We start from the raw sequence: 288,358 nt of genomic DNA, 5'->3' as shown, positions 1-288,358 counted from the left end.
CTACCACCTCCTCTGGCAGCTCGTTCCAGATAGACACCCCATCTGTGTGAAAAACTTACTCTTCAGATCTCCTTTAAATTTCTTCCCTCTCATCTTAAATCTGTGCCTTCTGATTCTAGACTATCTGCCTTGTCTCTGACTGTCTATCCTATTGAGGCCTCTCATAATTTTATAAGCCTCTGTAAGGTCATGCTTCAACCTCCTAGGTTCCAGTGAGAATAAACCCAGCCAATCCAAACTCTCCTAATTACAGCCCTCCATTCCAGACAACAACTGGTGAATCTCTTCTGCAATCTCTCTATTGCTCTGGTAGTGTGACAACCTGAAGTTTACACAATACTCCAAATGTGGTCTAACCAATGTTTTGTACAACTGCAACATGACATTCCAACCCTTATACTCAATGCCTCAGTCTATGAAGCCTAGCATAGCAAATGCTTTCTTCACTACTCTATCCATCTGTGTCACCACTTTTAACAACCAATAAACTAGCACGTCAAGCTCCCTCTATACCTCAAAGCCCCTGTCACTGCCATTTACTCTACATATCCGACCAGAATTTGATTTCCCAAAGTGCATTACCTCACACTTCTCTAGATTAAATTCCATCTGCTTCTGCTCTGCCCAACTTCCCAGCTGATTGATGTCTTACTGTATCCTCAATCTCCTACGCTGTTTACAACAATTTTTGGGTTGTCTGAAAACTTACCCATCAGACTGCCTACATTCTCATTAAAAGGGTATTAGTATTTGATTGGAGATGAACTATCTATTCTGGCATATTTAGGGCACAAATATTATGTAAGCAGAAGTATGCCTCATCATTCCATGTGCTTCAAAGCTTGAGCCTCTTGATGAGGTACTACTCTCGTGCAGCTTCTGAAGGAGCAATGCATCCACAACATCGATTTCCTGGTTTACACAATTAACTGCACCACTATGTTCCCTGGAAGTTGCTGCCCAATTTATAGGATACTAATATGAGTTCTGCTAATTTCACTGTTATTTCTACTTTAAGAAAATAGTCCATTGTATCAATGTATTTACAGACATAAAAAACTGCACCAATTAAAATTGAGAATAATTGTCCTCTTTTAGAATTGTATGAAACTGAAATCAAAAGCACTGACTCTGAGTTTCTATTATTGCTTTTATACTTTGAAAACAATAGCTACTTTTTATAGCTAAGTTTGAGATAGGATGGACATTAAAAGTTTTGTAAAGGAATGGATGTGTTAGAGCAATGATAATGTGACTGCAACCCCAAGGTCTCCATTATTGATTTGGAGACATTGTGTAGGAATCTCATCAAAGCAGATGGGTAATTAAAATTGTGTTAATATATTGAACAAATTAACATAGCAAGTTAGTACCAGTAAAGGTGACTATGAAACTACTAAATTTTACTTTAAAAAATTTGGTTCTTCCTGTGTTTTTCTGTAATGAAAATCTGCTGACCTTACGTGGTCTTGTGTACATTTGACTCCAAGCCTACAATAATGAACCCTACCTACTCTCTGAAATGGCCAAACAAGGACAGGTAGGGATGAGGAATGAATACTGACCTTGCCAGTGACACCCATATGATGTGAATGAATGAAGAATACAATTGTTTATGAATGTCACAGAATAATCTGTGAAGTACATCTATAGCCTTGTTCATGAAATACCTCACTGCTAGCTAGATCATTCGGATCTGTTGGAAAGTGGAGTCAAAGACTTGAATATTTATGGGATAGAGGAAGGGAATGGGGACATTTGCCTGTAGCCAGGAAACCTGCAAATGCTAGTTGATGTTCTGCCAGATTTAACAGCTGCACTTCAATAGAACTTGTTTACTTCATTTCCCGCCCAGCAGCATGTGGAATTGAAAACTGACTGGCTTGTTGGAAAGTCCTGAACGACATGGCAGAAGTCATGCATTGTTGAAGACAGCTGAGGAGTTAGGTGGGAGAGTGGTGTGGGGGGAGTCGGGTGCAGGCAAGAGGCATTAGGGTGGAATGGGGCACACTTGCAGTGGGGTTGAGTTTGATTTCCATTTTCAGCAATTTCATCCCTCTCTCTCCAACTTGTCCTGCTTATGAACAAGGCAGTTAAAATCTTAAAAAGACCAAAAGAACATGAAAGGATGTTAGAACATAAACCATCCTCTTGCATCTCTAGAGGAAGGCTATTGTACGCCACCATACACATTTTCATTGTGGATCAATGTGTGATGTTGGAAACCCTGAAGGAAAAATGGTTTTGCTATGAAGGGTCAGAGAAGAAGAATTTACATCAGAGTCTGTATCATTAGACCTAACTCACTTCCACAAATATCCCAAAATTAAGTAAAGGTTATATTTGAATTTATGTAGCAGTTTATCCCTTCAGCAAATTATTTTGGAAGTGTTATGTGGCATTTGTGACATCAACATTATGCCGCCCATCGACATATATCTTTGGTGAATATGAATTCTCTGTGAATAAATATCTTTTATTTGGTGGTTTCACTTCAAGAAAGAATATTGAGTTTAGGCAAGCTCCCAGTACTTCTTCAAATAATGCAGACATTTTTAACTTCTCTCTGCTTCAATGTGAGGTTCCCACCTGCTTTAAGAAGACCACTATCATCTTGGTATCTAAGAAAAACAAGGTAACGTGCCTTCATGACTACCACCTGGTGGCTCTGACATCCACCATCATGAAATGCTTCGAGAGGCTGGTTATGGCATGCATCAACTCCAGCCTCCCAGACAACCTCAACCCACTGTAATTCACCTATTGCCAAAACAGGTACACAGCGGATGCTATCTTCCTAGCCCTACACTCATCTTTGAAGCATCTGGACAGTAAAGACACCTATGTAAGACTATTGTTTATTGACTACAGCTCCGCCTTCAATACTGTAACTCCAAGCAAACTCTTCTCCAAACTCTTAGACCTGGGACTCAACACCTCCCTCTGCAACTGGACCCTTGACTTCCTGTACAACAGCCTGCAATCAGTAAGGATAGGCAGCAACACCTCCGCCATGATTATTCTCAACACTGGTGCCCCACAAGGCTGCGTCCTCAGACCCCTACTCTACTCCCTATACATTCACTAATGTGTGGCTAGATTCTGCTCTAATTCCATCTACAAATTTGCAGATGATTCTACTGTAGTGGGCTGTATCTCAAATAACAATGAGTCGGAGTACAGGAAGGAGATAGCGTGCTTAGTAACATGGCGTCATGACAACAACCTTTCCCTCAATGTCAGCAAAACAAAAGAGCTGGTCATTGACTTCAGGAAGGGGGACGGTGCACATGCTCCTGTATACATCAACAGTGGTGAGGTTGAGAGGGTTGAGAGCTGCAAGTTCCTTGGAGTGAACGTCACCAGTAGCCGGTCCTGGTCAACCATGCATATGTCACAGCTAAGAAAACTCACCAGTGTCTCTACTTCCTCAGGAGGCTAAAGAAATTTGGCATGTATCCGTCAACCCTCGCCAATTTTTATTGATGCACCATAGAAACCATCCTATCCAGATGCATCATGGCTTGGTATGGCAACTGCTCTGCCGATAACCACAAGAAACTGCAGAGAGTTGTGGACACAGCTCAGCGCATCACAGAAACCAGCCTCCCCTCCATGGACTCTGTCTATACTTCTTGCTGCCTCAGTAAAGCAGCCAGCATAATCAAAGATCCCACCCACCCTGGACATTCTCTCTCCTAACCCCTTCCATTGGGTAGAAGATACAAAAACCTGAAAGCATGTACCACCAGGCTCAAGGACAACTTCTATCCCACTGTTATAAGGCTATTGAATGGTTCCCTAGTATGATAAGATGGAATCTTGACCTCAAAATCTACCTTGTTATGACCTTGCACCTTATTGTCTACCTGCACTGCACTCTCTCCGTAACTGTAACACTTTATTCTGCATTCTGTTATTATTTTACTTTGTACTACCTCAACACACTGTTGTAATGAATTGATCTGTACGAATGGTATGCAAGACAAGTTCGGTACATGTGACAATTTACCAATTTACCAATTTACCAATTTTTAATGATGAGTTATGGCTTAATAGAGGAACACATGAAGCCTGAAATCCAGAGCAAAAAACAAAATGCTGAGATTCCGGCATCTGTGGTCTCTCGTGTCCCCACATAAAACCTGAGTTGCCTTTTCATTACTCTGTCTCTCTGCCTTTTCTTTCTATCCTTCCTGTTATTAGATTGCCTTTAATTTATTCTGCATCAACAATTATCTGAGAAAATATATTCCATATTTCATGCCCCGTATATAAAGAAATTTTCCTGGTTTTCTTCTAACTGACTTCTAATTTTAAGATTATGTAGTTCAGGTAATACAACTACCGATGAGAAATGAAATGTGATTGTCATGCTCTGGGACCCACACTAAGCCAGAGACAAAGCTGCAAGTGAATCAAGCCAACATCCTCCAAGAATGGATTTTTCAATACATGGAAAACTCAAAGAAGTTGTAACTGTGTTTTCAGACTGGGATCTACTTTTTAGCATGGATTTGTGCTACTTTTCTGAGACAGCTGATTCTTTCCATAACAGAGTTAGTTAGAATATACCAAATGGTTCGTAGTTCTACAATTCAGAAGAATAAAGAGGCTGCAGAATTTTAGAGACACACTTCTATTTGGACCTTTAAGGATTTGTTCCCAAAATACTATAAATGTCCCTTTTTGTGATTAATATGGATGCAACAACAATTAAGCATTAAACAGAAACTGCCTCAAGATAATTTTGAACAAGTTTGGTCATCAAAATATCATTTCATGCCCATATGTAATTTCCATGTGACCAACCGGACAGATTAAACTACAGTAATGAATGGATGAGTGGGACCAAGAATAAATGGAAGTTCTTGGCTCATTTCCGTGCTCGTATGGATACAAATATAAGTATTGAATGAGAAGAGTCACATGACACATTGAGTGCCTTCCCTTCCACAGACAGATTATAATTTATAATGGTGAACTTTTCTTTAAGGGATGTGGTTAACCAAGGGTGATTTTTTAAAAAGCTTTTCCCACCTTCTGGACTGGACAGTTTAAAGCAGGTTTGTCCAAGTTTTTGTTTTTGTGAATTATATTTCTGTTTCTCATGGACCTCAGAAGCCACATTTAAAGTTCAAGCTATCAAGCTGTTGTTGCAAACAGATTCTAATTTAGGGCTTATTCACAAATGATGCAAAACTGCCAAAATCAGCCAAAACCATCAAGCACACAAAATTCCATTACATTTCATGAAGTATTACTGTTTTGTTTTCAGAAAAAGAATTTTGTTGTATATTTCACATCTTGAGTCATCAGGACATTCAAAGCAATAGATTGTTTTTGAAATGTAGTGAGGTGAAGCAAAACTATTAGCTGCATGGGACATTGTATTCAAAACTACCTCGAAATTGGATTGTACAAATCCCGATCAAGGGTCTCAACCCAAAATATCAACTGTCCATTTCTCTCCATAGATGCTGCTTGACCCATTGAGTTCCTCCAGCACTTGGCCTGTTGCTCCTGATTCCAACATCTGCAGTCTCTTGTGTCTCCTCATTTTGGTGCACTGTGCAGTTTAACTACAATGCAAAATAAAATGCCAATGAACACTGGAGACAAACTGCAAGTTGCACAACTTTTGCAATTTTCATTCTGGGTCCCACTTGTAACTGCTCTGCTGGAATCTGGAGGTGCCAGACACATCCACATGCTCGGACATCACTTCTAGGACTTTTGTCTGTGTACACATGGAGGTTTTGTCTACAGACCACATATACAGAGGCAAGCTTTCACAGCATTTATGAGGCCTGCCTACATGTTCCTTAAAGAGGACCTGCATGTGCCCATGGGGTCCTGCTCTGTGAGCCCACCTCAGATGAGCCTCCTTTAAGATATGTACTTAATTTTTCCTCAAGGCCCCACATTTCACTATCCCTGCAGTGACCCCAACACCCGAACTCATCACCACATCTAACCATCACCCCCAACTGTCAATATCCCAACCCACTGACCTGTGCACTCAACCACTTCTCACTACTTATTTGTCACTTCATGCATCCTAACCACCAAAATGCAAACCAAACCTTACTCTCGACTACCAGCTGCATCCCTGCCCTATGAATAAACCCTGGCAGCCGACCTTTGCCTTTTCGATCTTGGTTGCAGCCCTATATTTTTAACTTTATATTGATACTTGCCTTTCTGATCCCTCGCCCTTCTCTCCTCCCCCGGGCTTTTTTCCCGTACCCCTGACTTGCCAGACATTATTGGGCCAGTTTTGGATTAACTCGATTTGTGTTGTGTGCTCCGTAATTGCTTTTCCTCATGTAGGGCCCATTCAGTAGTGCATTACTGAATTTCTTAGCAGTGGGTCCTCAAATAAAATGTTTTTTGGCCTATTGCACGTCAGCTGTTTAACATACCTAGACCACCAGCATTCAATATTTAGGTAATGCCCTCTTAAAATGAAGCACACCCCTTGTCCTGCTGATGATTGTGATCAAATCCTGCACCGAATCTTTAATCCATGATTCTTTGATTTAGAAGCATGAGTACTGTGAATTGAGTTGAGGTGATATGTCTTCTAGTTTAAATATTCCCAGCTTTTTCCGTGTTGTAGAATGCATGAGTGTGCAGAAAGTATCTCAATGTTTTTTTGAAAATATGAAATACTTTCTTAGCTATTTGATAAAAATATGTGAATCTTACAAGTAGGAAAGGAAAATCTCGGTGTTTTATTTTACTGCCATGATATATTCTTTGTAATCTTTGGTATGGGTCAGTGCAAGATATGTAAATACATAAAGTAATTGCAAATTACATTAAAACACAGTACAAAATTTTATGTTAAAATACATTGCATGGCTTAAATACGTTCAGGATACATTTTAAAATACATTGCAACCCTTTCCCTCAACAAATTTGAAAACTTAGTTGGTATAAAAGTTAAAGACAGCATGAACAAAATATTCATAGGAACATATCTTACTTCAATTGTCTGAAGATACGTCAAAACTGAAACATGTTTCCTTTTTGTGGCCTCTCCTTCCCAACTGAAATTGTACTGTTGAAATTTATAGCAGCAGTGCATTTAGAAGTTGCCTTGGTAAACCAACAGGAAGCAGATGCTCTATGCAAGAACTGGAAAGCTGCAATGGCCATCTTGCCCAGTTGAAAGGCTCCATGCATAGTAAGGTCATCTGAGGTTCAACGGTCATACATAGAAACCAATATCACTGTGTCGTGAGCAGGAAAGTTGTAATGTTGGTGGCAGGCTTCATCAGGAAAGTGTAACTGACATTTTTATTAAAGCCCACAGTAACAAATCCTGTTAAACCACAGTTTGCACTTTGTTACCAACATTTGCTCATTATAAAAGCTAACCCAATATCTTTCAATGTATAAGAATTTTTTCAACAGTTTTGTACAGGAGCATGGAATATTAGAATATAAGTATGATTTTCTTATCTTGTTTCCTTGGAAACTTTAAAACTGTGGATATATTATCTCTGCACCTAGAAGTGTGGCAAGTTAGTATAATTTGTGATTTTAAATTAAATTATTATTTCTAAAATTGAAATATCACTACACAAACACCTTAACTGAGGAAATTAAATCATTATTTTAGGATCATGTGTCCTGGATTTTCTGCTGGAGTCCTGGCTACTTAGAGTTGCCCCACAATGACACAATGATAAAAATGGGACAGGAAGGGTGGCACCAAATCTCAGCCCTATATTGGACTTCTGAACTTTTCCTTCCTCCTCATCTCCCATGACAGGAATATTAGTTGCTTTGCTTGGCATGGTCAATTGAGTCGATAGTAGGGTTTGAAAAGACAATTTTCCTGCCTTCTCACAGGAATATTGACAGCCCGCAATAAGATTGCCAATTGGTACTTGTCAGAAATTAATATTCACTTTTGATGTCAGCAGCAAAGCATACTCAAGCCTCGTTGGTACTCGGATTACCTAGGAATGCCAGGTTCTTTAGGTTTTAGAAAGAGAGGACACAGTTATCATCTGGTTGCTCTGCCTGAGGATCACCTATAATGAAAGCACATTAAGATGCCCTATTGGTTGCAAAGACCATGGGCCTGACTTTGATAGTAAAACTTGACAGAGGAGGAAATATTGAAGAAGTAGGCAAAAGGAATCCATGGAAGGAAGATCAAGACTTTGTTTCGGCAAGGGCTCCTTTGCCTATCACCTCCAGTTCCTAACTGGATCTCCACAATTGGCTATTCAAAGCAGTATATAGTGGGTGTCCTTAGACTGCTTTTGGTCTCTTTAACAGCATACCCATTATTCCTATTAGTGCAGTGACTGCCCTCTTGCAGCACCAGAGCATTTTCCCTGATGCCAGTAATGCAGTTTGCAGAACTGGTTTGCTGCTTTTGTTACTGCAACTGAAATCAACCCTAATCTAGGCAGCAGGATAAGGGCTCCAAAATTCTCAGACTGTCACATGCATTTAAAATAACATTAACACGTTTTCTCAATCATAATATATCTAAATAACATGACCAAGATCACACGTTCTCTTTTATTTTCTGATTTCCACAATTCAGGAATATTTTTCCAGGCCCTTGATTCTTAACAAATCAACTATAAGCTGATCACATGCATCAGTGGCTTATGATATTGCCAATTATCATCTCAGTTTACGTTCGCTGATGATTGCACAGTATTCCATTCCTTTGTAATGAAGCAGCCTATGCCAGAATGAAGCAGGACCTAGACAAAATTCGGGCTGGATTTGATAGCTGGTAAGTAACATTACTGCCCTACGAGTGTGACAATAATGACAATTTCCAATAAAGGAAGTCTGAAATTCAGTGGTTTCACCATCATGATTTTTCCCACCATCAACACCCTGGGGGTCACTATTAATCAGAAACTTAACTAGGTCATCCACAATTATATCAAGTCAGAAGCCAGGCAGTTTGTGGTGACTTTTTCACTGACAAGCTTACTAAAATCTTTTCTCCATCTGCAAGTCACAAATTGATAATGTGATGTATTTGTGATTGTCATGGCTGGATAAGGGTAGTTCCAACAATAGTCAAAACAATGTTCAAGGACAAAGCAAGCTACTTAATTGTCTTCCCATTGACCACCTTGAACAGTCACTCCCTCCGTCACTTAGTCACCATGTATGCTGTGTGTGCCATCTACAAGATGCACTGTAACAACTTGACAAGACTTCTTCATCAGCTCCCTTCCATATCCTGGAACAGCAGTGCCTTCAGGTTCCCATCCATATATACCTTTATCACTTGAAAATACCTTAGTTATTGCTGGGTCAAAATGACAGAACTCACTACCTGCCTAGCTAACTACAATGTGTATTTTCATTACATATACTGCAGCAGTTCAAGAAGGTGGCAGTTGGAACTGAGTAATAAATGCTGTCCTTTCAAGCAATGCTCATATTCTCTGAACAAATCTAAATAAAATAAAAGAGTTCAAACACCCTTTTACCTTATGATGCCTTCAACGTGTGTGTAACTTGCTTTAAGTATTAGGGCATAGGGGCACGAGACATGGATAATCATGGATGTTGTCTTTTGCCGTAAATCTCTTTCTTATCATGATGTGTAAGGTAATTTACATACTCCAAGTTACTTTTGCTTCTAATCCCTTACATGTTATATTTTTTGTACAAGAACAGCTTGTTCTTTGCATATTTTCATAACAGCTATAAAGTTCCATCACGTGCTTATGTGTCCTGTGCTACTACTTTACAGTAATTTTTATGCCAAATCCTGGTTTTCTTCTTTATCTCATACAGCTTTTCAATTTCTGTTCTCAATTCTGTTTCATTGAGTGGTTGCCACAGATTCAAAGGCTAACAGAAGATAAAAATTTTACAGGTAGCTCGGCATTTTCTCCTGCCCATTTGATAAATTACTATTTTCAGGGTCTTTGAACATGGTGTAAGTTAGTTGTAATTAGAGAGATCTGTAAAGTAAAATGAAGTTAGCATCTTTAATTTCTCCCCGTCCAACGATTCTACAGCTGGAATGACACATTTGTACTGGTAAGGTTTGTCAGAAGTGGAAATGTGGAAATAGATGCAGTTACAATCTTCCATGATTGGCCATTATTTAATTCAATATCACAATGAAAGCTTGAGATAAAGTTGATGAGTTAGTGGCTTGAATTAATAAATCAGTTTATAAAATAGCAAACATTAATCAGTAATGTCAGTACTTTCACGGAATGTGCCATGATGTGGTATGAAAACACAAGCAGATATATTTGTCCATTGGGGATTAACTTTCAATGTCTCTCTACCTTGGGAATAGTAATGATAAAAATTTGTTGTGCCTTCTGGAATAACAGATTTACTGTTTTAATAATCTTTTAAGACACTAATTAGTTACATTAACATGTAGGAAAAGATGCAGGTCAAATAATGTGAAAAATGCAGATCTGAAACTGCATCAGGAGATGCTTAAAACATAAACCTTAAGTCCCTCATTGTTCAGTGGAGTTAGTACCTGTCTGAAATAAAATAGTAGGGAGTAGAATTTCAGACAAACATGCTGAATGCTGATATACGAGGATATCACAGAAAAAATATATTAAAGCTGTGCAATTTTTTATCAGTATGTTTCAAGGTAGTTCACAGGACCCATATGTCAAAAGATAAGCTAGCTCGTTTTTATCACCATATAAATCCTATAGGTGACAGGCGTAAATCGAATGTGGCTTCTTTGACACATATGTTTTGGTCCTGTCCTCTTTTGGAAAAATATTGGAAAGACATTTTTAACATTATTTCAAATGTATTGAAGATTGATTTACAACCTCACCCTATCACTGCAATTTTTGGATTACCAAGGATAGAGTCTGGCCATTTATCTGCTTCCGCTTACCATATGATTGCCTTTGTTACATTAATGGCCAAACGATCCATTCTGCTTAAATGGAAGGATCCAATACCCCCTACTACTTTTCAATGGTTCTCTCAAACTATATCATGTTTAAACTTGGAAAAAATTAGGAGTGGTACTGTTGATCCTTCGCTTAAATTTGAAGATATTTGGAGTCCATTTATTCAATATTTTCACATGATATATATCCCCTTTCAATAACTTTCCAACTTAGAGGAACAGAGTTGACAACATAGTATTGTTCTGCTTCTACTGAGAAATTTTAGTCCAGTCTTTTTTTTGTTTGTTTTTGAAATTTTTCTGTTTAGCTTAGTTTGGTTTGATATATTGTTTATAATTTTTCTTATTGATTTGGGGTTTTTTTCTCTTTCTTTTTTAAAATTTATATAATAAATATTTTTCTTTCCTTTCTTTTATATTATATTCATTTACTAAGAGATTGTTGGATCTACAGATTTTTTTATATTTTATTGTTCTTTATGATTATCTATGCCATGATTGTTCTCCTGATCTCTTTGTATTACATGTACAAACATTGATGTTATATATTAATCTGTATTAATTTGAAAACTAATAAAGAGATTGAAAAAGCAAAGCAAAGTATATTTTGACAAAATTTTTGTGGGAAACAGGAGATAAATGTTAGCATTTCAGTAGGGAGGTAGCTCAGTGCAATAATGTGCCAGTTCATTGCACCATAAATTGGATAAATTGTTTGCATAATTCTAGGCTTGATTTTTGATCAGCTGTCAGAGAGTGAGCAGAAGGAAAAATTTCAAAAACATGAAGTTTAAGAATTTTATTATTTGGTGTGTCTAACTGTACAAAGTGGTAGTTATTAGAACTCAGGTTACTCAGATTAACACACTTGTGTTATGTTAGTATAAAAATTATTAGCCCATGAGAATTAATGGAAGAAAGCTGGAAGGATTTCCTGATGTGCTCCTCAACGAATGAAAGTTAAGAATTGTTAATTTTTCAAAATATGGTATTACAGGTATTTAAATTTAGTGGGGCTTTGTTTCTCATAGCCACTAACTTTGCATAATTTTACAACCTTGTTTTGAGCTGTTAGTAAAATGTATGGTGGCCTCTTTCAACATTCTAAACCATTAAAATATTAGTTTAAGAGCTAGGGTATGTAGGAAAAGGCTAGCTTATTTAACATTGCTGTTACAGCTTTCCTCAAAACACTATTTCATCTCTGAAATCTGGTTAATTGCTTTCTCATCAGAGGTAAGCATTAAACAGAGAAAATTGTTTTGAACAAAGGACTAACTGAACATATTAAAATTTACTACTTCCATGCTTTCACCTCTCACATACTTGCATCACTGTAGGAATTCAATACCAATATCCTCTGGATAGTTCATGGTCAAATTAATCTTATATATTTGGATTAATAGCAAAGGAAGCAACAGTTTCAAAAGGTATTCTTGCTGGATTGAATCTCTTAAAGGCATGTTTTTTCTGTGTTTCTTGGTAGGAGAAAAATTAACCAAAATGAGCAAAACTATACACTGAGATCAAGATTGTGAAATATCAGGAAGTATCTTCAACCTTGGAACTCCAAGACTCAACGTTACAAAGGTAGGATTCCATCAGCCAAGCCTTCTGCTGCTGGGAAGCTAATCTTTGGAATTCCTTCCCTAAACCACTCTGCCTCTCTTTCCCATCTGAAGGTGCTCCTTAAAACCAATCTTTAACTGCTTTTAGTCAGATGCCATATTATTTCCAATGTGTCTGAACATTAATTTTCATAGATTCATTGTTATACAGTGCGGAATCAAGCCCCTTGACCCAACTCGTCCATGCCAACCATACCAGAGCTAATCCCATTTGCCTGCACTTGGCCCATATCCCTCCAAACCTTTCCTATCCATGTACCTGTCCAAATATTTTTTAACCGTTGTTATTGTACCCACCTCAACCACTTCGTCTGGCAGCTCGTTCCATACACCCATATATGAGGAAAGTCATTTGTATGATGTACATGTTTTGGTAATACAAAATATTGTATTATGACATTGTTACCATCTTTTGAATAAACTAATTTTTCATACATCAAAAAAGTTAATGCCCCACACGTTTGAACACTTCCAATTGCAGAATGGGAAGTTTTAGTTTAAAGAAGTTAATATAACCTGTCATTCTTTAGTGTTTATTCCTTTCTTTAAAGTAAAATCATTAGGCAGAAGCTGTAATGAATAAAGAGGAGACACAAGCGACTGCAGATGCTGAAATCTGGAGCAATCTGCTGTTATTTTTCTATAGGTAGTGCCCCGGGATGCTTTTGCAACATTAATGGTGCTTTATAAAAAGCTTTGGTTAGCTTGGACTTGTAAATTTAAGGACAAGCAAATAATGTGAGCATATATGGAGTGGGGTTAAAAATAACAATGTCTATGTTAAATTACTTTCCTCTGTATTTTGGATGCCTTTCCCTGGAACATTCCATTCTCAGGCTGAAAGGCAGGGCAGGACATTATCAGGTCCCCGCCAATGCTGCTTTATCAGCAACAGCTTGGAGAATAAACTAGGTTGACTCAAATATTGATTTCTCTGACCCATTAGCTCTTGCTCCTTATTGATTGCAACTGATGTGGAGTATGATAGGAGTAAGCCCATTTCTTAGCACTCAGCTGTACTCGAAACGATTTAAATTAGTGAGCATAGGGATAACAGAGGTGAAAGGAACTTGGTGAAAATCAGAAAATGGGAAACAGAGATTTGAATGAGCTTTAGTTTACATTGGGTACATGATGAGAAGCTTTCAAGATGATGAGAGCATTGAAAAAGCCAGGGTTAGAGGTCCTTTCCTTCTCTGGCAGTTCTGTGGTATTGCAGATAGTTTGCTTCTACTCTAGATTCTGTAGGTCCTGAGGAAATGATGAAGTTGATGTAAGACCTACAGACTCTGCTACAGGATGGGACAGGCAGTTGGATTGTTTGGGAGGTGATGCATTCCTTTCTCCACTTAGGCTGGTCTTCTGTGTGGTCCTTGTTCATGGACTCGGGGTTCTCAATACTATTCTGAAACTTCCATCTCATTTAGAATGGTCATGGACCAAGGATTCCCTCAAATGGTTGGGGATGTTATACATTTTCATGGAGGCTTTGAGAACATCCTTGAATCTTTTCCTCTATTCACCTGGTAATCTCCACCTGTGACAGCTTGGAAAAGAATATCTGTTTTGGGAGTCTGGTGTCAGGCATGCAAACAACGTGGCCTCCCCATTGGAGATGGTTGAGTCTAGTTAGGAGGGGTTTTACTTTAGGAAAATATTGCAAGGGAAAATTAAAGTCCTGCTGAGAAATGAGGTTGCAAATTTTCTGACTGAAACCCAGCTAAGTGTAGTTGGGAATGTTGGCCTGGGAGAGGACATGGACTTTGGTTTGCTTATCCTGCCAGTGGATTTGGATGATTTTGTGGAGACAGCATTGGTGGTTCCCTCCAGTTTGAGGTGCTTGCTGCTGGTAGCCCATGTCCTGTCATTAATTAATTACTGAATCTCCTGGTCATTCACATCCAATCAATCCTGGTGATTTATGTTATAGGAACCGCAAGTGACTTTGCAGGTACTAATTATGGCGGATTTCAGAGCAGTCCAATTGTTGTGACACACTGCACCTCCTAGTGGTTGGGATTCATCAGTTTATCTATGAGGCCTCGTCTAGGAAGTTTTTTAGCACGGCCCTCAAGACCTGCAGCATTGATTTGTGGCTACGTTTCTGTTGCTGCCATTGCTTTGCATTGATGGAGATAACTGAGTGGATTAGGTTGTGGGCTAAGGTATCTTCAAGGGCAGACATCCTCCTTGGCCACAACCATAGATTCTGGAGTGGAAGACTTTGTGTTTATAACCGTAGCATGCTGGTGTCATGTTAGACTTGAGCCAGAGGATCCTAAGGTGCTCCAAATCCTATAGAGCCATTGCTGGAATGCTAGACAAACATTCTTGCCGGTGAGCCCCATCCCATTAAGATGGTGTTCTCTTCTAGTTTACCCTTCTAGAAGTGGGTGTAGCCACCAGTCTGATCTTTGAGCAAATCTTCTCATACTATGGTAGTTAGGTCAATGTCAGTGTCTGGGTTCCCAAGCAACAACAAGATTAACATTCAGATCACTTGCTGTTGGGGCTGTCCATGAATGACCTGCTGTTCCAGGTCCTGAACTTCATTTGATAAGTACAAGTTGCCTTTGAATGACTTCCTTTAACGTGGGATATTTGTCGCAACCAACACAGACTTGACAGAGTGAGGTCTTGAATCATTGACAAGGAGATGAAGACAACATGAGATCAGGCCTTCAATGTGCAGGTTTGGAGGTAAAAAGGCAATGTTTAAAGTTTCAGAGGTTGTTGAATTGAGGCAGGGGCTGTCAGGTGATGCCAAGGGCAGTTTTGGTAAAGAAGTTGATGTGGTTGGAAGTTCACCTTGGTATGAACTGGAAGATTGAGGTTACAAGTTAAACTGAGATGCTGGAATCTGAAACAAAAACACAAGTGCTGAAAAAACTCAGCCAGTCAAGCAACATTTGTGGAAAGAGAAACCAGTCAACATTTTGAGTCAGTGACCCTTCCTGAGGTTGTAGTTGTTCCTTCTCATACAGCTGCCAGTGAGAGGGATGGCGAGGGAATGGAAATTGTGCCAGAGGCTTTCACCTTCCCAATCCTCCAGACATGGAAGTGTTTGCTCCCTAGAACATGATGTCAGACAAGATTAAGAAATCAGTGGAGGGTTTGAGATGTAGGTGTGGTTGAGCTGAGTTTCATCAGGGTCTATGTGAAACCTAACATTGTGGATTGTGTGAGACTGCTGAGAGGCAGCATGTTAATACATCCATGGGGTCTCCAGAGATGATGGGACAGATGTAGGCTAAAAAAGCCATTCAAAATGATTCTTTAACTGGAATGGAGCTGGGTAATGGAAATCGCATCCAGCTGGATGGTGGAGGTGAGGCAATGGTAAGGGTTAGTGCGACCAACAGTGTCAATGTCAGCAGAAATGTCAAGGTGAAAGATTACCACTGTCAGAATCAAACAGGATGCCACTTGGAACTTTGATAATGACCACTTTGCTACTGTGATGGTGGCAGAAACCAGACCAAAGAGATTTATATGTGGAGTTCTTGGAAATGTGGGCAGATTTGGGAAGCAACCTCACACTAAAGGACCCTGGAGAGGACAGGGTGGGGGCTACTGGAGAAGAGGTGGCAGCTTTCAAGGACAGAGCGGGCAAAGGTCAGATTTTTTGAGGAGATGGGGTGATAATGATAGATTTCAAAGTGGCCAGGGGGTTGTGGAACAGTATAAGAGAGGGAACCATCAACATCAGCTAATATTGGAGTCAGGATTGATTCATCAGCAGTCTGGAAGAATCAGATTTAGCATTTGGGTGGCGCCTTCCCCGAGCAGGATAGGGTCAGAAAGAGGATGATGGGCTGGGCTAAACCAAGAAGGTAAAGAACTTTGACAGAAATTTACTGGTTGTAAGGCAGGATGGGCACAGGCAGCCGACTGGATGGTCTAAATCTTTGTGACAACAGAGTCCACTCATACTTGTAGGATGAGGGTGAAAGAAGCAAACTTGGGGAATTCATGAAGACAGTTTGCAGTGGAGAAGAGAAACCAGGGGTTATCTTTGAGGATAATCATCAAATAGTGAGGAGTCATATTGCACTAATTCAGCTCTTATCTTTCTATTATCTTCAATGACATATCTTTCTCAGTTCTTTTCCTCAATTTAAATGGTTAAACAATAGATAAGAAACAATGTATTTGTTCTATTTCAAACAATCCTTCAAACTTATTTTTATTACTTTCTTACTCCTTATTTTTCCAAAAGTTTTCCCTCATGTTCTACTCTTTTTAACCCTCTTTTTTCCGCTATTTTTTCCCTTTTGATTTCATCCCATTTTTCCTTTTTTCTTAAGTTTTGACTAAAATGATCATGACAAGCTCAACTGTGCTGAGAGAAGATAGACACTTCCATTCTTGCACAACTCTGGTTTCCAAAAGACATTACATTAAATGTTTTTTTTTCATTACAGAAATTCAACACTGAAATAGGCTACACAATACAAGTTACTACTTGGTCATTCAGGTAATTATCACATATGACAGTGTAATGATTCTGTGCACATTCTGAACAGCTCTGTAAATTTTTCATCATACAGGATTGCCCTTGGGTCAGTTTGCTCTATTTCAAACACTATGCCTTGACAGTTGGTAGCTGAGTCCAGGGTAACGTGATCAGCTGCCGGCCTTTGAATAATGAATGTAACTGTTATTACTTCTTCTGTGACCCTGCTGCCCTCATGAGGTTGAAAGCAAACTATCATATTTTTTCTCTTACTTTAACTTCTACTCACTGAAGTGAAACAGCGATTACATTATCTAGCCAACCACATTTACCTGGTACATTCTTGAGCTAATTGACTTCATCAGAATTCGTAATTTTGAGATGTAAAGGACAACTTATCCAATTAGAATAGCTGACAACATGGCTATGTCTGTTTTCTGTCTTTAAGAAAATCCTTGCCCAATATGCTGAACCAAACTTTCTATCGCTATGTTGACTGTAGTTGACTTAAAGAAAACCTCTCCTAATGCTGTTTAATTTATTAACAACACTAGCTTCCCCTACTGGTTGGTTGACAGCATTGAAATCAGGTGCCGCTTATTTTAAATAGATTTTTAACTTTAGACTGGGAATGGAATGGCAGGTTGGGGAGAATGACAATCAGCTTCTGGGATTGGAGCGGGGTTGGTGGTCAAAGTCCAATGATCAGAATCAGAATCAGGTTTGGTATCATTGTGTTATATGATGTGAAATTTTTTGTTTTGCAGCGGCAGTACAATACAATGATATGAAAAACAGTAAATTACAAAAATAAATAAATAGTGCAAAAAGAAAGGAATAACGAGGTAGTGTTCATTCATAGGTTCATGGACCATTCAGAAATCTGATGGCGGAGGGGAAGAAGCTGTTCCTAAAATGTTGAGTGTGGGTCTTCAGGCTCGTACACCTTCTGGTAGTAATGAGAAGAGGGCATGTTCTGGATGGTGTGTCTTTAATAATGGATGCCGCCTTCTTGAGGCACACCACTTGAAGATATCCTCGCTGGTGGGGAAGATTGGGCCCGTGATGGAGCTGGTTGAGTCTATAACCCTCTGCAGCCTCTAGCGATCCTGTGCATTGGAGCCTCCATACCAGACTGTGATGCAACCAGTCAGAATGCTCTCCACCGTGCATCTATAGAAATTTGCAAGAGTCCTTGGTGACATACCAAATCTCCTCAAACTCCTAATGAAGTAGAGCCGCTGGCATGCCTTCTTCGTGATTGCATCAATGTGTTGGGCCCACACCAGGATACATTACCTGTATTGAGCTTAATATTCAGCTTACCTTTTTGCCATTAACTTCAACTTAGTTATACTCCAATTCGCTTCATCAGAGTATTAATATGTAATACTGTTAAATATATGAAAAGTGCCTTATTTTATTCCATTCTCAAATTTCTTTGTGATTTTGCATCCTATTAATTTTTAAATCTGAAAATCAAATCTGATAATCTGCTTACAATGCTCACAGGCCCCAGTATGTAAAGGATTCTTTCATATCAATAAAATGGTTGATTGCACTTCCAAACAATATCATGAATTTGACCAGAAGCATTGTTTTTTTAAAGCTGTCCATTGCTGGCATCATTCTTCGGAGAAATCAGTAAAGAATTATCAAAGGTGCTTTATCTCAGTTGTATATGCAGTACTTGATGATGATATACTTGCCAATTTTTTTATGGTTCATAGGCAAGGGCGACTTTTATTTCCTTCTTGAATTATTCTTGAGAAGGTAGTGGTAAGCCACTTCTTGATCTGCTGTGGTCCTTGGATTGAGGATGCTCTCACAGATCTACTGATGATTCCATTATTTAGACCCAGTGACAAGGAAGGAACAGATTTCTTCTCAAGACTTAGAGTGGAATAGCATGATGGTGGTGCTTTCCTATGCTTGCTACTTTTGTCTTTCTAGGCCTAGAGATCACTGATTTGGGAAGTGCTGTCTAAAAAGCCTTGGTAAGCCATTGCAATGCTTGTTGTAGATGATACATGATGATTGGATGACTATTAATTAAATGGATTGTTTTGTCCTGAATGGTGAAGATTCCCATGGTGTTGCAGCAACAGTCATCCAGGCAGGTGGAGAGTATTCCATCACCGTCCTGATTTATGCTTTGCAGATAATGGAAAGGGTTTGGAGAGTTATGAACAGAGTCGCTTGTTGCAGATGGCTTGCTTCAGCAACAGCCTCTGTCCTGCTCTTGCATTCACAGTATTTATTTGGCCAGTCCAGTGAGGTTTATAGAACCATAGAACCATACAGCACAAATTATGTTCAATAGTGATTCCCAGGATGTTGATGGTGTAGCATTACACAATGGTCATGCCACAGGATATCAAGGGTAGGTGATTGGACTGTCTTGTTTGGGGATGATCATTACCTGGAATTTGTCTGATGACAATGTTAACTCCCAACCATTTGCCTATTCCTGAACGTTTCCCATGTCTTACAGGATGCAGGCATGGACTGCTTCATTATCTGGTGCTACTCAATCACCAGATAACATCCTCTATACAGATCTTATGATAGAGAGAAGGTCCATGTTGATGTCTGAGTGTAGGCAAGTGCCCTGAGGAACACGAGCAGCAATATTCTTGCTGTGAGATAATTAACCTCCAATAATCAGAGTTTGCTCACCTGATGCATCCCAATATGCTGTTGAATGAAACCTTCAAACTCCAAACAAAAGCAAATTCTGGAAAAGTTACAGAAAAATAGCCCACTGCATGATTTTAAAGAGAAGTCAGAAGTTAAAATTCAACAATGACAACACTTCAAAATAGAAAGCCCTGTGATTTCCCTTCGTAAAATTGATCAAAACATCAGGGACATGGGGATATACGGGTGGGGGGAGGGGGACAGCTCAAGGTCAAATGTTGGAGTAGAATACAAAGTTTTAGAATATAAAGCAAGTCAGGAAGCAGCAGAGATCATTTGAGTTGAGTGCATCTCTGCAGTGAACCAAATTATCCAGCCTTGCATCCAATTAAGTTTTAAAATACCACTGAATGTAGTGAATTTTAAGCCAAATATTTATCATGTGCTGAGAAGCATTTTCCATCATGTTGTAAAATGTCTTGCACTAATGTAAAAATAATGTTCTCTTGCACCACTGGGCATTTGAATGAAATTTAAATTCAACATCTCTATACATTTTGATACTTTATAAACCCCAAGGAGTCCCATGCCTTTGGTTCTGCCTTTCTTTCTGGATCATGGATCACATAACTTGAGTTGCACACTTTGAATATGGTCTGAGCACTGAACTATGAAACATTACATTGTTTAGAATAGGATAAAATTTAGGCATAATCTTTGTTGATTTATGCTCCTCCCTATTACAAAAATCATCTTGTTTTAAATTGAAGAGCTGTTTACAATTGCTCCTTGTTTCCTTTGGAAGTCTATTTTTAGTTACATTGTTTTGTGTTCATTTTCTAATTGTTTTGCTTAATACACACAACAACTGCCTATCAAATTGCATTACTAACCTCAATTATTTTGTTGATTGCGCCAGGGACAGAAATTAGAATATGCAATCTGTTAGAATACAGGAAGTCCCTAGGTTAAGAACGCCTGATTTATGAACGCCCGTACTTATGAACTGACCTCTGTAAAGCCTATTATTTAAAAAAAATCGAGTTACACACAATGGGTCGTACTAACGAACGGGCAGACTACTTTGCACGATGCTCAAAACATGTTTTAAGCGGTTCGTCGGCCCGAGGGAGAACAACGCCACGCCATAATCATGGCTTCAAAGCATAAATCTGATGCAAGTGATGGTGATGCATCGAAGAAAAGGAAAACGATCGCGATTGAAACGAAAGTGGAAAGAAGGGTTCAGAGAGAGGTGAAACGCCAACAAACATTGGAAAAGCGTTAGGCTACAGTCAGTCAACAATTGGGACAATTATGAAGGACAAGGGGAGAGTAATGGAGTATGTAAAAGGCTCTGTCCCAATGAAAGAGACAATTATCACTAAGCAACGCAGTGGTTTAATTATCGAAATGGAAAGGCTATTGGTAATTTGGTTAGAGGATCAAAATCAGCGTAATATTCCTACTAGCCTTGGCTTAGTGCAAGAAAAGGCTCGAAGCCTTTTCAGTGATTTAAAGGCTGCACGTGCAGCAAGTGAAGGTGCTTGTGATGAAGAATTTGTTGTGAGGAGGGGTTGGTTCAACCGTTTCAAAGGGAGGGTAAATTTACACAATATAAAAGTGCAAGGGGAAGCAGCGAGCTGCTACAAGGCCATTTATGAGAAAAAGTTCTGTTCAAGCCAGCCTTGATGTTTACTTTAAGAAATTGACTTCAGAAGTTAACCTTCACTCTACAGCAGCATAATCAGGCCCTGACTCTCCAGTAGCAGTATCAATCCCTGACTCTCTAGCACCAGGCCCATCATCCAATTAATAAAGTCATTTTAATTGTTAATTAAGGCTCCATCCAGTATGCAAGACATCAATTGGAATGAGAGTGTTAACCTTTAATCATTACCTTTTCTTTTCTATCTAAACAATTTAAGAAATGTTTCTTTAATGTTTTTTTATGCCTATACACACACATATTCTCTCTCAATTATAAACTGTACTGTAGTTACATTATTACTGCATTATTATATTTATGATGTTTTAGGTAAAATATATACTCTATACGAAGACAAACATTTGACTAATTGACTCTAGATGTGAACGGTACATAACTGTTCCGACTTACGAACAGACTCAAAAACAGGACTCATTCGTAATCCGGGGACTTCCTGTAGTTTACTGAGCAATAAACTTTCAGATATAATTTTACACATCTAATCTTTTATATGGACAGGAAATGTATCCAAACACTCAACCATTTACCAATTTCACTGTAAACCTCTTGTAAATATTTAATTTAAAAATTATGTAGTTTCCCTCTGTAACCCAGATATGATCATTTTTAGTTTCACTTGCAGAATTTTTCCATAATTGTACTTTGAGATTCCAAATCTGTAGGAGGTTCCACTTCAACATCTTCAAGGAAGTTAAAGACTTTTTCTATGACATTCCCTTTATAAATCTATTTTGAAATTAACCTGATTTGTAGATTTTCCTATCCCTTAAAATGTTAGTTCTAAACAGATCTGTAATTTTTAAAAGAAAAATTGCCATACATCTTTAAACCCTTTATAAATATTGTAGTACTATTTTTTTTCATTATAGTCTATCTTTAAAATTTTAAACTCTGTCTGAACTCAAGGATATACTACCTGATCCAAGAATCTTTTTTTTAATTCTTTGCTAGCCTTAAACAGGCAACTTTATTAAGTTTATGGATAAACTATTTCATAATAATTACCAATAGCTACATCCAGTCGATATCTTTAGGAAACCTTTTTTAAAAACTAATTTCTTAGTCTTTAATTTCTCCACTCTTATCCTTTGTTGTAATCAAATCTTAGCCCTGATACTGAAAATTATTGTATTTTTGTGCTTGCCTGTGTGTTCTCTATTCATTTCTAGTACCCTAAGTAGCCTGTGAGGTTTGCCAATATTGTGTTTCAGACTTTAAGCTTTATCTATCTATTTTGGGTACTGTTTGTTATTAATAAGCTTTATTAAGCACCATTGTTTCTGAGGCATTACAGGGTTTGAAAACGTTGGAGACACAAGAGAGTGCAAGTACTGGAAAATGGAGCAAAAAATAAAGTGCTAGAAGAACTCTGTGGGTCAAACAGCATTTGTGGAGACAAAGGGATGGTTGATGTTTTGGGCTGAGACCCTGCATCAGGCCCCTGTAAACGATACACATTTCGGACAAAGAACATTCCAGAACATACATTTACTTCAGCTTTTCTCACCATTTAATTCATCTTTCAATTCTATTCATTTCATCCCTCATTCTGCAGCTGTATATGTGACATTAAGAAGAATCATTGAACTGTTACAAGTGCTGTTTACATGGTGCAAGTTTCTCCTACAGTGCACAAATGATCAGTCATCTTATCTTCACTTTAACATCCAGCTCTGCACCACATCCATGGTCTACAGTCTCTTTTCCTCCTCCAATTATGAATCAGAAGCTACCCTTTGGTTGAATTTGATCCCATTCTCAATAACTTTCAACAGCATACAATTTTCCAAACCAAAAATCTTGATAATAGCTACCTGTTATCCATTCTTTCCAGAAAAGTGAACATTTAAAAAAAATCATCTCAAACCTCCTCTGACATTTATCTATTACATTGAAAATCATATTAGTTTGAACTATGTCCAGTCAGTCTTGGGTCCTTAGCCTGAGATAGTGGGAAGACTTCAAAAAGGTGTGGAGCTGATGCACATGTGAAAGTTGACAGCTGAGTGACATCCAGATATGGCTGCAACAGGCAAGGATATGACTTTGGAGAATTCCAGAATTATCACTACAAAATATTCAAGACAAATGATTGCTGAATTTGGATATGACAGAGAATGTGGGTAAAGGCAATCAGTGGTAATCACAGTGAGCTGAAAACCATGGCGGAGCATAAGAGGGGGACCACATCAAAGGCTGCACATGAGAGGAAGAGAAAGATAATGCATCACGTCCACAATTAAAATTATTCATGATTTTAATTGCGTCTATTTTGATGCTGCAAGCAGAAACCTGGCTGAGCAGTGTTACAATGGAAAGAGCAACTACATACTAAAATTCATTTCAAAATAGGTAAAATGGCAACGAGGCAAGACTTTCTAACTACAAAACATAAGAACACAAGAAAATAGCAGAGCAGGCCCTCTGGTCCTTCAAGCCTGCCCTGACATTTAATATGATCATGACTAATCTAGGCTGACGTTAACTCTTCCTCTGCACTATTTCTCCATACCACTCTATTCTTCAATCTATCAAATATTTATCCACTCCACTTTAAATACTACCAATCCAGCTTCCACTACCTGCCAGGACAAAGGATTGAGAATGGTATTTTTTTTTAAAAGCTGAAATGATTTATTTTGAAGACTGTCAGCTTAAAATAATTCTGGAACAGGTGAACATCAGGTTACTTAGCCTGAGCTCACAGGTGCTCTGAGGCCAAACTCCATATACTTTTACTACCTTATCTAAAAGATATCCACGAGCCTCAGATTTAATATTAACAAGAGTCTGCATTATTTTAATTTGTAGAAGTTCCAAAAATCATTTTGCACGCAAGTGTTTTCCACTTTCGCTGTCAAAAGAATTCTCTACTTTTTGAACTAGCCTTGGCTTTAAACTTCTCAACCAATGGAGATGATTTGTCCCCACTAATCCTGTCCATCTCTTTTAGTTTGGAAACTGACTAATTCACCCCTAAACATAGTTAATTCAAGATTACAATACTATTTTGTAGAATCGGTCCTCATAACTTAATACTTTTCTCCAACTGCCTGTGAAATTTTAACAATGGGCTCAGAATATTAAATCTTATGGATGAGTTTGGATTAAATACTTTTTCTTCCAGGTAAGAAGCAAAATAAGGCGAGGTTAGAAAGATGAAGGCAATTTGCTGAAGATCTCAAGAAACTTGTTATCAGGGTAGAAAACCACATACGATATGATGTTTACAAGGTGAGAAAGGGCTTGCATCATGTAATACAGTACCTTTCACAGCTTTATAATCTCCCAAACACTTGAGATCAATATTTAGATGCATCATTATTTAATTTATAAAATAGAAAATTTACATCGTGAGATTCAAACAACATCAATGAGATAAACAAACAATCCAGTTGAGTTACATACAGGAATAAAAATCTCAGAAAACAGGGCAAGCTCCTTTGCTCTTCTTTCAGAATTGACATCAAGACAAAAATAAAATAGTAATTAAGGGGAAAGTAATAGAAACTAGAGAAAAATAAAATGACCACAATCTGCTCTACTCAGGGAAGAATGGAGTGTGAATATCTTTGGGGGTGGGAGAAACAACTCAGCTGGGCTGGAGGGAAGAAATGCAAGTGATTTTTCAAGAACATTGCATTGACAAGTTACTTCTTGAAGTGTTATTATTGTTGAAATGTGCAGAAACGTGGCAACCAAATTGCTGAAATGATTCCCCCCCCCCCCCCCCCCCAAACAGCATTGTGATAAATAAATGTTGATCAGGATATGGCGATGACTCAAGTTGGAAAACATGCAATGGGACCCATGCCTTACTAATGTGGATTTGAATATCCAAAGCACATTAGCAAATCAAGACCTAGTTACTGTATCAAATTAAACCAAGTGCAAGTTTGAATGGCAAACACAAAGTGGACAAGATACAATACTTTGGAGATCTTTCATCATTAAGATCAGTGACAATCTGTGAAACGTATGCCTAGATCCTAAAATCCAAGCTGTTACTAAGGAATAGTAGTCAGGTTATCACAGAGTGCACACATGCTCCCTCCAGTAATGTCCTATCCACCATATTTTATAAAATGAATTGCCTATCAATTCCTTTGGGGATAGAAATACCACAGCATGTTCATCTATCCAAATGTATCTTTGCACATATAGATGCACTTTTGGAGAAGCAATTACACTCAAATCCTATCAAGTAATAGGAGGCAACAAACGTTATGACGAGTCTTCAAGAGAATTGTCATTACAGCAAGTAAATTATATTTTCACATTAATTTTTTTTTAAATGGTTAAGACCAGATCCAGAAAGTATCCAAATAAATTTCAGCTTGGGTCAAAATAAATTCACAACCTGAAATGACAGAAAGAATTGTATAGCCATATCAGATGAAAAGAAACAAAGATTTGATGGCTGGGTCGAGGTCAGCAACATTCATGTTGTTCACTTGTCAACTTTGTAATATTTTGATTTTCCAATAGCTAATTTTTATGCAAATGCTTATGTCAAACTATACATAGGCATAATATTACTGAAATGTAATAAGACTGATCTATACAGTATATAGCAAATGATACAGTACCTAGCCTGTCTTCACACAGGGTTAGGGAACCACATCTATTTAGTCCCAAATTTCACTTGGGTCTGCTATTGTAGATGCCTTAATTTACAATTACATAGATCCTTATGTTTTCAGGTTTCCCCTCATTGAATAAAATTTAAATTTAAGTAACTTAAAAAGCTACAAGGGTGCAACAAGATAAACTCAAGATCAAGTTGCAATTGCTTCAGAAAGTTTATTACAGGTCATTTACATGGCATGTTGCAATTATACATTTACAAACAGAATGCAAGTTTTTAAATTTCAATGAATACAGAGTGAAAAGATGCAGAGATAATTTAAATGTAGGAATTTGGTTCTTGAAATTCTGCACTGTATGAATGTATTTCTCTTACAGTCAGTTATACACTCTTCTTCAGGATTTTGTCATTTATAATATGCATTTCATAAAAATTAGCCTCCATGCAGAATTCTGTTAACATGGGAAATCAGAATTAAGATGAAATTCTGTCAAAAGTGCTGTGCTTACAAATATTATGGCCATTCATTTTTGCTTCAATATTCTAGGACTACTTCTTGCATCTGTTATTATAATTTTGTTTTATTCTAGCTTAAATGGATATTTCTGAAACAACCTATAACAATTTTGTGGTAAACAGAACAAAAATAAACCACCTTGGTAACTTAAAAGTCAATACTGGGGATTTAGAAATCAGGTATAATGAGCATATTATTTAATCTCATGGAATGTATCCAGGAACACAGGAAGTTCTAAGAGAATCAGAAAATAGACGTTGCTGTGACTGGGATTCTCATCACCAGGACTTCAATGTGACAGTATAATGACTTGAATATTTGCCAACTCAAATCTGTTTTAATTTAATCTTCTTGTTTGCAGTTTAGGATTAAATGAACATTATCAAAACATTAGTGGATCAGTGGTATAATTCAACACTAATGCCCCATACATTTTTTACGATGTTAACAGTGAAAATGGTAATAAGAATTTCAGATATATTAATCATCTTCCACTTAATTGGAATTACCTATGCTAACATTTTAAATCAATGCAGAACAGTAAGCAAACTTCATTAGAATTATTTAAGCTAATAATTTGGTCACATAAACATCTCCTTTACTATCATAAGTTGAAGCAACAAATAAAAATATGATTTGAACTTCACAAGGTTATTCTCTCACCTCTCTCTGAAGGAGAGGGCACTTTCACTATTTATCCAAGCATAAACTCCACCCTCCCACCCCCAATTGTTCTCTATATAAATAATACCTTTTGCATTGGAGGCTGACTTCACAAAGTCAAACACCAGAAAAAAAAATGGAATACTAATTACACACACAAAATTCTAAAGTTACCATAAGTACATCTCAATGCAGTTATCTTAGAGTTTTATTAACTAAATTATTGAAGTGTTCAAAGAAGTTTTATCTTGAAAAGACAGCTGCAACTAGTGTCAAATAACAATTCTAAATGTGTGAATTCAGTCAGTGTTTTTAGCATTTGAGTCATGATGGAAGATGGCTATTTTCTCCATAGGTAGATTTTATTATCCCACTCACCATGTCGGTAAGGTGCCATTGAGCACTGTGCATAAGGAGACCCACATTTTCAAGCTGAAACTTGGAATCAAATACATAATGAGGAAACTACATATCATGGGGGACATGCAGCTGTGCTACATGAGCCCCCTGTTGAAAGACAAACAATGAATACAAGGTGGCCATAAAATGAGATTGTGACAAACCATTCAAAAGTCATATTAACTATTTAAATATCTAATATACACTTCAAAATGAATACAACTATTTTGGCAGGTGGGGGGAAAGCAGTTGAAAAGGCCATCTCCACGAGTCCCATCACAAAGAGGAATTTTAATGTGTCCTTTTTATGCTAAATATGGTTGGAGCTATTTGCCTCAGTGCACAATTAAACTGTCAATTGCCTCATTTCACATTGCAATTTTTCATTTAATTTTTTTTGATGCTACTTTTTAAAATTGGACCCAACTTGGAGCTCATTTGGAGAATGTGGGTTCAAACAATCCGATTATTGCAATCTTAAAACTTCAAAATGCAAAAGATGCCAACTTAAAACAACTTCAAAAATACAAACAGACCAACTGTTGCACGTTTTGCGAGGACATTTTGTAAAGTTGCATCTGTACTGACAATCTTCACTAATAAATTACAAGTAGAGAATCTGCTAAGTTCTGATAAGCGATTCTATCAAACAAGGCACCGTGTTAACAGGCTTAAATGCAAAATTTGCTGTGCACATTTTCACAGTGATTCCTGCTTTGAGTGATAGAGATAATTTGTGGCACACCAATATTTGATGGAACAAGAAAAATGTGGAATTATGCAACAACACCATGTTTCAACAAGCCCAGAAGTGACCATATCGCAATACATTTTATCCCAGCTAGATTTTAAGCCAGGCACTGACTTGGTATTCTAAAACTGAACCTTCTACATTTTATTACAAGCTTTATGTTGATTTACAAGTAATATTCATAATCAGAACCTACACTTGAATAGTTATGATTTTATACTGGTAGGTTCTAGGAAGTTGAAGTATATTTACTCCGTGATGGCATCTCCACTGCTGAAATCAGCTGCAACATTTACAGTCTGATTAAAAGTTTGGAATTTGTACTTTTCGAAGCATGTTTCAGAGAAACTACAATCAATCTTTATACAAGGCTGATCTATATTAATAAAAATTAGGTTGATGTTTGACGACCTATATCTAAGTATGCAACAATTATTAACCGTGTCTTACGTTGTCAGACCACTGGAGAGCTTCTGTTTCTTACTGCATGTTATTTAACAGTCCGGAAAAGAAATCATTAGTACTTAACATTAAACAGTAATAAAAATGTGTATGAAAAATACCAACTATACAGTAACAAATGTTCAAATCTATTCTATCTACATTCTGCTTTCCAACAAGAAAATCTAATAAATTAAAGACAAAGTTATTCATCAGTTTTAAGAAATCTTTAAATACAATAAGTTTCCTCATAAAATGTGAGGTATTCTTTTGATATATATCGGATAATGTGTTTCCATAGCAGCAAGCAGTGGCACTATCCACTTGGATTATATTGTGAAACAGACAATTTTGTCAAATAAACATGGGTATAGAGCAAGTGCAGTTTTTGTCTAAAAATGGAATGGTTCACACTAAGAACAAAATACAAATATAAATTTAATTTCAACTGAAATAATACTTCTGATCTGCACAAGGCCAGATGCAAATGAGACCTGGAGATGAAGCTTACTCATCTCTTCTTGTTTTTTTCCCTGCTGGCAAGTTATTTTATCTTCTTGAGAACAGAGTTACTTGGGAACAAGGCCACGAGACTGTGGGTAGAGCTGGGTTCCAGACCCAGCTGAAGAGGGGCCCATTTTCTTCCCAGTTTTAGGCCTGCTGAAGACAATGGAGAAATAATTTTAGCACATTATGTAAAACAAACTCTTCACCAATAATGTGCAATTATCCCCTACCAGGAATTTTGGATGTGTGCCCATGAACATTGATCAGACTCAGGCTTAAAAGATTTCACACAAACTTTAAAGTTTGTTTTAATATTGTCAGCTCTTTTTCCTGATGTGTACTCCTTCAACTCTGGCTTATCACCTCCAAATTTTATTTTTTTTCATTGGCAGCCCACCTTTGAGTTACCAAAGCTTTAAAGTCTAGAATTCTCGGTGAGGCTCTCCATTTCTCTAAATCTTTATTCTTTCCAGGCACATCTTGAAACTGCCCTTTTTAAACAAGATTTTGGCCATTAGCCCTATTATTTCTTTAGATGCCTCAGCATTATTTGGTTATGCTTCTGTGAAGTCCTTTGAAATGTTTTGCTACTTTAAATGTACTGTAAAATTAACGTTGTTACTTCTATTCACTATAATAAATGCAAGCATTAATGCACCAGACTAGTTTACTTACGTATTGTTGCCTAGAGGCATTCGTACTACTCTACAGACCAGACCATTAAGCTCAATTAAAAAAATAGATCCTAATGATTTAGTTCTGGAGCAGATTCATTTTGTAAAAACTATATCCAAATGTCATTTAAAAACAATCAGAACCCAAAATTCTCTAACAAAAAAAAAATTCTCCCATTTCAAAAATAACCCATGAACCGAGATGCAAGTAAAGCTTTTAGAAGCTTTGATACTGGAACAATGACAAAATTAGATCACAGAACAAGGATCTGAAAAAGCTCTGCAGAATTGATGTTTTATTAACAATAATTAATTTGGTGATGTTACAAAGGCCAAGTCAGGGAGAAGCATGGCATTCAAGTGAAGAAGAACTAGAGGCCATTTAATATTTGAAACAAGCCTTTTATTTAAAGTCTGATTTTGCAGCATTGCCATCTTGACGCGAACGTAGTTAATGCAAGTTTATGCAGGGATTTTCAATAATAAACGTGGACATACAAATCAATAACAGAAAAATATTACAGGATTTGCACCCAGTTTTTTTTCCCCATAGTAATGTTCTTATTAATTGGCTGGGCAAGCACAAAGAACCAGATGGCCAACTCCCGCTTTCTTATATGTTCTTGTAATGAGAAAAATATTTATCCACTTTAAAATTGAAGTCTACTTTGAACGAAAATTTTATGCTACAGTTACCTGGATTTAGATTTTCTACCACTGCCACTTCTAAGAGGGTCAAATGTAGAGGCATCTACTTGAAGCTCATCTTCATCCTGCAGGGCAGCTTCCAGTGCTGCCTGTACCTTTGGAGCAATAGCAGGTCCCTCATAATCCCGAGTAGTTCGGCTGGGCATGTCCAGTTCCAATAACAAGATGTTTTCAGCCTGAACATTAATAACAATGTAAAACTAAAACAATAAACCAATCACAGATCTTATGATTATGCTATCAGATTAATCTATTAAGCACCAGTGTGCCTGCCAAAATAAAGATCTTGCAGATCAATTTTGCACATTTCAATATATTCAAGTCACTTCCACAACCACATATTATGGCAAACCTAGCGTTGTCCTATCAGAGTGTTTATTTTGTTCTAGTTGTCCATCCCCCTTCATCTCTGCAACTTATAACTAACTTGCTGTCCGTCTTTTCCAGTTCTGTTGAAGGGTCTCCAACCTAAAACATTAACTCTGTTTCCCGTTCCACAAATTCTACCTGACCTGCTGAGTGTTCCCAACATTTTCTGGTTTTGATTGTCAATTTATTCAAATTGGCTCAGGTTGAGCTATGTTTCAGCAGCAACAATTTACTTTATTTACTTACCTTGTACCTGGGGTCTGATCTTGATATTAGAGCCATTTTTGCATAGCTGCTAAGTGGTCGCTTGTATCCAATTGCTGATACAGGTCGCTTCATCATCTGCTGATTTCTAGAAGGCATTCGAAGGAAAAATATTGAAATATTTGAAGTTAGAGACACTTCACTATCTCTTATGTTGTTCCAATTTACTGCAACAAGTGCATTTCTTCTGGCATATTTCAGTGGATTAAAATTTACTGTTTTAGAATAGGGGTGTTGACTGATTTGCTCACTGGGCCATTGATTTGGTGACTGAATATTAAAAAGCAAAAGTATACAATTATTGTAGTTCATTTTGTCTGGTACATTTCACAGTTGATGATAAATGTTACAGATCTTGTGAAATATGATTTGAATTGTTTTTCTTAAAATCTTCAACATTGCAAATTTCAGTTGCTGAGAATTTACTGGCAGACAAGACTGATTTGCTAAAACATTGAATAATTTGACTGGTTCACAAATGAAAAACAACTCTGCAAGATGTCTTATTATAATGAATGATATAGCAACTACAATTGGGAAGATGACACATCAGTCTGTATAAAATATGTTGTACCCAAAAACCTTAAAAAAATTACATAGATAGTAAATGGCCACATATAAAACTTTTATTAGAGCAACATCAAATGAACTCAAATGCCTTGCTGTGTTTTTTTAATCAATATCTAAACAGATCTGTCACAATCTCTTTTTAACTAAATGCAGGGTTGAGGAAGAAATGTATGCCAGGCACAAAGCAAATTAACATCAGTCTAGGATCTAGGGATCACATCAAATGCAGTAAAAGGTTTGGTTGATCTGTTACGGAAAAAAGTCACTTCATATTCAACCAAATCTTAAATATTATTTTCATAAAGATACTCGATGCTATAACGAAGTGCAACGCGTGATCTCTCACAAGACTGCATCTCTTGAATTTGTACTTAGTATCAAGTGATAAATCAAAGATTTTCCATGATCTGACTGGTTCTAAATTCAGTTCACAAGGGACAGAATTTCAGGGAGTGATACTATGTGGGAGCTCTATGCAGGCATGATTATGAAAGAGCTAGATGCTTGACACTAAGGGAAGTTAGAAAAAAAAAACCATGAGAAATAGGAGCAAGAAGAGGCCATGAAGCCCTTTAAACTTACTCTGCTATCTGATTAGATGCAGCTAATCTGATTGTGGCTTTCTGCTTGTTCCCCATAATCTCTGGTCACCTCTGACATCAACTACTTGCCTATTTCAGTCTTAAAAATTTTTAATAAAAATCAGCTTCCACAGTTCTCAGAGGCTGAGAAATCCAAAGATTCATGTTCTTCTGAGAGAAGGAATTCCATCAGGCCTCCATCTCAAATGGGCAGGTCCCAATTCTGAAGCCATGTACTCTAGATCTCCCTCCCCCACCCCCCATGAGAACATCCTCTTATCATCCACTGTGTAAATACCCCACAGAGTATTATATTTCAATTTGATCATCTCTCATTCTAAACTCCAATAAGTATGGACTCAATCGTTCCCCATGGGCAAGCCCTCCATCTCAGGAATCAACAAGGGACCTTCTCAGTATTTTTTTTAAACAAAATAAACTTTATTCATAATAAAAGAAACTATATACAACAATAAAACAGTTCAAACCTTTACATTCGTGTACAGTTCCATTCTTAGTGTTACCTTTTTATATATAAAAAAACACAGCACCAATGCCACACGTGTGGCTCCCTGGGGTGATACCCCAATCCCATATTTACAATATTTGAGGGGCTTCCTCGCCTGACCCCACCCCTCCCTCTCCTGTGGCAGAAGAATCCTGAACTGTCATCCTTCCCCACCAAGCCCTTGCACTGGCTGCAACCAGCTTCAGTGCATCCCTCAGCACGTACTCCTGCAGCCTGGAATGTGCCAGTCGGCAGTGTTCCCCTACGGACATCTCACAGTGCTGGGAGACCAACAATTTTCGGGCAGACCAAAGGGCGTCTTCCACCGAGTTGATGACCTTCCAGCAGCAGTTGATGTCCGTCTCTGTGTGCGTCCCCGGGAACAGCCCGTAGATCAGAGAATCATGGTATGCAGCTGCTGGGGATGAACCATGACAAGGACCCCTGCATCTATCACCACACCCTCCTTGCAAACCCACAGCCCGCAAAGAGGTGGGCGACTGTCTCGTCCCCAGCACAGTCCTCCTGAGGGCAGTGCGCGCTGGGGGTGATGCCCCAACCATGCAGGACTGATCTGACTGGGAGGGCCCCTCTCACCGCCAGCCACCGAGGTCTTGGTGCTTGTTGGTGAGTTCTGGCGCTGAGACATTCTGCCAGATGGTCTGGACAGTCTGCTCCGGGAACCACCCCAGTGTCCATCGAGTCCTTCTCCTGCAGTGTCTGCAGGATGTTCCGTGCTGACCACTTCCTGATGGACTTATGGTCCAAGGGATTGGTCCAGAAGAACTTTTCCACGAAGGACAGGTAGTGTGGCAATGTCCAGCTGACTGGGATGCCGTGTGGCCACGGGGCCAGGCCCATCCTTCGCAACAGCCGGGACAGATAGAACCTTAGCACGTAGTGACACTTGGTGTCCACGTACTTGGGTTCCACGCATAGCCTGATGCAACCACAGACGAAGGTGGTCATCAGGATGAGGGCGACATTGGGGACACCTTTACCCTCATTTTCCAGGGACTTGTGCATGGTGACCCATCAGACCCGCTCCATCTTGGATCCCCAGATGAACCGGAAAACGGCACGGGTGATTTCCAAACCGGAGGAGCGTGGGACGGGCCACACCTGCGCCAAGTATAGCAGCCCTGAGAGCACCCCACACCTGATGACCAAGTTCTTCCCAGTTATCAATAGGGAGCGCCGTTCCCACAGTCCCAATTTCTGCTTCACCTTCCCAATCCGCTCCTGCCAATTTTTGTTGCACACCCCAGCCCCTCCGAACCAGATCCCCAGCACCTTCAGGTAGTCAGGCCTGACGGTGAAGGGGACGTTGGATCGGTCAGGCCAGTTGCCGAAGAGCATGGCCTCGCTCTTCGCGCGGTTGACTCTGGCCCCTGATGCCAACTCAAACTGGTCGCAGATGCTGATCAATCTGCGAACTGACCTTTGGTCCGAGCTGAAGATGGCGACGTCATCCATGTACAAGGAGGTTTTCACTGGGGTGCTCTCACTGCCTGGCAACATCACCCCTCTGATGCTCTCGTCCTTCCTGATGGATTCAGCAAAGGGTTCTATACAGCACACAAACAAGACAGGGGAGAGAGGGCAGCCCTGCCTGACTCCAGACTTGATGGGGAAGCTATCTGTTTCCCGCCCATTGACTTGGACTGCGCTATGGATGTCTGTGTAGAGCAGTTGGATCCAATTCCTGATTCCCTGCCCAAAGCCCATTTTGGAGAGCATGTCCAACATGTACCTGTGTGATATCCTGTCGAAGGCTTTCTCCTGGTCCAAGCTGACCAGGCAGGTGTTCACCCCTCTGTCCTGCACATAGGCGATGGTATCTCTGAGCAGCACAAAGCTGTCAAAGATCTTCCTGCCAGGTACAGCACAGGTTTGGTCCAGGTAGATCACCTGTCCCAGAGCAGACTTGACCCTGTTGGCGATGGCCTTGGACAGGATCTTATAATCCACATTCAACAGTGAGATGGGTCTCCAATTTCTGATATCCTCCCTCTCCCCCTTCTGCTTGTAGATGAGGGTAATGGTGCCCTTCCTCATGGATTCTGACATGCTGCCAGCCCAAAGCATAGCGTTGTACACTTCCAGCAGGTCTGGACCCATCCAGTCCCACAGAGCCGAGTACAACTCCGCCGGTAAGCCGTTGCTTCCGGGAGTTTTAATCGACTCAAAGGAACAGATGGAGCCAGTCAGCTCCTCCAGGGTCAGTGGTTGGTCCAGACTCTCCCGCTTGCTGTCATCAAAGACCTTTGTGATAGAGGAGAGGAAGTTCTGGGAGGCTGTGCTGTCTATGGCCTTCGTGTCATACAGACTGGCATAGAAGGATCTACAGATCCTTGATACGTCTGTCTGCGAGGATGTTACTGAGCCGTCCTCTTCCTTAAGGCTGTGGATCACAGAGCTCCCCCTGTGCACCTTTTGGAAGAAGAAACGTGAGCACATCTCATCCTGCTCCACGGAGTGGACCCTGGATCGGAAGATAATCTTGGAGGATTCAGAGGCGTGGAGCTGGGCTTGCCGGCTCGTTGTCTCTCGGAGTTCCTCCCTCACATCCGCAGGAGGAGTTGCTGCAGGTCTGTCTGGAGTTGGCACAGTTCCCTCTGACTCTGTCTTGCTTTCTGGACCCCTCTGCGGATGAAGAACCTCTTGATGTTCTCCTTTGTCGCTTCCCACCAGTGCACAGCAGAGTCAAAGAGGGGTTTCACGGTTCTCCAACCTGTGTAATCCCTCTTTAGTTCCTCAATGCTCTCTGGGGTCAGCAGCTTCACGTTCAACTTCCACGTCCCCCTGCCTGCCTTCTGGTCCTCCTGTAGGTGACAGGAGGCCCAAAGGAGACGGTGGTCAGAGAAGAACACTGGCGTGATGTCGGTGGATCTGACCGTGATTGGCTCCAACACAAACAGGAAGTCGATCTGGGACCGGGCTGAGCCGTCCGACCTCGACCAGGTGAGTTGTGGCTGTGCTCCGCCTGCAGGGGTGCTGAAGGCGTTGCGCAACTTGGCATCCTTTACTGTTTCCATCAGGAGTCTGGAGGTGCTGTCCGGTCTGCTGTCGGCGCTGCCGGATCGTCCAGCCGCATCAATGATGCAGTTGAAGTCATCGGTCAGAACGACCGGCCGGGACGTCACCAGCAGCGGTGGGAGCTGCTGGAAGACAGCCAGCCGCTCACTCTGCACGGGCAAGGCGTACACATTAATTAACCGGAGCAGAGTGTTCCAGTACATCACATCTGCCAGGAGGAGCCGCCACCCCACCACCTCTCTGACTGAGAAGTTTCTCCCCCGCATCAGAATCTCCAGGCCGGAAACGCAACAATCATTGCCCCCCGACCATACCGACAGTCCGTGGGTCCACCATCGCGACCACCTCTGATAGTTGCGGAGGTGTGGCAGCCCGCACTCTAGTAAGAAAGTCACATCCGCCTTGACCTTGTTGAGGTACTGCAAGGCGTTAACACATCGCGCAGTGTGTATTGCGATGAACACAAGTATATCCCCCATTAAGGCTGTGCCCTGGACCAGGCTAGAAGAAACAGCCTAGTCCAATGTACAGATGACTAGTAAACTCAAGCCAGTGGAAGATCTTCCCCCATTAAAAGGCAGTGAATGATTAAGGAGTCATGAAAGATAAAAGAGATGGGTACAAGAAGAAATCCCATAGAGTATAAAATAATAAATGAAATAAAATAATTAACGGGACACCTATCAAGGGTATAAAATGTTAAATAGGACAGAGGTAGTTAAGGAACAACCAATCAATAGGAAATATTAAAGAGAATATTAAGGAACCTGAAAAAAAGAACATAACCAAGTTAAGAATTTTTTAAAAAACATTTAGTAAGTCAAGTAGAATAATGAAATTAAGTTATAGAGGACAATAAAACATTATATGGATAAACAACAAAATGAAAAAATTTATGTGAATAGAGACAACATGTAAAAGTTTAAACTCTATTATTACCATGAAACTAATATGGGGGAAGGGGAGAAGAGACCCAAAGAGATTTTAAAATGTAGAATTAGGATTTAAATGGGGCAAGGCAATTGCCAGTGTAAACTCAGGGTAGATGCCTTTGAAGGCAAACTCAAATGCTTTTTGGAGGAAGCTAGACAAATAGAAATTCCAATCAGGCTTATTGATACAAGATCGGCAGAGGCTCACGTAAAACATTAACACTGGCACAATTACACTGGCTCACATTGTCAGCATCTGCTGCAAATGTAAATAAGTATGAATACTGTACCACACCCTTCAATTCGTGTGATAGGTTGGGTCTTCCACTGGTCCTCCTCTTCATCAAAATAAGCTCTGTTCATTATTTTATTCTTTTCTTCCAAAGGTATGAAGTTCTCAATTACAAGGTGCCTTAAAATAAAATAATCAGATGTTTTTATTGAAATCTATACGAAAGATACTTTTCAAGCCAAAGTAAAATAAATAGATTCTTTTCAAGCATCCAAGAGTAATAGCACAAATTTATATATCTGAGTGTCTTACAGGACTGCTGTTGCTAGACTTCGATGACAAGGCTATTACCAGATGACGTGGGGGGGTGGGGGAAGAAACAAAAGAAAAATCAGAAACGTTGCCAACACTCAGGTCAGGTAGCATCTGTGGTAGCAGAAACTGAATAAATATTTTGGGTTAATGACCCTTCATTAGAACAAATTACTTTTAAGTTGCAGAAAAAGGTGGGGGCAGGGGAATATGGGGAAGGATGGATAGGACAAAGGGAGCACATGGTAGGGTGCAGACAAAGTCCCTTCAAAATGCTGAAGGATAATGCAGCTGTTCTCTTGCAATTGTTCCAATTTAGGCTAAGGCAATCAGTCTTTACAATGTGGTCTCTACATAGGAGGAGCCAAACACAGATTGGATGACTGCTTTCAGAAGCCCAGCTTTCAGTCTGCAGAGGCAATCCTGAGCTTCCTGTTCCCTGCCACTTTAACTCTCCACCTCACTCCCACTTGCTTCTTGCAGCCTCTTACATTCTTATAGCAAGGCCCAAACCAAGGTTGAGGAATAGTACCCGATCTTCTGTCTGGATGAGCTGCAGCAAATTCTACCACCTCAGATAACTCACTCTCTCTGACTGTCAGAACTGGTCATTCCTACTCCAAGTCATCCATTCGTAATATTGGCTCAGTTTTCTAACTCCATCAGAGCAGTTTGACCTGTTGGGCATGTCGCACAGCCCTGCATTTTGCAATATTTGACACTCCTTTATTTGTATTATAACTGCCTACTAACCCTCTAACTGCCTCTATTAACCAGAGGACCTCGACAACTCATCCCCACAGTAACACTGGCCTTATCCTGTCACAGATGTTCCCTTTTGTCCCAATCCATTTCTTCGCCTACCTTCTCTGCAACTGGAAACTTGTTTTTCTCTTTCCCTATTCTGACCAAGGGTCTTTGATCGGAAATGTTAACAATTGTTCAACAGATGCAGCCTGACCTGCTAAGTGTTTCCTTTTATTTCAGATTTCCAGATCCAAAGCTTTTTAATTTTCATTTACAAGAAGAATCATTTTGGTAGTTTGGAATTTTCTTTTGTAATTGCCGCTTTTAATAATCTATTAAATTATTTGTCAGATAACCCATTTCACAACATTAAAATACCTTATGGCAGAAATAGGTCAAGCTTCCTTCAATAGTCATTACTTACCATCAATTCCCTGATTGTTATTGGACAGAAATGAGCAAGTAATTTTAAAGATTATTGCAAGGTATGCTCTCTTCGAAAGAAAACATCTATTTCTCTTTATCTGACCTTTTAACTTAATAAACAAATGCAAAAGCTATCAAAAACAAGAGTGCTGCATTTTAGAGCTGCATTTCAGTTTCTACATATCAATGTATTTTCTTAACCAGCATCATGAAAATGAATCTATTATAGGCAACCATGATATTTTGCAAGAAACTTAAAGTAACTAGTTGTTATTTTATTACTCTCATACTTATTTCTCCAAGACAGAGTACATACTTAAGTTTGAGTTCCCTTGTGAGTTCATTCTGAGTTTGTTCCAACTGTTGCCGTTCTTTGATGTGTTCCGCTTGCAGGTCATCAATTTCAGCTTTTACTGCCTGGAGCTTTGCAAATAGCTAATAAAAAAAGACTTCATTTATGTACCCAAGAGCTTCATGTTCAATTAAGTAGTTTACGTGCAAATCACTACATTGCATAAAACAACTTGTTTAAACTACTGACAATTTACAAAAGATCAGTAAGGAGCACAGAATAACAAATTTATCAAACATAGTTCACTTAAAAATGCTAACTATAAAAATATAACAACTATAACAAGAGCACCATCTTCAGATGAAGCTTCCTTCATTGTGACAAGGTATCTATTCGATTATTGTAAATTCAGGTACACAAGAAAAATAGTAAAAATTATAATTACAAGATTTTCATACATTATAACGGGAGCATAACAGCACTATACTTAATAGCAGGAAACAATCAGTATACAAGAGCTCTTGTGCACTCTTGCGCTCCTTCCACTATTTAGAATACATTCAAGTTTCAGTTGCATCAGCTTGGCACTTCATTTTAAAGTACATCTAACAATGCTCCTTGCATGCTCACTATACTCAAGATTAGTCCAGTATGAGACAATCACCAGCTGTGAAGCGAGAGTTATACCTGGCCAAAGTTACAAATTATGGTGGAATACAATTATGTTGCTAAGACCCACATTGTCTCATTGATGCCCAGTTTTGAACTGCCAAATCTGTTGTGAATTTACCTCATCCAGCCTAATGAATAGTCATCTTTGTGTAAGAGCAAGACCTCGTCTCCAAAAGGAATGAGTGGTGGTCAATCTAACTAATTAAATCAAAGATAGATGCATTCATGACAGGAAGATCAACAAGGATTAGACAGAAGTCAGTTTTTTCCTTTGTGGCATTTTCTCCTGCCACAGGCTCAGCCTGACACCCAAATCCTCCAGATTACAGCCATTAGTGCTACCAAAGCACTCATGGTGACAAACAAGGAGGTCCCAGAATACACTCTATGCCCTTGCAATCCTCAGTGAATATTCCAAATGCTGTTGGAGATGGACAAGCAATGATTCATCAATGGAGAGCACAAGTTCACAACAGCAGGGGGTCTCTTTTATGATCTTCCTTTTACCTCCACAGATGCTGCTCGACCTGCTGAGTTCCTCCAGCAGTTTGTATTTTGCTCCAGATTCTAGCATCTGCTGTCTCATGCAGCTCTTTTTTTTAATGCCCGTTCTGATGTCCAACAACTAATGCACATCTAAATACTTTTTAGATGTTTTCAGAGTGCCTGAAAACCACCAGCCCCCTTGAGCAGTGCATTCCAGATTTCAACCATTTGTACATGAAGCACCAAGAAAAGCAAGGAATTAGGAAGGCTAATGCAGTGTTGGCTTAATGACAAAGGGGTACAGGAACGAGGAAAATGTTGATAAAACTTCACAGGATTCCAGCAAAGGCACACCAAGAGTACAGATTACAGTTCTGGATTCCACACTTAACCACATGATTTACTTGAGCGCAGTGCAGAGAAGGTTCACCAGATTGATTCCTGGAATGAAACAGTTTTCATTCAAAGAAAGATTGAGAAGGTTGGTCTATACTCATTGCAATTTAGAGTGAGAAATGATCCTATTGGAACAGAAAATTCTGTGGGGAATCGATAAAGTGGACAATCATGTTTTCCCTAGTCAGGTTATCTAGAACCAGAAGAGACAGTTTTAGATTAAGAGTTCACCCATTAAGGATAGATGAGGAGTAATTTCTTTCCTCAGAGATTCTCTCCCCCAAAGAGCGGTGGAGGCAGAGTCAATGAATATATTTAAGGCAGAAAATGAAAGACACTGGAAGCACAATGGAGTTGAGGGGAATGGGAAGAGAGGGGGAAAGTGTTGTTGAGTCAAAAATAGATCAACATGATCTTTCTGAATAGCAGATCAGGCTTGAGGAGCTGAGTGACCAATTCCTGTTCCTGTTTCTAATTAAGAGAGACAATTAGTTCTAATTAATAGAGACAAAAAAAAACCTTATTTTATACCCATCACAAATTTCTATTCAGGCCAGATGAACCTGACACGGTGATCTCAATGATGTTCTCCAAAGATCCTCTGAAAGAATATTTATCTGCTCTTGCAGGGAGAACTATGTCACACTTTCATAAATTAGTACGACTTGTAGGTGGGGGTGGGATAATCAGATTAACTCTATTACCTCACATTCCTCAGTTGCATGTTAGTATACCAACATATTTTGATAAGACCCTGCTGCCGAATTATCTTCAGCCATTGAGAACCTGATTGAGAATAGCCTACCATTCTAATTACAGCAAGCAACAAACAGTAACTTGTTAGTTAAGTTCACACTTTTAATTCAACATTTAATCATAGGGCTATTATAGACTTGTATTTCAACATTTAAGTTCTCCTTAAAGGTGAAAAAGCTGAAATGTTAACTGTTTCTCTTGCCATTGATATTGTCTGACCTGTAGAGTAGTTCCAAACCCTAATATATGTCTTTATATTTTAAAAAAAATTTTGTGTTTGCTTTAACATTATTTAGTTGTATATGCTAAAAGTAATAAATTACAGAACTTTGAAAGCCATTGTACCTTCTTTAGCTTCTTAGTTTTAACATCTACTTCTTGCTGGAGGGAACTGAATGTCTCCTTTAGCTCCAGAGTCTCCTCATCTTGAGTTTCCATTTGCTGCTGCATCTCACGCTCACGTCGTTTCTTCAAACAAAAACATCGGGATAGAAAGCATTTCAGAATTTTAAGCATCATTGCACTTTTCCATTTACACACAAATTTTTAATCAATGTGCTTGCATTTCTATAATCCAGTTAATGTAGATTTTTTTTTTACTAGGTGCTTAGGGTCATGGAATAATACAGCACAGAAACAGGCCTTTTAGCCCAACTTCTCCATGCTGATCAAGATGCCCATCTAAGCTAGTCCCATTTGCCCACATTTGGCCCATAGTCCTCTAAACCTTTCCTATCCACGTACCTACCCAAATGTCTTCTAAATGTTGTTATTGTACCTGCCTCAACCACTTCCTCTGGCAGCTCGTTCCATATACACACCACCCTCTGCTTTATAGGAGTGTACAGAATTTGACATCAAACCACACTGAGTTAATGGAGCAGATCTGCTCAACGTCAAAGAGATCCAGACAGATCTGCTACACTTTAAGCACTTGACTGGGTTGAAAGCTCTGGACTTCCGTTCCAGTTCAACGTTGTCCATGGGTCACATGTACTGCAACCGTGTACTTTCTATGGAATCCATTGGGGAGTGCAGATTTTCCAGCTCTTTGGCCCACAGAAATCAATGGGAAAAATCCTGTCCACAGAACAGTAAAAGATCTTGTTAATCGGATGTGATTCAAATATTGAAGTTAATTTACTTTTTTTTTAAAAAAGGTGTGTCCATGTTTTATGATGCATTTAGTAAGCAGTGACTTTAAAAAAAAATGGTACTTTTGAACAGTGCCACCACATTTTGAATGTGAAAATCAGTTTCACATTCAAAATGCGAGGTGGGTGGAAGGTCCCACCATATGTCAAAACCATTATACTGCAGAGCTGCTGCCTTGCACTCAGAGATGTCCTGCACTATGCTAGGTTTCTGTCTTGGGCTCTCACAAGGAAGCAGCACTAGAAGAAATACTGTAACCAAAGGATAGGTGGCAAGTGAATTCAGATTGCTTGCCAATCAACAGATCTCAGATAGCTGGGTAAAATTTTCTTTAAATACTACATTATTTCTGTAAGTACTTCAATTCAGTAACGGCATGATTGATAAAATATTTTTCAAAATACAATCTTTAAACCAACAAATAATCTAGTGCTATTTTTCAAACACGTAATTCCATCACCTTTTTTTATTTAAATCACAAAGGTCAGCATTTATTAGCAGTTGCGGCTGGGTTTTGGGTAAGCAAAGAAAGGTCAATCAATGAGCAACGTTACTTGGAGGAGAAATGAGAACAACTCACTGTTGGAAATGATCACTTTGGAGAGGAAACACTTGGCAGCTTCAGTCTACGTTTGTCATAATAAAACCAATCACTCTGTTGATTTTATTAGTAGAAATTCTTTTACCACGTTGCTCACACTTCCCTTATGAGTAAAGCTCACCAGAAACATGATTGACAGTAATTATAACAAAAAATGATAATAATTGAATAGTGACACACAATATGCCTTATTAAAAACAGAAATGTGGTATATTATTTTAGTTTCACAATGGCAAGTATTTTAGTTTCACAAAGGCAATGCACTAATGATCAATCTGTTTGTAGCCCATTAGACAAGATAAAAATAGATAGCTCTATGAGTATCAGAAAACCTTAAAAATAAAGGCACATTTTTGATTTGGATCCTTATGTAGCTTATTAAATGATATTCCTGTACCCTGCAATATGTTTATTTTCCCATAATCTAGTAAACGATGTGATCCACACCAATTCTACTATTGTTATAAAAGACAATTATAGACTATTTCACCTTCACCTGTGCAAGGAATAATAAAAAAAATTCCACATTTGGGACAAAAGCGAAGTGCTGCACATCAATGAAAAGGATAAGCTCTTTATGACAATGTCAACTCCATTTGTAACTTCAAAATGTTTTGAATTTCCTACCCAAACCCCACAGTTACCTGCTCTGCAATTTCTTGACGTCTCTGTTCCAGAACCTTCTGTTGTTCATTTGTGTGATCAACAATATTTTTCCCTCCAACAAGAAGTTTGCTTTCCATAGCCTGGCAAAGATTGAAATTCAATTAACAGTTGAAATCCTTTAAGACCTTGACAGGTTTTCTGAAATGATTGCTTGTTATCGAATACTTAAAAAGATTTTACTTTACAAAATAGGTCATCTGAAAGTAAATAATAGTCATGTATTTACCTGCAATCTGAAAGTAATTTTTACAGTATTTTAATTTGTATGGTTAACACTGTAAAGCTTTCACCCCAGTTATGCTGAATATAAATTTTACCATTTAAATAGTCCCATAAAAGTAACGTCGAGTTCAGCTCTAATCAGGAAATCCTTAACCTTTCTACATATAATTTAGTCAGCAGCAACTTCACCTCATAAAACAGGACCCTTTGTCTTTAGAAATGATTATTGTAAATCAGTGTATAGCAATATGCTGATTTTTAATGAAATAAATGCTATCACTTTTTTTTATATTGACTTTTTGTTTGGTTAATTTTCACAGCAACACACTAAAATTGTTTGCTTTTCACCATAAGCAGCCGAGGAATAAATCCTCTAATTTTTAAACTCTGTTGATTTCCTAGCCTGTCAACAAGACCAAAAGCAATTGGCACACAGCTTTGCAAGGAGAGCAATGTATTCACCAGCATTAAGAAAATCAATAGGGATGTTTAACCTACATGATTCTATTACTTGTGTAGCTGGTCTATTTGCAAGTTCATATTTACATTTTTCTTATCATTTCTCAAGAAGTTGCAAGTTAGCATAATAATACTTTGTCAAGAAAACCTTTCAAATCTTCATATTTACTCAAACATGTTCTTCACCTACTCAGTTCCTCGAAATATTGTCTCTAATTAAACATTCTTTCTATTATAGGATTAACTACAATTTGAGACTAGGTGATAGGATCATTTTGTCTTCATGTAGTAAGCCATCCACAATGATCTTTTTTAAAATGGTTTTGCATTCAACATGCATTCATAGTGAATACATGTGTTACTCACTACATCTGCAGTGCAGGACGCTGGTTTTTGTTTACATTCATTTACAGGAAGGCGGCATCAGAAAGATCAACATTTATTGCCCATCCAAAGTTGTTCTTGAACAGAATACCTAACACGCTATTTCACTCTGCAATTAAAAGTCAACCACTTATCACTTGTAGACTGAGCAGGTAAGGAAAAATTTCCTCCAAAACATTAATGAACTAGTTAGGATTTTACCACAATCCCACTGAGATTTTAAAGCCAGATGTAACTAAATTGATTGAGTTTATACTCCCCAGATCTCCAAATCATTACTCCCCGAACACAACTATGCTATCCCCACAACCATATCTTATGAAACAAAAAAAAAAATCAGGTAGAAAGAGAACTTGCAGATTGCAGTGCACTTGTCAAGAATCTGAGAAAAATATAGAGTAATTATTAGACAAATGTATCAGAAAGGTCAAAGTGGGATGGGGGACTTCATGGAGAATACCGTCACTTTGAACAGAATGTCATGCATCTTGGACCAGTACACAATCTTGGCACAGTGAGGGGAAACAGAAATCATATCAAAGGGACTTGAATAGGCAAAGAAAAAAGCAGAAGCAGAGTTGCAGGATTTGAAGCTCTTTTTCTATTCAAGGGATGTTGGCTTTGTAGGCTGAGCCAGCATTCAAATGCCCATCCCTCATATCCAATAATCACATGAATAACATTTAAGAGTGAAGAGTTACAATGATACTGCTGGTACTTCTGTTTTAGACTGAGGCAAATAGCATGACAAAACACAGAAAATTGCACAAAATGCATGGGATCCACAGAGATGGCAGTTTGGATTCAGAACTGGCTTGCCCATAGAAGACAGAGAGTAGTGGTTGATGGGTCTTTTTCTGGCTGGAAGTCCGTGACTAGGGGTGTTCTGAAGGGATCCATTCTGAGACCACTGCTTTTTGTGATACGAATGACTTGGGTGAAAACATGGATGGTCAGGTTAGTAAGTTTGCAGGTGACACAAAGGTTGATGGCATTGTGGAGGGTGTACAGGATTGCCAAACGATACAGGTGGATATTGACCAGTTGCAGATATGATGGAGTTTAATCAGGGCGAGTGTGAGGTGTTGCACTTTGGGAGATCAAATGTAAAGGGAAAGTACACAGTTAATGGCAGGACCCTTAACAGCATTAATGTAGAGAGATCTTGGGGTCCAAGTCCATAGCTCCCTGAAAGTGGCTGCACAAGTTGATAGGGTGCTGAAAAAGGCATATGGCATGCTTGCTTTTATTAGTTGAGGCAATGAGTTCAAGAGTCAGGAAGTTACGTTGCAGCTTTATAAAACTCTGGTTAGGCCACATCTGGAGTATTGCATTCAATTCTGGTCACCCCATTATAGGAAGGATGTGGAGGCTTTGCATAAGAGGTTTACCAGGATGCTGCCTGGAATAAAGGGCATGTGCTATAAGGAGAGGATGGACTAAACTAGGGTTGTTTTCTCTGGAGTGGCAGAGGCTGAGGGGAGACCTGATGGAAGTTTATAAAATTATGAGGTATAGTTAGAGCAGACAGCTGGCATCTTTTTCCCCCAAGGTTGAAATGTCTAATACTAGGAGGGCATGCATTTAAGGTAAGAGAGGGAAAGTTCAAAGGAGAGGTGTGAGGCAAGGTTTTTTTTTTAAAAACATAGAGTGGTGGGTGCCTGGAATGCACTGCCAGGTGTGGTGGTAGTGGGAGATACGATAAAAGTGCTTAACAGGCTCTTAGGTGGTACATGAATATGCACAGAATGGAGGGACATGGACCATGTGCAGGCAGAAGAGATTAGGTATCATTAGCTTAATTAGTTCAGCACAACATGGTGGGCCGAAGGGCCTGTTCCTATGCTGTACTGTTCTATGTAAAAGTTTCAATGATGCAAATGCAGAGCAGACCAGAGCAGACCAAAGCCACTTATAAGAGGAAAAAAGCAGATCAATTGATGTTTTTGGTGTAGTTTCTCCATAAGAAATGATATAAGGAAGTTATGGCAGCCTCTTTAGTAGTATTGATTCATATATTACCTAGAAATCTATGTTACATTTTGCCATGGTATAAAAGTACAAAAGTGAAGATAACTCTGCTTCCTCCTTTATGGTTTGTGGAGGAAAATGCCTAAAATGGAGATTTGAATTTAAATCCAACCACACAAAATGGAGTTAAACTGTTGAACTGAAAGTTGTGAAAAGACTTGAACATTTGAAACTAACCATCAGGTTCAAATGCCATGAAGTTTCCCAAATAATTGGCCATTAAGATCTTCAAAGCTGAAATAACTAAAACTGTTAAAGCTCCTAAGCAAGTATCCAAGTAAGGGCCATGTTTATACTAAATGCATTCCCTACGAGTACATGAATGTGTTATCCTTAATATACCACTTTGTTTGATTAGATCAACTAATAAATGAATTACTTTATCTCAGCCATCTCATGCCACTTGCAATAATCTGCATCATTTACTAATCATTCCACTTCTAGCACATACATAAGACAATTTTTATTTTCATTATGTAATTCAGAAACAGCCTTAGAAGTGCTATAGATATTTAAAGCAAAAAGAAGTGCTTGGTGGTATGCCTATGGGTATATGATGCTTACTTACAACAAAATGTTTGAGTGAAGCTTTCATTAACAGAGTCCCTTATGGTGGATTGACTAAGCAAAACTAATCATAATGTGTTACCTGACTTGAGCCCTATTTACACAGAAAATGAAAACACTTGTTATACTGGCTCCTTTTCTGAAGTGCCTGCTGATGAGGAAGAGGCAAGCATCATCATGCCTTCTTTTCAAAGCACGATTTATAAAGCTGTTTTGAACCCAATGTGTACCGAACAACATTTTGTGTATATCCTAATCTAGGATTTTAACATCATTTCATATAGTTATTTTCTATTTAACAGTTTCAAAATATTACCAATGAAAATTCATTATTTTAAACAAAGAATTCATGCAATAACTCATTACTGTACCTTAATTTTAGTAGCAAGTGCTTCAGAGGCCTCCCTTTCCCTCCGCACGTCTCCCATCTTTTTCTCCTTTTCACGCAGTAACTTCTGTTTTTCTTCCGCCACTAAGCTATGGTCATCTAAAATGGCTCGCTTCTCTCTCTCCAGCTTTTCCTGTTGGGCCCTCCAGTATTCAGGTTCATTTTTAATCCCTTCATCATCTTCGCCATCATCTTCCTCCATATCCTCCTCCCCTTCGCCTCCCTGCCTTCTTCGATTCTTCTTCTTCCGTTTGCCCACACCTCGTTTCTCCAGTTGAGCTTTCAGCCGAGCAATCTCTTCTTGGAACTCTCTCAAAAGTGCATCTTTGGGATCTTCATTTACTCGAGGTTTATTCTTAATGTTCTTTGCACGATTTGCATACCGTAGTGTCGTAAGAGTCTCTTCACAGTTATAAGATGCAGGACCAATATTTGCCACCATCACAGTTTTGGCATTCCCTCCCAATGAGTCCTGAAGCAATCGAGTTAGCTTTGAATCCCTGTAGGGAATGTGAGTGCTCTTACCATCCACAAGTGCAGATATCACATTGCCCAGTGCTGAGAGAGAAAGGTTAATCTTTGTTGCTTCTTTTAACCGGTCTCCTTGGGCTCCAGTTTTAGCCTGTCGTTCACTACCAGCAAGGTCTACTAAATTCAACTTTCCAACACGGATGTGGTTCTCTCCATCGAGTCCAACTTCACTACACTCAACTGTTATAACAAAGATGGCATGAGAACGCGAGCTGTGTTCATTCATGTTTGTGGCACCAACAGATCGATTTTGATTGCCAACGTTCATGACGTGTTCAATTTCTTTCACATTTTTTGTCACAAAAGACGACAAGTCTTTGACATAAACTCCTGTGTCTGGCCTTTCCTTTAGCTCCAATCTCTTAGTTTGATCCTTTGCTAGCAAATCCTTTATTTCCTCTTGGTAAATTTCCAAATACGATGCCCTTACCAAATACTGCTGATTTTGTGAACGAGATATGTGCGTGAATATATGTTCAAAGGAATTTGGGATAACACCTCTTCTTTCAGGATCTGAACGGATTCCCTCCATGGTATACGTTTTCCCAGTTCCAGTTTGTCCATAAGCAAAAATTGTCCCATTGAAACCCAACAGAACTGATTCCACAAGAGGTCGAAAAGTCTCATCATACAATTCTACTTGTTTAGAATTGTGATCATACACAGCATCAAATGTGAACGTCTTAGGTAATTCACTTGGACTGCCTTTGGGATTTTTCACCAAAATCTGCCCCAATTTTACATCTATGTGAACAATTCTTTCGTAGCCACCTGAAGCTTCCTTCTCATTCATTGGCCTGCATCGCACAACCACCTTCACCGATTCAGAACTTTTTAACTTTGACATTGTGAGATGTGGAAAAATTCAAATTCCAAGAATTGTTCTTGCCAATGAGCACCTGTAAAGATATTTAACACTTATGAATCTCATCCTAAATTTAAATAAGAACAGAAAATACTGGCAAAACTCAACAAAATACTTCAATAGGTTTCGATCTTGCCCAAACAACAATGTTAACCATTCATGCCCAATGTTTAAGTTGTAGAACCTAAGATTTTTTAAATTAATTCCTGGTACATGGACATAACTAACACTCATTGTTCATCCTTATGGACGTTGACCAAATGGTGGGCAGCATTATACTTGAACAGCACACGTCTACATGGTGAAACTGCTCGCTCAGTGTTGCTTGGTTGGGCATTTCAGAAAGCTGTTTGGTTGTCATGTACCAAAGTTCTTTTAGTATTAAGGTCAAAATATTGTTTGGATACTGCTCCACCCATTTCATTCAGGTATCATATGAAGTTTAGACTGGCATCTGTGACAGTGGAGACATCAGGATAATGTAAGAAGGATCATTCATTTTACATCTGGATGAAGGTGGGTACAAACACTTGCATAAATAACAAGAAATAGCACCAGGAATAAACTATTTGCCCCTTTGAGATAATCAGCTATGAACCTGATATACAGTAGAGAAGGGTTAAAACCACTTTTGCTGCACTACTCCCATGTCACCCAATTCCTTTAATTTCCAGAAATTGTGGATCTCTGTTCTCCATGAACTTGAAGTCTGAGCTTCCACAGCTTCTAGGGTTGACAATTCCAAAGATTCAGCACATTCTGCATGAAGAGCTTTCTCCTCATTTCAGTCCTAAATGAGGAGTCACCTGCATGTTGGCATTCAGTGGGAACATTGATACCATGCTGAGCGCTACCTCTCAAAACACTTATTCGTTATAGCACTCTTGGTTCTCCAATCCAGAAAAGACATCTGCTCGGGCTGTGGACTGTTATGCTGGAGTCTGTTGTGAACTCCTGCCCTCCACTGGCTCTCAGCCAGCGATGAATAACTGCTAAGATGTGGGGCTCAGGACTACACCCTGGCCAGCAACATTACTGCAGACTGAGAACGGCTGCTCCACTTATTTAGCTGCACACTATTAACACTGAATTAAGGTAGAAAATCTCTGGATTGGGTAGGGTTGTGGAATCAAACAAAAGAGAGAAGGAGATAGCAGCACCACCTGATGGAGGACATCTTCAAGAGGCGGTGCCTGAAGGTGGTGACGTCCATCACTTAGGACCTTCACCATCTGGGACAAGCCCTCTTCTCATTGCTACCACCGGGGAGATGGTACAGGAGTCTCAAGACTTCACACTCAACAATTCAGGAACAACTTCTTCCCCTCCACCATCAGATTTCTCAACGGTCCATGAACACTACCTTGTTGTTGCTTTTTTTTTTAAGCACTATTTATTTTTGTAATTTATAGTAATTTTCTGTCTTTGCACTGTACTGCTGCCGTAAAAACAACAAATTTTATGTCATTTAAGTCAGTGGTAATTAAATCTGATTCTGACACGATGGGAGATGAGAGAGACTTAAGGACCTGGGCTGCATGTCCACACATGGAACAGGTGTTACCAGTCCCAAGCAATGGCACCATTTTGGCCAAGGTTCAATCTGAATCCCATATCTGAGTGGTAAGCAGACCTCCCAGCCCACACAGTACCAGCCCTCACAGGTCGTCTCTCCATGCTGAACCCACGATTGATTCACTGCTGGATTCACATTAGGTTTGTGGTACAGCAGCACACAGCAAAGGGTGAGACAGGGATTTACGCCAAGTTCTTGGTACCCAAGCTGCTGGTACAGCAGCATGCAGCAACAGGAATGGCAGGAGTCTGCAACAACTTTCTAGTACAACAGCGTTGTCACTAACACATTTATTTTATATATATATATATATATATATATATATAAAAAATGGATACTATTAGAGTTACTCATTATAATGGTGATTTCATCAATGAACTCATTTTAGGAGTGCATTCCAAGGTGCCAATGTACAAAGTCACTTAGATTCCTTTGAACATCAACATTATACTGGCTGAGCAAAATCCATTTGTCAACCCATTAGAATCTAATCAATCTAAAACTTAACACATTAACTTACCTTTTGTGTGATAATATCTAATGATATTGACAGAATGAAGCCATTCACCCTTCTTATAATTGGTAATGGGCTACTCAATGATCCAGGAGTGGGAATAACTTTATCATGAATCTCTGCCCCATCTTGGCTGAAGAAGTGACAGTTACCTGGCATTCCCTTTGGTAAAATGCAATGGTAAATTGTGTAAGCCTTTGATTGGACCATATATTATCATTACATTTTTCAGCACAAGTAAGTTTTAATGACAGGACCCATCCCCACCCCCCTAGAAGAGAGTAAGTTTAGTTAGAGCTATTTGGCCAAGAGGATTGGAACTGACGAGTAGCTGCAGCCAGAAAACAAGGAACAGATTGCTGAAAGAACATGAGAGACATGCCACTCTTAGGGAATGTTGTGGCATAAACACTGGTTGGTCTTATTAAGTTCCAGGCGAGCACTCTAGGAGATTGCAACTCTATCCTGGACGTCATGCAAAGCACTTCATCTACTGCCTAAATTAGCTCCTGCTAAGACACACAGCAACATGATAGGTCTTTGAATAAAAAGTCCAATTCCTGTTCACAATAATGATTCAACATCAAATCATTTGAATTGGATATTTAGGATTAACCAACCAAAACACAACATCTAGCCCCCATCCCAAGTCAATGTCCCACAAACTGTAATGGAAGAGTGTGGTATACTGGCTTATACTAACTTACAACATCATAGTAGAGGCCATTTGCCCACTAAGTCTAGGACGACACTCAAAGGAGCAATCCCATCAGTCCCATTTCCCCTCTCCTTATTCCCCTGTACCACTGCAACTTACTTTCTCTCACACCTACCCATCAATTCCCCTTTGCTTCTTTTTGTAATTTGCAATAGCTTATTAACCTACAAACATACCTTTGGGATGTGGGAGGCAACTGAAGTAGTTACACCAACTCCTGTACTATTGTGCTGCCCTTTCGGGCTAATATTCACAGTTTTACTGATCTCGGACTGTTGTTTTACACCACATGGAAGCAGCACAGAGCTAGTATAACTCTCCCAATTTTGCAGGATCAATTGAGCTAGGTATGTCATTGCGAACTTATTCAATGCCCAGGCAACTCAGTGGTATGCCAGGTTTGATTTCTGACTGTATTTCTAGCTATGTTAAACAATGAAATCACTTTCTGGGTCACTTCAGAGGAAAGTTAAGAGTCAACATGGATAAGAGTCAGGATTGGGCTGTGACAGTTTATTACCATATCCAAGACTAAACTTCCCACCATTGAGATTCAACAGCACTAACACTTTGAATGCTCTACCATCACTACCGTATGGGTCCCATAGACCACATACTTAACCAAACCAGCCACATAAATATTGTGGCTACTACAACATCTGTGAGAGATACCTTACAGCTTGTGACTCACCTCCAGACTCTTCAAAGGTTGTGCCCTGTTGGACAGTGAGGAAATACTCCTTCCTTGCCTGGATGAGTACAGCACCAACAATGCTCAAGAAGTTCAACAAAAACAAAGCTATCCATTTGTTTAGCACACAGTTTACATTCAATGCCTCCATTACTCACCATACCCATGGCTCAGTGTCTATGATCTTAAAATATACTTCAGTAATTGACAAGGCTTTTTCAACAGCAATCTCAACACCATAATCTCATCTGCTTAAAGGTCAAGGGCAGCAGGCACATGCGACCACAAGCTGAAAGTTCACCTCCAAGTGGCACACTATCCTGTCTTGGAAATATAATGCTTTTCCTTCATTAAATAAAATTTAATTAAATATTGGATCTCCCTAGACAACTGCATCTTGTAAATACCTCATGGACTGCACTGATTCAAGAAGTTAGTTCCCCACTATTTTCTCAAGGGCAAAAAAAAAAGACAGACAATAAATGCTAGCTTTACCAGCAACATTCATATTCCATAATATACAAAAAACATTGATGTGAGATTGAAATCACTTAAAAGCCAGAGGGGGTCAGGTAAGCGGGTTTCCTTTCTTGAACGATATTAGTAAATTAGTTGAGATTTTAAATCAAGTACCCTCACCTTCTTGAGTCGCTTCCACTGATACCATTTATTTTGTTAACCACATCAAATTTATATACGCAGTTTGCTTTCATGTGATTGAACTCAATTTCTTTATATTATAATTCTAGCAACAAAATCAAAGTACTTTCTAACTCGTCTTCTTCACCTCATTGTGGTCCACAGGAGTTCAGGACTGATTTCTTTCTGTACCTTGACAACATAAATGCCATTCAATAAAATGACATGATAATTTAAATTTCCTTTAATTAAGCATGTAATAATATTAGTGGATATGTTTTTTATTCATGCCCATAAATCAATTCAGACATTATAAAAATGGTATCTTGGCTAAACCAGTGAGGAGATTGCAGTTTTGCCATGTTACTGTTAGGTGGCTGTAGCAAACCTCTAACTTGTTACTTCTATGCTTTTCTTCCATGGGTTGCAATAACCTGAATCATTCAAATAACTTTATAAGTGATATTACTTAAGCCCAATCACCCATGCACTTTACAGAAAATTTGCTCCAGGAATTCAGATCACTCAACTTGCAGAATGTTATAAGAAGTCCTTCACTTCTCTTTTTATGCACATATTACTGTTTTACTTTCATAGGAAACCGTTAAACATTGTAACCTCTACATTTTTATTCACAAAAAGAAATACAATTTTTTGTAATATGTAATTAGCAGTGGGAAAAGACTTTCTTCCTTCCCCTGAATCAAATTTCTCCCATCGTGTCCAGAAAGTAAAGATTCACATTAGGGATGCCTCCCTGAATCCTGCTATCCTTCTCTACCTCAAGAGTCCAGATAGAGTGTTGATATTTTAATGACTGAGAAAGGCAATGTAACAATGACCAGAGTTATTTTCAAATGTATACATGCAGCTTCTTGCTGGAGTCATTCAACACCAATCAGGAGGTGGAACTTTCTATCTTGTCAAGACCAGAAGCTGGATCCCTAACGATGAATTAACTCAGCGAATTCTGTACACACTTTTGCCAAACAAAAAAAGTAGTTCTACAATGGCCAAATCTTTTGCAGATATGCTAGCATTCTGCACAGAACTGCCAATATTTACCTCCATAATTCTGCAGAGGTTTAGAACTCTTGCTCAAACACATGTTGCCAAACTTCAATAGAGCTGATCACAGGGAACTTCCTGACAGTGCTCCCATATTGGACTCTTCAGAGTTTCACAGCACTTATGAATAACGCGCATAAGTTTAGACCAATTGTAGGAAAAGCAAGCCCATTTTTTTTTAAACTGAAGAATAGCTTATGAGGGAGGTTAAGCCATTTCTTAATCTATGAAAGGATTGTGTTCCTGAGAATATTTTGTAATGTTAAATTTTGTGAATCAAGGCAATTGGCAAAATGCATTATGGGAATTCAAGTAAAAATGTATTCATATGTAATAAGAAGGGTATGCAATTCATCATAGCAAAAACTATCTTTGTAAATCAAAGACATTCACTCCAAGGCCTCATTGATGTTTCAGCAGAAATTCATAAATTGAACATCTGTAAAGTAGGACATTTCTGTACAGGGTTAACTACATTCTTTTGGGTTTGTTTAAATTATTTATTTTCTAGTGGGTTTTAATTTTAAAGTTTAAAACAAGATTTATTAAAAATTAAGGACACCAGAGCATTTCTGAATATTAACATCAGAATTTTTAACAAACCTGTCAGATAGCTCAGCTTGGGACATAGATTTACCAACTCTGAGGACATTTCTGTGTGGTTTTATGATTGGAAGTGGTAAACAGGTGAGAGCCAGCTTCCTTGAGGAAATTTCCAGTGTAATGCCACTTAAGGGAGGTTGAGCATGTAGATGCCTTCAAACTTGACCAGCTGAATGATCAGCAGAAGATTTGGTCAAATGAATGTGTTTACTAATTTAGGTTTTTCTTAGGCAGCCTAAAGCAAGTTTTGATTTAAAAATTGCTATTCTTGCCTGTGGTTCATTCTCCATGAATGCTCCTCAAGGTAACAAGGAGAAAAAAGTTCTCTCTCTTTGATATATACAAAATTCTTGCAGGGATTTACACAGAAGATATAGGGATATTTCTCCTGGCTGGGATGGCTAGAACCAGGTATCAACAGTCTTAAAATAAGGCAAGACTGTCCTTTCACCTTTTTTCTTCCATCATCCGGAGACCAAACAGCCCTTCCAGATGAAACAGCAATTCACTTGCACTTGCGATCCGGTGTACTGCATTAGTGTTCCCAATGCAATCTCCTCAACATTCGATAAGCCAAACACAGATGAAGCAATCACCTTGCATTTCACTGGCTTCCACTTGTCTGTCACTTTAATTCACCATCCTACTTCGACCTGTCTCTTTGCATTACAGTAAGGCCCAACGCAAGCTTGGGGAACAACACCTCATCTTGCATCTAGGTATGCTGCAGCTTTCAGGACCAAAATGCATTCTTTGACTTTAGGTAACTTGCTCTTTCTGTCCAGATCAGAACTGGCCATTTCTGCCAATCATCATTTTGGTTCAGTCATTATCATTAAATTTTTATAGTCCAGCATGCTGGGTCTGTCTCATGACCTTGCTATTTATAACAGATTTAAAAAACAAATATTAACTGCCCCCATTAATTTATTTGGACCCACCCCATCAGGGATATTCCCTTTATTCTAACCATCCCTCCACAACATTCCCTCCTACTGAAAACTAACTTTTAGTTTTACTCCTTGCCAGTTCTGACAAAGGGTCTTCAAACTGAAACGTTAATTCTCTCTATCTTTCCATAGATACTGCCTGACTTGCTGAATGTTTACAGCATTTTCTGTTTTTAATTTCAAAATAAGGGGCCAACTATATAGAAATTTCTTTATTCAAAACATAGTGAATCTTTGTATTTCACCTCCCAGGATGCCTGTGTTTCAGGCACTGAGTATATTGAAGACTGAGATCAATGGCAGCCCTGAGGTGAAAAATCAACCATAATCATATTGAAGGAGGAACAGCCACAAGAGCTTCCACTTCTTATGTTATTGCGTAAAGGGAAGAATGGGCTGGTACCTTCTCCTAGTCTTAATTTAAACTTAAATCTACCAGAATGTGTCATATAAAATCCAAATTTAAATCTTTCAGCAGTAGACAGGCACTCCACAACTATTCAAGCAGAACTCAAAACTTACCTTAAAATACATTGCTATGATCCACACGACATGGACACTTTTTATTGATCGAAGAAATTAAATCCGAGAGCCATTATAATAATTTTTTTTATTAAATTGTTCAAATCATCACAGAAAACCATTTCTAGGCATTAGTGGGGGTGGGGAAAATAAAGATAAAAGCAGTACAAACTAAAACATACAAAACAGTATCCTGATTCATCTTAATGGTACTCTCAGGAATAAGAACACCCACAAGGAGAACAGGAATGAAAGAACCAGAATCAAAATTTTCACAAAGCAGATCATAATTATTGTGCATATCAACAAGAGTGACTGCAGCAAATGAATCAGACTACAAAAATATTCAATATCTTGAATAAGCTGAATTCACAAGGGATAGGAATTTACGAGAAATAAATCCACAGAAAACTACAAAATACAACAAATTCAACAGAAATTGGCTATGTGGATTTTGTGCTCTTGCATCGCTGATTGCTATGGAAGTAACTACCATCTCCACGTTATGGGAAGGTGGGGTTTGCATGCCTAAAAGGCATTGCTTGTCATGATTTTCCATAAAGCAAAGCCATATTATCTGTGCATGCATTGAGAAACACAAGTTGAAAAAAAATTGTATTTATTTTTTTCCCCCCATATAAATTCAGTGAGAGGGAATTTTATTCTGCATCTCAAATTTTCGGTAGTGATTTGTGAATTCTGCAAGGGGCAATTTCCATTACCCAAACAGCCCTAATACATTGCTATTGGCTGCAACATGTTCAATTTATTAAAACAGATGTGAGCATTCTGTGTTTACTTGCATAGTTGCACTACTAAATATACAATCTGACTCTTAACATTAGAATTTCATTTTCTCTGTATGAAATTGCAATTACAAAGCCTTTTAACAGAGTTTCTGATTATTTTCTTTATTGAAGTATTATAAATAAATTGAATAGGTTGCAGCCAATAGCATAATACAGTATCCTTATTAACCTAGCTGTTATTCTTCAGAACATAAGGGGTATGACTGCACAGTGGGAATACAAGTATGTACTTCTGCTGTCGCAATCTTCAGTTCTTTGCTCGTGTTACTTTTTAAAATTGTAACAAAGAACCTAACCAACATCCTACATAGCAGTCCAGATAACAGAATACTAGTAATTTACACACAGCAAACCATTCAGCCAATCACATCCTTGCTAATGTACTATGGTTAGCCCCTGGTTTGATCTTTGGAATACGTTAAATGTCTGTAAATATTATGACTAAAATAAACTCTGCAACAAAGGGAAGACCTTCACTTGCTTCAGTGTCAGGTGAACTCTGTTGAGACTCAACTTCAGCTACAAAAAGTATGTACCACATTTGATATCCAGTATAAATCCAGTCTCACATTGCTCTGGAAACATGTACAGTACTCAATCAGGTTGTGACATATGTTGTCACCACAGTTATACACTGGAAGATACGACTTCCCAAAACACTGAGACCACTTTAATTCCCTACAGGAATAAGCAGCATTGCTTGCAGACCACAATAAAATACTCATTTCCCAATTCCCTGGTGAGCTCATTTTCAGTCAAATAGTTTACATCGATCACTCAGTATGTGAGAGAATTGAACTCCTGACAAAACAGCTGCTTTTACTGCTGGAGTATTAGGCAACCATACAGAATCACCAACTGCAGGAGATCCTTGAAGTAATTTAAATATCAGTATTAGATAAACATGCAAGTTCTAATCTAAAAAATAAACATCTGAGTGTTTGATTTAAAAAAAAGCATTCTAAGCAACAGCCTGGATTCATAGAGATTGATTGACTAAATTGGGAGACAGGAAAGTAGACACTCACCAGTCCTTGGTCTCTCCAACTCCCATCTGTCAAAAGTCCAAGCCCAATCATTGACTGTTTCTTCTCCTCCCCCCCACCCCCACCCCCAAGCAACAATGACAAAATACTCATTTCCTCATCAGCTTTCAACGACCCAACCCACCATCAACAAAATCGTGGGCAGTCCACAGTCAATGCCACCCACCCTCGCCACAACTCAGTCCTCAATCACTCTCCCTCGTCATACACTTCATCACTCTTGCGCTGCTCTCCTCCTCTTCGCCACCTACATCTTACAATCACTTTCGACTGTCTCTCCGGTCAATCCTGGGTCAGGATCTCAGGTCTCAGTTCCCTCCTCCATCTCCCCCCCCCCCCCCCCCAATCACCGCTGGACCAACCCCACCCCGAGTCGCCATCGCTCCCAGGCCGGTTACCCCCCGCCCCCCCCCCCGTTCCTATCATTCCCCTTCCCCACCGCTCTCCCGGCCCAAGGGCGGGCCTGCAGCGGGCGCCGGCCACCGACCGCATCCACCTGAGCTTCTCCATCACCAGCGGCCTAGCAACGGCACAACAAGGCGCTCGCCCAGTCCACGCCAGCCACCACCGACCGCCCACACGGCAGCCGCTGCGCCCGACCGGATTACCGAGACCCCCCCGGAGCCAAACGGTTGTCTACACCGGCGGAGGAAGAAGGTGGAATGAAGCGTGTCTGCGGCTCTACCTGTTCCCTCAGATGCGGTCAGCCATTAGCGCAGGAAACACGGGGCTGGCAACACTGGCCCGGATGAGAAGGAAAGTCCGGAGCAGGAACTCAGATCGGGGCCAAACTAGGGACAGGATTCCAACTGGAACTGGACTGGATCGCTGCTGTGTGAAGTCATCCGACCAAATTTGCCTCTTGTGGCAAAAGCAAACCACCTTTTATTTTAGAAAAGGAGAGAGTTTTTTTTTTAAAAAAAGGCCACTAACTGTAGTAAACACGAAGTGCCGGAATAAAACAAAATTATGAAGGGCTTAGTTAAGATATCTTTATTAGTCACACGTACATCAAAACACTGTGAAACACATCTTTTGCGTAGTGTGTTCTGGAGACAGCCTGCAAAGTGTTGCCACGCTTCTGGCACCAACATAGCATGCCCACAACTTCCTAACCCATATATCTTTGGAATGTGGGAGGAAACTGGAGCACCCAGAGGAAACCCACACAATCACAGGGAGAACGTACAAATGCCTTACAGACAGTGGCTGGAATTGAACCCGCGTCACTGGCGCTGTAATAGCATTACACTAACTGCTACACTACTGTGTGTAAATAGTCAGAAACTTCCCCATCAGCCCCCAGCAGAGGTATCTATAATCAGAGGGCAACAAGCTTAAGATAAGGAGTATGAGGTTTAGAGGAGATTTGAGGAAGACAGTTTTATCCAAAGTGTCGTTGAATTCACTGCCTGAGGAAGTGGTGGAAACAGGTTCTCCCAGAGTATTGAGAAGAAACATCAAAATGCTATGCCATTGAAAGCTTCAGGCTGAGTGCTGGAAAATAGAATTAATACAGATGTGCACTTGAGGGCCAGTGTGGATAGAGTCACTGAAGGGCCCGTTTCTGTACTGCATGGCTGTATGACTCTAAGTTTACAGGTCTGCCAGCATCCATGGAGGGAGAACCAGTGTTATATTTCAGATCATAACAGAGAGCCAATATGATGTTTCTAGCATGTACATTTTTTTTTAAATTTCAGATAATATTTTGTTTTGGTAAAAGGAAGGGTATAATCATTAACACATCCAAGTCTCTGCAGTGCCCACCCATCAAGGCCAAAAGATATAAATTAAATTGTGAAATAATAAACAAAATAATAATCATCAGGGAAGAAAATTTAAGTGACTTATTTTCCACTTGGAAGGTAAAATATTGTTTTTAAATATGTTCTTTCTGAAAATAAAAGAAGAAACAGACTACCTTTGAGCCACAGAGTCACTGTGTTGTACAGTTCAGAAATGGGCTCTGGCCCACCACATCCATGCTCACCATTTTGCCCATCTACACTGATCCTGATCAAACCTTCAATATCCTTTGTCATCCGAGAATCCCTAATCTTGCCATCTTTGCTTTTCCATGTGCTAGCCTTGAACTTTCTCTCACTCTTTTAAAAGACACCCACTTGCCAGCTGTCATTTTACCTGCAAGCATCTGCTTCCTTTTGAGTTTTAATGTATCTACAAATCAGTCATTTTCATGAAGCTGATGAATTTAGCTTGGTAAACAGAGTGTTAGCTCATTCTCCAGGAATAGAAGATAACAAGTAAAGCCATTGAGTTGCGATGTAAGATTCAGGCTAGGTAATTGAACACAAGACATAGGAGCAGGAGTAAGCCTATCAGCCTCTCAAGCTGACTCCATCATCCTTCAAGATCATGGCTGATCCAATCTTGCCTCGAAGAACACCACCTTCCTGGTGTCTCCCCATACCCCTTCATTTCTTTGTAGTTTAAATACCTGTCAATATCCACACTGAATATATTAATTGACTCCACCTCTACTGCTCTCTTCTTGGGCAGAGAATTCCTAAGATTCATAACGCATTTACCTCCATATTAAATGGATGATTCCTTATTTTGAAAGGATGCATCCTAGTCCTAGATACCACCAGAGGAAACATCCTCTCAGCAAGCACCATATCAATCCTACTCAGCATCCTCTATATTAAAATGGGAATCACCTCTCATTCTTCTAAATTCAATATATATAGATCCAACATGCTCAGTCTCTCTTCATACATCAGCCCTTCATCCCCAGGAATCAACCAAGTGAACTTTTTCTTCATTGCCCCAATGCAAGTGTATCATTCCTTAAATATGGAAATCTAAACTTACGCAGTACTCCAGATGTGGTCTCACCAGTATCATGTAACATCGTATCAAAACTCCTCTACTTTTATACATCATACTCTTGGAATAAAGGCAAACATTCCATCAGCATTCCTAATTACCTGCTGTACCCACGAGTCAACATTTTGTGTTTCATATATTGGGACTCCCAGAGCCCATCTGTAATCTCTTCCTATTTAACTAATTTGGAGACTGCAGAGACCGGAATCTGGAGCAAAAAACAAACTGCTGGAAAAACTCAGCAGGATCTCTGGAGTGAAAGAGATGGCCGATGTTTCAAATCAAGACCCAGCATCAGGACTGAGAGCAGAGGGAAGATAGCCAGTATATAGAATTGAGAGGGAGGGGTGAGAGGTTGGTAGGTGATAGATGGTACCAGGAAAGGGGTAGCTGATGGGCAGATGGAGGAGAGGGCAGGGGGAGTTTGGAGATAGACACGGGTAGGAGCTTTGCCCTCCCTCTCTTCTATATCCTGACTATCTTCCCTCTATGCTCTCTGTCCTGATGCAGAGTCTCGATCTGAAATGTTGACCATCCCTTTGCCTCCACTGACGCTGCTTGACCCACAGAGTTCTTCCTGCAGTTTATTTTTGCTCCACTTAAATAATAGTTTGGTTTTTCATTCTTCTTGCCAAAGTGGATAGTCTCACATATTCCCATATTATACTCCATCTTTCACCTTCTTGCCTACTTACAAACATATCTATGTCCCTTTGTAAGTCCTTTTCCCCACTTTACAATCGCACCTTTTTTTTTTTGGTAATATAAGCAAACTTGGCTAGAGTATGCATGGTCCCTTAATCGAAGTCATTAATGTAGATTGTAAATAGTTGAAGCCCCAGCTTTGATTGTTGTTGCACTTACTAGCTACTGATTGCTAATCTGAAAGTGACCTAAACAATGCAACTGCTTTAAAAAGCAGGTTGAAATATATCCACAAAGGGAGCATTCAGAAGTTCCTGAAATAAAAAGGGTATTTTAATTCCAAGAATTAACTTTGATTTTTGAACACCAAGATATCCAGAATTCCTACAACCAAGGGAATTTACCAGAAATTGGTCAAATTGTCATTAAATGTTTAAGATCCCTCAACTGATTTAAAAATTGATGGTAAAACAAATTACTGCAATCTTTAATGCTGAATTATAAAGCGTCATGCCAGCAGCTGGCACCACCTGCAAAACTGACCAGTCTCAGATCAAAGTAATGAGCATGGGAAATTTCAGCCAATTACATGTGTTTAAGATGTTGAGGAGGCCATTCAAATTAACCTTCTTCTGGCACATATTAAAACATCTTAAGTATATGTTAGTTTATTAAAACAATGTCACTCATGAATAAACAGTATTCTTGGAAAACACTTCATTTTTAGTGATTTTATAATTAAGTTAGTTACAAATGGTAAACTAGACAAAATTAAAAACATAGGTTGTGATATATACATTTTCAGCAGCATTAAACTTCAGATTGCCAGTCTTAATTACAAGAATATATTTAGATGCAACTTTACACTGCCCAATTGCATTGGTTAAAGGAAGATTCATGCTTGATATGCAAATAATCTCCCTCAGGAAAAATTGAGCAAATTTGTGCATGACATGCCTAGATAGACCCCAAAGTGTAAACTCGGCAGTATTTATTCAACAAATAGCAGTTATCATGATTTAGTTATGATGTAAACTCCTTTAATTTAATCATATTTAGAGAAGTCATCCTGTTTCTCATCCCTTGTATCCTTAACTATAACAATGTGAGCAGAACTCATGAACTTATGTCATTAACAATGTAGCTATCCAATCAACTGCCCCTAGTTTTCCTTCTTTCTCTTCCCCAAGGCTTCAAAGCAAAATTTCACAGCTCCTTCTTGCCTCACCCTCAACTTGTATCTCTCTTTTATTTCCTTCTAGTATTCTGTCATCCCTCTGAGTTCCTCTCATCAATGAGACTCATCTTCAGCTTGCTTGACCTCAACTTACTGGCCACACCATTTCCTTACCTGACATTTTGTCAGCTCGTATTACTAACAGATCTTTCTTCTCAGATACTGTCTTCTCTCCTTCAAGAATGCTAGCATCACCCCTCTTATAAAGCAATCCCTGGTCCCCCTATCCTTCCAAGTACAGTCCATTTCCAATCTCCCTTTCTTGAAATGCTGTCACATCCCAATTCTCTCCTTTACTATAATTCCATGTTTGATTCAAAACATACACTGCTGGAAACATTCATCAGATCAGGCTATCACAATGTCACATGAAGAGCAAGATCACAGAGAACCCGAATGCAGAACACCAGAACAGGACTGGAGTCAGGATGCTTCCTCAGTACCAAACAAAGAGCAACAGAAGGAATCTTGCCTCGGGACTCTACGACAGAGTCCCAACATGAAAACAGGGCTTTCTAGGAGAAACCAGGACTGCTCTAGAGTCACCAGCTCTCAGCAGCCAGGAGACAAAATATACCCAAAGATAGGCCAATAATCTGGCAACCAGTGTTTGTGAAACCAGGGTTCTTATACTAGTCTCCTGATGGAACTCAGGTGTGTGTCATTAGGCAAATAGTAGTGCATGGAAACCATGTGCTGCACAACAAGGCACCATCAACGGGGATAAGGGGCAGAATCGAGAACCAGCACTCAGAATCATGACACAGGCAGCATCTGTAAACAGAGTACAGCGCTAACATTTCAGGTCAAAGCCCCTTCATCAGAGCTTTCATTCCACATTTGAATCCCTTTAATCAGATCTTTTTTTTCACCACAATAACACTGTAATTTGTCAACAAAGTCACACATTAAATTAGGTGACTGTGATAAAGGCAACCTATTTCTCATTATCTTTTTTTGCCTATCTGCAGCTTTTGACCATTTCCAACACTTCTGCGTTGTTGTTGAGCTGTGAGACCGTGTTCCTTTCTTAGACAATCAGTCAAAATCAGAAAATCATTTGCAATGGTTTCTGTTCCTACTCCCACACAATTACATTTTGCCCCTCATCCTACTCAATAAAAGTTTTTTGTTCCCTCCTGTTTTTGACTGCATGCTGCCCCTTGACAAAATCATTCCAAAACATTGTATTACTTTCCACATGTACACAGATATCCAAATCTACCTCATTTTTGGACCATCCCAAGTTGCTAGACTACTTCTTTGAAATCCAACACTGAATGAGCAGAAATTTCCTCCAAGTAACTATTGTGAAGCACAAAGCCATTGTTTTCAATTCCTACCACAGATATCATACCACAGCCACTGACTCTATCCCTCCCTGGCAACTGTCCGAGGTTAAACATGAGTTCTGGCCACCTTGGAATCATATCTGATCCAAATATGAGCTTCAGGACTAATATATGCTCTCAAACTATAGCATGTTTAAACTTGGAAAAAAATTAGGAGTGGTACTGTTGATCCTTCGCTTAAATTTGAGGAAGTTTGGAGTCCATTTATTCAATACTTTCATATGATATAAGCTGACCTTTTTCAGATCCCTTTCAATAACCTTTGAATACAGAGGAGCGGAGTTGACGACATAATAATGTTTTTTTTTAATTGAAGAAATATCAGTCCAGTTTTTTTTTCTTGAAGTTCTTGGGGTTTTTTTGGTTTATTATCAATATTTTTTTTGATTTGGGGGTTCTTTTTTCATATAATTAAATTTCTTTTCCATCCTTCCTTTTGTATTTGTTCACTTAATAAGAGAGCGGGAGATCTAGATTACTTTTTTTTACTCCTTGTGATTATATATATATTAACTGTTATGATTGTTATCCTGATCTCTTTGCACCATATGTATAATTACTAATGTTATATGTACTATTTTATACTTATTTGAAATTAATAAAAAGACTGAAAAAGAAAGAAAGAAAGGACTAATATATGCAACTTCAGTAATACTATCTTTTTCTGTATCTGTATTATTATCAAATGCCACACCCATCTCAACTCATCTGTTGCTGAAACCAGGGTTGATGTCTTTCTAATACTTGTCTATGTCTTCATTTTACTTTCTTTCAACCAGAGTCTATTCAAGAGCCTGCTGGCCATATCCTATTACACCAAATCCACATATTCATTGGCCCTCTGCTCTCTGACTTCCATTGGCTCCTGGCTAAGCCTCTTGTTGAAATTTCTCATTTTTGTTTTCAGACACTTCCACAGTCTCATAAGTCCCTCTTTCCATTATTTCCTCTAGTCTAACAACTCTCTGAGATTTCTGCATTCCTCTAATTCTAGTCTTTTTGAGCATTCCCAGTTGGCAGCCACAGCTTCAGCCATCAAAATCCTAAGCTCTGACATCCCCTTTTTAAACTCATTCATATCAACCGTTTTTACCTCCTTTAAGATTCTCCTTAGAAATTACTTAATTAACCAAGCTTTTGGTCATCTGGCATAAAACTTCAACACATAATTCCATGTCACATTTTGTATGATAACACCTTGGAAGGGTTTCCCATATTAAAGATACTACACAAATACACATTTTTTGTTTTCCCTCCTCATTCATGACACTTATAGAGCTATTCTTCCAGTTACTGACATTGGGCTATTCCTGACTTTTTTGGTTGAATATAAAACAGGATTAACCTTAGCTTCCTTGCAACAAATTAACACTTCAGAACATCAATTTTATCATTGACTACATTAATAAAATATTAACTTGCTTCTTTTGAAGTTTTCAGTTTGAGTGGCCCTCATATTAGCTTACTGGTTCCCCACAAGAGGACAAAAGAATAGAGCTGGTTTTCTGGTTAGTGAAAGTGACTACCTTGACAATAATATTGCATTGGTTAGGTTTCCACACATCCAGACAATGAATTATGTTCTCTACCCAAGCATTCCAGCTGATTGTTAGCAAATAACTTCTGCAGAAGGTTGCCAGGTTCACTGGCAAACATAAACAAAAGTCTCTGCATTTCAATGTGGATTAACTGAGCTTTGTGAAACACTTGCGATAATGTATCCTAAATCTGTTTGCACAAATAGTTCTCAAACCTCTCACCTTATATTTCTATTATAAAGTACACATTTATACACTACGTTAATTAATTTACCAAACAATGGAAATATCCTTTCAATTTTTATTCTTTGAAACTATTACAGAAATTTGAATTTTTCTATTAGTTTGTCACTTATTTTTGTCTGCTTAACTGTAATAATTTGTAACTTAGTGAGAAGTTCCCAGAACAAGTCACTTATTAATTGTTAATCCAAGAGAGACAGAAAGAATTTGCAGAGGATTAGTGCTTTCCATGTCCTCAGAATATCCCAAAGCAATGAACAGGGAATTAAGTACTTTTGAAAAATAATTTACTGTTGTAAAGTCAGTAAGTACAGCAGTAGATTGGCACACAAACACCATAGAGATAATTGGGGTGATAATCTATTTATGACACGCAGGAATATAAATGTTGGTTCCAAAAACACTATTTCTCTCTTCAAACTGTGCCATTGAATCTTTTATATCTGCCTCCAAAGACAATGTTAACATTCATTGCACCTTGTGCACTGATAGTTATGATCCATGATAATAGATGACTCAATCCACTAATGTGAATGAATTTCTTTTGGGGCTGAGAAGTTCAAGTGGGTGTAACAGAGCGTAAGGTGAGATGCATGGCGTGCACACCATAGAAGAACCTATCTGGATTTGCCACCTGCACTTGAGAAGACTCAAACTGGCAGTTTTAGAAAATATGTGTATATGCACACTGAAAGAATATCACCAGTTTCCTTATTTGAATTATGTCTCTTTGAATATTAATGCAAATCATATAAAGATACATCAAAACTACAACAAGGAATTCACCCATTTCTATCACCCATTTCTATCACCAAATAGTGTCTGATAATTGAATCAGAATCAGATTTATTATCACTAATATATGACATGAAATCTGTTGTTTTGCAATGGCAGTACAGTGCAAAGACATAAAATTTACAAATTACAAAAATAAGTAAATAGTGCAAAAAAAAGGAATAATGAGGTAACGTTCATAGGTTCATGGATCATTCAAAAATCTGATGGGGGAAGAAGCTGTTCCTGAATTTTTGAGTTTGGAAAGGTTTTGGAAAGCCTTTTTGAAAATTGTCTTGTCATTATTTGCAGCTATTTCTTCTTCAGTTGGGGGTCCTTGGGACATATTATAGTCTAATTAATGCAACAATATATTGGCTTACATATTTCATGGAAAGGCAACTTTCCTGCCACTTAAGAGTTTACCACAAGCAGGCTAGGATGGTTCAGGAAAAAGCTAATGGTATAGTTAAGTGTGCTAAAAGGTTTTCATGCTGAGATATTCTAAGCACAAATCTGGGATGCAAGCTGTATGGTGGTGGTGGTGGTGAAAATGTGGTATCCATGACAACTCTCCAAAAGGATGTGAAGGTGGACAGGAGGACAGTTTAATTCAAATTATTTTCTCTGCGACAGTAAAAACAGATCAGTAATCATCTCATGTTTTCCCTCTTCTAATCAAAATGCTTAGTTCTTTTGCTGCATTGTGGCGCAGTTCTCTATATGATGAAGTTCTAATCTTCACCATGATTTATTGCCTTTAACCTTGCTTACTTTGTTTCTGAAGAGAACTCTACCTTCTCCTTCCTGGAGCATTAGAGTAGAACAATGTTCTGATGGAAAGAGAGAATCTGAATGTACAGTCCAGAGCTTAAACTGATTAATCCTTATGAAGAATGTCATTCTGAAGATGAGTGATTTAATTCAGTTGCCATTATAATTAATCAGTGCTCTAGTGTCCTTCATGCTATCATTTAATGAAAGATGATGCCATCTGTGGGGTAAAGTTATTGTTCTAGAGCTTTCAAAACAGCAATTGCAATCAAGGAGCATGAATCAGAAAAATAAATACAATACCAAGACTAAAGGACCTGCCTGCATTCCCATCATTTCCAAAACCATGATGGAGACACATGAACAATGACTTTTCTGAGTAATTCTACCATGTCAACCGAATACTGAAATTAAAACAAGGTCCTCTGATTTTCGAGCACAGTGTAATTTAAACAATCTATGATCAAAATAATATTGTCCAACTACATTCAAACAAGGAAAGCCCTGATGAAATTAAGCAATTATATGTGATGCCTTACAATTTGTGGAGTAAAACTAAGTCATTTAGAAAACTAGCAGAGAATTCTAACATGTCATATCTCATAATTTATCCCACCACAATCCACTCTACTAACATGTAGAATATTCTTTTCTCATATTGATGGCATTGTATAAACGTCTGATTTCCCCAGGTTCTAATAATAATACAGAAATATGAGTGAATGTCTCTATGTTTTTGTGTTTGTCTTCCAGGTCCCTTTCAAGGAAGAATGATCTTCTGTAAAATGAAAACGAAATTCCATTAACTTCCAACATGTATTTGCAGGTGAACATCCAGTTCAAAGCAGTTCTGGATGGATGTGCAAAAAGTGAAATACAATTAAATTCCCCATTAGTAACAATAGTTATTTGTTTATCTGAAAATGTCAAATTCTTTTTCTTAATACATGGGATCATTGATGGGCGATGACTGTTTTGGCAGGTGAGGTGTAACTCTACATCCCTTTTATTTAGCTTTGCATAAATTTAATAATCCTATCTTCCTGAGATTTACAGCATTAAAGATATTAGGGATAGTACAAAGTATTGTTGTTAATCTATCATTCCAAATAGGAACGTAAAATATTATTAGTAAAACCAACAGATGGATGCTCTCTGTGGATGTTCTTGGAGCATCCTCCATCTGTCATCCAAAAAGCAGCAACCCATTTATCATAAGGGAATAGAGGAATGTCATAATAACAGAGTCAAAAATTTGTCCACTGATATCACTGACTGTAATTTCTAGCCTCATAATTTCAAACTCTCACCTTTGAAAAGCTTTTAATTTCAAAAAGTTTTAACCATAATTCAGTTGATCATCATTACCAAACTGGAGAAAGCTCTTATCAATTTTACGTGCTGCCTATTCATATTAGAATTTTAATATAATTAAAAACTATCTTACTTATATACAGTCACATAGAATTTTCTGCTTCTGATCGTGATATTTTCCCATCCATTTTCAGAACATAAGTGTAAGTGCATTATCTTTGTTTCCATTTTACTCACAAATGATATATGTTTTCCTCGAAATCTACCACTGCAGCCAGCTCTCTAACACTTCTTTTGTATATCTACTTTGAAGTTCTCTTTCAAAGCAGAAAGTTGAGTCAAATCAGCAAAAAGAATGCATTATTAAACTATAGTGTTCCTCATCACTGCGTAGCGGAGAGGCACAGCTTGTGGAGCTGCTACCTCACAGCTCCAGCAAGCTGGGTTCAGTTATGACTTCTACTACTGTCTATGTGGAGTGATGTGGAGTACAGCCCTTCGGCCCAACTTATCCATGCTGACCATGATGCCAATCCCATTTGCCTGCATTAGGCCCTTATCCCTCTACTCCTTTCCTATCCAATTACCTGTCCAGATTCCTTTTAATTATTGTAATTAGTGATGCTCTAAATTTTGTATGTAAGTATAAACATGGCTATTTATGGGAATGTGGGATTTGCATTTAATAAAATATTAAATATTACGATCTGATTGAAAGAAAAGAGACTTATTTTTTCAAGTTCTGCCATGACTGCAGGATGCCCCAAAGCACTTTACAGCCAGTGGAAGTATAGTCACTGGTGTCATGTAGGAAATAGTTTTCATGCACAAACATCATGTGATAATGATTAAATAATCTGTTTTAGTGATAATGGTTGAAGATTAACCTTTGGCTAGGGTTTGAGGATAATTCAAAATAAAACCATTCAGTTTTTGCCGGAAACACTCAGTTCTGGTGAAAGGTCTTCAACCTGAAACATTAACTTTATTTCTTTTTCCACAGATGCTGTCTGACCTGCTGATTGTTTCCAACATTTTCTATTTTTACTTCAAGTTTTCAACATCTGTGGTTCTCTGATTTTCAATTACAGAGCTTGTGCATTCTCCTTGTGGGTTTCTCATGGGCATTCTGGTTTTCTTCCATATCCCAACGATGTGCTGGTTGGTAGGTTCATTGGCCACTGTAAATTGCTCCAAGTATGTAGGTGAGTGGTAGAATCTGAGGGGAGTTGATAGGAATGTTGAGACAATAAAATGGGATAATAGTATAGGATTAAAGGAGCGCTTGACAGTAGGCAAGGACTCATTGGGCTTAAGGATCTGTTTCTGTGCTCTATGACTCTATGGCCATTGTACCAGAACCAGGCATAACTGCTCATGGGCTGAAGTCACCTAGATCAGCATATCTGGCAGAAAAGCAGGATTATCATCTGCTGCTTTTTTAAATTATGCTTTACCATTAATTAACCTTCTAATTCCTGGACAATGATTAGAATTTTATATTTATCCTTCAGTGAGATAATCCAAATAATAGTGCTTCTTAAAACACAACTGTGTATTAATGGTGGTTCTTTGGAATCTGATGTCAGTACATGTTTTTCTGGGACCTTTGACTATAATCATGCCTTTAGCTTACGTAAAGAATACTCTACTGTGATGTAACAATATTAAAAGGACCAAAGTAAAACCGGATAGGATTGATCCAAAGTACCATTTTGCAATCAGATATCCAATTACTATCTCGTTGGGAACTTACGGAATGAATTAACTTAATCAAGTTGGCAATGCAAGTCATTTTTTTGAAAAGCAATATGTTATATTGCTGTTTGTAGATCAGAATTTACACAATGTATGGATTATCCAACAGATCTGAGGTTCACAGAAAATGGTCAGGTTCTTAAACTAAACAGGGCAGAAATTCAATTGTTAGGAAATGATGAGAGTGGAGGATGGAACACAACCTATTGGGTTGGTTCTTTATCTGTTTGGGTCACTCTTGGGTTTTTAGGAGTTAGGTAGCAGGTATTTTTTGCATCATCCTTTCATTAATGGCAAATTTCACAACATAATAATAATAAACTTGATTCTGATTGGGAAAATAGGTGTTGTGGGTGACATGATGGCATCTGATACAATTCCTGTCTCTTCCACTTCTGTGTTCTAACTCTACATAGGTATGAGCTGATATTTTCAACAAATAATTCCTTTACCTTCATGGCAAACCTTATGACAATACAAGTAAATGCTCAATGATGCTTGAATTTAACTTTCATTAAAGGAAAGGTCTGTTGGACAGCCTCTGCAAATTGTCTCTCCCTATACAATATACGCTGATTGCTAATACTTATGTTTTCCAGATTTGTTAATTTTTTGCTTGTGATTATAAATGGATGCTGATTTTTGTCATAATACTTGCATCAGCAATGGTCAGTGTGTAGAATTCTTGCTTTTGAATGAGAAAGTTCACACTGACCTCATTGTCTGTCTGAGAACCTATAGAACTGGAGTGCAAGCAAGTCATTCCTGATGCTGAAGGACAGTCTAAGAGAAGAACAGAAGGCAGACTTGAGCATAAAGTTCTTCGCTGACAAACCAGTGCACTCCAGCACAGTTGCAAATACTTTCTTTCAGCTGATATATGAAAGCAACACCTTGTTTCCCACTTCATTTGGATAGAAAAGCACTATTTTGAAGGAGATCAGAGCAATTATTCCCTGTAATTGAACATCAAAGAACCACAGATGCTGGAAATCTAAAGTTAAAACAGAAAACGCTGGAAACAATCAGCAGGTCAGACAGCATCTGTGGAAAAAGAAACAGAGTTAATGTTTCAGGTCGAAGACCTTTCACCAGAACTGAGTGTTTCCAGCAAAAACTGAATGGTTTTATTTTGAATTATCCTCAACACCCTGACCAAAGGTTAATGCTTAACTAACATCACTAAAACAGACTATTTGATCGTTATCACATGATGTTTGTGCATGCAAACTATTTCCTACATGACAGTAGTAACTATACTTGCAAAATACTCCACTGGCTGTAAAGTGCTTTGAAAGAACCAGAAAAATTAAGTCTGTTTTTTTTCAGTCAAATCATCATTGAATATTTTATTAAATACAAATCCCACATTTCCACCAATACCCACGTTTGAACTTATGTACAAAATTTGGAGCACTATTAATGCAATTTTGTGTAATTTTGTTCTCTTGATTTATTACAGCTGCGAAACATGTCTGTTCAAATTCCAGGAGATATATACTGGAAAGATTATAATGTTAATGAGATGCAGGTTTCAAAATACAGAAGAAATATAGCCTGCTTCTACACCATGACATTCTATTATTGTGTTGGGACTGAGCAAGAGATTGGTATTAACCTAGGTGGATAATGAGGAGAAACATATTGACAAAGATGCATGGAGCTAAATGAGCTGTTTCTCTAAATGCTGTGGATTGGGTCCATCAGGATCACGATGACATACCATGTCCACAGTCCTGGCAGGTCTGCTTGTGTCTTGTCTGGCAGCTTATCATGCGAGTTGCCCCGTTGTAGGTTGGCCAACAGTTCTTGGGAATTCCCAGGACTATTCCAGCTCCTTAAAAGGAGTAGCATGTAGGAACACTACAGAACTTGTGGCAGTAGACCTGAGGTAAGTTTCCACTCGGCCCACTGTCTGTATGTGTCCAGAGACCGATATCGAGCCCAAATCCCTGGTACCCATCCCACACAAGTCTGTCTGGATCTTGGACCAGTGACACAAATGGCCTTGCGACCACTTTGGGTTGGTCTAATCTGTTGGGCCCAAGTTCATGTCCAGGTCTATATCCAACTCTAGAAGCAGCATTTGTGGGCACAGATCTGTCAGTATAACACTGAGGTTTAATTCTGGGAAGGATGGGCTGTCCCTGTGTAGTACAATGGAAGAAAAGTGTTAGTGTACCTTTAAGAACTGAGTTTATCATGTAGTATTACTTTTGATATATTGTACCAGCCACTGCTGTTAGTTGGGAGTTAGGATAATAAAGGTTGTTTTGTTAGTAGCTCTACACCTCTTTTAACATCAACACCAAAGACCTAACAGAACTAACATATGGGATGTTGTTGTTTGAGGAAATAATAGGGCAGTAATCAAGTGTGAAGGTAAGAGAGAATGGGGCTCTTTGGGTTGAGCAGTGATGATATGTTGGTAGTTTCTCTATATATGGTTATGTTCCTGAGGACAAGCAATAATACTGAGGTCCTGGGGTGGTCATGAAACAGAGCAATGTGGCCATATGTGAAAATACAAAAGAGAATTTTGTTGCTGCTAGTAGCATTGAGATATATCAATGTTGGTGTGCCTATTAGTCCCATGGATCATAGACCAGATCTCCTTCCAGAATTGTAAAGACCATAAAGGGAATTTTAATCTCGGGCCTTCAGAGATCGTCAAGAGTCACAAGTTTGGCATGTGCAACTAGTGACCAGAAGAAATGATTGGGGAATGCATGGTTAAGCTAAATACCATTATAAAACATGCAATACCCAAGCCCTTTAGATCAGTGATCGCTTACTGTGTGGATGAGCAAATGAGAAAATTCCAGCAAAACTATTTGTTATTCTGGATTAAATATCAAAGGGAGCTTGCAAAATAGCTAGCAGCTGGAGAAGGTGCTTACAAAATGTGTAACAGTTTCACTCAGAGCACCACTCCAAGGCACAAGCAGGCAACAGGCGCACAGAAATGGTAATGGTGATTATCCCTGTGCCACGAGAGAATGGATTCAGTGGAAAACCAATGGTTCACGTGTGTGCTAAAGGAGAGAAACCTGCAAGTCAAAAAGGTGTGCAAAGGTGGGAGGCTGGGTCATGGATATTTTGAGGGCCTTAGAATGTTATTCAAGAAGGGCTGAAGCTATAGGTTTCGCAGGATGGGGCATATTGCACGGGTGTGCAATTGTTTGAAGAAAGTAAGTGGTAGCAATTTGACCCCTTGTCCCTTGAACACAAAGACATGGGTATGAAACACTACTGGAGTACTAAAAACACTGTAGAACTAGATAGCAAGGAAATGGGATGTTGATTGGCATGTCCTGTACAATTGAAGAAGATTTTTAAGGCCAATTCAATCCCAATACAATAATAGTATGTCACAGTATAGAAATAGGCTATATAGCCTCTACATTTTGAAACTTGCATCTCATCAACATTATAATCTCTCCAGGACACATCTCCTGGAGACAGAGTGTCCAGTTGCCACTTTTATGGGCTAGGAGGATGCAGCAGTGATCATGAGCTTGGATTGTATTGAGGTACTCCAACTGAAGGATGGAGAACTTGTTTGAAGGAACTGTTGTGGAGTGCAGTGAAGACGTCCAGGATCCATTCATGCTGCAGGAAGAACTGGCCCTGTTGAAACAGACAACTGATCGTGTGGCCTTGAGTCACCAAGAAGTCCATAGATCACAGACATTGCCAGACCAGAGTCACTCGCTGCAGCTCTGATGCAGTAGTCAAGGGAAATGAATAGTCAATGGAGACTATTCTGCTATCTGTGTAAACAGGAAGTATAGCTGGGGAAGGCAATTGGTTTTCTTCATGAGGGCAGGTGTGGTGATCAAGATACAGGTAACAATATATTGACACCACTGAATATAGAATATGACACTAGTTAACCTAAAGAGGACCACAAAGCTTCGGCTAAAAGGTGGCTGCACCAGTGAAACATGAGACTTTCCTGGGCCAAGTGTCACGAACCAGCAACAAAAGAAACACACTGAGCATGATTCAGTGTTAAAAACTATTTTATTAATCACTACTTATGAGAATACATAAAATAAAAGTAAAAATGTTAGTATGTTAGACTTCAAAAATGTTAAACCTTGAACGTTAACCCCAAAACTAAACTCTTCGTGTGTGTGTGTGGCAAAGTCCAAAACTCCCAGTTCCGGAATGGTTCTTAAAGTTCAGTTCCGCAAGCCATAAGGTGAAACATGAGCAAGGGCTTCTTCAACAACCACCATTGTCTGAAGATAAGACGTAGACGTAGAGAAACATAGAGAGAGTAAATACGAAATTCAAATGTTCCACGATGGAACCCAAACAACACTTCAGTGTTTACTCGGTAGTGACTTCCTCACCCCGAAAAGCATCCGAATCATGGTCGTCCACACAAATACCTGTTTCCTTCTACAGGTCAGCAACAAAGTGAACTCCACCGGATTACTTCCAACTTCCATACATGGATTTCAGTGGCAGACACAGTTATAGTTTCTCATCCATCGATAGAGAAAACTAGCAGGCTGGTGTCTCTCTCCCTTCTCTCTCTCTCTCTCCTTCTTCTTCTAACTTCTTCAACAACGTCATTACGTCCTTTATCTTCTATTGACGTAAGCATGCCTCACACACACATACACACACACTCTCTATCTTAAAGGGACATTCACTGAGTCCGTAACACAAGGTAAACCAGAAGATGGATCAATGCATGCTGAGAAGATTAAGCAATATACAGCCAGAGTTGTGGCAAAACCCCATGTTGAAGTTTGGAAATGTGATATCCCCAGAAGCGTTGATAATGCAAGTTGACAATATCAACAAAAAATACTCCTTTTATGACATATACAGGATACTAGCAGCATTTTTCGAAAGCCAGGGATTTGCAATGCTGACTGTTGGGCTGTCTGTCAGAAAGAGATGGATACGTGCTTGCTTCATTGCAGGTAATTATGTACAGAAGGTCTCCGTTACTAAAATATCTGCAGAGACCATTACCAACCCTGCAAAAAAAGGTAACAAGTGGGCTAGAAAAGTAGACTAGGAGACATTCCTGAAGTGAACATCAGTTCATCACGATCCCCTCATCCAGAGTATCACTTGGACAGAGATTTAGCAATTTTTGAGCAATGGATATATTCATAATCCTCTACAAAGAAAGAGCCTGTAATCTAAACATCATGAGAGAGCTGATTCACTGGGCTTTCAAGATGACAGTTGTGCCCTTACAGGACTGCAAAGATTGAGAAGAAGGCAAGAGGCCTGGCACAGTAATTTCATTTACATCTGGCACAGATGATGTTCCTGCAGAAGTTGGGGCTGTGTGAGTTTTGGGGGAAGAATTCAGCATTGAAAAGATTTCCACTGTTAATGGGATTATCTAGTGGCCTGAATCAAGCAAAGTACAAGCACGAAGGGAAAAGACTACATTACAATGTGGAGGCAATTCAAAATTTCTGAAGATCCTACAAGAAATAGAATGAGGAATGGACTGATGTTCGCCTGATGCTGTGAAACTGGAGTGCAATACAAGAAGCTGAAAGCAGTCATGGCACAACTGTGAGCATTGAAGATAATCCAGAGATTCAGAAGAGATGACCTTGTGCCTTAAAAAGGAGAACAAGAAGAAAGACACTGCTCCTTCATACAGATAACCAGCCAACCAAAATAAAGTTAAAGTTAATAAATAATGATTGCCCCATCACCATCTTGTAGTACTATGTTTAATATTAATTATTGAAGTTTAGGAAAAATGCAATATAATAATTATAGTTTAAATAATTATTGATAATTATAAATATAATGTATTGATTGTTATAAATAATTACTGAAACTATTATGTTAAGATTACACTTGTAGTACAATGTGTGAGATCAGATGTATATGAATCCTGTCAGGAGAAGTGATTACTGGAATTACCAATGTCTTAAGTGGATACTTCACAGATGTCAAGTACACCTCACAACTGAAGACTATAATGGTTGAGAAGACTAAAAGACTAAGTAAATATGCGTTTGGTTAGATTTATAACTGTATATATATGTCTGTGTAAATAATTAGCTAATTGTGGATGATACAAAACTTGGCAGTGTTGTGAACTGCAAAAAGGACAGTGATAAATTGCAATACACAAAAAGTACTGGAGGAACTCAGCAGGTCAGGCAGCATCCATGGAGGGAAATAAACAGTCGACGTTTTGGGCTGAGACCCTTCATCAGGACTTGCAATAGGATGTAAATTGCGATAGGATATACAGTAAGTAAGCTGGTCAAAAGAGAAGGCACATGGCAGATAGACAAACAAGATGCTGGAGGAACTCAGCAGGTCAGGCAGCATCTGTGGAGGGAAATGGACAGATGACAATGGGAGATAAACTTTAATACAGATAAATGTGAAGTACAGACGACCCCTGCATTACAGCTATTCAGGTAATCAAAATTAGCCCTTACAGAATTCACAAATCACTACCCAAAAATTTGAGATACGGAATAAAATTTAGTCTCATCAAATTTTGATCAAATCAAATGTCGAAAAAGTAAATAAATAAACACAGAATGTAATTTTTTTAAACTTGCATTTCTTGATGCATGTCCAAATGACACAGGTTCACTTCATGGAAAATCATGAAATGAATTATTCTGGTCAATCAAGTGGATTCAATTCTGGTCACCTCATTTTAGGAAGGATATGGAGATGGTACGGAAGAGATTTACAGAAATGGTTCCTGGCTGAGGGACTACAGTTAGAAAAATAGATTGGAGAGGCTGGGACTATTTTCTTTGGAGATGTCTGAGGGGAGATCTATCAGATAGAATCATGAGGGGTCTGGTCAGAGTGGATAGTGTTCCTGTCGGTGGAGTGGTTCAGGATTAGATGTCAATGGTATAAAATAAAATATAGAACATAGAAGAGTACAGCACAGGAACAGGCCCTTCAGCCCAACATATTGTGCCAAACTAATTAAACTAGTGATTAAATGCCTAACTAAACTAGTCCCTTCTGCCTACACAAGATCCAGATCCTTCCATTCTCTGTATATTCATGTGCCTATCAAGAGCCTCTTAAACGCCTTTATTGTATTTGGCTCCACCACCACCATAGCAGTGCATTCCAGGCACCCACCACTCTCTGTGTAAAAAACATGCCCCACATATCTCCTTTGAACTTACCCCCTCTCACCTTAAATGCATACCCTCTAGCATTAGACATTTCAACCCTGAGAGAAAAAGACACTGGCTGTCTACTCTATCTATGCTTCTCATAATCTTATAAACTTCCATTAGGTCTTCCCTCAGCCTCCACTGTTCCAGAGAAAACAAGTTTTTTCCAACCTCGCTGCATAGCACATGCCTTCTAATCCAGGCAGCACCCTGGATCCAAACTAAATTATTCAGAAATTAAAAAAGAAGAAAAAATTCCATTTACCTGAAATACAGTACAAACCCCAACAGTGGACACATTCTTGCAACAGGATCATTGAAGCACAAAATCTACACCCTCTCCAAAGCCTGCACATCCTTCCAATAAAGGGGCGACCAGAGCTGAATGCAATACTCTAGATGTGGCCTAACCAGAGTTTTGTGAGGCTGCAACATAACCTCCTGACTCTTAAACTCATTGCCTTGACTAATAAAGGCTAGCATGCCATACACCTTCTTTACTGCCCTATCAAATTGTGCAACAAAAAGGATGAGAATTAAGTGACACAAGAAAAAACCCTTTTTATTCAGCACGTGGTTGGAATCTGGAATGCATTTTGCCCTGATGTGGTGGAGGCAGATTCAGTTGTGGCCTTCAAGAGAGAACTAGACTAATATATGATGAGGATAAATTTACACGACTACGGAGAAGGGACCACGGTTGGAATTACCGAGTTGCTGTTGTAGACAGCTAGCACAGATACATTGCTAGCTTCCTTCTGTGCTGTAACCATTCTATGATTTAATGAATTGTACAGTTACATATCTGTAAATAATTAACTATTGTCATAATGTTATGTGTATAAATAGTTCATAGCTTGATTCAGGGGAATCAGTGTACAAGATATGAAGGTTGGTGTAGTTTTAAGAAATGAACGTACCATATGATATATTGTTGCACCAGTCACTGTTCTAGATTGAGAGTTGACTGCTTTCAATAAAGAATCTTTTGGTGATAACTGTACCTCTGTCACTATCCTAATTAAGTAGTAGCAGCACCAACTAGTCCATGGACTCTACAAGTACCAGAGGGCACAGGCCAGTCACTGTATAACATTAGGGATCAGTACTGGTGTCTGCAAGTTTCATACTAGCACTAACTGAAATTTCCGAAGTCTTTTAAAGAGCTGATACAGGCATAGTAAGCTGTAAGACTGCCTCAGCCTCTGTCCCAGACTTTGTAACAGACAGGCACGGGTGCATGAACTTAAAGTACATTGGTTACTGAGGGTGGACAGGGAGGAAGTGTGTCCAACTTCCTGATTTAGGGGAGTGGGAAATGTTTTCCCTCTGAGAAGAAGGTGTTAACAGCTAGGTTTACAAAAAAAAACAGAGTTTTATGTATTTTTGTGAATAGTTTGAACAAATAAAATTTGCTTCTCGTAAGTGGCCCTTGGAAGTGGTTTGGATTATAACTTTGGCCTCCCTGCTAAATAGTTGATACCACTGCTGTAATTCATTTCACATTTTAGTTCAGGAAAGTAAGTAGTTTATTACTTTTAAAAGCATAGTACTGCAATAGTTTTCTAAATATTAAATTGCAAGTACTCCATGGATTTAAATTGATTCTTTAAACTTTTCAATTACATGAATTATCACATTGAAAATATGCAAAGCAGCTTTGTTGATGCAACCAGATTCTGGATGGCAAACTAATAAAATTGTGCACTCATTGAACTACATTTGTTCCTTACCTTATTAAGCAGCAGCAGCACCAATGGAGTCTTAAGCAATAATGATGGAAGAATCATTAATTTTCTTTTTGGTTAGCTGGATGTCTGACTTGCCATGATCTTGTGCAAGAATCTCCAAACTAAATTATTCAGAAATTAAAAAAGAAAAATTTCAATTTACCTGAAATACAGTACAAACCCCAACAGTGGACACATTCTTGCAACAGGATCATTGAAGCACAAAATCTCTTACATTACATGCTAGTCAGAACAGTTAAAAGTGTAGTGAGTTTCAGAAATCAAAATGACACACTGATGCACGTGAGCTCACCCCAGTAACATTAAGCTCAAACCTATTATTGAACCAGTTTTGATGCAGCTTTAACTTTCATTTATCTCTTCAAATGGAATGGATAAAACAGATTTCCAGCATCTGTAGCATTTTGCTTTTGAGAAGTAGTGAATTTGTCAATACTTTTAAATTCTCACTTTAGCTGTTACTTTCACATGGTAGAATAATCTATTCTGCTACGTGAAAGTAGCTGCTGAAATGAGAATATAAAAACATGCCTTGCATGTTGTAAGCATACTAACATTGCAATTAACAGACAGAGACATAAGAGACTGCAGACGCTGGAATCTGGAGCAAAAATCAAAATGCTGGAGGAAGCAGGTAAGGCAGCATCTATAGATGGAAATGGACAGTCAACGTTTCAGGTTGAGACCCTTCATCTGGACTGAGATAACCAGTATAAAGAGGGGAACGAGTGGAGCAAGATCTGGCAAGTGATAAGTGGATCCAAATGAGGAGGGGTGATAGGCAGATGGAGGAGGGGAGAGTGGAGATAGGGACAGAGGCTGGGAGGTGGTAGGTGGAGGCAACAAAGGGCTGCAGACAATGGAATCCCATAGGAAAGGAAGGTGGAGCATGGAACCAAATAAGGGAGGTGGGGTTGGCAGATGGGAACAGCTGGGGGGGGGGGGGATCTAGTGGGAGGAGTGTGTGGGCGATGGGCAGATGGATTGGGTAGAAAGAAACAGGAAACAGGATGATAGGAGCCCAGGACGGGAGTGGGGTGGGTGTAGGAGGAACTGGTGAGATCAGGATGAGGGAGAAAAGGGACAGAGGGGAAGCAGCGTACCTGAAATTAGAGAATTCAATGTTCATGCCATCAGGTTGCAGACTACCCAGGTGGAATATGAGGAATAGGGGGATACATCATTCTAATTCCCCTCCCCATTCCCAAACCTACATTTTATATTCCCCTCCCCATTCCCACACTGACCTGTCTGTCATCAGCCTCCTCCACTGTCAGGGTGAAGTTCAATGCAAACTAGAGGAACAGCACCTCATATTGGTAAGTGGCAGTTGTTTTATTATTGTCACATGTACCGAGATACATTGAAAAACTTTGTTTTGCATGCCATTCATACATATCATTTCAAACTTGTACATTGAGGCAATACAAAGGGAAAAGCAATAACAGAATGCAGAATATAGTGTTGTAGTCACAGAGAAAGTGCAGTGCAAGCAGACAATAAGGTGCAAGGGCCACGACAATGTAGGTTGTGAGATCAAGAGTTCATCTTTATTGTACAAGAGGTCTGTTCAAGAGTCTTATAACAGTGGCATAAACGCTGTCCTTGAGCCTGGTGATGTGTGCTTTCAGGCTTTTGTATCTTCTGCCCGATGGAAGGGGGGAGGAGAGAGAATGACCAGTGTGGGTGGGGTCTTTGATAATGCAGGCTGCTTTCCCAAGGCAGCAGGAAATGTAGACAGAGTCCACGGAGGGGAGACTGGTTCTTGTGACGGATTGAGCTGTGTCAACAGCTCTCTGCAGTTTCTTGAAGTCTTGGGCAGAGCAATTGCCATACCAAGCCGTGATGATTCTGAATAGGGTGCTTTTTATGGTGCATCTAGTCTACAACCCAACGGCATGAACATTGAATTCTTTAATTTCAGATAGCCTACTCCCTCTCTGTCCTTCTTCTCTCTCCTCCTGATCTGCCCAGCTCCTCCTACACCCAACCCTACTCCTCTCCTAGCCCCCTCTCACCCTCTTTCTTTCCCCTTTTCCAACCACACCATCTGCCCATCACCCACACACTCTTCCCAGTAGGTCCCCACCCCCCCCCCCCACTGTTCCCATCTGTCCACCCCACCTCCCTTATTTGGTTCCATGCCTCACCTTCCTTTCCTATCATATTCCATCATCTGCAGCCCTTTGACCTGAAATGTCAACGTTCCATTTCCCCTCACAGATGCTGCCTGACCCACTGAGTTCCTCTATCATTTTGTTTTTTGCTCAACATTAAATTGTTTTACAAAGTAGTAAAATGTTAAATTAATCATTCTTTTTTTGATAACATGGTTTCTTTTATCAGTATGAAAATCACTTAATTACAGGAAATTGTATTTAGACCAGAAAGTGAAAGAAATAAATATCCATCATAAAATTCCAAACAAAACAATTGTTGCCCATGATTTTAATTAATAATTGCATTAAAAAATTGATTGCAGGAATGCTGTGGAATTTAGTGCCAGAATAGTGGGTCAGAAATGATCGCTTGTGTCTCAGTTCATGAAAACATCTGCAAACTTCCAGATTCCAAATGTGCAGGATTGCTCCACCTGTTAGAAAACAAACTGCCTACTCCTTGTGCTGTGGGGCAGAAACCTGTAGGTGGCGTATTTCGACGGAACCTGTTGCACTTCACACAAAGCAATTCATCACATCAATCCGCTAAATCGAAGTTCTTCACAGATTTACTGTGGTTCCAATGTAGGTGACCTAATTGCAAAATAATCTTCTAAAAAGGAAATGGGAGAAGTAAACTACGTCCTGTTTGGAATAAATTATTCTTTGGTATGCAATGAGGAGTGACAGAATATGATAAATATTTTGGATATTTAACTAGAAACTGAAACATATTTCCTATGGGTTTTATTAAGGCCCATTAACAAAATACTCTCTCATTATCTTCATTAGTGAACATTAAGTACACTGGTACTTTCACAAGTTGTACATGGAAGAAGCAAAAATACATACATGCATTCTACGTTGAGTTTCTCTGAGATTTTTTCCTGCTTTCAACTAGAAATCTGCAAATGGCCACGTACACTTCAATGTTTATTTTTAATTAATTTAATTACTTAATTTAACTGCTGATACCTCATACTTAAATTTCAGATTACTCCATTTTTATTGGTTAATGTTATTTCCTCCTCAGTTAGATTTCCTCATCCTTGACTGATCAAGAGACTGACTTAAGTACAGTGCATGGTTTAGATGTTCTTTCTTATTTGACCACACAGAGAATTATCAGTTGGTTGAATTAACTTACCCACTTCTAATGACCTCCTCTTCTCTCAATGAAAGGTAATTGACCTCACACATTAATTGTATTTCTCTTTCCACAGATGGTCCCTGACCTGATAAATATTACCCAAAATTTTGTTGGTAGATATAGGGAATTCCTCTCTGACTCCCTAAAGTGGTTGAAATTTATTCAATGGACTATGGCCCATAGAACCCTGGTATTTTAACAACCTTCATAAGAGATACTTTTCCAGCATTGGTCCAATGAGAAGTTGGTCCAATTGATGATCTCGTAGCCAATGATCCATTAGGCAACAGTGATTACAATATGATAAAATTTTATACAAAAATTGAAAATGATTTAGTTCAGTCTGGAATTAGGATCTGAAATCTGAATGATGCAAACTATGAAGGCATGAGTTCTGTGATGGCAAAGGTAGTTTGGGAAACTACATTGAAGGGCATGACAGTAAATAAGCGAACATTTAAAGAGATATTACAAAGTTTACAATTTATATTTATTCCCTATAAAGCAAATAAAAACTTATTGGAAACATGGTTAAAGATAATATTAGAGGAAAGAATAAGGCTTATAATGATATCAAAAAAAAGTCTGAGGATTGGGAACATTTCAGAATTCATCAAAGCAGGACCAAGGCATTGAAAAGGAAAAGGAAAGTAGAATTTGAGAGTAGGCTTGTAAGAAACATAAAAAAGAGATTGTAACTGCTTCTATAGATATGTATAAAGAAAAATATTAGCTACATTTAATGTGGATTCTTTACAGACTGAGACCAGAGAAATTCCACTGGGGAATAAGGAAATGGCAGAGAAATTAAACAAATATTTTCTGTCTGTCTTCCAAGAAGAATATACAAATGCTTTCTGGAAATAGTGGAGGAGTTCAGGTCTAGGGTGAATAAGGAGCTGAAAGAAATTAGAATTAGTAATAGATAAAAATTGGGAAAATTAAAGGTATTGGAAGATGATAAATCTCCAGGACCTGATGACTTGCTTCCTATGGTTTTGAAGGAGGTAGCTATTTAAGGAGGTGGATGCACTGGTTGTCATCTTCCAAAACTACATAGATTCTGGTACTGTCTGCATAGATTATAAGATAGCAAATGAATTTAGGAAAGGAAGAAGAGAGAAAATGGGAAACTATAAACCAGTTAGCTTGATATCGGTGGTAGTGAAAATACTAGAACCTTTTATTCAGGAATTAGCAACAGGACACTTGGAAAATGATAACAAAATAGGGCAAAGTCAACATGCATTCGATGTTGAGTCTCTTTGACTTTTTGAATGGGAAATGATATTTGACAAAATCATATTATGGGAGCTTGTTTGTATGTAAGGATGCCCATTGGTCAGGTGTTCGTAACACGGGGACGACCTGTATGTGTTATTGGTTGATAGCAATAATTGTTTTAAGGCTGTTACTTTAAGGATTGTGCCATTATGACTAACTGCTCTCTGGGCTGCAAAAGCATTAATAGAAAGTTCCAGGGAGGCGCTCGGTGTAGAGCCCTTGAATAAAGAGGCCATACCTTTGGAACTTGTCTTGTATATTTGTATTTGTCTACACAGTTTGTTAAGGTACCTAGACTGCAGACTTCCCAGTGTTAAATTCTGGTGTGGCCTGTGTAGACAATGAGTAAAAAGTTAGGTTATTGGTGAATCTGTTGTCTTCATTTGGTTGGCTAGATTGCTGTGTTAATGCAATATAACCAGGGATAAAGGCTGTCTATATCCTCCAATATGACCTCTTGGGAATGTTTTTCCCAATATAGGGAACTGTGCCAAGAAAGAACTATCTGTAGCCTTTCATAAACACTGGACATTTCAGGAAATTATGCATCCAGTGAGCTGTGTTGGAGTGTGGTCACAGCCGTAGACTGTGGCAGCAAGATCCCACGTGACTCAGTAATTCGAGTGTTAGAGCTTGCAGGAGACTGGACTGAACTTCGCAAGTACTGCTGAGCATGACCAGGCAATCAATACTTGAGTGTTGATCACGGAATGATTTCTGGTCAATACAGTGAGGAGAACCACTCTGCTCTTCCCTGAATAGTGCAGTGGGATCTTCTGAGCCCCACCAGGAAGGCAGCACCCCAAGTGGCACAGCCCAGTTCCACTAAATGCCAAACTGCTCCTGTGTTCCAGTCCCTGGAGCAGGAGCTGAGGTAGAGTTGCTACCACTGGATTAGGAAGGTGTACGGAATTTTCTGTGGATACACTGGGAGAGGCGCATGCTTTATGAAGCTACACAGTCTTGGTTTTCTCGCTTATAAAAACTCTTTGCCCTGGTGTTAAACTCCAGGATCGGAGCGGGAATGAGAGTGGTGGGAATTCCCTGGATGTTTTGGGTTTGTGGTTTCTCTGGGCACTGGAATTCAGATTCCCAATCTGCAGCTTCCTGCCAAATTGAGAATAGGTTGGATTTGAATGGCTTGTTTCTGGGTTGTAGGAAGCAGTGATCCCTGGTCACCCTGCACAGCATGCTGGGTTCACTGAATCTTTCCTCACAGCCTCACAGATAGAGAGGGTAGTTAAGAAAGCTTATGGGATGTTAGCTTTCATAAGTCGGGGGATCAAGTTTAAGAGCCGCGGAGTGATGATGCAGCTTTACAAAACTCTGGTTAGGCCACACTTAGAGTACTGGTCGCCTCATTATAGGAAGGATGTGGAGGCGTTGGAAAGGGTGCAGAGGAGATTTACCAGGATGCTGCCTGGATTAGAGAGTGTGGATTATGAAGAGAGACTAAAGGAGCCAGGGCTGTTCTCACTGGAGAGAAGGAGGATGAAGGGAGACATGATAGACGTATACAAGATATTGAGAGGAATAGATAGAGTGGACAGCCAACGCCTCTTTCCCAGGGCACCAATGCTCAAAACAAGAGGACATGGCTTTAAGGTAATGGGTGGGAAGTTTAAGGGAGATGTCAGAGGGAGGTTTTTCACCCAGAGAGTGGTTGGTGCATGGAATGCACTGCCTGGGGTGGTGGTGGAGGCTGATACATTGGACAAGTTCAAGAGATTGTTAGATAAGCATATGGAGGAATTTAAGATAGAGGGATATGTGGGAGGAAGGGGTTAAATAGTCTTAGGTGTGGTTTGAAGGGCAGCACAACATGGTGGGCTGAAGGGCCTGTATTGTGCTGTATTGTTCTATTGTTCTATAATTTGTTAGAATTTTTTGAGATTGTAACTAGCAGATTGGATAAGAACAAATTAATTGATGTGGCATATTTGGTTCTACAGAAAGCTTTTGATAATGTGCCACACAAGAGGTTATTAAACAAAATAAGAGTGCACATTATTGGGCATAGTAAACTGGCTTGTATTGAGGATTAGTAAACGGGCAGAGAACAGACTCGGAATAAACAGTTTATTTTCAGGTTGGGAGGCTGTGATTAGTGGGATGCCACAAGGATTGGTGCTGGGACCCAGCTGTTCATAATCTACATTAATAATTTGGATGAGGGAATCAAGCTAATATTTTCATATTTGCTGATGACAAAAGACTGGATGGGAGTGTGAGGTGTGAGGAGAGATTATACAAGTTAAGTGAATAGGAGAAGACACGGCAGCTGGAATACAATGCAGAAAAAGTTGAACGCCAAAAAAGACTGGAAATCTGAAATAAAAACAGAAAATGCCAGAATCATTCAGCAGGTCTTCTAGTATCTATGGAAAGAGAAACAGAATTAACATTTTGGGTTGGAGACTCTTAGTCTGAACCTAGAAAAATATCAGTCATCCATTTCAGAATTAAAAAAAACGAAATCCACAGTAATTTTTAAGTAGTGAGAGATTGAATGGTGTTGCTTTTCAGAAGGACTTGAGTTCCTAGCACGCAAATTGCTGATATTAATATGGCAGTGCAGCAAGCTATTCGGAAAGTAATGCCATGCCGACCTTTAGTGCAAAAGGAACTGAGTACAAGAGCAGAGAAGTCTTGCTTCAACTATATAGGATAGGATTGCATGTGGAATTTTGTGTACAGGTCTCCTTGCACGACTTAGGGAAGGACGGAGGGAGTGCAGTAAAGATTCACCAGATTGATTCCTGGGATGGCAGATTCATCATATGAAGAGAGATTAAGCACACAAGGCCAATACTCCCTTCAGTTTAGAAGAATGAAACACCCAAACTTTTTCTGGGGTTTGACAGAGGTAAAGCAGAGGTGGCGTTTCCCTTGGCTTGGGTTTCTAGAACCAGGGCTTACATTCTCAAAATAAGGGTTCAGTGTAGTGTATACTGAATCTTTGGGGTTTCTCTCCCTAAGTATATTCAAGACAGAGATCAATAGATATTTGGATATAAAGAGAATCAGAGAATATGGGGTGAGTACATAAATTGGTGCTTAGGTAAATAATTAGCCAAGACCTTATTTAATGGTGGATTAAGCATGAGGGGCTTCTACTTCTTGTGTTCATCTGTTCATAAAGAACTTTACCTCATAGCAATATATGTAGAATGCAGAGTCATGTTTCTTTATCCCTTAATATTTGAATCTCATCAGAATTAAATTTACCATCTGAGTGGTGTATTAGGAATGTTCATGCAGTGGTTACAACTGTGAAATGCACTTTCATCCTTATTTGTTTGCCCATCTTGAAATAAACCGGTGTCCTTTTTTTGCAGAGCAGAAAGGTGCTCCTTAAATAATTGCTGAATACTGCAATTTTCCCAAGTATTATTTTACATTAGTCCATTCCACATATTAATCATTCCTAATTTCAAGAAAATGTGTTACTTGTACTAAATTTGCTGGTAAGTAGTTTGAGTATGTGTCCTGTTGATGTGTTTTTGTTTTGTTCTGGATCTAATCTTCTATACTGTTTACAAGAGTCAACATCTCTAAAGTCACCCTATTCCAGCTTTTCCTCATAACTCAGTCCTCTGACACTGTACCATAGGTGTTGTAGTTTTTATATAAATGGATACTCAATATAGTGGCCTCAGATAACAAAAGGATCACGAAACAAATAAACAAAAACTGGGTGTGGATGCTGAGTCTGTCAGTGTCTGTGTTAATATAGGGTAGTTTTAACTCAAGTTGCAATTCATGAAATTTGTATTCTTCTGTTGAATATAGTTTCTAGAAATTTACCTACAGATGCTTTTCACTAACAAAAGAAACAGCTAATTTAACATAGCAAGATCCCTCAAACAATGACTTGATAATCTGCCTTAATAATGCTGACTGAGGGTAAAGTAGGCCAGAACACTGGACGTAAGTCTCATTCTTTTTTAAAAATAATTTCACAACATCTATTACATTCACAGGGAACAGTAGATGGAAGAATAATTTTCACAACTTATCTGAAAAGATGACTACAGTTATACTCCAATAATCCAGCACCCCTAGGACTTTGGTGGTGCCATTCTAGGAGCCTTCCCAGACTAAACACTCTCCTATTTCTTTTTTTACATGTTATGCAGTCGTATAATAAATTTTCCAGTGGGCTTAAAGGGAGCAGGAAATATGCAAGCACTCCAGATCCTGGCTCCAGCTGCAAACCTGCCCATGTTCCTGACCTCCAGTGTTCTAGACTCCAACCCGAGCTCTAGCCACACAAATGGCCCATAGTCCATTCCTCGACCCCATCTGCTCTTCAGATTCCCGCCTCAGACTGCACACCCCACTTCTACTCTGGGCACCTGGCTCCCATTCTGCATGAATAAGTGAGCCAGATGCTGGACCATCACGTTTTCCAAACAATCGAACACTGGATTATTGTAGTTTTAATATACGTACTCCCAACAGTGAAACACTCCCCCAAAACTGCAATGGACGGTCAGTCTAGATTTTTGTGTTCAAATCTCAGGAGTGGAATCTGAGTCAGGGGTGAGAATGCTAGAAACCAAGCCACAGCTGACATTAAAGGGCTAAAACAAGAGATGAAGAATAAATGGGTCATATTCAGGGTTGGCTGGCTGTAACCTACAGGGAAAAATGCAGAAGCCTCAGCCATTTGCAGTCTATATCTTGACTTGCATGAAGGGACTCGGGCTCGAGTTTGCCGACGATACATGGCCAAGCAGGAAAGTAAGTTATGATAAGGACGAAAAGACACAGAGACTGGTTAAATGCATGTGAAAGATGGGGAAATGTGAGGCTATTTATTTTGTTGAGAAGAACAGAAATTTTTATGCCTCAGTGTACACTGGATGCTTAGTCATTGAGAACATTGAAGTTTGAAATTTTTAGATTTGAGTGAAATAAAATTTAGGAATTGGATGGGAAAGTGAACTTGAATTTGATGATAACACATGATCTTTTTTTAAATGGCAGAGCAAGTTTGAAGGGCTGCATGGACCATTCATGTTCTATTTCTTATATTCTTAGCAACACCTTTCATAAACGCAGGTTCATTTCCTTGAAGCTAATGGAAGGGAAAAAGTGGGCAGTGCAAATAATGAGGAAACATTTCAATACTGCCCTTTTATCAATGTCACCTTTTGTTAAAATTACTCTCAGGGAGCTTGCACTTTCTGGCAATGTTAATTAATTAAAATTCACTGATGCTATAATTGTGACAATGCTGTGTTTCTTACTTACCTCAGAAGCTATCTCATGGTTAACTAAAGCAGCAGGTGCAAAGCTTGCTGAACACACCACCACCTGCTTCACACTCAACTGAAAACTGATGTTTAATATGCTTCACTGCCAGTTATACTACATTTTGACCTGTTAACACATTACAGGTCATTACTGAAAAGTGCATGTCAGTTTCAAAATGTCTGAAATAAACACTTTAAGAAACTCTTTTCTCACTGTTACCTGGCGTTTTAAGGCAATCGAGAAGAAACACCAACAACTCACTGTTCAGCACAAAATTATGCTCTTTCAAATAAATCCAGTGCAATACTTAAATTCTTTTATATTCCTTTCAGCAAACCTGTGACCAGTGAAAGCTAATTTTAAATAGCACAAAAACTGGAGCAACTGAGTTGTCTGTTACAAATAGCACAGATTTTGTAAAACAGAACTGTGCTTTGCATGATATCATTGAATTCAGAAACTGCTTTCTTCAATTACACCGGTGAAACAGGGCATCTGAATTTCAACACTGTGTGTTGCACTACATGTAAACACACCATATCCTTGTTAATATACATATTTAGTATCTATTAGTTAGAAGAAACATGGGAGAATTACAAAAATAAAATCTATCCTTTCATAACACTTGACTTCCTGAAAAGGAAACACGCTGCAGATGAGATAAAAAACACACTAAATATTGTCTGGAAAATTGTTTATTACCTCATGTAAATTCAATTACAAGAAGTTCCACTGCAAAAACATGGGGAGTAATCTAGAGCCATTCACCTGCATATAATTTTTTAATCAAAAACAGGACTTCCGACAAGCCAATTGCACAGGCAAGGCTCATCATTCTCTGTATCAGAGCCTGGCTATGACAATTTGGACAATGTGAATATACCCGGTGGTTATTACACAACATGATGAACGGGCTAGGTGGTGATTCCACGACAGTGTCTGCTCTCTTAACAACTTGCATTCATATAAAGCCACTAATATCAAAATTCAAGAGGAGTAAAAAAGGAGACAAAATAGATGTGTTAAAAAAGACGAATATTGAAGAGGGGTGATCAAAAGTTTGGTGAAAGATCATCTTTCAATATACTGAGATAGAAAGGATTAGATTTTGTGTGCATGTTCATTCATGAAGTTTAAGATACAAAAAAAAACAATGCTGTGCTGCTGAAAATTGGCTTGGAGAAGAGCAATTTTGCACACATTTCTTGGGTAGAGTTGCCAAGACTGTATTGCTGCAAAAATAAACAGATTGTGGTCAGGGCCACATCAAAACCTGCTGTACGACTGAAGATCCTGGGAGCAACCAAACTGTCCCCTGTAACTGTGGATTTTGCATGAAATTATAAAATAAATAAATGAAAGAAGAAAAAATTTTTCTGGCAGTTAACTGTTCCTGAAGTCTAACCATTAAACTCAATAGGGAACTCTTTGAGACAAAAATACTTAGAAGTTGAGTGTTTTTCCCAAATGCTAATTGCTCCCAATTTAATTTCAAAGGGCAAACATTTTTCATTCTCCCAAGTCAGGAAGCTGGACATGTTTCCTTCCTGTCCACCTTCAAAAACTACAGTTTTGGCTTTGTGCATAAGAAGACAAGCTAGAAACAAGACTCGGCCATTTGACCCCTCATACTTTCTGCCGGTCAGTAAGATTGTGGCTGATCTCAGTGCCACTTCCGTGCACTAACCTTGTATCATTGAGTCTATGAATATCCAAAAATACATTGATGTCTCTCATGAGTGAATGAACCTGACTCTGCTCTTGAATGGAGACGTCTGAAGATTCACTACCCTCTGGGTAACGACATTTCTTCTCATTTCTCTCCTGATTGGCTGATACCTTATTTTGAGACAACGGCCATTAGTTGCAGACACTCCAACCATGGGAAACATCAAACCCACAAGTACCTTGTCAAGACCTGTGAGAATTTAATATAAAATTTTACATAAAGTATTTAATGTCTTTGTCATTTCTTTATTCCCTTATTCTTTTTAGCTAATCTTTTCCTCTTTACATACGTTTAGAAGCTTTTATAGTCTGTTTTTATGTTTCTCAAGAGCCTATTCTCACAATTTATTTCATGGGCCCTGACCCGAAATGTTGACCGCCTGCTTTTCTCCACGGATGCTGCCTGGCCTGCTGAGTTCCTTCAGTATCATAAGTGTTTTTCATTCTATTTCACCTTGCCTTATTAATGCCAGTCCTTATTTGAGGAATTCTGAAAATTTACCAGTTCTCAGGCTTACTGCTCTTTTGGCAACACTATATATAACTTTTGATTTGACCCTATCTTTAACTTCACTGCATTGCCAAAACTGGACCATTCACGCAGGGGAAGTTGGAGACAAATGTGGCTAAGTGTGCAGGTGGAACAGGGGGATGGGAACCTGTGTGGTTAGGTGTGTGGCAGGAGGCAGGAAGCAGTCAAGGACACAGTTTGGCATGACAGCAGATCCAGGGATTGGGAAGGAGGCTGGGTATCCAGCTAGGCTGGGAGCTGGTGACCAGAGTCTAGCCAGGCACAAGGCAAGGAGTGGGTGAGAAGCCAAGAAGGAGGCAGTGGGCAGACGCTCCTGTGCCTGAACCCACACATGTGCGGAAGTGTGCACATGCCAGGAAGCACCAACACATGTGCCCTCTCGTGTCTGGGTATGAATACCATGCCTTCCAATCAACTTGGTGACCTTTCTACAGGATTAAGTTCTTGTTCTGTGAAGCCCATGAGGTAGCTGATGTGCAACAGTCACCCCACATGAAAAGAAACTATGGACAGGCAACCTCCACTCGACCATATGAGGTTTGGGAACTGGAATGCCAGGATACTCATGGACAATCCCAACACCACTCTGCTATCACAGCTCAGGCACTCAGAATTTTTAACATCAACATTGCTGCACTGAGGGAGTCACAATGGGAAGGAGGTGGCTGTTTAAAGAAAAAAATAGTGTGTATACCTTCTCCTGGACAGACAAACCAGAAGAGGAGCATCCTCTCTGTGGAGTGAGCTTTGGCATCAAGAATGAGCTAGTGCAGAGTCTCAGCAACTTACCCTGCCGAATTACTGAACATCTTTCGACACTTCAGCTCCCTAACACAGAACCAACATACCATGCTTATCACAGCATACTGTATGTCCCAACCCTGGAAGCTCCAGATGAGGCCAAGGAGGACTTCTACTCTGATCGTGAAAAACTCCAGGTCCGCATCCCAATGTGAAAAACAGATCCACCTGCAAAACCACAGTGTAGCAGGCACGGTAGTGTAGTGGTTAGCGTAAAGCTTTACAACGCCAGCGACCCGGTTCAAATCCGGCTGCTGTCTATAAGGAGTTTGTACGTTCTCCCCGTGTCTGCATGGGATTCCTCCGGGTGCTCCAGTTTCCTCCCACATTCCAAAGACGGAGAGGTTAGGAAGTTGTGGGTATGCTATGTTGGCGCCAGAAGCGTGGCAACACCAGAACATTCTACACAAAAGATGTATTTCACTGTGTGTTTTGATGTACATGTGACTAATAAAGATATCTTATCTTATCTTTAAAACCAGGATAGGAAGAGGTACAATCCTCCAGCAAAGCATGATTGGCAAGGAGGGAGCAAGGAAGATCAACTCCAATGGGGTCCTTCACTTGAGAAAATTCTTGGAACATAGCCTTGTCATAACAAACATCTTGTTTCATCAGAGAGATAAGTACAAGATGTCATGGCAGCACTCCTGATCCAAGCACTGGTGGTTTCTAGATTACGTTGTCATCCGAGTGAGGAACCATGAAGGTATCTGCATCGCCCACTGCCTGACTGGAGTCGACGATTGCTGGACTAAGAGTGGGTGCTGAATTTGGTGAAAAATATTCATGGTGGTTTGAAGATGATCAATTTTTATCCTGATCTTTATTTAAATATTATATTTACTTATCTATTACACTTCAAATTTACCTTTCTGGACTATTTTCTGACTCACTGCTTTGAACATTAAGGGCAAATCTGATATCTTTTTGAGAAAGGAGATCTCAAGAATGTCATTGATTTGCAGACTTAAATCCACCGACAGAAACCAGATGCCTTTATTGACTTCAGTTTGCACTTGTCTACATTTATCTGGGAAGACATCTGTCCAACAATATGCACCTCATCAGCAGCTTGAAAGACATAGGATCTGATCGATGACTAAGTATCACAACCAGATGCTTGAGAATACCAGAATGCTCATCTATATCTGGTGTACAATGGAGATTCAAAGTGAAGCTTTCTGGGACTGCACCTTTGATGCTGTCTCGAATGTAGCAGATAACATCAGGAAAGTACCAGTCCATTGCCTGCCTTTGTGCACCCATTGATTTCGAGGTTTGGGAAAGTCTTGGCTTTCCAAGCTTTTTATATATAAGTTACATTGTTTATGAAGGAGTTATGACATCACAGATGGCTCATTTTCAGGAGCTTGGAACTATTCTGGGGATTCCCAGGGAATACCAGCATCCCCGTTGTCATGGCAGCTAACCTGGTGAGAATATTTTGTTTCTTTTTTTGTGAATTTATTAAAGGCCCCTGCACCACCTGCTGTCATTGCCCTCTAAACCCCCTCCCATCTCCGTCGCCTCAAAGGAGTTACACACTCCAGATTGGGAATCACTTATCTAGAGTCTGCCTAACTCAAAATATTATTTTCCACTTTGTTACAGGCGCAAAACTATCCACAAAAGGAGCAGAAAGTCATTTGCCAACCTGGAGACACAAACTGCTATGAATTGACCTCTAGTTGACTTAGAGCAATTATATTTGCTATCCTGACCACTTATTTGAAGAGACCGCATCAGCAATGCCCTTAATGGGACAAAAAGTTAATTGCTAAGTACCTTGAGTGTGCCCCATTCCAGATGGGGGCAAACCCACAAGGGATCTAACATTTGTCTATCTAGAATTCAAAGTACATATCACAATATTTCTAATTCAAGAACATAATGGTTTGATTCATCTTTGATAATTCATTGATTTTTTGTGTTATATAATATATCTCCATTATTCTGTTAATTTTTTCAATGGTCAACTAATGTGAGAAGGTTTATCCATTTTCTTGTATTGACACATTATCCGTTTTGATTTTCAGGACAGATATGTTTTATTTATATCATTCTTGCTGAAACCCTATCAGATTTGATAATTGTTATTGCAAGGAAGAAGAACCAAAAAGGACCAACACAAATTTCACTCAATAAGGAGAGCTCAGTAGGAAAGGAAGAAACGGTTCCCAGAGATTATAATGATCCAAATGTCACTAAATTTTACCAAACTCAGGATAATCTTACCAAAGTCAGGATAAGAAAACTGTGACAATAAATGGACAAGATGAAATAATACTAAAGAAATAAAACTCTACAAATTCATTAGGGAGATGGGTCAATGAATTCACAAAGCAGTAAATCATATAAAAATGCCTGTTACTTGTTGAATAAGAAATTAGAAATGATTTTGGCTATAAAAATACTTCACTCTGTTGTGTGAAACTCTTCTATTATATGCTATAGTATTAAACTCCCTCAAAGAGTCAAATGGACTTCAGACAAAGGATGGTAAAATCCAGTTAAGATACTTAATGCAGTTCAGCTTGCCCTGCATCATCTACCACTGGCCTCACTCAAATCCACAAAATGTGCATTACCGTCACAATCAATTTACTGATTCAGAGATGTTATGTTGTACAATGCAAAATATTCTTTAAAGTATCACATCATCATGCTCCAGAATTAGAAGTATTATTACATGCAGTTTAAATACTAAATGAATAAACTAGATCCTTTGTAGGTAGACTGGAGCACAGTTGTGCATACTGGTGACATTCACGGTGCATGTGCCTGATAATCAGTCACTTAGTTCACCAAATACATCAGGTACACACATCTATTGCACACACTCATGGTTCTGTTATGCTCACATGCCAGACAAGAAACGTAACTGAGAGTGGGAAGACCAAATGTTGCCCATTATTGACCATCCAAGTGGCATCTGCAAAACAGCAGACCATGGAGATAACCAAGTTGCCATTGCCTCTCGCATTTGCAATGGCAAGACTTGTACTCCTCTACTGCAGTAAGAGTACTTAATGTTTATAATCTACATTGCTAACAGGCATAAGCAATGTTGAGTTGATTTCAGCACTGAATGGAGGAAAATTAACTTAATCATGGTTAAGAAGAGAGAAACAAAGGACTGCAGGTGCTGGAGTCTCAATGAAAAACACTCTGATGCTGGAGGAACTCAGCAGGCCAGGCAGCATCCGTGGAGAAAAGCAGGCTGTCAACTTTTCAGGTCAGGACCCTTCTTCAGAAAAAGAACATTGAATTCTCCCACATTTTCAGTAATCCCCACCCGCCTTCCCCACACCCCCCCCCCCCCGACAAACACCATGCTTCTTCGCTTCTTCTCTTCTTCCCTTTCCTAGCCTAGCTCTTTTTTCTACCCACTTTTTTCCCCTTTCTCTCCTGACCTTTGACCCATCCCCTGGTGGATCTGGTGATCTGGTGGAAAAAAGTAAGTGCTGGTAAGTGTTTGTGTTATTTTACTCAATTTTAATGGCATTATAGCTGCTTTAAATAAATAGTAATTCATGGATTTTACTTTTTTAAATGTATTTGAATAGCTTTAAGTAACTGAATTTTAAATTGTTTCTAAATGTCTCTCTGAGCTGCCAATTGTCAGGGCACTCAGAGGCATTCAGTGGTATTCCAGTCACTGAAACTTCACTACACCTTGCTGCTCAACCCCAGGATCAGAAGGCCAAGGTTGAATAGATCCATGCAGCAATACCAGGTGAGATGGGTGTGAGGGATTGTGAGAGGGTGAGTGTGATTGAGAACTGTATTGACATGAGTTGCCCATTGTTTCCACCAAGGAGCTGGATCCTTCTGAGCTTGCAACATCACATGACCAAAGCCTTGCAGCAGCAATGACCCTGTTAGAAGAGTTAGGTGGGATTTCATTTTGTGACTAACAGTTCACAAATGAGCATGAGCTGAGAGTGGTGTCAAGGACAGATGAGTCTGCATTTGGAGGCACAGCCCTCTCTAAGCTTTTTACATTTGAGTAAAGATGCTGAACCCTGAAGATCATCAATGAAATGGAAAGTGATAGGGGTTCAGCAGAAAAATGTACAAAATACTGGCACACCTCCTACAATAGCAGGGAGGGTTATTACTGTCTTCAGCTCAAATATTTGTGGATTGATATTGGAAGAACAGTTTCATTTTCTCTCTGGATCAATGGACACAAATCAATAGGTGCCATCTAACATATCTGCAGCCTCACAGTGGTTAACTAATGCAATTACCAAGTTCATAAATTGCCATTTAATCTTGTCTGTGCTTCACTGAGAAGTTTTGTAAAGCTAGGAAAAGTCACGCAAGAATCATTAGTTTCAACTTGCTGCTAGAATCTCAGAAAAGAAGCTTTATTTAAATATTAACATAAAGTATTGATTACTCCTGACTGGCTTACTCAGACTTTTTGATATCCATTTAAACATAGACACCATAATTCATGGCTGCTTGAGGTTGAATTTTGAAAAATTGATGACTTACTCCTGACCAATCGTTGTCAGACCAATGTTGGGATGTAACACTGGGCCTTGAAGAATTGAAAGCCCCTGCATAGTGCAAGCTACCAAGTGTTTCATATGTTCCAGAACTTGTTAGGTGTAGAGGGATTCCATAGTCTAATGCTGCAACCAATAAGTTACAGGGAGATCCACACTGCTTTCTCCAGTGGTAGATTATTGCAGATGAAATTCAATTTGAAGTGCCATCCAAGTGTCCAGTGTGATTAACTATAAACTCACAACAGAGCTGGAAGTGCTTCAGTTGCTATCTACATACTAACTCTTCAGATTATTCATACTTTAGAAAACATAGAAACATTCTATACTTGATATTGTCTGTTCTTGCCTCTCCTAGCCTGAAATGAAACATTATATGAATGTGAAGTGTGTGCATTATTTAGCCTTTTGCCACTGGCTTGGTGGAGGAGAGTGGGTAGGCTCCTGCACTATTTAAACTCCTCCCTCCAATTGCTGGGCATGCCAAGTAGGTTTACAGATTCACTCCTCAATTCAGTCACTCACGTAGATTATCTTGGATCATTTGTTAATATTTTCTTGCCATTCATATGACCATGCTAATTACCTCTTGCATTTTCCTTACTAATTTCTGCTATATGTAATAGTTAAACTGTTATTTGTTTTGTGCTAAGGCATTGGTGTGGTCTAAGTCTACACATGTGAAATCAATTCAGGGCAAATAATTCCACAAATTAATGACTTCTGTGAAAACAATATTTCACAGAAATCCCTCAGATTAAAATCATGGTTAGGACATGATTGATTACATGCCATAAGATTCTTCTGTAGGAAAAATAATCATGCATCAGGAATGTCTTGCTCTTGAAACAGCACATATAGAATCCACAACCATCCATTTTATAATCACAACCATGTTAAACAACAAAACTTCGAAGAACTTAAACTGTTTTTCAATTTTATGAAGTTGGTACAATCTATTGCAGCTTCTGTTTTATTGTCTCCTGACAGTGGACTGTATTCTTGTGAAAAGCGTAACCTCATCAGAACAATACAAAACCATCCTACTACTTCCAAGCAGATGGTGATCACTAATCATGGTCTACAGACTGCTTCTTCAAACAAAGGATAAATCCTAGTCAGACTTTCTAATATCAATTTTGAAATTTAGTTGAATGAAACAGCCAATGTTCTGTAGCTACATGGCTCCCAGAAGCTCTTAGTGAATCAATAGATGGTAGGTGGTCCTGTCCTATGATCATCTGGTTGCCTACAAATCATTGAAACATGGTCAAACAGTCAAAGGATCTTCCTCCACTCAGTGATTTGTGGATCTTGTGGATTTTGCTGGTCTTGGGAGCAAACCCACAAGATGGTTCTTCGACTGACTGGCTTCTGGATCCGCAGAGTTTCTGAGAGAAATGCAACCAACTTTCTGAAGTAGCTCATTGACATTGCATGCTGAATCTCATAACCACAAAAATAAGTCCACAGTCATGGTACTGCTTGGTAAAAATGAGGTCCAGTTTTCAAAATAGTTTATTTTAAACCATATAGGCATCATTGGTTTAATATGTATGTTTTTCTTCATTTTGTCTCATGGTGATTTTGATTCACTTTGTCTTTGTGGTTCTTAAAAAACCTAGCCATAAGTTCCAATACTAATGGAGCTACACTCATGCTGAATATAGCTTAGCATCTACAGTTTGTCAAGCCATCACTTTCTGATCTTAGCTCAATTTACAAGCCTTGTACAGTTCTTGAACATTTTTAGAAGTGGCTTTGACAGACAACTCAGCTAAATTAAAATAAGTTCCTACCATGAGAATCCAAATCATACAAAGATTTATAGCTCAAGCTGTTATTTAAGTTGCTATTTTTGTTACTCTTTCTTTAAAACAAACATTGATGTTATTAGCAAACTGCTGACTTGCAGGAATTACTGTACTGATGTTGATTACTGTATTGATGTTTGGTTCAAAGGATCTAAATGAATCAATACAACAGAAAGCTGTACCACTGACTCATCATAATTTAACAGCTACATCCACTGATAGTTTGTAATTTAGATCTCATTAGTAGTCCAATCATTGGTTTAATTAACCAAATATATGCAGTTTTAAATTTAATTAAATAAATCACAAAATTGATATCAATGTTAATCAAAATCTTTCTTTTTTAGAAAAAGCATACCATGAATAGGTGAACATTTTTATCTCAATTCTGGTAAGTTTTGGGCAATGAGGAAAAACGCCTGGCACCAGAAACAGAATTGATTTTGTGTACCCAATTCTCAGATATTGCAAGTGCAGGTAGATGAAACCATAAATAAAGGCATCATTTGATTTCATAATCTGTGAGATAAAATACAAGAACAAATAGTCATGAGAGTTGTAGGAAGCAATGGCTAAGCCATTGGCTTTATCTACCTGTATTTGCGATTTCTGAGAGTTGTTTACAAATATCACTCTCTGTTTATCCATACCTTTCAGAATCATGAGGTTATAGTAGCTTTCATTATGCATGGAATGATCTGTCCAGATTGCATGCAAACAAAAGCTTTTCACTGTACGTGACAATAATAAACTAATTACTACTTATATTTTACTTTAAATGACATCAGCTTCCTTTTGCAAGCCTTCAATCCCTCCTCACTCTTTCCCAGACACCCACATTTGTGCCATCAACTAATTTTGATTTCATTTACCCAAGTTCAAATTATCAATGTGTCAAGAACAAAGCACTGTTTTAATGGCACATATAAAATCATTAGTTGAGAAAATGAGTTACAACAAACCTGCTACATAAATTTTAAGTAATTCCCTACTTTTGTTTCCACAGGAAGCTCCGAAAGCACATGAAACAAAACATAAAACAGAATCAAGAAGAAATGCATTGTATATCTGCTTGTTCTTTGTTAGGACAATCCAAATCCCATTTTACTGCCCAAACTCTCCACAGATCATTTTATCAAATGTTCCCTCTATAGGCGTACTAATTCCAAACATAACTACCTTGTGGAGCAAGATATTTCCTTCTAGTCTATATAGAGAGATATTTCTCCTGTCTTCAGTGTCTTGATGACAATTTAACATTCATCACCATTTATCAATTCCACAAAATGTTCTTAAGGCAAATGTACAATCATTGGTTGAGAAAATGAATTACCAGTCACACAAACTTTAAATAATTCTGTACTCTTTAGTTCTTAACAATTGTCAATGTACAGCTCCTTATGACGGTATTGTTGTTCCTTCAGTTAAACATAATATAATCATGTTGGTGTGCATTTGAAAGTTGACAGTGGTACCATGGTCCCAGTACATTCATAAACTTCAATACACTGACAACTGATAATATATTTAAAAAAATATAATTTGGAACAATATAATAACCATTAATTTATTTAGCATCCTGAAGACATTTGAGGTGTACTATTGCAGTATATTGCATTGTCATGATGGTGTTTACCTGGTTACGTCTCGTGAAATGTTAGAAATGTTATCATCCAGGCCAGCAGAGAGGTCTGACCTTGCTTGGATATTTGGACGCACAGGGCTCTCTGCCTCCAGTAGAAATGTAAATATTCAGAACTGGGGAGGGAGTATTCCTGCTCACTAAACATGCAGGAAAGACCAGATAGTTTTAAGAACCAACCAAGAGATCCAACACATTTCTTGAATGTGTTATATATTGTGTGTACCTTTAAGAACTATGAGTACCATGTGGTATGACTTTGGATACTTGTTGCATCAGGTTCACCAATACAGGATATTTTGCGAGAAATTCTATTGTGTTTACTTGCCCTACTAAAGAACATGATAGAGAAGAAGCTATGAATGCAACATGGGCAATGATTCTGGAATACTGTCTCTGTGAAAGTAGCAAGGCAGTAATCGAGAGTGAGGGAAAATGAAAGCAAAATTCTCTAAATAGAGCGGTAATGATAGAAGGCTGTGGATGTGGCAAATATGTTGGTGATCTGGAAAATTATGAGAGGCTGGGCTTATAGGTGGAGTTGGAAGGCCTTGGATAGATATCATGGAAGGACTCTAGCCTTGCAATACATGCTCAAGAGCACACCATCATTCAATTGCCATCAGACATGGCACATTGCATGGGTGTGTAGGTTGGTCAAGAAGGCAGCTGTTGTCAAGTATAGTAATCCTTCTTTGTATTGGGTGGAAGGGGACAAAAGGGTAGATCAGTCCCAATGGAGTACCATTGATGTGCTGGAATCAGAAAGGGAAGAGGTAGAGTCAGGTGCATTAAATGGAATTAGCTGTGCACCTGCAGAGAGAGTTACCAACAATACAGTAATAGCCTCCTTATCAACTGAAGACATCATGATCGGCAAACTGTAAAGCAAAAGTCTGCAAATAGAACATAGAACATAGAAAAACTACAGCACAATTCAGGTCCTTCGGCCCACAAGGCTGTGCCGATCATGTCCCTACCCTAGAAATTACTAGGCTTACCCACAGCCCTCTATCTTATTCAGTTCCATGTACCTATCCAACAGTCTCTTGAAAGACCCTATTGTATCCGCCTCCACCACCGTTTTCAGCAGCCTATTCCACGCACTCACCACTCTCTGAGTAAAAAACTTACCCCTGACGTCTCCTCTATACCTACTCCCCAGTACCTTAAACCTATGTGCTCTTGTGGCCACCAATTCAGCCCTGGGGAAAAGCCTCTGACTATCTACCCTATCAATACCTCTCATCATCTTATACACATCCATCAGGTCCCCCCGCATCCTCCGTCTCTCCAAGGAGAAAAGGTCGAGTTCCCTCAATCTGCTTTCATAAGCCATGCTCCGCATTCCAGGCAGCATCCTTGTAAAATCTGAAATAGAAACAAAAAGTGCTGGAATTCTAAGCAGGTCAGGCAGCACCTGTGGACAGGAAAACAGAGTTGATGTTTCAGGTCAATAACCTATCATTGGAACAAAGGAAGTTTAGAAAACAAGCATTTTTTAAGTTACAGATTACCATGACCATTAACGTTGCTGCAAGATGAGTATCATGAATATCTGAAGCATTTCCCAGTCAGGCAGATTAAATTTGTATCAAGCCTCTGTCTAGCATGAACTTACTGCCCGGGTTCTGGGCAAGATATAAGCTTAGGATTCCAGTGGAAACAGGTGGGCTAGTTACCTATTGTGGTTATGGGTGAGAACAGCAGGATTGGTAATAATGAGATTCTGGAATCATTAAAGCTGATGAAGATTGCACAGGTCCTGATTAAGAAAAGCAATGATCAGGTAAGCTGCAGAGGGAGCAGAAGATGAGAGCTCACTGATCCAGCCACACCTTTCCACATGGTCACCATTCTACCAAGGTGACATGGGAAAGAGAAGGTAGCAGCCACTATTCCATTGCCTAAGAAGCCAATAAAGAAATTTAGGGGGAAGAGAACAATTTGAAGGCAGGCAACTCTCTCTATAAAAGTAGATCTTGTGATTGTGGTCGAGGCAGCAATGCACCGCACTGCTGTAAATAGAGTCTCAGGGGAGCCCATCTGAATAGGAGTGCTTGACTTGAGCAATCAGGTGAGAAAAATTACTGCATGCACGATTTTTGAGGAAGGAGGAAACAAGTTCTGTCAATGTATGCAATGGTTACATTCACAAGAGAGTGCTAGAAAAAACAATATTGTAGAGCTGAGACCTGTAGTAGAACTTCACAATAGCACACAGAAAGGTGATACTCCTGAACATGAAGTTGTGGGATGAGTCATAAAGTTAAAGAGTTATACAGCACAGAAAAAGGCCATTCAGCCCACCAGGTCCATGCCGACCTTTTTGCCAACCACACTGATCCTATTTTCCCACACTAGGTCCATGTCTTTCTATACCTTGCCTATTTAACTGTCTGCTAAATGTCGCTTCAACATTATGCTTAGATTTGCTTCCATCACCTTCTCTGGCAGCGAGTTCCAGATATCAACCACTCTCTTTGTAAAAAAAAACTTTCTCCTCAAATCCCTTTAAAGCTCCTTCCTCTCACTTTAAACCCATGCCCTCTTATTATTGATACCCCTACCATGGATAAAAGATTCTGACATATCTCTGCTTCTTATAATTTTATTTACCTATATCATTCACCCATCAGTCTCCTTTACTCCAGGGAAAATAAACCCAGCCTATCCAATCTCTCCCCATAATAAAATCCTAAAGTCCTTCAATGAGTTGGGAACACTGATAAAGAGTTTACCATCCCATGATATTAAAAGCATTACAAGATTGTTTTTTTGAAAATCAGGGATTTGCAATATTGGATATTTGCGTGTCTATCAACAAGAGCTATGCACGTATATACCTCACTGCATTCCAGCAAGTACAGCAAAAGCTGCAGTACTGCGGCTGTGAAATAGTTGGGCAGAAGGTGTCTACTTTGGAAGAGGTGGGGAGGGAAAGTTAAAGGGAACAGCACCGAGAAAGCCATGAATGCAGACCAAGCTGACAAAGCGATGTTAATGACCATTTCGGGTTTAGAATACAGAAAAAACAATGACGTCTTTTCCACCTGAGCTTCAGGAATACAAACTAGTAGTGAACTATTCAGAAGTGGACTATGATTTATTGGATGATACAAGCCAGTCAGCTCACAGGAGTATTTTGAAAATAGCTGCACTATTGCTGAAACCACTAAAATGATGGAAGACAGGAAACTCAATATGAATTGACCATTGCAATCAACATGGTATTGTTGTTGTGGAAGATACAGTGCAGGTCTTGAGAAACAATATGATATTTATGAAACTTCTGCTATTCGTGGACCTGTTGAATAGCCTGAATGAGGCTCAGATTAAGCTGCATGACTGGCAAGAGGATTGTGTTTCTATACAGTCAGACAGGGGAAGTCAGAGGCAACAATATCCTATCTTCAAAAGTTTGAACAGGAAAAGGAAAGGTCCAATGTCAATGGGGAGCTATAATGAGAGTTACATTGTGAAACAGAGTGTATGTACATGCAAGAAAATGGGAAACGTTAATAAAAAAATGTTAGAAATTGCTACTTGGGATTATGATAGAATATCTTGGAAACAATGTATAATTGCAATTACAGTTGATGGGATGTTGATCTGTAGTCAGTTTTGGGAGATACATTTGATGTTGAGAAATGCATTGGAATGCCACAGTTCATGCATGGTTGTGTATAATTAAAGTAACTCTTTGGTACTAGGCATTGTTAAGGGCATTGTGGAAGTCATTTTTTAGATTTATTGGTATCAGGGTCACATATTGATGAGCTTAATTTATATTGTGGAATAAAAACTAGATTAATACTTTGCTAAATTTACAGTTGTTTATTTTGTAAACATATTTTGTAAATAATTAGATTGTATAATTTTTGTTCTCTGTAAATAATTAATTGGAAAAGTAATTCACTTATGTAGGTAGTTACTACTGGCATGGGTTGTTATGGGAAAAGCGGTGCAGTATATAGTGTTCAGTTTTCAGAACTATCTCTAACAGGAGGTATGACTTTGGATTAATTGTTGCATTAACACTGAGCATTTTATAAACTAAATTTGACCAAAGAAGCTTGAGATTGACATGTCCAGGAGCCTTACCCTGAATTCACTCTACAGTCAATTATGTTCTGACTCAAACTCAGGTTTAGTGCCTGTGCAAAATTGTACACAGATACTAAACTTGCAGTGCATGTGCACCAAAAGATAAATGAACAACATTTCATGGAAGTTAATTACTTTTGTTCCCTTCATTTCCTTGTAGATACAAGACTGGCATGATGGATCAATCCACAGAAGTATCATTTAGGTTGCTGAATGATACTTTTTGTCCTGCTGGATTTTTCCTAACCCTGGTCCATCTTTTTCCTCTTTTAAAAAGATGATGGCAACCACAAACATTTAAACATTTAAAATTTAACTGCAAGGAAAGGAGCCTTACACTGGAAAATGTTTAAAGTGAGACCGTCTTTTGAACACATCCTACAAAAATATTGTCTGGACTCTGCGATAAAAATTTTCAGTGAAAATGCAAATACATTTTATTCTGGAAATGAAACATCTTTTACAACTTCTCTATCAAGTTTCAGATCATGGACTACTTACTCATGGGGAATCTGTCACCCTCAAATTATTTCACAAATGATGATCCAATTTTAAAACAAGCACATCTTATTTTCTGTTTATAGAAATAAACGGTAGATTTATCCAAAATGGTAAGAAAGTACAAAATACCCTAAAGAGATAAAAGAATTCAATGACTGGCTAAATGTGATAATTGTTGCTAAAGATCCGCAAACTTAGAGAATTGATTTTTTTTTGTTCAGTACATTGTAAATTGTTTGCAAAAACATTTCAACGTGATTGAAGCACAGAATTATTTTAAAATACTGGGTCTTACACAGATATCCAGTAGTTCATAAAATTAGGGATTGGTGGTTGAAACTTGGATTCAAACTGAAGTTAACATTGTGTGGTCCAAAACAGCTTTCACTTTCCTTTTTCTTGTTTGTTTTGGCTCCATGATGTATAAGTTCTGACATTCAGAAAACCCCAAATATTCATCCACAACATCCAAAATTGAAACTGAAGAACTATGTAGTCACATCGTCAAGATTCTTCTTAATGCAAAGAGTAGCAATTTAAAGGAAAGAGACATGAATTTGTTTAGACCCTTCTGCCCTTCATTTCCAGACTACAAAGATCATTTTACATTGTAGAATGTGAATAGGTATTTGTGTGACTGTATCAGGTCATTATAATCATTGTGAACATTATCATCAAAACTTAAAGGAAAAGTCAACATAAAATGTAGAGAGCCTGGTAGAGTATAATTAATATCATAGACTTTCATGTTTTTCATTTGTCGTCAAGCATCACTGAGTTGGGTGCAGAGTATGATTAATGACAAAATAATGTCATAGACTCTAAAATATGACCTGACATATTTTATGAACTACTAGATATCTGTGTAAGATCCAGTATTTTAAAATAATTCTGTACTTCAATCATGTTGAAATGTTTTTGCCATCAATTTACAATGTACAGAACAAAAAAAAATCAATTTTCTGTTTGTGGATCTTTAGCAACAATTATTTTAGACTCTATGACATTATTATAGACCTGACGTTTTTTAGCCAAATGAACATTACATAAGTGTGTATTTTGATTCCTGAATATTTCCCATTGGCTGCAATAATACATTGAATGGTACTCAAATTTCTTGGTTAAAGAGATTTGCAAAAAATTTCTTGCCAATATATGGAAAGTGGTTCTTTGCTGATGGATAGAGTAGCTTTAAAAATGCTACCTGTTTGTATCATGTATCATTAACTTGTATTGTTCTTTCTTACATCTGAAGAATCAATTTTTAGGACAATTCATAACAAAAAGACTTATAAAGTGTTCAGTTAACTTTTTTGTTCAGCAGACTATCTTAATCAGAAATAATTCCTGCTGTACAATTTGATGCTGATGTTAATTCATTGATTAATATGGATTGCTTTTGGGATACCCTCCAACGATATCCTGAAGGTGGTGTGTTTAACCTTTATGTTGGCTTCATGCCAATTACCAAGTTCAAATGATTCGACATTGACTCATATTGGTGATGGCAATTTTACTTGCTTTTGAGGAACTTGGACAAACACATCTTGGGCAGTGGCAAACAGGGAGCTGCATGAAATAATTATGTGGAGATCTGGACAGAGCTGCAACTTCTGTGAGAATCTCCTCACTATGCCTCAGGCACTTCCTCAGACCAACCTATGTTCATTGATTCCAGACCCCTGGTTGAATTGCTTCCTCAAATCATTCTGTCCCAAGGAATCTGTTTTAATATTGTTTTTCTACTGCAGAGTGAATGATGCAGTGTTTGGTCCAATCAAATGTTTATCACTGCTTAGCTCCAAAGTGTACAGTCCAGTTACAGTTCAAGGATAAGTAACTCTCACTCACTCAGCCAAGAGAGAGAGAGCGAGATCATGTTATTATCCATCCCTAGGTTGTTAAATAGCACCTCACAGAGGAGCGAAGGTGCTCTGTTGTGGTCAAGCTCCAAATGACAACCTTTCTCCCTTCCCTTAGGCAGTCCCTTGAGGATGAATTGCTACCACTCCAGTTCTTTGGGTTCTGAGGTGGGCTGTAGAGACCAGTGTAGAATTCACAGATTGTGCCCCAGTGGGACCAGTGATGTTTGATTGGGTGGGTGGGTAGGTTGCCATGTTGTATTGTCCATCCACTGTTTGTTCCTGGCCTCTGCATACTTCCATGAGAACGATTAGAGAAACTCAGTGCTCCATCTCCATATGAGAGATCATGTCAGTGAAGATGTGACATCTTTCAAAAGGACTGAGAATGCCCTTGAAAGGTTTTCTATGTATTCTTGGCAATCTCTTGCTCTGTTGCAGCTCAGAGCACAGCAATTTCAGGAATACTGGTGTGGGCATGTGGCCCACCTACCAGACCTGGGTTAAATAAGATCAGAGCTACAGATGCTGGGGATGTCAGCCTGGGATTGGCTTACATTAGTTCACATGTCCTGCCAATCAATCTGGAGGACTTTGCACAGACAGGTTCAATGATATCTTTCCAGTTCTTTGAGGTGCCTAATGCAAGCTTTTATGTCTGAAGCATACAGAAGATTGGAGATCACTACTGCTCAGTAGACCATGAGCTCATTAATGGGCTTGAGGTTAATTTTCAAACACACTTCTCCTCAATCGGTCAAAGGTCTTGCTGATGCATCGGATTTGCTGGAAAATTTCATCACCGATGTATGCCTTCATTGGGCAATTCCTATCAAGACTTGGAAAGCGATCAATATTTTAGAGCAACTCACTGTGGATCTTAATTGCAGAGGATATTACTGTGTGGTCGGGGAAAGTTGATACATGATCTTTGTCTTTCAAATGTTCAGTGTAAGGCTCATTTCCTTGCATGCTTCAATGAAGGAGTCGATGATGTGCAAACATTATCAGCATAATGTAAGATGATGGGTATGGTTGAGGTGACCTTGGTTCCACAGTGGAGGGCTGATTAGTTTTCATCTCATCCCATAGACTAACTCCACACCAACAGGGATTTTATTGGAGGTGAGGTGGTATTGCAATGAGGAAGATCGAAAATTGAGGGTTGGTGCACTCACACAGCCTTGACTGACCCTAGTCTGCATGGTGATTGGCTCTGTGATGGACCTGCTAGTTAGGATCACAGCTTGCAAGCTATTTGAAGCCTATGTAAAATGATAATGAATGCCAAATATGAGGAGGATTCTTTCAGATTATTTCATAATACCTTTCATTTAATGGAGTCAAAGGCCACTGTGATATTGGAAAAGGCCATCTGCAGTGGCTGGTGCTGAACTTTACGTTTTCCTTACATTTGTCATATGATAAAGATCACACCCATTGTACTCTTGATAGACGGATTCTGCATTGTGACTGTGGGGGGATGGATCTTTGGCCACTGGGAAGCGGTGGTTGATGAGTATTCTTGCAAATGATTTGCCCTCTGTGATATTTACAATTGGACTTGTCTCCTTTCTTGAAAATGGTCACACAATGGCATCTCTGAGATGACAAATACTATGTGCAGGAGTTCAATGTTAGAATGGAGATCCTTTGACATTTCTTTGATGAGTACAGAGCAATGTGCTCCTAGCTTTCTGGTGACTATTTGATAAAAATGATAAGTTACACCAAAATATCCAGTTTATGTCAATAAGGGAGGAGAAGTGTGATGCCCAGCTTCAATGTGATTTGGTGTGCAATTGAGGACAGATAAACATCGGGCAGGCTAACATGAACAGTGTATAGAAGTGTTTGGGCCAATTTCCTGATGGGGAAGATTTCTCATGGAAATGATTGCCAGCACCTTCTAACTTGGGTTAAATGCTTGATTTGAGCATGAAGAAAGGACTCTAATGAATCCTACTTTTAGGATCTGACTGATTTCTCTCACAGGTATCTACCGAGGTCAGCAAAAAAATAGAATCACAGCAAAAAGAATAGAATCACTGCAAAAATGAATTCAGTTTCAAAAATGAATGCAGAAGAAAGATCCATTTTCAAAAGATTACAAGATTGATCTATATCTTGTGGAATGCGAGACTCAGACTCAGAGTCTTACAATTGACCAGTTCTGGATTAGCTACATAAATATGGTGCCTATGAGAGCTGGACAGAAGCAGGGTATCATGCATCAGTACTCACCTCTTGTCAAAGCCATTCTGCCATAAAAAGTCACATGTCAAGAATGTTAATGGGATCCCCTCCACTTTCTCAAATGAGTTCAGCTCCAACATTTCTTAAAAATCTCAACATCATCGAGGACAGTTCACTTGATATTTCATCTGCTATCTTAATGTTCACTCCTTCCACCAGGAAGGACTGTGGCTGCAATACGTCTTCTCCTTAGGCAGAAGGAGAAGACAATGTCTTCTTCATTGTTAACCTTAGGGCTGACAATGACTTGCTTCCACTCCAGTTTTGTAGGTTCTGAGGTAGCTAATGATGCCACCTTGGGAATGGCAGAGTCTTCCACAGACAGGGTAGGAAGTGGCTGACATGGCCAGTGGACATGTAGTTTAGTTGGAATTCCAGTGAGAGGACAGGATGGTCTGTTGACACAGCACAAATATATGTTCTGTCACCGAACAAATCAGTGTTTAAAAAACCTGGATCAACCAACAGCATAAAACATAATGGTCATAATTTGCCACAGGAGTGAATCCTATGGTGCCTGATGATAGCTACACTTGCCCTTGCATGAAAAAACATTTAAAAATTAATGTAAAAACATTGCATGACAAGTTGCTGAAATTGTTAGCTGGTAAATGTCACTGCAAGAAATCAGATGATATGGGACATGAGTGAACAGTATAAGCAAGAAAGTATCCCCTTAAATACGCATTGTAAATTTGTGGAATAAACAGTACAGGGACAAAGGAGGTGATGTAAATTAGACTGGGTGAATTTATTGTCAAATCAGGTAAGAACAAGAAATACAGAGAGGGGAAGAAATATTGGATTAAGATAATACAACAAATTAGAAAGAAAAATTAAATAACAGGTTAGTTTCAAATTTTAGTTTAGTCTCCAATAGTAATTAAAACCTGAAGGAATTAAACACTACAATATTAAGTTAATTCTCATTTTAATAATTATTACAAATCACAATATTAGAAAAGTACTTAGACTTGAAATGAACAAGACAATTGTCTGTGATAAGTTTTGTCAGTACTTTTGGCATAAATATACCAACTTCACACCAGTAAAAGCAATTGAACTTAAACGATGAAGTTGGTTTGCATGAAGCTAATACAAGAAAACTGTATTTCAAACATTTATGTTTGGACTTCTGTATCTAATCAACCATCTATGTTTCCCTGAAGTTGATCTAACATTTCTCCATAAGTAACAACAACTATTATATGGTTGTTCTGACAGAAAATTATTGTTCAATACATTTTTTTGGAAAAAAATGCTACAAGGTGCAGATAGTGAAACCATTTTCCCTAACATGGTTTTCTGTTATATTTGCTAAAGCTAATTATGGAAATGGAATTGTACTTTTGATATAGAGAAGATCAACAGCAAGTATAAAACTGGAAACAAAGCAGGAGATTTAGGTGTGTTACTGAGGTTAAAGTATTCGTACCCAACCCATAGTGCTTTTATTTCTTGAGCTATTTGAGTAAGTACTTAATTTTTACAAATGACAATCAAAATAACATGTTCATTTTCAACTAGATCTTAACACATAAACCTATAATGATTCATTTCCGGATGGTAAAAATTTTTCTGAAAAACATTTAGAACAAAGTCACTACTATTATCATTTGTACTGGAGAATTTCATTTTCATTGATTATCGAGGCCAATCTGCAAAAGCCTGATCTTTGAAAATTGACTCTCAAATGGTATTGCCTAAAGTATTATAATTTGGTTCCCTTTCAATAAATTATTGAGTGTTATGTTGTTTAGCTGCCCTTTCAATAAAGTTTTAATAGAGTCTGAATTTGTAAAATATTCCTTGATGAAATTTATCCCTATACTGTACATTCAACCGGGTTTTCATTGTTTTGCTTCCAAGATTTATGACTTGCCTAACCTGCAGAAAACACACTAAACAGCAAAGGTATTTTTACTATCATATTTGAATTTTAAGAAACTATTTTAACATCATTTCCCTCAATAAAGTTGTTTTGAACAAACCCCAAAGTTGGAAATATCCACACCCAAGAAATGACATCAAAAATAAGGTGCACTGGAAAAAAAAAGTAGTTTGTAACCTGAATAGAAATACGATAGACATGTGGAACCACTGTGTTGTATTTAAGTTATTACTTTCATTTACCTTCGGATTTAGTTTAATCCAGATGTCCAATGTTGGGCATTTAAATAATTGGCCTGCAAACCCAGATTCTGATATTAACCTGCAATGTTTTGCTGGCAATCGAGGCCCCTAATCTGTAAAGATCAGGCAAATTAATGCTCCTGCATCAATTGGAACGGGATCAAAAATTGAGCTGCTGAGGAAATAGTAGGTCAGCATCTGCAGAGGGAAAAGGACATGTTGAGACCCTTCATCTGGACTGAAAGAGTGGAAGCGAAATAGCCAATACAAAGAGGTAGGGGAGAAGGTGGGGCAAGTCTAGCAAGCAATAGGTGGATCTGGGTGAAGAGGGGTTGAAGATGGAGTCAGGTGGGGGAAGGAAGGGTGCAAATATCTCCTGCTCAACTCCTGGATGCACCTAATGCATGCCAACTTTTGCCCCACCCCTCCCCTCACCCGATTGTACTGGTTATCTCCCCTCTACTCTTTCAGTCTGAATGAAGGGTCTCAGCCCAAAACATCAACCGTCCATTTCCCTCCATAGATGCTGCCTAATCCACTTGAGTTCCTCCAGCAGCTCATTTTTTGCTCCAGATTCCAGCCTATTCTGTCTCGTGTCTCTGGTCAGAACAGGATGGAGTTTTAAACCGAGCCTGAGTCCAAAAGTCACTATTTCCTTTAAAAAGGCAGAAACAGGTCTCTAACTGGCCTGACGATAGAATGTGTCCTTCGCTAAGTTTGAGACTCAAAAATAAATGTTATTGCTTCCCCACCTCCCAAAAGCCCAGGTCTCAACCCACTTTCCCAAATGTCTACACCCATCTCCCTATTAAATTCACGTATACACCTCCATCTCCTCTACTCTTATCTGGAAGCTGGTGAGCAATGAAGATACAACCCATATTCACCTTTTGCCTGCCTCTCTACTTGTCTGCCTGAACAAAAAGCATCTAGCTGAGCACAACTGTTAAACTTGGAGTAGCCTTCTGTTTTCTGTGCCTGTAACCTTAAGTGCACTACTTGATTTTTGTGTTGCATTGTGCCATATCTTAATTCATACAACAAAAGAAGTTATCTCTAGCTTCTGATCATTAGAATTATTTTTGAAGGAACTTTGTAGTTTATCTATTTTTGTGTTAGGTTAGACATCATAGCATAAATTCTGTTAACAGAAAATACTGAAATGAAGAAAAATCTTCATATTAATCGGTGAACTATCATTGTACTAAATGATGAGTTAATCTCTTGCTTATTTGTTGTAATATTAAGTACTTGTATCTTGTATGCATATTTCAAACAATCATCTATAATTTCATTATTTACAGTATAAAATGATAATTTTCAATACCTCTTTCAGAAAGTTTCCATGGTAATCAGAAAACAATATAATCAAATCCTTCACTGTCATATCAGACTGGAAAAAAAAGGCACTTGATTTGACAAAAATGGATTAAGAAATGGGTTTTTGCTCACTTTGTTGAAGATAGTTTAAATGAAAAACAGACACAAATTTATTGGCAGAATGAAAACTTCCAAAGGAGGAAAAATATCTTTGAGAATAAATTTGCAAACTCCTTATGTTTTATTCTTCAGTTTTTTTCCCCACAACTTCTGATTGTATTTTTTTTAAATGCCATTTTTACACATTTGTACATACAGACAGTTTTTACTTCTTTAGTTTTTTTTTCAGAACAGGTATTTCCACAGCCTCCTCTAATATACTAATGACCTTCAGTACGGTACATGCATCATTTTACTGTCACATTTAGGACCATCACAATTTTCTTCTCATACTTGCTTGATTCCATGCAGGCAATTTAATGTGAGTAATGTCATAGAAAATCATTCAGCAATTGGATATTGAGCCTAGTTATTTTATGATACTGAGTTTGAAATTCAAAGGTTATAAATGCACATCCCACAATGTTCAGCCATGAACTTGAATTCAATAAATCTGGTAACATGCTCTGGTGCCAGAAAGGTATGGATTTCTGCAGAATAGTCCAACTAATGCTTTTAAGGGAAGGAACATGCCCCCTCTGTTCTCATGTTAGGTATCTCTACCTTAATGCCTTCTGGACAAGTGGAAAAGGACAATAAATACAACCTTGCAAGAATAGCTCACATCCACAGAGTAAATAACTCGAGTTCTTAAACACCAGTAAGTAGGAGAGAAGAGGAGATGATTGAAGTCCATTGTGCAATGTAGCTTACAAAAGGCTGTGGAGCTGAAGAGGTTATTTGGTGACAGTGCAACATGCATGGCAATAGAATCAACCCAAGATGCAATTCATTGTCATTCCTGAAGCACATTGACTTGTGCAGTGGCATCACTATCATACGCCTGTGCAAACTTGGAACTTGTGGACCCTGACTTTATTTCTCCAAAAGTTTCTGCTGCTGTTGTATTAGACACAGTGGAAAACTGAAGAAGACAGAATCAGGAAAACAAAAAAGGAGAGAACAAAGAGGGAATGAGGGAGGAGACAGAAGGAAATAAGAAGCAAGAAAGTGTAAACAAACCAGGGAGAGGCGCATGGATTAAAATAAGTAACAATGAGAAAAGAGAGAAACAAAAAAGATGGAAAATTAAAGAAGGGAGAAAGAGATAAATGGTGGGAAAGTATAGGAATAGGGAGAGTAAACAGACATAGAAATAGGTAGAGTGAGATGTAGAGGGAAATAAAAGAAGGAAGCAATGAACAAATGTATATTGATCTTAACCTTTAATAAGCTCCATGTCTTAAAGCATTTCAGAGCCAATAAAGTACTTTCATTTCTTGCAATATAAAACAGTAGAATGGCAATAGGGAGAAGGTGGATGCAAAAGCAGTCTGTGGGAAGCATGAAAAGATTCATGGTGGTTGTATATAGACAGAGGTTATCTAAAAAGTATTTGGGGGATTATTACAGTATTTTTCTCAAAATTACAATGCCCAGGTTCTTTTTATGAATTGCTACAATTAGTGCATTAGACATTATTAAACATAAGGCTAAAGAAATCTGGCATGTCCCCTCTGACACTCACCGACTTTTATTGATGCACCACAGAAAGCATCCTATCTGGATGTATCACGACTTGGTATGGCAACTGCTCTGCCCGGGACTGCAAGATACTGCAGAGAGTTGTGGACACAGCCCAGCACATCACGGCTACCAGCCTACCCTCCATGGACTCTATCTTTACCTCTTGCTGCCTTGGCGAAGCAGCCAGCATTATCAAAGACCCCACCCACCCGGGACATTCTCTCTTCTCCCCTCACCCATCAGGCAGAAGATACAGGAGCCTGAGGGCACATACCACCAGACTTAAGGACAGCTTCTATCCTGCTATTAGAAGACTATTGAACACTTCCCTTATACGATGAGATGGACTCTTGAACTCACAATCTACCTTGTTGTGACCTTGCACCTTATTGTCTACCTGCACTGCACTTCCTCTGTAGCTGTGACACTTTACTCTGCATTCTGTTATTGTTTTTACTCTGTACTACCTCACTGCACTGTGTAATGAATTGATCTGTACAAATGGTATGCAGGACAAGTTTTTCACTGTACCTCAGTACAAGTGACAATAATAAACCAATACCAATATCAATTATTATTTTATCATCAGTAGTATTTTATGTAGCATATTAATCATTGAGTTGGATTCTTTTGTTTGTGGGCTAATTGCTAACTAACTCAACTTCCTACTCATGCCCTGACTGGCAATGCAGGTGACTCTGGAGTGGTAATATTACTTTTCATTTGATTGCCATCATAAGACTGCTTCAGGTGGGCCACACACTTTATATTGCTTCCAAAGGAACCTGAGTAAAAAAAGAAAATTAAAAAATTAAAAATAAAGCCTCAGATAACAACATCCACTCTCGCAATTCATCCCTTTTCCTACCCCAGCACCATTTTTTCCCCCAAACAGGAAAAGCTTTCATTCTTTCAATGAGTGGTTAGAATGCAAAGTCACCTTATCTTCCTCATGAATCTCCTCTGCCCAGGAAACTGCTACACTTTTGTCATGGAACAACATAACATACAAATCCTGTTCACTCTAAGGCATGAATTGGTTTTAGTTTAAATTAGCATGATGCTAATGGAATAATAAAAATAATTAGAATGGATAATGGAAAGGAGAGAAAAGTCCTCTGTATAAATTCTGTAGAACGTAGAGTTGTCTGGAATGAATATAAGTATGTGCAAAAATGCATCAACAGGGTGATCAGCAAGGCAAACAAAGACGCATGAGAAGCATCAGCTCCAAACACAAATTATATCAGTCTGAGATTCCCTCCATACTTCAAAGTTTGGAAGGGGGCAGTCAAAGAAAGGGTGGTAACTATATGGTGTGCAAGCAGGGTTGAAATGAAGAAGCACAAAATTATAGAAAATCTATCTATTTCTTCCAGGTAGAAAATGGGAAGATAGGAGCAACATGTGAACCCCAATTGTAAGATGTCCAGACAAACTGAATGGCTTTGACACAGAGGAGTTGGTATTCAGAGGCAAAAGGGCTCAAAAACAATAAATCACAAGGATTGGAGAGTGTTTATCCCAAGATGCAAAGAGACTCTCAGTGTTATAAGCGGTGCAAAGAAGAGCCAAAAGGCTGTTTCCTTGTACGAAAAGCTAGAGTTATGAGGCTGGAGAAGCTAGAACACGTTCAGCTTTCAAACAATATATCTGAAGGGTGAAATTATAGAAGCATCCAAGATTGTAGATAGTATAAAGAAAGTAAAGCTGGGAAATAAATTACATTATGAGGAAAAGGCAGGGGTCAAGATCCAAAGTAGTAAAATATAAAATTGGGATTGATGGAAGAATTTTCTTTTACACATACAGCAATTAACAGCTGAAATGGGTTCTTGGTTAGAGGAGTGCAGATAAAAAAATACAGGAGCTCTTTAAGAATTCAATAAGGAGACTTCTGGATCAATAAACTAGGAAAAGCTGAATTGCAATCCTCTTTTTTACAATTATGATGTAACAATGTTAAGTTTATATTGAGTGTGTTTCTTGATAAAAATTAGAGAAGCAGTCTGTAGTTGAAGTCCAGAGACTTGACCAAATTCAAACATGATCGACAGGACTGATACACACTTGCCACAACTTATACTTTAAAATTGCAAAAGAACTATTTTTATTTTTCTGAGTAGCAAAATCCAGTTGTGTTGCAGTATCTCACTTGAAGCTTATTTGATAATGGTTAAATAAAACAGAATGATAAGTGTACGTTGATTTATAACCAATGAAGTTATGTTTAATTATTTATATACAGAAGGTACATTAAGCTGGAAGAGGGTAATAACATAATATGATCTTATGAATTATTTGCCATTGGATTTAAAGTGCTGAATGATGTGTTATGTAATTAATATTTTGTACATTACTTTTGTAACTGCATAAACCATTCATCATCAAGGTTTTTATCCCAGCAAAACTTCGAGACTTGCAAATGTTATACCCTTGTTCAAAAAAGGGTGGAAAGTATACCCAGCAACTAGAGGCCAGTCAATTTAATGTGTTAATGAAAGACAAAATTAGTTGTCACTTGGACAAGTGTGGATTGAGTTGGGAAAGCCAATGTTTAACTAACTTGATCGAGTTTTTCAAAAAGGTAAAAGAGTCAGTGAAGGAAATGGAGTTGACATGGTCTGTATGGATTTTCGAATATCTTTTCTAGGCTGATCATCGAGACTGAAGTTCATTAAACAAAGGGAGAACAGCAGCATGGATAGAAATTTGGCAGAGCGACAGGAAACAAAGAGCACCAGTTGGACTGGAGAGATATATACAGCAATGTTCCCCACAGGTCAGTTCTAGGATCCTTGTTTTTATTGGACTCAGGTGTATGGGCACAATTTCATGAAGACACAAAGCTTAGAAGTGCAACAAATTATGAGGAAGTGGTAATGGACTTCAAGAGGATAAAGGCAGGTTGGTGGAATAGATGGACATATTTCCTTCTGCTGTGTTAAACTTCCTTTGAATCGTGCTGCATTTTGGTAGGAAGAATGAGGAGAGACAATATAAACTAAAGAGCACAATTTTGAAAGAGACAGAGGAACAGAGAGAGCGGGAGGCCCCTGCTTAAATTGTTTAAAGTGGCAGAACAGTTCGAGAGATCAGTTGATAAAGCAAATGTAATCCATGAATTTATAAGTAGAAACATTAAACAGAAGAGCAAGGAAGTCGTGATGATCCCTTAGAAGATACTGGTTTGGTCACAGGTGGTGTATTGTACCCAGTTAAGGGCACATATTTTAGGAAAGACGTGAAGGCATCAGAAGGGATACACAAAAGAGGTTGAGAGGAGACCAAATTGAGTTATTCAAATAATGAGAGGTCTAGAAAGAGTGGATATAGATTAACTGTTACCATTGGCAAGAGAGTGAGGAACTAGAGGACAGAACGGAGGTGATTGGCAAAAGAACAAGAAGTGAAATGAGGAAAAACTTTCTGATGCAATGAGTGTTTTGGAATTTCATGTCAATATTTTGATACATTTGGCATGTTTACATCAATGTAATATTTCATATTCTTCCTTTTATACATTAACTATTTTTAAAACTTATCTTGTACTTTCACATCGGAAGTATTCTTACATAGCTGTCTTTTGGTTAAATATCTGGTAAGTTTAAATATCTGGTTAACTGTGAAATATTTTAAACATTCAATGCTGTTATTTTTAAACTGATAATTTTTATACTTGGTAAATTTACACATTAAGCAATTTTACATATTCAAATATATAAATTACTTAACATGTAAAACTACTAAATGGTATTTTCTATTTTCTGTATTTTTCATGATTTAACATAGTTCACACAGCCAGATATCTATCACTTCTGCACATTGAGTATATGTATATTTATTCTATAGTTTTCCCACTCTGGAAATATTGCTTACTGAATATTTTAACATATACCTGAATGGTATTTTATTATATTCACTACATTCATTATTACTTATTGAATATCTTAGCAAAACATGAATGGTTTTTTATCATATTCAGTATATTTATTTATTGCATTTAACCTACAAGATTATGATATAGTTACATGTAATAAATAAAAACAAAAATTGCCTGGGGAGAACTGAATCGTTAATATTTTTTGTTGACCTTCCACCACAACTGGGAAAAGTTAAGAAATTGAACACGTTTTAAGTTACATGTTTGGAGGGAGGAGGCATGGAGAGAACAAAGGGAATGTGTGTGAGAAGGTGGATTCCGCTTTTTACCTTCAGAACTTACAATGCGATCTTCTCTACATTGAAGATCTCCGTTCAGTCCACAGGGGTGACTCTGGGTTTCTAGTTACATGTCACTTTAATTCTTCTTTCCACACCCACTCTGACATTTATGTCTTTGACCTCTTACATTGTTCCAACAAAGTATGAGGTAAGTTCAAGAAACCAAGACTCCTCTCTTGGCATGTTACGGTCTTCAGGATCCAACATTAAATTCAATGATTTCTGATAACCAACTTATCTAGTTTGTATCAGAACTAGCCAATTCTTATGAAAGATCATCCAGCAGTTACATTAACTCTGTTTTTTCCTCTCCACAGATGCTGCCTGACTTGTAGGGTCTTTCCAGAGTACTTTTTATCTCAGATTTCCAGCAACTGCAGAGTTTTATATCTTGCAGTTCCAACAGTCTTTTCTCTCTCCTGATATACACACCATTCTATTAACATCTCCTTCCCAGTTGACAGTCTGCATCAGCCTCCCTCAACTGGCACAGCCAGCTTTGCCTCATTTATTCTCTCTTGTTCTCCACCCTATCACAAACATCCCTTTTGTTCTCTTTTGCTCATACATGTGATCCTCCCATGTATAATACCCTGTCACTAAGTCGTCAACATGCATCTTAAAAAAATGCATGCTTCCATCTTTTCCTACTTCTGAAAAAAGATCATTAACCTGAAATGTTACCTCTATTTCTCCCTCCACAGACACTGCCTGACTTGCTGTATATTTCAAGCAATCTCTTGATTTTCAGCATCTGTGTTTTTTCTGCTTTTTACGTATTTTTGCGTGTTTCTACTTTTTTGTGAATCCAGTATTTAGTACTTCCAAGGTAATTCAACTAATCTGGATAAGACTGAACGATTGAAATAACAAGCTATGCTGATTTATGTACTGTATCATCTCACGGCTGTTACATGCCTTCATATGTCATTGGGAAGGCAAATGGTATGCTGAGTTTTATTACTATTACTACAGAAGTAAAGATGTCTTATGGCAATTATGAATCTCAAACAGAGAACAGTAGATGGTTTAGGTCTTCTGCTTTAACAAAGAAGGGGTAGAGTGAGGATTTACGATGATGGTTCCAGGGATGGTGAATTCAGTAGGGAGATCCACTCCCTACTGAAGGAGAGGACTGCTGCACACAAATCTGGTGGTCATGATCTGTACAAGAAATCGAGGTATGACCTTTGAAAAGCTATCAGGGATGCCAAGAGGCAATACCATCCCGGGCCGCGTGCTCAGATCTTGTGCTGATCAGCTGGCAGAAGTATTTGCGGACATATTCTACCTCTCCCTGCTTCAATTTCAGGTTCCCTCCTGTTTTAAGAAGACCACTATCATCCTGGTACCAAAGAAAAGCAAGGTAACATGCATCAATGACTACTGACCAGTGGCTCTGACATCCACCATCATGAAGTGCTTTGAGAGGTTGGTCATGGCACACATCAACTCCAGCCTCCCAGACAACCTGGACCCATTGCAATTCGCCTATCGGCGAAACAGGTCTACAGCGGATGCCATCTCCCTGGCCCTACACTCGGCTCTGGAGCATCTGGACAGTAAAGACACATAGGTTAGACTATTATTTATTGACTACAGCTCTGCTTTCAATACAATAATTCCAAGCAAGCTTGTCACCAAACTCTGTGACCTAGGACTCAACACCTCCCTCTGTAACTGGATCCTTGACTTTCTAACAAACAGACCACAATCAGTGAGGATAGGCAGCAACACCTCCGGCACGATTATTCTCAACACTGGTTCCCCACAAGGCTGCATCCTCAGCCCTCTACTCTACTCCCTATACACTCATGACTATGTGGCCAGATTCTGCTCTATCTACAAGTTTGCAGATGATACCACCATTGTTGGCCGTATCTCAAACAGCGATGAGTCGGAGTACAGGAAAGAGATGGAGAACTTAGTGGAATGGTGTCATGACAACAACCTTTCCCTCAATGTCAACAAAACAAAAGATCTGGTCATTGACTTCAGGAAAGGGGGCGGTGTACATGCACCTGTCTACATCAATGGTGCTGATGTTGAGAGGGTTGACAGCTTCAAGTTCCTGGGAGTGAACATCACCAACAGCCTGTCCTGGTCAAATCACGTAGATGCTACGGCCAAGAAAGCTCACCAGCGCCTCTGCTTCCTCAGGAGGCTAAAAAAATTTGGTTTGTCCCCTTTGACTCTCACCAACTTTTACCAATGCACCATAGAAGGCATCCTATCGGGATGTATCACAACTTGGTATGACAACTGCTCTGCTCAAGACTGGAAGAAGCTGCAGAGAGTTGTGGACACACAGCCCAGCGCATCACGGACACCAGCCTCCCCTCCTTGGACTCTGTCTTTACCTCTCATTGTCTTGGTGTAGCAGCCAGCACAATCAAAGACCCCACCCACCCGGGACATTCTCTCTTGTTTCCTCTTCCATCAGATAGAAGATACAGGAGCCTGAGGGCACATACCACCAGACTTAAGGACAGCTTCTACCCCACTGTGATAAGACTATTGAACGGTTCCTTTATACAATGAGATGGACTATGACCTCATGATCTACCTTGTTGTGACCTTGCACCTTATTGCACTGCACTTTCTCTGTAGCTGTGGCACTTTACTCTGTACTGTTATTGTTTTTTACCTGTACTACATCGATGCACTCTGTACTAACTCAATGTAACCGCACTGTGTATTGAATTGACCTGTACGATCAGTTTGTAAGACAAGCTTTTCACTGTACCTTGGTACAAGTGACAATAATAAACCAATACCAATACCAATTTAAGGAGTAATTGAGTAGATGAGACCAGTCTACTCAAGAACGAGAGGAAATCTCTTTGAAACCTACAAACTTTTTACAGTGTTCTGCATGCTGAATGCAGAGAGGATGAATCCTCTGGTTGAAGAGTCTATATGCAGGGATAACAATCTCAGAATAATGGTTAGGCCATTTAGGAGTGAGATGAATAGAAATTATTTCACTCAGATGGTGGTGAATATTTGTAATTCTTTTCTCTGCAGAGACTCACTTAGAAAATTCATTCAGTGAAAGAGATCAATATATTTCAAAGTATATGGGGTTACTGCAGGAAGGTGGCATTGAGGTAGAAGATCAGGCATGATCTTAATGAATCACAGAGCCATGGAAGGACCAACTAGCCTACTCCTGCTCTTGTTTCTTATCTCCTTACACTTGGGTCATATAATTTTCTGGATCTGTTTTAAATTAAGAAACAATCGAGATGTGATCACACCATTGGGATTATTCTACAGGTCATCAACTAATGGGAAGGAAGTTGTGGAGCAAATTTGCAGAGAATTGCAGAGGTGTCTTAAAGACTAACAGTATTGATGATGAGAGACTTCAACTATCCAAATACAGACTGGAATAGAAACTACTTAAAGGGAAAAGAGTGGGGGGAGTTTCTAAGGTGGGTTCAGGAGAACTTTCCAGATCAATGTGTTTCTGGCACAAGATTGCTTGACTTGGTTCTGGGAGATGAACCAGGCTGAGTGACATCGAGGAAAGAGTGAGCATACTACCAAAAGCTTTACTGTAGTTGTGGAAAAGGATATAGAAAAGGTAAAAATAGTAAATTGAAATCAAAGGTTGGCAAACAAAAGTGCAATTGAATAACGGGATGCATTTAAAGTGCAGATAGTTCAGCTCAGGACTCGGTGCATTTCTATGAACGCAAAGGATAGAGAGTATTTAAAGCTCGGGCTCCATGAAAGAACCAAAAGGTAGAGAGTAAAACAGAGCAGAAAAGGAAAGCAAAGGACAGATGCCACTTGTTAATGCAAGTGAGAAGTAGACAGAGTTCAGAAGGTTCAAGGGGGAGGGAGTTAAAAAAAGGAAACAAGAGAGGCAAAGGGACAGCATAAGAATCCAAAAATATATTCCAGGCATGTGAACAGGAAGAGTGTTGTAAGAGGAGAAGTTTGGCGGATCAGAGACCGAAAACAAAATTCACTCATGGAGTCAGAGGCTGAGGTACCAAATGAATACTTTGCATTTGTCTTCTCCAAAGAAGAAGGTGCTGCTGGAGTATCAGCAAAGGAAGATATCATTGAGATTCTGAATGGGAAAAGAACTGATATGATATGAAATTGGGTGGTGGGGGCAGGGGCTCTGGGAGAACCTGAGTGAATTAGAAGGGGAGAGAAAGGAACACAGGGGGTGTGAGTTACCTGAAACTGGAAAATTCAATGTTTGTAGAATTGGATTGTAGACTATCCAGGCGGAATATGAGTGTTGTTCCTCAAGTTTACATTTGTCCTCACCTGACACTGGAGAAGGCTGAGGACGGACAGGCCATTGTGGGAATGGGGAGTTGAAATGAAATGCAACTGGGAAGTCAAGATGGCTGTTCTGGACAGAGTGCAACATGGTCGCCTAGTCTACATTCGGTTTTGCCTATGTGGAGGAGGCCGCATCAAGAGCACCATGGTCAGAAGAGGTGCATGTGAATCTTTGACAGATCTGGAAGGGCCGTCCCTGGATGGTGGTGAGGAAGGAGGTGTAAGACAAGTGTTATACCTCCTATGGTTGAAGGGGAAAGTGCCGGGGGACAGAATTGGGTGGGTGGGAAGGGATGACAGAAAATTAGCTATGTAGGAGAGTTGAGGTGAAATACTATTTTTCAGACTGTAGGGAAGTATACAGTTGAGGTTCTTGAGGGTTGGCATTAGAATCACTTAATTTCTTCATAAATATCAACAATTTGAATTTGATTGTAGAGGGCAAAATTTCCAAATTTGTGGAGGCATAGTGAACTGTGAGCAGGATAAATTGTATAATGGCAATTTCTCTGCCCATTCCACCAGCCTAGTTTATTTCCATGAAGTCTATTACTATCCTGCTCACAGTTCATTATGCAAGCCCAGTTCCATGAAATATTATGTTGAGAAATGTGAAGTATAATATTTTGGTAGGAAGACTGAGAAGAGGCAATATAAACAAAAGGCACAATTCTAAAAGGGGTACAGGTTCTCCCTAGGTTCCGAACAAGTAACTTATGGACAGCCTGTACATACAAATGAGCATTTGGAAGCCTGCCGGGATGGATGGGGATGGATTTGCTGGCTGCTGCACGGCTGCAGTCATCTTCTGCTAGGGCATTTCTGCATGCCTTCTCTCTACAGCCCACCCCACCGCCCCCTCCCCGAGCCACAGTAAGCGGGGGCTGGGTTGAGCCAAGCAGAACTGCGAGCACTAAGCAGATTCACTCACTCACTCCCTGAGTCAGTGAAGCCGGCTGTTGGCCACTCTTCCCGTGCCTGCTCACTCTCCTATCACAGCTGTGTCTGCGATCTTCTCCCACACACTATTTTTGTTCATTTCTGACTTACAAACTGTTCAGGTCATGAACGGTTCTCAGGAACGGAACCCTGTTGTAACCTGCGAACTGCCTGTACAAAAACAGAGAGATCTGGGTAATGTTTGTTGAAAGTGGTGAGACAGGTTGAAGAAGTGATGTAAAGAGTTTTTTAAATCCTAGGTTTTATAAATTGAGACAAAGGGTTCAAGAACAAGAAAATCATGATGAAACTTCATAAAACACTGGTTTGGCCACCCCTGGAATATTGTGTTCAGTTCACTGCACAACACTTTACATAGAACATTACAGCACAGTACAGGCCCTTTGGCCCACGATGTTGTGCCGACACTTTATCCTACTCTAAGATCTATCTAACCCTTCCCTCCCACAATAGCCCTTCATTTTTCTATCATTCATGTGCCTATATAAGAGTCTCTTTAAATGTCCCTAATGTATCTGCCTCCACCACCTCTGCCGGCAGTGCGTTCCACGCACCCACCACTCTCTGTGTAAAAAAACCTCTGACATTCCCCTATACCTTCCTCCAATCACCTTAAAATTATGCCCCCTCATGTTAGCCATTTTCAACCTGGGAAAAAGTTTCTGACTGTCCACTCGATCTATGCCTCTTATCATTTTGCACACCTCTATCAAGTCACCTCTCATCCTCCTTTGCTCCAAAGAGAAAAGCCCTAGATCGCTTAACCTATCCTCATAAGACATGCTCTCCAATCCAGGTAGCATCATGGTAAATCTCCTCTGCACCCTCTCTAAAGCTTCCACATCCTTCCTATAATGACTAAACACAATACTCCAAGTGTGGTCTAACCAGAGTTCTATAGAGATGCAACATTACTTTGTGGCTCTTAAACTCAATACCCTGACCAATGAAGGCCAACACACCATATGCCTTCTTAACAACCCTATCAACCTGTGCGGCAACCTTGAAGAAGCTCCAGAAGTGATGTACCAGAAAAGATATTCTGTATGTTGTAGTCATTATCTAATTCTGTCCTGGATGTACAGGACCACCTTCGAATTCTATTTTTCAACTTTCGATAGATTATTTCTATTTTGTTGTGAGAATCTCATAGAATGTTTGAATTATGCGGTTTGATTCCATTTGGGATGGTTGGACCATATTCTGATTCTGCTCTATTATTTAGCCTACTGTGATTAACATATCAGTCACTCAGCCAGATTTGGTAGTGTAATGCTTTAATGGCATTAGGTGTAGTTGGTATCATATTCTGAGAGTTTATGCATATTTGATTTTTCTTTGTCATTGTCCAATCCTACATTCTAATCTTTGTTCTGTGTAACAGAATCATTTTCTAACTCCACATAATATATTTAAGGATATCATTTTTCTTATTTGGGTATTTAATATATTCTAGCAAATTGCAAATTACAGAATAAAAACAATGTTCAAATTCTGCTTTTCATATTTGGCATGAGATTTGCATTCTTTTTGGAATTTTGAACCATGCTCTCAAGGTATTGTGCTATTTGATACCATATTTCATTTCTGTTATAGCTGTTTGATATTATATTCTTTACTGAATATTTGGTTCTCTTCTATTTTGATGTAGGATCTTGCACTGTGGACTGATTCTGTTGTGGGTATTGGGATTCCACGTTTAGCATTTATTATATTCTAATGCCACTGATCACACATCTGCTCCAAGCATTTGGTACCTCACACTAACTAAGTTGCTGTATCTAAAACTGATTACTAATTCTATTTCATTAATATTTGGCACCAGATTTGCACTGATGGCCTGAGGGGCTCAGAGAAAAAACATTCCAGGATCTTGTTTCTCCTACTGACCCCAGATTTTTTCTGAGTCCTCCAAGGGATTATGTGACTGTGGGGTAGCTGAGACTTGATACGATGATGACGGTATTATAGTTTAGGAGAGAATTCAAGGACCACCTGGTCTTTCTACCTGTTATTTTTCTGTCTTTTTTTTGCCATCTTAGCTGTTTTGTAAAGATCTGGACTAGTTCACAAAAGAGTAGCTGAAAAGCACTTAAGATCAGGTGAAGGAGAGGCTATACCTTCATAGAAAAATAGGTGCATCATTGCAGTGGGTAGGATTAAAGCTCAAAGTCCATCTAAGAAGTCCATCTGAATAAAATTTAATGCAAGGGGAATGAAAGGCTAATGTGAACAAAAAGCATGTTCTTTGTTTAACTACCTACTCTGCTATGTTTCAACCTGCTTGTAAACACATTCACAGATTCATTGCAAAACTGGAGCATTTTAGAGTGAAAAAAATCAAATCCAATTCGGTTTTGAATGTCCTTCACTATGTTCCAAATCTATTTCAATTTTATGTACCTTCTGTTTTTATTCCACTTCACATCAGAACTGTGCATTTCCTCCAATTGTCCACATTTTCACATTTTTTAATGTGTTTTCACACTTTGAAGATATTTGATATCACAGCTAGTAGGGTAGTTCTGACTTATTCGTCTGAACTGGATTTGAAACCTGTTCCTGAGGGTGAAAGGTAAACTCATACACCACTTGGTTTCCAGCTCATATATTTGGCTATTGCTACTTGTATTTTGTTCTCCATTTTACCTTGCTTTGATATTTCATATCTATTTATACTTTGATTCAATTTGTGTCCTGTATCATTTCCCATTGGTGGTTCCAGATATATCTGCATTCTGTATCTAACATTTTCCGATAATGCATATTTAGGATATTCTAATTCTATTTTCAATTTTACTGTGTTATAAAGCATTCCTGTATCAATTTACAATTCTGTTCAAATTCTGTATAATAACTTGTATTTCTTTGGTAATAATCTGTATTATTTACAGGCATTTTATGCTGTTGTATCTGGTACCATTCTATTCATATGTGTTGAGCACTGGTACTGGTACCATTTTATTAATGTGTTGAGCATTGGTACTATATTCCAATGTTACTGTGGTCATTGCTTGTACATAATGGATGTTATATTTCCTGGTAATATCTTATGCTATTGTGTGCATTCTGTATTCTAGTTGCAGAAATTGCCTTATTCAAAACAAAATATCACTTCTGGTGATTTGATCTTAGTCTGAACACAATATGTTAATTGGGTTCTGAATATTCAATGCCATATACAAATTTTGGTACATTATATTACATTCTGGTACATTTTGGTTTTGGTACCTGCATCATGCTCTAGTTTTGTTTTGGACAATATACAAAGGAATAAATTCCATAGAAATATACAGGAATGCATTGCATAAGAATACATAGGATGATATAACATGAAAAACTAGGGACAAGCAGCAGAACGGATTGCTAGTTGGCTTCAGGACAGAAGTCAGAGTGGGAATAAAGGGTGGATGAAGATAGGTGTTCCAAAAGGATCAGCTCTGTTCACAATTTAAATTATTAATTTTGACTTTGGGATTAGAAACAAGTTTCTAAACTTGCAGATGACACCAAATTGAGGAGGAGGGAATAGTCAACACTGAAAAGAATTGCAACTAATTACTTTGATAAACTTGCAGAATGGACAAATACTTGGGAAATGAAGATCTGCACAGATAGACAGGAGGTAGTGTGTCTTGGTCAGGAGGAAAGGGAGGTCACATTACTTAGAAGGTGTGAGTCTAAGTGGGATAAAGGAACAAATAGACCTTCAAATAACTGAAAGTTGCACCACAGGTTAGCAAAACCAAGCATTCAGGAAAGAATTGAAATGTGGGAAATTTATGCCAAACCTTGATTATTTTTTGTTAGCTCACACTTGAGAGAATTGTATCCAGTTCTAGTCACCAGAAACATTGGACAGGGTGCAGAGAAGATTTACAATGATGACACCAGAAATGCAAAGAAGTACACATCAGGAGCATAGGAGTGACCTTATTTTAAAAATCTTTGAAATTCTGTAAGATTTTGATCAGATGCATACAAGATGGAATATTTCTGCTTGTGAGAAAGCATAACTAAAGACCATCAAAATAAGATGGTCACCAATAAATCTATTTACGAAATCTGAATAAACTTCTTTACCTAAAGAGTAAACATTTGCAGATGATCAAATTGGAGGAGAGGGGTATTCAATACTGTAAAGGACTGTAACAAATTACTTCAATAAATTTGCAGAATGGTGAAATAACAGGACATACCTACCAAGATATTGGCCAAAGATATTTAATAAATTATTCTAATTTTATAGAATAAGAAATTCTAATTCAGATGTGGATTCTGAGTGCAACATTTAGATTCTTGTCTGGATATTAAATACCACATTCTGATTCAAACGTGGTACTTAGTGCTATATTCTGACCTTCCATGGTAATTTGGCATCATATTCCAATTTTATTTTCTACCTTTGGTGTTGTTTTCATTTCTTCCGTGTATATTTAATATTTTATTCAGTTTTGCCATGCATTCTTAGGACTACTTCCAATTCAATTGTGCATATTTAGGAACAATTCTGATTCTCTTGTGTATATGAAACACCATTTTCGTATTCTGTTTAAACATTTAATGCCATTTCCAATTCTGTTGTGGATATTTTGCATCATTTTTTGATTCCATTGTATATATTTAGCATTGTACTCCATTTTTGTTATGCATAGCTCTGATTCTACTGAGACTATTTTGTATAATTTTTTCAATTCTGTTGTAGATACTTAGAATCATATTCTGACACTGTTATGATTTTTGGTACAATATCTGAAATCTGTTGTGAATGTTTAGCAGTATATGTTGATTTTGTTTTAGGTACTTAGTAGCTGCTCAGTTGTGGGTACTTAGCATAATATTCCAATTATGTTGTGCATACTTAATACCAAATGGTGCTGTCTTCCATTTCTGTTGTGTAAAAGGAAAACTCTCCTCCATTTGGTTGTGTGCATTTGATATCATATTTTAATTTTGTTGCAGTTATTTTGTACCTAATTTCTAATCTCTTGAGGATACATGGCATCATATGCTGATCCTGTAAGGTACACTTAACATTGTAGTCTCTGTGCCTTTTTTCCATTTCATTTCCAAATCAGTTGAGTGCATCTAATATCAGATCTGATGTTGTGAGGATATTATGTGCCATTTTCTGATACCATGCTGGAGATCTGGTATCGTATTTTGATTCTGCTATGTATATTTAGCATAATATTCCCTTTCTGTGATGCACATTTAGAAGCATATTCCAATTCTGCTGTGAAAATTTGGTACCATATTCCTATTCTGCCATAGATATTTAGTACCATATTCCCATTCCCTTGTTGATGTATAGTAGCACATTTGAATTCTCTAATGGCTATTTGTCATCATTGTATAATCCTATCGTGCTCATTTAGAACAGTATTTGTGACGGTGTTGAAGACATATAATACCATTTCTCATCCTGTTGTGGATTTGTAGTATTATATTCTGACTCTACTTTGTACATTTTGTATCACATTGTGATTTCATTAAGGGTGTTAAAATATTCCAATTCTTCTGTAAATATTCTGATTATGTTGTACAAATATTGTGTTACTGTTGGAACCATTTAATATCTTTCGTAAAAGGCGAAAGAAAGACTTATACAATTTGAAGAGAAACCAGAGTGTTGCAACCATTTAATATTTAATAACTAAAGTTTCTGTTGAGTATGTTTAGTACCATATTCTGATTCTGATGTGGATAGTTAATATCATATTCCAATTCTGTTGTATATAGTTAGCATTATGCTATGCCATATGTATATTTAGTATTAAGAACCAGCTCTGTTGTATATATTTGGAGTCGTATTCTGATTTTGAACCATTTTATGATATTTAGTATAGTATTCTGATGTTGTTGAGTTGTACTACTACAATCCAAATATGTTATGGATTATATAGTTCAATTTCACTGTTTTCCAATTCTATCACGCTTATTTCACACCATATTCCAATTTTATTATGCATAGCTAGCACTGTAATTTGATTCCATTCTGGATAATTGATACTATATTCTAATATTGTTGTGGATATGTAGTTTCATATTTCAATTTTGTTGTGGGTATTTAGTGACACTTGGTATCATTTCTCGTTCTGTGGAATATATGTAGTATCATGTTCTGATTCTGTTCTGTGCATTTTGTATCTTATTCCATTTCTGACATGCATATTCAGTACCATATATAATTCTGTGGTGGATGTTTTGAACCATATCTGATCCTGGTGTGGATATTTAGCATAATATTCAAATCCTGATATGGTTATTTTGTACCATATTCTTTTACTGTGGTGCATGTTCAGGACTATTCTCATGAAGTTGTGACTATAGCATTACATTCTGATTTTTAATGGATATTTTGTACCACCTTTCCTGATACTGTTGATTTTTTTTACCTTATTCTGAATTTGTTGTGATTATTTGGTCTGGTAATCTGATTCCCTTACACTTAGTAATGCAAGAGAATTTAGTAATAATTTACTGCCATATTCTGATTTCTTATGTGAATATTTAATACAATATTCTAATTCTCTTATGGCCATTTAATGCCTTTTCCAGTTCTGTTGCAGATATTTAGAATCATATGTCAATCCTCCTGCAGTATTTTACAGCCATGTTCTGATAATAGTGGTTATTTAATGTCATATTCAGTTTCTGTTGTGTTTATTTAATACTATTTTCCAATACTGAAGTGGGTATTTAATATTTTATTGAATTTATTTTTGTAACTTTAGAACCATATTTTCATATTTAATACTGCTTTGGGTATGTTCTATTTCAGGCATGGATGATTATGTGGTGGACGCTAAATAACATATTCCGACTGCATTATTTACTTGGACCATATATGATTGGTATTTAGTAGTATGTTCTAATTTTGTTGTAGGTCCTTAGAGCTATTACGTACATCTGATTTCATATTCTGATAAAGCTATTTATTAATCTTTTGTGATTGCAATGTCTGATCCTGATTATTAACCATGTCTACATAGTGCCTTAATCTAAATGTGTTCTTGTTTAACTTTCTTGCACTTTTTACTCTATGTCCAGATTTTGAAGTGTGTACTTGATATTTTGTTCCAATTTTCAATAAGACATTCTCTTTGTCTGTGAATAGTTGGTACATTTTTTCTGAGCTCATTGTTGTTACTTTGCCATATTTTCTAATTCTGGGTTTTGGTGTCATTTCCATTTCTATTTCTATTTTGTGTGTTTGGAGCCATCCTCTGGTTCCCTTTTTAAGCATTTGATACACTTTTTCGTTTCTGTTCTGAGAATTTAGTAGAATGTCGTTTGTATTTGGTTCTATATGGGATATTTTGATAATTTTCTGATTGTACTGTAAGAATTTAATACATTGTGTTTAAGATGCCAGTCTCTCAGACATTGTCTTAATTAAGTTGTACAAGTTTGGTACAGCGGGCTAATTCAGTGCTGAGTGTTAAGTACATTTCTTTAATGTTTTAAGTGTATTTGGTACTATATTTTGATATATTTATCTGATTTTTTTGTAGCTATTCAGTAAAACATTCTAATTCTTTCTAAGTATCGTAATAATTTTGTAACTATTCTGTATACATTACACAATAAATATGATATTTAAATTATGTTATTCATATTTGATACTTAATTTGCATTCTGGATTTTTTTTTTACCATACTCTGAATGTCTTGTGGTATTTGATGCTACACTGCATTTCTATTAATTTGATACGAAATTCTTTGCTGAATATTTGATACTCTTCTAATTTTATTGTAAGAGCTTATACTGTGGATTAATTCTGTTGTGGTTTTGGGATCCTATGTTCGGCATTTAGTCTTAACTTCATTGAGGTAAAGCTGCTTCTGTTACAGGAAACTGGTATCTCACACTGATTATGTTGCTATACATAGGATTGATGATTATTGTACTGCATTAATTAAATTTGCTGGGAAATAAAAATTTCAACTTGTTTGAACAAACATTTTTTTGAACAATGTCAGTAGTACTAAAAAAAATTCTTTAAAATGAACGTAATTGTAATCTGCCTGCTCCGATTCTTGACTGCAAAATCTAGTTTATTCCCACAATGCTAATTCAATTAATTTAGAACTTCAAGGGATGAACATTATTTATCTCAATTCACCATGCTTTCATATCCATTGTACTGTGTGCTTCTTAGATGAACAAATTCAACTCAAGCAACAAATTTTATTAAGGATTTTGGAACAATAACTGAAATAAAAATGTATAATTATTTTGTTTCCTTTTCACAATATTTAAATCATAAAAAATCTTTTGTTTTGTTGCATTAATTGGAATCTACTAATCAAAAATTTTCGATCTTAGTATCTCTTCAGCAGTTCAGTATCTCTGTGCCATTTTAATCAACTGAATTGTCTTCTTAAATGAAAATATTTCTTCCTTATCTGAGGACAAAAATCTGTTACTACAATCTATGCATTATTGGCATCAAATTGAGTGTTCAGTGTTACAATTTGCTTTGTAGTATCTGGCCCTCAGCATCTATTTCTAAATTAAACGAAATGCTGAAAGGAAGCATCTGGTTCACAATATGGTATAAAGAAGGAAAGGCACCATCTACAGTGTAAACCACAGCTCCTAATGCAAAGTAGCTATATGTGAGAGAGACAGAATCTCTGTAAATTGCTGTCCAGTAGTTCCCTGGTCAGTTTTCAATATATTCATACCTCTAGTTTCATTGACCCACATACTGTGATTGCTGCTATTAAATTATTCCAGCTATTTCCTTTATTGTTAGGCAGTGACTATAACTGTGGCATCAATGTAATAAAAGCATCTCATCCTCTTGCTATTTTCGAGATTATATTTCAAACATGGATTTAAATTATTAATAGGAAATGCTATTAATTGTACAGCATTTAAGAAAATGTTTATAGTTGATTTCAGTGAACTATCCCTTGCCAGCTTTGTACCGATCGATGTTTTTCAATGATTTAACAAACAAGAAAACAAAACCAGCCTTAATTTAAACAAATATGAATTATTTATTACTATTGATTTCTATACAGTGCAAAAGACCAGCAATAACTCACTTCTTCACTGCTTGTTCAAGATATGTCTTCACCTATCCAAGTTTTCCATGTACAACCAATTAAAAGATAGTATCCTGCAATGCCAACACTGAAAAAAAAACAAAATAAGCTGGATATACTCAGCAGGTCAGGCAGCAGCTGTGGACAAAAAAATAGAGTTAACATTTCAGGTCAGTGCCTCTCATCAGTTTTTGACCTGAAACATTGATTTGTTTACTGTCTCCACATTTGCTCCTTGACTAGTTCAGTGCCTCCAGCATCCCCCGTTTATATTTCAGATTTCCAGCATCTGCAGTTTTTTTTGTTGAGAAAAATAGGCATCTACCAAATTTCATTAGAGCTGAGAAACAATTTCTTCCAACGAGTTAAACTTGGCAAGTCAGCACCAACGAACATTCTTTTGCATTGAAACATCTGCTCACTGGCATGATAGCAATGACCCAGGTCTTACCTGAACTCTTCGTTCCTATTAATGAAGGTAGCATCCACATATCACTCCAGTTAATATGCCTGCCTTACAAAGTTTCACTTCTGTGGGACTGGGATTGATGCCCAACTGATAGAGCAGATGAAGCTAACTTAATTCTTCACCGATCAAATGATTCGGATCCAACCACGGAGAGAAGGCAGCACTGATGAGAAATGACTTGCTCTTTTTTTTCATTCAAAAATCCATGCGCCCCGCTAGCAGTGGTTAATTTCTCCTGCACTTTCTTCTCCTACCATCACTCCATCCCACCCCCCCCCCCCCACACATACACACACTCAAGAAGAAAAGGACAGCACAGGCAAGCATCATTGCCATTTAAAGGGGCCCGTGCACTTTTGCATGGAGTGGCGGGAGTGCGGCTGAGGCGCCAGGCTGCATGGATGGATGGATGGGGTTGCAGTAGTCCACCTCCTATCTCCTGGACGCCAGCAGCAGCAGCAGCCTCCAATGTTGCGAAACCCCCTGACGTCACTCCCAGCATCCTCCGCACAATGGCTTCTGTAAAGAAGCTGGGGAAAGAATTTTTTTTTAGGCCGTGAAAAATAGAGAAAAATAATTTCCAAAATTTGGAAAGTGCAGCTCGCGTGCAAAAACTTATTGGAAAGAGATGCCGAGTCAACGGCGGTGAGTTTGTGCTAATTGCAGGAACGAATGGTGCGAGTTGTCGGGATGAAATTGACTAGTGAAGTGCTGGGAAGTTTTGCTGGGAAGTTTGTGTGTGTGTGTGTGTGTGTGGGGAGAGAGGAGAGGGAGCTCGCGTTTATTATATGAGACACACAGCCTTTTTTTTTACCGCGGGGTTGCCAATTAAGATTGCCCTCCCCTCAAGTGCACTCCAAGACACTGAAAACCCGAATTGCACCAAGCTTTGCAAATTTGCAAGAGTTCATTTCTTCCTCTTTGCCAGTTCTTCATTTTTTTTGGGTGATTTTTTTTAAAATTACGTGATCAAAAAAAAAAGTTTTTTTAGGGAGTGAGTTTCGTGTCTCTAATAGTGTCTCTCCTGATGGCTCACGCCGCGCAGTTGAAATGCTGTGTGATTTTTTGAGGGGGAGGGTGTTTCAAGAAGTGAATTTTGTTAAGATTATGAATTGGGAACTTTTAAACTTTGGAATTTCGTTTGGGAGACGGTGCCGAGAAGTGGGTAAATATTTCGGAATCGGACATTTTCCCCAACGTACTTAAGTATTTATTTCCCCCTCTCCCCTTCTAAAAGTTGCACGCTATGAAGTTGGTTCACATTAACTAGCTATTTTTGTGGTGGCTCGTATCATGGTTTTGTTGCTGTGAATCAGGAGCTGGGAGGTGGTCACGCTGCTGGGCTGTGACAAAATATATGGAGATAACTCGAATCTTTCACAAAAATATCGTTTTGTTTTAAAACGTATAACTATTGCACTTGTTTACTCCCGGGTTGTTTGGCGCCAGCGCGTCATTGAGTTTCATCGACCATTACACTGAAGAGATACAAATATTGCCCAGTATTTTATGAAAAAAACTTTTGTCTTTACTCCAGTATGTGCAGCAACACGTGAGCTCGTTGATTTGTAAGGGGGAATAGTGAGAAATGGATATTTAAAGATAACAGTTCTGCCTCTTTTAAAAAGTTGAAATGTTGTGCATATATCATAAATATTGATGAAACTCATTGGAAATCGTGTTGTGCTTGCATTAAGCTTTAAAGTTAAAATAAATCCTTTAAATATTAATTTACCATATTAATAACTGTGGATGAACGATGAACACATTTCTAATGATTAGCTTTAGTTCAATGCTATAATTTCAACAAGTTGTCTTTGAAATAGGACAGGTAGATTTGCTTTCCTTTTGCTTGTGTTATATTTAAAGTATTAACTTCAAAGTTCAGGTTCTGTTGTACTATGTCATGTTTATTCTGAATTTGCATATGGTTAACTCCATCAGAAATTTATTGTTTACATAAATGTTTCTGAAGAGTGAGATTTGTCTGGTTTATTTGTAACCAAAGATAGGACAACTCTGAAAGAAGTAAACAACATGTTTACCTGGCAGTCTGGAATATATGGGGGTTATAGTAAACAAGATAATGATTAAGTGTCTGTTCTGTTACGAGGAGTTATGTGGTTACTATTTCTTGTTGCTGACAAACTAATTGAAAATGTTTGTGTCATATGTTTATTCTTTGACAAAGGAACATTTGATGGTATTTATGTAACTTTATGAGCAACAACTGCTGTGTTAATATTGAAATCTGGTAAAGATGGTAATATTAAATTTGTGGATCTCAGAAATAAACAGATTATGACCTTTTTAGAGTGTTACTCGTTTTTAATATCTGAATTGCCAGTCTTGGTAAAAAGATTAAAACTTGTGTTAGTGTCACTTAAAATAATGGACATATAATTAGTTCCTTTGGAAAATTTGTAATTATGAAATAATTGTGAATTATTACAGAATATGTTTAAACTGCATAGATTTGGCAAAATCAAATTCTATGGATTCAGTAGAGTGGGGACTACTATAGTGTCTTCTTCACAGATATTTAAACATTAAAATATCAAGATATTGCAAGATAAAAATGAGCAGATTTGTATTAAATTCTGAAGAAACTTCATTCATGTAACCAAAACTTAAAATTGTAACAAAAACATAATGTTCACCCCAGAATATTACAAATTAAACCAATAGGTACAAGATATGATTTGGTTTCTTTGATCTTGAGATACTCTTCAAATCTTTTATAGATGGTATCCTTTGTTGGATTGCTGTGGTGCACTTGTAATGAGTGAAATATTAGAATATTTAGAAAGCTTAAATTTGTTCTGAGTTGATTAATCCTTCTGACTTTGTTTTTTGAAATATTGGATTTCACCTGTTTCTGAATGCTTTGTCCTTTTTATCTGTTAAATATTACAAAGTATAGATAATTATAAATATTTTTGACAGCTTTATGTATTTGAAAAAAAATTCAAAGAAATGTTCTTTTGCTGTTTATATTTGAACAAAATAATTAAGATTTAGATTATAAAGTAACTTAAGTTTGAAGCATCAAATTTCTTAAATGTTTGGATTAGACATGGAATAAATGTTGAATTGCATGCCAGTTTTATATTTCAAAATTGTTTTAAATGAAATATTTGATCAATGCATTAGTGCAAATTGTAAAGAAATAGTCAGGTTGTGGAGTTGGATATCCATAAAAATATTGTGTCAAGATTGCAATTGAAGTAACTTGAATGAAAATGCATAACAAACCGATGGAACAGTCAGATTTTTAAGGTGATTTGTTGAACTTCAAATTTGTTAACATTTTACATTTGAATATTGATGACAAAACTCTAATTTTCAGTATTATATTAAATATTTGTTAATACATTTACGAATTAAATGGTGTTCCTAGTCAAACAAAATGGAAATTTGTTAAATGCAAAGTTGGGTAATAATCTCAATCAAATACACCACATTTCGTTTTAAGTAATTATAAATAGAAATGTATTCTATAAAACATTGTATTTAAGTCTCTGTTCCTCTGATTAATGATATCATTTGATATTTGTCCAGGCCTTTTGATGCTTTACTCATCTAACTTGCAGTATAACATTGAAGTATGAAATCTGAATGTATGTTGATAGCAAAATAAATCTATTGAAGGTGATTTTAAATTGGTAGAAAAAGCCATGTTCTTAACACTTAAAATAATGCTACAGTAATGAAAAAGAGATCTACACAATTTAAAAAAATTATTTGTTGGTAATTGCTTATCCTGTTACCTCAAGTAACTGGTAGAAGCAGAAGTACATGTGTTTGTGCGCTTTTTCTAAAAGCTTCTAGATAGTGTAACTTTTTCTACTGGTAACATGGAATAGAAATGAGGATGAAGATATTTGTTTCTTTTATAAAAATCTGGTACAAATATTCTATAATTTTTTGCCACTTTGTTAGTCAAAAAGATTCAAGGAAACAGTTGTAAAATTATGAGAATGCTAATGGGGAAATGTACACTTGTGGGATTGGTAAATTAATTTGTTCATTTTCTGACAATGTTCAGGAGAACCAGGCATGTTGAGATAATGTGGTGGACACATTTGTAACTTTTTCATAAATTTTAAAGTTAAATTTAACTTTTTCAATAGTTATTTTTGTAATTGTTTCTATTTGTTTATGGTGGTGTGAATAGAAACTGGTGAAGTTCTTGGAAACATTTTAATTTTTCAAAACGAAGTTAATTGTACAATAATTGTTTGCAAGTCAAGCAATCATTTCTGTGAGATCATTTGGTCAAAGTAAAATTTTCTTTACTTGCAGCTAGAGATTTCAAACTTGTACAAGATCGACTGAATTATTTCAAATACTTTACCATAACTTCATAAATTTTAAATCTGCTACAAAGTTTAAAAGGGGATATCTTGTTTGTAAATCGCATGTTGCAGTTTTCCTGATCCATTTTTTAATTGAAGGATTGTGTGGGTTTTTCCTTTAACCTTGGGGAAAATAATACATTAGAATTGGCATCGTTTATAGGGGTCTTCAGAGATTACATAATTCTTCTGAAGTTTATTTGGAATTCTTTTTGAATAACACTTGTGTTCAGTTTTAAACTTGCTACATTTAGAACCAATTTTCCGGAATTTGAAATGTGTAAGGCTAATATGTTAAATTTAAAATATGTTTCTGGTAAATGCAGTTTCAATGTTGTATTTGTAATATCAACAGACTCTTTAGGAATCGTGGTGTCCAGTATCTGGTCTGATGAAAAAGGTGTTAGAAACAGCCTTTGGATAAGTCACTCTTGCTTGTTAAGTTCTTAAGTATAACATGATTAGTGATAATCTAAATTATAGCATCAGAGAGTTAAGGAAAGTTATCTATGAAAAAGTTTGTTATCACTGATCAATCAAGATTTGTAAGATTAATACTGTATCTTTATTGAGAGACTATTATCTTCAGATTCTCAAGATTAGTTCAGCTTTGTATTTCATGGTATCTGGAAGATTAGTATCCCAGATCAGATTCCTAAAAGTGTGTTTTGTGGAGGGTCACTTTGCTCAAAAATTGACTAGGAGTTTGTGAATTAAGGTGCCATTGGCTGAATTATCATAAGAGTTTTTTCTTCTTCAAAGAATTGACCAAATTTCACATTAAGTGTGAAACTGTTCATATCAATATGAATGACTGACATTAAAACACCTTATTCAATTGAAATACTGTTTCCTTTTTTGAGTAAACCTTAATCCTGATAATCTTGATGCTTTTCATTAGCTAAGTAGGCAAGCTCGCAATGAGTTGGTCACTGTGAAACTTGCTAAAGTACATTGTAGATCCTTGTTAAATCACTCTTTTGCAATCATTTTCATGAAGTTGGGCAATTAAAAGAATTATAACTAACTTAGAGCAGACTTTGCTCATGATCCAGTAACTGCAGTTTTCAGTAGAAGAATGCTACGAAACAGAGATTTTGTAAATAAACATTTCAGTGGTATAGGAAATTACCTGAAAATTCAGCGCAAAGCATTGCTTTCCACAATATCTGCATGTTTAGACGCGCAGAAATATAGTGAAGTATCTTGAGGTGTGTTTGTAAGATGTCATGGGTTTCTTGAAGTATAGGTCTGTTCATATATTCACAATACCTAACAACGGCTTAATGTGAGTTGATTTCTGTAGCCCACACTTTGCACCACACTGTAACGTTTTACAGCTTTAACTTTTTCATTGAGTAATTAGCGATTTAGTGAAACTAACTTTCTAAAATTTGTAACTTTCAATCACCAATTACCTGAGAAACTAAGGGAATGTATTTTGGAAAGCAGATATTACATGGAAATTCATCAATTCTATTATATGGTTATATTTAACTGAAATTAGCCAGTTATATGTAGTAAATACAAAAGAATAAACAAAAGACTAGTACCTGGGGAGAGGGGATTTATTTGAAAATAATGAATTGAACATTATTAATGATTCTAGAGGATGCTTTTGTATTGTTGCAACAAACCAATTACCCAAAGATTTGAATCCAAAGATTTCTGAAGTATTGATGTTAACGTAACTTCTAGAAATAATTTTTGTTTAAAAATAAAAGCTAAATAGGAAGTCATTACAAAGTCACTGGAACAGATCTAAACATGAGTTTGATTGCGGGGGGGGGCGCGCGGGGGGAATCTCCTTTTATCGTAAATACTCTTAATTTGTTAGGAATTTAAAGTGTTAAGAAAATTGCAGAATTCTATATATTGGTTTTCGTTTGTAAGCTACTTTAAAGACTTTTAAAGTGAAGACAAATATATTTCTATGTTAATGAGTATATCTGTTTAGTGTTTAAAGTTTTCAAGCATTTTACAGTTCATTTTAAAGACAACTTATTGCTTAGTAATACGGAGGAACAAATGGCATTGTCTTTTTAAACTTTGGATGAATCTTATTCCCCTTTGCCTTCAATTCCCTGTCCATCCCCAAAATAGAAATTAAAAAGAAACAGTCATGCTGCTGAAAAAGCATTCTGGGAGCAGCTTGTATTTACCTTTTTCCCCTCTGGCTTCCACAGTTAGGTGTATATGTCTGGTTCAGAATTTAATCCACACATTCCGTCCTGATTACTTTTGTTTTGCATACAAGATGTTCCTGTTTTGATTGTTTAATTTGACAAATGCATCTTTGTTCAGTTTTTGCTGGGTAGATGCATTTAATGGCATTAACTTGACAAAGATGACAGAATATTGGAGTTGTAGGCAAAAGATGCAATAGTCAATATACATAAACAAAAGTGGGAGCGGTGTTCATCATATCAGGTCTGCATTTCATTGATTTCCTAAGGAGTAATGTAATCTAGGATTGACTATTAGCAGTTACCCAACTACATTTTCCAGGAGTGCATTCAGAAATATATGATGTGAGTATAGAGCAGTGCTGAAGCACACTTTTCCTGGCTAGGTTAACACCTTGCTGCATGGAATTGTGGTTTGTGGTGCTAATGGTTTTGGTATTTAATGTTGCTGTAAATGTTATCCCTTCGTGTCAGAATATTTGATGAAATTATTTAATTTTAAACCTTTCTGAAAGAAAAGTCTATCCTTCATATAGATATCTGAAGGAGAAATATCCTGTTGCATCTTCTGAACTGGTTTTGATATGCTTCAATTGTTAACATAAGAACTGTTGTATATGATTGCAGCCAAGTTTCTGTAGGACACTGAGTGAAGGTGGTGGAGTACTTGATCAAATAATTATTACTTATTTAACTTTGGATAACAAAACACATTTGATCACTGTTCCAACTTTTCATTGGTTTCTATAGTTTAAGCAGGTTTTAAATTTATGTAATATAGGTAAGAGAAACCTGTCAAAGGATAAAGTTAACCAAGTTAAGTCAAGATGGGAGTTTATCAGCCCTAACATTTATAAACGTAAGAGCTGGATATAATATGGTGAAAAGCTAGAACAAAAATGGGGTAATTTCTTTGCAAGAATCCCAGCCCTTTGGGGAAAGTCCCTGCACAGAGAGATTTGTGGTGGTGATGTTTTGTATAAGTAAATAATCTTTTTGCTTGCCCAAAGTTTGGTTAAAAAGGAATGCCTACCACTGAGGTTACAATGATAATATATGCTATTCATGTAGTTTCTGTAGTTCAAAGGATGAGGACAGAATGTAAAAATGTCTTGAAGTATTGTTCATTTTCTAGAATTGGTTGATATTTTAGACAAGACTATTCTGGGTCATGCAATTGTGATGATATGAGCTCTTCAGCTATTAAGGTCCACAGTAATTCCATTTCTCATACTCTTTTATGTTTTTTCATTTAATCAGCCAATTTTCCTTGAAATAATATCCTTGACAGTAAATGCTGGAATGAGGAACTACTCTGCTTGTAAGAAGACAGATATGTTTTCAGTGGGGGACACATTATGAAATGAAAATCAAAAAAAACTCCTTATGGTGGAATTCTGAAATAAAATACTGGAAACACAGGTCGGAGAGCACCTGTGAGAAACAATAAACATTTTAGGTCAGAGAACCTTTGTCAGAATTGGTGAGGAAATGTCTAAGTTTTCTCCATCTGGATGCAGATGAACCCTAAACATGTTCTATTTGTTACTCTTCTTAGTTGGGTCATAGTTTCTGCCTGAAAAGCCACCTGAAGTGATGCATAAATGTTCTTACCCTCTTGTTCGATGAAAAATTAAGCTAATTTTCCCCATTGTCCCTTATAACCTGTGGAAACTATTTTTCTTATTATAAATTTTCTTCAATTGTTTTGAACGCATTTTCTGTTTCCCACTTGTATTTCACTGAAGTCTCTAACTACAACTTATTCTTGGTAAGATCTTAGTCTTTCCTTCCTTCAGTATTATTTCTTTAAGTGTGATAAATGCAACACAAATTCTGTGTCCTACTCTGGGTTGTATATGGGCACTTCATCTTTTAAATGTCAGTGATGATCCATTGCATTTACATTTTCTTTGTATTTTAAATGAGGATTAGAGCAATGGTACATCTTGTATTAAGGATTGCCATCTGAATTTTGGTGTGTTTGAAGAATGTAACCTATTTCTGTTTGGAGCAGATTGATATATATTCTACATGACTTGCCTTTGGAATCTGCATTAATAGGACTGATGTTTGTTAATTCATTTTTCAAAATTACATTGTGTTTCTTTGGACAAAACATGAAATGTTACTTTGACAATGCTAAATTTATTTGGTGCAATGTGCTGACTTTCTATTTGAGAGTGTAGAGATGGAGCAATGGGTTATAAAAATTGGGGAAAAGAACCTTGTCCGATGATACCCTTTCTCAGTTTGGCAAATCAAACTGCAAGTGGGGTTAAAACTGGTTCTACACCAATTCCCTAAAATACCAGGCAAAGAGCAACAGCAAGTTGTTAGACTTGTTGAAATCAATTGTTAGTTGAAGTTTTGGGTGATTTGGAAGTAAAAGTGAGCACATATATATATCTATAAGAGTACCATTTCCTAGAGAAAAGAAGCTATATGAAATGTTGCACTTAAAAATGCAGCAATTATCTCAGGAACTCACAATCAAAATATCTCCATGTAATTTTTGAACTGAGAGTGCTCCCAGTGGTGGTGATCTCACTGGCTGCTAATGGGCAACTTTGTGCATAGAGTTTTGAATGTTTAGAACTCAAAATATAACTTGAAAGAGTTTGAGGACATGATGTATCTAAATATCTAGAGATTCTTGTTTTAGAAAATAGTGCTCTCTTCCCAGAGAGCTTCACGTTTTAATTATTTAAAAAGATATTAATCTATTTACCATTGGCTTCCTCTCAATTTAAAAGTATGATACTATTCATATTGTCTAGCATAAATATGATATTGTCAAAGAAATTCAGAGTCTGGAAGAAGAATATCAATATGAAGAACAGTCTCAACTCATCTTAGATGTTCATAACATGAACATTATACTGTTCAAAATGGTCCAAAGCTTATTAACTATTTCTAAAGTTAGTAGAAGGATACCAATATTTCCATCTTTCAGCATATGTATTACTTAATTTTGAAAACTTTTGTCTGCCAATTCCGTCAACCATTTGTGAAGTTAATCCCATTTAATTATAGATTTATTTTGATTTGCTTAAATGTGGTTATTAAAAAAAATTTATGTACTATGGTCCAGGTTTCTTCAATCTGTCTTGTGGTTTTTGTATTTTGCTGTATTCATTTTGTTTGGAAATGACCAAAAAGAAATGCACTTTTTTTTTGTTATTTTCTAGAGATAGTGTCTTGTTGTGATATCATAAAATAGTTGAATTAGTTGTTGTTCTTCTTTGTCAGGTATTTCAGAGAATTCATGTAGAGTCAATTTTAAACCCATATGTATTATGATTTGCCACATTAAGGGTCTCATGAAAGACCAATATTATGAGAAGCAGATTCAAGAAGGGTGTGCCTCTGTTATATTTTTGCATGTCTTACTTGTCAATTATGAAGCTTCTTGCACAGTGTGACAATGGTTAGATACTTGTAATTGCGTTGCTTTGATGAGTTTTCAAGCCCAAGTATGGTTAGGTTCTCACTCACCTGCTTTCAGTGCTGAATACAACAACACTAAGTTGTTGTACTGCTCCCAGGCATTCCCCAAGATTAGTGTTACGGATAGAATCACAAGATCAAAAATCAGAATGTCTCTCAAAACTGATTTACTTTTTGGAAGGACAATGGCAATATGATGTGTGGGTTTTCCCCCTTGGGGCATTGGACTTAATTATGATGCATCAAGTTGATGCTGGCTCCCAACAGACCAATCCCATTTCTCTCTTATTTCTCTCGAATTGTGCAACTTGCTTTCTGTGACACGCCCATCAACAAACCTGTTCCTCACCCCCACCTCCTCTCCCCTTCGCTTCTTTTGCCACTGGTGTAATTTACAGATTAGTCAACTAAGCTGCCAGTATGTCTTTGAGATGTGAGGCAGAAACCTATGTATGCATTTACAGGGCAATGTGCAAACTCCACTCGGATAAACCAGAGGTTGGGACCCAATCCAGGGATGCTGCAGCTGTGAGGCATATATGACATCGATGTTTTAGAGAAGATGACCTATTAGCTGTGTAATGATGTGCTTCTCAGAACATGTGTGCAAATATGGCATCAGTGTAATCTGTGTTTCATACTGAGAGCTTGAAGTATAAGTGCAACCCAAATCTGGACTGTTGGCATTAACACAAAATTGCTTTGTGTACATTAAATGCATCCTCATCTAGCTTGTCTAAGGAGACTCTTATTGCTCAGGAGTTACTAATGTTTCTGTCCATACCCATAACTGTAGAAAAGATTCAGATAAAGTATCTTTACTAACCACAGCTAGAAGATGAAATTCTTAACACAAGGTGTACTTTGAAAAGGAATAATAGTCATCTGTAAAAGAGTGATATTCTAGCATAGGGAGCAAGCTGGAGGTTATGGTTAGGAAAGATGGTTAAATGCAAAAGAAAGCCAGCAGAATGGATTTAGTGAGACCAATAGCCAGTGTCTCTGCAGTCATATTCTATAATTGGTCATGTTTTTCTGGTCATTAAAATAAGTTATGCAACATTAGCATTGAGTCAAGTATAACAGTAGTTTGAAATGGGGTGAAATGTTGAATGAGATTGTCCTTAAGAACCAATTATAGTTGAATTATGAGCAGTCTTTGCATAGTATGTTCATCTCATTAGTTTGTACAGAGGTGAGTGGAAACTGGCAACATTTATTTTGTACATAAAATGCCACACTGCAGTGACATTAAACCCTGGTGCCAAAAGGAAAAGAACAGTGGTTGGATCTACTGCTGCACAGTTTTCTGATCATATGTCTCCCCTAATCCAGTAAAATATAATAGAAACAAAACACCAATACCTACTGTCTTGTTTTCTTGAAGGAATGAAAGGACTTTGAGGGTAGATCTGTCATGAGTTGATACAGAATAACAATGATAATCAAAAGATAGACCTTCAGTTAGCCAATTACAATGTTAGAAGCTGCTTTGTTGATATAGCGCATTCTTTTTCACATTATGCATTGCTTAAAACTCCAAGAAATTGATCCACCAGGGAGAGAGTATACTGGATAGGGCATTTTGGGGCGACTGCTTGTCTCCCACTCCCTCCAGCCCATTGCTGGTGATTGCTCACTGCCAGCTTTTAGAATTCCTTGTCATCACTTTTCTTGTATTTGATCACAAAATCACATCTTTTTTTCACTGTAGCTTTTGACCATTGCTCCAACCATCATTATTTATTCCTTTTCTCCTTTCTGCTGGTTATTTATTATTTTGTCCTTTTTCACATGAAGGGCTTAGCAATGTGTCTGAAGTTCACATTATCACTTTTAACAATGTACTTTGATCAAAAAAACATTTGAACTGAAATAATTGCATGAGCAGGAAAGGATTGTGGATAACTAATTGTAGAACAGAAACATGAGGTTTGGTATTCAGTGTTCACTTGCATTGTTATACCACACCATCAGATCTACAGAAAAACATCATTGATAGCTCCCTCGTTAATGGAGGAATTAAGTACAAAATGCTAACTTGAACCATCTCTTCGTAAGATATTTGAGAAACTATTCGAAGATCAAATTAATCTCCCTGCACATTTATTTTCTTGTGAAACATTTTCATGTTTTTTAAAAAAAAATACAGTGTAAATGGAAATGAGATTGAACTCAATATTCTTGATAGTGCCTAGGAAATGAACAGTGACAATACATGATCTTTCCTGAGCTAAAGTAGGCAAAGCTCTTGGAGGAATCCTGGAATATAAATTTCAGTGCAAGTTTACATAATGTATTCCATCAAGTTAACTAACAGCGGCTCATATGGCACAGAGATTATTAAATTGTGAGCTTAACCAGTATTGTTCCTATCCTATAGCCGTGCATCACCTGTTGCTCTGATCATTGCTGACTTTGCAGATTTCACGTTTTTATTTCTGCTTGTGATCTTTGTGTTTGCCAACCTCACCATTGCTCTACAATTAGAACGCTCATTGAACACCACCATGACCCCACCTGCCTGGCTTAATATATTTTCCAAATTTTTGTGATTTGTTTTTTTTCCCCCTAAACCTACATCTTGCCTCGTTATCCTACATCTTGCCTCGTTATCCTGTGTAACTATTTTCTCAGTTCCTACAGAGTAGTTGGATTAGTTAAGGCTACATTGTCTGTACTGACACTTTGCTAGAGCAAACCAAATATTTTCATGGCCCTGTTCGCTATCTTTGATGTTTCTTTTTGTTTTCCCTGCTGTGATAAACATTTTTCCATTGAAGAGATCAGTTTTTTTTCCTCAATGACTGGGTGGCAGAGCAGAGCATTCCATGCCTCAACACCCTTGAAGAAATTTTTCTTTGGTCCTTTCCTTTTTGGATACAATTTATAAACTGATTCCCTTAAACTTATCTGTCATAAGCTGAACCCATACACTGTTTTATCTTGCTCTCGAATTGGGATCAAATTTTAATATTTCCTTCATCAAATAAATAATGCATATGAAGTGGTCCCAACATGCATCTCCAGAGTACACCACATCCGTTCCTGTAGCCTGATCAATTTCTATTAACCTTTGTTCCCTTTCACTTTTGATCTGTACTACTATTTTTTTTGTATACTAAATGTCTGATAGTTTTTAATCGTAACACTTTTTCAGACTCCATCATCTAATGGTTATTGTATACACAAAATTAAATCTAACAGGAAAGAAATGTCCAATAAATCCACCTATTGGATTAGTCTATAGTTTCAACTCTTCCCACAGCCTGAGCTGTTGGGCTTCTGTTGTGTTGCATTAGGCAGTTTGTCATGTTATGATAACATGAGTTTTTGATTTTCCTGTTTTGGATTTCCACCTAGCAGGCTGGATCACAAGCTGGCTGTCGAGTTTGACTCTAAACAATTAACCCATTTATCAAGGCTCTATCCACATAGAAGAAGCATGTTTCATACCATACTGAAGCTGCAGTGAACCAACTACTGCACCTCTGCTATAGTGTTGGTCTTCTCAACACCAGTTACTGTACATCTAAGTGGGCTTCTGACCTTGGACATTGACGATGGCTTCCAGCACATCCTCAAAATTGCTGCTTCATTCATTTGACCTTTATGTTGAATGTCATGCTGCTGGAAAGCTCAAACATTGCAAGTTCTTGAGCCTTTTCCCATGTGTCAGCCTGCTGTGTTTTTTGGCCATTTCTTAATAATCTTGTGTTTTGCATCTGGGTTAGTGAACAGATCAAGGATCCAGAATAATGATTTCCCACATGGAAGAGTTCTTGCCCCCATCTTTCTTCATCAACCGTTTATGCCTGTTACTGCTCTGAGAAAAATTGCTTATCCTAATGGCTGTTCACTTAGTGCTAGGTCAAAGGCTGGAAAGGAGAAGGCAGGCATGTGGACACTTGATCTGCCAGAAATGGCAGTGGATATCTGCATGAAGGCTCTAACCAAATCAAGTCTCAGATTTCACTTACCCAATCACAAAGAATGTCCATCCCAACTTCACCTTTTGCAGAGAGAAGTTGTAGATGTCCATTTTCATCCTACTTGGGTGTAATGCTCTACTGTACTTGAATTTCTCATAAGCACCTTCAAAAATATACTGGAAAGATTAAGGGTTTGGTGAACTGGATGTGAAAACCAGCTGAGTACCTCCCATGAAAATACTCTGCAGCTCTGCATTGGTATTGGTCTTCTCAGTAGCAGGTACAGTGCATCTCAGTGGGCTCCTGCTCCGATAACAAATGCATTATCTTTGGTGTTTCTTTTTTTTCTCTGCTGTGATAAACATTTTTCCATTGAAGAGATCAGTTTTTTTTTCCTGAATGACTGGGTGGCAGAGCATTCCATGCCCCAATTCCCTTGACGAAATTCCTCTTTGGTCCTTTCCTTTTTGGATGCCCATTTAAATTCTGCAATACGTGTTATCACGAGAACCGTGAAATCTACACTATAATGCTTGTTGGCACTGACCATGATTGCTCCTCCTGATATTCACTGTGACAAAGCTACCTCCAGAGATGCTGTTCACATGAATGATAGCTCAGTCTTCCCCATCTATAGAACTTGAATAAACCTCTTGGTTCACCACTTGTGCAGTAACTCGGAGGAAAGCATGGAATGAAACCTTTGTCTGGAATAAACATCTAACATAAAGTAAAACCTCAAAATCCAATACCCTATATCCACTGGTTCTCCTTTGCTTATTCTCCTTGTCACATCCTCAAAACTCCTGCAAATTAGTCAGATGTGATTTTCCTTTAAAAATTCATGTTGGGTCAGCTCAATCCTATTGTTTTTGAGATGTTTTGTCATTAAGTTCTTCATTATAGATTCCAGCATTTTCCATTGACATTATGCCAGAAGGATGGTAGTTCCCTGTTTTCTCTCTGCTCTCCTTACTTAAATAGTGGGGTCACATTTGTCACCTCCAACCCACAGGAACAGTTCCAGAATCTACAGAACCTTGGAAAATGATAATCAGAGCAACCAGATCTCAAAAGCCAGTTCTTTCAAAATTCTGGGATATAAATAATTGGATCTTTAGGATTTATTAGCAACGTATCAAATACTATTTCTTTTGATGACACTTGGTTTGTTCCGTTCCTCAAAGTGAGCCTTGGTAAAGCAGAATATGACCTGCTGAGTATTTATAGCACTTGCAGTTTTATTTTATTTCCACAGCTCTGCTTTTGCACTGCTATCAGTATTTTATATATGTGTGTGTGTGTGTATATAACTTCTATTTTCAGTTTCTCCTAGGTACAGTATTCTGTATGTTTAGCACACTTTGATAATTTTTCTTGCTGTTTGCACTGTTGTCATCTTGGAATCTACTTTATTGTCACATGATGATCTTAAATGTATCAATAAAGCCACCTCTTTCATTTACCCTCAATCTAAACCTTGATCTTTTCTCAGCGTTCACATACTCATTCCTCTTTATTTCCTCTTGGTCTTTTGGGATCATAGGGTGTAGCTTCTGGGACCTCCTCAAGGACAAGGAGGTCCCAGAAGCTACACCCTGTGATCCCAGCTGTGTCTTTTACCAGTGCCAAGCATTTTTTTCCATTAAAATAATCTGTCTAGTTATGTTTTTATTTAAAATTTAAGCCATTTCTTTGTATTAGACAAAGTGGAAGATATTGGAAGTTCTGTCCAATCTCTACTGCTTCAAATTGGTTTGCTTGTTGGTTACTGTTCACAGAAAAGATATCATCAGCAATTCAGTTTTATTATGTCTTCTGTCAAATTATTAGCCAAATTTAGAAAAAATCCCAATGTTATGTTTTAGTATCCCATAATTTTCCTCCTTCCACATTCAAGTTTCATATCTTGCCCAGTGGATTCAGCCCAAATACCTTGCATCCTTAACACAATTAACTTTCTACTTCAAATGCTCCCCTTTTATTTCCTGATTTATATTTTGATGAAAGTACTTCCTGGGCTAAACTGGTCTTGACCTGAAACATTGACTTTCCATTTTCCTCCACAGATGCTGCCTGATGCTGAGTTCCTCCAGCATCTCACTTGTTGCTCAAAGACTTTAAAGTTCAAATATTAACTCAAGTTTCCTGCAAAACTATGCACAGTTATCCCTAGTTTCTTAATTTACAGTATTGCTGAACAGCTTTTAATGCTGTCATAAGAATGTGTGTGTATAGTTCTTGATGAGAACTGAGGTGATGAGAGGCTGTATTGGCTCTGTATTGACTGATGAAATACGTGTCTTTAAGTCTTACCAGGGAAGCCTTTTGACATACTGGCAAAATTCAAAGGGATATGTCCTGCAAGCGGCAAATGAGTATTTAGGTCAGGCAGGAGGATTATGAATATGCAACAGGGAATGGACTGGAGTAGGACAGGCAGATCTTAAAATTGGTGTACTTCCAGTTTAAAAAAAATTACTGGCCTATAAATGTAGATGGTACTTGCTTAAAGGACTGAAATTGTTTGAGCTCAATATCCAGCCTCTGTGTACAAAGGAATTTATTAAACAATATCTTTTTGTTAATGTGTATAAAAGCAGCTCAGCTTGGATTGGTTGAGAGAACAATTTCTATGTGTAGCTCTGCTCTTCACACATTCATTGTTTTGGTCTGTGAGTAGGTAAAATCATTTGAGACTGATCAAAAATTGTATGAGATCACAGAGCCTCAATGTTAGAACTATCCAGCAAATTCATGTTCTCTTGTACAGCTACTGGTGAGGAGCAACTGTTTTTAAGCATTTTTAAATGAAGTATTTTGGGCTCCCTCGACTTCAGCTTGCCCTCATGTTTTTTTGTTTACTGAAGTTGTTGCCTCAGTCTGAAGTCCAGTATCCCAGAGACCTGGTTTCTCAAGCTTTCCTCTACTTGACCTGGTTGCCATTCTTTTTGTATAAACCTGCCCAATGACTGTAAGTAGAGAATTTGACATTGAGCTTTTGTTAAAGCTATTCTTAATTTTATGTATCAATCATGCATGGGGTACTTTCTGATGGATGGTTGTCAGAATGGGCTGGCTTTCTGGTGGAGACCAAGTGTAATGAGGCCAGTTGTTGTCCGGTGGCTGACTTGGTTAAGTCGTCTGACTTGGTTAAGTCGTCTGACTTGGTTAAGTCGTCTGACTTGGTTAAGTCGTCTGACTTGGCACAGAGAGGCAATCAAATGAAGTGTTCTGATTAAAAGATATGTTTTCTTTGGTGGCAACAGAACAACTTAAACTTCTACTAAGTAAATAAAACAGGCTTTGTCTCAAGGTATGTATAAAGTAAATTTAGTGGTTGGTGTGATGGAAATTTAGTCTTAATGCAATGAGATTGAGTACCTTGGTGCCAACACACAGCTGCTCTCCCAATATCCAGGGTTTTGCACTGGTAGTGGTGAATTCTAAATTTAATCCTTTAGTGTAATAGTTAATGCTTTGAACACTGCAAGGTGCTTAAACACATTTGCTTGTAATAAAGTCATTGACTTGGTTTCTGAAGCTTGGATGTGGAGAATCTAATTTTCTTCCTCTGCCTTTTCTGTGAAGACAAATGGCCATTAAACATGGTTGTTGCATTTTTAAACATAAGCGGACCATTGAAGATTGTGGGAAGTGAGATTGATATTTGTCACTGTTCCTATCCTCCACATTGCAGAATTTAACTAACGTTGATTCAAGTTGAATTCAATTGCCCTTGTAATGCAGTTCTGGGATTTTGATAAAATTGATGAAAAATATGATTATTATACCAGCCCCATTTGTAGGGCAGAGATAACTACTTGTAACAAACAGTATATACCAGTCTGATGTAAATCCACCTGCCTGAAGAGGAATATAGGACATTTGAATTGTCTTTGAAATCTTTCATTTATTAATTCCAAATGTGTAAAATAGAAAATGTGCTTGTTAGTCAAAAGCCTAGGAAATGATTTGGGGGTGGGGAGGGGGTGGTTGCTGGTAAAGCATTTTGTCTAGCTGAGGGGAAAATATGATGCCCTATTCAATGATCATGTAACTAGACACTGAGAACGAACAAATTTGCCAACATCATTTTATGCTCACTGCAGCATCTGCTTCAGAACAAGCTTAGCCTGGCTGTCAATGTACTGATCTGTCAACCACTTTTTTGCTCTGGCCTTTTTCTACTAAGAACTTAATTGACTGCATACCCTCAACAAAAAAAGTCCCAAAACAAAATCAAAAGTGCCATTCCCTATTAATTTAAAATTTTGATTAGGTTTGCATAACCTGAAAACAAAGGTGCAGAATGCATAAGATTTAGATGTCATGACTCTTAATTTTACTAGCCATTTTTAAAGTCATTTTAACTTTCATGTCTTAATGGTTATTCCTAATATGTAGGGAAAAACTTTAAACAATTTGAAACAAACATGTATGTAAATTGGTGTTAAGGAAATTTTTTACCTGAAGAATTTTTCTTCAGTCTTTCTGAGATTTTGATTTGTTTCTGAATGGTTGTTTTGCATTTGATAGTGCTGGTTCTTTCAGTTAAAAGTGGTTAATGCAGTGACTATTCCCACTCATGACTTGAAGCAATTGCTTTAAATCTGGGGAAAGATTAGCAACTCTACTTGGATATTCACTGAGCATTAACTTATTTGTATTTGCAATACCTTTTAGGTTGCAGTTTTTTTTAGAAGAAATGCTTAAACCTCTACGATTAGTTTGACGTTTCTTGGTTTAAAAAAAAAATTATCAATAGAAACCAATTGTGGGAATTTGGGTTTGTGTCCTTCCACTGACCAAAGATAAGGGGCAATTATACAAGGTTAATGCAAATCTGAAAAATAATGAGGGGTTATTTAGGTGGGTCAGTGATGTGGTTATGAGAAATGACTTGAGAATTAAAGGGAGAAGTCAGAATTAATTTTCTTGGTGCACTTACCTACTGCAAAATAGTATTGAAGCAGAATGCATTATTTCAGGTAATTAATTCCTTGAATGGCAGCAAGCAAAAGAGCAAAAATCGTGGGATACATCACTGGCATGGATGATGAGCCAATGGAATATTTCTGTGCTGCAATGTTCTCCAATGCTATAAAGGAACAAGAGTTTTTGACTAGGGACTGAGGAATTATGAATGTGAAAAGAGTGTGTACAATGTAAACTGTCCTGTTTTGATAAAACTGCTTTGTAGAACTTGATTTCTGCTACAGGTTATTGCTTTTTGTAAGAGCAGGCCAAAGAGGAAAAAGTTATCCTTTTGCTGCTTCTTAACATAAGATGGAGAAGGGAATTTTATAACCAGTGATATTTAAGCCATTTCTTGGAGAGTGATTCATAATGTACTTTGTTCGTGTTTAAATGATGAGCATTAATGTGGCTGTGCAAGAAGGGAGTTATTGACCCCAGTCATTTGAAACTAGATTAACAACAGAAGAAGCTAGCTGAAAAGTTTGTAATCGCTATTGGTGATATCATCAAGCAACTATGTTCATTTCACATTTCTCTGCTATTTTAAGAGGTGTTCATCCATTTATATTAAATAGTTTAGCGTCTCTGAAAATAGCTGTTGGAGGAATCTGATCTGCGCTTGTTAAGTATTAATAATATCCAGAGTAATTTCAAGGCTGTAATCATCAATCCAGAGAATACTTTAGTAGTGAAGACTAAAGCTGGCTTCAATCTGTAGCATTAATGTAATAAAAGGACATGGAGACCCGCTAAAATTTTAAAAAGAGCTGTGCTGCTTATTTCTTGCTGTTTATTCAATCATCTCCTTCAACTGTTCCTGTTAACTCAGTTTCCTCACACTGTCAGGATCTGGAATTGCTCCCAGACATTTGTCTGGAAGGATGGTGCTTTTGTATCGTACCAGTCCTGCAGAACCTGCACTTGCCCAAGTGGTTTCTGAGGAGATTGGCTGCAGGGCAAATGTAAGGCAGCAGGTCTGTGGTGGCATGTAGTCTTCCAGGCACCCAACCCCGAGTCTTGGTGGTTTTGCATTTGGCTTTCAGCCAGCTGCACCTGTCCTGTGCTTGGGGAACCTGAGGCTAATAGCTTTGGTCTTATGCAAGACAAGTATAATTAGTGTCCTTGATGCTCATTTATTATTATACCTAATGGCACAATTAAATTTCTAAACAATCATAGAAATTCATTTGAAGTTCGTTTGTGGCAGGCAAACATTTTGATACTTGGTCTGAAATTTTGTGCTATTTCAGTAGAGGGATAGAGTCCACTTTAAAATGTGGATTAAATATATTCATTTAAAATCTGCGGAATCCTTATGACACTTTCAAGGTCTTGATACCTTGTTCTGCTATAACAAAAATTGGAGACCTAATGGTTAAATCTTCATCAACTGGGTTGTGAGATCAGTGCATCTTTGGAAAATGCTAAAATATTTCCTTTCTGCATTAGGCTAGACTAATGAAAGACAAGACTGATTGTTGAATCCAAATCCATTCTACTGTCAGATTGACTAAAGACTGTACACTATTCAACATTTGAAGATTTTGACATTTCACTTCTAGATTGTTAGCACTGTCTAGCATCTGTGCCAAGTGTTGGATCTGTTTGTGTAGCTCTGCCCTCTACTGCATGTGTCTGAGTCCAGCATGACCTAATCACAGATCTGCATTGTTGCTGAAGTGTTCTTTGGGATTCAAAAGATTTCTTCAAAACTTTTTCCTTGGTTGCAGACACTAATAACTGTATATTTTATTAAATTAGACTTCATTTCAAAGTAGCTTGGTATAGCCATTATGTCCCAGAGCCTCTTCAGTGTCAGTGCATTTGAAACTTTTCCTGTTTAAGAATGTACAGTACAATGATCTGACAAACTAAACACAAAGGCCAGAGTGATCAAATTGAATGAATAAAACTCCTCAACTAAAAAGCAATGAGATTTGTTGTAATAGACAAACACTCCTGTATCCCTCTTGAAGAGCAAAACAGCTGCCAAACATTTGCAAACAGTACTCTTTTGCTGTAAAGACAAAGCTCGAGTGACAACTATGAACCGCTTTGAGGTATGGTGTTGGTGAGGTTTGCTGGCTGATTGAAGGCTCTTTTCTGCTGAGCTTGGTGTGAACACAGACTTAATTGAATGATAAATGCACTGAGAGAGATGATGAATAATAGTGAACAATACTGACCCTGTGTGTGGTAGTGGCATCTTGGTCTGTGTCCAATGGTTGCTGCCCTTCTCCAAGAAACTTGTATTATTTTCTGTCTGCCAGGCGGTCGGATGACCCTAACTCTCCAATAAGCTGCAAGACAGTGATACAAGTTAGCAGTCCCATGTGCTTTGAATTGCTTCAATTTGGTCTTGCCTTTATGTAGGTTTGCAACTGGCAGAAGCAATGCAGCAATCTTCTCGTTTGAGTGGCTTTATGCCATTTTATTGCTAGCTTTATGCTCTAGCCTGAAGAAGCCTTCATTATCCACTATTGATATGGAGCTGACTCTCTTGGAGGAGTGCCTGTTGGCAGTATGCCCGAGGTTGTACAATCACTGCTCAAGCACATCTGTCGTTGTGTTTCCCTTCTGAGGCGGGTTCCCCAGTTTACTGCAGTAGATTAAGAAAGTGGGTTATAGTGTCTTGTTCAGAAAATGTAATGGATTTGTTCTCGGAGGTGAATTTAAATTAATACTATTTGTTCCGAGTTTTAATTTTAGAACAATGCAAAATTTAATGAACAGTAAACTATTATGATGGGGTAAAGTTATTGAATTTCTAAAGAAATATATTCAGAATTGAAGGGAGCATGTGAGTAAAATTCAGTTTTAAATTTGACTAAGTTAATATAACTGGAGGATAGTTACAAGTCTCTAGATCAATATAATGCAAACTACTTTGTGACTCGATTACTTGTGGCTATCTATATAATCTAATAATTGAGAATCACAGCTTCCTTTATATACGTATCTCCATTTTGAGCAAAGCACAAACTTTTAAAGGGCTTCTCACAATATCCCTTGGCACTGTAGCCATGAATGTAAACTGTGGCCCAACTTGGGATAGATGGCAAGAATCTCATAAGTCGGCTTACTGCTTTGTTCCTAATGCTGCTCCCTGTGTGTGAAGTTGAAATATTTGGAGTTCGATAAATAGAACGGTACATTCATTGGTTTACTCCAGTTTCCAGGTGTCATCTGGTAACCTTTATAAGTGACTGTTTTCACATGTCTTAAGGTTAGTCTTCACTGCCCTGCTAGCTAGGGAGAATCTTTGCTACCCTATTGTTAGAAATGTGGACCACTGTATTAATTGGATAGGGTATGGATGGCTCATGTTTCTTTACCATTCACCTGTTATTTCAAAATTCTGAAACCTGTGCTCTGATCTTTTCTATCTCTCATTATTTTGTCTCCTTGTTTACTAACCTTATTGAATTTGACTAATCTTCTTAACAATTTCTCTGAAAACTATGAATGATCAAGTTCTTTACTTAATCATTAGTTTTACCAGAGCCTAAAACTGTTGTCATTGTACAGGTGTCTACAGCTGAGGCATATGGGCCTTGTCCATCCTCACTCTCTAAGATGATGTTAAGTACATTGCTGCCTCACTGGTAGTGCAAGTTCTAAAAATGTTGCTGATAAAATTTAAGATTGCTTCATATAAATCTTCTTCAGCTTTATTCTCACACTCTTTCTACTTTGGATGAGCCATAAGTAGACAATATATAAAATGGAGGAGATGGTACAAAGGGTGATAGAACAAAGTGAGATCTGGTAAGGAGATAAGGAAGAAAGTTACTAAAAGGCTTGAGTATTGGGTCAGCAAGACTTGAGTTACACAGACCAAAGGGAGAATGGAACAGTAGTCCAAAGGGAAGAATGTAATGTGATATTAACCTGAAATTTTAAGATGAAGAGTTAGTAGCAAGTGTGGATCAGAGTGATGGTGAATAGGACTTGTACAAGGTGAACAATATTTTTGGATGAAGAACAGCCAGGAGAAAACAATTGATGTTTTCTGGTCTGGAAGTTGGGTGGATATAGATGAGAGTTCAAGTGTTGCAGGAAAAGAGAGATTGATGGCATTGGAAATGGACTGCTTTTGTGGTTAAAAGAGCATAAGAAATAGAAATGGGAGTTGATCTTTTGGCCCCTTGTGCCTGATCCTGCATTCAATAAGATCATGGTCGATTATGCCTCTCAGTGCCACTTTCCTGTACTAGCCTCGTAACTCTCGATTCTCTTAATATCTAAAAAATCTATCAATTTGAATATGCTTAGTGATTGAACCTCTGAAAGGACCAACCCTTTAATTTTGAGATTGTGATGCATTGTTCTAGACATCCAAGCCAAGGGAAATAAGTCATCTTTGCATCTATCCTTTAAAGCCCAATAAGTAGTTTGTAAATTGCAATGAGAAAAAAATACCTTTTTATTCTTCTAAACACTGAAAGAAGAGCTCAGTTTATCCTGAGATGGTGACCAGATGTTATAGATATGGTGGTAATAGTTAGGCTATTACAAAGGCCATTGCCAGTCCTTTAGTAAGGATAGGCAGCAACACCTCTACCACAATTATCCTCAGCACCTGGTGTCCCACAGGGCTGTGTTCTCAGCCCCCTACTCTACTCCCTATGCACTCATAACTGTGTAGCCAGATTCTGCTGTAACTCTGTCCAAGTTTGCAGATGATACCACTGTAGTGGGTCGTATCTCAAATAACAATGAGTTGGAGTACAAGAAGGTAATGGAGAGCTTAGTAACATGATGTTATGACAACAACCTTTCCCCCAATGTCAGCAAAACAAAAGAGCTGGTCATTGACTTCAGGAAGGGGGGGGAACACATGCTTCTGTTTACATCAACGGTGCTGAGGTCGAGGGGGTTGAGAGCTTCAAGTTCCTCGGAGTGAACATCACCGATAACCAGTTCTGGTCCAACCAGGTAGATGCCACGGCAAGAAAGCTCACTAGTGTCTCTACTTCCTTAGGAGGCTAAAGAAATTTGGCATGTCCCCTTTGACCCTCGTCAATTTTTATCAATGCACCATAGAAAGCATTCTATCTGGATGCATCACGGCTTGGTATGGCAACTGTTCTGCCTCAGACCACAAGAAACTGCAGAGGGTTGTGGACACAGCTCAGTCCATCACAGAAACCAGCCTTCCTTCCATTGACTCTGTCTACACTTCTCACTGCCTCAGTAAAGCAGCCAGCATAATCAAAGTGAAAGCACGTACCACTAGACACAAGGACAGCTTCTATCTCACTGTTATAAAACTATTGAAAGGTTCCCTAGTATGATAAGATGGACTCTTGACCTCACAATCTACCTTGTTATGACCTTGCACCTTATTGCCTACCTGCACTACACTTTCTCTGTAACTGTAACACTTTATTCTGCACTCTGTTATTGTTTTACCTTGTACTATCTCAATGCACTGTTGTAATGAATTGATCTGTATGAATGGTATGTAAGACAAGTTTTTCCACTGTACCTCGGTACATGCGACAATAATAAACCAATTTACCAATTTTGGTTTTCACTATTTAACAGGAGGAAGTTGTGGTATTCTGAAGAGGCAACAGCTGGGTGTTGTCCTCGTCCAAAGCCAACATCGGCATTGTCTCTATCTTCTAGCCCAGAAAATTGAAAGTGGTTAGACAATGAAGTATGAAAAAGAGCACATGTAGACATTTAGCTCCCAACACTGAGGCTTGGATTGACATTTGGCCTAGAGGATGTGGTTTAGACATCAGTGCATAAACTGTGATCCATTATGGTTGCCAGCACTCTTGCTTTTGGCTGCTTTCTGCCTTATCTGATTTTTATCTAAAGCACTAAGTAGTTATATCATTTATAATTTTAAAAAAAACTTATTTTTGTGTTAATGAAGTAGTTTCCAAGTCAAAACGACATGGAAGTAGTCTGGAGTGGTATTTCACAACCATGCTGACAGGTTGGTGCATTGTTAAGGATCCCACTGCATTTCTGATGATGAGTAAGGAGTTTCATAGCTGTCGCCAATAGTCTTCAGAATAAGATCACACAAGATTTAACTTACTGCTGTGTGTAAAACTTTGTTTTTGTTTACAGCAAAGATACCCCGTTGACCTACAGAGCAATAACTCTACGATAAGCTAATGCATAGCTTATAAAGCACCAAAAGAAGTGGTGGGTTCTGTAAAAATGCTGTTTATAAAATGGTAGACTGTCAACTCAAATCTACTGCTGTAATGGTGTCTATAAAACTGTAGGTTTGTGTGTAATGGAAACATTTTGTAAGAAAATTTCATAGTGTTATGAAGTTAGTAGATCTTTTGTTCCATGGTATAAAAAGAAGTGTATTGGCGGAACTTGCTTTAGTTATCAGCAGTCGTCGTGAGCACTACTATTAAACAGTGGTTAATGAAAGTAATGATTTTTTTTTACTCCTCACTCCCCTCCCACAGCCACTGCTTTCTTTTGTAATGGCACAGAACAGTTTGGGAATTAAATGATCCGGTTTTATAATATTTCTATGGTATATAACATGGCAATATAAATTAATACAAAAGAGTCATGATGCAGAAATGTATGTGAATATGTTACTAGAATTTCAATTTAATGTTTTAGCACTAAAGGGCATAGGGGAAATATATGTATATTTTAAAAAAAAGCCTGTGGGCTGTTGTATCTAAAAACAATGCACTTGTCAAATGTCCCCCTGCTTTCCCAACTGAATTTAGTTCACTAACTAGCTATCGTTGGGTACACAAAGGTAATATAGGCAATTACTGCAAAATTAGTTATTGTTCTTCTGGGCTCATGCCCAGAAGGGAGTGGATGAAGACTTCTCAAACCAATCTAATCTCTCTTTAATTTGTTGAAAGCAAAACTAATTTGTTGATAGTTGTTGCATTTTTGATCTTGATATGCTCTTGCATGATTTATAGCTGAGATCCAGCTGAATAAAAATGTTAAAACTCTTATTTGCCTGACTTGCCTCAAATGTGTTTATTCAGTGAGTTAATGAGCCATAATTTGGGCATGATTCTAGGTCTAATTTCTAATCCTGGATGGGCAAAATGAAGTTGGTTTGTGAGAGAGAACATTAGCCTGGATCATTAGTGCTCATTTTTACCTAATAAATCGTACTAGAGGTGAATAATTGACCATGTTCATTGTCATGGCACAATGACAGGATGATTATGGTTGAAATCGTTGCTCTTGTAATTTATGAAAATCTTTCAGCAATGGGGGCAATTTTGCATACATTTCAATTAACTTTAGTGAAGACGTTCAAATTTAAAATCAAATGTGCTAAGTTTGATGTTCCAAACAGTTCAAGTTAATACCATAAACCATCAGCATGACTGGATATCAGAAAGGTGCAGAATTTTGCCTTGTAATTATATGATGGTTTATCCACAGTTGTGTAGTTCAGGACCATTGATAACTGCTGTGTTTTTAACCTGTAGCAGCTAGGAAACAAATTTGTCTACTTTAGTTTCGTGATTAATGGGGGGAAACGGCTATTGCACCTTGGAACACAAAATACTATTAAGTGCTTAAACTGCAGCCAGAAACAACACACAGCCTCTGGAATGCTATTAATCTGTTTTTATGTTTTGGTTGTTTGTGGAATTGGCATAAACTCATGTCAGTATGTTCTGAGCTGTTCTTTTTTTTATATAGAACAAAAGCACATGACAGACAATATTCAATCAATAGTAGTGAATTTTAACATTTTTTCCAGTGTTTCACAATACCCAACAAGGCAGGAAAGCCAGTCAGTTAAGTCGAGTTTATTGTCATGTGCACAAGTATGGTGAGATTCAGTACAATGAAAAACTTGCAGTAGTGTCACAGGCATATAGGTACAGACAACACACAAAATACAAATTGTACATTGTGCATAAAAATTATACCAAACTGCAAAAGCAAGATCTTAGTGCAAAAAAAACAACAAAGGCACAATTGAAGACAAGTCCATGGTAGTGCATCAGAGTTCTCACTTTATAAATAATCTAGCACCAGTCTGCTTTTGGCTATTTCCAATTTTGCTTTGTAAATCATACTTTGATTTAGATGCTGAATCTTTATTATTGGAGTGCTAAGTCATCGGAATCAGTTCTCTAAATGCCAGCCTATAGATCTAAAAGGCTCTATTCCCTAACCTAGTCAAGTTCTGTATATATTTGCAAATTCAGAAAACTGAAGCCAAGTCCTCAAAATTAACAGTTGCTGATTGCAATTGTGCTCACAGACTAATTTTTAGTGATGATAAAAAATTTACATCAATTTAAATATTTGAATTTGTTCTTAAGTTTTGTTTTATTAATGTTATAGTAGGTTGCTATCAGTGCACTTGTTATTGTAACTTATTTAGAAAATGCCACTTTATAAATGTTTTCTTCTTGAAATAAATTCAAACAACATAATTGCATATTATATGCAGCTTTGAAGAAAATGCCACAAGGATAACATTAGCCTAGATTTAAGCTTTTGCTACAGCAGTCATATTTTCCTTGTTTGCGTAATTCCATCTGTGTGTGATTCTGCGAATAAATAACACATGAATAAGTAACAGTATCAGCAAGTAATTCTGACAGCAGATTTAGTTATCAAATTAGGGTCCAGGGAATCCAGTGTTTATAAAACCATTTGGGCTTTTGTCTTTCTCCTTTAGGTCGGTGTTTAATTTTTAACATCCTTGAATTGGCATACACTATTGCTCCATGCTAATAAAGTTTTTTTTCTTCCGTTTTGATGTAAATTTTATCTTGGAAGTTTAGTAATTGATGTCGTTGGGAAGCAATTTCCCTCGGTGACTGTCATTTCTGTTGCCATTTAAGAATCTGCACTTCGTGCAACAAATACAGAAGAGTAAAATTAACTGTTGGAGGAAGTACTGAAGCTTGTAGAGTTACATATAAATTTTGTGTCAAACTGATGCTTTATTTGTAAATAAGTTTATTAATTGAGTTTGACTTGTTGGGTAGGGAGATGGTAAATGGCAAACAGTGGTTGTTCGCTTTTTGTTTTGCAGTGGGTCTTCCATTTAATGTCTTATTTGGAATGCAGAACCTACAACAATGAAATACTCCTTCATTGCAGCATTACAATACTGAACTAGATTAACATCTCTTAGCAGTTTTCTATATCTCAAAATACTCATCCCCTGGATGAAGAGGTAAAGGGCTTGTTGGGTTTGTTACCCAGTTGGTGCACAGTTGCTCAGCACAACAGTGTGGGACTGCAGTACTCCTGAGGCAAGGAAGAAATATCATTCCTAATCATTGTCCACACTTTCTGATTGCAGGTTGTGCTGTGGCATGAACTAGAGCTGTTTTAAGAAAACATCTGAGAACTAATTGCTTATAGAATGACCAATTATATTGATACTGATATTGCCAGCAAGATCCACATTCCAAGATGAATTTGAAATAAAAACCTGTTGTGCTACATTCATAGTTTATGTGATGATAATTTAGCTTGAAGTAAAATCTGACATGTAGAAAGGAGGGCAGATATTCAAGCTGCTGGTCTTGGCAGGAACATAATCAGGATGTTTTTAAGGTCAGCTTTGTTTATTGCAATGAATTAAAATGGCCATGTATTATGCTGCAGGTTAAGCTGTAGTAAAGACATTGACTACATGAATTTTAAATAGTCTAGTCTGGCAATAAATGATAAAGATTCTTCATGCATTAACACCAATGAAAAATTGCAACTTTTCATGAGGCACAAAGGATGCCGTGAAGGGGTTAAATTCAGATTCAGGAAGTCAAGTGGCTAAAATTAATGGTGGAAAGCCTGCAGTACAGTGCAGATAGCTTTCCATTTCATTGTTGATTTTACCATGGAAGTAGAATCTTATAGCATTGCACGAGTAAGGGTGTCAAAAGTAAAGTTACACCTTGGATCTCTGCACTCAACAAACCGTGATGTTAAGTCAGCAACTCTCAGAAGTCACTTCTGGATCTTGCTGTAGCAGATTGTCCCTGCCTTTGCCCTTGTTGAATGTTTGCTGATAAAGTGAGCATTATAAAGGATTTTGTAAGGTGAGTAGGTTTGATTAGTAGTGAGATGTTAAAAAGCATCTATTACTTCAGGTTTTGGCATTGAACTGTTGTGTTTGACTATCTTGCCCTTAAAGGCATAATGTTTGGGGTGGGGGGGGGGGGTGGGAAGGATCAACCCTGTACATCCTGGGGGTGATCACTGAGAGAAATTGCTGTTGTTGGCATCTAATTTTCTATGACAAATGAAAAGCTAAATGTTGATACTGAATATATCCCGGCATCTTAGATGTGGAAATTTCTTTCAATTCTTATTAGTACTTTCAAATTCGTTAAATCATCTATGTCATTGAGTCATAGTGATACAGCATGGAAGTGGACCCTTTGGCCCAACAAGACCACACCACTTACATTAATTCTGCACTAATCCTATTTTATTCTCCCCAGATTATCACCAACTGCCCCTATATTCTACCACTCATCTACATACTAGGAGCAATTTACAGTGGCCAATTAACCTACAAACCCACACATCTTTGGGATATGGGAGGAAACAGTCACAGGGAGAACATGCAAACTCCCAATGGACAACACTGGAGGTCAGGATCAAACCTGGCTTGCTGAAGCTGTGAGGCAGAGCTGTATCCACTGCACTTCTGTACTGATGTATCAGATTTTGTGAAAGTATTTCACAAAGTTTTGAAAGAAAATTCTATGTGAATAACTCAACCTCCATCTCCCTCCAGTACTCGACCATGATTTGTATGTTTTTGGCCAGTGTGAACACAGTGAAACCACCATCATCTTGAAGAGTATCCAAATTAAACGATTGAAAAATATTTGAATTTGCAGAATTTCAGATTACTCGATTATACTATGCACATCTCAAAACTCTTGGTCTCATCAACTTGCATGTAATTTTCTAAGCTTAGTCCAACTAGTTTACAAGTGGGTTGACACAAATTAGAGACAGCCAAACATGCATGGTACTGCTGGTGGTTTTAGTTGGTTAAACTCCAATTTGAGCAGTAGGAAACATGCCACCAGGCAGTCAATAGGACCACTTATATACAGGTCCTCCCCAGGTTCCGTTCTTGTGAACTGTTCATAATCTGAACGGTTGGCAAGTTGGAAATGTAGCCAGAATCTGAGTTCCCATATGGCAGAAGATGCCTGCAGCCCCGTAACAGCTGGTAAATATATTTGGCAGTCTCCTGAAAGATTGTTCGTTTTTATAGGCTGTGCACAAATCTGGCATCTAAGCTGGGAAGGGCCGGTACCTGGCCTTTGTAGCGCTGTTGAAGGCTTTGGGGCAGTCTGGAAAGAACTATCTAGCGGGCTGGATGTTGTGCAGACCTGTACTGTGCCATGCTCCCTCTATGATGGAATCAATTTAACGATGTCTATGTACTTACCATGCCATTTAGAACTGGTATCTGCCATAGTAAATGGTTAAGTATTAGGTTAGAAACAAGATCTTACTTTTGTTAAGATCCAATATGCTTTAAACATGCAGCACATTAAGCAGCAGTCTTTGAGAGTTATTGCTTCAGGTTTAACAAGTTTCAAGATGCAAGAAAAGGAGGGGGGGGCAGGGGAAGGAATAAACGGGAAGATCCACGATAGGCAGGAGAGATTTTAAGTGACAAAAGGGTGTATGGCTAAAGACAATGGAGCTCATTTTAAAAAAAAAATGGGTCTGGAGAAGGTGTAAATAAGAAAAGCAGAATCAGTAGCTGAAATTGAAAATCGGGTTAACAAAAACTCAGACAACGTCCATGGAAATAGATTTAATGTTCCAGGTCATAAGAACTGGAGAAGTGAGAGAACTCGATATGAGAAAACAAGTTTCTCTGAAGAATGCTGCCTGATGTGCTGAGTTTTTTTGTTTTTTAAAAATTATTATATTTTGGATTCTACAGTTTAACACTTCATTTCAGCTTTAGCTGCATTGCTGATTGCTGCTGTTCTTTACTGAGCCACTAGGTGGCTGTACAGCAGAATGGTCACTTATTCCACTTTGACTTGAAAGATCTTCCATTTATCACTGAACAATAGTTATGCAAATTATGCAAAAGTCATTAAAATTAGTTTGGGGGAATTTTAAATAACAGCTCATGTAACTGTGATATTCTCCTATGCCACTCCACAGCTTTCCCTTTTCTGGCTGGATTCTCCGTGAACATTATTCAGGCCCAAGGAGCATCTCTGGATTCTAATCTCTTAAAGCAATGTGCTCAGTGCACACAGCTCACTTCATCTTTGATCCCTACTCGTGTTTGCTTAGAAAATGTCTGACCTTTTAAAATTAAAATGTTGGCAACTGTGTCTGATCTCTAGACACTAGTCAGCAGTTAGTGCTGTGGCCTTGCTGTCCAGTGAGCCAGGTTCGTCCCTGACTTGAGTTGCCGTCTTTGCAAAGTTTGCACATTCTCTCCGTGACTTGTGTGAACTTCCACCAGGTACTCCGATGTCTCCCACATTCCAAAGACATGCAGGGTGCTTAATTGGCTGCTGTAAACTACTCTTTGGGGTTATGGCAAAATAATCAATATGGAGCTGATGGGTAAACGTGAGAGAGGATATGTTGTGGGAGTATAAAGAAATAATCAGAGGGTGAATGAAGCTAATAGGATTGCGTGTCTGGGTGCCAGCATTGACCCTCCCATATTGTTATGTATAAGTTAAGAAAAGGGCACACAAATTACAGCCTCAAAAGCTACTGCCCCCAGCTCAGTCTCTCAACCCTGAGGAGAGATTCAGGCAGGATTGTGCAGATGTTATGCCCTAACTCTCAATCATTGTAGCTGTAAAGATAAATCCGATGTTTTTAGGAGAGAGACTAGTTGCTGCCTGGTCTGCTGAGTATTTCCAGTATTTGATATTCCTTCCCCCAAATGTGTATTTTCTGCAGTTTTGTGTCTTACTGTTGAAGAAGGGCATGGTTTTATCCTCTCTTCAGCCTATATCAATAATCTCTCTCAGCCTCAATTCCGTTTTCCAGCCCTGTTGTTCCCCACCTTTCTCTAACTCTGCTTGAACTGAAAACTGCATTTGTTCTGGACTCCCAATGTGCAAACGCAGACAATTGTCAACTAGGTATCCATGATAACATACTTCTTTTAAAAATGTTTCTTTTCAGGCTATGCAATCATTAAAATTCGATTTGTGTATAAACCCGAGCAATCAATGAAGTGAATTTTGTGAGGCTGTTTGTGTTTTGTTTCAGGTGTCCCAGATTTTTAGTTCATTAAATTGTGGCTTAATAAAGATGGAACACAGGTGTGTACATTTAGTCCATAAAGAGTTGAATATTTACTAGTCAAGAATGAACAGCACAGCTGAAAGATGAGACTGTATGAAGAATATTTCAATCAAGTGAATTGCCTTGAATTACATCACTGAATACAATAAAACCATTGTTTCAACACACACACACAATACTTTATTTTCTATCAGGTCTCTTGACAAAGAATCTGGCCCTACAGAATTGTTATCAGGAAGTTATTAATGCCAATAGCTACAGCTCGGTGGGATTAGTGATTCAGTGGAGTCATTGTATAAATAGTAGCTTCATTACTACTGCTTGTAACTCTGGTTAAACTCACCAGCGGCATTAATGAAATTACTCGTTTGCATTGCTGGTTCAAAGATTGCTGTGTTACAGTTGGATGGAATGGTGGTGCTTTTAATTTGTTCTCTCATTGAGCAGAAATTGGCCATGTAGCTGCCCTTGAATAGAAGTCAAATCTACACAAGTATGTTCAAAAATATACATGGTTATATAACTTAATTTTACAATTGCATGTATTTCAGAGATCTAGCTCAGTTCTGATCTCTCACCAATGATCACCATTGACTATCTGTTGTGTCAGTGCACATACATCTCTGTATCAGTGAATCCGTGTGCTCTCATGTATATAATTGCATGTGTACGGATTTCACAAAGCATTAAGGCAGGGTATTGTAGCCTTATCCCAGTAAGCAGATATCTTGGAACACTGAATATCAGCTGTAGTATTGTTGATGCAAACTATTTGTATTATCAAGAATTATAAACAAAGAAATGGATAACCTGGATACTTTAACAAACTATTGGTGCACACTTCGTATAATTTTTTTCTGTATTTTAGTAGAATTAGCCAAACAGGTGCAATGCAAAGTAAATTCTGCTGGCTGCTCGAGTTGTGCATTAAGTAGCTTGCTTTGTTCTTCCTTGGAGCACTGGAGTTTGGTTTATTTTCTTTGTATTTGACCTTGGCAACAATGTTGGTTGATACCTCATATGGAACTTGCATGAGGCATTAGAAGACAAAAGGGTAAGTGAGCAGGGTGATTGCATTATTTAGGTTGGCATTGTGTGCAAAGTAAATTTCTAAATGCTGCAATTAAACCTTTACGCGCCAGCAGTCGCTAAACATCGTGGGATTTCCCAGTTCGTGGTTGCTTGCAAGCAACTATTTCCGTATGTAATTAGAGACTTCAAAGAACACAACGGCATAGAAATCCTTGCACCTGACTTGTCAAATACGGTACTTTGGCCTTAAGGAAATAAAACAATTCAGAAGGGAAATGGAAATCTTTTTGTCATTGAGCAGTACAGATATGGTGAAGATTGCAGAGTTGGACAAAATCCAATCAATGACTAGCATTGCAGTGGATGGCTTAGTAATGAATGAGAAATATCTCAATCTAAAGTTGTGCCCAGCTATGTAATCGCCAACTCAGTCAGATGTACGTAGCACAAATAGTATTATGCTGATCAAAAATAAAAACAGCAGCTGTAGTGCCTGCCAGATTTTTTGGCATGCATGCTTCGCTGAAACTTTTTTGTATCTATCAAAAGAAGCTTTAGTACCAGAGATGGGACTAGCGTCATTGCTGAAAGATGTGGCAAACTGCTTTAAACACATTACTATCACAATTTCTTTTTTTTCTCCTAATTCTTGTGGTCATTGGAAATCTGTTTGGCTCAACTCTTTTCCCAAGTAAATTAGTCACGTTTTGCTGATGCATCTAATTGCCTCTTGGCACACAAGCATTTTAACTGTATAACCACTGAACTTCCTGTATGACATGCAAATGTATTTCTTATTTATTTGATGGCTACAAAATGACTTTGAGTGTTGTCAGTCAGTTTCTAAAAGAAAAGACTGCAATCTTCAAATATTACAACAGATTTAAAAACCATTCATCATTCAACTTCCTCTTCAACCGCAATTTAATCTCCTGGACAATTTGACAATGGCGTGGGGATCTTCCATAAATTTCCTCAGTACTAATGTAAATAGAGATTTTTTTCCTTTTGGTATATTTAGAATTTTAATAGAAAAAAATTTATTTAGTAATTAGATGTGATATATTTTCCATTGTAGGTTTGTGGATCAGCCCTACCAGTTCACGAGTTGAAGTTGGGGAAATGAGTTGTCCTTTTTATTCAGAGAATCTTGTATTTCCCTAATTTTCTCCTTTTTGTTTTTATTTTATGGCTTCTTAAGCTTCTCCTGAAAACTATATTGTTGGGTTACTCGGACTACCATCTCCTCTCCCTTTCTCCAGTGATGACTTGCTCTGGAAATTTGATTGTCAAAGCTTCCATGATCCTATAATCAGACTTCAGTAGCATTGAAACCAAAGGGGACTTCAGTCATGATCTTACTGAACCAGGCTTGAACTGCTGTTTGGTCTTCTATTTCTTAGGTTAAGGATGCTTGAGTGTAATACAGATTTGGCAATATCTTTCCTGTTTATACCTCCTCAGTAGCCCTTGAATAGTGACCAAGCATTGTCCGAAGCACTGACCTGCTTGGTAAGCAAATATTGGCAAGATATTTTAAGAACTGCTAAATACTAAAGCCTGTGGATTATCTAAGATAAATGAATACTGGGTCAAACAATCTACTCCTCTAAAACTCGACTTCCTCCTGAATTGAATGCCTTATGAAACAAGGTGTTTTTTTCATTTTAATGTTTTAAAATAATTGCATTTTTCTCTGCAAGTATTGAAGCTGTAGCTACCAAACAATAAATATTACTTGTAGTAGTGATCACAACTTTCTCTTCCATCTCTTGTCCCCAATCTTCAGGAAAAGTGATTTATTCAATGTTGCCATTTATACGCTATTGGAAAAAGCCATTGCTGTTGTCTTGTCAAGTGAACTGCTTGGATCCATGCCACTGAGACTGCACAGTTCTACCACCCACAGATCCTTATTCCATGGATTTAAAGGCTGACCTTGGTTATGAACACCCAACCTATGGACACCTCTACATAAAATGAGTTCCCATAAAATTGTTAAATTCAAAAGTCCAATATGCATTCGCTGCTATGAATGGCAGAACTAATTTCCACTCTCCACTTTTAGTAATTGTTCTTTGTTATCAGTCTTGTGTGTTTTTGATGCCATTCATTACGATACTGTGGAGGTACATTTATCCTGTCAAATGATTTTTGTGTATTTTCTGACATGAATGTCTGTTTTCCTTTTTTTAAAAAAAAAGGAACCCATTCATTACCCAGGATGGCTGATACATCGGTTGAATTGATCCCACTGCAGACTTTTTATTCTGATGCCGGAATCATAAACCTCTGACAGACATATGGTGCATGTCATTTGTAGCTTCCCCATTAATTTACAAGTATTTAAAGATACAAGCTATAATGACACTTCACTGCAGCACCAATTCCTTTATTTGACATCTCTGAGGCAAGATGCTGAACCAAAGTCATTTCAACTTGCTCAGAATTTTGAGAAACCTTTGACAGATAGACTGGCCAATATTTTTGCCTCAACCAACCCAGTGAAAACAATTAGCAGTCATCAAAGGAAGGATATTATGGGTTTTAAAAATATGATAATCTAATTAATGTTAATCTGTAAACTGTCATGCTCATTTAGTTTGTAATTGCTGATCCTTGGCAGGCCCAACAATTTGCTTCTAAGTGTATTCCACATCCTCGACGGAAGCTTGGTGAGCAAATCCCTACTCTTGCTGCGGCTGATCCCTCACATGTTTGAAATTAGCCCTTGTAAAACTCTTAAATGTGGTCTTTCTGAATCTTGGTTTATATTGAACTTGATCTTTCTCTGTGGTAACATGAAGTCTCAAGCTATCCACTGAAGTCTTCCACTGAAACAATGGAAATTACTGGCCATCTATTTTTAACTATTATGCAAATGTTCACAACTTTTAATTCCCTGTATTTTCTTGTGCTGTTTAATATTGATATTAAATCTCTTCCTTGCCTGACAGTAATCATTTTGGATGCCCTTGCTATAGATGGAAAGGTCCAGCATGCAGCAGAATTCACCATCTGTCCTATTGTAAGGATTTTAGATGGTCTTAGGCGAGGTTTAAAGGTCAGCACAACATTGTGGGCCGAAGGGCCTGTATTGTGCTGTACTGTTTTGTTTCAGTTTTTTTCCTGCATTTTGCATCAGTACAGTTCAACACTGTACTGATGCAAGAACTTGAAAACAGAAAGTGCTGGTAATACCCAAAAGATCAGGTAGCAACTGTGGAAAAAGAAACAGTTTAACATGTTACGTTGAAGATGCTTCATCAGAACTGGGAAAGAAAGAAAGCAGCTTGGTTTTAAGTTAAAGAGAAGTTTGGGGTGCGATAAATAGGGCAAAGAGAGAACCTCTGACAGGGTAACACCAGGGTTGCTGTGGAAGTAAGCTGTAGATGGTGTCACCTGGGTGATGGGTAAATAAGGGTGGTTAGAGAAAACAAAAAAAAATAAAAGCTGCAAAATGCAGAGATGTAGGAAATATCCAGTACATTGGGTCATACTGGTGGTGAGAGAAAAAACTTAGCCAATATTATTGATGACCTACAGCAGAATTAGACAATTCTGATACAACAAAGTGATTTACCTGGAGTTGTTGAGTTCAATATTGAGTCTGGAAGGTTGTTTTCTCCCTTTCCCAGTTCTGACAAAGCATCTACAATGTAAAATGTTTCTCTTTCCACAGATGCTGCCTGAGCTGTGGGATGTTTCTAGCACTTTCTGTTCTTAGGGTTTTAAAATACTGTACTGATGCAATCTGTAGAGGAAAATCGAAGCATGCTTACAATAGCAAACGAGGGCAGATGTCGGAGTTGTGTTGCATGCTGGACCTTTCCATCTGAAACAAGAGCATACACAAAGACTACTGTCAGGCGAGGAAGAGGTGCCCAGATGGAAAATGAGGTGCTGTTCCTCAAGTATAACACTTGTTGTAACAGTGTAGGAGACCACAGACAGGTTGGAGTGAGATGGAGAATTAAGGTGACAGGCAACAGGAAGCTTGGTGTGCCCCTTGTGAACTGAAAACGGGTGCTTCATAGTTAGTGCTCAATGTGTGTTTGGTTTCTCCAATGTAGACAAAATTGTGAGCACCTAGTGCAGTACACTAGAATGGAAGGGAGACCAGTATCTCCCTGCTTCACCTGGAAGGGCTGTTAATTTCTTAATGAGGTGCTGAACCACACTTTTGATGATTCCAGATTTGATTCCAAGTTTATATAGAGTCCTCTGAGGCTCACTCCATGATTCTGCTACATGTGTGGTCAAAGGATGAGAAAAAACTCAAGCTCCGCTCTGATAACCCCATAAGCTGAAAAGCCTGTTAATATTGAACACTGGGCACTCAGAGTGAGCTTCTTGAATCCTTACCAGTGGGCAGCAGGAGAATTATGAAATAGGACCAATACATCGTCACAGCACGATTGGCAGGAAGTTGGTTGGAGTGAGGCACTCTATGATGCTTACAAAATATAATCAAATAAACCATGCAAAGTATTTATCAGTTTTTGTTTTTATTAGCTCCAGTAAAATACACTGATGTATTTCCTTCCTGAATCCCAACCATTTTGTTAGTGAGTGATTAGTCACTGGAACTCGGTGCTGGAGGTGTTTTGCTGATTCATCTGGGGAATTAATAGTTGGTGCAGTGTGTGACTTGAATCAAGTCTTTCTAAAATGAAAGAACAACCTTCATTTCTTTGATTTATGATGGGAACATATGTTAAATTTTTCATTTTCGGAAAAGTTGGTTCATGATGCTGGCCAGCACTTTGATTGGATCCCAAAGTCATAGTTTCCATTTATGAATTTGTAAAGAGAGGACATCGGTAAATTGAATTTCCTCTCAAAATCCTACTCTAGGATGTGTCTGAATCATCATCATAATATTTGGAATATGAATCAGTTCATTGATGTACAGTCTAATGTAAACACTGTCATGGTGAAAAAATGAATCTGTTCCTGTTTGATCTTCTACAAACCAAGAAGAACCTGGTATTTTTATCAGGTAACCCACTCCCCCGTGTTCTTCTCCTGTTCCCGCCAGTCCACCCAATGTCTCTCTCCCTTTGCTCAGCTTTTCCATTCTTCCCCCCCAACCCCACCGCCCTTTTTTATTTTGGTTACCTAGACTCTGCATTCTCCCACCTGGTTCTGTCTGCCCATCACCCACATAGCTATCTACTTGGTTTTCTTCTCCCTTGGTTCACCTTCCCTATCTCCTCCCCCCTCCTGGTTCCATCTGCCTTAAATTTTCTTTTTATATTTCCATTTATTACCTCCCAGCCTCTGCCTCACCCCTCCTGTCTACCGGCTATCTTCCCTCTACACTTTCAGTCCTGATGCAAGGCCTCAACTTGAAATGTCGACTTATCCCTTTTCCTCCACAGATCCTGCTGGACCCAGTGATATTTTCCAGCAGTTTGTATTTGCTTTGGATTCCAGTATCTGCAGTCTCTTGTGTCTTCTGATATTTTCATTGTCTGCAATTTAAGTTCAAGCTTTGTTCCTTTCATCTATGTTTGACTGAAGATCTGAAGGGCAGTTTTCCCAAATACATTCACAAACCTCTCAGATGCAAGTTCATGAAGACTGTATTAAAGAATGCAATGAGAAATTCATTCTTTTTTAATTTGATTGAATGTTTCTGTTGTTTGCTCTGATAGCAGCCAGTTAAGAAAACAAAAATCTCTTTCAAATTTTGACACATTTACTAATGCCATTGATTACTGTATTCCAAGCATGGAGGAAATTCTCATGTGACTTCGAAGTAAGTCCATATATGCGGTATATTTAAAATCAGACTCTCAGTTCATTTATTTGAAGATGAAAAATGATTCAGCAATGGCAACTGTGGTGATCACTATTCCACTTTGTTTTTTTTTCCCTTGAACTTCACTCCAACCAACTAGTTCTGGTTACTATAATCTCTGGCATAGATCATCCATTCAATCACTTCTCTTCAATGTAACTGACACTAATGGACTTTGGTTTATTAATTGTATTTGTTTTGTCGATGTGTCTCCATATTGGTGATTACACTCTTGGAACTAAATGGCTGAAGGTTAAAAATAAGATTATCATCCAGTTAAGCATGTCATCGGCCTTTCACTCTGCCCTGAGATTTCACATTATGAAGCAATTCTTATCTATTGATATCATGTTGATACATTTCCTTGGCTTTTCTGTGCCATTGGTGATTGGTAATTAATGCTTTGCTTATTATTATCTAATCTATCTACAAATGCCATAAATTGGTTTAATCTCTTGTTCTCTTTGAATTAATATCGAAAGCATCAGTTTATTTGTCCTGTCCAGCTTCTGCCTGACCTAATGAGTATTTTGCATGTTTAATCTTTCAATCCCAGCATTAGTTTAGTCTTGTATTTATCTATTTAAGCATTCCCTTGAGATTAGGATTGGCTTTTCCTCACCCTGGTTTTGTGGGTTCTGAGATGATTGAGGCTAGTGTTCAAACTGCAGACTCCTCCACATTTGGGATGGACGGGATCTGATTTGGTTGGTGAGTGTGTAGTTTGTGAAATGGTGCATTCCTGTTTGCACAGGACTTCTGTTTGTTCCTGGTGCATGGACTTAGTTCTCAGTACTATCCTGAATATGCCTGCAATTTGAGTGGTCATAGGACAGGGATTTCTCCGAATCAGAATCGGGTTTATTATTACTGACTTGTATGATGTGAAATTTGTTCTTTTGTGCAGCAGTACAGTACAAAGACATAAAAATTACTATATATTACAAAATAAATAGTGCAACAGAAAAAGGAATAACGAGGTAGTGTTCAAGTGTTCATTGGTTCATGGACTGTTTGGGAATCTGATTGCGGAGGGGAAGATGCTGTTCCTAAATTGTAGAGTGTGGGTCATAAGGCTCCTGTACCACCACGTCGATAGTAGTAACGAGAAGAGGGATTGATCCTCCAAGATGTTGACACTGGGGATATTGGCCTTGAAGATGACACTGATGTTGTGTTTGATTTTCCTTGCAGTGAATTTGGAGGATTTTGCTGAGAGGTTTTTTTGGTGGTATCCTTCCTGTGTTTTAGAGTTCTTCCAAGTCTCAAAACCATATTCAAGGGCAGGGATCACTCTTGTCCAGTAGACCGAGTTTTGTGTTAATCCCCTCCCTCCAGCTCCTCCCCTGCCCCCCTTGTACAACCAAAGTCAGTGCAGGGGCATTGCAGGTGATGGTGAATTTCATAATTTCAGTACAGTATAAATAACAAGATACAGTAGTTTGAATGTTAAAATCTTCTCATCAATTAGCCGGATTCTTTGCCTTTCTTTGTACTTCACTTCCTTGCCAATAAGTACGTTTATCTAAAATTGCTGCACCTCTCTTGGAGGTCATGAAAGCCTTCCTTCCTTCCTGAATCTATGATAATTTGCCTCTGTACATTGGCTAAATGTTCAATTTATTGCTAGTGCTATACTTTTGATAATTTCATGGTGATGGTTTCATGAAATCATATTTCCAAACAGCTTAGGAATATTCTGATTCATCTATTCTGTCTTCACCTCTCAGTCTCGGGCCAATGAAGATGAGGCATTTCAATTTACTTTACAATTTTGCAGAAACACTGTACAAACTTATCTAAATGCAAATGTGTTTTGAGTTGGAGGTTAAGAGTGCGAAATACCTGAGCAATCAAACATGCACTTCCTTGGATTTGAAGTATTGTGTCTGCAGCCATATGTTGTGCATGCATTTTGATATGAGGGAAATATAGCTTATTAATTGTGCACAGAAACTCTCCTATTGCTTGAGACAGTGTTGGCTAATGTCATTTAACACAATGTATTAGCCATTCAGTTGTGAGTGAGCCTATCATCAAAGAGTATAACTTAAATGTTGTCATTGTAGTAGTGGTATCATTACTATACCAAGTGTTGCGCTAAGAATGTATAAACTAAGCAGAACATTTAGTTTCTATTGTATTTAAGAATGTTCCTATGTAGACTATTGATAATGCTTTAGCTAGATTCTAAAAGTTTTAAACTCCTATTGGTAGTTAATCACAAAGTAGCAAGATAGCTTGAACATAATTAGGGTAGGGAGGGATGGATCCTATATGATGAGTAATTGCTCTGCCCCTTCTAGCCATAAGCCTGTGGACAAAATCAAGTGGTTCAAATGACAACTATAAACTGGAGATTTGTTCTCATGATGATCAAATGGCATTGTGAACCATGATTACATGACAGCCAAGCAATCTTTCTTTACTATCTATTATTCTTGGGTGTTTAGATATTTAAAACCTGCTAAACCACATCCTAGCTTTTACCCTAAAATAAAGGGATTCTTTTTCACACAATGAATATTGAGATTTGAGAAGAATCGTGCACAACCAATTTTTGTGGCAAGAAAGAGGTGAAAGCTGGGGAGGGTTTCAGGCCTTTGTAATGTGATTTGCAGTTTATGATCTAAACTTGAGGAAATTTAGGAACAGAAATTTATTGCATGGATTTGCTGCAGGTAATGAAATGGCCTGTGCCTGCCATTATAATTGGGCTGAAATTTTCTTTGCAGTCTTGGAGTGATTATTTATTTTCGACATTTCAAAGAGAATCATTCATTCTTTGACAATCCCTTGTGGTTGAAGAAGATTACCTCTTGAGAACTGATAAGACCAATCTGAGATTTTCTGCAACATTGTTGCACCATTTCAAAGTGCTGAAATTCTTGAAATTTGGCTCCTTTTATTGCTCCTTTAGAATAGTCCTGAGCAAGAGTCTCCCATGAGTTGGTGTCCATATGGCATTAATTCATATATCTGCTTGAGGAAGGTGCTGATAGATCTGATAGACGGAAGATGTTGTACGTGTTTTCATTTCCTGTGGAGATGCTGTTTGACACTGACTGCCACATGATTCTCTTTGGATGAAAACATCCAGTAGCAAGAAGACCAAAGTACTTTGGGTTCTCATTCTGCAACTTTTTATTTATTTTTGCAGCCATTGAAATTCCAACAGTATGTTTTTCAGTGGTCATAAGTGAATCAGCATGGATCCTCAATTCCTTCGTAGCTGAGCAGGTGGGTGTAGGGATCCTGTTAGAATCAAAGATAATGCACAGTGTGCAACTTAAATGTTGGATTTGTGAAACCAATACCTGAAGATGTACTTAATCTAAAAATTGGGACCTATAATATGTTTGCATATGTTTTTTTTGAATATATTTGCCATGGAGAGTTGCAAGGTCTTCTGTGCATTTGTTTTTGGGAATAAATGCTGCTCTGACCAGTGGTAACAAGAAAACGAGCTTCCTTTCAGAAAGAATATAAGACCAGCATGAATAAAACCTTCAGTAACACAATATGCACCATAAACCAAGGACTTACACTTGCAAAGCTCATGAGAAATGGAGGCCAATATCATCAGACAAATTGATCAGTGACAATATGTGCCATTTTACTATGAGAATAGAAATGTAATCAAAGCATACATTTTAATCTTTTACTGTTGCATGGCGTTCTTTTTCCATCAGCCTTTTTATTAGCGTTAATTTTCGATATGTACTGAAGATCTAGAAAAATTAGTGGAGTTATGGGAACCAAAAAGAAAGTGGGTGGTGGTACAGCAAGACCATGCTGTAGTACAGAAGGAGCCTTTGTTCCTGAGCCAACTCTTCTTCGTCTTCCAAAGAACAAGTGCACTTTGTCCCATACCTTTTTTATTTTTTATTTCACTCAGTCTTTTCAAGTGGAGTATTCCACATCCTCTAGTAACTGCCTGACTTCCTTTTCAAGTTAAATGTATTCTCCCTGCCTTTTGAAGTGGAGTATTTCAGATCCTGACAACTCTTGAACGAAAAGTTTCTCCTGTTGACCTCTTGCCAGTTATTTTATGACTTCGAATGCAGGTAATTACTGGAGGGACTAAGTTTTTGTTTGTTAATTCTGTAAATCTCTCAACACTTAATAACATGTATCGATCCAAAGTGGTTTCTTTTTCTTGTGTTCTTAAGGATGAACATTGCCATCAGAATCACTTCTATAACGAATGGTGTTATGTTTATTAATAGCTCTTTTTGTCTGATCAGGAAGTGTTGGTCATTTTATGGAGGAAACTCTCTGCATCAGTTATAGGAATGCTTAATCCAAGCATCAGGCACAGAAAGATTTACTGATATGGTATGCCTTGGTTCTCTGTTGCTGAATATTCCCTATGGCTATTTGATTGAGAGTTCTTCCATAGAGTACGTGGCACAAATGGGCAACTCCTTCAAGGAATGTTGAATTAAAAAATCTGTTATTGAAGCAAGATAATAATGATTCATTTTGTACTGCCAGGATCTCATGTTGTGATGATGAAAGGATGAAAGCTCAAACCTTTCATGTAAAATAGATCATTCAGTAACATCAAGTGGCAGAATAAGGTTAAGGTAATCTTTGAACATTGTTACATTGTAGCAGGATGCTGACACACAAAGCCATTGACAATATTCCTATTTCATTTGTATGCATAGTTTTGCTTTGAAGTGATTTCTGGTGTCCCTTTTGTGTTTTTTTTAAACAACAAGAGGGAATTTGCTGGTTATTGCATTTGGGCTGCTTTTCCCTGCTTACTGGACTCTGACTAAAACATGAAAACTGTCTGAGCCTAGACCAGCTTTCATAGACCAAGTATATATTCTGACAAAGTGAGGAACTTTCAAATTTTATCAACAAGAGTACAGGTGCAGTCGAGGCTTGATGTATAATATTTTAGATGATTTTGTTTTTGTTTAGTCACTACTACTTTGAACACCCACTGTTCAGCAGTTCACTTGGAATTGCTAATTACCTGAAAAATCTGATAGAAAGTTTTGAAAGCAGTTTGAAATCCATGCAGTGTTTTTTTCTTTGCAGGTGGTGAAGTAATTTCAATGCCAGTGGAAGAATTTACAACCTGCATAGTTGGAAAAAGCTTCCACGCTTCATGTATTTGCTATTGACAATACAGTTAGCTAAATCACAGCAGCCAGCTGCCCAAGGAAGCTATAGTTTTGCTGTTATTGGAATTTCTGAAATAACTTCATCACATTTCAGTGGTGATGGAGTGAATATTGATGGTCAAACTGGATCAAAAATAATAGGGCAGAACTTGCTCAAACTCATTCCTGACACAAGTACAGACTTATCTTTTCAGATCTGCCGATGTTGACTTGCTGCCTGAATGCACCCTAATTCTAAGTACTGAGGTTTTGCATGGTGGAAGGGTCTTGCGTGGTGGAAGGGTCTTGCATGGCACAGTGCAGCCAAGCCAGGCCCATGAACAGTTGAAGAAAATTTTGACAGTCAACTAACTTATTCTCTCAAGCTTAGCCAACCATTAAAGCTTTCAAGGATTTTGAATGCTGTTCATGTGTCTGTTCAGGAACCATTGAAATCGATCAATCAAAAATCCATCATATTTAAAATGTGAAAAACATTTTAATGGAATTCAGTTGATATATATAAATGAACTAACAGTTGACACTCTTCTCAATTCCCTTCCATTGTTATAAATGGACCCACTTTTCCTGCAATGTCTAATTTGAACAGGTTCAGCAGACATTACTCGGTGTAAGAATTGGGGAATTTATTGGAAGTTTGTGCTCTGCGTCTGGTCCTCGAGTCCAGAGCTGCCCACAGTTGGGAAAGTCCCAGCAGAGAGCAGTCAGTAAATTTGGGACTTCTGCATTAATGTTTAAGAATCCCAAAGCTGATGGCATTAAGTTAAGGGATGGTGCAGTTCAAAGTGGAAGTGCCAGCATTTCCCTGCCGGTTCTGGACCAATCTTTCAAGTAATAAGATTTTTCCTGTGCTGTTGATGTACAACTTTTTCCAGTGCTAAACTCTTTTATAACTGCACTTGATAATGGTATTTGGGCAGCTTGTGGAGGGTAGAGGACATGAGGCCAGCAAGCTGGCAGGTGAAAGAGGCGTGCCACATATGAATTTTCTTGAGTTGGGCTGGGCAGTGTTTGAAGTCCAGTAACAGACTGAAGATGGGATTTCAAATGCAATTGTAAAACTTCACTGAATCCTTGTATTGCATTTGGCTTGATTGAGTTGAAGAAGGGCTGACATCACATGTAAGGTAATGGAAATTTCATGCACATCGAAAATAATGGCTTTGGTTTTATCCTCCAGTGTTTAGCTGAAAGATTGTGACACATCGTGAGAGTGGATGTTAGATACACAGACTGACTCACTATTAACTAAATAAATTATGGTTTATCTGGGCTGCAACCCTGACAAAGTCTGGCAATTTTTCTTTTGCCGCAATTGAAACGTCTTTTTTTCAGTTGTAATGTGATTTATATATTTGGGGGGAAAAATTGCAGGTACAGTCAGTTTTGAGTGGTGATAGTTGAGACAGTGACGGTTGTCAAAATTCCATTGGATAAAAGATGGAAGGAACATGGTAAACAACAGGAGCACTGGATAAGTACTGTTTGTCAAATGTTCAGCAGAAGAATGTGGGCTGGATGATCTACTGTAATTTCTAAATGATCCTTCACTAAATTAATACTTGAAAAATGCTATTAAATCAGTGCTGAGATGCACAGAAACAATATTTTACCATGTGTACAAGGAATATTGGTCTAATGAACCTAGTTAAATCCACTTGCTCACTCTTCAATAAGAAGTTATTATCTGCATGGTGCTTGCCCAACAATATAACCCATCACTTGTTTATGTAGAGGATATTGAAGTAGGCTATTGAGCTTTTCCTATTTGTGATCTTACACTGGATCTGCTGAGACTTTTAACAAAAGTAGACACTTCCATTGATAATGCAGACATGAACCAGTGGTTGCGTGCGGCAACACTAGTTCAAACAATACAGACGTTAAGTTTGAGTAGTATAAAAAGCTGTACTGTGTAAACTATTTTTTTAAACTGGATGACTAAACAGTTTCAAATGTCAAAAATGTAAACCATACTGTGCTTTACGTCCATGATACCCTGTTGTTTTATGTGATTAGCAGTTGGAATTCCTGAACTGGTTTTACAGTTTCATCCATTAAGTTGAAAATCAAGTTGTTCTAAAGACATGTACCTGTGCTGACTGGATTTGCTGAAGCTTCAATTGATGCACTCTTTAGGGGATTGGAATCGTACTGTGGTCCACTGTTTGTAAAATACTTGTGCCTCAAAAAGTGGTACACACACATTTTCTTTGATTCATTTTTAAGTTTGTCATCAACATAGTCACTCTTCAAAGGTAACAAAGAAATGCGAGGAACACACCATGATGTCGGTGGTCTCTGAATTGGTGTTTACTGAACATAAGTAACTTATTACTGTAAGTAGTATAATTTATCAACATTTCCCACCTTATAATCCTTTGACTTGTCATAGGAGATCTTTATACAGGTCCTGCCCAAGTTATGTACAGCCAGTACATATAAAGGAGCATTTGGGAGACCGGCGGTATGGATTTGACAGCTGTCGTGGGGCTGCAGCCACCTTCTGCCGGGTAGGAACTCGGTTCACAGTTGCATTTCCAATTTGTGAACTGTTTGGATCACCACTTTCTGATCACAAGAACAGAACCCTGCTATAACCTGGGGAGGACCTGTATTCCAAAAAAGTGTTGTTTTAAAAAAATAATGAGATCAACCATGTTTTATGCTAATTGAATTGATTTGAATGAAATAAATCATCAAACTTTCCAAAAGAATAAATCTTCATAACAAGAAGTTGCATGAATTTAATCAATCAAATTAAAAAGATAATATTTTTTCTTCTACTCATTGTTTTCATTAATGTATTTCAATGCCACATAATTTGAAAGGTATTATTAAGCTTGCATCAATGTTTGTGTCTTTTACTTCTAGATTTCTGATTTGTCTCAAAAACTGGAGTCTGCAGTTAATATTTATTTCCCCAGAAAGAGCTCTTGTCAGATTCAGGGATTTGTGAATTAGAATAGAAACTGCTGTTCTTGAGATGTCACATGCTAATCATGCACATTAATGCGGCATTCATAACGAATGGTGTAGAATACAAAACAAGGAGTAAATTTTAAATACGAATCCCGTGAAATTTACAGCTTTTAGACACATCATTATTAAAAAAAATATTCAACACATATAGATTCATCATGCTGATAACAAGGATGAATGCAGTTGTGAAGGGAAACATGAAATTCTGAAGCTTTACCCATTAGAATGGAAAGATAAGGTGGTTTCATGAAGACTTCTCAATTATAACATGGGTTCTGATTTAGTTGTTCATTTTGCAGGATGTGGGTGTTGCTGGCAAAGCCAGCACTTGTTACCCATCCCTAATTGCTCTTGAGGAGGTGGTGGTGAGCTGCCTTGAACTGCTGCAGTCCTGCTTTTGGATAAATGGAGAAAGACTCTAATTTTAAATTGTCATGAAGTGAATGAGAACTGAATAGAGACTACCAGTTGCACTGAGTTGCTGTAGTGGAAAATTGATGGCTACAAGGAATTGTTGAGTTTGAGACAGTTGAATCTTTTGAAAGAAGCTGAGCATTTGAAACAATGATATATGGGAGGAAACAAAATGGTGGAATTTTTTTGCTGGTTGTTCTTTGACATCATCATGGAGAATATGGGGTTACAGAGATAATGTCATGACTTGCAGGGGGGTAACTTGGCCACAGTGGGCTGCTACCGAAAGAACATTTGCTGACTCTAAGTGGATAAGCTGTGGTTGAGAAGGAGTCTTCTGAGCATCTGATCTCAGAGGAAGTCCAACAATATTACAGTTAATGCTTTCTGTCACAGAAGCCAGCAGCTGATTAACATAAGACTGCATATTTTCCCTCAAGAATGTTAGAGTCATTTTGGGTTTTCTTAAAAATTCAACCCAAGCTTTTCCCAATCTGATTTTGAAAAGAGTTTGAAGCTTCTTGAAATTTTGACATCAAATGTCATTGTTTCCAGAGACTCCTTAGTTGTTCAAACAGTTGAAAGCAAACTGCAAAATTTCATCTTTCTACTTTCACTCCTAGAAGCAGTGAATCCAAAGTCACCAAGCTAATGCAATCCTCGATCCAATTAGTTGAGAAAATCTGTATCTCCACTCTTAAATATTGTAAGAACTTCCAAATGTGAAACCGATCAATGTGCTTGTAGTTGTGAGGTTACAATCTTCAATCTGATTTCCAACCTATTTGTGTCAGCTCTCATTGTAACTTGGATGTACATTCAGGCGCATTTCTTCTGGTAAATTTTGCTTACACTCAGAAAATAAACAGTTATCACAGTATTGAAAAAGTGGTCACAACTGGTATTTCAGTAGAGATCATTATTTGCCTGAGATTGTAGTTAGCTCACTTTATTGCAGGAAGTGTGGTTCTCTTTTAGTGCATCAAAGGTGGCTCTGGAATAGAAACTTGTTTTAAGGAATGTGCTTGCCTCTCAATAAAGCATATTAAGCAAGCTCACAAGAGCTTGCAACTCCATCAGTCAAGATGGACTCTGGAGCATTGTTTTCAAATCTTGTCGAATTCATCTTGCATCTGCTGTTTGGCATGCAAGTCATGATTTTAACCAGTGGGTCCACAACAGATCCAGTCTCCATGCAGACACAAGACTGCAGATGCTGGAATCTGGAGCAACAAATAATCTGCTGGAGGAACTCAGTGGGTGGGGGTGGGGGGTGGCAGAGGAATTGATGCAGGATTTCGACCCGAAACGTTTACAATTCCTTTTCCTCCCCAGATGCTGCTTGACTCACTGAATTCCTCCAGCAGATTGTTCATTGCTACAACCTCAGTGCAGATTGTTGTTGAGCAAGGATATGTTACTTCTCTAACCTGGTGCTGCATCTCCCCTTCATCAAACTTCCTGCTGGAGTGGAGCTAATCTATAGAGCAAGTGGGAGATGGTTCAACCAACATCACTTCCATTGTAGAACTAAGGCATCTCCAATCTCAGTCATTTGAGCCACAGTATGTAGATGGTAGTTACTACGTGCATGTTCGGCAAGTCATTGCCAACTTTTGAAGTGCATGAGTGTATGAGCCTTGTACTGACTCAACAATAAAGATCCATGATGAGACCCTGGGAAATGTGCCATTTCCCATGCTTCTGGAGCCATCTTGAAACAAAGGCAGATATTGAAGAAATGCACCATTGCCATTAATATTCAGTCTTTGGCCCTCCTGATAATTGTTTGAAGATCAAAAACTCAAACCCAGCACAAATCCAGTGGGAAGCAGTGATCCCACCCTCTTGTGCACTCTTGAGATGCAGACTACCTACAGCAGCTACCTCAAGTCACTGGAGGGATACCATCAATGCTCTCTCCCAAAGGCTTCCAAATCTACCGGCAGAAAAAGTGAATTAATATCAGTGTCTTCTCCCAGGCCAACATGTCCAGTACTGAGGCTCTTGTTACACTGTTTGCTCCAGTGGGCATAGTATGTTGTTGACATGCCTAACACTAGACTCTTGAAACAGACATTCAACTCCAAGCTCTGTCACAGCAAGAAATTGCCAGGGGAAATGATTCGAGAATATAAGAAAGTTTTTGAAACCTTGGGGGTGGGGTGCAGGGGGAGGGAGATGGAGAACATGATGCCTCCTCTAACTTGTGTGAATTCCTGCTCCATGATTGCTCAAAATGGAAGAAGGGCATTTGGTATGGCCGGGAGGACCTCCTGGTTCTGATGTCAGGAGGATACAAAGCTCTGTATAAACTACAGAATGAATGCACCACCTCCCAAGCTCTCTTACTACCTGCCCTGTCTATCACCACCTGCTCGTGTGTTGCAGAGATTGCAGATCCCAAAATGGACTGTTCAACCACATCAAAACCCACAGAACCAGCATGGAAACAAGTCATCCTTGACTTGATGAGAAAAAGGATCTTTGCTTGTCAGCAAAGCTGATGGCAGCTTGCTTAATATGCGATTTAAATTAAAAGCATTTTGGCTATTTTTGTGAGAAATAGAATAACATCTGCACAAAGGTTTTGCTGAGTAGCAGAAACTATTTGCCATGAATGCATAAAATCTTTCAGACTTGAATCTTAAGAGGCAAAGAACAGAAGTTGTATTTCCACAAGCCACCAAAATGGGAGTCTTTAATGAGGTCAGTTTTGTGTCACTTGATTTAGAGCAACTGTAGTAAAATTTTCTTCCCTGCATTGGCTCCTAAAATGTTTAGTGTTTAATGTCACTTGTACAGAGAAAGTTGAAATCTGTCACCCTTCCTTAAGTAATGGAGAAGCTAATTTATTGCATTATCTAGAGTATGTGATATCTTGTGTACAAATTAACTTTCTCATCCGTTGCTATTTTGTTGTAAAGTTCTTTGGTATACAAGTACATGATTGTGAGGGGCACAATGCAAATTCCTTTTTGGCTTAAATGTAGCTCTGAGGGACACATTGTCCAAAGAAAAATTAAACAGAGGACTTGATTCGTACAGTTGTTTGATAGTTTCCTTGGGATTAACAACATGAATCCTTTTGCCAGAACCACCAAAACTGATGAACTGACTGTCCATACAACAGTTTGTGGAACCTGGCTGTGCTTGTAATTGTTGACATGTTGCTCATGCAGCAATGATAATGGCATTTCAAAAAAAAATTGAATCGTCACTCCCAAGTGATAAGGCTATGTATGTCCATCAAAGAAAGTTTGATTGTAGAATGATATACTGAGAAACATCCATTGCACCAAAAAATTGTGATTTTTTTTTCTATTTTGCAAGTTACATTTTCTTTACCTTGCATTATAAAAAGACCTGCTATTCCTGGAAAAAAGGTAATATGGCAATTTCAAGCCAACAAATTGCTCAATAAGGTTGCAACTTGCCTCTCCTTATGTGGTGTGAATGAATTCAAGGGGAATAATGCAAGTGCAGCTGCTCACTCTACCTCTCCCATGGCGCATCAAGGCTGTAGCATCTGGTGTCTTATCATCTGCAGCTTTGTACACACACCACATGGTTTTAGGATGAATTAATAGGAAATACTATTTTCCCTTTCCAGTAGGGAAATGAACACAAACTGGTGAGATTTAGGCATGAGTGTGCAATAACTTAATTTCTTCCAGCACACAACTAGCCAAAAGATATTTAGGAAGAAACTATACACTACACCCTGAAGTATAAATTTATTTTAAGAATTTGTATTCTAAATTCCTGTTTATTAAGCTTAGTCATCCCTATTCCAAGGTTAGTAATTCTGTTCAAATAAATTGCACCTCCTGAAACAGCAACTGAGGAATATCTGAGTTCATCATGAATGAGACACTGCAGCTAGGAGCAGTTCATGATCAAAAATGAACTTTGCAAATGCAGTTTATTTTGTGAATCTAAATTTTACAAAATGTGTTTATTTTTATTGGTACTGCTTTTATTTAGCGATTTTTGTTTTAAAAATTATTTTAATATATGAGGAAAATCTGTATTGATTATTATTGGCTTAGGTTCTATAATTATAGTGAAACTATCAATGTTTGCTACTAGTACACCATGTAATTGATAGTAACTGAGAGTATATTAATCACTGGAATCCAGAAATTGTCACTTCTGATTCACTGATCCTCCCATAGTGAGCCAACCCCACTGTAAATAGGTAAATCAATAATCTGATGTATACTCAAGGTACTTCATTATTCTCACTGTAAAATACCTTGAGAATGTTGTGCTTCATTATATTTTTTTTTACTTAAGCCTTATTATTGCTAAGCACCATTTCTAGCTCTTTAAGTAAAAAAAACACATTTGCACACAGTAATTTAAAAATAAAATCTTCCTTGGTTCCAGTGTTTAATTTGTTCAAAAAGTCAAACACTTTTTATTTATTGGGATGCAGTCTTTTGTGGTTCTTGAATGTGATTGGCTGTTCTGCCAGCTTGATGTTACTTTAGTGGACATGGATATTCTTTGGAACTGGTGCCTGATAGCAACTGACTGTAGTGAAAGGAAAGTTCAAATGTTGCTGGAACTTTGCATGCAACCTTCTTGGAAATTAGTAGCAAGTGCTGTCATTTTATCACTGGTGGCAAAAGACTATAATCAGTTAACTAAATACATGATTTATGATACTGCAAGCTAACTAAGACATTGTGTCATGGAAGTGTGTTCATTAAATACATCCAATGATGATTCATGGTCATTCTTGGAGTTTATTCAGTTGCCTTTGATTTGCAAACAGATTTCCTAGAAATGACAGCAGGTTCATTGCCTCTTGATTACACTATTGGGGTAGTGATTCAGGAAGTTACAGGAAGAAACACTCCTTAATTGATATAATAGGCATTGAATGGTCTTTTGTAGTATGTTGTATATAATTAGATATTATTCTTTAAACATTATAAATCAGTGCTAAAGCACAACTTGTGTTACTCATCATTCTTTAACCTCTCTTTGTGCCTTTTTTTAAAATAAAAACTATCTTTCCAGAGTGGCAAAGCACAAAGATCACAGGAAGGCCTTTTCATGCAATAAGTTTAAAAAGAAACATATCAAGAATTCTTAAATTACATGTAATTGTACATTCTAGCTTGGCATAAACTGTGACAATGTGGGAAGAATCAGTCTCAGTTGGGAAACTGGATTTTGCATTTGTAAGAACATACCAAGGAACAGCAAATTGATGCTCTTTTTTGATGCACTGGGATAAGGCTGATCTGTGACCTGTCTTTATCCACCATTCCTTAAGATTTCTGGTAATGAAGATCTATTTACCTCATTTAGTGTTTGTAGCAGGGTTTATACTGGACAACAATAATCCCTGCCCTCCACGTATGCTTCTGAGACCTGGACTAGCTTGAACGTTTGCCTCACGACACTGGAAAAATACCACTTGTGCTATCTCTGCAAAGTCTTCCAAGTTCACTGGATAGGCGAGTGAATCAACATTTGTTGTCCTCTCCTAAGTTAACATTCTCAACAGGTGAAGCCCTAGCTACACTCAATCAGCTACTTAGGGCAGGCCATGTCATTTGCGTGCCTGAAACTATGGAAACAGGTCTTTGGAGCTTTGTTATGGGAAGAGATTATCAGGTGGGTAAAGGAAAAGATTCTACGATAGAAAAAGTGCTGGAAGCACTCGGCAGGTCAGACAGCACCTGTGGAAAATGAAATACAAGTTAACGTTTTGGGTTGAAGACCCTTTGTTACATGGGGATAGAGAGAAAACACATTGCAGAGAAGATGGGGAAGGAATGAATAGGACAAAGGGCATAGCATTCATAGGCTGAGACCAGGGTTGCTATGGAGATAAATTGTATAAGCCAACCAGCCCAAGGGTTAATGGAGATGCTTAGAACAAAAGAAATGGAACAAAAAATTATAAGATGAGGTCAGTTAGAGAGAGAAGACAGGCAGAGGGGTGTGAAAAGGTGCAAAATGCAGTCAGACTTGTCCAGCAGGCTGGGTCGTGTGAATGGATAGAGTAAAGTTAGAGACAGATGGCTTACAACAGAAATTGCTGGGTGTGATACAGACAGGGAGCACATTACCTGAAGTCATAGAATCCGACATCAAGTTGGAAATGGTGAAATATACCTCGATGGAAGGTGAGGTGCTGTTCACATGCTTGTTTTGGGCATGTGGAAACCACGGACAGGTCAGAGTGGGTGGGGAATTGCAATGACCCTGCTGAATGTTTCCAACATTTTCTGTTTTGAATTCTGGTTTCTAGCACCTGCAGTTTGATAATTTTCAAAAAAAAAAGTGCACCTCTTCAAAGCTTCCTTGAAGAAATGCAACATCTCCAATGACTCCTAGGAATCTCTGGTCATTTCCAAACAAAAGTGGAGAACGAACATATGGATGGCATTGAGAACCTAGAGTCCTACATCAAACATACAGAAACCTTGCTGAAGGAGCAAACCAGCACACAGACTTTCATCTCACCCCTTCAGCCACTTGCTGCCCCATCTGTAGAAAGATGTGCAGTTCTCACGTTGGCTATCTGCTGCTCTAGCCCCCATTACTAATTCTCAGGAGAAGATGGCTCAGGCTTGGAGAAACTCCTTTATAGGTGTTCGGTTTTCCCTTCTGTCACCAATGTTTTTGCAAACTTCTGTTGGCACTGTTCTTTGGCTCCTTTCATAGTAAACCAAGTTCTTGTGGCACTAAACCCCTTTCTGATATTTTTGAATTAAAATATGCTAGACTTGGGGTACCAGAGCTGTGCATCAAGTGAACCCAGTGGTTTACATGTTTCTGATAGAAACACCGACATCAATAGCTGCTTTGGTAATTGTATCAGCTTGATTACATTGTTCCTTTCCCATAGCCATCCAAACGGTGTTTTTTGTGTTCACCATTGTGTTGATAACTAGAATAGAATGAAGCATTGCCTCATTACGTGCTCACCAAAACTTCATTAACTGTAAAGTGATAACTTGGATCTATAAAGTTCTTTTCTCGCACATAAAATGACATTGAAATTTTGCAGGATGGAGGACACAAAAACATCGATGCTGTGTAGGAAGAAGGGTTCTGTTTCTGTATTTTTATTTTTTCTGTGATGCAATGCTGGTTCAAGGTGACAGATTTGCGAAAAAGGAACTAAATTAGCCTTTTTTAAGATTTCCCATTCACCTTTTATTCCCTTTTTAATAGCTTGTCTGAACTTAACTTCATAGAGAAGGTACAATATTCTCAGGAATCTCATCTCAAAATGAAAATTTAAAATGGGCTTTAATCTTTTAGTTGGGCATTCTCCCAGTGTCATGTCAACCTCTTCCAGGGCAGCAGAAACAACAAAAATAAAACTGTGCACTTAGTCATCTTTCATTGTAATGAGGGATTTCTGCATGGTGGTTGTCACATATTAGCTATATCACAATGGTGATTGATTACATATAAGAGAATAACATTGGTAACAAGATGTTGTAGGAATATACTGAAGTGCTATTTAAATATAAACTTGCCCTCTGAAGTGCCTTAAGTTTTCAGAGTTAGATTATTTAACAAAGGATATGGTGAATTTGCATAATTAACCACACGCTGGTATAACTTCAGCTTGCTTTAATTTTGTTCATTTTCAAAATAAAGTGAAAATATTTGGTTATAAATGCATTCTGTATTTGTGTCTCAATGTAAGCTTTTTGGAAACACTTAAACATTGGCAATCTTACTTGTTTTCACAAATTAAAAAAAAAGTTGGAACTTTTAAGCGTACTAAATTCACCTTTTCTGTGCTAGCGAGACTGCTGAGCAATCCTGTAGGGTCAAGATTCATTTTCAAAATTAAACAGGCGTTTAGAATCGGATTGACCCAACCAGCCACATCAGCATTTATCTTCTACACAATGTAGGCATAATCCCATGTGTCTACAATGTACCCATGTTTTAGTTTTATTCTACTTTCCTTTGCCAACCTGCCTCCTTAAATGTTGGCATGATCACTGCTTTAACTGTAGCAATTTTTGACATACCTCAGGCTCATTGTTGCTAACAAGATGGGACCAAACATCTTTCAGAGTTTTGTATAATTCATTGTGGCTTTACAGATGTTATCCTTTAACATCTGGATTTATCCTTCTCCGTGATATAGTTTTTTTTTGTAGGCCAGGTTCTTGACCTTGTTTGTGGATGTGCCACTTTTTTAGTATGGATTCTTAGCTAAAATAACAATAAGTTGGTTCATATTTCATTAGCAGAATTTCAATCAGATTATCACACTTCAACGAGGCAGCCATTTGTTTCAATGTGCATTGGATGCACTCTGAAAGACAAAGTAATTCCTCTAGCCTAAATTGAACTACTAATTAACAATTAAACTACTCTAAAGGTTACATCCTTTGTCCTGTTTAGGTTGCATCTTTTTCATTTTACCTTTGAGCCATTGGGTACTGCCTGTTTTAGCTTATTATGTGCCAGATCAAGTTCTTGGTTGCTATTGACTTGACTGTTTGCATGGCTTGAGGGCCTTTGTTCTGGATTCTGTCCAGGCCATTTTACTCTATTGCCTTTGGCAAGAATTGGTATACCAGAATAACAATTTTTCACCTCCTTGTGATTTGTCAAAATTAGAACTAATGTAACTTGCCATATGATGAACAGGAACCTTACTCCTACAAATCTGAATCTGTACTGTTACACTTATTTTGTGCTGTTATGGGTTCCTTGGTTTCTCTACCCTTTTTAAAATGTTGGTTTTGGTGAGATGAATAAACACACAATTTCACTTTTATAAATACTCCCCTTTCAGGGTTATACAAACCTTCAATTTGTCACATCTCCAGTGACAACATTTGTGTATGAACTGGGTACGAAAGGAATATGTTGGATATTTTTTTGCAGTATTTCTGTAAACAAAAATTTTAGAGCAACTAATCTGTGACCCATGCATTCCCAGAGATTGGAGTTGATATTATATCAACAGGTATGTGGGATTGCTCGGAAACAGGATTTGCATTAGGAAAAGTTCACAACTTGAAAGGATTGGAAATCATAATTTGATTAGATGCCAAAGCAGAATGGAAGTTGCTTCCTAACGTCATTGAAAAAAACACAATATTTTTTGTTTGTAGTTTGTGCATAAGGACTTTTATGTAACTATAAGTAGATGTGTTTGCTGGAGATGAGCCCTTTGTTCCTCATCGATGTTCCTGTTTAAAATCAGTTCCTTGCATCTTTGGAGGAATTTTAGACTTCTTGCAGGAAGTGATGTTGCTGCTGCAGCATAAGGAGTTCTGATTTCAATTATGTAATCATTTCCTGTCTTTGGTTTGCTCATCCAACTTCATGTGATTTTTATCTGGATTAAGGGAGGCAGTAAACTGTTGATGCAATTGAATTTCTTTGCAATTTGTGTGTGTGCGAGATATGGATAGTTGTCTGTGCTGTGTTAATGGCTGACCTAAAGAATGCAAAATTTTACAAGTGTAACACAACTTGAAAATATTGCCAGGTTATTGGGATAGGATCTGTGTACCTTTTTAGTGAATTCACTTCTAGGTTTTGAGACGACTGCAGTCTCTTTTTGAATGGCTTGATTCAAGGCATTTAGAGTAGATAACTTCAGTTGAAGAGCGTGTATGGTGTATTAGGTCAGTTAGGTTTCATTTCTAAGAATTTGTTCATGGTTTGTGGAAGTGGAAACTGATTGTGTGGTAGAAGGTTCAAACAGCATGACAGAAATTAATCTTACTCAGCAAAATGGAAGGCCAATAATTAACTTGCACTTTAAAGGCACTCACTGTAAACCTGTACTCCATCTAGTCAACGTACCTTGGTATATAGTGGCACATATTTTCTTGTGACTCGTGTTTCACAGATTATAGGCATATTAAAAAGGTTTTGTTGATGTCTTACATCAGTATAATATAGTGTCAAACTTTCATCACAGTCAAAGTAATGAACACCTTTTTCCAAAGAAAGGCCGGGATTCCAGTATATTCACACCAGAGAATATAAGGGAAGAACTTGAAAGTAATGAGTTTAGGAAATAGTTCCAGCCCCATCCTCTTCAGATCACTACATGCAGTTGAAATAATCAAACGTCAACTTGACTGACCATTAACTCAACGGATTTAAGGAAAATATGGGGTTGATAGAGGGGTGGAAGGAATTCGGTTGGGGGGGGGGAGAATTACTGAAAATCTGGAAGAGTTGTGTTGACTTGAGATGAGTTCAAAGTTTTTATTCCTACAATTTGTTTTGAAACTTGTGTCTTTGACCCAGTGCCAAAGCAATAAGAACTTTGTGTGTGTCTAACTACGTGGATTTGTTAGTCTAAAAACTACTGCTTGATGATGGTGGATTCAAGTGTAATTTACTTGTTTCGGTGACCTCTGTCAATATTTCAATGAACTCACTTAAAGTAAATATTTAAAGATAAAAGGTGACTAATTGTTCTGTGATTGTTGAGAATTCATCTGGTTAAGTTTTGGCTGTTGTGGATAGATATGGATAGTGAATAAGTATTGGTAAAGTAATTCAATCATATCAAATAACTAATATGCAGCCTAAACGTTCTGAAGTATGATGGTCTTAAAAGCAATCGCATTCACTCTTCCAGAACATGTAAAACCTTTGCTCTCAACCTTTTGCCATTTCTTTTAAGGGTTTTTTGCCACACTACAAATTGTCATTTGAAAGTGGCCCATTGAAAATACTTTCATTATTTGACACCGTTTTAATATTGGAGCTGGGACATTTAACTTTTTGACAGGTTGTCATATTCTGTATTTACAATTGTTCCATATCTCCTTGGTAGCTACAATAACATTTTACTAAATCCAGGATAATTATGCTTTCAATTTAGCTACAATATCAGTGAGGCTGAGAAAATGCAAGGTATCTAAAGTGTTAAGAAGGAAAAGCATGATAACTTTGGTGTCTGATCAAGTGTTCAAGAGCTTTTTAGTCCAAATGAAGAGTTGTAGTTCCTTGGGTGTATTAGTGTACTGTAGAAAAGTACAGTTAGTGCAATAAACAGCTAGAGCAACATTCAGAAGGGCCCCTCATGAGATATTTAAGTGACTGATCACATATCTATGCTATTAATTGACTGGGTAAACAGTATTTCTGGCCTAAAACCTTTCTGTAAATGGCCTGTGGTCTTCTAGTTACCCCAAAAGTTTTATTTTCAGTTGTGGATTGTGGTCCAATTTATAATCATAAAAGCAGAACATTCTACAGTTTAGGAAATGTTGCCTTTTTTTTTGTTGCCTATTATGAATACTGGAGCAGTAGCAAGAAGATAACACTTTGGAGATTTAGTTCTGAATCAGTAATACTGATAAACAGTCATGCAAATATTAAACTGTCATGTGTTCTACCTCTCAAAACAGCTGTGTGTGGATGTGTGAGCAGTACCACATTCCTTTGAAAATCCACAGTGCTTTAATGTCATTACACTACATCTGAAGTATAATTTTGTCTCAATAGACATGCTACCTTCAGAATACCTTCTGAATGAACAAATGCCTCTAATAAATGAATGAGATGATAACCTTTTGATGTTGATGGATTGCAATGGAACATTGTTCAGAACATTGTATTTTCTGTGCTGTTCAAATTGTTCCATTTGAGATCATGAATGTCCACATGAACAAACAAAGATGCCACATTTCATTGTTACATTTGAATGACTTGAATGACAATATTTCCATAATGACTTGTGGTGGGGGAAGAAAAGAAAGCAGTCTTCACAAGGCTGTCCATTTTCAGCTTGGAGCAAATGATGGTATGCTAAAGTCATCCTCTGGACTTCTGTGTGCATGAGGCACTAATGCACAAAAGGCAGCTGGCTTTGTACCATACTTACAAACCAATGAATGGTACAAGCATATATACCACTGAACCAGATTTTCAACTGAGATTTAAGACCTGCTTTGCCATTAACTGATTTGACTTGCTGACTACCAAAAAGTCTAAAGAGTTTGCCTTTTTCTGGGTAGTGATCGTTTTCTATCAAAGTAATGTGTCTTCAGGTCACATCCCAATCATTTGCATAACCGCCCCCCCCCCCACCCCCTTCACACCAACCCATTTCTTCTTCAACCCACGGCCCCCCCCCCCGACACACACACACACACACACACACACACACACACACACACACACACACACACACACACACACACACACTCCCCCACATCCCTGATTCAAGGTCTTTATCCTCATAATACCTGCACCCACCCCACCCCCCAACCACATAATCCTCTATCTGTTGTGACATTGTGGGGATTTTGGAAGAAACTCTACCACTGTGTGCATGGTAAAATCTTGGACCTCCTTGCCACTGGCGTAAGTCTGTGTGGTAGCTGGGGTGCAATGCCCACCCTCCCCCTATGTTAAAGAATTGACGCAGTGGCATCTTTCACTGTAAATTGGAGTGGAAGCAAGTCTCCTTGACCATAAGCGACTGCCTAGGAAGATCATCTTTGCTCCAGATTCTTACTGTAAAAATCTTACAATTCAAAGTACTACTTATTTCTTGGAGAGACACATTGGTTTTTATTTAGAAAGCTAAAATTATGCAATACTTCCTAATGCTATGCTATTAACAAATTGTGGTAATGGGTCTGATATTTAGAAAGCATACTCTTAAAACATCTTGCACTATTCTGCAGCATACATACATGTTGTAGTACTGTATTTGATGGCTTAGAATTTGTGTCAGGGCTACGAAGGGTGTTCGCTGTTGACCTCAGAAATAAAGTTCTCCACAAGGGTATGGTGATCTGTCACACATGCTTCCCCTTTTCCAACAGGAAACAATTATTCATTTTGAATATTATGCAGAACACTGAAGTGCTAAGTAAAGATGATAATCTACTGTTAAAATAGGTGAAATATCATATGTCAAAATAAAAAAATGTAATTTTTTTAGATATATTACATACACTTTGGAGAGCAAATAGCTATGCTGAGCTGTAACTATTACTTTGCCATTAAAATCTCACTTGGACTGCATTTAATAGTGTAAGGTTTTCAGGATGTTTCTGCTTTGATTTACTTTGTAGACAGTAAAAATTCACATCAGCCCAAGTAATTTCAATTGATTGCATTGAAGAAAGCTGTAGACAGTCCTGCTGAGGAAGTCATGCTGAAACTTTGACAACATCCTTGAGATTTTTGTTTGTACAGCTTATTGGCGATATTCTGAAGTTTCTTCATGGAGTAATGATGGTGCACATCAATCGTTTTCCTTACTACAGGGAAATCTGGGTCAAATGTACCACACTCTTGCTATGGTACAATGATCACCAGTTGTACACAAGTGGGTATCTGTAAAGTGCTGCACATTTTGCTATGCGTGCTTTGCTTTTCAACTACACATCTATATGATATGCAAATACAATGTAACAGACTAATTTTCAAATGACTTTACCAATTCTGTTGCTGAGTATATAATGTGCAACATATTGTGCAGATACAACAAAATATACTATGACCGAAATCTCTCTGCCTCTCACAGCTGTTGCATTGTATTATTGGCTGCAAACCAGGTGTTATATGTGATACAATTCTGGATGTATGTGTATAGTTATTTAAAAGAGGATCTTGTATTTATATAATGCCTTTCCCATAGTAAATGTGCCAAGTTTTTTCACAGAAATGTTATGCAAAGTTTAACATTGAGCGATATGTGATATTAATTGAGTTGCTAAAGCTTGCCCATAAAGGTGGTTTTAAAATACGAAATTGAAGGAGAAAGTAGAGATGGAGGATTGAGGAAGGGAATTTCTGAGCTTGGGGCATAGGTTAACCAAAGCATGATCACTGATATTGGAGTGATAAAATTGGGAATGAGCAGGTGGTCAGATGCAGATGTACTTTAACTTGATTTCATGTCTTGTATGTTTAAAACTACTGTGCGTCTAGTGGTGTCTATTACAGGTGAGCTGAGGTCTTTCGTGAAATAAATTTTATCCTTGTTGCATCTGTTCAGTCTTTCTACCACCTAGTGGAGAAAATGTACAATTAACAGTAATAGGAAATATACTCTGTGTACTTAGCACAACGTTAGGAAATGACTTGTTAAAAAATCTTCAAGCCAAATGTGCAGTGAAATGCTTTTTAAAATTTGGTTCGCAAATAGAAAACTTTATATTTTGTGTGTAAAATTTTAAATTTTGCTTTACTTTTTATAACTGGTTGACTTCCTTGATGCTAACTCTTATTGACCAAAATGGTTTCAAAAGTGGTTAGCTAAAATACCAAATGACTTGATAAATTTTATCCATTGATTCACATCATTGAACAGTGATACCTCTTGTTAATAATACTGAATATGTATATTTGTAAAAGAAGAATAATGCAGTCAAATCTTCTTAACTTGACACTCCATTATTAACAAATTTCTGCTCTTTTGAGTTCCATTATAATCCATTAATTACCTCATCATAAATTAAAACCACTAGTAAGCGGCAGTTTATTGGTGTGTGTACAAAAGTAACATTAGAAAGCAGCTTGAATGCATCCTGCAAATTTTTGGAGTAATTTCGAATGCCTCGTGATGGCAGTGGGACAAATAGTATTCAGTTCAACTCTGCCCCCATCACTTTCCTCTTCCCCATATTTGTTCTATCCCATACAGATGAGTGGGACCCACTGTCTGTGCCCCTCGTCCACAGAGTCGTGTAGCAACAAGGCCTCGCCTGGTGCACAGCTGAGGTTCTGATCCTGGATGCCTGAATGGCCATTGACCGAGGGTGAGGCTTGGGGCAGAGCTTCACCCCCTGACTAATTATGTAAGAATTTTCAGATAGCTGTTATGCTCAGACATTGAAAACCTATTAAAACTATTTTAATAGATTAAATATGTTTCAATTAAATTGTTAATTAGCAAAAGTAAAATAAAAACTGGGCTTGCCTTAATTTCTGTGTGTGGGATCCTGTTCAGATGAACTGGAGATCTGATCCCTGCCAGGTTTAGCTGGTGTGGGCTTGCCGGGGCAGATTTCCCAATAAGATGCTGAGGAATCCCAACATGTTCGTGCTCCACCAGTGGCCTCCATTTAGCATGCGTCACTTAGTTGGTCCTGGCTAGGAGTAGCTGAATGCTGGCGAGATTCAACCCAGTGTGTCCATTAATGATTTTGAATCAAATTGTTCCTATGAAATGCTGCCTGTTGTTAACCATACCACACAGTATTCTTGTTAATTTTGTAGCTTGACGAGCTATTAACAGTAATCTAATTTTGTTCCATTTTGTGAATACTCTGTTGATCAGTCAGGGTAACAAAATCACTGATCACTGCACGGAAGAAAATCACTCGTCTTGTCAAGTCCATACGACTCTTACATGAACAATCCAAGTCGTACTCCCCTGCCCCTAATCCATAGCCCTGAAAATTCTTTCCTTTTAAGATGCTAACTCAGTTCCCCTTTGAATGCTACAGTAGGATCTGTTTATACCTAATCTAATGAGCTTCCATACAAAGAAGTTCTAGATCTTGGTAACTGGTGATTATCCTTGCATTTAAAGAAAGTTTACTGAATAACATCAGAGGTCATGCTTTACAGATGGTCATACTTGAAATTAATTAATTTAGTCTTGGTGACCTGAATCCTTTGCTAGAATGGAGACCATTTGGCAAGTGTTTTTTTTAAAAAGGTATTTCCAGGCTAGAAATATTACTTGATAATAGGGGCTCATAAAAACTTTGAATTATAGCTGTATAGTCAAGACAGTGTCATTCGAGCTATAGCTGCTTTTGTTCACTAAACAATGCTGCTTACTGAAATTAATTTGATGTTTCTAATTGGGCTTGTTTTCTGTACAGGTCAGTAAAGATGTGCAGCAACACTTTCTGGTCTCCTCCAACAAGAATTGTTGGAACTGGCTGAAAAGGGATTGCTTGTATAGAACTGGAAGAGACTAATGCATATGTGGAGCAAGTCATGCCAAAGGTAAATCTGTTACTGTTCTAGATGTTCTTTATAGAGTACATGGTGGAATTGAACAAGATGAAGTTAATGGTTAATAGTGTTATGACCTCCTCATGACATCCTAGAATTCGAGCATCCCAGTAGTTTGTCTATGGGACTTTAGATGGTATAAGTCTGCCAGTAAGACACACATGGATTGGTAGATGTACGTACAACAATGAACATTTGCCCCTTAGAGCTGCCTTACTCTGGCGATGCCATTGCTAGTGAATGGCACCACTGCTATTATCAATCTGCTTTTCAGCTGAGAAAGTAGAAATCCTGTTGTTACTTCCGTTGAGGGGTGATGTTTTTTTGGTTTATTGAGTGTCTTCATTTTGAGAATGTTGTTTATTTCTTCCACACCATTAAAAAGGAATTGAAAGCATAAACCAAGTGAAATTGGGTATTGAGTGTTAGATGTTTAATTACTTTGTGCGAGGCAGATTGAAATCTCTGTGTTTTACCCTGTGCAGGTTTCGTTGGGCCAGGCATCTCCTGTGACAGAGAGAAGGTGTGCAATTGCCTCCCAGGTCTCTACTGATTCCAGTTATCAGTGGTTGTTCAGAAGTGTAGAGCTGTGGCCTGCCCAATATTCTCTGCCTTTTTGGGTAGATACCAAGTGCAGGTTAAATATTTACCACAGAGTTATGACTGAGATCGGGATAATTTTGCAGGGGTGAATTTGAACCACTGTCCCTCCACTTCATGACGCCTCCATGCTGTAAGTTTTACCGTTATCCTCTCACTGTCATTTATCCTAACAATATTTTATGAGCTTAAGAACATATTCATCTACAGTGGAGGCTTTGCATTTAAAGGCACAGATTCAGCTACGGTGAGGATGGTGGTCAATGTAGAACCATCACCACTTTCAGACTACTACACTCTCCTCAACGATCGTATGTAACATATCCTTGGAAAAAACATTCTTGGATAAGGCACCATAATAGCCTGATATAGTGCTGTATTCTATATGCAGTCATCAAAGGCATGACCACTGCAGATATGACTTGAAATATTCCTTTTTAACCACAACAGCTGTCAGTGACTCATTGACCAAACATTTTGCTCCCATACTCGAGTAAGAGCTCAGGACCAAAATGAAAAGGGAAAGCTTTTAATTTTTTACAGCACCTTTCATGTTCTCATGACATCCCTAAACCACTTCACACTTGCAAATAAATCTTTGAAATGCAGGCACAGTTGTAGGAAATATGGCAGTTAGTTTGTGCATGGCAAGTTGTCATGAAAAATGTGATAATCAAATAATCTGCTTCTAGTGATATTAGTTCGGGGATAAATATTGGCCAGGGCTCAGCGAAGAACAATCCTACTTTGGAAAAGTGCTATGGGATTGCTTGCATTTGCTCAAGGGGGCAGTCAGGGCCTCTGATTAAATATCTTATCCTAAAGTTGGCACTTCCAACATTGCAGCATGCCCCTCAGTGTTGCTGTGGAGTATGTGACTGAATTTTGTGCTCAAAACACTGGATTGTGAACCTACAACCTTCTCGACTGGGACGAGAGAACTGCCAACTGAGCCACGGCTGACGTGTATCATGAAGTAACAAAACACAATGGAATCCAGCATGGTGGATTGTGAATGATTGCTAGCCGGGCCAAGAAATATTGCACCAGATAAAAGGATGTGTTAATCTGGGAACTTTATTTGTGATCTGTTATTAATAAAATTTAAGACCTTGAGGCAGATGATCAGAGACTCATGTAAATTTAGAAAATGCAAATAAGTGAAGTGCTTTTAGTTTCTCCAGTTTAGTTTTGGGAAATGGTAATTGTATGCTCTCTGGTGGTTTTTCCTGGAGACTTAGAGTTCTATTGTAGGCACGCAAGCCTTTTCAAGCATGATTCATTGTCTTGGGTTTGCAAAACCTACTTTCATCCCCATGCATCTTTCTACTTTATTGATGTATTGATCTCTCACCATTTTTTGCAAGGGCTTTACAATCCCAGATCCCTTTTCCCGACTGGCAGGGAATGGTGGGTGATCTAGCAGCAGATGTTTACCGCAGTTACTTTCTTACTGCCAAAGGATGGATTAGATTTCTGTGGTTTGCCTCCAGAATATCAACTACAAATGTAACCATGTAATTTAGAAGACCCAGCAAACTGCCAATATTTAGATCAGGTCATATCACGATTACCCATTTCCGCTAAGCATTGAATATAAATGAAGAATTCTATTATTAGTTACCATGTTAAAATTGTTGCGCAGCTCACTAGCAGCCTGTAACATTATTTTTGCACCACTACATTGGAAATGGTACAGCTGTGGTTCTCAGCATCTTCCTGTGATCATAGTCACCTAGTCATCTAACCTAGGCCAATTTATTTGACGACTCTCAGCTGGATATTCTTCTCATCTGATATGATTCCCAGCTCTGATATTTACTTTTTACCAAGGGAAGAGGCCAGATTAGTACAATTTAAAAATCCTACTTGGATTCATGCAGTGCCTTTTAATATAATAAAATGTGCCATAGTCCTTCATTCATTGGAGCATTACAAAATTAGTCAGTCTGTTGTATTTGGGGCTTTTGGAGACGATGACCAAAAGTTTGATTGAACAGCTGGGTGCTAAGGAGTGAACTAGAGGAGGAAAGGGGTAAAGAAGAAATCCTAAAGCTTTGGCTAAGGTATCCTAAGAGTAGTGAAACATTTAAAATAAGTGTAATACAATAAGCCAGGGCTGAAGGAGAGCAGAGGGCTGCATTAGATCAAAGAAAGAAATGAGTGAAGTAATGGATGGACTTAAAAACAAGAGAATTTTATAATGGAGATATAACTGAACACAACACTGCAAGGGCACTGGGTGAACAGGACTTGATGCAAATTAGGATACAGAGAAAACAATAGAATGGTCAATTGTAATAATCAGAATCAGGTTTGTTATCACGTATGTCGTGAAGTTTGTTATTTTGCGTCATCAGTACAGTGCAAAACATAAAATTACCATAACTTGCTCCTAAAAGATAATGCAAAAGAGGAATAACAAGGTAGTGTTTGTGGACCATTTAAAATCTGATGGTGGAGGGGAAGAAGCTGTGAGTGTGGGTCTTCGGGCTCCTGTACCTCCTCCCCCAATGGTAGTAACGTGAAGAGGGCATGCCCTGGATGGTGAGGGTCCTTAATGATGGATGGCGGCACCTTGAAGCACTGCCTTTTGAAGATGCCCTCGATGGTGGGGAGGGTTGTGCCCATGATGGAGCTGGCTGAGTCTACAACCCTCTTTTGATCCTGCACATTAGAGTCCCCATACCAGGCAGTGATGCAACCAGTCAGAATGCTCTCCACCGTACATCTGTAGAAATTTGCAAGAGACTTTGGTGACATACCAAATATCCTCCATAGAAGTAGAGCTGCTGGTGTGCCTTTGTGATTGCATCAATGTGTTGAGCCCAGGATAGATCCTCTGAGATGTTGATGCCCAGGAATTTGAAGCTGCTTACCCTTTCCACTGCTGACCCCTCAATGAGGACTGGTGTGTGTTCTCCTGACATCCCCTTCCAGAAGTCCACAATCAATGCTTTGGTCTTGCTGATGTTCAGTGCGAGGTTGTTGTTGCAACAGCACTCAACCAACCTATCTATCTCACTCCTGTATGTCTCCGTGTCGCCATCAGAGATTCTGCCAATAACAGTATTTTAATGACGTTTCCAAGGGGATGTATGTATGCGAGGTCAATAGGGATTAAGGTACCTATTCTTGGAAGATCCTTAACGTCTAGTGTAGGAGTGGATGAGAAGCCATTGCAAGCAATAATCTATTTGCCTTTAGTTAAGCCAGACATTAGAGAAGGGTGATATGGCTAGCCAAGCCAAAGACACAGATAAGTTAAGGGGTGAAGTGGAAGAGTTTATCCTGTCCCTCGAATCTTGAATAGAGGACAGTTGTGATTCTTCCCTCCCCCAATCCTGTGGCAGGACAGAAATCTGATTGGAGTAAGTTAAGGGGTTCAGGGAAAGATGGCCATGTAATTGGCTTGTGGAAAAAGTCTTGTAGAGGAAAGGGAGGTTGCGGATGAATCTGTTGATGACAACACCTGAAGGGGAGATGGGAGGGAAAGTCAAGAATGTTGTGAGTTCAGAGTTGTTAGGAAACTGAGCTGAAACTTTGTAAACAATGTGCAGTTAGGCTAATTTACATTCAACTGTACCTGAATTGTCTCTTTCACTTGCAAAACATTTTGTATCCCTTCTGCCACTCCCCACAACTGCTCTTGTATGTGTACATATACAACTTATACAGCATTACAGCTAATTAAACCAGTTCAGGGTTCTGATGTCTGGTCTCATTTAGAATAATATCAAGATTAAAGTTATTTCATTGTCTGCTGAAAGAAACATAAACCTATATTGTGTAATGTTCTTGTCCTGATAAAGCAGCAGAATTTTGAACATGCTGGCTCAGTAGATCCTCTGATAATATCTGAGCTGAAGGACCTATTTCCATGCTGTATTACTCTATTTGAAACTGCCACATTTAACATTTAATTTGTGTCTGGCAAGCTTTTTAAATAAAGAAATGGGAGAGTTCTGTAGGTGTGAACATTTCCAGAATGTGAAGTTTCTTGATGTCTACGTGAACTCGTGCACTGTTTAATTAACTCTGATAGTTTTAAAGGGATGCAACCACATCCTGTATTGGCACATCCTCTTTAGACATGATTTTGGAATTAAAAAAAATTAACGAATGCCTTTTTGGTTGGAGCTTGAAACCTGCAAATGTTTTATTCACATTCAACTGATGTCACTAATTTGCATACCTTGACTCCAACTGTTAGCAGATCAGTTTAGTATCACAACAATGGTTCAGTGTGCCCATGAGCAAGTTCGTGGTGACCTGCATATGATTATTACGACACTGTAATGGCTGCTCTCCTAGTTGTCTTTAACTCTAATGGACTGACAGTATACTTGTGTGCTACAACGTTAATACTTAATTTTATAATGTTCTCATCACGAGGGAAGGGTGCCTGTGAAATTCTTTACTAAAACCAACAGAAAGCATGCTAAACTCGATAAGAAAATATCAGCCAGTATTTCAGTAAAAGCAGAATGAATAACCCTGTGGTGAACTGATAATATTTGCAGCATTAACAGATCAATGAAGAGGTGTTGTGTCAGACATGGATTTATGAGAAAGCAAGCCTTTACTCTCAGCCCAATACGGGATATTGTCATAACTTTATAGTCTCCTTATAGCATCATAAATCTCTATTAGTCCCATTATATTGATGCTGGTTCATAAAGGAGGTGTATAGGTTAATCCCACGTCCCAACTCTATTTTAGCCTTCTAAGATGCCTATTTTAGTGCCCATCTAGAATTTGTAAGCTGTGGTTAGGCTTTCGGCCCCATTACCATTTTAGACAGCAGCCTTCAGGCCACCCATTACCTCTTTGAAGAAGAATTTTCCTCACCTTGCATTCCCATCAACTATAGAATTGTTTACCAACCAATTTCATGACGATACTGACAATAATTTTACATGACAAAAAAATTGATTCATGACATTGTTTTAAGCAAAAAGGACAGTCTTTTGGTTCACTGAATCTGTGCTGACTCTTTGTAAGGCAAGTCATTCAGTCTCCAACTTTTTCATTGCCCTGTAAATAGTTTTTAGAAATTTATCCAATTCCTTTTCAGACGCAACAATTCAATCTGCATCCACTACACTTTGAATCAATGTGTTCTACATCATAACTACCTGCTGCATAAATGTTTTCCATGGCACCATTCCTGGATCTTCCAATCACTGATTTATGAACCAGTGGAATTAGTAATTATCTCAAATACACCTCAAGTAACCTCTTATTTCTACATCACATTCAAAAAGTAAGGCAAGATTTGAATTTCCTTTTCTAATCTTACATGTATTTCAGTAACTGTCATGTATAAAACACCTTAACGTACTATGTGTACAGTAAAGGCCTTCGAAGTACAATGACTTTCATTTTGTAGATGGGTATTTTGTGTACAGCACGTGACTTGTGTTGCATGAGGGAGGAATGTTAACAAAGATTTCAGTGGAACATCCTGATATTTGAATTGCAAGGTAGACTCTTTCGTTCACTCATTTGAAAAGTATCAATTCTGAAAGCAACATTTTCCCCCAGTACACACCTAGATTTATAAGGTCAAGATTGAGTTCCAGAGTTTTCTAAGGTGCTTATCAAGAGAAAGCGGTTTGTTGACTTTTGTTCATTATTTTGCATTTTGCTTCTGTGAAGTAATATTGAAGGATAAAACAACGGATGTTTCCGGTAGTAGAATCTGTGACCTTGCCACTAGGATTAATTGTATACACTTGTGTGTTGCATTTTTCCACTTTTTTGGTTGTTGCTTCCAGAAGGTTCATGTTTTAATCTCTCAGCAAAATTATATAGCCAGCAATAATCAAGATTTTCCCACTATTGCTGTCAAAGAGTGATAATCTGAATTGAGGAACATCGGATCAATTTGACTGGTTTTGTGCTTATTCTCCTCTGAGGGACAACGCATTTGCCCTCTGACCTGCCAGGGTTTTGCTCATCACAAATAACTGATGTTTAGAATTTTGGGTCAAAGTACTGTATTACTGGTCCAAACCTTGATAAATGTGTGTTAAGTGAAGATGGCTTTTAGAGTATGGTATACATATGTAGTATTAGTATTGTGCCATTTTCAGTTATTAAAAAGAAATTTAGGTTTTGTATAAATTTACCCATGTCAGATGATCTGTTCATGAAAATGGGATCCTGAATATCTGGTATTGTTGGTCATTGCTAGCTCAAACGGTTAATAAATGAAGCTAAATAAAATGATTTTCGTGCTGTTTAGAAATGTTAATCTTTGTATTTAATTTGACTTTTAGGCCTAAAAATTCTAAACTGCTCCCATATTGCTGAAGCAGCCTTAAACTCTGGATGCAACAGGTATCTATCAACTGGAAGTGATCATAATACACAGACTGAAAACACAGGAAATACACTTGGTAGCGAGAAGGTGGGTAAAGCCCCATTTTTCTAGGGACTTGGCCAATAAGGCTGCAATGGCAGCTGTTGCCACTGATGACCTAAGTCAAATCACAATAACAAAACAGAAGGAAGATACGCAGAAGGTTTTAGAAGCCAAATGGAAAGGGAAGGAATCAAAGCCAAGGAGAACCCTTGAGTGCCTGATCTGCGGAGCATTCTTCAGCAGTGTTGACAAACTTAAAGTCCATTCATACTCTCACACAGGAGAGAGGCCCTACAAGTGCTCACACCCGGAGTGCACTAAAGCCTTTGTGTCCAAGTATAAACTTCTCAGGTATGGGAAGCTGAATGGGAAAACTGCCCTAAAACCTGTTTATCAAATGTATTTAATCCTTTGAGGACGCGACTTTCTAAATTAATTGTGTAATTTGTATATTTTCAGTTTAAAGAAAGTTTTGAAAAAAATTGTAAATCTATTATGAAATGTAGTTGAAACAATGTTAAAGATGGCAATTAATATATTTCTGAATAACCTAAAATGTGAATCACCTTTTTGAAGGAATTTTGCAGAAATGCTAATGCAGTCCTCAAAGGGTTAACTTGAATATATACACCTCCAGGCTTACTGAGGATTCTTGCAAACCATCTGCTAAAGACCACACCACTTCTGACCATTGCCTGCTCCAGTGATTTCTGCTTAAAGTCATGTCACATAATACAGCAAGGATATAATATGCTGCTTGGCTACCATTACAAAATAAGTATATGCCAAATTATTTCCTGGCCCCTCTTGTATTTTTTTTCAAGAAGAATAGTAAATATATTATTAAATTGTGCATTGGCTGGGAACCTTATGGTTTCTTTAGGAAGCAATGGCAAATAGCCATCAGTGTATCATATCATATAGAAATATTGGGCTTTATTTAGATCAGTCATGAAATTCCACTTTTTGTCTTGTGACTGTTAGACACATGACACACACTGAAAATACTTTGAAGCAGAATGGCAGCATTTAATTGAATAAAATTGTATATCGCTTCTACCCTTATACCAGGTGATACTGGAATGCAAAATTCATAGCAGTTTTATCTCTAAACTGGAAAAGGTGAAAGACAGAATATAATCCAGGAAAAAAAAAACAATGAAAAGGATCTCTTTGGATAACATTGGTACTCCTAAAAATTAAATTTTATACAAAGGAGGAAAAAAAGTGCACAATAGACAACTTAGGGTGGTCAATTCTAACTGTGAAGCGCTGTGCCTTAATGGTCCTTAACATTTTAAGGAAGTAAAGACAGCAACAAAAGCTTTACTAATGGCAAAAGAAACCTTGATGTCCATATTACAATGTGAAGGTATCAATAACACTGAGAAATCAAATGAGCATGGTGGTAATGGAAAGCAGCTTCTAATGTTATTCACGTTTGCACCTCTCTGGCAATTAAAAATGGAAAGCTTGGATTTCAAAATCACTAGAAACCTTGTAGCTGATGCAGAGGCTTGTGTATTGACTAATATACCAGACAGATCCCATACTCTACCAAGTGTAAGTAAAATATAATGGTAATAAAGGAAGTGGAAGAACATGTAGTAAGAGATACTTGTCTTACCAACGGTGTTTTTTTTATTATTAATTTTTTTATTCTTAAATTGATTCAAGCCCCACCCAAGGGTTAGTTGTTTATCCAGTGGGTAGTTGAGTTGTACGAATCAGGAAGATCTTTGAATCCTGGTTTGTGCTTAGTTAAGTGAAATGATTGATCAGGCTAGTGGAGTGATCCTTGGAAGTGCACAGCTAAAGATTATGTACGAGTATAGTGTTAAGTTGTGATAGATATCCTTGAAGTTATAAAGCTGACAGAAACCTGCTGTCAGGCTCTTCAATGAATAATTGTTTCTTGATTTAGATAATGGAGGGCAATAGGTGCTGAGTCAATAAATATGTTCCATGTTGAGATCTCTTTCTGGGCCATAGGGGATTTGAAGATGCTGAGAATTGAGTAGGAAAGGGGAGTCGAAACCAAAGATCAGCCTTAATCTTAGTGAATGGAAGAGCATTTTAAAGGAATTGCTTAGCCCACTGCTGCTCTGATTTCTTGTGTTCACATTCAGGGGATTGAAGTTGAGAAGATTTATGAAGGAAAAATGAGAATGGTCGTCTATGACACTGAACCAGTGTACATTGTTGCTGCTGATATCGTTCAGTGCTGTACAGTCTGAGCCGCTGACCAGATTGATCCCTTCAAAACTCAATTTTTTATTGTATTTCCATCCATGATTTGGCAGATACTCTTAATTTTCAGCAGTGTACTTGCATTTTGTCAGGTTTGAATGAGGTAAAGTTTTCCAAAATGCACTTTTTTTAATCATTACTTAAGGTGCAAGTATAGGACTGTTCCTCTTTGCTGATGCACTTGTTTCACTTATTGCTGGTGGTCTTTCCTTCATGCATGATCATCCTACCCCAGCTTTAACTAATCCAGTGCTGGTCCTTTATGCTTTACATGGCTCTACACCAGACTGTTTCACCCCTATTATAGAACCAGGGAGAAGTTGAACATAAGGCAGTGGGGAAATTTTCACTTTCTCAAATGTTGGCTGGAAATTATCAACTGGATCTTTAGCCTACTGATAAATTTTAAGTTTGCCTCCACCCTGCCCACAGTATTAAGGAAGCAAGAAAACATAATGAACAACCAGAGTTGTCAAATGCAAAGTTCTTTATAGTGGCATAAATAAATCTAAACCATAACCCTCAGTATTTCTTCACCACTAATTCACTTGATGCCAACAATGGAATGAAGACTGCCAGTAGAAATGTCAAAACCCACAAAAACAATTTGAATCATTATGTGGTTCAATATGAACAGTACTGGAGTTTGCTCGTTGCTTTTCTGACATCTTCCACTTTTCTCTTTGACCCCGGAGAAATATAGTCAAAAAAAAAACTTTTTAATGCAGAAGCGTAAAACTGTATATGTTAGAAATCTGAAGAGATGTGGAACATAATCTCATTCAGCTACCACAAAGTTCCTTACTGCCAGCTGAAGCTTTAAATGTTAGCTTGGACATAGAATCATCTTGTTAATAAATGCAATAGTAAAATAATGAAAGACTGTTTGGCCCATCAATCAATAGCTTTGTAGTTCCAATCTAACAATCATGGACTTGATGCCTGCTGTTCAACCTCCTGCAGGGAATACTCAGTGTCACCCAAAGGTTACAAGGAAAACTTCATCTCCACATCTCTACTCTTCAACTCGGGCATGTTGTTTGTGGAAAACTTTATTTTCCCCTGCTCCTGCAGCATAGAAAGCAGAAAATCTTGTGCATAATTTGGTTACATCAGGCCCATCATTTTGTCTTCGGTTTTCAACGTCTGGGTACGGTGGTATTTAGAACCATAATCACTGCAAAGCAGTAATCAACTAAGCTAACAGTGTTATCAAATCAATTGACTCTCAAGCTATTATAAAGAAGCTCTTTCATGTTCTTGTCAGACCACATCATTTGAGCATTATTTTAAGTTCTGATTGCTGAAACACAGAAGTAATGCAGAGAAAGGAAGGCAGAATACCAGCAGGAAATGAATATTTTGAATTCCTCACTATGATTAAAGTTATATTGAGTGGAATAGAGTGTACAGCTAGGGTACTATTTCAAGTATCATTCCAGCAAAAGAGAAGTCGTAAAGCAAGTTAAGCAGTGAATTTTCATACACACCTTCACATCAAGTGATTCAATGCTGTAATAGTCTTCTGATTACGCCAATGGAAGAAAAACTTAGTCATTCACGGGACGTTTACATATTGTGATGTGGCTGGAGTGGGACTGTTTATGTAAGGGATTTAGGCTGATCCTCAACATTCATGTTAGATATGGAACACTGCACTATACTTGGAGCTTCAATAAATCAGCAAGCATTTTACACAAAAGTCCCAGCCATCAGAATTGAAGACATCTCGAGATTTTGAACAAATTACAGCCAACTAAATCTATGTTGATGATGCACACAACTCCACACTTCAATCTCTCAAGGCATGTATCTTTACCTTGTCATGGTGCTGTAACAATCCTTACTAAGGCCACAAATTGCATTCACTGTGACTATGGTGAATTCTTCCCTCTCATGCCCCTTTGTAGTATACCACTCACCTGTCTTTTGTCTGTCATTCAACTCAGTGTGCCTGTCCTTGCAGTAATCAATGAAGCACTCTGATCATAGCACCTTTTAAAAGGGGCTTCTTTGCTTGTGCTGATATCATCATCACCTGGAACCCCCAAGGATCAATGTTCCCCCCCTTATTTCTTATCTACAAGCTGTTCTATGATGACAACGTACTAGGAGTTGTACATCTGAAAGCCAATCTGCTGACGACATCCAACTCTACTTCTCAACTCTTCCACTGAATAAAGGCTACTAGATTTCTTGTCTGACATCCAACCTAGGAAAGTCCTCACATTTGTCTAGTAAAGTATTGGGAAGAGGGAAATCATTGTCTTTAGAAACAAAGGACTGCAGATGCTGGAATCTAGATGAAAAAACAACAAAATGCTGGAGGAACTCGGCATCTATGGAGAAAAGCAGACAGTCAACTCCAGCATTTTGTTGTTTTCTTCAAATCTTTGTCTTTGGTCACCACCATGAACTCCACATCTTTATTACTAAATTCACCTTGCTACCTATTGGAAATGATCAGATTACCATTTGTACGTGGGAACCTTAAAATCTCAGTGGATTTAATAACAATATTAAAACAATGATGGAGAATTTAACAGAATTAGTCCAGGCCTACTGTTTTCTGTGTGGAGTAATTTTTTTTAAAAAGTAAGAAAATTGCAGATACCTGTATAATTTTCCAGATCTGGCTAGAAACTGCCCTTGGCTTAGAAAATTGTAGATCTTTTGCTATTGTTAGGACCTGTGAATAGGAAAAAGCCGCAAGGTTTGAGAGTGATTCTTGTGTGAATTTGACTGGATTATGTTATCAGGGACTGGGTAACTAAACACTTTATGTATTAGCCAACCAATCACTTGTGAAGACTGCATTGCCTGACTAGTTTGACTGAATTTCTTAAATCATTTGCGAGGTGGATGGAAAAGTGTCTTCAAATGTTAGCCATGTGAGATTTCAGAAGTTATTTGGTAAGATTAGCAAAAATCAGAATCTGCATAATTGGACTTGAAAATTGAATTGGGAGGTAAGAGATGGACATGATGGGTAAAATTGACAGATGTGACGAATGATTTTCCCAAATGATCTCTTATAGGGATTCCGTTTGTAATCACTTAGATCAATGACAGGTAAAGAAATAGAAAATTGTAGATGCAAATTTCAATAAATTACTAATTAGAAAGAACATTAAGTTCTGTAGATGGAAACCATAAGTTTTATACTGTGATTTTAGGCAGGGTAAGTATGGGAAAGACTATGAGAAATGGGAGTTTAGTGTGAGTTTAACCATCTTGGATCCAGAATCACATTGGAATGTTTTCTAATTGAGAGGTCAGAAACTATGGAGGGACAAAGAGATTTGGAATCCAGGTTCACAGATTAAAAGGAAAAAAAAACAAGATGCTGGAGGAACTCAGCAGGCCAGGCAGCATCCGTGGAGAAAAGCAGATGGTCAATGTTTCAGATCAGGACCCTTCTTCAGGACTGAAGATAGGAAAAGGGGAAGCCTTATATATGGGGGGGACAGAGCAGTGATAGATGGACAAAAGAGGTTAGATGGGGTGAGTAAGAGGTGGTGATAGGTAGATGCAAGTAAGAGATAGTGATAGGCAGGCGTGGGGGAGGAGGGGAGGGCAGATCCACCAGAGGATAGGTCAAAGGTATGGAGGCAGGTGTCCCATGGGAGGAGGGAGAAAAAATGGGTGAGAAAAAACGAGAAGGAAAGGTGTGGTTGAGAGAGCTCGCAACCACATCTCTGCCATTTCCCACACCTCCGCCATTTCCCACACCTCCACCACTCCCAGACCCAACCGGGATTGGGTCCCCCTGGTCCTCACATTTCATCCTACCAGCCTACAGATCCAACACATTTTCTGCCACCTCCAACGGGACCCCACTGCCAAGCATATCTTCTCCTCCCCACCCCTTTCTGCCTTCTGCAGGGACTGCTCTCTCTGCAACTCCCTAGTTCACTCCTCCCTCCCCACCCATCCCACTCCCACCCTGGGGACTTTCCACTGCCACCGCCACCGCCATAGGTGTAACACCTGCCCCAACATCACCTCCATCCAGGGACCCAAACAGTCCTTTCAGGTGAGACAGATTTACTTGCACCTCCCTTAATATCATCTCCTGCATTTGGTGCTCCGAGTGTGGCCTCCTCTACATTTGGTGAGAGCAAACGCAGACTAGGTGACCATTTTGCAGAACACCCGCGCTCTGTCCGTAACCAGATCTGCATCTCCCTGTCGCCAGTCACTTCAACTCCCCCTCCCACACTATCACTGAGATGTTAGTCCTCGGCTGCCTTCACTGCCAGGAGAAGTCCAAATGCAAATAGGAGGAACATCTCCTCATTTTCTGTCTTGGAACCTTGCAGCCTAACAGCATAGACATAGAATTCTCCCACTTTTGGTAAACCGAAGCCTCTTTTTTTTTCCCCCTCTTCCCAGCCTATTTCTCTTTTTTTTCCCTTGTCTATTTTTATTTCTCCCCTCCCATGGGGTGCCTGCCTGCCTCCTTGCCTTTGACCCATCCCCCAGTGGATCTGCTCTCCCCTCCTCCCCCACACCTGCCTGTCACTATCTCTTACCTGCATCTATTTATCACCACCCTGTGCCCACCCCACCTCTTTTGTCCACCTATCACTGTTCTGCTTTTCCCTCCTACGTATTGGGCTTCCCCTTTTCCCATCTTCAGTCCTGAAGAAGGATCCTGACCCGAAATGTTGACCGCCTGCTTTTCTCCACGGATGCTGCCTGGCCTGCTGGGTTCCTCCAGCATCTTGTTCATTTTTCATTTAGATTCCAGCATCTGCAGTCCTTTGTTTCTCATGAATTAAAAGCTTTTGTGCAGGTACCAGAAGTATTTGCAGAGTTTAATACAGGGTTGCCATACAAAAGGGAGGAAGGTCTTGTTTTAATTGAATGACAAATCATTGGTCCTAGCCCACCTGAATATTGCACTCTCTTCTGGGCACTGAATCCCAGGATGAATATGTTGGCCCTATTTCCTTGCAATGTAGAAGGAAGCCAAACAGCCCATCGAGTCTGTGCTTGCTCTGAGCATTCTCACTACTCTCATTCCCCCACTTATTTACCTGTAACCTATTTTCTCTCATATGCCCATCACCTTCCAGTTCTCCTGCTGCTCATGTACACTATGGGGAATTTACAGTAGCCAATTAACCCACCAGCACAGCTTTGGGATGACGGAGGAAGCACCTGGTCCTAGGGTGAATGGGCAACTGCATCAGTCCACACCCAAGGTCAGGATTGAACCCTAGCCACTGGAACGTGTGGCAGCAGCTCTCTGTGCTCATACAATAAAATGATACTTGCACTATACACCTTTAGTTATGTGAACTGTTTTTACAAACCTTTTGGCTGGTTTCCTTCAATTTTGGGTGGTGAATGGGTGTATCTAATTAGTATCTAAGCAAGAAGGGAAAAGCCATTCCTCTAGTTTGTGATTCCTATCTATAGGGGTATATAGAGCTGTGTCATTTCGGAATAGAATCTGGAAACATTTTCTCTCACAGCTTAGTGGAAACGTAACCTTTTCCAAAAAGCTGTATTAGATGGGCTAATTGAAAATTTCAGGACTAATTAACAAATAATTGTGATTGGGTATGAGGGCCATGGATTCAAAGGAGCCAACCCGTGCTCCTTTCTTGTCACTTTTTCAGGTTGAACCAGACTTTTACAATCTCTGTGTCTTTTTTAACCTTAAGGCTTGATCTGACCCCAAGTTATCTCCATTCTGAGTTCTGCCACCTTTGTCTTTGCAGCCTTTGCCTGCCTCCACCAATGTTTCAGTCATGCTGCTTGGCTTAGCTACATTACTTTTGGACTTGATAGTGGCATTGCTCTTATGTCCAGCCTCCACCCCTCAACGCTTCATAACCTCCAGCTCATCTGAAATGCTGGTCCTCACTTCCTGTTCTACATAAAGTTTTGCTCATCATCTGCATCTCCTGGCCCTCTCATTGGTAATCATTCCTCACTCTGGACCCACCTGTAAAATTCTCCAACTAAACTCCTGTTTTTATAGCTCTTTTTTAAAACCCAATTGTCCAAGTCTTCGGTTACGATGCCCAGCATCTATTTTTGTTAGCTAATGTCACTGTTGCTCAATAGAAATGTCCGCTTAGCCACAGGAGAGATGCAGTCATATGCTCTGGCTTCTGTAGAAAATACCAAATACTCTGTACAGCTAAATGTAAAGCAAATTGTGTACCGAACATCTATCAGTATTCAGCATGAAAGTTTTAAGTGTTTCTTTGACTAAAGTTTAGAATTCCAGTAGGAATATATGATGCATACCTCATCTTGGTGCAGCTTGTCAGTTATGACTTGTTATAGGCAACATTCAACTTCTTCGGAACGAGTATATTGGAATATTGTCTCGCATATAGCACCTGATCTTCATCTAGAAAGAAGCTGAAAGCTGCTTACCTTTTGTATTGCTACTGTGTTGGCTAGGTTTGCTTTTTATTCCCCATTCCTACAACAGTTAGGCAAATTGGCTGAGCAATCTTGAACTCCTCCATACATTGCTCCATATCATCTCAGTGAACCACTAATAAACAGGTTATGTTTAAAAAAAATAACTCTCATGCAAAGATCAGAAAGTGTGTGTATACTCTGGTTTACATCTTGCAATTTTGCCAACAAATATATGAAGCTGAAGTATAATTATGGCAGTTCTTTGTGGGGAAAAAAAACTCATTTTCACTTACTGAAAAATGTAAAGCCACATCTGGATTCTTGACTCATGACATCTGGTTACTGCCAGCACATTGGAAAACACAGCCTTGGGGCATTTATCTAGATTTGAAAGCACTACATAAGTGCGGCTTTTACTGAGTGCAAAATGCTTTTGTCACATGACTAGAAACAGAAGAGATAGCATAAAAATGTATATAAATTTCTGTGATGATTGGCCACACTTAGGTTACACCTGTGTATGTGAAGCAAAGCAACAGCTGCATGTCATGTACCTGAGCGCACATTCTCCAACTGTCGGTCAGTCTCTTTCATAATCCCCAAACACTCTGCACCTCAAAGCATCCCCTGGCTTTTGTTTAAAAAGTCACAGCCTCCTGCATTCTTTATTTATGTATATTTTTACATTGTAGTTGTTGTAGTTCCTCTATTCTCCACAGAATAAATAAATATTGCCTTGTTTCCAGTTTTGCAACTGTATTTGCTCTTCATTGCTGCCTATCTTCATTATTTATTATAATTGCTATGGGTGATCCCCTTGCTTAAAGATTTTCATTTTGTGCTTCATCTATTCAATTCCTACTGCTTTCAGGCCCTGTGAGCCTCTTCTCACTGTAGTCAGACTACTCTCTGTGATGTCAGCTTGTCATCTCTCCACAATTATTCTGCTCCTCATTAGCATTTACCACCACCTACATTTTTTTAGAACTAACCCCATGAAAGCTCTCTGGAGCCATGCTTATTAATATGAAAGAACTGCAGTTAACAGATCTACCCAAATTAGAAACTTCATTTGTCAGCCCAAGCTGGGGTGAGGGGAGGGAGTAGGGTGGGAAATCAGACTGTGTTTGGCCTCCATCCTCCAACCCAAATTAAATGTTTCTTGAACTTTCCTCCTGAAAGTTGCCTCTTCTGATCTCCAATTATCAGGAGAGATTGAACAGATTGCAGCACTACTGATCAGTGAGTTCATTGGCCTTTTACACTTCTGAAGGGCTTGGATAGGCTTAGAGAGAATGTTTCTGTTCATGGGAAAGTCTATGACTGTAAATACAAAAGGGTTAGTAGTAAATTCAGAAATCGTGACACACATTTATTCAGTAGTGAGAATGTGGAGCTCACAGGGTGATTGCACAGCCTTGAATAATTCATGTGAATGTTCAAATAGTACACGAGAGGGAAGTGAGTGGAAGAACGTATTGATACGGTGAAGTAGGAGAGACGTTCTGTGGAACATTAAGGCTTGCATTGACATAATGGGTGGAATGTTTGTCTTTGTGCTGTAAAAGTTTTACCTCAATCTAAAACTGTCCCTTTTGATGATGAACTTTCCAGAGCTGCTTATTTTCATACTACCTCAGAGAAAGTGCTAGTTTGTCTCCCATTCATCAATTTGGTTAAAATTGAAAATAGTTCATTTCATCCAACTCCTTTTCTATCATTCGTCCCCTTGTATCTCCATTGTTTACTTCTGCAGTGCACACCCACCAGCTTTAATTAATTTCTACATTGGTTTAAATATACTCCTTTCAGTTTGATAATCCTTTGCATCATTTCATGATATGCTTCGACCTCTGTTAATATTCTGTTCTCCACACCTCTGCCTTGCATGCTGCTCTTTTTTCCCCCAGAACTTCAAGTTCTTTCCTTGTCTAAGCTAGCATTTTGACTGACTTTCTTTGCCACAGAAGATGCCCAAATTAGCGCAAAAAATATGAAGCAAGTTTCATCAGGAACTGCAATGGACCTGGGAGATTCTGAGCCTTCTGCAGATTGACCACTTTTTTAATTAAACTACTGCCATATGACTTTTTAATGATGTTAAAACTCAATGCTACAATGGCGTAGGTAATTAGATTTTAACAAAAAAAACTCAGGTTATTATTATTTTGTATTTCAGCATTTTTACTTCTTTTCATCATGAATGTGCACTAAAACAGATCAGATTATAAATTTAATCCATTTACAGATGAAAAGGCTTGCCTGAGCAAAATTGAACATTCACATGTTAATGGTGTTGTGTTTCCTCCATCAAACATTCTGTTAATTTTGGATGGGTTATATTTGCATATAAAGGAAGGCAGCAGGGTTGTTTCTCGCTTGCTCAATGTACATTTTGGCCATCAGAATTTCTCACTTTTAGAAGAAAGGAATTGCTGAAGATACCTTTAGGAATTTGTTAATCTCCGTCAAGTCTTTGTTTTTAAAGCTTCTGTTCAGCAATAGAAATATTCTGTGAATTTTGCTTAACAAAATCACCTGGATACAGAAATATGATGTGAATTTCACTTCAGAACATCAGATTGTTTGAAAAATCAAAACTGATTAGACAACAGAACCTAAATTCTATAAAGCAAACCATGCCCAATGCCTATCCAACTTCCACCCTGCAACTGCCCTAAATTCTGAGTGTTGTTACAGCCAACAAATTTGCTGGTAATGTTACAGGGCTGGCATATCTCACCTTGCCTGCTCATGTATTTGTAACAAAATTGACATTTAAATACATTCTCAGTCTTTGATTAACTCAAGCTCTTCACTGTTTTCTAATCGGTTCAGTGTTGCCATTAGTTTTCTGTTTGTACTGTAACAAAATCATAACCTCTTTTTTTTAAAAAAGGTATAATTTTGTTACACAAAATACATGGAGGAAATTTTCTCACTGTTTCCTATGTTGTGTGAAAAATTACAATATTGTTTCTCTTCAGCATTATCATAGTAACAAATGATTTGCTGACACACAATGCTATTTATTTCAATGTGGCCCATTTTTACTTCAAAATTGATTTATGTTAAAAGTTGATTCTATCTTTTTTTTTGCACTATGGGGATTAGATGATGCATACTGAAGCTAAAATACACCAATAATATACCAAACTATGGCGGTTGTTTAAAGCATTTCTTTGGTATGACCAGAGCTGTCTGCTAATGATTGTTATATTGGAGTTTGGGCTTCATTATAATCTTCTGAATCAGATACACCAGTTAAACTCCCCCAGGATACCAAAGGAACTCGGCACAGAAAGAAATAGCATCATTTTGGTTAGAGATTGTAGTAATACCAGGCTAGATATTATAATTGGTGCGTTAAGCAGATAAATCCTTGACACATTCTTTTGATGCTCATTTAAAGAATGTTAACTTGTTTAAAATAATTGGGTTAACATCATTATTATTGCACACAGGAATATCATACAAAACTATTGCTTTCCACAACATTTTACCAATGATGTTTAAATATCTACTTCAGAGTGGATATTTGACGTGACTGCTGGATTCACTAAGTCCCAGTGAGCTATTGTAAGTAACTTTCCAGTAGAACAGTCCCATAAGGATATTTAACCATTCAATAATTAGCAAAAGAATATCAAAACTAGGTTTTTATGTAAGCAAAGCATTGAAGAAGTTAGGTGGAGCTTTTTGGATATAGTAAGCTGATTCCAAAGATGTAGACAATGCAAGTAGTCAGGTCCCTTCAAATATGTAGAACCAACATAGTTCTTTTATAACTGTATAGTGCTGTCAAAACACTAGTAGTAATTAAGTTCCTAATGGCCTAAATTATTGTATGAAGGGTTTTTTAACACTGGAAGTCTTACACATACAAAATTGAACAAATTTGGAATTCCCCACCAAGAAAGTTCATTCATTTCACTTTGGCTGCACAAAACAGTAACTTTTATTTCCTCTTTACCTGCCATTATCAGGAGTTTAAAAAAAATAATTTCAGCAATCACGTCAACCATTCACACACCAGTCTGTAAACCTATCAGACACATCTAGTACATCAAAATATTGACCATTATTGCAATAATATCCAAAAATGTGAATCAACTTAGTTCTCTTTACCTTCATATGACTTTCTAACAAGTTATCCTTATTTTGGAAACCTAGAAGCCTGAAAAAGGCTGTTCTTAACACTATTGCTGCATTGTTAAATGTATTTCAAATTTGATACTGGTTAGAACCCATACCCTGAGCAGTACAAATTAGTGGGAATATTGAACTTTGCATGTAGCCTCCCCAAGGCTGCATGGTATGAATCAATGAAGCCCACAAAAACAAAAATCGTGTATTTTGTATACCCAGAGAGTCAGGCAGTCACTGGTTAGCATTATTTTGGAATTGCTTTCAACTTGTGTTTAATTTAGGATTCTTGCTTTTGAAGATGCACTAGGTGCACATGCATGTTAGCTGACTTGTAAAGGTAGGGAAAGGGATGAGTTGGAACCACATAATAAAAGATTGGATTTACTTAAGTCAAAACAAATGAGCATTTAAGGTATTTAGACCGTTGGGTTAAATCACTACAGACTAGAGTTGATCTCACTGCGATGCAGGTAATGGCACTTCAAACTGGTTTCCTTTGGGTTGGGAGGCTAATCACCCAAATGCTCAATTGCAATCATTATCTAGTAACTCCTTCTGAAAGTGTGCATGTATGGACGGACATTAAGTGATAACCAGGTCTGGCTCAGTTGTAGTGCCTGGTCAGAATCAAATCTCATTTGGATAATGGGCACTAATGGAGATGACGGAGGATATAGAATCCCTGTGGAAGAAAAAAATCAAAATATAAAGTGATGACAATGGAGAATGAATTTGGCATTGAAAATTTGGAAAGGGAGCAAAAATTGGAGCATAATAAAACCTGGAATGTTGAAAGAAGAATTATTTACAATAGCAGACAAATCTGGTTGATATTTCGGCCTAGTTTGGAAATGCAACTTGACAACCCAAATGCCTTGATGTCAGATGGCTTAATCTTTTGGCTAATGCTCAGCCATCCCTTGGGCCCTAACTCTATACACTTGTATCCATTGATCTGTCTCCACTTCCTTTGCTATCTTAAATAGAGTAGGCACCCTCTGCCTCGCTCTGCATGGCTACCTTTCCTGTGTTTTCCACATTATTGTTATTTGATTGGCTAAGTACTAATGTTATGATGTGTGCAATTGTTGACAAACAGTAAATCATGTTACCTTGTTAGGTTTACATAAGGTTTGCATTTCTGTGCTTTAACTCCTGGAAAAATAAAACAGTTAACCAAAAGAGATGGAAAACAATTCCGTATAATTGAGTATTGTTGTAATTTTATTTCCATTTAAGATTTAACATTTTGAAGTTAAATATTTTGCATGTTCTTGTATTAATTCTAAAACTGCATTATGTTAGAAAATCATTAATAATATAAATTATCTCTGTATGCTTGTTAATTGAAAGGATTATTTTAAAGTAATTGAACTGAAGTACCAAGTCTACATTTGTTTTTAATCAGTAGTACGTTGGTCTATTGTGAGCATATTGCTAATTATTTTTAAGTAGATTGGGAACTAGTCACAGTCCTGATTTTGTATTCACCATTATTTTATCTAGGCACATGGCCACACATTCACCACAAAAAACACACAAGTGCACCTACTGTGAAAAAATGTTCCACCGGAAAGATCATCTGAAGAACCACCTTCAGACTCATGATCCAAATAAAGAGGCCTTCAAGTGTGAAGAATGTGGCAAAAACTATAACACCAAGCTGGGTTACAAGCGCCACCTAGCACTGCATGCTGCCACCAATGGTGACCTGACCTGTAAAGTGTGCCTTCAGACATTTGAGAGCACAGAGGTTTTGCTTGAGCACCTGAAAACACATTCAGGCAAGTCGTCAAGTGGTGTTAAGGAGAAAAAGCACCAGTGTGACCACTGTGACCGACGGTTCTACACTCGGAAAGACGTTCGGAGACACATGGTGGTTCACACAGGCAGGAAAGACTTTCTTTGTCAGTATTGTGCTCAGAGGTTTGGCAGGAAGGACCACCTGACAAGACATATGAAGAAGAGTCATTCGCAGGAGTTGTTGAAAATTAAGACTGAGCCATCTGATGTAATGGGTCTGATTCACTGCAGTCCACCTGTAACAGTGAAGGAAGAACTTAGTCCAATGATGTGCATGGCTTCTAAGGAGACAGTAAGTAAGCCATTTACTAGTTTGCCGATGAGCATGTACAGTTCACACATTCAAGCCATGACAAATTCAGGATCATCACATAGCCTGGTTGCTAGTTCTCTAGCTATGGGAATGGGTTGCCAGATGGAATCCCCGTCCTCAATTCATTCAGCACCTCCTCAACCCCCTTCTAAGTATCAGATTGGATCTACCTCATATGCCACTGGCTTGCCTGAGAAGCCAACAAAAATTGAGATGGAAAGTTACTTAATGGACTTGCACAGCAGTTTGCCACTTTCATCCCATGAATCTCAGCCTGCACCAACTAAAGTAGGCTTAGATTCACAAACTGGGCCTCTGGATGACATTTCTGGTGAACATTTGCTCTCCAAAAGCCCTGCTATAATTACTGAATCCCTCTGTACAGCAAACATGGATTTTTCCCATTTGCTGAGCTTTTTACCACTGAACCACCCTACGTACAATCCACCTGTTTCAGCAGGGGGGCTGGTAATGGGCTATACACAAAGTGAGCCTCAGTCCTTACTTACCTCTCTTCAGCCTCAACTGCAGGACTCCCAAGGATCTGGAAATGGCCTAAGCCTTGGGCCTCTTCATCCATTGTCTCCAGTCTTTACAACCAGTCTGAGCACAACAACGTTGCCGCGTTTCCACCAGGCATTCCAGTGAACTGCTGTTGGATTTATTATTTGGTAGTCTGTGCTTGGAGTGGAATTTACTGAAGCGCACAAAGCTTTCTAAAACTCGAGGGGAAGCTGAAGCTTTGATAAGGCAATTTCCGTTATCCAGTCTAATCCATAATATGGAGTTTTTAAAATCCGTTAGCAACTTAGGCATTCACAAACAATGAGCCTTTTGCTTTCTACACTCTTAGCATGGATACAAATCCACATGGGGACTGAACATATCAGAACTCAGAGAAGTGGATGAGTTTTAATGTGAAAATTACTCCCCAGATAGCTAGATGCTTCATACTTTTTTTTAAACATTCATTGGAGATCTGTTACAAATGCAAAGTTATTCCATGAGTTAAATGTTTGAGATAGAATTTTAGAGAAAAATTAGTGAAGGATGGGAGAAATTATAAATCTAGTTATTATGGCATTATGCGAATACATCAGCCTCTGCTTTGTCAATCAAGCTTGGCCAGCTGTCCAAATTATGCTTTTCTTTTTAACGGAAATATTATGTCCCACAATAAGATCTCTGAGTAACAGGTTTTTGCGTGGTCAAGTCGATTGTGCCCATAATGTGAATTGTTAAAATCTTCTTTTTAAAAAATCAGACACTTTGTACATATTAACTTGCTAATTCTCACAAAGCAGAATTGATCTGCTTAATCATTCAAAAAGATGTTGCTATGTGTAATATCAGTAGGTAAATGCTCAGCACATTCTTGTGGCTCTCTCTTCATTTTAATAGTAGCATTAACCCATTTTAAGTAAAATAAATGCAGGTTAAACTAGCCAGCAGAAACAATCCCTATGGACACTAAGTTAAGAATGTTGGTAACAATAATCCTCGCCTCTTTTTTTTGTAATGGTATTTGTCATTCTGGGGTTTATGAAACTTCTTACTATTGAATCCTATTTATTTTTTGATAGGAAAGCAGCAGTTTTCGTATTTAAATTTTTCTCATGAGGGTAAATGTCATTTATTTATGTGATCACTTTAACCCATACATTAATATATCTTACTGTGTTGTGCGGAGCTGTCACAAGAACTCATACAGCAATCTGCTTACGAGAGTTTTGGACATCAACAGTAGCTCACTTACAACAAAGCTAAAACATGCAACACGTTTTTAAAAAGAAATCAGCAGTTGTAAATTCTACTGCTGATTTATTTAGGGTACAGATTAAGCACCTTAGTAATCATTAGATTGCTAAACCAAGGAACACTCTTGGTGTTTACTGCCAGTACTGTAAATGCATTTCTCATTAGCTGTAACACTTGCAAACAGTATTGAAAGGAACAACTTAAGTCAATGTAGACCACACAGATAGTTTGCAACAAAGGTACGCACATGTACAAAAATAGTCACAGCTGTTTGATCAAAGTTAGATGCAGATTTTTTTTTACACAAGTCTGGGCCTCTTTTTTTAACTGAACTTGCAGATTTATATTTTTGCCTCCAGATTTGTGGCACAATTAAAATATAGCATTTTGAATAAAATTTAATGTCATAATAGCCAGTATGTAAATGTGTGTGGTGGAGTTTTCCTTCCAACACTAATTTTGCCTTTAAAGACACAACGAACACTCAACTCGCAGCTTAATGGGGAGGTATTATGGCTTAATTATAATGCAGTTGCTTCTAATATTTTAATCATCCTACCTTTTACACCTGAGTAATAATCGTAAATTGTTTTTGTTTATTCATTTAAACCCCAAATGTATCTTCAAGAGACATTATGATATACATCTCTGTATAATACTATAATGCATATTTTAGAAAATTTAGCTCCAATTAAGTAGTTAAACACAAGCTAATTGAATTCTTAACCATTTTCTGCAAGAAATGCATTGTTGGCTTGTAGATGTAGTAATCTTAAAGTTCATTGAATATCACTAGACCTTTATATAGTGAATATGTACTTTGAAAATATTGTATCTTTTCCTTGTATTTAGGAACTGTGAGATCTAGAAAGGATACAGAACAGGGTGTTTGATTTAAGAATACCCTGATAATATTAAGTCAGGGTCAGAATACCCTGATAATATTAAGTCAGGGTCTCAAAGATTTTTATGTTATGCTTGTGTTTTAATGTAAAGATTTTAGTTCTGTTACTATTTTGCCTCTCCTGACAGTGCCTTATTCTGGCCACCTGAGGCTTTGAGCTGTTTGATTCCCTATTCCACAGTTTGTTTTTGAGCAGGACCTCACAAAGACACAACACACCACCTCATGCATGTTTCTTGCTATAAAACCTAGGAGAAAACCAAACCTGGCTTACAATGAATATGAAAACTAGTTCAAAATCCATATAGAAACAATAGAAATAAACATTTTGCTGTTGATTTTTGCAAATCAATTCTCCATGTCTAAATACATTAAATGCTTCTCTTGTAAATCAACAATATTAGGCTTTGTATAATTAGGATCGAATAATATCACTGCCGAATTATTCTACCTAAGAATTTTCATGGAGTTCCCCTCGTTGTCAATTGAAATTCAGGTAAATTGTTACAGCAATAGTTCAGCATTATCTCAAACCTTGTGGATTTTGTAAATTCACTATTTTGAGAAGGAACTAAAATGTAGACACAGTATGAATGGGAAAAATTGTTAATTTGTTACATGCTTCAATCTTTGCAACAGAAGAAAATTGTTTACATCAATATTTTGGAAGGAAGAAAGTGTGCTACACTGTGGCTAGATTTCTTAGTTATCCTGAAGGCCAAAATCAAGTACAGTAAAACTGATAATCTGGCATTCTCTGGACTAGCAGATTTGCTGGACAATTAAATATTGTTCCTATTAATATCCCAACACACTTTTGATTCATTCTTTTTAGATGCTACACAATAGTATAATACATTTTCTAGTGAACCTGGTAAGTTTAAAGAGAGAGCGGGAAATGGGGCTGCAGTGAGCCCCAATGCCAAATCATCGGGAACTTGGAACAATCGGATAGCGGATCATCTGAGTTGTACTCTTGAAACCTTATTCACACCAGTGAATACTGCACATTGAACAAATACTTGTTTTTTCAGTGAACTCATTTCTTGTATTCATTGTAAGGTTCTTGGCTGGTTATTTTGCTATGTTCTAGCACTTTCAGAAATCTTTATAGGAGAGTATCTTTTCAGCACCATAAACTGGTAATTAATCTTTTATAAGTGCTGTTTTTGTTAGATGTTTTAGTATTATGATAGAGCATTACAGTGTTTTTTGTATTACTACCATTCAGCTGCTCATTCTTTAATGCTTGGGATGTCTGATGCATAAATCAACTTATTGTATAAACCAGACTCGCACTCAAATCTCTTTCTTGTTTGAACCTGGATGATGGAGTCACCAATTGTTTTAATTATTGCTGCAAGTCTACATTATTCAAAGGTTTAATCACCGTATTTGGAGTTGTACAAATTGTATCCTCCTCCAGAATTGTTTACCAATGATTTATACATCAGATAGCCTAGAGTCAATGTGCTTCCATAGTTGCACAATTTCTCTGTATTTTGTAAAGTTCTTTACAGTTAAGAGTATCGTCTATATTTGTACTGATATTTTAGGACTGAATGAAAGCAGATCAAGATAAAGTAATTTGCCCATTTTATATTTTTTCAAAAAATAAATTGTGCCTGCTCCTAACGGAAGTGAACTAACTTGGGGATCGAAGGCACAGTCAACATTAGTATTTGCTGGATTTTTCTGCAGTGGATGACTGAAGACTGAAACTGTTTTGCTTCCTCAGAAAGCACTAATTACTGCCAAGATGGTTTCCTCTCTCAATCTACCATGTGCCAAGCCTCACCTAGGACTAAAGTGAATGTGTAAAACACTTGATGTGTGGAATCCACAAAGTGTCAACAGATCGCTAGTAAAAGTTGGAAAAACTGCAATCCATTTCTGTCCTTTATACATTGTATAGTAAATAGTATTTTTTCCCTGCATTTTGTTTTTAAATTACTACATTCTGTCATGACAGGATGTTTACTGCATATGGTAATCATTATTTTTATATAGCATTTTATTTACATACTACTGGTATTTGTACAAATGTATTTCAGGTTAAGTGCAACATAATCACATTTTTAAATGAGCATTTTATCAGGTTTCATTTGCAATTTGTTGCTGCAGTTGAATTTGTTGGACATTTATTGGTAGATCCAAAGAAATATTTCAAACATATTTACTTATTGTACATTATACATTGACTGCTACCATGTTACTTTTGAACAATTAAACAATGGAGCTTGAACTGCTAAATGTTCATTATTTACATTCATTCGGATTCCTTAAGACATAATTTCAAGGGTTGCATGAACTATTAACATAAGACTACTTTGCTGTTTTTGGTAAACAGAAACCATGCAGGAAGATGAGTATTCTTGGTATTCACTTACCATTGGAAGCTTTCCGTTGTGGAGTGCGTACATTAGAACTTTAACTTCATTGCTGAATGTGTGTTTTGTTTTGATAGTCTTTCCATCATTAGCTGTTAAAATCCTTCAAGCTGCACAAATTAAGGTTGTTGTCTATTTATGGGATCATAATAAGAGTGTAATAACAGAGGCAGCGTATCTGTTTTTACTCAACTATCCATACAACCCATTAGTCTAGTCTGGCTTGACTTGTTTACTGGCATCTATATTTTTTGGAGAAATTGGCACAAAGTTGATTAAAAATGCCCAGTTCATACCAAATATACTATTTAAAACATTCTTAATTTTTACTTAACCAGAATGTCAACAGATAATTAAACCAAACCCAGGCCACTCACCCTGCATCACTAATGATATAAATGGAAAAATTCAATTTTAAATTGTTTCTGCATATAGTGGCTTGATCTATTGTATTTTGTTGGCCTTTTCCATGTTGCCCTGGTGGTGTGTAAGAAGTTTGGGAGGAGTTACTTATTTTATTTTGTACTAACAGCCAGCTATACACAAGGCGGTACGGCCCCAGGCCTCAGGCTTCAGATGGTCTTTTGCTTGAGCTTTTTGCAATTCCTGTGTTAAAGCAATGTTAATTGTGCAGCTCTTCCTCCATCCTGGCAAATCTTAGTGATTTCCCCACTGTATGTGAGAAGTTTAAATTTCAGTTTTCCTGATTAATTACTCTAATAAATTCATTAATCTAGAGTAATGAATTTATAACATTGCAAACTTGATTTTTGTCCCTCTTCAGAGCTGAGTTTTACTTTACAATAGAAGCTGAATGTTATTATGGAAGCCATTTTATATACAAAGTTCTAGTTAAATGATCTAATGTAAAGAATGTTTGTACAGAATATTGAGCTTAGTTTACTGGGGTGAAAACATTAAAACATGACATTAGTTGCAAGCTGATGTGCATAAAGTAGTAACAAATATGCTGAGAATAGAAAATGCAACTAAGCACATGTATTTTCTAGCATTCACACCAAGCTACCAGATCAGTAGGCTCTAATCTGCTTTCTAGTTTCTTTTGCTTGGCACATCTTTGCAAGCAGAGTGATTCTCAGATTCTTAAACTGGCTAGAAATGGTTATTTAAAAAAAAACTAATAAGAATATACATAGAACCATAGAACAATACAGCACAATACAGGCCCTTTGGCCCACTATGTTGTGCTGATCTTCAAACCACACCTAAGATTATCTAACCCCTTCCTCCCACATATCCCTCTATTTTAAATTCCTCCATATGCTTAGCCAACAATCTCTCGAACTTGACCGACGTATCTGCCTCCATCACCACCCCCAGCAGCGCATTCCATGCACCAACCTCCCTCTGACATCTCCCTTGAACTTCCCACCCATTAACTTAAAGCTATGCCCTCTTGAATTGAGCATTGGTGCCCTGGGAAAGAGGCGTTGGCTGTCCACTCTATCTATTCCTCTTAATATTTTGTATACCTCTATCATGTCTCCCCTCATCCTCCTCCTCTCCAACGAGTAAAGCTCTAGCTCGTTTAGTCTCTCCCCATAATCCATACTCTGTAATCCAGGCAGCATCCTGGTAAATCTCTGCACTCTTTCCAATGCTGCCACATCCTTCCTATAATGAGGCGACCAGAATTGGACACAGTACTCTTAAGTGTGGTCTAACCAGAGTGTTGTAAAGCTGCATCATTACTTCGTTGCTCTTAAACTCTATCCCACAAGCTTTCTTAACTATCGACCTGTGAGGCAACTTTCAGTGATCTGTGGATATGAACCCCCCAGATCCCTCTGCTCCGCCACACTACCCAGAATCCTGCCATTAACCTTGTACTCCGCCTTGGAGTTTGTCCTTCCAAAGTGTACCACCTCACACTTCCCTGGATTGAACTCCATCTACCACTTCTCAGCCCAGCTCTGCATCCTATCAATATCCCTCTAAGCTTCGACAGCCCGCCACAAGATCCACACCATCACCAATCTTTGTCTCATCTGCAAACTTGCTAACCCACCCTTCCACCCCCCCTCATCTAAGTTATTAATAAATATCACAGAAAGTAGAGGTTCCAGAACCGATCCCTGTGGGACACCACTAGTCACAGCCCTCCAATCCGAATGCACTCCCTCCACCACAACCCTCTACTATCTACAGGCAAGCCAATTTTGAATCCACACAGCCAAGCCTCCCTAGATCCCTTGGCCTCTGACCTTCTGAAGAAGCCTACCATGTGGAACCTTGTCAAATGCCTTACTAAAATCCATGTAGACCACATCTACTGCACTATCCTCATCAATCTTCCTGGTCACCTCCTCAAAGAACCCTATCAGGCTTGTGAGACATGATTGTCCCTTCACAAAGCTATGCTGGCTGTCCCTAATTAGTCCATGATTCTCTAAATGCTCATAGATCCTATCTCTTAGAATCCTTTCTAACAGCTTGCCCACCACAGACGTAAGGCTCACTGGTCTGTAATTCCCTAGTCTATCCCTACCACCTTTTTTGAATAAGGGGACAACATTTTCCACCCTCCAATCCTCTGGCACCATTCCCGTGGACAACAAGGACTCAAAGATCCTAGCCAATGTTTCAGCAGTCTCCTCCCTCACCTCATGAAGTAGCCTGGGGACTTATCTGTCCTAATGTTTTCTAGCAGATCCAACACATCCTCTCTCTTGATATCTACATGCTCTAGAACATTACCGTTACCAACACTGTCCTCAGCATCATCAAGACCCCTCTCCTTGGTGAATACTGAAGAGATTGCCAACTTCAAAAGTGCTATTAAAGGAAGGAGACCAGTTCTACTCATTTTGCAATGATATAAAGGAATGAAAAGATAATTGTGAATCATATAGATCTGAATCTTAATGGTTCTGTGCCAAGCTTTCAAAATTCTTTCGTGAGTTAACAAATCAATTATGAGCCTTCTGCTACTGTATCCTTTGCCTATAGTGTGGTTTACTGTGGTCTGCAAAATTTGGTCCATTGTTTCTATGGTTGACAAACTAGGAATAAGGGGGATAATTTCCCTTTTCATTCTGATGAGGTTAAGAAGATTAGTGTTTTACATTCACCTATTTAATAAATCAAGACTATATCTGGATTTAAATATCTGGAAAAAATTAGAAAATGGAATTTTGTAGAAACAGCATTTGAAAGTGTCACACAATTCAGCAAGATCTATGTAAATTTGTAGTTGGAAATACATCTTCAGTTTCCAGCTATACAACAGGCATATGGAGATGATAAAGATTCAGAAAAAAGCTCTGTCATTTTAGCAATGACAGCCTAACTTCACCCGAGGATGTTAATCATTAAGTGTTTTGGATTATATTACATCTCCCAATCTGAAAAATGCACCATTTGAGCAACAATCTGTTCAGATTTACAAAAACAAACCATACAGCAATTTTCCTTAGGTTTAAAAAAAAGTATTATGGAAAAAGCACAAAACGACTGCAGAAATGTATAAAGGAAAGTTTACACACTTTTATACTGCTCATTATATGAAGAGTAACATGCCTTTGGAAACAATTACATAATACTTACAGTGCCTATGACCAAAAAGCAAAAGTACAAAATTGTTTATTTACACCATTGCGTGAAAGTCACAAAGTCAAATGAATCCCATGGAACCAATGAAGAAAAATAATCTAATGCAGCATTTAAATATTTAGAAATGTACAAAATTTAAATCACAGTAAACTTCATATCACCCATTTTCCCCTGTTGAGGGCTATTTTACCATCAATTATTAGAGAAAAGCAAATCTACTGATTAATTGTCAAACAGCCAAACAAACTGGTGGTGTCCGTCCTGAATGAAGTCAGTGCAGTATTTTGTAATACTTCAACAGTAGACTAGTAAATAAGCATTGTGGTCACAAAGTAACTTCATTAGTTTTTCATTTTCTCATCTACTTCAATAACAGATTCTGACAGTAAGAAACACCTTTACTCTTTATACACTTGCAATTCTATATGTAAATGTTGTATTTCATCTTCAATGAAAGAGACCCAAGGGGGAAAGAGATGTAAAAAGTCAATTGTAAATTAGTACTAAAGTATTTAAAATAAACTCCTTACTGTATTACACATGCACTGCATAAAGAGAAAGTGCAAGATTTTTCAGAATGCTGTTTCACAGGCTTTTACTCATCAGCATTTCACAGAAAACATGAAAGGAATTTAAATGTTGTCAAGCCTTAATACTTTAATATTTCTACTGAAATCTGCAGATATGCCTATATATTCACATCTAAAAATACACAATAGTCTCAGTAAATCGAGGTGCAAGCCAAAACACTAGTCAGCTATTTCAAACTCTTAATAAACCACTTTTAGAACCAACAAGTCTGCAGTCATTTTGAATATGCACCTATAGTAATTTTGAAGGCTTCTGTTTTACAGTTTATTTTAATTACTAGGGGAAAAATAATTTACATCTGAACAAATAAGCTTTTTGGTGTATGATCCAATTCAGTTGTTTGGCTCAACTGTGATACATGTTCAAACATGGTGCACTTCAACTGGATGTGCAAGTGTTGAAAGTGAGTGGGAAATCCATCGAAAAAAATTATAGGCATTTCATTCCAGGACACCAAGCAACTTGGCTTCTTCACTAGAGCAATCAAATGGAATGGACATTGTCTATTCAACATAGAATATTTGAGTAAAGTAGGTTACCCTGGTGCTTTGAGTTATATGTATTCTGTGCCTCTTAGTTTTAAAAAAAAGTTACTTCAAGTTAATAGAGCTGCATTCAAAGTACAAGTAATGGATTTCTTTGATCAGACAAAAAAAATGGCAATGGATATTCTAGGATCTCTTTGCAAATTGGCTCTGGCTACAAAGTATTCTATTTCTACACAACCATTTCCTACTTAACTGTAAAATACATGAATATTTAAGGTATGGCTGCTTAACAGGCAAACAAATATTTCCAGTCATAGATTTTTAAAGTGTCTGGCACATTAATAATCAATGTGATGTAAAACTTAGGTTTTTTTTAATATGGAATAATTACAATGACACTGGAACAGAATTGGGATAGTTATTTCCTAAAAAAATTAACGTTTATGCAGCATTCTATGTCTGTTGTCTCCAAAAGGGGCCCGTTTTCAAAAATCAAACAGATATAAAAAAAATCACCTCTTATAGACATTGTTGCCCTCTCACACCAAAAGTGAACATCGTGCATTTACCCAAGTTGAAGGATTTTTTTCAAAATAATAATCTTCAGAATCTAGAGATGCTTGTCATAGTTGGAAGGCCCATCATAAACATGAACTCCTCATTGTCAGGCTTGTCTTTTCAGTCTATTTTTACAGCAGCATAGATTTTGCGTATGAACATATATGCAGCATAAAATCCAATCGTTCCAGTAAGTAACCAAAAAGAAAGCACCATCAGGGTTGTGTAGCCAAAATACAGCAATGATGGGATGAATTCCACAATATCCAACTAAAGAGAGAAGAAAAATTATTTAAATCTTGAACTGTTTCAGAGCGTTAAAATTAAAAAAATAAATTGGTTTGATTTTTCATCATTCATACCTTATTAACAAAATAAAATATGGCATAAACAAGCACATAGAATGCAGATCCACCAGACACCATGAATGTTCTCCACCACCATCTATAATCCTGAAATGTCAAAAAGAAAAGTTAAACTTAATCAGAACCAGACTTCCTTTAATGGATACACTCCAACAGAAACTTAGTATTCATCCTAAGATTTTCCCAGCTAAACAATTCACTAAAACAAATTCAGGACAGGTATATTCTATTAATGCTGAATTTGGTACGAAGTAAATAATGGAGTTAGTGGAATTTGTATAGAATCCTGACACATACTACTGACAGCTTGTTTTACTGTTAGCTTTCACTATTAAAGATAATTGAGGTTTACAGATTAATTGCAGTAGGTATGGAGGCATCTCCCCGCTATCTGCCATAGGGAAAGTTATTGCAAGGGTCCCACTCCCAGTGGTTGAACAGCTGTTCCCCAAATCACAGTGTGGATTCTGTTCTTCACGAGGCAGAATGGACATGATCTTCAGCACACAATTCCAAGAACAATGCAGGGAGCAGCATCAACCACTATACATGGCCTTTGCTGCCCTCAAAATCATGGACTCATTAATTGTGAGGGGCTGTGAAATATTCCCAAATTTAGCTGTCTGCGGAAGTGCATCTGTATCTTATATCAAGTTGTGATCTTAACTAATGAATCCACAAGAGATCCAATCACTGTGTAGACACATCAAGAAAGAAGCATAATCGCCCCAAAACTTTCAAATCTTTTTTTCTGTCCCAATGCTGCACCTCACCGCCAACAAGCTTAATCTAAGTGACAAACAGGAAATCTTTCAACCTTAATCACCTCCACTCCAGCATCATGGTTATTCCCAACTTCAGGCATTGAGCTAGTGTGCAGACACTTGCTTGGATGCACGTTGGAGGGTGACTCACACAGGAGGCTGTTTTATTGGTTCTCTACCAATCTGCTGCCTACACCAAAGGGTAATTTAAAAGAGCCTATTAATCTATTGGCATATCTTTCAGATGTGGGAGTAAAATAGAGCACCTGGAGAAAATGTAGGAGGTGGTGATGGGAAGCTGCCTAGATTAGAGGGCATGTGCTATAAGGTGAGGTTGGAGAAACTACAGTTATTTTCTCTGGAGGGGCAGAGACTGAGGAGAGACCTGATAGAAATTTATAAGATTATGAGAGGCATAGATAGGGTAGACAGCCCCCAGCATCTTTTTCTCCCCAAGGTCAAAGTGTCTAATACTAGAGGGCATGCATTTAAGATGAGAGAAGCGGCAAGTTCCAAGGAGATGTGCGGGGCCAGTTTTGTTTCAAGAAGATAGTGGTGGGTGCCTGGAATGCACTGCCAGGGGTGGAGATGGAGGTGGAGGCAAATGTAATAGGGGCATTTAAAAGGCTCTTAGATAGGCACATGAAGGTGCAGAGAATGGGGGTGGGCAGATATGGACATAGTGCAGGTAGAAGGGATTAGTTTAATTAGGCATTTAATTGCTAGTTTAATTAGTTCAGCACAACATTGTGAGCTGAAGGGCCTGTTCCCGTGCTATACTGTGCTATGTTAACATACAACTTCCACACAGTCAGTACCCAAGATCAGGACTAAATTCGGGACATTGGAGTTGTGAGGCAGCAGCATTACCTGCCGTGCCACTATGCCACCCTACTGGAGCAAATTTCTGCTCATTCAATACAGAACGCCAGACAGTTTTAAGTTGTTGACAATGGAGGGAAATTACTGCAGTGCTTTCATGTGATTCAGGATCAGAGCCAGTTTAAAATGTGTGGTTGGGGTTATTAATGGATTACATCTTAAATCAAGACCTCACCTTGGTTGGTTACTGAATTGCCCAGACCAAGTCGGTTGGTGCAGAGCTAAATTGAAGTAATCTTATCAGGTATAGTTCACCAAAACATTCTGCTCCACACTAGCTGGGTGACTGCAAATGGCCGGAAGATGATTAAATGTTGATTCAATTCCTAACAATAGGAGCAACACAAAGCACTGGAGGAACTCAGCAGATCATCAGTTCAGATGAAGGGTCTCGACCTGAAACATCAACTGTTTATTTTCCTCCATAGAAGCTGTCTGACCTGCTAAGTGCTTTGTATTGCTCCAGATTCCAGTATCTGCAGTCTCGTGTCTCCTAACAGCAGGAATTTATTCAGCAAACTTAAAATCACAAGGTTCCCAAATTAATCAATCCTCAGTACATATAACTGAATTCAGTATTTGCAGGTTAAAAAGAGCAAGTTATCCAGGACTTCTTCCGCTAGAAGCAGATGCCAGTGTCATCAGGTAGGGATAGGACTATTTACTGATGTTAATACCAAGGTCTCCAAGTTACTGATATCAAAGCTGCCCTATCAATACTCATTTGTAAATAATGGACACTTATGGTTCTGTGGAACATAACCTATACCTAATAAAAGCCATAAAGAGAAAATACAAAAAAATGATTTCCATTTTCTCTTGATGGCAATGAAAAGGGATCATCTAATCATCTTTGTTAAAATCAGAAATTGATACAAAATGAAAACTAAGGAATTAAACACAATCACAACTCAATATGCATATCTGATCATACCTCTGCACAGAGTTGGAAGTAAACCATGACGATGCTGATTTGAGAGCATGATACTACCAAGATAATAAATACCAAAAATAAGAATCCAAAGAGGTAATAGAATTGGTTCTCCCAAATTGCCTGTAAAAGAAAGTAAAATTAATTAATTCCTTGTGATTATAACCTAGTTTATTTTGACTAGAATTAAAGCATCTGGTTCTGAATGGGAAGGTCTTAACAAATATGTTTCTGATCTGCACAGTTAGAGTTACAAAATAAAAACTGGGTCAACAGGGATATTTTACTTAATTGTATTAGCCTGGTTAACAAAGGATTCCATTTACAAAGAGAAAGAAACAGATAAGAGGTTCACTAAATTGAAGGAATTTGATTTATCATCTCAATGAAAAACTGTTTTCATGCCTTGGCGAATACACAGTAACAGGACACAAGCAGAACTATCACTAGGATTAAAGTGATAAATGAACATTTTCTTACAAATCTTTCAGTAAGCATAGAATATTTCATTACATAGCTTTTGGGACAGCAAATATCGGCTATTGTTGGTTTAAAAACTTGAAAACCTAAAGAATGGGAAGGAGGAAAAGGAAATTACACATGCATGCAACCAGCATCAACTAAAATTTAAAATTTACTTACACTGAAAATAAAGAACAATTCAATAAACATGGCACCAAATGGCAGGATACCAGCCATAAGAATTCTGCAAAATTCAAACAATAGAGTTAGATATGCCACAGTAATACAATAAATTGAGTACATTTTTAAACATTATGACAATAGGGCATGTTGATATTAAGGTGGTGGTGGGTGTTGGGTTTCTTGAAGAATATCAAGGTGGTTAAGTCCCCAGGGCCTGATGGGACATATCCCAGGATACAGAGGGAGGCAAGGCAGGAGATTGCTGGAGCTTTGGCTGAGATCTTTGTATCCACTTAAGCTACAAACAATGTCCCAGCAGACTGGAGAGTAGCCAGTGTTGTTCTTTGTTTGAGGCAGACAGTCAGGATAATCCAACAAATTGTAGGGTGATGAACCTTACATCAGTGGCAGGGAGAAGATTCTTAGGGACAGGATTTAGTCATATTTGGAAAAGCATAGACTTATTAGGGATAGCATGGCTTTGTGCAGAGAAGGTCACATCTCACAAACCTGATTGTGAGGTGGTAATGAAGGTGATTGATGAACATAGGGTAGTAGATGTTTTCTATGTGAACTTTAGTAAAGCATTTGACAAGGCTCCTATAGTAGGCAGATGCAGAAGATTAAGTCACATGGGATCCACAGTGGCTAGGTCGATAGGATTCAAAATTGGCTTGGCCATAGAGGACAGAGGGTAGTGATGGATGGGTGCCATTCTGACTGGCGGTCAGTGGCCAGTGATGTCCTACAGGGATCAGTGCTGGGACCCGTTTGTAATGTACAAATGATTTGGATGAAATGTAAAGTGGTCTGATTAGCAAGTTTGCAGACAACACAAAAATTGGTGAAATTGCAGATAGTGAGGAAGGCTGTCAAAGGATACAGCAAGATACACATCAGTTGGAAATTTGGGCAGAGGAATGGCAAGTGGAGTTTAGGACCATTAGACCTAGGAGCAGAATAAGGCCATTCAGCCCAGAGTCTGATCTGTCATTCGATCATGGCCGATTTATTATTCCTCTCAACCCCATTCTCCTGCCTTCTCCCCATAACCTTTGATACCCTTACTAATCACGAATCTATCAACCTCCGCTTTAAATATACCTGATGACTTGGCCTCCACAGTATTCTGTGGCAATAAATTCCACAGATTCAGCACCTAAAGAAATTTCTCCTCATTTCTGTTCTAAAGGGCAGTCCTTCTATTCTGAGGCTGAGCCCTCTGGTCCTAGACTCTCCCATTATGAGGGGAAACATTCTCTCCACATCCACTCTATCCAGGCCTTTCAATATTCAGTAGGTTTCAATGAGATTCCCCCTCATCCTTCTAAACTGGAGTACAAGCCCAGAGCCATCAAATGCTCCTCATGCATTAACCCTTTCATTCCTAGGATCATTCTTGTAAACCTCCTCTGGACCCTCTCCAGTGCCAGCATATCCTTCCTTAGATATGGGGCCCAAAACTGCTAACAATACAAATATGGTCTGACCAATCCGTTATAAAGCTTCAGCATTACATCCTTGCTTTTATATTCTAGTCACCTCAAAATGAATGCCAACATTGCATTTGCAAGTTAACCTTAAGGAAATCCTGCATTAGGGCTCCCAAGTCCCTATGTACCTCAGATTTCAGAATTTGCTCCGTTTAGAAAATAGTCTATGGCTTTATTCCTTCTACCAAAGTGCATGACCGTACACTTCCCTACACTGTATTCCATCTGCCACTTTTTTTTTACACATTCACCCAACCTGTCCAAGTTCTTCTGCAGACTCCCTGCTTCCACAACACTATCTGCCCCTCCACCTATCTTTGTATCATTCGCAAACTTGGCCACAAAGCCCTCAATTCCGTCATCTAGATCATCAACATATAACATGAAAAGTAATGGACCCAACACCAACCCCTGCAGAACACCACTAGTCACCGGCAGCCAACCAGAAAGACCCCCTTTATTCCCACTCTGCCTTCTGCCAGTCAGCCAATCTTCTATCCATGCTGGTACCTTTCCTGCAATACCATGGGCTCCTATCTTGTTTAGCAGCCTCATGAGCAGCACCTTGTCAAAGGGCTTCTGAAAATCCAAGTAAACAACATCCACTGGCTCCCCTTCGTCTATCCTGCTTGTTATTTCCTCAAAGAATTCCAACAAATCTGTCAGGCAAGATTTCCCCTTAAGGAAACCATGCTGACTTCGGCCTATTTTATCATGTGCTTCCAAGTACCCCGAAACCTCATCCTTAACAATGGACTCTAACATCTTACCAACCACTGAAGTCAGGCTAACTGGCCTATAATTTCCTGTCTTTTGCCTCCCTCCTTAAAGAGGAGGGTGACATTTGCGACTTTCCACTCCTCTGGAACCATTAAAGAATCACTAGATTCAGGAAAGATCATTACTAATGCCTCAATAATCTCTTCTGCTACTTCTTTCAGAACCCTGGGGTGTAGTCCATCTGGTCCAGGTGACTTTTCTACCTTCAGACCTTTCAGCTTCCCAAGCACCTTCTCCTTAGTAATAGCGACTACACTCACTTCTGCCCCCTGACTCTCTCAAATTTCTGGCATTTTCTGTGTTCATTATATGTTTCATTTTATGTTAATAATCTGGATGATGGAATTGCCAGTTTAATCCGGACAAATGTGAAATGATGCATTGATGATGTGATGAGGGGAGGACAAATGCAAGCAGAAAGTACGCAGTAAATAGCAGGACCCTTGGGAGCATTGAGTGCAAGTCCATAGCTCCCTGTAAGTGGCAACACAGATGTATAAGGGTGGTATAGAAATGTGTACAACATGCTTGCCTTTATTGGTTGGGGCACTAAGTATAAAAGTTGGCAAGTCATGTTGCAGTTGTATAAAACTTTGGTTAGGTCACATTTGGAGTATTGTGCGCAGTTCTGGTCACTACACTATAGAAAGGGTGTGGAGGTTTTAGAGAGGGTGCAGAAGAAGATTACTAGGATTGGCGAATATTAGCTGTAAGAAGGGGTTGGACAAACTTGGATTGTTTTTGCTGGAATGAAGGAGGCTGAGAGGCAACCTGACAGAAATGCATGAAATTATGACAAGCATAGATAGGGTAGATGGTCAGTCTTCTTCCCACAATGGAAATGTTAAATACTAGATTTATGAGGCACGTTTCCTTCCCCCTCCACAGAGTAGAAGGTGCCTGGAACGTGCTGCCAGGGGAGCCGGTGGAAGCAGCTATGACAGCAACAAAGAGGCTTTCAGGTAGACACATGAACTGTAAGGGAATGAAGGGATACAGACCATGTGTGAGTGGATGGGATTAGTTTAGTTTGGCATCGTGGTCAGTGCAGACTGTTCCTAAGTAATCATAGGTCATTTGTATTGACTGGCAGGACAACAACCAGAGAACACAAATTTGAAACAATCACAAAACTGAAGTGGTAATTGCCACTTTCTACATGGCAGGTGGCTATAATAAGGAAGTCTACCGTCAACCATTGTTGAAGCAGAGTTTATAAAGCCTTTCAAAAGAAAATTAGACAGTTGCATAAAGAGTGAATAAAGGGTATATGGAGAAGGGAGAGGGTGTTTAAACTAGTTAACCAAATGTGGAGAAAAACAATGACAATAATGATTGGGTGACTATTCTGCTTGTGTAACATTCAAATGGGCTTGGAACAGATCAAGAGATAAATTAGTACAATCATTTTAAACTTGAAACAAAAAAAACCGAAATCTGTAACAAAATGAGAACATGTTAGAAGCACTAAACTGGTAAGTCAGCATCTATGAAGCGAGCACTTAACTTCATTAACTGCTGAACATTTCCAGCATTTTTATTAAACTGTTAGAAAGGCCATGACTACCTTCTCACAGCATTTAGGAACGGACAATAAATGCCAACCTTGCCATTGAAGCCTACATCCTGAGAAAACAAAAAGTAAATTCCAGAAGGATTGTAACATGCAGCCTGCAGTTTAACACAAGCCTTTTTCCTTAAAATAGTTTTTAAAAATCCTGTTGGGAAAAGCAGAAATCTTTATCTGGGCTTGATCTCCAGAGAATTCTACACACCTCAATTTCTGCTTCTGTAGCAGATCAATCTCAGGCTGGAATTACTTTTGAAATACAACACATGATCTTTCTGGACAGTTTTTTTTCCCCAAAAGAAAACAGTTTATAATGCACAAGTTGACAATTAATTTGTGGAAGTGCAAGTTCATCTACTTGGGATCAGAGGAAGGCAAGTTGGAATATTTTCTCAATAATGACACCAGCAGCTGCACAACAGCAACATAATTTAGATGTCAGGCAAAAAAAGAATGCAATCCAAAAAGGCAAATGACGGTTTATCTCATGGGGGATAAAATGCAAGTTTGACAAAATGAATATTCTAAGATTAGAAATTTAGCCAGGTGCAAAAAATTTCTTCAGTTCTTCTACACTAAACTTAAAATCTACTGACCTTGGAAGATGGTACCGTGCAAATTCACCAGAATTATATTAGGGATTAAAAGGAAAAAAAATTGTGAAGAAAGTTTGCATAATGCTGATTTGACCTCCCTTGAGTTTAGGAGTTGGAGTTGTGAGCATTGTATATACAGAAAATTTGTCTTGTAAGATCCATAATGCAGAACAGGGGCACATCTTAAAATTAAAGCTAACATCATGTAGAAGTGACATCAGAAAGTGATATTTCCCACAATATTATTCCATAGCAAACTATTTGGTCCTCAAAACTACTAATTTGTTTACTACAATTTCTTAACTTGAAATGTTGAATTTTAAAATATAAGTATTTTAAAAAACTTCACTGTACTTCCGCTTCTATTTTTTGTTTATGCAAATGTCCCAATCTTTAGTGTTCTGCATAATATTTAAGTGAATTGCTTTCAGCTTCCTGATTAGTTGCATGTGATTAGTTACTCAGCCTGATTGATTACATCAGCTACTCAATGCCAGAACTGAACTGAATCGATGCCAGGCATGATTGGAAAAAGAGGATATTCTTGTCAGAAATGTTTAGATTGTAGTGGGAGCATCATTACTTCATTGCTGACCACACATTTTGGGTCAATACTTTTACATGCTTAATGCAAGAGAACAATCCAACTCCAATCCAATCAAATTCTGTCACCCAAAAGTATGCAGCATAAAACTGATAATCACTTATGTCATAAAGTTAAAACCCATCATTATAGAGCTTTATAACAGTTACAATGTGTTATAAATCTACAAATTAAATTTCATCCTTGACTTTCTAACAAACAGACCGCAATCAGTGAGGATAGGCAGCAATACCTCCAGCACGATTATTCTCAACATTGGTGCCCCACAAGGCTGCATCCTCAGCCCTCTACTCTACTCCCTATACACTCATGACTGTGCAGCCAGATTCTGCTCTAACTCCATCTACAAGTTTGCAGATGATACCACCGTTGTAGGCCGTATCTCAAGCAGTGATGAGTTGGAGTACAGGAAGGAGATAGAGAGCTTAGTGGAATGGTGTCATGACAACAACCTTTCCCTCAATGTCAACAAAAAGAGCTGGTCATTGACTTCAGGAAAGGGGACGGTGTACATGCACCTGTCTACATCAATGGTGCTGAAGTCAAGAGGGTTGAGAGCTTCAAGTTCCTGGGAGTGAACATCACCAACAGCCTGTCCTGGTCAAATCACGTAGATGCCACGGCCAAGAAAGCTCACCAGCGCCTCTACTTCCTCAGGAGATTAAAGAAATTTGGTTTGTCCCCTTCGACTCTCACCAACTTTTACCAATGCACCATAGAAAGTATCCTATCGGGATGTATCACGGCTTGGTACAGCAACTGCTCTACCCAAGACTGCAAGAAGCTGCAGAGAGTTGTGGGCACAGCCCAGCGCATCACGAATACCAGCCTCCCCTCCCTGGACTCTGTCTTTACCTCCTGTTGTCTTGGTGAAGCAGCCAGCATAATCAAAGACCTCACCCACCCGGGACACACACTCTTCTCTCCTCTTCCATCGGGTAGAAGATACAGGTGCCTGAGGGCACGTACCTCTAGACTTAAGGACAGCTTCTACCCCACTATGATAAGACTATTGAACGGTTCTTTATACAGTGAGAATGGACTCTGACCTCACGATCTACCTTGTTGTGACCTTGCACCTTATGCACTGCACTTTCTCTGTAGCTGTGACACTTTACTCTGTACTGTTACTGTTTTTACCTGTATGACATCAATGCACTTTGTACTAACTCAATGTAACTGCACTGTGTAATGAATTGACCTGAATGATCGGTTTGTAAGACAAGCTTTTCACTGTACCTCAGTACAAGTGACAATAATAAACCAATACCAATACTTACCCAACAAATTTGTTCATGTACCATCTCTGCTCAGGGACCTGACGTGGTATTTGATTGGTGCGCACAGGGTTGTCATAAGGTTGCTTTCGAAAACCAAAATAATAGCCAAGGTAGACTAAAGGGAGGGAGATGCCAAACCACATGCAAAGAAGAGCCAACATTGTAGGAAAGGGAACCTTTAAAACAAAAATACAAAACAGCATGAACTGTTAGACAAAGGTTTTACAAAGATTGCCCACAAAACTGGAGAAATTGATCCAGAAATTAAAATGTCCAGTTATGATTAAGAGCACTTTGCAAACTATGCTATGACCCTCTTATTGTAATTCAACTTTTAGAGTTCACAACATTCAACTGGAAGACGCTGAACCCATTTTACTGTTGGGAAATCAGAAGCAGACACGAATTATCATCAGGCAAAATAAAGCCTTAACTGAAAACAAGATCCTCCACAGCAGTGTTTTGTTAGAGTGTATTTTATTCTTCAGTACTATGCAATTCAGAACAAATATCTAATTACACCTATTTTCTACAAAAAGACCAGAGATTGAAATTTTATTCATGGATAGTACAAAAATGTGTACTATTTCTGAATAAAAGTTCAGTCAATACCACCACTGCTCCATGCACAATTTTTCCAACAGACAGTAACAGTGAACATAATTACGTGCAGTATTTGGAGTGCTCTACTGTTCGCCTTTACCACTGGATGTTACATGTTCTGTCTGCACACTCAGGTGAACACAAGTTCCAGTGTCATATCCAGGGCAACAATGGCTAACACGAGGGGACATAATTTTAAGGTGATTGGAGGAAGGTATAAGGGGGATGTCAGGGGTAAGTGTTTTTTTTACACAGAGAGTGCTGGGTGCATGGAACGCATTGCCAGCAGAGGTTGTGGGGGCAGATACATTAGGGACATACAAGAGACTCTTAGACAGACACATGAATGATAGAAAAATAGGGGGCTATCTGGGAGGGAAGGGTTAGATAGATCTTAGAGCAGGATAAAAAGTCAGCACAACATTGTGGGCCAAAGGACCTGTACTGTGCTGTAGTGTTCTATGTTCTATCACGTACATCCCCAGGGCCACAGTGTCTGAACTCATTTTGTACAAATACTCCCTCACCCCCATCCCAACACAGGGCCAGCCTGCTGCCAGACCTCATTCTCATCCCTTCTCACATGACCAGCATGCCTTCAGATAGACCTCAGGAGCACTTGCTGTTTCACCAGATGGTCTGCATTGAAGGGGCAGGGTGGGATGGACTGGAGGGCAAGAAGGCAGAGACAATGTATACTATTTTCATGCTTTGAGATTTCTCACAAATAAGCAGCTGTCCATAAACCTCTCCAAGACTAGAGTATGGCAATGACAAATTATTCTGGAAATAACAGATCTTATTACAATCAAACCATATCAATACTTACAGCTCCTGATGAATGTTTGCCCCAAATAAAACAATTTAGAACAAAACACAATCCAAATACGATGCCAGGATACAGAGTAGCAGTCTGTAGAGAGGAAAACACTATTAACTATGGGCATGCAGTAAAACATTTAAACTCAGTATTTCTTTGATGCAGTGTAGCAAAAGACTAGCCCAAACACACTTGCTGCTTTCCCCAGCTGAGCATTTATCCTTTGAGTTCATAGATCATCCTCCAAAAGGTCTATTACATTTCTTGAAGTCACCTTTCCCAGACTGGTAAGCAAATAAAACTGAGGAAGTAATACTGCACAAAATACCTATGGTCATTTGAAGTCCAATTTTTAAGCATGTGCTTATTAGCCAAGAAATTAAGCCGAACAGAAAACACCTAACATTTAGTTGCAGAACACGGAGGATAAATTGTATAATTTTCATTTGTTGCTTTATTCACAAGAACAATTTCTTTAAATTCTGCAGTAGATTATACATTTTTGCGCACAAGGCACTTCAGTCCCAGTGCCTACTAAGGAAAAAATTGGCCCTACATCTCCAATACCTAAAGTAATGCACTAACTATAGATTTACAATCAACTCATAATGAATAATTTAATGGGACTCTTGGCTATTAACAGAAAATCTAGACCTTCATGTGAAATACCTTAAAGTATATTACAGGCACTATTTAAATACAAGCTATTTTTGTCCAATTAAAGCCACTATCCCAAAAATAATTACTCTGTTAACAATTCTGGCACGTTAACACATGCCATTTGACTATCATGGTGATATTTTTCTCTTCACCTCCTCTCATCTCATTTTACTGCACACTTGTCTCCTGAAGCCTTGTCTCTACTGTTGAAGCCTAGTCTCGGCTGTGGAGTTTACCAACAACTTTCAACAATAAGTGCTAAACCCTGCAAAATTTACTCATGTTTATATTATCTTTGAAGGAGTAGTGAACTAAAATCAAACCAGGCCAGAAAAATATTCTTTTTATTAGAAAATTTACGTGTGTTAAATTGTCCTGAAAAATAACTGAAATGTTTGAAATATTTGGTTCAAATAAGAACAGACAAATGTACATACGCAAAAAGCACCTTTCCTCCATCGATGCCCTTTTAGAGTGCGGTACAAACGACCAGCAAAATAACCACCAAATAACCTGAGGGGAAAAGATGATAAATTTCTTTTCAATTAAATAACTATCAAATACAATCACCTCTGTATTCTACTGTACAGGCATATATCTACACAAACATGCCTCACACCAAATCTCAGAAATTCATCCAAGCTGTTGCCATTGCACTATTGACAGACTTATCAATACTACAGAAGCAAACAGGATGTTCATAAATAACTTGCACCTCTTGGAAAGCCATTTCCTGACCTGGAACCTCTGGGATCCAATTCACGCAAGACAGAAGTCTCAATGTTCCACCCAACCAACAAGAGGCTGAGAAAGACTTGCAAGGGCTCCTTCTGTAGAAGGCTGTTTGTCTATGAACCTACCCTGAATACCTGGCTGTTATCCTAAATAGGATTACAATTTGAAATTGAAAGCAAATCTAGTCCAGAAACTTGACAAAGCAATTTCAGATCATTCCACTCTGCAAAATCCTGTCTGTCTGGTCTTTTTCCCTTCATGACATTTCTGCAGCTAGTAGACTCCATCTTTTGGCGCATGCTGCCATCAAAATCATGACTTTGCATAATGGCATTCTCCCTGGAACTGTCTTCATCTCAGTTCTCTTTATTCCTGGATTTGCTGAATATACTCATCTCCTGGTTTTAAATTTCTGATTTTAAAATCTCACTGTGACCGTGCACCTTTCTCTAGATCTCTTACAGCCCTACAACTCTCACATCTGTATAACTCCAGCTCCAGCCTCTTGCACATCCTGATTTTAAATAGCTCCATTAATAGTTGGGTCTTCAGCTACCAAGGACTAAGTTCTGGAATTCCCTCCCTAACCTTCTCATTCCTACCTCCTTACAAAGCTTATTAAAATGTCTCTCTAGAACCTCATTTGTGGTCACCTGCACCACCTTACATGGCACTATGTACAGTGGTTTTGTTATTGGATTCATTTCCAGAAACCACTATTAATTCGGAGACAAGTTTGAATCTCACCGTGGCAGCCAGGAATAAAATTAGGAGTGAAAACCTGCTCTCAGTAATGGCCACTTTAACACCCATATCGTTCACCCAGGTATTTCATGAAGCAAATATGCTTTTCTTATCCAGTCTGGCTTACATGCAACTCCTGAATGAATGGTACAATTAACCCTTAACTGTCTTTTGAAATGGCCTACAAACCAGAGTTTCAAGTTGAAGGAATGGACAATAAAATGCTGATGAAATAAAAAAACTGCAGATGCTGGAAATCTGAAACAAAGTGCTGGAAGCACCCAGCAGATCAGGCTGCATCAGTGGGAAGAGAAACAGAGTTAACATTTCAGGCTGGAGACCCATCATCAGAAGTAGGGTCTCTGATCTGAACATTTCAAGTTTCTCTTCTCGCAGGTACAACCTGAGCTGCTGAGTATTTTTTAGCATTTTCCATTTGTGAAGAAATAGCTGATCTTGCCAGTGACATCCACATTCTGTGACAAATAAATTGTCGGATGTTGTTGAAAACCCTCCTGTGAAGTGCTTTAAAGTGGCAATAATAGCTTGTATTTGAAAATACAAGCTATTATTGCCACTTCCCCTAAACAGTTACTTTGTCAACATTTCTGGCAAGTAACACACACCCATTCAATTATCATGGTAATAGCTTTCTCTTCAGCTCCTCTCATCTCACTTTACAACACATGCCACATATTCCTCTTATGTAACCATTCAATTCTTCTTTCTACACTTCAGAGAATTCCACGTTAATTACTGTGTAAAGAACTATATTCCAATTTTCACTAATTTTTGAATGTGGAAATGGTTAACCACCTGATATTTACAGGAGAATTGAACAAAGATTTTATGAAATGCTTTTAAGAGGAATAGGAAGAAAGACAAAATAAATGTCTGCACTTAGAGCTCTAAAAATTCATTACTTTTGCTGCCAATTCCACCCTGCTCTCCTGCTGATTCTTCCATTTCTGGATCTGTCTCCATGCAGATTAGTGAAAACATCTTTACAGACTCCCAAGCTACCTTGACTATACTTCCTTCCACCCCACTTCACACAAGGATGCCATTCAATTCTACTAGTTCCTGTGTCTGTCTTATTTACTCCACTGATGAGACATCCATATAGATGCCTCTGAAATGTCTTCCTTCTTCCTGGACTATGGTTAATGAATTTTCTCATGCTACATATCTGCTGTGCCCAGGATATGCCAGATAATTCAGAAAAATAAATATCTTAAGTGCAAACTCTGTTAAGGGTTTCAGCAATAGGTTTTGAAGCCAGCTTCCTCATTTAGCAACTAAAGATGCAGCAAACCTTAGTCAAGTGCATCTGAGATGGAGCACAATATCTCATTTTTGTATGATACCTGTTTATGTACAAAAACAACAGATGAGGAAAACACTTGTGCTAAATTGCACAAACTATTAAAAAAAAGAGTATTTTCAGGTAACATACCCCATGAAACACGAAAGAGAAAACAAGCAGTTGTCATCAGTGCCCCTCTGCTGGATGGTGAAAGCATTCCTAACATAGCAACAACTGAAAAATGAACATATATGCTACATTACAAAAAGCATAAAAAATCCTAGCTGTTTACACTTTGAAAGTAACTGATTTTAAATACTCACTGATAACAATTAGTATCATGCAGAATAATTGGATCCCAGATCCTAAAAGAGAGCTGAGAATCATGGGATAGTGGGGTGGCCTGAATACATCACCATGGACTAGTTTCCAACCAGATTCTTCCATCGTGTCTTCCTAAGAACATAAAATGTAAATGTTTTTTTGTTAATATTAGCACTTTGCATTTTATTTTAACTTCACTTAACCAGCAGCTCAAATACATCATGAAAACAGGTAAGCCATGGTTTGTCATCTCCTAATAAAAACAACCAGCACAGCACATAAAAGAAACCCAAGAGGACAGAAATCCAAAAGAACTCACAGGAACAAAACTAAAATACACCCAGGATGGGGAGACTTAATAAAAGTAAAAAAAAGTAGATAATTAAATTCTAAAATAAAACAAAAAATGATAGGAATACTCAACAAGTTAGGCAAATCTGTCGAGGGAGACAGAATTAGCATTTCAGCTTGATGATTTTCCACTGATGCAGAATGTTAGCTCTTGATTCACTTTCTCTACCAATACTCCCAGGCTGAGCAGTTCTGGAATTGTTTTATTTTGATGATTTCTCACTGCATAAACTGCTTTTGCTGGAGAGCAACATTAATGTCAACAGATACCTACTGAGCCATGTCATTGTTTTCATATGGTTGAATTAATTTTGTACAGGACATCTCCTGATACATTTCTCACAGATAATTATTTCTGTTCACTCATGTGAAATGGCAGAACTTAATGCCTACCAATAACAAACAGGTGATGATGAGCAGTCTTCTTGAATCACTGTAGTCTTTGTGTGAAAACACCCAACAGCAGAAATGGATGCAAGGAATTTTAAAATTTCAATACACTAATGATGAAGGAAAGATCAGGAGGTGAACTGACTTGGTGGTGAAATTGCAGGTAGAGCCTGTTCTGGCCCTTCAGTGGAAACATCACTGGTTTGATTGGTATTGTTGAAAAAACCTGACAACTTGCTGCAGTGCATCTTGTAGATGGTACACTGTAGCTGTGGTCCATCTGTGGTGAAAGAATGAATATTCAGAGTGGTGGACCAGATGGCAATCACATGGTTGGTTTGTCCTGGGATGCATCAAGCTTCAAGTGTTTTTGGAACTGGTCACATTCAGGCAAGTATATAATCCTATATCCTGATAAATTACTTGTAGAAATGCTGGGGGGAAAAAAGATGGCGAGGCATTTGCAGAATAGCAAATATCTTACTAATGTTTTTGCCATAATACTTAACTGGATGATCCAGTTAATTTTCTGGCCAGTGATGATCCCAGAATATTGACAATGGAGGATTTGGTCATGGTAATTCCACTGAATGCCAAACTGAGGTGGTTATACTACTTTTGGAGATGACCTTGCGTGGGACTAGTGTGACAAAAATGTTGCTGCCACAAATTAGCTTATGCTTGCATGTTGACTAGGTCTTGTTGCATGAAGGTACAACCTATTTCATTAACTGAACAGTTATGAATAAAACTGAAACTACAATCATCAGCAAACATCTCCAGTTAGTGAACTTGAAGAGCGCTCAGTGGTCTTCGATGCAAGATTTGTGTTGCTGATTTTGAAAAGATTGTTTTTCTTATGACTTAGTTTACTCAGTGAATAATCCTTAAAATATGTGCACAATGATTTAATTTGTCGCAGGATCAATCTTCTTTTAATTGTTGGGTACCACATCAGTTCTCAGGGGAAAAAAAATAAAGTTGGGTTCATCATTCCCAATATCATTGGAAGAATACAAAAATCAAATTACAGGATTTAAGTAAAATTCCCATTAAAGTTTTGTATATTACAATAGACCAATTTAGAACTCTAGAAATATACTGGATATTTCCAGAGCACAGGAGGACAGGCAAATCTTGTGAAAACAATGAGACATAGTCTACAACCTTAACAGTATCACAATTAAGATCTAGTTGGACTCATCATGGTGTTATTTAATATATTGATATGCTGCTGATTATCATTATTATTATTATCATGGTTCATAGGCACACTGCCTTTTTTTATACTTTATATTTGTGTAAGTATGTTTGTTTTATTTTATAAGTTATAATTGCTCTTATCAATTTACTGTTTTGGTTTTTATTAGGCAAGGGAGTAACATCGTAATCTTGTGTTGTTGCAACAGTACAATGACAAATAAAGAAATAATAATAATAACAATGATAAGTAATAATCCAAGGAAGAGACAAAGTGCAAGGCATATGCATTACTAGAAAATGGGCGGTGAATTTATTACTTTTGATCTTTTTGTCTTCAAGAACTGTTAATATAAATCAGGTGTTTGTTATAATTTTTATATAGATTTTTATACTTGAAAGGTGAAGATGTTAAAAGAACATGAATGTTGAAATGATTTGTAAAATGTAGGAGACAAGGTATTGGATTAAGTTGATTATTAAGAAAGGTAAGCAAACTGTAAAAAAGAATCTTAGATCTCTTTACTGCTCTACAGATGCAGTGTACTGTATGGAAAATTTTAACACACAAAGCCACATTCTCAAGGATGAAATATGCAACTTGAAAATCTAAACCTGAATCAAGGTAGACAAGAATTTCTTTGGAAACACCAGCAATTTAAATTCCTATTCCTAGTCACTCCATTTAAGATCATTAGGCAAAATACATACAATGTCATCTTCTCTGTTATAGTTCGCTATGTCCTTCCTAAGGGTTCGAATGATTATCATGCTGAGAATTCCTGAGGAAAGAAGAAAAAGTTTATAACATCGGTTTTATGGAAGTTAATGTTAATATTTTAAGACTGTAGAGTTTTAATTTTAGCTCAACTATCACATCAAGGCACCAGCAAGAGATGGAAGCATGGTTTTACAAGAGTATGTGGGAAAAATTACACAGGGCTTTAACAAATGATTATCTGTAAAACTTGTTCTGGAAAATTCCTTCTCAAAATGCAGACATCTGAGCAGATAGAGGGAATGTATCAATAAAGCAAATCAGTTAAATTTCATGGTGATGCCAAGGTTCAAAGCATTGGTGCTACACTATAGGAAAGATGTGGTTGTGCTGGAGAGAGTACATAGGCAATTCACTAGGGTGTTGCCTGCATTGGAGGGCTTTAGTTATGGGGAGAGATTGGATCAGCAAGGTTTGTTTTCTCTGGAGCAAAGGAGGCTGAGGGGTGATCTGATAGAGATATATAAAATTAAGAGGCACATAAAATTAAGAGGCACAGATGGGGTAGATAGACCCCTTTTCTCCATGGTAGTAGGCTTAGCAAAAACAAGGCAGTATAGGTTTAAGGTGAGAGGAAGGAGTTGTAAAGGGGATTTGAGGGAAAAATGTTTTTTTTTATTGTGGTTGATATCCGGAACTCGCTGCCAGAGGTGAAGCTGGAGATAGATACAATCACTATGTTTAAGTAACATTTAGACAGATACTTAAATAGGCAAGGCATAGAAAAATATGGATCTAATATGGGAAAATGGCATTAGTGCAGGTGGGAAAAAGGTTAATGTGGATGTGGTGGGCCAAAGAACCAACTTCTGAGCTATACAACTTTAAGACAAAAGTGGTTGGTAGAATCAGATCTACCACAAAGCTTTAATCATGAAAAAGATGACCCCGTTTGCAGAATTTAGTCATTAAATAAAAATTCCATTTGCTATTCTAATATCATGGGTATAATCCCAACAGTATTAGTCCCAAGGAAAAAAAACAAGTAGTTAAACATTTGTATATATATCTGTAAGTGCGCATGCGCACACACACACAGACATTTGGGGCAAGACTAAGTTTTTTAAGATTCCTATTATAGGGCCACGTTCTTCTGTAATTCATTCGGTGTGCTCTTTAGCTGGAAACTACATTTGTAGGAAAACTGCTGAGCATCTAGAGAAGAACTTAGCTAATTGGGTGTAACCAATGTAGAGTGGTTATGTCTCATTCAATTGACATCAACTTGGGAAGAACTTGAGAGCGGGATGAGGAGAATCCAGTTACCATCATCTACAGAGGGTAAGTAGGACTAGGAAGAAGATTTTATTAAAAGGAATTATGAACAGCTCATGGCAAAATAGAAAAGCAGACCACAAAGATGATAACTGCTGGATTATCATATGAACCACATGGAAAAAGACGGAGAGCAAATAAGATTAGTAAACACACGGCGTGAAGATCAGTGCAGGAGAAATGAGCATTGACACCAGTACAGGAGGTTGAAAAACCAAGCTGATCAGTTGGAACGCGCATACTGAGCCTGTCTGTTCAAATAATGTGACGTGAGACTTAATAAATCAAAAGGGGCAAAAAAATAAACAAAAGTGTGGCAGAAATTGAACCCAAAGTAAAAATTGTAAAAACTCAAATGCTCAAGGCTCTTTATCTGAATGTAAGCAACAGTTGTGACAAGATAGTTTTGAATGCATCATAGATATTGATGAGTTATGTAACGGAGACATGTAACATGTACTGGGAACTCAAATATTCCAGGCAATTTGACGTTCCAAAAGAATATGCAAAGAGGGAAAGGAGGTGGGATAGCATTGTTAATCAATGGAGGTATCAGCGAGTTGCTCAATAGTGATATGGATACAGTTGATGGTGATGTACTTTCGGTTTGGGTGGAAATAAGGAATAGTGGGAAAAGACACGTGGGAATAGTCAACAGGACCCAAAGTGTCTCATGGTAGAACAAGGCATAAATGAGGAAATATCAAATGGTATGAAAGAATGTAGCGACTCACCGTCCGAGCAGGCGAACCGGCTCGGCGGTTGGGGTGCGTGTCGTTGCAACGGCGAGGCCCAAGATGGCGCTGGGCCTTTGTCTTCCCCGAATGACGGGGGAGGACCCACATGTGTGAAAAGTTGATGACGTAGCGTGTACGTCATTTCTGAGTTCGGAGGGCGGGAACCGCGCTCCTTAAAAGGCCCGCGGAAGGCGCAAAAATAAATCGGTCTTATTCAACAGTTCACAGGCTAACATCTTTATTTTCGCATCGCGGTAGCAGCTGCTACATTGGTGACCCCGACAGTCCAAACGGATCTTGGACCCACACAATGACCGACAACGCAGCAGCCAACACAGTGGCACTCAAGCTGCCCACCTTTTGGACGCTTCAGCCCCGCGTGTGGTTCGACCAGGCCGAAGCCCAGTTTCAACTGTGGCAGATCACCTCCGACTCCACACGGTACTACCATGTGGTCAGCTCTCTGGGCCAGGAGACAGCCGCCCATGTCGGAGACTTCATCCAATCTCCTCCGGAGGAAGATAAGTACCCAACCTTCAAGGCCTTTCTCCTTCGGACCTTCAGCCTCTCCCATCGCGAGCGTGCCGCCCGCTTCACCTCGACAGCCTGGGGGACAGATCCCCATCGGCCCTGACGAACGAGATGCTGGCTTTGGCTGAGGGACACAAGCCCTGCCTGATGTATGAGCAGCCCTTCCTCGAGCAGCTGTCCGACGACATTCACCTGTTGCTGGCCGACGCCGACTTCAGCAACCCACAAGGTAGCCGCCCGGGCAGATATCCTGTGGAAGGCCAAACGCGAGAGCGGTTCGTCCATCGGCCAAATTACCAGACCACGTGCCCAACGCCTACCTAAACCAGTCCCAGCAGCCGAGCGATCACACCCCAGAAACACAGACGACGACACTGACAGCCAGCTGTGTTTCTACCATCAGAGGTGGGGTGCGGAGGCCCGATGCCGCCCACCCTGCAAGTTTCAGGGAAACGCCAGGGCCAGCCACCGCTAATGGCTATGGCGGCTGGCCACCAACACAGCCTCCTATTTATTTGGGACAAGCAGTCCGGCTGTCGCTTCCTCGTCAATACGGGAGCAGAGGTTAGTGTTTTGCCCCCGACCAGCCACGACGCTCGCAGCAGGCAACAGGGACCTGCCCTCAAAGCCGCAAACTGCACGACGATTTGAACTTTCGGTACCCATACCATCAAATTACAATTCGACGACAGCCGTTTTACCTGGAACTTTACCCTTGCCGCTGTCGCTCAGCCACTCCCGGGAGCCGATTTCCTCCGGGCCCATAACCTGTTAGTTGACCTACGAGGGAAATGGCTAGTGCACTCCAGAACTTTCCAGACTTACTCTCTGGGAGAAGCCAGCCTACCAGCCCTGCGCCTGGACTCCCTGTCTGGCAATGAGTTCACCAAGCTTCTAGCTGAGTTCCCATCGGTCCTGGCACCTCAGTTCACGAATTCAATGCCCAAACACGGGGTGTGGCACCACATCACCTCGACAGGGCCACCCCTTCATGCTCGAGCATGACGACTCCCTCCCGACAAGCTCCGCCTGGCGAAGGAGGAGTTCCGTTGCATGGAGGAGCTAGGGATTGTTCGCAGGTCAGACAGCCCCTGGGCCTCCCCCCACATATGGTCCCCAAAGCCACCAGCGGGTGGAGGCCCTGTGGCGACTACCGCAGGCTAAACGACACCACCACCCTAGACCGCTACCCTGTCCCTCATATCCAGGACTTTGTGGCAGATCTACACGGGGCCCACATCTTCTCCAAGGAGGACCTCCTCCGGGGATACCACCAAATCCCGGTCCACCCTGACAACATCCCCAAAACTGCGCTCATCACTCCGTTCAGCCTCTTTGAATTCCTTCAGATGCCATTCGGCCTTAAGAACGCCGCACAGACTTTCCAGCGGCTGATGGATGCGGTAGGCTGCGACCTGGACTTCATGTTCATTTATTTATATGACATTCTGATCGCCAGCCGTAACCACCAAGAACACCTTTCCCACCTCCGCCAACTGTACTCCCGCCTCAGTGATTTTGGCCTCACTATCAACCCAGCCAAGTGCCAATTCGGCCTCGATTCTATCGGTTTTCTCAGCCACAGAATCACCAGCAAGGGAGCAGCACCTCTACCTGCCAAGGTAGACGCTATCCGCCATTTTGCCCGCCCCAACACGGTCAAAGGCCTGCAGGAGTTCGTTGGCATCGTCAACTTTTACCATCATTTCATCCCTGCAGCAGCCCGTATCATGTGCCCTTTGTTCTCGCTGATGGCTGGCAAGGGCAAAGACATCACCTGGAACGACGAGGCCGTGGCTGCCTTCGTTAAGGCCAAACAAGCCCTAGCAGACGCCGCGATGCCGGTACACCCCAGGACAGACGTCCCAGCTGCCCTCACAGTGGACGCATCCAGCACTGCGGTTGGCGGGGTACTAGAACAAGTAATCGAAGGCCGTTGGCAACCCTTGGCGTTTTTCAGCAGGCACCTTAGAACACCCGAGCTTAAATACAGCGCCTTTGATCGAGAACTACTAGCGCTGTACCTGGCGATCAGACATTTTCGGTACTTTTTAGAAGGCAGACCTTTCACTGATCACAAGCCATTGTCTTTCGCCTTCTCTAAGGTCTGATCCCTGGTCGGCCTGCCAACAGCGACATTTGTCCTACATTTCAGAGTTCACAACAGATATCCAATATGTCTCCGGAAAGGACAATGTTGTTGCTGATGCGCTCTCCAGACCGACCATCCACAGCCTGTCCCTGGGTGTAGACTACATGGCCCTGGCTGTCGCACAGCAAGCCGACGACGAGCTGCCCAGCTACAGAACCACAGTTTCAGGCCTGCAGCTCCAAGATTTCGTAGTCGGCCCAGATCAACGAACCCTCCAGTGCGACGTCGCAACAGGTCAGCCCCACCCTATAGTTCCTGCAGCCTGGCGGAAACGCGTTTCTGACTCGGTACACGGGTTGGCGCACCCGTCCATCAGATCGACTGTCCGACTAGTCACCAGCAGGTTCGTTTGGCATGGCCTGTGCAAACAGGTCAGTGAGTGGGCCAAGACTTGTCCGCACTGCCAGACATCAAAAATCCAACACACCAAGGTCCTGCCATAGCAGTTCGAGCCTACCCGTAGAAGGTTCGACCACATTCACGTTGGCCTCGTCGGTCCCCTGCCTGTTTCAAGAGGGGCGCGGTACCTCCTTACCATTGTGGACCGCTTCACGAGGTGGCCAAAGGCAACCCCCCTCTCAGATATCACGACCAAGTCCTGCGCCCGGGCGCTGCTCACAACTTGGGTCTCGCGTTTTGGTGTTCCGGCCCACATCACTTTGGACAGAGGCGCTCAGTTTACCTCTAGCCTACAGTCTGCATTAGCGAACATGCTAAGAACGCAGCTGCACACCACCACGGCCTACCACCCTCATTCAAATGGGTTGGTAGAGCGTTTCCACCGCCAGCTGAAATCAGCCCTGATGGCCCACCTCACAGGTCCTAACTGGGTCGACGAACTGCCTTGGGTCCTGCTTGGCACATGCACTGCCCCCAAGGAGGATCGCTATGCTTCGTCAGCTGAACTTGTGTATGATGCGCCCCTGGTCGTCCCGGGGGAGTTCATACCTGCCCTTAGGGGGCCAGAGGAACAACCTGCGGCAGTCCTGGGAAGGCTGCGTGAGAGGCTTAGCAGCCTTGCACCGATTCCCACTTCACAACATGGTCAGTCCCCATCATGTGTGCCCAAGGAACTCTGAGACTGTAAGTTCATTTTTGTTCACAGGGGCACACCACGGGCACAGTTACAAAGACCATACGAGGGGGCCATCCCGGGTCTCCAGAAATAATGGGTCCACCTTTATTTTGGACACTGGGGGCAAGGAAAGAAGTCTTCACAACAGACTGCCTCAAACTGGCCCATTTGGGACCTACAACAACCGGTCGAGGTCCCGACCACCGCGACGCAGAGGCCAACCAACCAAAGCAATGGCTAGCGCAGCCCATGAACTTTGGGGACTGTATCGCCAGTTCGGGGGAGGTTGTGTAGCGACTCACCATCCGAGCAAGCAAACTGGCTTGGCAGTCGGGGCGTGCGTCATCGCAATGGCGAGGCCCAAGATGGCGCTGGGCCTTTGTCTTCCCCGAGCGACGGGGGAGAACCCGCACACGCAACAAATTGATTGACGTAGCGTGTACGTAATTTCCGAGTTCGGAGGGCGGGAACCGCGCTCCTTAAAGGCCCGCGGAAGGCGCGAAAATAAATCAGTCTTGTTCAACAGTTCACAGTGCTAACGTCTTTATTTTCACATTGCAAATCTAATGATGGGGAGAAAAACGATTACGAAAGTAAATTAGCCAGTAATATCAAAACATACAGCAAAAGCTTCTATGGATAGGAAGGCTAAAAATTTAGATCTGCATTCATTGGAGTTTAGAAGAATGAGGATGATCTTATTGAAACATATGATCTGAAGGGAGCATGACAGTGCAAATGTTAAGATGTTTCCACTAGTGGGAGAGTCTCAAATGAGGCTTATAGTTACAGGATAAGGAGGCAGTCATTTTCAAAACTGTGGTGCAAGGGAATTCCTTCTCACAGAGGGTGGTGAATCTCTGGAATACTCGACACAGTAGGGTTGTGGAGATTAGATCGCTAGAGATATTTAAAGATCTGGGAATTGAAGGCCAAGTGGAATTGACACAGCAAAGTTGAGGCCTGGGGCAAATTAGCCATGATCATGTTGAATGTGAGGGCAAAGAGGCCCACTCCTGCTTCTATTTTCTATGCTGTTGTGAGCAGTTATGGTCACAAGACATAGTAGTAGCTCAGCACAGATGCACTTTCCACTATGAAAATGTGATAGCAGGTTCACAGGATTGGTTGCTACCAAGATTTCTTTAATGCAAGAAGTTGAAGAAATTTATTGAAAAGGAAATAAAGACAATAAACCAAGGCAATAGATAGACATTTAAGAGAGTGATAAAAGCAAATAGAATATCCAAAAATAATTTGGTAGATAAAAACAAAGAATACCCTGCTTTATATTTTCAACACCTATACTCCTTTCAGACCTCTGCAGTGTTGAGCTCTCAGTAATTGTAATAAAACAAAAAATGAAAAGAGTACGACATCCTATGTGGAAGAAAAAATTGTACAAAAGAGGACCCTTTAGAGACCTGCAGTTGTCTGTGTTTGGAGACCAAATGCATGTGAAGGTCTCATGAATATTTGTGTTTGTTTCATGCTGTGATACAGCAAGAAGAAATGTGAAGAAATGGAAATTATAGAGAGATAAACAGTGTAAACAGAGGACACTCGGGCACAAGCATCTTTTACAGAACAGATATGCCAGCTTCAAAACAAAAAGGAGAAAAGTGCAGCCTCTATCATCGTCCAACCCTCTTTGGATACAAACAGTCTGCTGAGTTCAGTATCTTTATCTAAAGGGAAACATGTAGAACAGGTACTACTGGCCAGTTCGCCTATCATCTCAGTGTGGACAGGTTATTGGAAAACGTTTGAGAAGGAACATAAACTAACATTTAGAGAGGCATAGATTAATCAAGTCAGTGTTTGGACTTGTTAAGGGCCAGATGGTCACATCTGCAAATTGATCTGGAAAGAAAAGTTTTCATGTCCAGAGAGGTGTGTGCAGTGGGTCCCTTACCTTTTGTTAAATATACATTAATAACTAGCTTGCCAATAATACCAAAATTGGCATACTTGAGAAGAAGAAGCTAAATTCAGAGTTGCAGGTAGATATCTAATGGTTAATTAGGCCGCAGAAAACTAGCAACAGGAATTCAATCTGGAGCAATTTTAGGTAACACCCTTAGAAAGGCAAACAAAGCAAAAGGATACATGATAGATGATTGGACACCTAGTGTAGAGGAACAGAGAGATCTTGCTTATGTGTCCACAGTTTCCTGAAGGTAGCAAGATAGATAAGAGGCTAGCTGAGGGATAGATTAAAACAAAAGGGAAGTCATACAACAATGATATAAAACACCAATTACCGGAGTAGTGTGTCCAGTTTCAGCTACCATAGAAGGTGGAAGGATGTGATTGCACAAGTTAGAATGCAGAGCAGATTTACAAGAATGTTCCCATAACAGAGAATCAGAGTGACAAGGAGAGACAGATTAGACTGGTGTTCTTTGCTTTGTGATAAAGGAGATTAATGGAAAATTGAACTGTACAAAATTACAAGGGCTTAGAAAGGATGAAGGGCTTGGAGTTCAGGAAATTATTTTATCAACTATAGATTAATGGAGGACTCGTACTCACCATTTGAAAAAAGGTGATGGAAGCAGACAACCTCTTTGTATTAATAATTAACTGGATTATGGATACCAAAAACCCTCCTCCTGCGATGTACATTTCCTTGGTATCATTTGGTGTAATTAGGGGTTGACATTGATTTTTTTTGTAAAATCTAGAAATTGCTCATCTCCAGGTAAGTTTTTGCCATGTTTCTTCAAGTTTTTGAAGAATCAACAGCAAACGTATCAGGCAACAGCAGTGTTTCACTGACAAGTATTTCCTGCACTGATGCATGTACAAACAGGCTACTGCATTTTGGATTGATTTGAAACCACTTTCAAAAGGTGCTAACGTTGATCTTAGTAATGTCATTGCCAGAGTAGATAGTTATACTACATCTACTAGAGCTAAGTGGGAGGCACACATGGTGTGTTGTTTGTTTTGCCTGCTTCATGCTGCCTTTGAAATGGCTGCCTTGAGAGTATGCGGTTGGTTACATTTGCTGCCATATGACCTGAACTGACCCGACCACTGCTGGTGTCTGAGCTTCTTGACAGACCATATTGTGTTAATTGAAATTCATAATGGCAGATGGCCAGCACTGGCAGCAGTACTTTCCTAGGAAAAGCCTTGAAGAACAGACTGGTCAGCCAAAACAGAACACACTTTTATAATTACATGGATGAGTTAATCTGGAATATTCCACAAGAGAGTCTGAGTATTCTCAATACAGTAAAACTGTTAATCCGGCATGCTCAGGACGTTGGTGGTGTCTGACCAGCAGTTCTCTGGTCTACTGGATGTTATTCATACTAACCCCTCCAATACACTTTTAATTCACTTTATTTTAGATATTACACAGCAAAATAATAAATGTTCCAGTGAATTCAGTAAGTTTAAGGGAACACAGGAACCGGGGGCCCCCGGCAAATAGTGGGGGGAAGGGGGGTGCAGGGGAGTGCAGCAAACATCACTATCAGGATTTCTGAATAGTCTGATAGGGGATTACTGGAGTTTTACTGTACTCCATTCAAAAATGTAATGCATAGGTGCAACCTTTCTCACTTAGGAAATTGAATTCTCATGATAAACAGACTGTGCATTTTATTAATTCAAGTGCAGGAGACACTTGTAGCACACCATTGTGACACACCAAGAAATTGTCATGAAAGTTCCTCAGAAGCAATCTGCAATCCATTGCTTTCACAAATACGTTAAAGACAGTATTTTAACACACTGTGTTCATCTAATCAACTCAAAAAGTTGTTTTTTTTTAAATTTAGCTTCCTTTTATACACAAACACATCTTTTGCTTCAAACATATCTTGTGGTAGTTCCAATTTTTAACTATTCCCTAGATAAAGGTGTTGTTCTGAATTCTTCATCAATGTTATTAGCGATTACCTTAAATATATAACCCTGAGATTTGGTCTTCTCTATAAATGGAAACATTCCCCAAGATTAGTGCTAGATAACGTAGATATAAAGAGTTCCTTTCCAATAAAATGAAAAACATAATAATGAACTCACCAGAGAGGAAAAAGACTACAACTACCGAATTCACAATTGAGAACCAGTGTATCTGTACATCACTCATGGTTAAGTAAGTGTCCCAGCGAGATGCCCATTTAATAGGACTACCCTAAAAATACAAATTAAAACAATTATTATTACAATGCAAATGAATTAGATGGTAACTTGATATTAAGCAGCTTAAATTTGTAACAGTTTTATTGCATAGTCTGAAGATTTTTTTTTTAAAACACAATAACCAGAGGCCAGAGTAGCAATACAGAAATCAATCGCAAGATGACTTTCAGGTCATGTTGACATATGTTCGTACATACAAACAAAAGCAGATGTTTTCTAGTGCGCCATAAATTAAATAAGCACGCATAACTTTGTGGTTCATATTTCTCTGATTTTAAGACTCGGACCTTAACCTGACAAAACCTCCCAAGCAATTCAAGTTTGGAGTCAGCCCACTAAAAGCAGACTACTCAGAGCAAATTCTGCAGAAATAATTCATTTTCCCCTCTAAAATTCAACTGTAGGTTATCAATACCGCTATATTGTCCATTCTTCATTAGTTCTAATACATCCGAGTGGCTACCCAACCAATTTCCAAGGGCAGCTAAAAGTCAATCACATTGTTGTAGGTCAGAAAGGGGAAAAAGCAAATTTCCACTCCCAAATGACAGCAATGAACCAAATACATTTTTATAACAAAGTCACCATTAATGATACTAACTTTCCACCTTTCCACAATAGTATTTAATTTATACTTCCCTGCTGCTGTGGCGAGTTTTGAACTGGTATCTTGAATTTTTATTTAAAGAACTTAATCAGGTAAATCAGTGATCATGATGCAAGACATACCACATGTAGGGTTCCATATGGACCATTGATTTCTAACATTATGCTCACCTCCCAACGGACCGAGTAAGTAAAAAGCACATCATTTTCTTTGTTGGGATCAATCTCTTGGGGAAGAGAGCCTGCAGCCTCAGGTAGGATACAGTTTCCTTTCTCATCAGTTTTTAGATCTAAGGTAAAATGTGAAATATGACAATTCAATATGATTTTACAATTTAGGTTCAATGAGTAAATATTCCAAACCAAAATAAGTAATGAGACAAAATATTTAGGCCACAAAATATCAACTATGGGGACTAAATTCTTACAATATGAAGAAACTGCTTGTGATTTATCATGCAATTAAATGCTGAAAACAAACATGCCTTAGTATTGTGGCCACTTATGAATTAGTTTTCCTCTCCTGGATAGCAGTTTATTTGAAACATTTGCAAGTCTTTTTACTGAAGAAATTCATATTTCTAATACTATTAAGAGTCTTAAACCTAAATGTTTGAGAGAGGTGGGGAAAGCAGATAGTATTTAGTAAAACTGAGCATTGTAGAAATATAATCTGAAAGTAAAAGAATGCAGATACTATTCCCAAGTAGCAGCATTATTGTGCAGAACAAAATTCCACAACAATTAACTATTTATTTAATTAACAAAAAACTTAAGAGGGATACATGGGCTAGGACAGAACAGACATCCTATTCTTCAAAAAAAAGCAATAGATCTTTAATCCTGACCTGAACTAGCAGGCAGTCTTGTTTTAATATCTCTTGTTTTAATAACAGACCCTCTTAACACAGTATTGAGGTCACTCCTGCACTGAATGGTCACATGAAGCATTCAGGAATTACCGACCAAAATCTTGTTTTCCAATTTAGTCTCAAGTTCACTTATCTTGCTCTGCAATAGGTAATAACATATGTTCTTTTTATGGGGCTGAATAATGGTACACGATGACACAGCGGCACAACTAACTGAGTTGCTGTTCATAATGCCAGAGACCCGGATTTTCCTCTGACTTTCCAGTTTCGCCCCACATCCCAAAAATGTGCAGGTAGGTTAATTGGCCGCCGTAAACTGCAAGATAATCCACTATTCTCTCTCTCTCCCTTCCAGAGAAATCATAGAAGTCAGCAATTTATGAAAGAAAAGGACACCCACATCAGGAAAAGAGCTCATTATTGTATCCCACTCCCTTGCAGTCAGACTGCAATTTTAAGCCATGGCAGATGAAGTGGCGGCATCGCAATGGAGGTATAGGAATACGTGGGAAGATTCAATGAATGTGGATGCTGATGGGATGGAAGGATATAATAAAAGGAAACACTGTTCTAGGTGGACAAGACAGAGGGTTGAAAGCAGGTACAATGGACTGTTCCCTCTGAGACACACTGATTAGCTTTTCTATCTCCACCAATATCCACTTCCTTTCTCATAGCACACAGTGATACAACTACTGGAGATGCAACTACTAATCTTTTTCCTCCTTTCTTCCTGCCATCTAGCGTGCACTTTCCAGAGATTTATTTATGCGTTATACTAAATTTGAAGTACTATTCTATGTTTACAATATGATCTCCTGTTTTGGGGAAATAAAGTGTAGACTGGTTGACTACAGAACATCCTGTTTAATCCACAAGGATCATGCTGAGCTTCCAGTTGCCTGACACCCAAATTCTCCACCACAGTTCCACTCTGACCTGTTTGGTCACCTATACTCTTTCAACAAACCTCAATTTCAGATGCAAACCATTGCCCTTTTATATCTTACATTTCTAGTATTTAATATATTTTTCTTCCCCTGGTAACTTCAGAATTTCATTAATCTCTTCCCGTTTATATCCTCATCCCCAACACTAGCCTTTACCACCCTCTTTTGGCCAACAACAGCACCACTTGTTTAATTCAATCTCTAGGTCTTCATCCTATCACTGACCTTCCTTTTTGTTTTAATTGCCCCTTATCATTTTTCTGCAATTTAAAACTCATTTCCAACTACTCTCAATCCTGAAGCAAATTTACTGATCAAAAGGTTAAATCCATTTATCTCTCTCTGCAAGATGCTGCTCAACCTGCTGAATATTTTCGTATTTCCAGTATCTGCAATACTTTGCTTTAGGAGAAACAATGACTTTTTGTTTTAAAGGGAGACTGCAGAGCAACTGAATGACTTGAACTAAGAGACAGGCATATACACAAACATTATTTCCTGATGAAAGTCAATGACCCGAAACAGAATTCCATTTCCCCAACCACAGATGTTGCCTGACCAGATTTGCATTTCCAGGAATTTTATTACTGATTATTTCCACATTTTTGATAACTGGATCTATACAAGGCACATGAAAATATCTAGATACCAATATGCATAGTAATAGTTGGAGGAACCAACCTGCTAGCTTTCTTCAAAAAAGTCCATCATCGTTCACATTCACAATAAATTATCAATAGGAGCAAATCCACATAGCAATGGAATCAGAATCTTTATTCAAAGTTCAATAATATTGTTTGTTACATGACAGTAAATTGAAAATGGAATGCAGCTAGCCTATATTACTAAGTGTTTTATCCCCCCCCCAGCAGTTTATGGGTATTTATAGATGTTGAACAGCTACACATTAGAAGAGTTTTGACAATGCAAATTTCAGCTTCTTTTAAATAGGGTTTCATTTATTTCTCTTTGTGGCTGTTTATCTATGATTGCTACATGCGAATGCACTCAAATTACATTCAAAAAGATAATGTCTTTACCTTCATATTTAACACTTTGTGGTACAACTTCAAAGCGCACAACTCTATATGTAGGTTCTTGGTCTTTTTCTATTTCTTCTTTGTGATAATAGATAATGAAAGAGAGATGGTTGTGCAGATAGAACTGAAAAATAAGTCAGTATTTAAGCAAACAACTTATGATGTAATAAAAATACACCCATTAGTCACTGCAATAAACCTATGCTGAACAATTTAAATTTTAAAGCATTTTTATTTCAAGTGTTTCATCACCCAGGGCGAAGTTGGTTCACTGATGTTTGTCATTAATTCTCCTCCCAGATGCCTATTAATCAAAATCCCAAAAAGGTTAATTTTACCTTATTGTTGTCAATAAATCCCAGTCTGTAACCATGCTCAAACTGCACTTCTTTTTCTTTCTTTTTGTCATTGCCTTCAGAATTTGGGTAAAATTCTAATCGTGTTGCAACAGGCAAGTTATCTGCAATCCTATAAACAGACAATTACAATTCATGTATTGAGAAAAGGAATGTGTCAAGCGTTAGTTCATACAAATTATAGTTTTAATAGTCAAGTGTGACAAAGTAGTGAAGAAATCTTAACTTGTTCCTGACTCTTCCAATCATAATCCTGTTTCTATGCCCGCTGTTCATCAGTCACTAACAGTACTAATAATTTATTCTTTCAAAATATTTCCTAGTTTAAGTAAAACAGATAATGCCGAAATTACTCATTAGAAACATTAACTTTGCTTCTCTCTCCACAGATTGTGTATTTTTTTTGTCTTATTTCAGATTTCCAGTATCTGCAGATTTTGCTTTCAGATTGTAGTTTTACAAACTAGTCTGATATACTCGCCTTCCCCATCTTCTTAGATGCTAAGTAATGCCTCAATTTAAAGAGGCTCCCTATAATTGTAACCTTCCATTTCTGGTATGATTCTAGTGATCTTTAGCTGGATTATAATAGCACAGTGCTGTTTATCCAACATTTGGACCTTTTCTAAAACAAAAACAACCGCTGCAGGAAACTTGAGGCTATAAAATATACTCTGAAGTGTCAGTTTCAAGTATTTCACAGCCATACAAAATAATACAGCTGGTATAAAAGTTCTCATTTCTTATTTTAACAGTGCGAGAAAGTACAATTTGAGGAGAGCAATAAACTACAGGGAAAACATGACTTTTTTTTCCTATTCCCCCCCCCCTCCCCCCAACAACATGATATTCCATGGATATTATTTCACACTGGGTACTCATGTTTGTAGGAAATTGGTTATATGCAATTATATTGTAGGAAAAACCTTTGTGCCCACTGGGAGAATTCTTCCATTCCATGTTGCCCAGTGTTTCATTTTTAAGCATTTATTAGATGGTTTTCTTAATAATTACCAATGCTCTTTCAATTTTTACTTGAAAAAAAAGACCCAAAATTGGACACAAATAATCTACAATTATTCTATTAAAATGAAAGTTTTATTGTAAAAGTTCTACCAGCCAAGCCCAGAATTCATTTCACAATAAACACATTTTATAGTCAAATCATTTTGGCCTGTGCAAGCCTGCTGTGCAAAATAGGTTGTCATGTTTCCTGGCACTTTTTTGGCTGTGAATACGAAGCAGCTTAATTAGAACCACCTGCATGAAGGGTAAGACAAGCTGCTTAACTATCCAATACCTATTATCAGACTATTGTTCTATGCGCACTTGTCACCTTGCCATATTTTAACAAGAATCAGAAGTTCAATGAAACATGTACATCACATGACTTAAGATTGGAGGAAGAATACAATTTATGAATTGGAAAAAAGGGTCTCTTGCAGTTGAATACTTCTAATTCTGCTTTTAACCACAAAACACATTGTCTATATGCAAGAGCTCACATGACAAAGTTAAATAGAAAAAAAATCTTAAACAGGTAATATCTTCTCAGATGGTAACTGTACAGCTTTGATAGGTCTGAAGATTTCCAAATTCAATTTTAATTTGCTGAAGATTTCCAAATTTAATTTCAGATGGTGCTGGGTTAGCTAATCTTAATTAGGGAAGGAATAGAGGCATCACGGTTTCAGCACTTCCATCCCATCTGACAATATAAACACATGCAGGAACAAGCCCAAATGAACAATCTCAGGTCTGATGCTGCACAGTAGACTAATACCCTGCCATTTGGAGCTTATAACATACACATGGCAAGGTTCATTTATGAAAGCAGCAGCAATACAATCAATAGCTTAAAGAAATTATCAATATGTAGAATGCACAAGAATGTACAATAAGAGCAAGAGCAGTTCCACATACAAGTGAACGTAATATTCTTCCCGAATCCTTTCTACGACCAGTTTACTTTCAGCTATTTTAAACCTGACAGGTTTGTTTGGCTTGCCACAGAGAACTTCGCATTTCTTTTCAATGTTCATATGCAAGTCATATGGTGTATTCACGATCCGATCACCCCTTAACACCTCACCTGTTTAATAAGAAATGCAAGAAGTTATTTCTTTGAGATTCCACTTCAAATTATTTTTGGATGTTTGATATTACTGATGACAGTGAAGTAATTGAAACAGTAAAACAATTCCTTCAGCGTTGCTATGGTAGCATACTTCTATTCATGTGTACAACATGAAGTGGTATTTAAATTCTATACTCTTCTCCACGACAATAGCTGCAACCCATTAGAATGAAAATCAGTGATGCTTTTTTTGTTGATTAAGCAGTCAATTGATTGTTTGTTGATGATCCAAATCAAGCTTAATGACAGATTTTTCTTAAGAGTCAAAGTAACATCATAAATAACTAGTGGGTGCTGCCTTTACTATCTGTTTCTAAATTCATTCCCCCCCCCCCCCCCCCACCAGCTGAGAAAATCTAACACTGAAAGAATAGGGCATAGAAAGACCACAGAGTCTGATAACTAAATGCTACACTGGCAGAAGTATAACCTCTTTGAAAGAGTTCAAAGTTAATAACATATCTTCCACAGATCAATACTATTCCAACAGAACATATTGCATGCATTTATTCAAAATGTTGCAATTTCATATTAGCATTACTCTTTTCCAACTGAAATTATAAAATACATAACAGAATAAGGCAACAAATTCAATTTTCTGCAATCAATTTAATTCATTGGCCATTTCTTTTATCTCTAATGGAAATGATAGCATGTCAATTAATTTAATAGATCTGCTTATACCATAGAGCAATTAATAGATATTAAACTTACCAAGATTTTCTGCCTTGTATTCAATTTTTTCAGGCCGACAGAAAGGAAGGGAATAATATTCATACGGGAGCTGTGTCCGTGAGCTAGTCAATTTCACAGCCTGAAATTTACAGATTAAAGGCTCAAGATTTTTCTTTTACAACTAGTATGATTATGCAAGATCAATTATTCTGGTGAAACCACCATCATCAACTTGGATCAATGACTAATAAGACAACACAGAACATATAGAGATGAAAAGTTATATCAACGTTATGTACCGAATAACATAACAACAATGTCTCACCAGCTTTTGGAATGAATCATTACAATTTTGACATTCCTTGATTAAACATTATTTAATCTTCCCCCCCGCCCTCCCCCCCCATTTTCTTGCCCACTTTTGCTACTTCACTGGTCTATTTTTGAAGGGCATTTTCTGTGTGGTCCTTCCACATTTTTTTCCCCTTTTGTTGTACATATTATCACACATTTTGTCCTTCACTGATGTGCAATGCATTGGCTCAATCACTGTTTTTCACAAATACACAAATTTTTAAAAACTATTCATAGAGCACTAAATTTATTAAGTGCCTCTAAGAAAGCCAGGCCTATTGACATGAATTGCTGGTCTCTCTCTGCCGCCACCTGTTCAGTTAGAAGCTTATTTTCTGGGTTCCACTTCTAATGAGGTTCACCCCGTTCTACGGGGTTACTGTGATCCTGCTATGTGCACATCTCCAGCTGTCTGTGTGAGTACATCAAAACAAAACCTTGTTAAATATTATCAATCATGGGGATTAAAAATGGTATATGTAATTGCATTGGGACTTATTTAGAGAGACAAATTTTCTGATGATTTCAAAGCAAATCCACCATCCATGTTCTTGCTTTCTATAAGAACATGTTTTGCAGCAACTAGGTAATAGGGGAAAGCTCCAGCATTAATCCCAAACAGTTTCAAAATCACTTTTTAATCTAGAACTCTACTATTCATAAATATTCTACAAATCGATTTGTCTACTTTAAAGTCACAGTTAAAGTTCTTCAGACAATAATAACTAGGATAATCAAATAAAAAGTTTGCACAAGAGTGCATCTCAACTATAGGAGGGCAAGGTATATTTGAGGACTAAATGACATTTTCTGCAAAGGTTCCCATCTGTGTAAATTCAAGATTATCCAGTAAGAGCCACATTAATAAAGAAGTTGTATTGGACACTTCAGATCAAGTGAAGTTCTCGATTTTTTTAAATTCCAACAGATATTCTGTGTAACAAGCATAAACTTAAACTGGAAATACATTTAACATTCGGAAGAAAGTCATCTAATCATACAAGCATACTACTATTGTAAAGGCAGTTTCTTGACTTCTGAGCATTTAACACGGGCCATAAATGTTGGCCTTATTAGCAATACCCACATCTTAAGAGTGAATGATATAATTATACCATATGCAATTACCTTAATTTCCACAGGATGATTATGATGAAAGTCAATTGGTGCTACACCTGGTACATAAAAAGTGGATGAAGTATGCAGGTCTAGGAGAAGCATCAATGGCCAGATTGATATTGCCTGAATAATAAAAGGATTAAAACTGATTAGAGAATATCTACCTACACTTGCCAAAATTAAAAGTTAAAATTACCCAACAATTAAATAAAATCATTTGAAAATGTTTGACAGAGAAAAACAAAATAAATTATAATTGTGATAAACATCCAATAATACAAAAAAATGCTGCAGTAGGTTAGGGTTCAAATACAGGGTGGTACAGTTGGACAGCAGTTAGCACTGCTGCCTCATAGCTCCAGAGTCCCAGGTTTGATCCTGAACTTGGGTGTTCTCCATGTGGAATTTGCACATTCTCTGTGTGCTGTGGTTTCCTTCCAAGTGCCAAAGATATGCTGATTGGTAGGTAAAGCGGTTACTGCAAATTGCCTGAAGAATAGGTGGCAGGAGGCGGTCTACTTCATGGGGAAGTGGAGAAGATTGTGGGATTAGTGTAGTGAGGTGCTTGATGGTCAGCATAGATATTGTGTACAACTTTGACTGTCTTTTTTTCTAATAGTCTCTCCAATAACCTCTCTCTCACTAAAGCACCAGAATATGTATTCCCTTGCATCTCCATCCCTGATCCTGCAGGTGGAAGTGGAAAGACATTGGGAAAGGTAGACACAAAAGTTTTAGAGAATGCCAGAGCGAGGCCAAATGCTAACCAGAAGAACTGCACCTTATATTTCACTTGGTTAGTCTACAACCCAACAGTACAAACAGTGAATTTACCAACTTCAGGTAAACCACACTCCCCAGTGCACCTTTCTCTCTCCTTCTGTTCCCTCCCACCTCCCCCCCCCCCATCTCATCACTCAGTTTCATTCCCTCCCCCCAGCTGGCTCCATCTGCATCCCTCCCCTTGGATGGATCCACTTATCACTTTCCTTACTTATCAGATTCTGCACCTGCAGTTTCTCATTTCCACATCACCTTCCAGCCTGTCTCTACCTCCAACCACCACCCTCTCCTCCCCGCCACCTAGCTCCATCTGTCCACTTTTTTTCCTTCTTTCAGTATCTGTCTCTACCCATCACCCACCATCCACTGTCTCCTGAATCAACCCTTCCTGGCTCCATCTGCCCATCATCTCCCTCCTCACCTGGCACCACCTATCACCTGGCAGCCCCTGCCTCACCCCTTCCTCTCAACTTTTTATACTGGGCATTTCCACTGCAGGGTCTTGATTCAAAACACTGACTGTCCCTCTGCCTCCACAGATGCTACTTGACCCACTGAATTTCTCCAGCAGTTTGTTTTTTTACTGAAGGCTTAGAGGAATATGGGCCAAACACAGGCAAACAGACTAGCTTAGGTAGGCACCTTGGTTAGTATGGATGAGTTAGACTGAAGGGCCTGTTTCCATGCTATAGAACTCTATGACTCAAAAAGCACCAGGATTGTAATAAAACTTTTGCAATGACACACTTGAAATATATCAACAAATGATCTGCAGTTAGTTCTGCTACAATAAAGAATAAACTCTACTCCTTAATTATAGCAATAATAAATACTTAGGCAATTCAAAATAAAAATGTTGAACAACTCTAATGAAGGAGTTGCTGATGCAATGCCACAGAACCGGTTTCAAATTAGTTAAGCAGAACAAATCAACTTCTCAAAGCTCCCTGAGAGCCTCTAGTGGTACAAATCAAGTACTGCAAGATAGTACCAGATAGTTCCCAGTCAAAATTCTCCAAACCACTTTTGAGGGTATTATAATTTACAATTATACTCAACTACATCAGTTCCGTCCTGGAATGAGATTTCCAGGAAGAAGAGGAAACAGTGCAAGAATATCCTTAACCCTCCTTTGAAAATAATGTAACATTCCAATTCATGGGAATTACTGGCTCATTGTCACCAAAAACAGAGAAACAGCATCCAGGAAAGCATTGAAAGTCTCAAGTCTCTACTTAGGATCTTATGTACACAAGATTCATTGCAGCTTCAACTCTATTTTCACTGAGCTTCAGTCCATTCTATAGTTTCACTCCTAATGAACACCAAATTAGCCAATATAGGAAATTAAAAACAGTAGAGATGCTCTCAGATTGGATCAGAGACATAACTGGCACAAAACTAAGTTTTACTGCCAAATTACATACAAGCTGAAAATATTAATATTGTGACAATGTCCATTACCATGTTCCAGTATTAGTCATGCAAAGGAAAAAAACAAAATGGATACTCAGCACACACAAAAAAGGCTAGAGCTCAATTTCAGACGCAAAGCTAAACATTTCTACCTTAAGCAAAAAACTAGGTTAATATAACAAAGCAATCTAATGAAATCTCTGGACTAAATTACCCATCTCTATGGGGCATAAAGCCATAATCCTTCAAGTCCAAAAGAGCTTAGGATGACTGATAGAAATATGATCCGTACAACAGTGGGATAATGTTGATTCAGTGAAAAGACACCAAAGACAAATGCAAAGGTAAACAACAGATTAAATTGAAAATTTATTACAATATGCTCCCTTCAATTCAAAACTGCCCAATGCAATTGGAGTAAAGAAAATCTATCCTCTCTGGTGAGACGTGATTACAACTTTTTGTAGCCCAAACCAATTCCAATCAAGTTAAACCTGTTTGGTGATATTAAACTGAAACAATTATTCATGTCTTTTTTTCTTAAATCATGCTGTGCTCTGGGATCAGCATTCTAAAATTGATAACTCTTCAAAATAAGCTACCCAAAGAACTTAAGTCTTTATAAGCCTTTGCACTTCAGATTCAACTAGCATTTTCCACTCCCATCAAATATTATTCCCCTCTAAACAAAAGTAACCTTAAAAGAAATGAACAGTAGCCTGGTAAGGTATGGAAAAGGAATCAATTCAAGTTTATCTATCAAAATCTAAATAATTTCATTCTCGAAAGGTAGTTCATGGATTTTTTTTTGAGGACATTACAATGGGTAGTTAAATGAACAATATAAATTATCTTGCTTGACTTGCAAAAGACAGCATCAGATCAGATCATTCAATTCTTAGCAAAGCAGAAATACAAATGGGCTAAAAATAAAAAAGATATTGCATAATTCAATTGATTAAATTGAAAAGTTAATTGCGATTTTAAGATAGATTATCATTTTTCATATCATGCTGATAAAAATGCAATATATATATGGCAGCTTATGCCTGGATATTTTGGGAGGAAGGATGCTATTATGTCAACTGGCAAATATCAGCAATATTACACAATCTATGCCAAGACAGTAAATCTAATTGCAAAGTTAATTACTTAAAAGTTCCACAGAAAAGAGGTTTAGGTGTCCAATACGGCCATGTGATGAAGGTCTTTTATATAGTGTCAGTTTCAATGTCAAACATTCTTTTGGTGTACAATACAGGAAGGATGTGGAAACTTTGAAGAGGGTGCAGAAGAGGTTAACCAGGATGTTGCCTGGATTGGAGAGCAATATATACAAGAAGAAGATGGACAAACTTGTATTGTTTTCTCTGGATCATAGGAGGCTGAGGGACAACCTGACGAGAAGTATATAAAATTATGAGAAGCGTGAATAAGGTAGACAGTCAATTTTTTTTCCAGGGTAGAAATGTCAAATACCAGAGGAAGGGGGAAGTTTAAAGAGATTTACAAGTTTTTTTTTGAAACAGAATGGTAGGTGCCTAGAACACGCTGCCAGGGGAAGTAGTGGAAGCAGATAGAGTAACAACATTTGAGAGGCATTTAGACAGGCACATGAGCAGACAGGGAATGGAGCGATACAGACCACATGCAGGTAGATGGGATTAACTTTGATTGGCATCATGGTAGGCACAGACGTTGTGGGCTGAAGGGCCTGTTCCTGTGCTGTTCTATGTTCTAGAACCTGTAAACAAATGTGTGCTCACTCTGGACTATTTTCCAAATTAGTGAAAATTTAGCTGTAGAGATCGGCAATTAATGCACATCGGTCATTAAAGTGTTGTCAAAAGCTGCAGAAAGTAGGTAAAATATACAATGTAATCCTGGCCTTCATACCTTGAGAATAGAAACAAAGAATGAGAAATGCTATAGTTATTCAAAGCATGAACTAGATCACTCCTGGAATACTGGGGAGGTCAGTAACTCAGGAAGAATATAATGGCATTAGAGTAAATGCAGCAAAGATTGATCAGAGCAACACTTGGGCCCCCACGAATTAAATTACATGGAGAATTACAGAAATAGGGTTTTTTTCCCTTGAAATTTAAAGAGATCCTGAAATGAAGAGAACAAAAGATGATCAGTTAAAAAGTTTTCAAGATAGTCAAACAAATCCAGAGCTCCCTGGATGTCAGGGATGCATTGGAAAATAAAACCATAAAACTATGACAATTCGGGGTTGTAAATACCTGTGAAAACCAGGCCAATTACAGAAAGAATTGCAGTCGAAATGAAAATTAGAGGCAGAAAGAGTATATGAGAAAGGTTTAGCAACAGACATAAATGAGAATCTAAAGGTGTTCTGTGGGTGTATATGAAGTTGTAGTACATAGAGGAGCGAGGCTCATTAAGGACAAAAATGGAAACTTGCACATGGATGCTGAGGACACCGATATGGTACCAAATGAGTACTTTCCATCTTTCTTCAGCTTGGAGGAGGATGCTTTCAAAGTAATAGTAAAGGAAATAGACAAAGGCACTGGACACATTAAAAAATGATAGCATAGATGCTTCAGAAAAGTTGGCTGAACTTGAAGTTTGATACATCCTTGGATTTTGAAGGAATTGTGTGAAGAAATCACTAGCAACCACCCAAGCAGCAGAGGAGTTGGGAGATTGGAAAAGTCAGTTTGTTAGTTTCACTAGCAGCCGCCCTGGCAGCAAATAATAGGGAGGCAGACTATGGCAGAGGAGCCAGTTTGAGAAGTGCTGCTGGTGGTGAAAGTGCAGGCATTGATGAACACTAGGCTTCAGTGGGGAGGGCAAGCAGAAACAATGCAAGGGCAAGGTAATGCTCCCCCCATCCCCAACCCAAAGTCTGCTAGTTTAAAGGGATAGTAATGTCAGTCAGTAGGGTGGTATGCTCCTCCTCTCAGACGTGGGTGATGAGGGAGGAGTCTAGTCTCCCTGACAACTACACCTGCAGGAAGTGTGTTCAGCTGCAGCTGCTCCCAGACTGTATGGATCGGTTGGAGCTGTAGTTGGACTCACTGAGCAAACTGGGGGTAGAGTGTCATAGTTAGTAGTTTCAGGGAAGTGGTCACACCAAAGTTGAGTCAGGTAGCTGGGTGACTGCCAAGAGAGGCAGGCAGGGGTCTTCTGTGGCTATCCCCCTCTCTAATAGGTGTACCAGTCTGCATACTGTTGGACTGGGGTGGGGGGGCAGGGGTGGTGGTGCTGTGGTGGAAAGAGAAAGGAGGAGAAATAGCCTCTCTGGGGAAAATAGCAACAGGCTTTACTGTAAAACAATGTAGGGCAAAGTCTAGGCAAGTAATAGAGATAGGGGAACTTTTAGTCAGGGGCACAGAATGGTGTTTCTGTGGCTACAAATGGGACCCCGTCATGGTATGTTGCCTCCCTGGCGTCAGGGTCAGGGATTTCTCTAAGCAGGCGCAAGGCATTCTAAAAGGCCATGGTCCAATTTGGTACCAATGCCAGGCAGGAACAGAGATGAGGTCCTGCAAAGAGAATTTAGGGAGTTAGATAGCAAGTTAAAAAAAGTAGGACCTCTAGGGTTGTAATCTCAGGTTTACTTCCTGTGCCACAAGCTAGTGAGGCAAGAAATAGGAAAATAGTGCAGTTAACTGCATGGCTAGGAGATGGTGCAGGAGGGAGGGCTTCAGGTACACTGATCACTGGGCTCTTTTCCAGGGTAGGTGGGACACGTACAAGAGGGATGGGCTGCACCTGAACTGGAGGAGAATAAATAACCTGGCAGGGAGAATTGCTAGTGCTACTTGGGAGGGTTTAAACTAATCTGGCAGGGCCCAAAGCAGCAGTGATGCAGATGGGAAAGTTAAGGCAAATAAAAACATTAAAGCAAATTAGGTAGACAGTACAGGCAGGGCAAGACAGGGAGTGAGGAAGGTATAAAAGGCTAAACTGCATTTAGAGCAAGAAGTCTAACAATATTCACAGTAACAATATGTAGATGGCCCTACTAGAGAGAGGGCTATGTTGGCCCTTCTCTAGGGAAATGAGGCACTTGTTGGGGGGAGGGGGTGGATATGTTGTGGCTTTATTTAAAGAGGGCTGGAAGAACCACAGGCTGGTGAACCAAATACAAGTGCTGAGAAAGTTACTGGAGTGGATTCTGAGGGACAGCATCTATCGGCATTTGGAAAGACAAGAACTGATTAGGGAATGTCATCATGGCTTTGTGAGTGGAGTTTTTATTTGAAGAGGTGACCATGAGGATTGACAAAGGCAGGGTAATGGATGTTGTCTACGTGCACTTTAGCAAGGCCTTTGACATTCATGGTAGGCTAGTCCGGAAGATTAGATCATGAGATTCAGGGTAAGCTAGCCAACTGGCTACAAAATTGGCTTGCTGGAAGGAGTCAGAGGGCAGTAGAGGAGGGTTGTTTTTCAGACCGGAGGCCTGTGACCAGTGGTGTGCCACAGGTGTCAGTGCTGGTCCACTGTTGTTTGTCATCTGTATTAACGACTTGGATGACAATGTTGTTAACATGGATAACAAATTTGCTGATGACACCAAAATTGGTGGTGTAGTGGACAGTGAAGAGGGTTACCCAAATTAGTAAAGGCAATGCAATTGCTGTGGTATACATGGATTTCTAAAAGGCTTTTGATAACATTGCCCTAACAACAGGTTTAATTGCAAAGTTGAACCACAAGGCATAAAAGGAACAACATGAATATGAAGTTGGCCCAGTAACTGACAAGGCATTGTGGTGAATGGTAATTTTTCAGACTGGAGGAAGACGAAAAGTGGTATTCCCCAGGGATAGATGTTGGGGCCATTGCTTTTCTTAAAATAGTTATTAAGGAACTAGGCTTGTGGATGCAATCCATAACTTTTAAGTTTGAGAGATGGGAAGTGTAGCCACAGCAAGTTTAAAACCAGCATGGGAAACATCCCTCAGGTGAGCTAGATGCCGAACTATTGGGATTTCTGAACAATGCAATAGGGAATTATCAGAGTTTTACTGTAAAAATAAAGAATACCATTCTAAAAGGGTGCAGGAGCAAAGGGACTGGAAAGCATGTGTGTACAAGTTTTTGAAAATGGCTAGGCTATTGAGAAAGCAATAAGGCATACACATTTATGGGCTTTATCAACAGAAACAATACAAAAATAGCAAGGTTATGCTGAAGCTTTACAAAACACCGGTCTGGCCTCAAATGGAATACTGCGTTCAATTCTGGTGACAAAATTATAGGAAGGATGCAAAGGCAATAAAGAGGATTAAAAAAAGGTTTATGAGAATGATTCCTGGAATGTCCCTTTGGTCCTGCACCAGTGTTAGATAAGAGGACTGGTATTATTGACTTTGGAGAGAGGACTTGGTAGAAGTACATAAAATGATGTCAAATCTGGACAGAGTGGATACTGGGAAGTTTTGCCCATGGAGAGGTCCGAGACTAGACATCACAGGTCTAGACACAAAAGGAACAGAATTGAGAATGACACGAAAAAAAAATGTTTTGAAAAACGGAACACTGAGTTGGAATTTGGATTGCACTGCCTGCAGATCTGGAGGAAACAGGTTCCACAGCAACCTTCAGGGGGAATTGAAAAAAAATACATAGAAGAAAATTTTCCAAGACTACAGGAAAAGGGCTGGTGCATGGTACAGATTTGGCATGGACAACTGATGAAGGCCACTGTGCCAAATGCCTTCTTCACCACCCTATCTACCTGTGACACCAGTTTAAGTAAACTGTGCACTTGCACTCCCAGGTCCCTCTCTTCCCAGGGCCCTACCATTCACTGTACAAGTCCTACCCTGGTTGGATCTCCCAAAAGGCAATACCTCAATTATCTGGATTGAAAGCCATTTGCAAATCCTCAGCCCACATACCTAGCTGATCAGATCCCCCTTGTAATTTTTCATAACCTTCTACACTATCTACAACACCACCAATTTTAGTATCATCCACAAACTTACTAACCATGCCTTGCACAATCACATCCAAATCGTTTATATAAACACTAAATGTCCTAGCACCAACCCGTGACACACTACTACACACAGGCCTCCAGTATGAAGTTGTACTTGGGAGTATTGTGTACAGTTTTGGTCACCCTGTTATAGGAAAGATGTTATTAAACTAGGAAGAATGCAGAAAAGATTTACCAGGATGTTGTCTGGACTTGGGGCCTGAATTACAAGCAGAGGTTCCATAGACTAAGACTTTATTCCCTGGAACATAGGAGATTGAGGGGTGACCCGACAGAGATATACAAGATCATGAAGGGCATAGACAGGGTGAAAGCATATAGTCTTTTTCCCCTAAGGAGGGGCTACTACAAACAGGAGGGCATAGGTCTAAGATCAGAAGCGAGAGATTTAAAGAGGACATCAGGGGCAGCTTCTTCACACAAAGGGTGATGCATATTTGGAATGAGCTGCCAGAAATAGTGGTTGAGGCAGGCACATTAGTAATATTTAAAAGCCCTCTAGATAAGTACACGGATAGGAGAGGTTTAGAGGGCTATGTGACAAACGCAAGCAGATGGGACTAGCTCACTGGGCAACACAGTCAGCATGGACGAATTGGGCCAAAGGGCCTGCTTCCATGCTGTATAACTCTGTTAGGCCAAATGGCCACCTCCTGTGCTGTAGCCATTCTATACAAAGAAAACTAAACAGGGTTGACAATGAGAATTATTGGTAACTATTTCCACTGGTTTGAGTCTAACACCAGTGAGCAGGCTTGTGGAAAGGACAGATAAATGGTAAATTAAATTCAGTAACGTTAAAGTTTAAACTGAGTAAGAATTAAGGAGGTGAGAACTAAATGAGCTAAAAAGAGTTGAGAAAGCTGAAATTAGAGGCAGCAAGATAAATTTGGAAGTCTACAAAATACTGAGGTTCCTGTCTAGAAAGCAAGTGGAGGTACAGGTCGAAACTCTCTAGTCTGGCACCCTTGGGACCTAACTGGTGCTGGACCACAGAAATTGCCCCCACCCCCCAAATCACCTTCTTCCAAGTAGGAAAACTGCTCTTTTAAAGCATGGACACTTCCTGGGTCAGCAAGGGTTCCGTAAGTCAGAAACACTGTCAGCTGAGATTGCAAAAGTTGCACTGGTAGGTTAATTAGCCACAGGTCGTAGTTAATTTTTTGATCTTAGATAGATCTTTGTTAGATTGATATAGATCTGTAGTACAAATTCAAAATATGCCAAACCACAGGAATTACCAGACCACAGAATGCCAAACTGGAGAGTTTCAACCTGCAGTATTAAATTTATACAGAAACTAGGTTAAATTGTTGTTGGAAGTTCTGCTTGCAGTTCTGGTCCACACACTACAAAATCAATATTGAAACAATGGAGAAAATACAGAAATGTTAACAGAATTAAGAGGACCCAAGCCATAAAGGAAAGACTGAATTGGTTGTTTTGTTTCCATAAAAAAAAACGAAGAGGTCTTTAAAATTATAAATGGGTTTCATTTGGTGGATATTGAGAAATGTCAACTTGTGGACAAGTCCTGAATAAACTGCTACAGATCATATTACAAATACAGAATAAAGCATTTATTTACAGAAAAGATGGAAATTGCATCCAAATGGGAGTTGATATAATTAAGTAGAACTTTGATGTATCCATGAGGGGGAAGTGAATAAAGAGATATACCATGAAAATGAAAAAAAAAACTGCAGATGTTGGAATTCTGAAATAAAACAGAATGCTGGAAACACTCAGCAAGTCAGGCAGCGACGATGGCAGAAGAAACAATTTAACATTTCAGGTCTGAGACCCTTCATCAGATTCCATAGATGCTGCCTGACCTGCTGAGAGTTTCCAGCATTTTCTGTTTTTATTAAAGAGGTATGAGAAATTCAGTAAGAGATAGCCCATAGGTGTCCATGTAGAGTATAAACTACAGCATTCCCATAATTTCACCTACACTTTTAGTGTTTCTATCCTATTGTATATCATGCTCTTTTTAAAAAAATGTAGATATTGAATTTGTTAAAAATCCAATTATATCCAAATATTCTATGACAAGATCAACCTGAACATAAAGTTTCTTTCACAGTTACCATCTTTATTCTGAATTACAGACTATCCTAAAGCTGCCAGGGGAAGATCTAAATACAAGTTTCCTTCCTCACCCTACCTAGTCCTTCCTTTCTCTTATAATCCACAGCATTTGCAATTAATGTTAGATGTAACCAGACTTTTTTTTGTTAAATCTCCATGGTATTCTGAACTATGCATGTTACCCTAACTTTAGTTTCTCAAGTAACAGCAAAACAAGGCGTCAATTAGTAGTGAAGCCACTTTACATTCCTACATCATATGTAGTACTTCAAAAAAAAAGTTACAACTCCCAGATACAGATAAAGCCCAAATTCTGAAAAATGAATTAAAAACAAATATGTTCACAGGTAAAATGCTGAAAGCAATTAACTTTACTTCATGTCACTTTACTGGAATCAGCAGACCTGTTACACTGATGCAAGTTATCAAGCTGTGACTTTTAGACTTATTCAAAAGGGGACAAAAGGACAGATCCTCAACAGTTAATTCCAAAAGTGTGCTTAAAAATAATAAATGACACACATGTAACTTCCAGTTGAAATCGAGAACTTCAATAGACAGAGTGTACTGCTAATGGATGGAAAACGCTTGTGCCAAGGAACCACTAGATGCCAGAGATCATTTTAGGTGGAAGATAATGGCCTTCCACATAAAGTCTGATCATCAGAAAATAAATTATACTTAACATAAGGCAAGTTAATCAAAACTTTAATAATTATGATTCACTTTTTAAAAATACATTCTAAAAGACAAGAACACACAGATCAATTAAAGCTGATTTTGTACGAATGCTCAAAGCTTATAAAATATCAATTGGTAAGCAGCTCCTGAATTTGATGCACATAGATATCAAAATAAAAATACATTTTCAGACACAGGCAATACACCTTTCATAACTTTGCCACAAACATGGTGGGCCGAGGGGCCTGTTTAGTGCTGTATGGTTCTATGATTACATGTAATGATGCTTGTCAACAAGCCACCAAAATTATATCAAGAATACTTCACAATTATATATTCAGAATTGCTTTGATACAGATCTGCACATTTGGTGTTCATATGTTGATTTCTAGATTAGACATGCAATCACTTCAAGTAAGTCTGTTTTATTCACTAAGCACCTAAAATTTCTGATTTTTTTCAAAACAAGATCCAATATTCTCAAGACCAGCACATGCTTATCACTTTACATTTAACTGCAGAAACTAGATATATTTTTATATTATAGCCAGAACTTTCATGCTAATGTTTGGGTAATTAAGAGAGCTCCCTTAAAGACAAAATAATTTCTCAAGATGCTTCTCCAATTGTCAAACATTCCAAGCTCAGTAAATTCTGACAAATTCTCAGAACCTCCAAATTCCACTGGGAAATAAACTTATAACACTTCAGAAACACCACCAGCAAATAACTCCATACTAACAAAGTGTATCCAATAGGATTGAAACAATGTCCGCACATAACAAAGTTACAAGAAAACCTTCAAGGCAACAACCCATGAAAGAGAAAAATGAATAGCGTGCAGTCCAGCCTACCACTTTTCATACAAACTTACATCAACTCATTACTTAGAACTATTTAAAATAGCAATCTTGCTGTGTCGTATTAACACGTTTGATCGACCCTGCTTTTCTCCCACAAAGTACTTCAGATACATGCAAAATGCAGCGGCTGAAAGGCATTGGATCCACTTCCGTGAAGGGTTTTAGACATAGAGTGAGGGTAGATTTCTCTAGCAATCCTTATGATTAAAGTGACCCATCAAAAAATGAGCCGAGGAAAGGATTGCTGAGAGTGGCCCGCACACACGAGTTACTGTGAGGGGATTAAAAGGGTCAGCTAAATCCAGCCCATGCCCACTGTGCCCTGCCCTACTGTAACCCCTCAGGAGCCGCTTCCTTTAACACTCAGTCGCCCGGTGAGAGCCAGCAGACAGCTGGTGTCTTTAGGCCGTCGCTACCTGACGGCAGAGCGCCCCCGAAACGTGACTCCCCGCCACTTGGCAGCTTCCATACCCGGGGGGCACAGCCCCGTCCCCCGTCGCCGCCTCGGACGATCCCCCCACCCTACCCTCCTGCCAATGAGCTCTGGGAAGGGGGGGGGGGGGGGGGGACACCTTTACCCTTACCCTCCTCTGCGCCATCTTGGAATCCACGTGTCACACGCGACGTCATCGGATGTGTGGTCAGTCCCCGCCTCTTCCCAGGGCTGCGGCTGCTTCAACCTTTTGCAATTGTTCCTTTGGTGAAGACTTGAGGAAGTTGCTGCTAATGGTTTTCCTTTCCTTTCTAATTAAGCATTTGCAGTGGAATACACATTTTAAAAGAAAGCATATATTTAGATTGCAGGTCCTGTTGATTTCCTAACCATGCTGAGGTTGCATTTACAGGACAGTTGGCACTAACGCCATGATCATGGTGTTGGAAAAGTCATGGGATCATAGAATAGTACAGCACCAAAGGTGGCCATTCACGCCATTAGGCTAATGCTAGCTCTCTGGCAGAGCTATTTAATTTGTACCACCCTCCCACTCTCCCATATCCTGGCATTTTTACGTAATACCTTTTAGTTATTTTTGATATGTTTTGACTACCCCCTTACACAGAGCGTCCCAAATCAACGAAGGAGGCACACCAGTGGCTCTACTTCATTAGGAGTTTGAGGAGATTTGGTATATCACAAATGCTCTTACAATTTCTATAGATATATGGTGGAGACCATCCTGACTGGTTGCATCACAGCTTGGTATGGAGCCTCCAATGCTCGGGATTGCAAGAAGCTGCAGAGGGTTGTAGATTCAGCCCGTTCCATCACGAACACAACCCTCCCCACCATCGAGAACACCTTCAAGAGGTGGTGCCTCAAGAAGGCAGCATCTATCCTTAAGGACCCTCACCATCCGCGACATGTCGTCTTCTCGTTACTACCATCAGCAAGGAGGTACAGGAGCCTGAAGACCCAAACTCAACAATTCAGGAACAGCTTCTTTCCCTCAGCCATCAGATTTCTGAACGATCCATGAACCCATAAATACTACCTCATTATTCCTCTATTTTGCACTATTTATTTATTTTTGTAATTTATAGATTTTATGCCTTTGCACTGTACTGCTGCTGCAAAGCAACAAATTTCATGTCGTATGTCAGTGATAATAAATTTGACTCTGATTCTACTGGAGGAACTCAGTAGGTTGAGCAGCATTTTTGGAGGGGGAAGGAATTGTCAACATTTCAGGTCTAAATCATGCATCAGGGTTTCAACTCATAACACTGACAATTCCTTTCCTCCCACAGATTAGTTTGGTAATTGGCTTATTTATTATTGTCACATGTGCTGAGATACAGTGAAAAACTTTGTTTGCATGCCATCCAGACAGATCATTCCGTGCATAAGTACATCGAGGTAGTACAAAAGGAAAACAACAGCAATGCAGAATATAGTGTTACACTTACAGATAAAGTGCAGAGCACTTAGTCAAATAAGGCACAAGGGCCATGATGAGGTAGGTTGAGAGATTAAGAGTTCATCTTTTTTGTATAAGAGGTCCAGTCAAGAATCTTTGTGGTAGAAGCTGTCCTTGAGCCTGGCGGTACGTGTTCTCAAGCCTTTGTATCTTCTGCCTGATGGAGGTGGAGAGAAGTGGGTGGGAGGGATCTTTGATTACGTTGGCTGCTTTTCCAAGGCAGTGGGAAGTGTAGACAGAGTCAATGGAGGGGAGGCTCTTTTTCATGATGGTCTGGGCTACGTTCACAGCTCTCTGTAATTTCTTGTGGTCTTGGGCAGAACAGTTCCCATACCAAGCTGTGATGCATCCAGATAGGATGTTTTATACAGTGCATCTGTAAAAATTGGTGAGGGTCGTTGGGGATGTGCCAAATTTCCTTAGCCTTCTGAGGAAGTAGAGGTGTTGGTGTGTTTTCTTGGCCATACTGTCTACTTGGCTGGATCAGGACAAGATGTTGGTGAAATCGACACCTAGGAATTTGAAGCTCTCAACTATCTTCACCTCAGCACCATTGATACATGCAGGATGTGTACTCCGCCCTGCTTCCTGAAGTCAATGACCAGTTTTTTTGTTTTGCTGACATTGAGGGGGATGTTGTTGTCTTGAAATGTGCCACTGGAATCTCTATCTCCTCCCTATAGTCCTCTTTGTTGTTGTTTGCGATCCAGCCCACTACAGTGGTGTCATCTGCAAACTTGTAAATGGAGTTAGATCAGAATATGGACACACATCCGGCTTGGCCCACTGAGTTCCTCCAGCAGATTGTATGGGCAGGCACGGTAGTGTAGCGGTAAGCGCAACACTATTACAGCACCAGCGACCCAGGTTCAATTCCGGCCACTGTCTGTAAGGAGTTTGTATGTTCTCCCTGTGTCTGCGTGGGTTTCTTCCATGTGCCGTGGCTTCCTCCCACATTCCAAAGACGTAGGGGTTAGGAAGTTGTGGGCATGCTATGTTGGCGCTGGAAGCGTGGTGACACTTGTAGGCTGTCCCCAGAACAATCTACATGAAAGATCCATTTCACTGTGTGTTTCGATGTACATGTGACTAATAAAGAAATCTTATCTAAATAGGTTTTGCTCACTGCCTCTTTTTGCACTAACCATCTTCTATGGAAACAGTTTCTCCTTATATATTCCATTAAAATTCTTCAAGATCTTGAGCACCTCTGTTTAAGTGTTTTAGCTGTTTTATATTTAAAGCACAATAATTATTTCCCATTTTATTATCTTTAAATGCTTCTGAATATCAGTGCTATGCTAACTGTAGCTTGTTGCTCGTCTTTAGTACAAACACGCACAGTATAAAAATTAAATTTAAGAGCCTAACGGACACACCTATGTGTTAGTAGATCATTTATTTGTAACAAGTTTTAAATTACAAAATATTCTTGTACATACTAGGCTTCATACTTTTGAGTTATTTCCCCCAAACGTTTACTCACCACTTTCTTTCTTTTAAGTCACTTTATAATATCCATCTCTTTGACCATGTGATTGGTCACGTTTACAATCTTTCTTTCTTTTGGTCAGGATCTACTTTTCTGCTGGGCAATGCCTTGGAAAACTTTTCCAAATTGAAGATACATAGTTATTTTTACAAAAAGTGCCTTAAAAGATAAATGGATTAAAACGGTATTTTTAATTTATTAGCTTTTGAGATTTAGGCATCCCTACTTGTCTTTGAGAAGGTTGTGGAGAGCCATCTGAGTCCTAATGCAGGGTTTCACCCTGAAACATCAACAATTCCTTTACTCCCACAGATGCTGCTCGAGCCACTGAGTTCCTCCAGCAGATTGTTTATTGCTCCAGACTCCAGCATCTGCAGTCTCTTGTGTCTTCAGTGCTAGGTCTGTTGCTTTAGCAGTGTATATCAAGAGTGGAGATGAATGGGCAAAATAAGAAATTTGCAGATAGTATCAAGCTTGATATAGTGGTTGATTGTGAGGAAGAAAGTTGTAATGTACGGGGAAGATTTCAATAGAAAGGTCAAAAGGCAAATGGAATTCAATCCAGAGGGGTATGAGGTGCTACATTTTGAGCAAGAAGGCAAAGCAAAGCAGGCAAGAATAGAGTAACTGGTAGGAGTCTGAGAAGTGTAAAGGAATAGAGGGGCCTTGGTAATGCCAACCTATTGATCCCTGAAGGTAGCAGAGTGGATATATTGGGTATAAGGGATATTTCCCATTACTGGCAGAGACACAGAATAGAAGAGTAGGGAGGTCAGGCGAGAATAGTAAACACTAATTAGCCACAACTAGAGTACTGTATAGTTTAGGTCATTATATTACAGGAAGGATGTGCCAGCAATAGGATGTGAACAGATTTATGACAATGTTGCCAGTCTGGGATTCGTTACTCATAAGAATAGATTGGCTTGGAAGTGATTGTTTACTTTGGAATAAAGGAAATTGGGGGACACAGGCAGAGTGACCAATAACAGAGAGGTCAATAACTAAAGGACATAAACTTAAGGTAATTGGCAGAAGAATTAGAGGTAAATTGATCCAAAGAGGGGTGTTAGTCTGAAAGTCTGGTCAAAGCAGAAACCCTTCACATTCAAATTGATGAGTACTTGATATATAGGACCACAGAATGAAAGATGAGGTGAGGTTAGCCTATAATATTTGTTTATGGGCAACATGGATATGGTGGGCTGAATGGTCTCCTTCTGTACTGTAAATTACTATGATTCTATGACATAAACATGGCTCATGCCTGGCAATATCTTCTCCCTCACCAAGATGTTTCCACTTGTTTGCCCCACCCAAGTCATCACAGTCGTGGTGAAACTCCAAATCCTAATCACATGTTATTTTTGATTGCATTGGAGCACCTCACTCTGTTCTAAGGTGCCCAGCCACTAATTATGTACTGCTTTCCAAATGTTTTCTTTATTTGTCTGCTTCCCATGGTGATGTTGTCCATGGCTGTCCAACGTTGATGGGATTGAGTTACAATTTCCTTCAATGAAAATTTGAGAAGACTGAAGCTTTTGTTCTCTACACTCATCAAAAACTATTTCATTGCCAATGACTTAATTCTGTTGTCCAGTCAATCCGGCAATGTGGCTGCCAGCCCAGTTAACCTTGCAAAGAACTACTCACAAACAGCTGGGGATTGGTGTCTAATTTGTAATAGCTTCCCACAGATTAGTAAAGCAACAGCCTGGCAAGGCTGTCCTCATAGTATCATACCTTACACACATTGCACCAGATTCCTCCATTATAATTCCTGGGTACATCCTGTGTCACCAGCAAGACAGACCTACTAGAGGGATGATACTGTTGTATGCTGGCAAGAGAGTTATCCCAGGAGTTTTCAGCATTGACTTCAGACCCCTTAAAGTCTCATGGCATCAGGTTAAAGTTGGGCAAAAAAACCTCCTCCTGATCATCACCTACTGCCATCCCCTAGCTGATGCCTCAATACTTCTCCCCGTTGAACAACATTTGGTAGAGGCACTGGAAGTAGCAAGGACACAGAATGCAATCAATTTGGGAATTTCAAATGTCTATCAGCACCAGCACTGACTAGGTTGGCCAAGACTTGAAGGGCATAACTATTGGATTAGGCTGCAGCAAGTAGTGAATGAGCCCACAGGAAGGATAAGCCTACTTGACCACGTTGTCATCTAGCTACCTGTGGCAAATGCATCAGCCTATGATGGCATTGGAGAAAGTGACCACTGCAGTCTTTGAGGAGACGAAGCCCAGTCTTCACACTGAGGGCACCTTCCATCAAATCCTGTGGCACTTCAATCATGCTAAATGGGATAGGCTCAGAGGAGTTCTGGCAGCTCCAAGATGGATATCCATGGCCATCTATAGACCATCTGCAGCAGCAGCAGAAATATACACCACTTCAATGTGTCACATCATGGCCAGATATATTCCGCACTACTATTGCTGTCAAGCCAGGTGTTCAATCCTGGTTCAATGAAGAGGGCAAAAGGACTTACTGGGAAGAACAGTACCAGGTTCACCTAAAAATGAGGAGTACATTTGGTGAAGCTGGAATGTAGGACATTCCTTCCTGAGCAGTCCCTTGGGATCAGGATAACTTGTTTTCACTCAAGTTCTGTGGGTTCTGAAGTAGCTGATGAGGCCAATGTGGGACCTGCAGTCTCTGGCACAGGTGGCGCAGGAGGTTCTTGGGTACTGAGTGGATAGTCTGTGAGGTGGTGCAATTCTTCTGCCATTTACACTGGAGTTCTATGTGCTTTTGATGCATGGACTCAAGGTTTAGTATGCCACCCTGAATGTTCCTCCTCCATTAATAGTAGGTGTAGACCCAAGATTCTCATGAGTCAATGAGGATGCTACACTTTTCAAGGAAGGTTTGAGAACATCCTTGAGTCGTTTCTAGTAATCTCTTGCCCTGACAGAACTTGGAGCAGAATATTTGTTTTGGGAGACTGGTATTGGGCATGTGAACGATGTAATATTCCCATTGGAGCTGATTGGCTGCAATTAGGGCTTCAATGCTAAGGTTGTTGGTTTGGGAGAGAGTGACTTTGAGGATTTTGAGGAGACAGTGTTGGTTGTATCTCTTTAGTGCTTTGAGGTTCCTGCTTGTGGGTAATCCATGTCTCAGAAGCATACAGGGATGGCAGGAATCATTCTTGCCTGATAGATCATGAGCTTTGTGCTGGGTTTGAAGCCTTAATCTTCAAACAATTTTTCTTAGAGAGGGATAGGCTTGCTGAACAGTGAAGATAGCATGCAATAGCCAGAGCAATGCAATATCATACGAAGAAATTGGATCAAAGCTCTGAAGTCCTGTCACATCTAATCGTGAATGATGGTGGACAATTAAATGGCTAACAGAAGAGGAGGAGGTTCCAAGAGCATTCCCATCCTTAGCACTGGCCGGCCCAGTACGTGAATGTTAAAGAAAAGTCTGATGTATTTGCCACCATGTTTGGCCAGGAGTTCCAACCAGACAATTTATTTTAGCTTCCTCCTGAGTTTCCCACCATCACAGAAGAGATTCTTCAACCAATTTGATTCACTCCACATAGAGCTATACGGCACAGAAACAGGCCCTTTGACACAACTGGTCCATGCCGACCAAGATGTTCCATCCAAGCTGGTCCCATTTGCCAGCGTTTGGCCCATTGACTTCTAAACCTTTCCAATCCATGTACCTGTCCAACTGTTTTTTAAAAGTTGTTATTGTACCTGCATCAACTACTTCCTCTGGCAGCTCATTCCACATAGATACCACCCTTTGTTTAAGAAAGTTGCCCCTCAAGTTCCTTTTAAATCCTTCCCCTCTCACCTTAAACCTATGCTCTCTAGTTCTTGATTCCCCAACCCTGGGGAAAGGACTAAGTGCATTCAGCTATCTATGCCCCTCTTGATTTTATACACCTCTACAAGATCATCTCTCAGTCTTCCATGCTCCAAGGAATAAAGTCCTAGCCTGTCTCACCTCTCCCTCACGCTCTCAAGTCCTGGCAACATCCTTGTAAATCTTTTCTGCACTCTTTCCAGTTTAATAACATCTTTCCTGTAGCAGGGGGGCCAAAACTGAATACTCCAAGTGCGGCCTCACCAGCGTCATGTATAACCACACCATGACCTCCCAACTTTTATACTCAATGCCCTGACTTGTGAAGGCCAGCGTGCAAAAAGCCTTCTTCACCAGCCTGACTATTTCCTGTGACTCCACTTTCTGTGAACCATGTACTTGTACTCCAAGGTCCCTCTGTTCTACAACACTCCCCAGGGCCCTGCCGTTCACTGTGAAAGTCCTACCTGGATTTGACTTTCCAAAATCTCACACTTATCCGAATTAAAATCTGTTTGTCATTCCTTGGCCCACTTACTCAGTTGATCAAGATCCCCCTGTAATTTTTGATAACCTTCTTCATTGTCCACTATACCACCTATTTTAGTGTCATCTGCAAACTTACTAACCATGCCTTGTACATTCTTATCCAAATTGTTGATATAGACGACAAACAACAATGGGCCCAACACCAATCCCTGAGGCACACCGCGAGCCAGGGACTTTTAGTCCGAGAAACAAACTTCTACCATCACCCTCTGCTTTCTACCATCAAACCAATTGTGTATCCAATTAGCCAGCTCTCCCTGGATTCCACGCAATCTAACCTTCCAGAGCATACTACCCAGTGGAACCTTATCAAAGATCTTACTGGAGTCCATATAAACCAGGTTACTACTCTGCCCTCATCGACTTTCTTGTCACATCATCAAAAAACTCAATCAAGTTCATAAGACATGATCTCCTGCACGCAAAGCCATGCTGACTACCCCTAATCATTCCGTCTTTCCGGATGTACATATATCTTATCCCTCAGAATCCTCTCCAGCAACTTACCTACCACAGATGTTAGACTTACTGGTCTATAATTCCCAGGTTTTTCTTTGCCTGATATCAAGAAATAGCTAGAGATCACTGGATACAAAAAAGGCAAGGCAAGAGACAGTAGCACTCTCTGTAGCACTCCTGGCTGTAGCACTAAGGAACTGTTCTGTAGATCAAGTGATACCTCCAGATAAGCTGTTCTAGCACAGCTACAACACTGGCATCTTCCTGACGATGTGGAAAATTGCCCACCTTTGTCCAAACAATTTTATTCCAAAGTAGATCTGTCCCAATAGACATTAATGTGAGAGCAACAAATGCCGACTGTAGTGAGATTCCCAACCTCAAATGTCTGAAAAAAAAGACACTCCACATTTAGTCACAGTTAAACCAGGTTTTTTCAGCTAGTTTCCCTGAAAGGAACAACACTCACTGTGTTCATTATCTTCATAACGATCTGGGATCTCCTGTGAATTCAAATACAACCTTACTTTTGCCTTTTGCCTTTATTGCTCAGCCCATGGAGGCAAGGTTGAAGACAACACTCACTGTGTTCATTATCTTCATAACGATCTGGGATCTCCTGTGAATTCAAATACAACCTTACTTTTGCCTTTTGCCTTTATTGCTCAGCCCATGGAGGCAAGGTTGAAGAATCCTTCCAACTTCCTAACCTCAGTGTTATTCTAGGCAGGTGCTGCTAATCTCTGTCACATCTCACAGTTTGCTGCTCGTTGCTCTATACACAATACACAAGGTAGGATTTCATTCACTTTGCCTTTAGCTCAAAGAGCAGGCTAAGTGGGTACAGACATTTGCCTGCATTGCAGACTTCCCAAAGGGCGGGTATTCATAACTGCATTTGCATGATTACGGAGACCTTCCTGCAGCCTCCTGTCAGGAATGCCTAGCTGTTACTCTGGAGACTCTCAATGTACAGAGGTAGGGTCTCCTAGGGCACAGTTCTTCACCAGCCTATCCTGGTCCCATGGACACTATGGGAGCACTCCACTACACCGTCCCCTGTCTTCACTGTTATGGCAGCCATTCATTCAGGAGCAACTCTCCCCTGTAGTTGTTAAGTGCAATGGCCCTTTAAGACCTAGGTTGTAGTTGCTGGGCTACAATGCTGGAAATTGCAAGAACTTTCAACATATCAGTGGGGAATGCTGTGCTGAAACTGATGGTGAACTTCAGCATTGCATTACACAGGAAATTCTGACAACACAATGCTCTGTGTGCCTCAAAATTGAAATTCTTGCTGTTTATGTAACTTTCACAAAGTGCAACAGCATGATCCAGAATGGTATTTTAGTGGCAACAAAAAATAGTGGAAATGGGGGAGGGGGCGAGGGGGAAAAGGGGGAGAATCGGCCAATACTTAAGTTCTACAACAGTGCCTGGCCCCTCCTACCAAACCTCTAATTCTCTGAATTTACTTTCATTCTTTATGACACTAGGTGGTGCTGCTGCTCCTCCAAAACTATGCACCAGTTTGGGTTTTCCCCTTTTTTAAAATGTGTTCTCCTTCCTCAGCCATTACAGGCCATCACTTCCAATGGCCCTCGAGTCCCGGGGGTGTTCATCCTTATCACTGTGGATTCCAGCTTTCATTTAGGAAATAATTGAGTGGCGGGAGGTGGGGTGGGGGGGGGGGGGGGGGGCAGACTCCAAACCTGGGGAAGAACAGCCTGAAACAAAATTTTTGGAATGAGGGTGCCTGTAAAGAAAAAAGGAAGACACAAGAGTGTGGGAAGCTTAAAGGATAAGGAAAATAGGAGGAATTAAAAAAAAGAGATGGGTAGGGAAAAGGGAGATGGTTATGGGGGAATGGCATGGAGCAAGGAAGTGGCACAAAGAAAGGGCTAACAGGAGCCAGTGCTGCTTTACTCCTTGCTCGAATCAGTAACCTTACCCTGGCAGGATTGGATCTTGGCCAACATCTAGATTACTATTGAAGAATAAAAAGAGTTTAGTCAAATAAAGAAGGAGCGCCAGCACACAACAGAAAGAGATTACAACAGATAGTGGGCTATAATTCTTAATGCACATTAAAGTGACTGAGCACGGGGGTGGGGGCAGAGGGGGACCGTGCCAGTTATGTGTGTGAGGTGCTCTAGCAATGAAGCTTCATTATGCACAAGGTCTAAGACATTGTGCATAATAGAACAAGCATGGCACACTGATCCTTGCACAAGGACCACTCATCTGCCATCTTAGTCTATTGTGGAGAATCGTGTGGGAAATCAGTTAGCCAGCAAATTGGGGAATGGGGGAAAGAGTCACTGGGCAAGAAGTCAACCATGGAGATGGAATTGATTTTTAAGCTGGCTATCCGACAAAAGGACTGTAAATATTTACTATACATTTCAATATCTCGATGGTACGTGGTTCTTGATAATTTTTAAATCTGCCACTTTCAGTATCTTATACAGAGATAGAACTTTCTTCCCACCCTCTTGATTCATGATCAGTAGGACCTGTGGGTATTGACCATTGACTGGTACCTCTCCTTACTCTTCATACGTGAATCTAATCAGAGGGTCAGTCACTCATGGTGTTACCACACTTTGGTGTCATCTTATGAGATCAAATTAACTTGAATTTGGAAACATGAAATGAAAATGGAAAGGATGGAAATACTCAGCAGGTCAGGCAGCACCTTTGGAAGGAGAAACAGTATTACTGTCTCAAACTGATAGCTTTCATCAGAACAGTTCAGATTTTTTTGTCATGATATTTTAACCGTTTTTCTCTTACATCAGCTGCTGCCTAACCTGATGGACATGTTATGACTATTTGTGACATCCTATCCCCATCTAATCCCCACATGCACACATCCAACAAGGATGGTATATCACTGGATAATCAGAAACAGAGACCCTGAATGATTTTCACAGTCTTGTCCTGCTAGGATGCTGCAGATTTTGTGTTTTATCACCCTGCCTGAGATCAGTCCAAACAAGCACAGATCAGGTATTGAAACTAGGGGTCTTAATCACTGCTCCATAATCATGTTATTTTCACCCACTGAGATTGGGATGGGCTAAAGGAAGGTCCTACATTGCAGCTGGAAAACTTTCCTACCACACTTACTCAATTTCAGCATGTGGTTTACCAATAAGTTAATTTCAGGAATGCTGAGCAAAATCAGATCAAACTATGAATTAAGAAACAAAATTTACATCTGAATGTACAAGGCTACAGCTGAAGTATATATTTTTGATGATTTTCCAATGTTTTCTGCTTCTGGAAATGCAAGAGCATAAAGAGCTAAGGGTTTTTCTGAATAGGTATTTCAAAACTCTGATTTCAGAATGGAGAAGATTTTAGCTATCACATTTATGCCACAAAATTAAAAACGGATGTT

General features: G+C 38.6%; 3 protein-coding genes across 12 annotated transcripts; 1 reads left to right on the top strand and 2 right to left on the bottom strand.

The window, feature by feature from the left end:
- Positions 1-26,139: 26,139 nt before the first annotated feature.
- On the bottom strand, positions 26,140-58,974 carry kif3b (kinesin family member 3B). Of its 6 annotated transcripts, none has more exons than XM_052031465.1 (10): positions 58,877-58,974; positions 47,643-49,089; positions 43,587-43,688; positions 41,532-41,654; positions 38,901-39,019; positions 37,163-37,279; positions 34,338-34,442; positions 31,220-31,325; positions 30,593-30,780; positions 26,140-29,375 (listed from the first exon to the last, which is right to left on the bottom strand). In XM_052031465.1, exons 2-10 carry the CDS (start codon positions 49,035-49,037, stop codon positions 29,285-29,287), a joined length of 2,346 nt encoding a protein of 781 aa, XP_051887425.1. In that variant the 5' UTR covers positions 49,038-49,089; positions 58,877-58,974; the 3' UTR covers positions 26,140-29,284. The 6 variants fall into 6 exon arrangements, 4 of the variants coding, with proteins under 4 accessions (XP_051887425.1, XP_051887426.1, XP_051887427.1 ...); XM_052031466.1 differs by having other exon boundaries at positions 26,140-29,372; XM_052031467.1 differs by lacking the exon at positions 34,338-34,442.
- Positions 58,975-133,870: 74,896 nt separating this feature from the next.
- Positions 133,871-225,809, top strand: plagl2 (pleiomorphic adenoma gene-like 2). 5 transcript variants are annotated; one of them, XM_052031542.1, is made up of 6 exons: positions 133,887-134,009; positions 195,547-195,661; positions 196,736-196,862; positions 197,357-197,604; positions 203,756-204,192; positions 218,137-225,809. In XM_052031542.1, exons 5-6 carry the CDS (start codon positions 203,933-203,935, stop codon positions 219,392-219,394), a joined length of 1,518 nt encoding a protein of 505 aa, XP_051887502.1. In that variant the 5' UTR covers positions 133,887-134,009; positions 195,547-195,661; positions 196,736-196,862; positions 197,357-197,604; positions 203,756-203,932; the 3' UTR covers positions 219,395-225,809. The 5 variants fall into 5 exon arrangements, 4 of the variants coding, with proteins under 4 accessions (XP_051887503.1, XP_051887500.1, XP_051887501.1 ...); XM_052031543.1 differs by lacking the exon at positions 195,547-195,661 and having other exon boundaries at positions 133,871-134,009; positions 203,756-203,886; XM_052031540.1 differs by lacking the exon at positions 195,547-195,661 and having other exon boundaries at positions 133,871-134,009.
- A 1,481-nt stretch (positions 225,810-227,290) lies between these two features.
- Positions 227,291-277,341, bottom strand: tm9sf4 (transmembrane 9 superfamily protein member 4). Its single transcript, XM_052031675.1, has 19 exons — positions 277,274-277,341; positions 264,879-264,992; positions 263,436-263,535; positions 262,508-262,676; positions 260,567-260,696; positions 260,229-260,352; positions 257,538-257,656; positions 256,641-256,752; positions 246,763-246,833; positions 244,110-244,242; positions 243,937-244,020; positions 243,076-243,088; positions 241,439-241,514; positions 240,351-240,434; positions 238,919-239,094; positions 232,593-232,656; positions 231,954-232,073; positions 229,371-229,460; positions 227,291-229,278 (listed from the first exon to the last, which is right to left on the bottom strand). The coding sequence occupies exons 1-19, from the start codon at positions 277,286-277,288 to the stop codon at positions 229,129-229,131; spliced, it is 1,944 nt and encodes a 647-aa protein (XP_051887635.1). The 5' UTR covers positions 277,289-277,341; the 3' UTR covers positions 227,291-229,128.
- Positions 277,342-288,358: the final 11,017 nt, after the last annotated feature.

The sequence above is a fragment of the Pristis pectinata genome, chromosome 16 (assembly GCF_009764475.1).
Source record: "Pristis pectinata isolate sPriPec2 chromosome 16, sPriPec2.1.pri, whole genome shotgun sequence".
NCBI classification, from domain to species: Eukaryota; Metazoa; Chordata; class Chondrichthyes; order Rhinopristiformes; family Pristidae; genus Pristis; species Pristis pectinata.
This window is presented reverse-complemented; position numbering and strand designations above follow the sequence as displayed.

Bases quoted from the DNA above. Each gene is read 5' to 3' on its own strand.
- kif3b (XM_052031465.1), bottom strand. From the start codon at position 49,037: ATGTCAAAGTTAAAAAGTTCTGAATCGGTGAAGGTGGTTGTGCGATGC. The intron at 43,689-47,642 runs GTACAGTAATGA...AATCTTTGCCAG, and splicing joins CACTTGCTACTAAAATTAAG to GCTATGGAAAGCAAACTTCT. The intron at 37,280-38,900 runs GTATGTACTCTG...TTTTATTTTAAG, and splicing joins ACAAGGGAACTCAAACTTAA to GCACCTTGTAATTGAGAACT.
- plagl2 (XM_052031541.1), top strand. From the start codon at position 203,933: ATGGCAGCTGTTGCCACTGATGACCTAAGTCAAATCACAATAACAAAA. The intron at 204,193-218,136 runs GTATGGGAAGCT...TATTTTATCTAG, and splicing joins TCCAAGTATAAACTTCTCAG to GCACATGGCCACACATTCAC.
- tm9sf4 (XM_052031675.1), bottom strand. The intron at 244,243-246,762 runs GTATGTATTTTG...TTATGTTCTTAG, and splicing joins ATAACAGAGAAGATGACATT to GAAGACACGATGGAAGAATC. The intron at 232,074-232,592 runs GTAAGTAAATTT...TTTCTTTTACAG, and splicing joins AATTGTTCTTTATTTTCAGT to GCAATTTGGGAGAACCAATT.